Source organism: Urocampus carinirostris, chromosome 5 (genome assembly GCF_059441175.1).
Source record: "Urocampus carinirostris isolate Australia breed hairy pipefish chromosome 5, RoL_Ucar_1.0, whole genome shotgun sequence".
Taxonomy (NCBI): Eukaryota; Metazoa; Chordata; class Actinopteri; order Syngnathiformes; family Syngnathidae; genus Urocampus; species Urocampus carinirostris.
In genome coordinates this window covers 38,967,559-39,177,632 of record NC_142353.1, presented here as the reverse complement: position 1 = coordinate 39,177,632, position 210,074 = coordinate 38,967,559, and the positions used below count along the sequence as shown (strand labels likewise).

General features: G+C 40.6%; 5 protein-coding genes and 19 non-coding genes across 25 annotated transcripts; all 24 read right to left on the bottom strand.

Annotated features, from left to right (window-relative positions):
* Nucleotides 1-36,139: 36,139 nt before the first annotated feature.
* Nucleotides 36,140-58,326, bottom strand: ndufs4 (NADH:ubiquinone oxidoreductase subunit S4). The gene is made up of 5 exons (XM_088335207.1): nt 58,161-58,326; nt 55,832-55,910; nt 37,508-37,680; nt 37,361-37,434; nt 36,140-36,339 (listed from the first exon to the last, which is right to left on the bottom strand). The coding sequence occupies exons 1-5, from the start codon at nt 58,253-58,255 to the stop codon at nt 36,236-36,238; spliced, it is 525 nt and encodes a 174-aa protein (XP_088191333.1). The 5' UTR covers nt 58,256-58,326; the 3' UTR covers nt 36,140-36,235.
* A 2,252-nt stretch (nt 58,327-60,578) lies between these two features.
* Nucleotides 60,579-81,959, bottom strand: fsta (follistatin a). 2 transcript variants are annotated; one of them, XM_088336791.1, is made up of 6 exons: nt 81,725-81,959; nt 80,966-81,163; nt 80,638-80,856; nt 74,696-74,920; nt 65,601-65,831; nt 60,579-61,751 (listed from the first exon to the last, which is right to left on the bottom strand). In XM_088336791.1, the coding sequence occupies exons 1-6, from the start codon at nt 81,813-81,815 to the stop codon at nt 61,669-61,671; spliced, it is 1,047 nt and encodes a 348-aa protein (XP_088192917.1). In that variant the 5' UTR covers nt 81,816-81,959; the 3' UTR covers nt 60,579-61,668. The 2 variants fall into 2 exon arrangements, with proteins under 2 accessions (XP_088192917.1, XP_088192918.1); XM_088336792.1 differs by having other exon boundaries at nt 80,972-81,163.
* A 1,517-nt stretch (nt 81,960-83,476) lies between these two features.
* trnag-ucc (transfer RNA glycine (anticodon UCC)) lies at nt 83,477-83,548 on the bottom strand. Its single transcript has one exon. It is a non-coding gene; the product is annotated as a tRNA-Gly (tRNA).
* A 129-nt stretch (nt 83,549-83,677) lies between these two features.
* Nucleotides 83,678-83,749, bottom strand: trnag-ucc (transfer RNA glycine (anticodon UCC)). Its single transcript has one exon. It is a non-coding gene; the product is annotated as a tRNA-Gly (tRNA).
* A 128-nt stretch (nt 83,750-83,877) lies between these two features.
* trnag-ucc (transfer RNA glycine (anticodon UCC)) lies at nt 83,878-83,949 on the bottom strand. The gene has a single exon. It is a non-coding gene; the product is annotated as a tRNA-Gly (tRNA).
* A 724-nt stretch (nt 83,950-84,673) lies between these two features.
* Nucleotides 84,674-84,745, bottom strand: trnag-ucc (transfer RNA glycine (anticodon UCC)). The gene has a single exon. It is a non-coding gene; the product is annotated as a tRNA-Gly (tRNA).
* A 323-nt stretch (nt 84,746-85,068) lies between these two features.
* trnag-ucc (transfer RNA glycine (anticodon UCC)) lies at nt 85,069-85,140 on the bottom strand. Its single transcript has one exon. It is a non-coding gene; the product is annotated as a tRNA-Gly (tRNA).
* Nucleotides 85,141-85,860: 720 nt separating this feature from the next.
* On the bottom strand, nt 85,861-85,932 carry trnag-ucc (transfer RNA glycine (anticodon UCC)). The gene has a single exon. It is a non-coding gene; the product is annotated as a tRNA-Gly (tRNA).
* Nucleotides 85,933-86,458: 526 nt separating this feature from the next.
* On the bottom strand, nt 86,459-86,530 carry trnag-ucc (transfer RNA glycine (anticodon UCC)). The gene has a single exon. It is a non-coding gene; the product is annotated as a tRNA-Gly (tRNA).
* A 126-nt stretch (nt 86,531-86,656) lies between these two features.
* Nucleotides 86,657-86,728, bottom strand: trnag-ucc (transfer RNA glycine (anticodon UCC)). Its single transcript has one exon. It is a non-coding gene; the product is annotated as a tRNA-Gly (tRNA).
* Nucleotides 86,729-87,653: 925 nt separating this feature from the next.
* On the bottom strand, nt 87,654-87,725 carry trnag-ucc (transfer RNA glycine (anticodon UCC)). Its single transcript has one exon. It is a non-coding gene; the product is annotated as a tRNA-Gly (tRNA).
* Nucleotides 87,726-87,850: 125 nt separating this feature from the next.
* On the bottom strand, nt 87,851-87,922 carry trnag-ucc (transfer RNA glycine (anticodon UCC)). The gene has a single exon. It is a non-coding gene; the product is annotated as a tRNA-Gly (tRNA).
* Nucleotides 87,923-89,445: 1,523 nt separating this feature from the next.
* Nucleotides 89,446-89,517, bottom strand: trnag-ucc (transfer RNA glycine (anticodon UCC)). The gene has a single exon. It is a non-coding gene; the product is annotated as a tRNA-Gly (tRNA).
* Nucleotides 89,518-89,643: 126 nt separating this feature from the next.
* trnag-ucc (transfer RNA glycine (anticodon UCC)) lies at nt 89,644-89,715 on the bottom strand. Its single transcript has one exon. It is a non-coding gene; the product is annotated as a tRNA-Gly (tRNA).
* A 923-nt stretch (nt 89,716-90,638) lies between these two features.
* Nucleotides 90,639-90,710, bottom strand: trnag-ucc (transfer RNA glycine (anticodon UCC)). The gene has a single exon. It is a non-coding gene; the product is annotated as a tRNA-Gly (tRNA).
* A 1,722-nt stretch (nt 90,711-92,432) lies between these two features.
* trnag-ucc (transfer RNA glycine (anticodon UCC)) lies at nt 92,433-92,504 on the bottom strand. The gene has a single exon. It is a non-coding gene; the product is annotated as a tRNA-Gly (tRNA).
* A 126-nt stretch (nt 92,505-92,630) lies between these two features.
* Nucleotides 92,631-92,702, bottom strand: trnag-ucc (transfer RNA glycine (anticodon UCC)). Its single transcript has one exon. It is a non-coding gene; the product is annotated as a tRNA-Gly (tRNA).
* A 324-nt stretch (nt 92,703-93,026) lies between these two features.
* Nucleotides 93,027-93,098, bottom strand: trnag-ucc (transfer RNA glycine (anticodon UCC)). Its single transcript has one exon. It is a non-coding gene; the product is annotated as a tRNA-Gly (tRNA).
* Nucleotides 93,099-93,996: 898 nt separating this feature from the next.
* On the bottom strand, nt 93,997-94,068 carry trnag-ucc (transfer RNA glycine (anticodon UCC)). Its single transcript has one exon. It is a non-coding gene; the product is annotated as a tRNA-Gly (tRNA).
* A 325-nt stretch (nt 94,069-94,393) lies between these two features.
* On the bottom strand, nt 94,394-94,465 carry trnag-ucc (transfer RNA glycine (anticodon UCC)). The gene has a single exon. It is a non-coding gene; the product is annotated as a tRNA-Gly (tRNA).
* Nucleotides 94,466-94,985: 520 nt separating this feature from the next.
* On the bottom strand, nt 94,986-95,057 carry trnae-uuc (transfer RNA glutamic acid (anticodon UUC)). The gene has a single exon. It is a non-coding gene; the product is annotated as a tRNA-Glu (tRNA).
* Nucleotides 95,058-97,359: 2,302 nt separating this feature from the next.
* Nucleotides 97,360-143,339, bottom strand: itga2.2 (integrin, alpha 2 (CD49B, alpha 2 subunit of VLA-2 receptor), tandem duplicate 2). The gene is made up of 30 exons (XM_088335208.1): nt 143,159-143,339; nt 137,571-137,694; nt 134,060-134,169; nt 133,850-133,941; nt 128,633-128,747; nt 128,439-128,566; nt 128,207-128,355; nt 125,278-125,428; nt 122,086-122,251; nt 120,735-120,811; nt 117,655-117,793; nt 115,740-115,885; nt 115,522-115,665; nt 115,255-115,458; nt 114,144-114,274; nt 113,123-113,286; nt 112,910-113,061; nt 112,038-112,148; nt 109,176-109,261; nt 106,846-106,987; nt 105,085-105,168; nt 104,928-105,004; nt 104,773-104,856; nt 103,401-103,503; nt 103,204-103,314; nt 103,024-103,134; nt 100,044-100,157; nt 99,884-99,973; nt 99,698-99,814; nt 97,360-97,798 (listed from the first exon to the last, which is right to left on the bottom strand). Exons 1-30 carry the CDS (start codon nt 143,199-143,201, stop codon nt 97,733-97,735), a joined length of 3,531 nt encoding a protein of 1,176 aa, XP_088191334.1. The 5' UTR covers nt 143,202-143,339; the 3' UTR covers nt 97,360-97,732.
* Nucleotides 143,340-159,331: 15,992 nt separating this feature from the next.
* Nucleotides 159,332-177,767, bottom strand: paip1 (poly(A) binding protein interacting protein 1). Its single transcript, XM_088336790.1, has 11 exons — nt 177,387-177,767; nt 173,479-173,624; nt 173,201-173,398; nt 171,454-171,566; nt 171,256-171,367; nt 169,148-169,273; nt 168,946-169,052; nt 168,749-168,863; nt 163,225-163,279; nt 163,030-163,114; nt 159,332-160,932 (listed from the first exon to the last, which is right to left on the bottom strand). Exons 1-11 carry the CDS (start codon nt 177,580-177,582, stop codon nt 160,845-160,847), a joined length of 1,341 nt encoding a protein of 446 aa, XP_088192916.1. The 5' UTR covers nt 177,583-177,767; the 3' UTR covers nt 159,332-160,844.
* Nucleotides 177,768-187,872: 10,105 nt separating this feature from the next.
* Nucleotides 187,873-204,899, bottom strand: LOC148366339 (fibroblast growth factor 10-like). The gene is made up of 3 exons (XM_088335206.1): nt 203,854-204,899; nt 190,655-190,758; nt 187,873-188,599 (listed from the first exon to the last, which is right to left on the bottom strand). The coding sequence occupies exons 1-3, from the start codon at nt 204,293-204,295 to the stop codon at nt 188,408-188,410; spliced, it is 738 nt and encodes a 245-aa protein (XP_088191332.1). The 5' UTR covers nt 204,296-204,899; the 3' UTR covers nt 187,873-188,407.
* Between the last annotated feature and the right edge of the window lie 5,175 nt (nt 204,900-210,074).

Genomic DNA, 210,074 nt, shown 5'->3' with positions numbered 1-210,074 from the left:
TCTTGCTACTTTTCTCTATCTTTCTACCTTTCTCTCACTCTGTACCTTTCTCTGTATCTCTCTACCCTTTCTCTGTGTCTACATTTTTCTTTGTTTTTCTGTACCTTTCTCTCTCTCTATCTTTCACCCCCCCTCTCGCTCTCTCTCTCTCTATGTATACATTTCTCCATCTACCTTTCTCTCTTTCTCTCCCATTCTCACTGTCTGTCTGCCTCTCTCTCTGACTATTGGACCATTGGTCTCTCTACCTTTCTCTCTACCTTTCTCTCTCTGTCTGTCTGTCTCTATCTGACTCCGCCTCTCTCTTTCTCTCTCTCTCTATTTGTCTTTTTCTGTCTTTCTCAGTTTGTCTGTTTCTGTCTGTCTCCTCACTCTCTCTCACACTCTCTGACTCTCTATCTATCTATCTATCTTTCTACCCTTTTCTCTCACTCTACCTATTTTCTCTCTGGCCCTGTGTTTTTCTATCATGTGGCCCCTGAGCTAAAAATGAGTTTGACACCCCCTGGGTTAGACTTTAGATTTCATTCTGCGTTTGACATGTTACAATGACAATAATGAAAACACAATAAAATGAACATTTGTCTGGTACCTTGACTAAAATAATGTGATAATGAGATCAAATGTACTGCCTTTTCGTATATAATCCATAACACCGGTGTTCCAGTGGTTAAAATTCGGTGCTCTCACCTCCGCGACCCGGGTTCGATGCTCGTCGCGTCTAGCTGCAAATTCTATACCGATGCCCTTCGCGTCTAGCTACAAATTCTATACCGATTTCCGATAAAGAATTTGGGTCGCACGTTATACACGGGTTTGCGTGATCACGTCGTCTGTACGTCCGGGCAATTTCCCAGGATATGTTTGCCGCTTTTGTCCGGGCCTCCCAGGCGGCTTGTTGTTTTTTTTGCGGCGTGTTGCGAATGGCGCTCGGGCCGCACGCATTCTACTGGCAGGGCGGCGCAATACAAACTCAATCAATCAGTTGCAGCAACAGCTGCATGTGACAAGTCCCTGTCTGACACCCTAATGCTTTCCAACTGTGAAGACCCCCCTCCGGACCAGACCGGCCTAGGCCCCCACCCACACACCCGACCCAAGTATGTTTGCGTACCTTAGTGCTCCCCCCTCTGCCTAAGGATCGACCGATATGGGTTTTTCAGCCCCGATACCGATTATTAGTATCAAGAGGATGTCGGTAACAGATATTTGGAGCTGAGATTCAATTGCTGTCCAAGCTTAGTCAAGTCATGTTTGTTTGTATAGCCCTTAATCACAGAGTCTCAAAAGGCTGCACAGACCACCGATTATTGCAAACTACTATTATTCCACCATCCCCTGATCTAAAACCTACATGAGGGCAAGGAAAAACTCAAAAACCTCAACATGAGGAAAACGAAGAAACCTTGAGAACTGCCATAGCTTAAAAATTGGCGTAATAAATTTTTAATAATGCAAAATCAAACAAAGAATATTGTTTATAATTTCAAATAAAACTCTTAATAGCGCTCTGAGACCTTTTACAGTAAACACAATTAGAATTTCAATGAAACTAATATGACTAAATTCTGGACTTAAACCATAAATCAACAGTGCAGGAAATAAAATTAGGCCTAGCAGCAAATTGTATAAACGTAGATAAAAACTTAAATAGCTCCCAGTTTTTTTTTAGTTTTTTTATTTTACTACTAATAAATAGAAATGGCAATAGAACCAACGTGCTCTAAATCGAAATTTCAACTGAGATGGCGAATTAATAGATCCGACAGCGGCGATTTCAGCCAATCAGAACATGAGGCAGGCGACAACCCTGCCCCTTTTTGTATCACATACAATGCATGGCATGCTTAGCGGCTTCACCAATTTAACATGCATACGATCAATGGGAACCAAAACAAAGTTATTTTTTTCTACTGCAGGAGTTTTATTTTTATGACTCTGATGTTGGGTCAGTTAGTTGTCAGTTAGAGAAGCTTGTAAGTGACTGCGGCCGCTTTACTTGCGCTTTTTGGAGTATATCACCGCGCCATCGTTAGCATACCTCGTTAGCATATGACAAAAACAAATACAAGCAAAGGTGGCGTTTCGTAGATAATGTACAACTTGGAGTATATAGGATAGATAGGTGTGATCCAGTGTATTAGGTTTGTAGTTTCCATATGTTCCCTGCCAGGGATTCGGAATGGGTGGAGATGGCACCTCTTGGTAAATTTGATGTGCCGGGTCACTCATTTGTATATCCTCTATCTACTGTACCATTATCTCTCAAACTATCTGATTTATTTCTATGTGTAGTTGGTACGAAGCTTCTGACTTCCCCATAGATAACAGTTTGCATCCACCCTACAATGTTATGAGCGTCTTTGGACACCTTGATGCCTTGAATATAAGTCTGTACATAATAATTGAGACCCATTGCCGCTCTTTTCAGATAAGTTTGCATATTAAGGAATAAAAAATACGGCTATGCTATCGTTTCAGCCGCCCCATTTGCTCGGCGTGTGATACATGGATATCCTAACTAGTGTGTGTCGCATTGAGCTCTCCGTCGGATCTATTAATTGAAAAGTGTGGGCACTCCTGTTTTAGAGCCAGATTGATGAACTAATGTTATGGTAACAGCTAATCGCTCAGCCTTCCAATTTATTGTGCTTTTTAACTAATGTCAACTAATGTCATGATAAGCGCTAAAATATCAATCTCCACCTGATCGTGCTTTCCTAAAACAAGTTAACTAGATTTTTAACGCCATCGGACTTCTTAAAATCTCAACATTATAGTGATCTGGACTCTGGCATGTAAGGAATCGGGAGATGGCAAAGTTGCCGTTGTTTACTTTGCTCTGACGTTATTCCTGCTTTATAGGCTCCGCCCCCGGTCGCTTATCCAATCAGAAGGTGCGGGGTGGGTAGCGTCCAAGACAGAGGAAGGGGAGAGAGAAGCTCGGCTGCTTTTCAGCCTGAATAACCCAGTTTTAAATATATTTACTTGGACTGTCGAATGAATAAAAATTCCGATACCGATATCAGTTAAATTCTCAGATATCTGTGCTGATAATCACACTGCCTGATAATCGGTCGACCTCTACCCAAAAACTCCAACCACCCACACACCCGCCCAAGTGTATTTCCGCACTTTAATGCTCAGTTCTTGACGTCATGTGTACCTGCCATCCAATCGCAGATAGTAACAAACTGGATCACTTTTGTCCTATCTTTGTTAGTTTTGACTATATTTGTGTTTGTCTATGTCCATTAAATTTGTTAAAAAAAATGTCTTCTGTGTCTTAATATTTGCCTTTTATAGAACATGGCAACTGCCGTGGGTAAAACTTGTTGCTTTGGGTTAAGGGTGGGCAAACTACGGCCTTTGAGCCACAAGCGGCCCACCACACAAAAATGTTGGAAACCTAATAATAATGTGAACAATATGGTATGAAAAAGCACCAGTAAAGAAAATCAAATTGAAATGTATTCGTGCAGCACTTTACAAGCAATGAATTCTAAAACTGTATGAAAATTGTACAGTGTCATGATCTTGCTTCTCCTGTTTCTCTCTCTCTCTCTCACTCAACTGTAACTTATTTGGTCAGTCTCGGGTTCTATTCCCTCCTTATAAGCTGTTGTCACTTGTCTTTATTTCCCCTTTGTTTTTCCTCCTACCACGACTTGTCCTCTTTCCCTTAGTACTCTGTCCCCTTGGTTCCTTGTTAGTATGTGGCCTATTTCGTCATGCTCAAAGCACCCCCGTCACACGTGTTGATTTGGTCCAACTCTTGTCCCCATTGTCCCAAACATTTAGATAGCTTGGTCCATTTTTCTTTAATCACTATTTTCACAAAGTATTTATTTCATTTACAGAATCAGTATATATATCAAATGTAATGGGGGAAAAAAACCTTTTCAGCTAGCTACGTTGATTTGCAGTTTTTAAATGCTTATGATCAAATTTAGCGCTTCCAAAAAAATATATTTATTACCTTGCTTTCATCCTGAACATTTCAAAAACAATTCAAATAAATAGACGAAAATATAATGTCCAGTACTTTCTGCACGTTTTTTCATAAATGCATATTGTCGCTGCTGTTTAAAAACACTTCCCTCCATTTCTTTTAGGTCAAGTCAAGTCATGTTTATTTTTATGGCAGTTTTTATTTTTATCTCGACGGAATGTGCAGAATTGCAAAAACAAATGAATAAATGTAAGTCTTTTTGAAATGCCAATTACAATATCATCACTACAAGTATTACCGAGGTATCAGTATTGGGCCTTTAACCAATGGTAACCCAATGTGGCCCGCAACTCAAAAAGTAAGAGAATTCTGCTCATTTCAAAAAGGAATAATGATTTGAGTTACGAGCATGTTTAGATGACAATTTTAGCTTGTTCCTAAAGGCAGTTGTAGCTTAAAAAAGCAAACTTCACATCCTGTAGCAACAGGTATCAATTAGCAAATCACAGCCTATAATCATGCTTACACTTAGATGCTAATTGCTGGCCTATGTGCCAATGGGGTTGTGTGCCAGTGTTAAGCAATCTATGTTAAAGGGACAGTGTGTTTAGTGCCTCCCTGTGGTTAAAAAAAATAATCATTACACATTCATTGAAAAAAAATCATTTAAATCAGGGGTCTTCAACATGGTGCCTGCTAATGGGAAGAATAAAGGGGTTGTCTCATGCATAAAATGGTGGTGTTGGTGAGCATTGGGTTGTTCACAAAAATATCGTTGTAAAAAAAAGTACACTAGTGTGTATTTTGCCCTGGTTTGGACAAATGGACCACCTGTACCGTTGTTTTTAATACTATTCAGTTCACTGCAAGTGCAGGTACGTTGGTTTCAACGCCGACTGGTCATGAACAAAATGATTTAAAAATAAAAGTGACGTATATTAGTTTATCGGAGAAATTTGGCCAAGTTAAGGTGCAAAAATGTAATCATGTAAGGCAGGGTTGTAAACTTCATTTTTACAGAGAGCGTGATGTGGCTTATAAATGTAACACAATGTAATTAAATGGTAGTAAAACGATTGTAACTACTCTTTGATGTTAAATAACTCTGAATTCATTAATAATTCAAGTCATAATATTACATTTGTGTTGCCCTTGCAGGAACTGGTTTTCTTAAATAAGTTACTGTGTTTAAAATGTAAAACAAGGATTAAAACTGACGTAAAATCATAGATATGTTGTGTTCTTTCGAACTTTAAGTTGAAAAATACTGTGAAGTAATAATACTTCCGGGTTTTCCGTGTCACTTTATGTTCTTTGATCTGCTTGTCATGAGTATTCTCACACAATGACTGACAGGATGGTCATGTCTAATCTATCTCCATCCATGTTGAAAGATTAACGAGGCAATGCCTTTTCGCCATTTGGAAAAGGAATTTAAGCTTCAGTTACTGTTGCCATGTTCCTTCTTTGGTGGTTTAGCTCAGTGTCATAATGATGACTACGACATGCATTGAAAAAAGGTCACTATGCATATCTAATGTTATAAACTAAATATACAAAACATCAAAATCTTCTTGGACATTTTTGGGATAATTTATTTCTCAATTCTACTCATTAGCATTGATATGGAAGCACTGACGTGTTTTCACTTCTCAGGTATTGTACAAAGGGTTCCCTCGAATCCTTATAAGTCTTAATAAGCATTGAATTCATTATCCTAAAAATAAGAACTTAATTGGCGTTAAAATGTCTTAAATCCAATTTTGAGAGTGATCAAAAAGGGACATAACTAAATCAGGAAAGGCCAAATATATTTAATTTTCATCTCTAGTTGACATGCATTGTGGGAAGTGTAGTTTTTGGTCAAAGCACTATTTTATCCTCTCATCTCATCTCATCAGCCGTACCGCTTATCCTCATTAGGGTCGCGGGGGGGCTGGAGCCCATCCCAGCCATCTCCGGGCAGTGGGCAGGGGACACCCTGAACTGGTTGCCAGCCAATCGCAGGGCACACAGGGACAGACAACTCATTCGCTCATTCACACCTAGGGACAATTTGGACCGGCCATTTCACCTGAAATGCATGTTTTTGGAACGTGGGAGGAAACCGGGGTGCCCGGAGGAAACCCACGCAAGCACGGGGAGAACATCCAAACTCCGCACAGGATGTCTGGAGCTGGATTTGAACCCACGACAGGTTCCCATGACATGAACTGTGCCGCACAAGCGCTAACCACTGCGCCGCCGTGCTGCCTCTATTTTATCCTATTTAATATAATAAAATGTGACCAGCCACATAAAACGATGTGGCCATATTTGGCCCACAGGCCATGAGTTTGACACCTGTGATGTTAAGAGTGATAAATCTAGCATGGCAGCTCCCGGTGGTGAGCACAATGTGTGTCCTGCAGGTTGCCGCGGTGACCCTTTGATCCCATTTTCCAGTTTGGCTTCTTGGCCAGACGAGCTTCTCTGCAGTCTGCTGCGCAGCTCGCGAAGACCTGGCCCCGCCCAGATAAACTCCTCCATTTTTTTTTCAGTCGAGAGACTCTGACTTACTAGAATGCACTATGCATGTCAGTATTTCTCTTAGTGTGACAAGAAGATAATCTCTAATGCCTTTTCATGCGTCATTTGTACCACAGTAGCTCTTACTGTAGTCTCAATTTCATATGCCTTAAATTCCGGTGTGCCTTATCTATGAAAGATAAATAAAAAAGGTAATTAAACATCAGACTATTTCGTGGGAGTGCACCTTTTAATCCAGTGGGCCTAAAAGTGCGGAAAATATGGTACTTTTAAAATGAAATAACTAACCATTTACTGTTTTTCAGTAACACGCCCAACACTGCTGATAACAGGGTTTGTACATCTTTTTAATGGGAAAATTCAGGCACTTTTAAAGCACTTTCAAAGCCGATTTTTTGATCTTTTTCCAGTACATTTTAAAGAAGAAATCCTGAGCCAATCAAAAGAAAGGGAGCCTAAATCTTTGTTACAAACCCTATCTCTAGCCCTAGCCTTATTTCAGAACACTAAAATCAGTTTAAAACCCTAGCTCCAACTAGATGTTGGATTGGTCCAAAAAATTTCAGCCCGACCCGACCCGCGGGTATAAAAGCCCAAACCAGCCCGAACCCGACCAATTAAATTTCTTTGAGAGACCAGGCCCAAAGTAAACCCGAAGCGAACTCTTCAGTCTCAATCGTGCGCTTCGGCGCTGTACCTCAGTGTTACTCAAGTTAAAGTACAGCTACTTTTAGAATAATATTACTAGCAGAAGTAAGGTAAGTAAGATAGTCATTCAAATAATTACTTGAAAAAATATGAGTGCATGCTCTGCAGATCTTCCACAAGAAAAAAAACAACTGCGAGAAAGAAGCCAGGCCCAACTTACTGACATTTTATTTTATTTTTACCTTTCCTCCTTACCTTAACCCTACACCTAACCCTAGCTGCCACCCTAGCCCCAACCCTATTTAAGACCCGAAATTCAGTTTAATGCCCTAATAAAAAGCCTCAACTCTAGTTTTTGACTCTGGCAACAATCCTTTGTCGGAACCATAATATAGGTTTAAAACCCTTGTTTAAAACCCTTGTAACCTAAGAAACATGATAACAATGTCAAGCATTTACAAGAACATTATCTAATATTCTAGCTGACACAACATTAAAATTCAAGAATTTCCAGCACCCGTATGAACCCTGTGCTAAGGCTGATGTTTTCTCCTCGACTAGGATTGATTAGAAGTTTGCGATTTCTTGAACCCCCAATCTCCCCTTTTCAAGCATGGCACATGCAAATGTGTGTTTACAAGAAAAACAGGCGTGTTTTCTTAAACCCAGCGAAGAATGCTACCCGCCATCTTCTCCCATCAAGTGTGTTTGCGTCTTTTTGCTGATAACAGATGTTTCTCTGAAATCCATCTGGGCCTCGTACCTCTGCTCTCCCTCTCACAGCCCATTAAGGCTTTAATTAACAACTATTTTAACCCCTTGAGGTTTCTGTAAAATTTGCCTCATATCCTAATCCAAGATGTACCCAAAGTAAAATGAAAGCTGTTTTTGAAACTTTTAGATAGATAAATAGATAGATACTTTATTCATCCTCGTAGGGAAATTCACACTTCCAGGAGTATCCTTGTGTTGAAAAATAAAATAATAAAATAAAAGATATAGAATACAAAAATACCCAATATAACGTGTTGATATAGAGTATTTAAATAGTGCTACAGAAAATACACACTGTAATAAAAAATAGGGTGATACGCAATGTGTGGTTTAATGTGGGCTTTTACTCCCCGGGTGGAGTTAAAGAGCCTCCTGGCATGAGGAAGAAATGATCTCCTCAGTCTGTCCGTGAGACAAGACTGTGACAGCAGTCTGTCACTGAAGCTGCTCTACCGTTTGGAGATGACCACTGAAGGTGCTCTTCCGAGAATATGGGCGGTTTTTCGTCTATTTTGAAACGTGGTACTCTTACGTTTTGTCCCACACTGAAATAATCATTAAGTAATCTTAGTTAAAACACACAGAAATGGAAGGTTTTTCTTCTTACCTGATTTTTTGGGGGTAATATTAGCACAGGCATCTTAGCTGGAAAACAGGTGAGACAATAACTTGAAGACTTACCTAGTACCATGTCCAATTTGATCACAATCTGAAAAACTAAACATGGTATTTTCAGGGTTGGGTAAGGTTACTTTAACTGGATTACTTTCAATTACTTTTGGATTACTCCAATACCAAATATGCTAATAAAAGACAAAAGAAACGAATTATGAATAAAATGATGACTCACAACACGTGGTAAGCTTTCTCTCCTGGCTTTGATCCCTTTGATCTCCGGCAAAACTGACATAATATGCGACAGAAACAAAATGAAAATAAATCCAAACAGCATGCCAACATCATTTTTGCCGTTCCATGTGTTCTGTTACTCCCCAAGCCTGCACAAAATTTAGTAATTTTATTCATATTTAGTTTAGTGTCTTTTATTAGCATATTTGGTATTGGAGTAATCCAAAAGTAATTGAAAGTAATCCAGTTAAAGTAATCCTACCCAACTCTGCGTATTTTACACATTTACCCAAGGTGGGTTTAGGTGTTTCCATTTGGTGACGACCAGTTTACAACACTCAAACCATTGCAAATGTGTACTTTAACCAATTTTTTAGACATCGTGAAAGAGTTGTAAATATTTTTCTCTTTCCGAAAGTCAAATCAATGATTGTGCCCACTTGTGCGTAATAGTGCGTCAAAATGAATCACAGATTGCCTTGCACATGTTATTTTCGGCTCTGATTTGAATAAACCCCTGAAAATTCAAATTATGTTTGGATTTTTAGTGGTGAACCAATGTGTACTTCTATCATCCGATTTTGGTTTCTCCTTGCTGAAGATATTCCGAACTACAGGAGGCGATCTTCCTTTTATCAAACAAGCCCGAATAGGCTAATACGGGCTGTGGACCTTGTAAAAAAGACTGCTATTGGCCGGGAGTGGTGTCAATTGAAAGGTCTAAAGCTCACGGATGTACCAGAAGTCATCTGATGAGTCTGTTTATTTTTAAATGGGTGTTTTGGAACGAAAGAATTATAGGAAGGAACATCAAACGAAGCAGACATACTTTAAGGCATTTTTTTTTTTTAAATCTGTTGGCATCATCATGTGTTTTGTAATAAATCTTTTACATGGTTGGATTCAATAGACTCTTGCAGATATATGGAGGCCATGCTTGCGTACATTCCATTAATTTGATGACCGCCAGGGGACGCAATAGTGAGTTACTTAAGCTGTATTTTTTGCGGTTATCTTGTTTTGGACTGATGTTTCTCTGATGAGTATCTAAGCCATCTTGATGTATTTTAGCGACTGGTGACATCGTACAGACTGTTTACTAAACATCCGTTAAGGGGTTAATCGTCAACCAGTCACTGACTATTGAAATAAATTGTGGAAAAATTGGATGATTATTATTTTTATTTTTTTTTAATTTAGCATGAAGTTGATTTAATTGCATCAAATGATAATCAATACAAACACAAATGCAAAGAATGGAAGTACAAAATTAAAATTCAAAAGTTGGATTTCAAGTCCCTGCACTAACCCTGTACATTCAGTGATCAACTATACAGTCCGAAACCAAATGAGAATTCTTGGCAGTTTGAAATCGAATGCATTTAACAACTGAAGTTTGTCGTTTTCAATGTTTTTGTCAAGAACCAGAACATGATCAGGACCCAAAAGCGTGACATTTCTCACACAAGCCTTTTATTTTACGGGAAATGGGGAGTCATGCACGTTAGGCTGCAGTCTAGCGTGGAATGATAGGAAGCCAGAGGCTGACGAGATCGATACCAATTGCCCGAGTAGATATCGGACCGATCGGGTCGATACCGGACGGGACAGACAGGATTGATAATGAAACAGAATATCGAAAATAAACAGGACAAACTAGACAAGAACGAAAACTGGAGAGAATAATAAACAGGACAAAAATAGACTGTAACGAAACTGGAAAACTGATATTAAACGGGACAAAAATAAACGGGAACAATACCGGATAGGGAAAACCAACATGAAACAGGACCGAGTCAAAACCCACGTCTTGCGGGGCAGAGGTTCGTTGACAGACTGACAAAAGAAGAATAAGAGCACTGACCTTAAATCGACAGAAAGCCAATCTGTCAATGAGCCGCAGCTGGCGCCACACGGGCGGGGCCAATTGGGCGCCATGGCAACCGTGACAGTTTTAACAAGTGTTGTTCGGACTGCTTCCATTTCTTTTTAATATATTTGTCTGGCATAACACTCAAGCTCTCTTTTTAAGCGAAATATACAGTGCCATTCAAAATAATAGCAGTGCATTGTGACTAACCAGAAAATCCCTGGTTTTTAGTATATGTTTTCTTATTACATGCTACCAGTAGGTGCAGTAGATTCTCAGAAAAACAACAAGACCCGGCATTCATAATAGGCACGCTCCCGAGGCTGTGCAATTGGGCAAATAGATCAAAGGCGTGTGTTCCAAAAGATAGCGTGCGGCAACCTATCTCCGCGTTGATCAATTTGCGGAAGAAAGAAACCAATACAGATGTGGATCGGGTGACGCCTTTAAGGATGAGGCAGCCGGCGCAGGTTGAACATGCGTTCGAGGAAAACGTGTCATTCAAACTACTGCCCCAAAGAACGTGGTTCTTTGATTAAAAAGTCTATTGAAGAGGGTAGAACCTATAATGAAAACAATTGTCGGCTTTTCAGCTAAAATGATCTCCAATGCCTTGAAATGGGCAGGAAAACCAGAGACAGGAAAACGGAAGACAACTGTTAAAAAACTGACCAGCACCAGGACGATCAAGCACTGTCTGCAGTTACCTGTAACTGTTCATCCATCCATCCATTATCTGCACCACTTATCATCAGTCGGGCCGCGGGGGTGCTGGAGCCCATCCCAGCTATCTTCGTGCAGGGGACACTCTGAACTGGTTGCCAGCCAATCGCAGGGCACACAAGGACAATTTGCTCGCTCATTCAGATCTAGGGACGATTTGGACCAGCCAATTAACCTGACATGCATGTTTCTGGAATGTGGGTGGAAACCGGAGTGTCCGGAGGAAACCCACGCAAGCATGGGGAGAACATGCAAACTCCACACAGGAAGTTTGATCGCATCACCTCAGAACCGTGCTGCACACGCGCTAACCACTACGCCGCCGTGCTGCCCAAAATTCATTCAAATAAGTAAAACAAAAAGCTAAAAAATATTGCGATCTTAGATTGAAAAATTAAACGCACTCTGCTTCCGAGCAATCGATATCAAAAATGAGTCCAAATTTGGCTCATTTTGCAGTTTTTATATAAACAGTACTTTCTTTTGTCTCCCATATTCAACTCGACTATTATCCAACACCTATTAAGCCCTTTCCGCGTGACGTATTAAAGCTGCGTGTGCATTGTTGAAGCAGAATGGCAGAATTCATGTCAGTTTACAGGGTTGGGTAGGGTTACTTTAACTTGATTACTTTCAATTACTTTTGGATTACTCCAATAACAAATATGCTAATAAAAGACAAAATAAACTAAATATGAATAAAATTATGACTCCCAACACGTGGTAAGCTTTCTCAACTGGCTTTGATCCCTTTGATCTCCGGCAAAACTTACATAAAATGCGACAGAAACAAAATGAAAATAAATCCAAACAGCTTGCCAACATCATTTTTGCCGTTCCGTGTATTCCCTTACTCCCCAAGCCTGCACAAAATTTAGTAATTTTATTTATATTTAGTTTCTTTTGTTTTTTATTAGCATATTTGGTATTGGAGTAATCCAATAGTAATTGAAAGTTATCAAGTTAATGTAACCCTACCCAACCCTGTCAGTTTATAGCAGCCCATTGACAATTATTGATCGTGGATAGGAACTCCTTAAAATAGCATGTGCTAACAGCAAGATAGCTACTTTAGTCTTCTAAGTGAACAACAACAACAACAATGGATAAAAACTTTAGAAGGTACTGGGAAAATGGGAAAAACTGGCCTTGAAAGTGCTTGATTCCGGCCATAAAATCAAATCAATTCAAAATCCACGAAAGAGCGAACCAGCGATAACCGAAGCGCAAAGTAGCAAAGGGGTCTCTGTCGTCCTTGCATTCCCCGACACTTATAGGTGTTCCCGCCGGTCTGTTTGAGGACTCCCTGTCCTCTGAGTCCTCTTTGGTGCGACGGCGATGCTCCGAGCTGTAAAAGTCATCAAGGCCCGATCGACTCTTAACGAGTCGAACTTTGACCCGCAGGAGTCATACCCGTCACAGGGGGGCGCTTTTGTTTACTGTAGTAGGGTCGCCGACGGAGATTAAGGATTCATCAGGATTCATTGGGGCGGGAGTAGCTCAGGAGCACTCGTCTTGGGATCAAGTTGGAATCCCTGCTCGTCCGTGTTACATGTTGAAGTGTCCTTGGGTAAGACACTGAACCCCTAATACCCCCAATAAGCAGGTTAGCGCCTTACATGGCTGCAAGGCCGCTATTGGGAAATGTGGAGCACATTGTAAAGCGCTTTGGGAAGTCATTGACTTGAAAAGCGCTATATAAATGCAGATCATTTCATTTGATCAGCACCCGTCGACATTCCCGTCGCCTTTAAAAACTCATCTAGAACGAAACGCACGTCTGTGTCTGGAAGTCATATTTAGGACGGGGGAGGTCATTCCTGGAACACCAGGAGATAATCGTGCCGGATAATCTTTTAGCAAACACGCCGTGACTTTATTAGGGTTAGGGTTAGTGCGCATGCTACTTAATCGTCACCCCCCTGTTACACTGATGTGAGTTCAAGAGAGAACATCCTTTTAGTTATATGACAATAATTTTGGAGAGAAACATTTAAGAAGAGTAGGTACCACTCCACAAGGATGTTATATTTTGGTTTACTGATGAGGAAAAGCATAAGGCCCACCCTGTTATAGAGGGAACCATTGTTTTTTGGGAAATAATAGTGTGGTTAGTAAAAGTTTTCTACTGGAAATGGACCCCGGCGCTTCATCACTCTTGCCGGTGCTGGACCTTAGTGCTGCTTTTGGCACTGTGGACCATAATATCTTACTGGAACGTAAGGAAAAGTGGATTGGTCTCTCAGGAACCGTCCTCTTATGTTTCAGATCCTACCTCTCAGATAGGACGCACTGTGTTAAATATGGTGAAATGACATCTGAGCCCTTTAGTGTTACCTGTGGTGTTCTGCAGGGTTCAGTACTTGGCCCACTTCTTTTCAGCATTTACATGCTTCCATTAGGTAATATTATTCGCAAGGACAGTGGAACCTCGGTTTTACAACGCCTCTCAGTTCGAACAAATCGGAGTCCGACCAAAAATTTAGAGAATTTCTTGCTTCGCTGTTGGGTCAAAAAAATCGGAGTTCGAACGCCGGTAATGCGTGCGTGCGTACGCTAGGGTGCGATGCTGAGCGGCGTACAGGTGTTTTAGCCCCTTGTTATGCCACCGACGAAAGTCGGTGCAAGCAGCAAAGTTGCTACAGGTGCAAAAAGAAAAGTAGTGCGTACGACTATTGCATTTAAGAAAGAAATAATAGCCAAATATGAAGGAGGTGTGCGAGCGCCTTCTGCTGACCACCACAAAGGTAAGACATCCTATTCATAAGATTACGATAACCCGAACGTACGATTAGCCTGGGTTAGCTTTAAGTTTATGATAAACATTCAGGGTGTTGGAACGGAGCCCAACATTGAGGGTGTTGGAACGGATCCCCCTTTCCAATGAACCGCTAACATGAACATGTTAGCGGTTCATTGGAAACCGGAGGATACGGAAGATTACGATAACGCGAACGTACGATTAGCCTGGGTTAGCTTTATGTTTACGTTAAACATTCAAGGTAAACATTCAGGGTGTTTGAACGGATTAAAACTATTAACATTATTTTTAATGGGAAAAATGATTTCGGTGATTGAACAAATCGGTTTTCGAACAGAGGTTCCATTGTATAATATCAGTTGCCATTGCTACGCAGACGACACTCAACTAAATCTTCCGATGGAGAATCTGCCACACTGAATTGTGGAAATTTGGAGGCCTGCCTCACTGAGATAAAAAAACAGATGTCACTCAACTTCTTGCGCCTTAGTTTTGAAAAGACCGAAATGCTAGTTATTGGTCCATCTAAATGCTGTGACTTGTTCTCGAAAAAACGTCTCTGAACATTGACGAATGTAATATCACCCAGAGTGACTCGGTCAAAAATGTAGGTGTCACATTTGACCCCGATTTGTCCAAACACACGTTAAGAATATTACTAAAACAGCTTTCTTCCATCTTTGCAACATTGCTAAAATTCGTCCTATACTTTCTCAGTCGGATGCAGAGATTATAATTCACGCGTCTGTTTATTACTGTAATGCACTACTCTCCGGTCTCCCGAAGTCCAGAATCAAGAGTCTTCAGCTGGTACAAAATGCTGCAGTGAGGCTTTTAACTAAGACAAGAAAGTTTGATCACATGACCCCGATTTTAGCTAACCTGCATTGGCTCCCTGTTAGCTTAAGATGTGATTTGAAGGTTCTGTTGGTAGTATACAAAATCATGCATGGACTTGCTCCCTCATATTTTTCGGATATAATTTCGCCCCATGTTCCGGTCCGGGGTCTTCGCTCTGAAAATGCTGGTCGACTAGTGATCCTAAGAGCCAAGAAACTATAGAGCCCTTTCCGTGTTTATAAACAAGTGTGACGTAGCCAAGCTGCGCATGCATTGTTTAAGCAGAATGGCAGACTTTATGTCAGTTTATAGCAGCCAATTGACACCTAAAGATCGTAGATCATAGATAGGAACATTTCAAAATAGCACAAAGTATGCGCTAGCTGCAAGATAGCAACTTTATTTTAGCCATAAAAAGAACTTCTGGTGCTGGATTTCTTCCTTTGAAGGTACTGGAAAAAATGGCCTTGAAAATGCTTGAATTCGGCCATGGAAAAGGTGTACGAACACAGTTTACAGTACCGTAAATTCCGGACTATAGAGCGCACCTGATTATAAGCCGCACCCACCACATTTTAAGAGGAAAACCAATTTTGTACATACACAAGGCGCACCTGTATATAAGCCGCATGCGCCCACATTTAAACATGTAACACAAACAAAAAAATAACCCAAACCCGACTTCAAGTCCCGCGATTGAGGGGTTTTGGGGTTTTTAAGGGTTATTTTTCTATCTTCGTTATTCATTATCCATTAAGGTGGGGGGGGGGTTAAGGGTTAATGTTCTATCTTCGTTATTCATTATCCATTATCCGTTATCGGTCAGTTCATAATACGCTACAAAGCCTAGGAGCCGGGACACTTACTCTCAGCCAAAAGGCCAAGCTAAGGTCCTAGCCCTAAAGCCTTGCTGAGATCATTGCCAACAGCACCGATACATTTGGGTTCTCATGATCGGCTACTAAATGTCCTTCATTAAAGTCCACAGTCGGCAAAATGAACGGAAAATGATACCGGTACTTAAGGTTTGATGCAGACCTGCAGAGTCTAGGTCCCGTTGAAAGTAATCCAAGGAAAAAAGTGTATATTTCCAAAGGTAAGGGTGGGAAAAATATATCAGATGAACACATTTACTCACGCAACTCCTTTTTCTTCAACCAACTTTTTACCCCCTCTTCTTTCCTTGTCTGTCCCCCACCTTTAGCGGTCCCCTCTTAAACTCGGCACCCCGCGTTTGTTCCGCCCCTAATATTTTGTTCACCCGTGCAAACATATAAGAATAAGTGTCTAAAATAAAAACAAATAAATACATTACAAAAATATACAGTTGCAAATCCATATAATACATGGGTTACACATATTTACAAAGAAAGACGGTACACCGAGAGAGTTTTCAAAGCCTTAATAATAACAATATAGCTTTGACAGGGCAGTTAATGATAGCAACACTCGAGCGCCGCTGGCGGCCGTTAGAAAACTTACATAAATTGGCCGCATCACTGAATAAGCCGCAGGGTTGAAAGTTAGGGAAAAAAGTAGCGGCTTATAGTCCGGAATTTACGATACTTAGACTGAGAAAATGTTCAATTACCGAGACCGTCACTTCATGTGTCTCAATCTATTCGTCCTGCTGTCTAAATGTGTGCGCCCTTGTTTTTCTACCACAAGGTCCGGATTAAGACCTTCATCCCAGGTGAGCAAACCCCTACCCACGTCTTTCCTGTCCACAATTGCGGGAGAACAACCCCTTTTGCTTTTCAGACAAACATCACTCACTTTCTTTGTTGTCTGAGGCAGATAGCGAAGAGGGGGGGTCGGATGCACGGCCGTTTATCTCCCTCGAACGCCATCTCCCCTTTCCCGGCTATCGCCTTGCTCCCGTCTGTCGCTAAAAGCAAACGTCCGTCAAAGGCGGGACAGCGCATTCCTCGCAAAGGTCAATTGACGGCGATCGCTGCTGTGAAGTGGAACTTACCATCACGGATAGGGACTCGCACCATCCTGGAGGGAGTGAACGGGGGATTTGGGACACCTCGCCTCCCCCCTCGATCCTCCAAGCTAAGTACTAGCGCACAGGTGTGTAAAGCACCAACAAATAGTAACAAATGCAGTACTTTGTGCTTCTTAATTGATCCCGTAGTTATAAATTACTTCAATCCAGATAGATTAAACCAGGGGTGTCGAACTCATTTTAACTCAGGGGCCACACGATAGAACAAACATTCTCTCGGGGGCCGGACTAGTTGATTGAGGAGAGAGAGAGAGAGAGAGAGAGAGAGAGAGAGAGAGAGAGACTTGAAGTCCTACAAAAATAAACAGTAAATAATATAATAAAATAACATTCAACATGTGTATGTAGAAACACGCAAAATGTACGTAAAACCACACGAAACGTACCTAAATACACCCAAAAACATCGGTAAATGCACGCATGAAAATGTACAAAAACACACACAAAAACGTCATAAACACACAGAACGTACGTCGAAACACACAAAACGTACGTAAACACCAGGGTTGGGTCACTTTAACTGGATTACTTTCAATTACTTTTGGATTACTCCAATACCAAATATGCTAATAAATGGCAAAAGAAACTAAATATAAAATGATGACTCACAACACGTGATAAGCTTTCTCTCCTGGCTTTGATCCCCAGCAAAACTAACATCAAATGCGACAGAAACAAAATGAAAATCAATCCAAATAGCTTGCCAACATCATTTTTGCCGTTCCGTGTATTCCGTTACTCCCCAAACCTGCACAAAATTTAGTGATTTTATTCATATTTAGTTTCTTTTGTCTTTTATTAGCATATTTGGTATTGGAGTAATCCAAAAGCAATTGAAAGTAATCCAGTTAAAGTAACCCTTCCGAACCCTGGTAAACACGCACGAAAACGTACGACAAAAACAGACATAAATGAAGAAAACGTACGTAACCGCACACGAAACGTACGTGAACACAGACAAAACGTACATGAAAACACAAAAAACGTCAGTAAACACGCACAAAAATGTGCATAAACACGAACAAAAACGCACCAAACGTACGTCAAAACACACAAGACGTGTGTAAAAACACCAAATATACCATTTCCTGTGTGTCTTGGGCAAGTACAGCCCGGTGGCACCCATCCCTCTCCAGACCAACAAATGACCTTAGGCGAAGGTGTTGACCACTGCACTAAGGGAATACTCATTTTATTGTTTGTGACTGAAGTGTGCAACGAATCAAAATACTTGGTCTCACTATCGCCCTCTGCCATGAGGCAAGAAATTGCGTGCCTCACTCTACATCTGCAGACGCTTTTCCGACATAGCAAAGCATTGCTTACTTATTGTATTAATGATATTCGCAATGTGAAACTTTACCAAGTTCAATTTTTTTTTTATTTTAAATAAGAAAGAACGATAACACTTAATTAATATACCCATTTAATATATTATATTATTTTTTTGTACGTCACTGTTAAAACACCCTTTCAAAATAAGAGTAATAGACTGATAAAGACGATAAAGAATCCATGCACGTGAGAACTTCTATTTTGCTACTGTATTGTCCAATTTACCTTTTTAGTGTTAAAACAGATACTGATTTTGTTAAAGCAGTGTTTTTTAACCATTGTGCCGTGAGATCTTGCCTAGTGTGCCGCCAGAAATTGCCTAGTTTCATCTTTGCAAAAAAATCATGCCAATTTTTAGTATCGTTAGCACGTTAGCGTAACACGCGAAAGGTCCCTGATTCAAAACTGGGTGGAAACATTTGTTGGCTTAGAGAGGGAGGGGTGCCACCAGGCTGTACTTGCCCAAGACACACAGTGGGTAAGGGATCCAGCCAACCCCAGCCACCATCAGCTGAGTACCTGTAACATACATCCTTTTATATACTCATCACATGCTCCAGAGGCAGTACAGAGAAATATTTCATATCTTGTTTGATTTAAGTTTAAACTTTAGTCGACACTCAAATTAAGGAGAGAAGACATCAATGGATTTTGAGCTTGCAAGGAGAACAGGGCGAGAAGCCTTGAAAATAAGGAAGTCCAACCTGCTCGAAAGACCTTCTACTAAGCCCTTTCTTTTGATTAGATGTTTAAGATTACGCAGAAAAATAACAATAATGTAAAAAATAGTAAGTGATTTTGCTGATATATTTTATTATTCTATATTTAAAAAGGATAGGCTAGTGGTAAAAAATTCTGGCTAATACTTTTTGTTCATTTTCCGTATTATTTTTGTTATTATACGTTTTTGTTATGTATCTAAAAAACGAAAATTCCAAAACTTAAAAATTTTACACCACAATGAAAATGCCTCTTGGACCACGGTAAGAACAAATAAATAAATTTAAAAACTACACCGTCAATGTAAGCAAAAAAACAAGGTGTTAAGAGCAAATAAAAGGGGCTTTTCAATTTTACGGCACAATTGTCTTTTCCGTTTACTTTACCAGTACGCACGCACCGGGAGTGAGGCAAAACAGTATCAAGTCTGTTTTGTTTGTTTGTATGCTTTAGCACTCAGGCAATGAAGTTAAGCGCAACCAAACGGGGTCTTCTATGAAATTCGCGTCAATATAAAGTCAAATCCCTGAACAGTTCCCTTCAAGTCCAGCCCAGCAGGTCCTGACCCGTGCGGGCAGGTGATTTTTGCGTCCGAGCGGGGAGGGTATGCAAGGGTAGGCAAGGGGGCTTTTTTATGAGCGTGACCCTAACGCGGCCGTCTCGAGCAGTCTAGACTCGGGAGTCCCCGTCCTGCTGCTGCCTACCAGACTGTGACTTTTTACAAGTGGCAAAACAAAGGAAGGAGGAGTCAACTCTGCAAATGATCCATTTACTTAACTGCAGAGAAGACGGGCACATATCGGGGGGTAAACGCGTGTTACCGATGCTGGGTTTGCCTAAAATTGTGTGAGCGGGAGACCACAGGGAGGTACGTACAGTATGTCGCAAAAATGAGTACCCCCACTCACATTTCTGCAGAGATTTCATCCTCATGTTTATTTAAACAACACTGAAGAAACATCACTTTGACACAATGAAAAGAAGCCTGTGTAAAGCTTATATAGCAGTAACTAAACCCCAAACCAAAGTGAGTACACTCTAAAGTGAAAGTGCCCTAAATGTATGGTCCGAGTATACTTCCAGGCTGACCCCCCACCTCTTCTATCTCTGAGCAATGCTGACAGCACTCCCGCCTCCTAGCTTTCTTAATTACTTAAAACTTCTTAATTTACTATAAAATTCTGAAAAAAAGTTAAAATGTAGTAAAAAAAATGTTTTTAAAAAAGTGTGTTCCCCTTTGCAACAAAAGTGAGTACACCTCAAAGTGAAAGTTCCCTAAGTGTATGGTCTGAGTATACTTCCAAGCTGACCCCCTCTTCCATCTCTGCAGCAATGCTGACAGCACTCCCGCCCCCTAGCTTTATTGATTACTTAAAACTTCTTAATTTACCATAAAATTCTGAAAAAAAGTTAAAATATAGTAAAAAAAAAAAGTGTGTTCCCCTTTGCAACAAAAGTGAGTACACCTCAAAGTGAAAGTTCCCTAAGTGTATGGTCTGAGTATACTTCCAAGCTGACCCCCTCTTCCATCTCTGCAGCAATGCCGACAGCACTCTTGCCCCCTAGCTTTCTTAATTACTTAAAACTTCTTAATTTACCATAAAATTCCGGAAAAAAAAGTTAAAATATAGTAAAAAAATGTGTGTTCCCCTTTGCAACAAAAGTGAGTACACCCTAAAGTGAAAGTTCCCTAAGTGTATGGTCTGAGTGGCCTCTAAAGCAGCAATGTTTTGGGGCTGTCGTTGGGCAACATGTACTTTCAACTCCCTCCAAAGATTTTCTATGGGGTTGAGATCTGGTGACTGGCTAGACTTCTCTGGGACCTTGAAAGGTTTCTTAAGAAGCCACTCCTTTGTTTTTCCGGCAGTGTGTTTGGGATCATTGTCATGCTGAAAGACCTAGTTATGTCTCGTCTTAAATACCTTTGCTGATGGAAGATTTTTACTCAAAATCTCTCAATACATGGCCCCATTCAATATTTCTTTTGCACAGATCAGTCCTCTTGGTCCCTTTGTCGAACAAACAGCCCCAAAGCATGATGTTTCCACCCCCATGCTTAACAGTGGGTAGTGTTCTTCAAATGCAATGCAATTCAATTCTTCTGGCAGTGCAGGATTCAAATACCTGATGGTGTTATGGATAGTAGCCTTTGTTACTGTGGTCCCAGCTCTCTTAAGGTCTGGTTTTGTTGTCATTTTGACGCCACGGGGTCTTGCATGGAGCCATAGATTAAGGGAGATTATCACCGGTCTTGCATGTCCTTCATTTTCTAATAATTACTCACACAGTTGATTTCTTTACATCTTTTTTCATCGACAAAGAATCCACTGGGGCGCCAGTGGCTCAGGAGGTCTTGGGATTAAGAGATCGCAGTTTGAATCCCTGCTCCACCGTGTTACATGTCGAAGTGTCCTTGGGTAAGACACTGAACCCCTAATGCCCCCAATAAGCAGGTTAGCGCCTTACATGGCGGCACGGCCGCTATTGGGAAATGTGAAGCACACTGTAAAGCACTTTGGGAAGTCTTGACTTGAAATGCGCTACAAACGAAGAAAAAAAACAAATATTTTTTGTGCACAATTCATCATGCCTCATTCATTTTACCTGGCATAGGTGGTCAGAACTTAAGACATGAGTCTGCTCTGAAAGGCCCGACTGAAAGCACATAACCCTTTTGTTTGTTCAATTATTGTGGTTACGCAATGTTTCCACCAAAGTAAATCGGTGGATTATCAAAAGAAAAAGCCAATTGATAAATGTTACTAAAGTTTTTTAGATCAAACAAATATAAATCATGTGTTGACATACTTCAGACTTTCAAAACCTGGATTTAAGACTTTTAATGCCAATTAAGGCCTTATTTTTAACCCATGAATTCAACAGCTTTTTAAGACTTTTCAATGCTCCGTGGCGATTTTCTGCAAGAGGGGGCACTAAATATTACACACTGTCCCTTTAACAACACAAAAAGATGAGCTTGAGATTTGAACCCAGAGCAATGAAAGTGCCAACCACGAGTGTACTGAACCCTGCCCCATGAAATCCCGACTTCTGCTCTTAATTATGACAAAAGTAATGCATCAAAGATTTAATGAGCCTCAACCTGCTGAGATTCTTCAAAACAACCCAGCGGTGAATAATCGGCTAATTCGAAGCCGCTTTGCCGTGCAATATATGAATTTGCCGTGTGGGCCAAGCGCCGTAGGTGAATTAGATCATTGCGGTGCTTCTAGATTCCTCTCTGTCACGGCCTCCCTCAGAAGAAGAACTCCTCTCATCCTCCCCCAGTTTGATCTTTTTTTGGGAGTGATCACGTAATATTAGTGGGGGTTTGCTCGATATTGATGGTAGCACATCATCTCTGTCCATACCAGATCTATGCCTTCCGGGATACATTTTTTGCTAAATAAAGTGTCTTATCAGTGAGATTGCCAAAAATTGTAACATAGCGGTCTTTCTTTGTCTCCCATAAAGTCACAGAGAAATGTTGTAGCAAAGAGACTTTTGTTAGTCTCTTTACCCAGTCTCTCTTCTATGTGTCTCTGCATCCGTGTTAGAAATTTTTTTGATGGGGTCACTTGAGGGCCTGCTACACTTCATATTCAATGTTCATACTCTGTGTTTAAAGCATTGCGTGGAGGCTAAATCAAGGTTTTTACATTCAAATTTAAGACTTTCTAAGTCCTTTTCATGACCATCCAATGAAATTTAAGACCAATCACGCACCTTATCTAGCATACGGTGGGCAGGTGCCGAGTCGTGATGACCCCTAAAGCCTGCGCGTGGTCCCGGTCTTCTAAGGCTCCAGGCGATGGTGGTACGCAGTCGCGTGACTGTTTGGGGTGGCGGAGCAGTATGACACTGCGACGGGTTCAGGACCTCAGCTTAGTGAGCCCGAAACGGAGGTCTGCTCTTAACTGCCGCCATTATCTCCGCTTCAACAGGTTCCGGATGTCAGCTAGGCAATCCTGTATACAGAGGTCCCTGTGACTGAGGTCTGCACCCTACTGCTGCAGTTACCCCGCCGTGCCTGACAATCGTGGCACCGCCGCCTTAAAGGGTTCAGGCGTCAGCTACCCCTCCCAGAACCAAGTTATAGTCCCATCCTAAAGTTAGTCCTACGACGTGAAGCTCCAGAGTAATGCTGCATTTTCCGTAAATGCCAAAATATGGGTTATCCAACTGACACATCGCATTTAGCAGTCAGAGATTGATAAAGTTTGAGAATAGAAAAATAGTTTTATGACACAACGTTCTCCACTGGTTTTAGTTTACTTATGATACAGTTAGCTCTATCACACAGATGAGGCAGGGAAAATTAAGACATTTGAGAGTTAAATTTAAGACTTGAAGACAAAATCTAAGACTTTAATAATGCCCTAATTAGTGCCTGTCAAATGTAAAACCTTTAAGTTTATAAGACCTTGATGCAACCCTGTAAATATAAACAAAACACTCAGTCACTGAAGACGCCATTGCCCCCTAGTGTGGTGGAGGTGCAGTTGCACTTTTTCTGAGAAAGTTGAAAAAAAATAAAAATGAAAAGCACCCTTGGCCCCCTTCACGGAGCCTCGCAGCCCACTATTCTAGAACCACTGTCTCATCGAATCCAAACAGTTTACAGTCATGGCCAGCTTGCTCATCTCTACGATACAAACGTGCGGAAAAAGTAAAAGCGCGTGTTTAGTGGTGGACAATCGGGTAAACACGACCGGCCGGCTGGAGAAAGAACACCTGCGTTTTCGAGCAAAGGACGTTAACTCACGTCGCGAAAGTTCAAAGTCAGACGAAGCGAAGGTGGTCGTGAGTTAGCTTGGCCGCCAATAAGTCGAGTCCGGAAATAACATTAAAGGGACTTGGAGATTAGGGTTAGGGTTTGCCGGGTTTGTTCATCTTTTCATGGCCAATTTCAAGCGCTTTTGAAGGACTTTCAAAGCCCATTTTTCAATTAATCCAGTACCCCAAAAAAACCCCAGTGTGAATCATGTATTTTGCGGAGCCACAAATATATTGGTGATTTACATACACGATTTTTTGTCTCGCATGTCCGTTTATTAACATATATGATTTTTAAATCTTGAGGTAATTGCAAATGTGCTTGTTCTCTTTTTTCATATAAGTTTTGGGTAGAATTGACAGTAACATGTAGTTTACTATTTCATTCATTTTACTATTAGATAGATAGATACTTTATTCATCCCTGTGGGGAAATTCAACTGATACCAGCAGTATCCTTGTGTCAAAAAATAAAATAAAAGCTATAGAATACAAAAATACCCAATATAACGTTTTGATATAGAGTATTTAAATAGTGCTATGGAAAATACACACTGTAATAAGAATATGGTAATATGCAAATGTGGGGGTGGGGTTTAATGTGGGCTTTTACTCCGCTGGGTGAAGTTAAAAAGCCTCATGGCATGAGGAAGAAATGATCTCCTCAGTCTGTCCGTGGAACAAGACTGTGACAGCAGTCTGTTGCTGAAGCTGCTCCTCCGTTTGGGGATGATGCTGTGTAGTGAATATGATGAATTGTCCATGATTGACCGCAGCTTTTCCAGTGCCCGTCTCTCAGCTACAGTTGTTAGGCTGTCCAGCTCTGTGCCCACAACAGAGCCCGCCTTCCTCACTAGTTCATTAAGACGAGAGGCATCCTTCTTCTTGGCGCTGCCTCCCCAACACGCTGCCGCATAGAAGAGGGCGCTTGCCACAACAGTCTCATAGAACCACTAGGAAACTATATTATTTTTTGCATGGTTCATAATAAATGTCCATAATTGACGGTCAATCCTTGCACTAATACACATTTTCGTAGTGCCCTGTTTAGGTGTAGCATGCACTTCCCCCCCAGCCCTCACCTCCCCATCACCCTCGTATGGGAAGAGGACGCCTGATAGGACAATGCCATTACGAATACTAATACCAGCTGCCGTTAGTCACGAGGAACGAAGAAATGCAATAGCAAAGCGAAGCCTTTTTCAATTACCATGCGGTGGTGTAATCTGAAAAAGGGCAGTTCATGCTAGAAAACTCTGAATATGGCAGATTTGAAAGAACTTCGCAAAATAGAGTGGGCTGAATTTCCTCAACAGCATTGTGGAAGACTCGTTACTGATCATCGTAAACATTTGAGTTTTTATATCGCCAAAAGTGGCCACTAAACTAAACTAAAACTCACCCGGTTCCTGTAACTATCAAAGGAGAAGGTGTAGAATTTGTCCAGACCTACAAATACCTGGGTGTGCAGCTGGACAACAAACTGGACTGGACTGCCAACACAGAAGCTCTATGTAGGAAAGGTCAAAGCCGACTTTTCTTCCTCAGAAGGCTGGCCTCCTTAAACATCTGCAAATATTCTATGAGACCGTTGTGGCAAGCGCCCTCTTCTATGCGGCAGCGTGTTAGGGAGGCAGCGTCATGAAGAAGGATGCCTCTCGTCTCAATAAACTGGCGAGGAAGGCGAGCTCTGTTGTGGGCACAGAGCTCGACAGGCTGACAACAGTAGCTGAGAGACGGGCACTGAAAAAGCTGCGGTCAATCATGGACAATTCATCACATCCAGTACACAGCATTATATCCAGACAGAAGAGCAGCTTCAGCGACAGACTGCTGTCACTGTCTTGTACCACGGACAGACTGAAGAGATCTTTTCTTCCGCAAGCCATGAGGCTCTTTAACTCCACCCGGCGGAGTAAAGGCCCACATTAAACCACGCCCCCTACATTGCATATTACCGTACTTTTATTGCAGTGTGTATTTTATGTAGCACTATTTAAATACTCTATACAACACGCTACAGTGGGTATTAGCACGTCACATTGGGTATTTGTATATTGTATTCCTTCTGCTTTATTATTGTATTGTTCTCAGCGAAGGGATGCTGCTGGAAATGTGAATTTGCCTGCGGGGATGAATAAAGTATCTATCTATCTTTCTAGATTCAGGGGACTATTATTTATTTACATACATTAAAAAACTGCATTTTGTATTTGCTCGGGTTGTCTTTATGCAATATTGAAATTGGTTTGATGATCCAAAATCTTTGAGTGATAAATATGCAGAAAAAAACAGACGTCAGGAAGGGGACAAACAGGTTTTAGTGGTCATATAATAGACACTAATGAGACTAATAGTACAAAGAACCCAAAAGACAAGAAACAAAACTCAACTAAGGCCCTCGCGAAATTAATCGAAACCATTTTGTGAATGAAGATCAATGAAAATGAAGACGTTTGAAGAAGCGAGCCTCCCCGCCCGACCTCCGCCGCGGCTCGTGGAGTTCTGGGCCCCTCCCGCACACTCGGCATCGGCAAGATTAAGTAGCAAAAGTGACACCCAAGACCAATGGGGGCCACCCAAGAGCAGCGCGAGCGGCGGAAAGACTCTTCCACCGCATTCTTTCGCCCGTCTCTACCGCCCTGCCAAGTCGCATCACCTTCAAACGGCCGGCGGGTCAACTTTTCCCCCTCCCGAGTTGCGCCGTCAACCAACTCTTCGGGGGGCGATCCATCAAAACGCCCGCTCGGTGGATGACTTTTCCAGACTCGGACGTTCAGGAAGCTCGACGACTCATTTAGTGACGAGCGACGTGCTTACCCGTCGTTGACGTTCTGGCATTTTGATGAATTTGTCTATGTGAATTTTGTACAGAGACCCCTCGATTTTCGCGGTTAATGAGGACTAGAAGCACCAGCGAAAAGTAGCTTCGCACCCTACCAACTGAGTATACGTTTGTAACGGAATAACAATTACAGATCTATAAATAATGACATATAATAGCAGTTGAATGTTCTCATCTCATCTCTCATTAGCTGCACTGCTTATCCTCAGTAGAGTCCCGGGGGTGCTGGAGCCCATCCCAGCAATCATCGGGCAGTGGGCAGGGGACACCCTGAACTGGTTGCCAGCCAATCGCAGGGCACACAGGGACAGACAACTCGCTCGCTCATTCACACCTAAGGAACATTTGGACCGGTCAATCCACCTGAAATGGATGTCTTTGGAATGTGGGAGGAAACCGGAGTGCCCGGAGGAAACCCACGCAACCACGGGGAGAACATGCAAACTCCACACAGTAAGTCCGGTAGCTGGATTTGAACCCACACAGGAGGTTCCCAAGACCTTAGAACTGTGCCGCACACGCGCTAACCACTGCGCCGCCGTGCTGCCCTCAGTTGAATGTTATTTTGCAAAATTAAAACAAAGTTGGAGGGCTTCTGAGTGTTCTCGTTTGCCCGCGTCCATCATTTTTGCTGGGGACGCATAGTCTCAAATCAACGTGCATCCCCGGGGCGCAACTTTTTGGACACAAAATTGTCATTATTACCAATAAAGTAATAATGACAGTAGACCAATAAAAATAATGATTAGTTCACAGCGGTCCAATCAAAATGTATGATTCAACACAACATTCGTTATTGTAAATCAGTGTGCGGGGGGGAAAACGACCTGGTGCAGGGTATCTAACGTGTTTGATTGTTTGGGCGCTCTGTCGCATGCGCTCTAAATACAAAACACCGTGGAGACATCTGAAGACATTTATGATGCCCTACTAGAGGAAATATAAGTCAATGTTTTCTGCAACGATGATTCGTATAGTACACAACAGGAGCAAAACTGGGGGGTTGAAATGTGTTCAATATTGACTACGTTTCACGATAATGTAATTTTTATTGTGCTTGTCGTCATTTTTTAAAATACTCCTGTATTCTTATTCGAAATGTGGTCTTCTACATCACAAATATTTTCTTCCACGGTGCTCACCTACTGCTCCATGGTGGGGAGAGTTTGTTTTTTACCGTAATATTCCCAATATTTTACGATTTATTCTACAGATCCATTTGAGCCAGAACAAAAGGACTTAGAGACAGCTTCGCCCTAAAGTTGTCACAATACTGAACTCAAATCTGCACTGAACTGACATACTTGCCACTGGGTGTCTTCTGTGCCTTTTTGTCATATCAGGTAATCTGTATTTGCACTGTAAATAACCAAAAATCAATATTTATCATGGATCGCGGCCTTCGTTACTTTAAATTCTATGTGTAGAAGAGCATTAAATCTAGGAGCTTTGAGTTTCATTGACACTCTGTAATTACAATAAAGGCGATCTATTGCATTTCAACTTTTTCACTTACAACTCAAGTCCTCAATTTTAACATCCGAATTAAACAGCGGCGGAAGTTGTCTAATCAAAAAACCGCTATGCTGCTTCTTCTGTATCATCGGCGTCAATGCTAGGTTTAAAAAGTTTCCTGAAATCATCGCAAAGAATAACATGAGCTTGCAGTTTGGTCCATTACCTCAGAAACCACCAATGACAACACCACAAAAACCAAGTCTGTGTTGCAATCTGGCACTATTCTCAGCAGTAGGATTGGCCAGGCGGCATATAGAAAGAGTTCAAACTTTGCCCTTATTCGCGTTTGTTTTCGGCGTAGTAGCAAATATGTGCTCGTCTTTGTAATAGTCTTTCATCTCTCGTTATAGTTAAAGTATGTCTTCTAGGGGTCAAGGGGGGTCTCTTCCAACCTGATATTGGTGTGAACGGGAACGCTTCAAGAGAAGGATAAGGGGCGGAACACAAGTGTGTAATGCAGCGGATGCCTTCGGTCCCAAGAGAGGACCTTCCCTTAACCCCGGGATCAGTGTGGCGCAAAAACAAGGGGGGACGCCCCCCTTTTTTGAAGTCACTTGGAAAATCAAGCAGCATGCCTCAGATACTTTCTACTGGTTCCAATTTACTCCCCTGCACACACGTAAATATGCTTTTCAATTGTGTTTTGAACTGCTCCTTTAGCTTCTCAAAAAAAAGTCCGACAACCTGTAACTAGCCAGTTATTATACCCAGATCAAGTATGATCGCAGCAAACGTCATTGGTCGAAAATGTGTATTTGTTGTCAAGATACAAAGTGCAAGTTCGCAGCCAGCAGCGTGCAGGGATAAAAACTGCGCTCGATAAGACCATAAAATTGTTTGCCAGCCAGCCTGCGCGCTAGCAAAATTTGTGCTAATGAGCAGGTGCTGCACGCAGACATCATGTGTAAAAAATCCTATCAAGGCTCCAATAATAACGCTGAACATGAAAGGTAACAAAATTGGAAACATGTGTCGACAGCATTATGTACAAGAACAAAACAAAAATATACAGTATGTCACAAAAGGGAGTACACCCCTCACATTTATAGTGTTTCGTAGAACAACATTGAAGAAACATGGCTTTGACACAATGAAAGGTAGTCAGTGTAAAGCTATTATAGGGATGTAAATTTAGCTTAACCCTAAAAAAGACCTCAAAATATAGCAGTCAATAATTAACCCCTAGCAACAACAGTGAGTGCACCCGAAAGTGAAAATTCCTGAAGTGTATGCTCTAAATACTTCGAGGCTGATCCCCAATCTCTGGAGCAATGCTTACACCCCTATATTTCCTTTATAGCATTTGGATGTAATGTTGTACACATTTACCCTTTGGACATCCAACATGAGGCCTGTTGTGGGTGCATTCTGTTTTTTTTTTAAACGCGGGGAGGATCTTGGCCAGTGTACTGCAACTCAACTTCAGGGTTTTGGCAAACATCTTGTAGCATTGGGCAGCCTGTGTAGTGCCACGCTTCATTTTTATGTCCCCGGAGAGTTCCTTGCCATGGTGTGCCATATTGGGAGTTTCAGTGTACAGTATAAAAGGTTTTACTTCAAATTGAACATACCTGTTCCCTATTCATAACAGACCTAGTAAGAGTAACAAGTCACATAGCATTTTAGAGGGACAATGGCAAGCAGTGCTCTTTCTGGACATACAGTGGGACCTTGCTACTTCGCGGTTCGACGTTCGCGGATTCAGAGCTTCGCGGTCTGTAATGGTAAAAAAAAAATATATATATATATATATATATATATATATATATATATTTTATTGTTTTTTTTTTTTTTTTGAAGAGGCGTCGCTACTTTGCAGATTTTCACTTTTTGCGGGAATCCCCCTCGGCCGACGACCCTAGTCTTTAAAATGGAGGCACTTCACACACTGGTCCAGACCCGTTCTCGTTTCCCGGTGTTGTGCCCAAATCCGACTCCCGTACAGAATTCTCCCCCCCTCGCGTGAACGCGCATTCTGCTGCGCTTTTGACAAAAGCGATCGTATTCTATATAATACGCTTCTTGAAACCATAAAGCGAGCTAATTAAAATAATTGGGCGATCATAGTCTATATAACGCGTTTATTTAAACAATAAAGTGCGATCGTATTCTACAAAATGCGTTTGTTAACGCGGATGAAAAAGTCACCAACGTCACGTCTCCGGCTCGGGCCGCGATGACTCTACATGGCGCTACACGGCCCTCGATGGCTCCGACCGACGGCGGGGGAAAGGGTTAGGGGGGACCTGTGGGGTTAGGGGGCGGTGAAGCGGAAGCCGCACCAAAACCGCGCGCCGGTGTTGTGCCCAAATCCGACTCCCGTACAAAATCCTCCCCCCCTCGCGTGAACGCGCATTCTGCTGCGCTTCCGACAGGCCGGCCCGCTCGGCTTGTCGCGGTGTCGTGCGTATCGCACCCGAAAGTACCCGCGCCGCGGGAGCTCGCTCGCAAATAATAAGGATAAGCGGTGCAGATAATGAGATGAGATTTTTTTTTTTCTTTTTGAAGGGGCGTCGCTACTTCGCAGATTTTCAGTTTTTGCGGGTGGTTTTGGTCCCCATTAACTGGGTCTAAAAAATCATTTAAAACAAATAAATAACAAATTTTTTTTTTTTTTTTTTTGAAGGTGCGCCGCTACTTCGCGGATTTTCACTTATCGCGGGTGGTTTTGGTCCCCATTAACCGCGATAACCGAGGTCTTACTGTATAGGGGTGTAGTGCCTTTGGGGTGTACTCACTTTTGTTGCCAGGGGTTTAGTTATTGATGGCTATATTTTTAGTTTTTTTTTAAGGGGAAAAATATTTACTCTGCTATATAAGCTTCACACAGACTTCTTTTCATTGTGTCAAAGCAATGTTTCGTGAGTGTTGTTCTAATAAAAATTATAATGAAATATCTGCCAGAATGCGAGGGGTGTACTCCGCTTTGTGACATACTGTATATACAGTCGTATACAAAAGTTTGGGCCCCCCTGGTCATTTTCAAGATTTTCCTTTATAAATCATTGGTTGTTCGGATCAGCAATTTCCGTTAAATATATCAAATAGCAGACAAACAGAGTGATATCTGAGACGTGAAATTAAGTTCATAGGATTTACAGAAAGTGTGCAATAATTACTTAAAAGAAGTAGGCAGGTGCATAAATTTGGGCAACCTTGTTGTTTTATGGATTTGAACACCGTTAGCACTAATTATTGGAACACCAAAATTGTTTGATAACCTCATTGACCCTTGACCTACAAACACAGGTAAAGCCAATCATGAGAAAGGGTATTTAAGGCGGCCAGTTGCAAGTTGCTCTCCTCTTTGCATCTTCTCCAAAGAGTGGCAACATGGCAGCTTCAGAACAACTGTCAAATGACCTGAAAAAAAATTGTTCAACGTCATGGTTTAGGAGAAGGATACAAAAAGCTAGCTCAGAGATTTCAGCTGTCAGTTTCCACTGTGAGGAACATAGTAAGGAAATGGAAGGCCACTGGCATAGTTCTAGTTAAGGCCCGGAGTGGCAAGCCAAGAAAAATCTCAGATAAGCAGAGGCAAAGGATGGTGAGAACAGTCAAACTCATCCCACTGACCAGCTCCAAAGACCTACAACATAATCTTGCTGCAGATGGTGACACTGCACATTGTTCAAAAATTCAGAGCACTTTGCACAATGAGATGCTATATGGGAGAGAGTAATGCGACAGAAGCTTTTTCTGCGCACATGCCACAGAGTCGCTTGAGGTATGCTAAAGCACATTTGGACAAGCCATCATTTTGGAATAAGGTGCTGTGGTGAAAATCTGTGGTGTGATTTAAAGCGGGCTGTCCATGCTTGGAAACCATCGAACCTGACTAAAGTGGAAATGTTGTGTAAAGAATGGTCAAAAATACCTTCAACCAGAATCGAGACCCTCATTGGAAGCTATAGGAAGCATTTAGAGGCTGTTATTTTTGCAAAAGGAGGATCTACTCAATATGGATGTCATTTTTCTGTTGGGGTGCCCAAATTTAAGCACCTGCCTACTTATGTTTAAACAATTATTGCACATTTTCTGTAAATATCAACTTAATTTCCCAACTCAGATATCACTGTGTTTGTCTGCTATTTGATATATTTAACTGAAATTGCTGATCTGAACAACCAATGATTTATGAAGGAAAATATTAAAAATGATCAGGGGTTCCCAAACTTTTGCATACGACTGTATACTGTATTTATTTGTGTATAACGAGCACCTATAAATTTTGAATCGGTATGAAATTTTGTTTTACATTTTCCCAGCTCAAACTAAGCTTTGTAGACAAACGTGGTTATAGTTTTCGGGTATCTCGTTTCAGACTGACTTTGATGTTTCTCTGAGGAATTTAGGCTTTCCAATAATGGGTGGCATGACCTGTTTTAGTGACTGGTGACATGGTACAGACCCATTTTTGTTTATCAAAAGGAAGCGTGCCTATTAAGAATGCCGGGTTTTGTTTGTTTTCTGAGAATCTACTACACCTACTGGTAACTTGTCTGACATGCAACGATAACAAAATAAAATACAAGGATATTTTAGTCGGTCACATTGCACTGCTATTTTGAATAGCACTGTCCAAAATGTGCTTTCCTTTAAAAATGTACTTGGTGCGGTTTATAATCAGGTGCCTTATTGTCCGAATTTTACGGTATATTATATTATATATTATATACACTAGTAGATGGATAGATTGCTGATCCGAACAACCAATGATTTATAAAGGAAAATCTTGAAAATGACCAAGGGGGCCCAAACTTTTGCATACAACTGTATATATAGTATGTCACAAAGCGGAGTACACCCCCTCACATTCTGGCAGATATTTCATTATAATTTTTATTAGAACAACACTCAAGAAATATTGCTTTGACACAATGAAAAGAAGTCTGTGTAAAGCTTATATAGCAGAGTAAATATTTTCCCCCTTAAAAAAACGAAAAATATAGCCATAGATACTTTATTCATATTTATTCATCCCCGCAGGGAAATTCACAATATTGTTATAGTATGAAAATGGCATAGTAGATTACCATCCATTATCTGCGCCGCTTATCCTCAGTAGGAAGGGGAGAACAGGCAAACTCCGCACAGGAAGGTTGGTAGCTGGATTTGAACCCATGACCTCAGAACTGTGCCGCACACGCGCTAACCACTGCGCCGCCGTGCTGCCCCACAGTAGATCACGTGTTTTCAAAATAATAATTTGGAAAGCAATATCCACCTATTTTTCCATCCCAGGGGAGAAGACATTTTGAAAATGACAGCAGCTGTGAGCAACAGCGATGTCATCTTCACGCAACATCGTCGCAAAATGGCTGCCCCCAGAGATGGGTATATCAGGTAGACTTTGCTGCTTAATTCTTTGGCAAAATATTTATTTTATTTGACTTTCTCTGTAAAATACAAATAAGTTTCAGCACGGGGGCGGCAGTAGCTCAGGAGGTAAAGTGCTCGTCTTGGGATCAAGAGATCGCAGTTCGAATCCTGGCTCCTCCGTGTTACATCTCGAAGTGTCTTTGGGTAAGACACTGAACCCTTAATGCCCCCAATAAGCAGGTTAGCGCCTTACATGGCTGCACGGCCGCTATTGGGAAATGTGAAGCACATTGTAAAGCGCTTTGGGAAGTCTTCATTGACTTGAAAAGCGCTATATAAATGCAGATCATTTCATTTCACAAGGACTTTTACACTTAAAATGGCCTTTTAGAATGTTTTGGGGGAAATGATATCGTCTATCTATCTACCCTGGTCATATCCCTCGAGAGGGGTGACCAAACATTTAAATGAGGTATACTATTTTTCAGTAAGTGCCCAACACAAAACTGGCCATGCTACAAGTTGCGTTCTAATGAGGCCAGTACTCCCAAATGCATCTCTGCCTCCATTGCACGTTGAACAGCAGACGCTGGTAATGAGGACGTCGCACAATCACTGCTCTCATTGCGCATACATTCGTGCACTTATAACGCTTTCAACTTTTACCAAGAGCGCCCCCCCCCTTCCATCTTCTCACCGAGTGAATTTCAAAAGGCGGGCCGCAACGCATTGCCGGCGTTCACGGCCCGCCGACCCCATCGGGCCATTACAGTCCTATCGGATTGGCGCCTTTGATGCGGCCGGCGACGGAACAACATAAATAGCGAGCACAAGGCTGTGAGAGATTCGGACGCGTCAATTAACAAAGGCTTATAGCAATTAGGCCCCCACGGCCGGTATGCGAGCGTCGGTGCAGTCACGCAGGGGCCGGACCGGGCGGCAGAGCAACACCAGTGTTTACTCAACACAAAGGCCGCAAACAAGCTCCGGGAGCGAGGACGCCGCCAAGTGTGAAGCCTCTCTTCCCAAACGCAGGCGGCCCGTTCTCACCGCCGAAGCTCGAATGTTTACTCCTTTACATTAAAATAGTCTTAAGTGTAATGGAATTTTTTGAAGGGGATTCATTTATGATAAACTTATGTTCCTTCCCCCCTCATGTACAGCACCTGTAGCTTTTGCCCTACTCTCAGTTTAGCATGGGTGTTGAGCTTAAATGTCAATCATTACTTCAGGCCAGGCTGGGATTTTCTTTTTTCTTTTTTTTAATCATCCTGTCATTGTTCTTAGTTTATTTTTCTTTGTGGAGGAGGGAGGCAGAATCCATCGCACGTGCGGCTCCACCACAGAGAAGTATAAACTAAGATATTTTTTTCTGGACTGGCCGAGTCAAAGTATGGATTTAAATCCAATTGAGATTCCGTGGTGTGCCCTTAACCCAGTGTTTTTCAACCAGTGTGCCGTGAGACCTTGTCTAGTGTGCCGCTGGAATTTGCCCAATTTTATCTTTCCAAAAAAATCATGCCATTATTCAGTATTTTTGCTATCTTCAGACGAGGAGCTGTAATAGTCATCCATATCAGTAGGTGGCAGTAGATTTCCTATACTTTTTATATACTAATTATATGCTTATGAGCAGTGTTGGGTAGGGTTACTTTAACTTGATTACTTCCAATTACTTTTGGATTACTCAAATACCAAATATGCTAATAAAAGACAAAATAAAGTAAATATGAATAAAATTATGACTCACAACACGTGGTAAGCTTTTTCTCCTGGCTTTGATTTCTCTGATCTCCGGCAAAACTAACATAAAATGCGACAGAAACAAAATGAAAATAAATCTAAACAGCTTGCCAACATCATTTTTGCTGTTCCATGTGTTCCGTTACTCCCCAAGCCTGCACAAAATTTAGTACTTTGTGAGTCAAAATTTCATTCATATTTAGTTTTTCATCCCCTTTCTACTGAAAGAAAAAAAACAATCATAGTTGATCAGGCCTTAGATAGACCATAATAGTTTATTTGTTTCCTCGAATTAGGTCATTTGACGCTCACGTTGGGGCTGCATAAAAAATTGATTATCTTTTTAGTAATAAGTCAATTATTTCCACAAATACTGGTTCATTTGAATTTTTTCATACCTAGGGACAATTCAGACCGGCCAATTAACCTGACATGCATGTTTTTGGGATGTGGGAGGACACCGGAGTGCCTGGAGGAAACCCACGCAAGCACGGGGAGAACATGCAAACTCCACACAGGAGGGTTCGATATCAAGACCTGAGAACTGTGCCGCAAACGCGCTAACCACTGCGCTGCCGTGCTGCCCTTGGCTATAATCAAGTAGGCCTTATCGGGCAACATGACAGCATATTCTTACACATTTGCGATTCGAAGGTGACCCCGTCCTCTTGAATGTTTCTTGACCTTCAGTTAAGGACAAGAGAACGCAGACGGAAACAAAATGTGGCCCAGAAAAACAAATCGTGTTTAGCCAACACAGATATTTATCCCGCCGTTTAAACAGGTTGCGATTGTACTAATCTGTTCCCTTTTGTAACACAAGCTCCCTCACACTGCGGACACTTCATGAATCAAGTGTGAAACGTTAGGAAGTCGGTGATGAGGTGCATGTTTGAAAAATGAAAACGATAATGACTGCAAGGTTTTGGTTTAAACGTGTGACGAAGATTTTATTGACAGGAATTGTACAAGTTGGACAACGGGGAGGTCACGGCCACTAGCAGATGCCTCTCGAGAGTTTACTTAGCGGACCTTCTGGTCCTCTTATCCCAAGAGAAGTTGGCTCCGTAGGATTTGACGCGAGGCTTTGAGCTCCGTTTGTCGGTGATGTGGTAGCTCCAACCTGGAGGGCAAACATCAACGTGAACGATGGCCGGCGAGGAAGTCCCGTATGTTCGCCTTGGACCGCTTCCAATGGACCGGTTGTTGTCACCGAATCGTAAACACAGGACGAACTTTCTTTCAACAAACTCTTACCAGATGCTCAGAGGTGACTTCGGACGTTTGAACCCACGCTCTCGATCCATTCACTTGTATGCAATTATTTTAAGTTCCGTGGCACAATCTTTATCTCTGAGTGTGTAAATGATGACAACCATGTGGTCATCTTGAATACAAAATATTTTCCTAGACTTGGCAGGTTAAATACGGCTTGAAGATGCTCGTTCCAGACATGATTGAGGTTCTCTTGAGTTGTTTGAGCCTTTAACTAAACTTTAAGTGCTTTAGGAATAAACACATAAGACATTAAACTATATCGCCTGATTCAAACAGACAATTAAACGAATGTCGTGTGGGTACCGCAAGGAATAGATTCAGTGTGTAACTTTTCCGGTCCTCTGCATGATTTCCAATGTTTCCGACCACTGAAATTATGAAGTCGAAAAAATGACAAAGGTCTGAAGGAAAGTTATGCGTCTTAAATCCGAAATAATTCAGTTGCTTTTCGAAATAAATCTACTTCATAAGCTAGCTAATTACATGGCTTGGTATGTATCTCATATTTAAAAGACAAATACATTATTGAAATACATTGAACAACTTACGAGACAATTTCCGATGATTTTTATGTGAAGATTATTGGTTGAATAATAAACAACAATAATTAAAAACAACATGTTCTTATCTATGGTTGAAGAACCAAAAGAGTACCAGTGAAAGAATGGAAAGCTATTGTGTACCACTATCGATATTTCTCTACACGCCGTGGTTGTTAAAACTTGCTTCCCATGTTTTGGTCTCGCGTGATGTTACACAAAGTATATTTCAGTGCACGCGAGAAATTGGTATCAAACATGTTCGAGTCCATTAGATTTGGAATGCACAAACGCATAACAAACTGAGAAATACTAAAACATGATTACCGTTCTTCTCGGCAAAAGCAATGGCATCTTCCTTGCTAGAGAATGACAGAACCATGTTGGATAATGGATCAGAGCTGAGAACAAAAAAAGAAAAAGTAAAGACCCTCAAACATGTTTTAAAAAAAGTGGCTAAAAATGAGTTCTTACGTTGAGGCCCAGCCCATTAGGGGGTTCTCCCAACGTTCTCTGGTGTCAAAATCCATCTTCCACTTTTTGGTGCTGTTCACACCCGACTGCATGGCGCTTTTGGTCGGCACGAAGATGTGAACTTTGCGCGTTTTCACATGCTCCTCTGGCACACCCGTCAGAGGACTGATGTCCTGGGAACACAGAAGTGAAAAACACTTTTGAAAAAAGCCGAGGAATGATCACGTAGCGAAGTACAGTCGGTAGGGTGAATTGAGGTGAACAACATCTGCTTCGGAGGATGCGATGTCGTTTAGCAATTGGCTTAACCGCTTTCACCCAGAAACTGTTATTCGACTTGTCTCTCTGCCTCTAAAATTTGACGTGAAATATATGCATGGAAGGCTAGGTCATAAGGTAAGGTCTACTTGCAGGTGCTCGAGAGGTTACAAGAATACACCAATGTACTATACGTGCCAGAATTTGAATCGAGCTTTTAAATCAGTCTTTGCATGTGTCAGACACTATTTACAGTCGCTTTTATAAAACTACTAAAATGTTTTATTGATTCCAATACGAGCATATATATATATTATATTTATACATAAATATAACGTCTTAGTTTCATACCGATAATGCATCTCCCTGATGGAAATTCAAGTTGCTGCCAGCTATTTCAGGGTTGGATTCAGTTCTTTCGAATACTACAGTCCCCAGGGATAGACCTCTTACACAGAAACTATCCAACCAGCACCGGACATCTTTTGAACGTTTCATTTGAGCCTGAATCTGGTCCGTTCCATCTTAAATGTGCTCTCGTGAAAGACAGATGCATGAAAATGGGTTCAATGTAACCATTCAAAAAATGACTCAATGTAGTCCTAAAATAGTCATTGCTGCGTTTACCTCACTTTTCACGCTGGCATCTTTTCACCCAGTTTTGCTTGGTGGGAATACATAGCTTATTTTGGAATTTGAGCGATACCTGGAGACTCTTATCAACTACATAGTTGTTCCATACATTCTAGTCATTTTTGCTCCAGTATTCAAACAAAAACAAACGGGAACCAAACACGCTGCGTGGCCGAGTAAAATGAGTAGCCATCTTGGCTACTCTTGTTTGGTTGGGATCATTGAGAGATCATCAGTCTGACAACACGTGTTGAAAATTTGTTGTGATTTACTGCATTTTATTGGGTCCCAAGAGAGTTTGTGATGAGGGGAAGGGAAAGAAGAAGCAGGGAGAACAAAGATCTGGTTTGAGAACGAAATTATTGTGAAATACAAAAACGGTGTAGCAGCATATTCTATCAAACCGCTGCTCAAAGGGTAGGAGTTAACGATTTGAAATAGTTTTTGCCTTTTTAAAAAAAATCTTTTTGTGTTTAATGTTTATTATCTATACATTTAAATAACCATTGTTTAGGTAGACATTAATATTTGGAGGAATTTTGGAATGCCTATGAATGTATATAAAAGAAAAAACATTGTATGGGGGAAAATATTTTGGTACTCGAACAATTCGGTGTGAAGGGGTGTAATCAAAAAATTGCTGTGAATTTAGAACAAATCCTTTGAGGAAAAAATGTGAGGTTTGCAGTGGGCCATAGGAACCTATCTTTTGTTTCTCCTTGTTTTTTTGGTTCTCAATTCTTTAAATTCTCCTACAGCACGTTTTAAGGATTATAGAAAGAAGGCCACTGTATTAAGATAAGAGCACTGAGTGGTTATATTCCGGACTAACCTAGTGCCCCTTCGAGATCTATTGAAAAACAATTTTTGAAAGAAAGATTAAAACCAAGCAATGGGAAGCAAACGCCGGACATCTCATCGGCAGCAGCCACCCAAGAATGAGGCCTTGACTTTCAATTGAAGAATTGTACACGTTATAATGGCCAATACAACTTCAAAGAATCAAATTTTCATCATTGTCAGTCATCCGCCGCTAGATTTGTAGAGAGGAGGAAGGGGAGAGGAGGAGGCTGGGGTGTCTATGCTCTGGCAAAAAGAGCTAACGCTACTTAAGCCTCGTAAATTACAGGTCCAACTGCTAAGCTACTAAACATCTTTGCCCAGCGTCATCACTCACTGTAATCATAAACAAATTGTGCACATTGAAAGGATTGTAAAGAGGGGACAAAAAAGGGAGAAGAATTCACAAGTGCCGGGTAATTATTTCCGTCTGCCCCATCTACTTAACCTTAACAATCCCTGCGTGTCGCGGAAAAGAGAAAACATGTTCTCTTCACCCGAAGAGAGAGTGGCGGATGGCTGATGGCTGGGGAACACCCAAGAAAGTGTCAAGGTGTGACCGAATGAAGACGCCGATGTTTTCCCCTTTTGAATAGCTTCTGAATAAAAACTGGAAGAAACGTTGCCGAAGGCTGGATTTAAGCAGCAACTGTATAAGAGACCAACAATGTTTTGAGAGTTCTGACATGCTATGGCCTTAGTCTGTTGAGGGACATAAAATTGTTTTAAATTTACTATTTTTGAATATGTATATATATGTATATGTATGCTTAAATGATAATCTATTCTATCCACTCAGTTTTCAAAAACAAATCAAGTGCCAATGTCAATTCCAGCATTGACGCAGGAACAAAAAACGTTTTAAACGTTGCCAAATGAGAGAAAAAAAATTCCGTAACTGCATTTTCTAACAAAGACATTAAGTGAATTCATGTCACACACAATAAGATATAACATTAAGTTGCAAAGTCTTTACTGCACAGCATCTTTCATCATATAAGATTTTCAGGCATCCCAAATTGTTAATTATATAAAAGAAACTTCATTAAGTGATGCTACTTTATTGGATGTTCACTCATTTTCTGGCCATGCTTTTGTAACCAAATGTAAAGAAAACGTTCTATATTTAAAAAAATTAAAATGGTATGAAAGGGATTTTTAATTACAATGACATTTTGATCCTCTGCGCACGATACTACATACAAACGAGAACATGTTGAGCCCTTCAGAACCGTTTAGGTATATGCAGCAAAACATGATTTAGGATTGTTTTTGTCTGACTTTTAAAATCAATATTTTTCATCATCTGGCTTTGCAGAAACTTACTATAGGGTGTAACTTGTTCAACACTAAATTTGGAGCACTGGCCAAAATCCAAAATGCTTTGATTATAGCTAACTTTTTGCTAAAAAGTGACAGATGCACAAAAAATATTAGCCAACTCCCAAAAAAGTAAAAAAGGAATAAAAGTAATGGTTTGAGTTTTCCAATGGTCCGAGTGAAGCAGCACTTGCTTGGAGAGATTATTTTAAAATATGGAGTGACTTAGAAAACGGGAAATAGGGAGGGTGAGTCCCAGACTAATGTTTTTTGGGGGTGGGGGAGCGCAATTATTTATTTATGGGTTTGTTGTTTTTTATGCATATTTTTTTTTGTTCAACTCGGGATATGACTGAATTATAGTCTGAAATTTTTTTAACGTAATCGTTTCCAACCACAGTTCCACTGTAAGAATGTTCAATTCTTACCGAAAGTTATCTGTCAATGCAATTTTTCTTGACCTTCACACGACAAACATCGCATGCAATGAAAACCACGGAATTCTGAACACTTGGCACTTTGTGTTCACCATCTAAACATTACATAGACATAGTAAGGCAGACGATTCATCCGGATGAAGTAGTGCTTGAATCACATTTAGCTCAAAGGTACTTGATGAAGGCGGTCGGATGTGTCAAAACAAAAGCACTGGAAACATACTTAGCTCATTATGAGCCTCTGTAAGCACAACGAGCAGTCTAGACTTGGACCGAGCGCTGCGCACATAGCACTCACGAGGTTATCAGCTCAACAGACCTCGGGCCACAATACTGGATTCACAAAGGGAACGATTGTGGCTGGAATGCACTGTGTTCCCAGGAGGACTAGGCAGCAGCCGTTACAAAAGGAGAAGAAAAAAACAACCAGCACGGTGGGCACTTTTTCTTCTGCCACGTACAGGAAGCAAAATGAGAACTATCAAGTTTGACACTATTCACAGGGCCTTCACGAAGCCCGACAATACCTGGCTGCGCAGACAGAATACAGAGCTTAAAAGCAGGGGGGCGCCGGAGCTAAAGTCTTCGTCACGTGAAAGCGTGTCAGTATTTGTGACAACTCCGAGCCGCGGGCCAAAGGAAAAAAGGAGCACAGGAGGCTTGTGGCGGCTCCACTGCCACAATGCTGAAAGCTGTACCCCTAACGGGATGATTGGGACCTACGGGGGTCGGTTGCACACGATAACAAGCACTACTTGGAAATGCTGTGAGAATATATTTGATTTGTTTTCAATGCTTAAGCAGCCATGTAATCAAAAATATTTGGCCTTGTTTTGTAGTTCAAGGTCTGACTACCTTTCCACCAAGTTTTTTTTTATTTTGCACAAGAATGATCACCGTGATTGGTTGTGTTCAATCCGCCATTACTGAGCATGAATGTCAGAACTTTAAAGTGGTTTCTAGAACTATTAAGGCACAGCTAAGGAAGATCAAGACTCAAAACGGCACGACTGCATATTTGTGATGGACACCAACTTTCTCCCGACCAACATTGTATCTATGGCTAGGTTCACACCGGAGGAAAATCTGTTTTTTTTTTTGCACAAACGCGACCTGATTTCGATCTGTTAAAGTCCATCCGAACGGTATATAGCCGATATTTTCACACCAGATCCAGGCCACTTTCATTTGTGGTCCTAAATCCGATACATATCTGGTCTTTTGGAATGCAAATGCTGTATGAACAGTCGAGACACATTCATGCAACCTGTTCAAAGAGGCAGGAAGTAGACGAGAAATTAACAACCATGGTGGACAAAAACTCGGGAGGAATTTCATTGGAGGGAAAGCGAGGTTTTGAATTCAATTCATATTTGGGGGGACAGCTCTGTTCACCCTCCGGAACCATCACTTTAAACTTGCTAAGCTCCACAGTTAGCATCCAGGAAGTACTTCCCCAAAACACTAAGGGCATTGCGTTTGAAGTCATGTGTCCTCTTCTGCGCATGCGAGACAATTGTGACGTTCACACAGGAGATCACATATAAGCAAGCCTGTAAATGGGGGCACTAATGAAATGAAAACACAAGTTCCAGAACATCCTTCAGGAGACGAAGAAGGTGACGAAGACCAGCCAATCGTTTCGCAGGAATAGAGGAATGGCAGCTCACAGAATAAAAGCAAAAATGACCTACAAGGCGGTGAAACTAAGAGATAAAGAGACAAAGGATAACACACGGCATACCCACACAAATCATGCTGTAAGAGTCGTAGATAGGCGAGGCCCCCATATTCAATTGTTTGGGGGTATTCTGGCCACTTACAAGTTTGATAATAAAAAAGTAAAATAAAAACCTGCAGCGACGCGCACTGCAAACGTTTCCAACAAAGAGTTTATTTATGGATTTATCCCTCTACTAACTGGAAACAGCGTCCAATTGGTTTTAAATTTCTATTTATTCTGTTCGAATCTGCAGTATGTTCTATTAAAGATGTATTATTCATTGTACTCATTTTTCTTGTGTTTATTATAATTTTTCGCATTATAAATCAACTTCATGCTAAATTCAAGAAAATAAATCGATTACAATCCTAGAATTCAAATAATCGTTTCAATCGTCAGTGACTAGTCTACTATTAAAATAATCGTTAGTTGCATCCACAGGCTGTATTGTTTGAATGATTTACACGAAATGGTGCACATTTCCTGCAGTAAATTTCCCACAGTTTTGACGGTGGAAATCCAAACCTAAGTTTGCCCCCTTGCCGATATCTGCTCCTAACATTCTTGCTGATTTCATTCGCAGATCTACTAAAAAAAGAAGTAGGGGACATTTCAGGGATTTTTGTACAAAAGTAAATGGAAAAAAAAGTCCCCAAAAATATTTTTGACTTAACGACATCCAAGAAAACGCAGCAGACAATTCTACCGAGATCATGAGTGGCCAAGTTGGCTGAAGGTAGTGAATGTGTGGGGGACGAAGACTATCGGCTTATACCGGAGGACCTCACGGAGTTTTTGTCGGAACATCGCCAAGCGCTTGGAGCGGTGCGTCCTCGGCAAAGATGCTGTTTGTTCGCTTAACTTCGCTTTTCTTGCTCCAACGTGTAATACTCCCCCGGCGGCTATTGAGACGAAGAGGATTATTTTAGCTCTAAAACAAAACATAAAAAGAAAATTCACATCTGTTTGCGTGTCTCCTTGACGGCTCAATTTTTAGAAATTCATCTGTGTACCACGGAGCGGAGAGGCGGTCTTTCACAGAATTAGCATAGCTGACCTCAGCTACAGTAAACAGTATTACACTTGAAGATTAGAAATTCAGAAAATTGAGGTCAGTTACATGTACGGCTCGCTACAGTTTAACTGTACGGGTCAGGTGTATCGACATTTCGTTCTGTGTGCATGGTTACAAAGAATGACAATAAAAGTAAATTCTATTCTATTCTATGTATTACTTGGTGGCAAGGATCGACTGCACCTGGGGCTAAGGCTCAAAAATTATACCGATTTTAACAGTTCGAGTGCTATTGACAGCATATAGCCGTTAGGGGGCCTCCCAGCGTTGCGTGCCATTAACCGCAATTAGGTGGAGCACTTTCTTTTGTTTTTTAGCTGTTTTTCTCCCCCCCCAAAAGTATTTGTGCACAGTGTTACATAATAACTTATAATATATGGGTAAAGGCAACAAAAACTAACTGAAAAAGCTTTTGGCATCCGAAAGGCTCTTTTTAGTGAGCAGAGTCGAAAGAGACGCTTCCCGAAAAATTGACGTGTAATAATAATAATTATAATAACCCCATAGACATCAATTAAATCCTAACTTGCAAATAATGTTTCTTAATGACATGGGTTTTGCCCAGTCAACCCATTTCGCGGTACCAATACACATCCATGTTTAGGACAGAAACAACTACAGTGTGTCTGTATCCTTCTACAAAGCCACACTGGAGAGCATTCTGGCATTCAGAATCACCGTTTGGTATGCTGGGAGCACGGCAGCGGACAGAAAAAGCATACAGAGAAGTGATCGACACAGCAGCCCAGAAGATCATCAGCTGCTCTGCCCAGTCTGGGGGACACTGCCAGCTTGTGATACCGCAGCAGAACCGTCAACATTATAGAGGACTATTCTCACCCTGGCCATCACCTCTCTGACCTGTTGACCTGTGGTAAGCGTTAGAAGTCCGTTATAACAAGGACAAACGGGCTCAGAGACCTTTTCTTCCCGCCATCACTACCCTAAACAAGAGCGCAAAACTGAAAATACATATCTTGCGAATTATTTGGGGATTTTGGTTGCTGCTAAATGTTGTTGCACTACTTTTTATTGCGCTATAGTAACAATGCACTATTTGTGACATAGGCCAGTCTCTAAGCACTACACTCAACATATTTTGCCCATTTTTCAAGAGTCTTTTTATTTTCTCTTTGAAGTCTTTTTTACGTGTTTAACTTGATGCCAAGATTAGTCTTGTTTCATACAATGTTTCACTAGGTTGTGACCAATTACAGTAAAAACAATTTGCGTGTTTGTAGGCGAAGGTCGATAAACCTGTTCAAAAAGATGAAGCATATTGTTACATTCATAACCTAGAGCTCAATCAGCTCGGCAGCCTAGCTGGTAGGGCGCCCGCTCCGAGACTGGGAGGTCACTGGTTCAAGCCTCGGCCGAGTCATACCTAAGACTTACAACATTGGTACTCATTGCCTCCCTGCTTGGCGCTCGGCAATAAAGGAATTGGCCATTTTAGCAGTTGGGTCTAAAATGGCGGCGCCCTGTTTGGCTGCGGCTGCATCGGCTCTCTACAGTTTAACTGTGTGGGTCAGGTGTATCATCATTTCGTTCTGTGTGAATGGTTACAAAGAATGACAATAAAAGTAAATTCTATTCTATTCTATAATCATTGTATTTAATAGTTTTTAGGATATACCGTCTGAATTATTTTGATTCAGAAGACTAAAGATAACCACAACCAGGGAAAAAATGTGAACAGTTTATAGTCTTCTACAGCCCAAAATATTAAGATTATTCTATTTATGATCTATATTTCTGGTTTAATCGACATAAATGATGCGCCTTTCTGTATTCTTGGGTCAATTTATTTTCGTTCATTCCAATGTGACTCTTCCCTTTTATTTTAACAGTGACTATATTAGCCAATCGATTGAGAGAGAAGGATGGACTGGAGTTGTTTGACTAAACATATCACTCGACAGCAGACGCCACAACAGCCATGACACCTCGGTCATACGGTCAAGCTATCTTAGCACAAACATCCGAACGACAAAGCTGCAGCTCGGCAGCCCGGAGAGGTCAGGGGGTTACTGGAACTGAATCATGTTGAGTCAGCGTGTGTTGAAAGCCCAAACACATCACCCTTAACCCCACCCCAACTCCGGTGTTCGGGCAGCGCCCAGACTCAGACCTTCACTCAACAACCTCAGTAGGTTCCCACCTTGGTAGCATCTTTGAAGTGTAAAAAGTGTGCCAATTACTGATTGGCTATAGAAACAAATCTCATGTTGCTTGCTCGCGCACAGTAGTGGTCACGGCCAAGCCAACGAGAAGCAGCTGCCGTGGGGTTCATCGCGAATCTCACGTTACGCATACCATCAGGATGGAAAACGCCGGATGGACCGTGTCCTTTGTGGGTATCATGTCTGCTGTGTAGTCTGATATAGCCCATACGCACTTGCTTCAAGACAAATCCTTAAAAGCCTACATTTTCACTGATATAGTGCTAATCTAGAACAACAGGTGATTTTCAAACAACAAAAACTCCATTATTGTTAGCGCTCTTGAAGCACCAAACAAATGCATTGAAAGTGACTTGCACGAGTCCAAAATGGAACCAGTTACTAGAATTTGTCACTCGTAAATCCTTTACTGGGAAAACATTATTACCATTTGGCAGAATTGTCTGGTCCTGAGGTTGAGAACGTATGGCTCACAAGTCAGATATAGCCCTTTCACAAGTACATCAGGCACAGAGATAGACTATGGGCCATTGTGATTTTCTATGTGACTTTCCAATTTTAGTGTGCGCAAAGCCCAAGCGGCATAGTAAGCCATTCGTTCAATCCGGAAATAGGGCAAAGTTTCAACAGCAATTTACACTCACCGAGGGATATCTGTATTTACCGTTATGGAAAATAGTCTCGTGTAGCCTGTACACACATGCTTCAGGACAAATTCTTAGGAGCCTAAATCCTCACGGAAAAACAAAACAAGTAATTTTCAAACACTGGACTGAAACCAATAAAAAACGCATTATTGTTAGCTCCCTTGAAACTCCAAACAAATCCATCAGAAAGGACCTGCAACAAAATCCGAAATGGAACCAGTTACTAGAATTTGTCACTCGTTAATCCTACTTTCCCATAGTCTTCCAAAAAAATTTACCAGTAACACATCATTTCGCTTTGGTGGAATCATCTAGTCAATTTGTTTAATGGTACATCTACTACAAGTAGCCAGGAGGGGGATAAGAAATGAGGTTTTACATGACATCAGACATACTATGTCTATAAAAGTGTCTTTGTAGCTCTTATTAAGTAAACACTAGTAGAGAGCAGGCTATTCCCACCTAACAACACTTGAAAACTGCCTATAAAAACGGCCAACACTGACAGTGCTGAGGAATCTTCTTAAGAGGCTTCGTCTCTTTAGAAGAAAGCGTTAATGAATGAAGTACTATTTGGTGGAGGATGCATAATAAAGCCACTTGTCTGATGCCCTTCAAAGACATCAGCAGACACAGCTGACATTTTTTATTTCACGTGGCTTCGGAGAGCGAGCAGACAAAACACACTTGAGTTTGTGTCTGAGGGGGGCGAAGGGACGGGAGCTGGGGCCGGGTCTGGTGTCGCAAGCATGCTCCATGTCTGAGGCTAGACAGGCTTAGCGACTACACAGCCCCCTGTACAGCAGAACTAAATATAGCACAACTGTGAGCACTTTGAGTTTTATAGTATTCTGTGTCTTTACTGAGCAAGAAAATGTATTTTACATTATATTTGTCTTATTGTTAGTGTGACATTAAGTTCCTGTTTGAATTAAGATAGCACCTATTGCCACAATAATGGTGCAAGCGCTTCATATATGGAGAACTGATCCTTGCCATGTGTCGAAATAAATGTATGAATAAACCTGCATATGTTATATATGAATCACCACAAATAAATCACGTATGACACAAATAAGACAGAAATTCAATTGATCCAATCATGTCTGCATTTTGTCATTTAGTTACGTACTTATTTTGTCCTTTACTTTGCCGTGTACATCGTTTTTGCTTTGTATTTTGTAGTGTATTTTTCTGCGTATATAAATGACTATAAACAGCAAAAAAAGACAAAATGTTATATATTAGGTATTATGTGATCATTTGTGTTCATTGTTTGTATGGCATGTATTTGTAGGTATTTATTTATTAATACATTTATTTCTACATATGGCAAGCCATATACATACTGTCAACAATATGCTAGATAAAATTTTGGATAATGAGTGTATTGATGTTCTTACAATTTTGTTATTTTTTTAATCTTGGTACAACGCTCCTACATCGGAGAAAGGCAAGCATATGTTCATGAGTCGTAAACCCCACAAAGTGCCTTTTTTGTAGTTTTCGCTAGGTTCTGTATTGCATTGGTTCTCAACCTTTACTCCATGTAAAACTTTGTCAGCCAAGTGCACCCCTCCAGCACAAATTTTTAAGTGTGTAAAAAACACATTTTAAAACCTTTTATTAAGGAATATAATGATCTAATTATGATTGTATCTTAGTTTTTCCTTAACTATTTAGAAATGTAAAAAAATAAGTCAAGTCATGTTTATTTCTATATCACTTAGTCTCAAATGGCTGTACATAATACATTTACACCATCCCCTGAATTAAAATCTAAACAAGAGCAATGAAAAACTCAAAATCATCAGTATGAGGAAATGAAGGAACCTTTAGAATGAGGGAGTTCCCCTTCTAGAAGGACCAGGCTGCAACGGATGATGGAAGGGCATCAACAGACAACAAAGTTTCAACAGCATAAAGCAAGTTAGATTCAGCATAAGGCAAGTTAGATTTAAGACTTAATCCCTTTTGAAATCAAATTTAGTAGAAACAAACAAACAAACAAAAAATGTCTTGCATACAATGCATCGTGTCTCGTATGCATGACCTTGCACAGCTTTTAGCCATTGCGAAAAACGTTTGTTGGACAGCCACTATCCATCCATCCATCCATTCTTTATCTGCACCGCTTATCCTCATTAGGGTCGCGGGTGTGCTGGAGCCCATCGCAGCTATCCTCAGGGAGTGGGCAGGGGACACCCTGAACTGTTTGCCAGCCAGTCGCGGGGCACACAGGGACAGACAATTCACTCGCTAATTCACACATAGGGACAATTTGGACCAGCCAATTTACCTGAAATGCATGTTTTTGGAATGTGGGAGGAAACTGGAGTGCCTGGAGGAAACCCACGCAAGCACGGGGAGAACATGCAAACTCCACACAGGAAGTTCGATCTCATGACCTCAGAACTGTGCTGCACACGCGCCAACCACTGCGTCGCTGTGCTGCCGGACAGCCACTACTTCTCATTAAATGTATATTTTCCAGGCATGGTCCAAAGTAATTGTCCAAAGTTGCTTTGAGTATTGTGGGTAGACCTAAGACATGCGTCTGACTGAAATCACATTACCGTTTTGATAGTACAGTCATTGTGGTCACGCCACATTGCCACCAAAGTAAATGGGTGAATCATTAAAAAAGACAATTGATCAATGTTACCGAATCTTTTCAGTTCAAACAAATATAAATCTTATTTATGCGTTCAATTTTTTTAAGACTTTGGAAAATCGGATTTAAGTCATTTTAATGCCAATTAAGGCCTTACTTTTTAGAATAAGGAATTTAATGATTTTAAGACATTCAATGATCTGTGGAAACCCTGGACAACACACAGACATCATTAACATAAAATATAGGTAATAACAGAAGGTCCGGTTGACGGCTTCCTGAAACAACATTTTTCATAAGCTAGCGGATAAACACTTCCATTGAGGTTGCAGATCAAAATTCTGAAACCTGCAGATTTCTTCTCGTGTCTTGGGATCAGTATTGGACCCGTATTTACAGAGGAAAGGATTCGAGCAGGAACATAGAGAAAATTTTAATCTGAAAACTATGAAGGGGCCAGTCCATGCATAATTTTGTAGAATACCGACAGAACATTGAAATCACACATTAACTGACAGGGAAGCAGTGCAGGTCAGCCAATATCAGGATAATGAGATCAAACTTTCTTGTCATAGTTAAAAGCCTCACTGCAGCATTTTGTATCAACTACAGGCGCTTGGTTCTGGACTTCGGGGGACCGGAGAGTAGTACATTACAGTAATCGAGATGGGAGGTACCAAACACATGAATTATAATCTCAGCATCAGACTGGAAGAGCATAGGGCGAATATTTGCAGTAGTGCAAAGATGGAAAACCTGTTCTAGTAATATTCTTAAAATGTAACTGAAAGGACACATTTGAATCAAAAGTGACACTTAAAGTTTTGACCAAGTCACTTTGCGTGATATTACATTTCTCAAGGTTCAGAGACGTGTTTGAAAACAAGTCAATGAAAAAGGACCAATAATTAACATTTCAGTTTTTTTCAGGATTGGGGCGCAATAAGTTAAGAGTCATCCATCTTTTTATCTCAGTGAGGCAGGCCTAAAAATGTCCACAACTTAGAAGATAGTTGAGTGTCATCTGCATAGCAATGGAAACTCATATTGTACTCCCAAATTAATGTCACCTAATATGGATGCTGAAATAAAGGGGACCAAGTACTGAGCCATGCGGAAAGCCACAGGTAACACGAAAAGGCTCAGAGGTCAAATTCAAGTCAGTCACCGTATCAAACACAATGCGTGCAATCTGAGAGGTAGGATCTGAACCATGAAATGACAGTTCCTGGGAGACCAATCCATTTTTCCAGCCCATATAGTAAGATATTATGGTCACAGTGTCAAGGGCAACACTCAGATCCAGCAGCGACAACAGTGATGCGCCGGAGTCCATTGCTAGGAGAAGTTCGTTTGTTACTATAACCAGGGCTGTCTCAGTAGAGTGATTGGCCCTGGAAACTTACTGCATTTTGCTACTACACTGTGCTCTCTGGCACTGGTTTTCATTCACATTAGACGATAAAGTGCCAATCAAGGTGTGCCTAATTCGTAAAAAAAATAAAATAATGGACCCCCTCCTCACTCACTGGCTCTTTTGAATAACATGGGTAGATTTTGAAACAGTACAGACGAGAAAGTAGCCGATTGGCAGAGGTATTAAAAGCTTCGTCCAAAATTTCTCTATGCCATACAAACCAAGCAAATGCGTGATTGGTTGTGACACAATTAGGACGATGATAATTGGACGCATCTTGGACCTGTCATGTATTTCATAACAAGACTTGGCCCCAAGTAAGAAGCGGTTCGGTTTCTCACAATCGTATTTGTTCGGTTTAACCTTGCAGTTCTACTGCAGACTGCATTGGTAGTATTGGCGCCCTGATAGAAAGGAAAAGGGGCACATCGACATTCACCCCGTAGGATCCGGGAGTCGAACCTGTGGCCTCTCTGCCCCAAGACTACCTCTGAGCTACTGATGACAATGACATGTTTGAGGCCTTTTTTTGAGCAGAAAGAGGCAGGTAAAAGTGATTTATTCTTAAAACATATTATTGCAGACGGATCGAAATTTTCTAAAATTGGCTTCTTTGAAGGGCGAAAGAGACACCTCTTTTCCTGAGGTTAAACAGCAACACCGTCTCAGTGTCGAGAGTAAATACACCTACATTCTAATGGCTGCAGTGTGAAGCCGCATTCTTACTTAAGATCCCTTGTTTGGAAATCAGTATTTACAGTCGAACACTGTCACGGCAAAAACAGGAGATTCTACGTGATTGCAGACAGTATACAAACTGTAACTGGGCTATTCTTTTAACACCTTGATAACTTTAGTAGACACTCATAATATAGAGAGAAGACATCAATGGATTTTAAACCAGCAAGGAGGAGGGAAGCCTTCAAATATGGAATTTCAACCCATTCTTAAGGCCCTCCCCTAAACCCTTCATTTCTTTCTATTACATACCCTAGCTTACAAAAGCAGATCTGCCCTAAAGGGTGTTGAAATCGAAGATCAACAAAATGGTTGGCCGATTGAAATCTCCTTTGCAGGTGTCCAATATTGAAAAACAGAATAAACATAGCAGAACAGCAGGCTTACACATTGTTATTTGTATATTTTTAAGAAAAAGCAAGAAAAATGATTTGTTTTCTTTGATTTCCATTTGTACGGTTTTATCTTTTAATTTGTATATATTCATGTACAAATATTTTGAAATTATATTTCCATTTGGCTCGAGCCTGAGATAACAACGGTTGATTAAGCGTTGACGATATAGTTTAATTTCCAGGATAGGCCTTTTTTTTTTTCAAGGCGGTTCTAATGCAACTCTTAAGTTTTCAAAATATTACAAACAACAAAAGATTTGCTGGGGTGGGTGGTTAAATGACCAGAAAAAAAGTATTTAAATAGACAAAAAATTTTGAAGATTCACCATGCTTAGCATCGAAAAGGCCCACAACTTTCATATGCGTCAGCATAATTATTATTTTTGCTTCCAGTCTCAATCCCCCACTCTCCAATAACATGCCTCCACTACCTTGTAAAACCCAAGTGCCTTAAGAGAACTCTATAACAAGGATTCACAAGCACTTTAAGAATACAGTGTTGTCTTTATGTGGAGAGAAGGAGCACACTTGCTTGGCTAAATTCAACAAAGGTACTCAGACGTATTGACATGAGATTATCGCTTATTTTACGCACTTTCCAGGAATTGCGGCGTAAAACGATCCCTGCCGAAGGCCGGGAAAGAAAGGCGCGAGGTTGGGCCACGAGTGAGGTGGCAGACGTTTCGTGTAAAGCTGTGTATCAGTGGCCTGCCAGCCGGACACTGGGAGCTGCCCAGCATGCTTAATCAAACAGTAATTACAAACAAAAGCAGGTCGGCATGGGCAGTCTAGGGAACAGCTCTGGGCACTGGGGCTCCATCACGCAGGTCTTTCTTCTTCTTCTTTTTTTTGTCAGGGCCTCAATTGAGGGGCTTTGTCAACAATGTGCTCACAGACATGGCAAACGTTGAAAGGTTGACGACAGAATGGTGAGCATTGTAGGCAGTTACTTTCATTTTGTAGTAATTTTGGTTAATACAGGGTTTGTAAACATTTTCCATGGCCAAACTTTTTGCTGAATAAAAATGTTGCTACACATAAAAATTGAATTGATTGCACTTTCTTCGTTTTTGTTTTGTGTGAAAGATCTTAATGGAATATGATCTGTAGATAAAGTATCTTACACATTTAAAGGTGATTAGCATACATTAATATTTTGTTTATCGTTAAGTTATTTGTCCACAATTGTTTTTTTATTGTTTTATATTTTAGAGCATCCTGTTGTTTCGTGCACTATTTTTTTCTATCCGTCCAAATTTTCAATATTTGACATAAAAAAAATGTTTTTTTTTTAAAAACGATTCATCGATTGATTCATCGATTATTCAAGGGTTTATTAATTGCAGCCCAAGTCAAATATGATTTTTTTCCTCAGGGTTTCTATGCTGTCGACTACATTTTTTAGTAAAAAATAGGTTAAAATTGTTTTGGATTTTTCAATATGGAGTTATAAATATTTTAATATATGTTTCCTGTGTTTTTCAGATTTACCATTTAAGTGTTAATTTCGCTTTAGTTTCCTCCTTATAAGTCATTTATAATAATAATAAATGGTAATATATGAATTGAATATATGAAAAGCCAAACAGCCGCTTAGGAGCCAAAAGAGTCCGCTCTTTTTAGTTAGCCGAGCCCAAAAAGCTTGTTCTCTAAAAAGAGGCTCCTGCCGCTAGTGGTAGAAACTCAATATTGCAAGAAACTAGGGCAGCACGGAAGCGCAGTGGTTAGCGCAGCACAGTTCTGCGGTCATGAGGTTGAACCTTCCTATGTCTGTCTGTCTCTGTGTGCCCTGCAACTGGCTGGCAACCAGTTCAGAGTGTCCCCTGCCCACTGCCTGAAGATAGCTGGGATGGGCTCCAGCACCCCCACGACCCTACTGAGGATAAGCAGTGCAGATAATGAATAAATGATTGAAATGTTTAGTTCATCCAAATAATCTTTACTCTAGGAAAGTCTAGCAAAGGTTTTTTTCTGTGTTTGATGGTAAATTTGAGACAACAGATGTATTCTCATTGCTGCTCAAAACATAAAAAAGGACAAAACCACAGAATCACCATCTCTCCCACCCCCACCCCAAACCATATGTAATGGAGATGAGCAATGCACAGAGTGCAGATGCAAGTTACCGTAAGCGTTGTTTGGTCTGGGGCAGACGGGATCGATGGGCAAGGGACCGAATGTCACCCATAAGATTCAGACAAGACTTTTTGGCGCTGGATCAAAAGATCGTTTTGCCAAGGCCAATATGCAAGCTCATCTAAATGAGGTTATTCAGCAATGTTGGCACCACGATGCAGCAATTCATTTTCGGGCTGCTCGGTCGGTTGCATGCAAACCCCAGATAACCCCTCTGCGGTTTCAGATCAGAGTTTGATTGGTCTAACCAGAGCGCAGATTTGCACTTATTGACGTCCGTATAAAAGACTAGCGTGCTGACAAAGTATGAATGAGGAAAAGGGAGAGCGCTCCCATTAGATTCTCCCATGTTAGGTAGGGACCACTGTACAGTAAACAGCTGAGGACTTCTGCGCCAGAGCAAGTGTTGGGAGTTTTTACTGCCCTCGCCAGGAACAGCGGGCCACAAAGAGAGCTCTGTGGCCGAAAACACTGAAGTGGCCACTGTCTTTCTTTTTGAGTCTTGGGGAGTCTCACAAACCTTTTCCAAGCTTCTTTTCTTTCATGCCCCCCTCCTCATATTTGAGGCCCTTTTTTTTCTATCTTCGCTGCTGTTGCGCTCAGTAGCCCCCACTGAGAAGACAGAGACAGACACTCCATCCAGCCAAAGGTTTGTCTGCCAGTATGGTCAGCTTTGGTGAGGGAACAAAAGCACACCGACGCTGCCCACACACAGAAACAAGCCCAAACCAGACCCCCAACCCAGAATCCCCCTAAAAAAGCACTCAACAGACCCCCTCATTCTTTCCAAACTCTCCATTTGGTATCTCTTATCTGACTTGTCCATAATGGCTTTTACAGTAGAACCTAGGTCTATGTTTACCACCGCAGATTTGTTAAAAACAAATTTGACTTTTTTAAGGGGAAAGAAATCATAGGTGCAACTTTACATAATTTTAAATAATTTAATGTTTTAGGTTAATATCAATACAAGAATATTAATTCCTGAATTTTTGGTAGAAAATCGTCATCTTTTTGAATTTTGCAAGTCCACATAACTGTATGTGTAATCCTTTATTCTTCCTATCTGCGTCACTAGGGGTAATGTGTTGCAAAAAAAAAAGGAAAATTGAAAGAAGAACACAGATGTTCTCAAAATTAAGATAGAAGAACTCCTTATGTGATGCTTTAATGTAGGAATCTGTGTTATGTATCAGTTCCTTGTGGCTTTAGAGGAAAAAGCTTCTTTTGTTTTCTTCATGTTAAAAGGTATAAACAAACCCCCCACAAAGATTTGTTCTGTGGTGTGTTTTTACAAGATTAAATTAAGCTGAAAAATATGAGCAAGTTTATGAGTAAAAGAAAAAATACAGAAGAGTGGGAGGGAACATGAAAACATAGAAGGCCCAAAATGGGGCACAGGGTGAAAAATACTGAGGAACATATCAATTTACAGTAAGGTTTTGGTGCATGCCATGTGAAATATCAAGCTTAAACTACACTATCATGTAAAAGAAATGTTCATGTCAGTCTTGATTGATTCTTTCTTACTTCTTATGTGGGGTTTCCTTCTTCCAAATCCCCCAAAAATATGTATGTATGGATGGATGGATGGATGGATGGATAAATTAATGGATGATGAAGGCCATTTCTTCTTTAGCTGCGTACAGTCATTTGATTTATGTAATTTTGAAGAAATCAGTTTGTTATTTCACCTTACCTTAAGCATGTCTCCTTTTAGTGAAAACTATTATAATTACACAGTTTCCAATTCAACTGATTCCAGGGCCAATTTGGCAGCCGGCTAAATAGATCCCTAACATTACCTTTCACACAAGCATAATTGTTCCGAGTTATTATAAAAGCTTGCGGAACATGAAACTGTCTTAAACTTGTGTGTCTATGTCGGAACAAGGAGAGAATCCTTACCAGTTTCTCATCAACTGTAATAAGCTGAGTGTCACGTCCAGCACCCTCCGCCAGCCTCTGAGCAGACGTACTCGTGAACCTAAAGCCGTTAAAAATAAAAATAAAATGCATAAGGAACAGCAATAGTGACAAATTATTTGGTGAACACAATAGTTTTTCTTTTTAAAGGGTATGTGTACATGAATTAACATTTCTATAATGTCTTGTGCATGATAGACTAGTGCAGAAAGTGAAAAGAGAGTGGGAGTTAATCTCTCTGCCAACTATTAGTTCTGTCTAGTGAACTTCTGGCCAAGTATGGCTCTCATCCTAATGACAGGACGTGCTTCGTGTCAACTGTGGTCAACTGTCCGATTAGGAGTGAATGTGTAGCTCTTTGTCAGTGTGCAATGCGCATCTAGAGCGCCATTCTTCTGGACAACCACAACGATGAGCCTGACTGAAATTTGTTGCGATGTTCTTGTCCAAGAACAAAATGGTATATGGCAGTTCCCCAACGATAACTGGAGGTCTTCATATTTTTGAAATAAGGAATTTGATTCATCAATTAGTTTGTATTTATCTCCCCAGAAGGGAGATTACCTCGTATGTGGCCACTTCCCAAGGTTTCTTCATTTTCCTCAAACTGATGTTTTTGAATTTTTACTTGCCCTCATGTAGGTTTCAGATCAGGGGATGTTGTAATGGTGATCTGTTCAACACTTTAGTTTTTTGTTTTTGTGATTAAGGGCTATATAAATAAACACGACTTGACAAAATTGATTTGTATAACGCAATAGTTAGTTTGAGTCTTTTTAAAGAGTATGTGTACATTATTTAACCTTTCAGTAATGGAATATGTAGATGAGAGTTTCCTTGAATGAATTAATGAAAACTTTATTTCAAACGTTATAAAAATAAAAAGAGGACAAAAACAATGACTTAACAACAAAAATAATGTTAACGTAACATGTTTGAAAAAGGGTAGTAAGAAGCAGACGCTTATTTTCCCTACCCCTTCATTTTCCCCATTGAATACATTTTACAGATGGCTCCTCTTGTGTCTAATTTAACAAAGTCTCACGGATATACATATTATATCGGTCGGATATCAATAATTGTAATAATAACAATAGTCAGATATCTTATACACTAATCATCATAGTACCCATCTATTTACATTATAATCCTACTAGTCACTAAGTATCATTGTGACACCAATTATAATAACAACAATAGCAATAATAACAGTTATGATATAATTGTAACAATAACAACAACATTAATTATAGTTGTAAACGCAGTATTTCCAATCTCTAGTATCACTCATACGCCATTTTCTTTCCTCTGTATTCTGCCAGTAATGTTTTTTTTTTTGCATCTATATTTGAACACAAGAATTGTTGGACATTGTTTGATCTCGTCTCGTAAATTGTTCCAAAGTTTGACTCCAGACACAGACACACACATCCTTTTCCTGGTGGTTCTCACCATTGGGATTTTGAATTTACGACAGCCCCTTAGGTTATAACTTCCCTCTTTCCGAGTGAATAATTTTTGGATGTTTTCTGGCACTGTGTTTTTGTTGACCTTAAATCGCGGTTGTGAAGTGAAATAATTTACTAAATCATCCAACTTTAATCATTTGGACTGCAGGAATAAAATATTAGTATGATCCCGATATCCTCCACTTTGTATGGTTCTAATTGCACGATTTTGGAGGATAAAAATAGTGCAAAATAGTAATTCTAGGTTGAAATGAATAAAAGAAGTGTATTAAATGCACGAGGGAGAGAATGAGATAGATCTGTCCACAATTTGGGCATCACTAGTAGAATCCAAACGAATAACATTTGAAAATATTAGTGTGGCACTACACGGCTTGTTTACATTTTCAGAGGTCAAAGTACTGCTCATTGGCTTTTAATTAAAAAGCAATGAAGTTTATATCATTTTGTGGTATTTATTTCCCCGAGCTTGACACAATGGATGAATTAATTGCCCTTGCCGAATACAGATTTTCTTAAATCTTTGACATCTGTTAGCATTGGCTAGTTAGCTAGCTGGCTAGTTTGAAAGGACTTATTGAAGGACTCGTTTATTTTATTGTGTTTGTTCGTAAGGTTTGAACAGTGTTATAGATGTTTGAATGGTTAAAACACAAATTTAACTCTGTCTTATAAACAACCCTTAGATATGTAGCGCTTGGGAAAATATGAAGTGTATCTTTAGCCGGCGACAAGCTAGCTACAGGATCACGTTCCACGTTATTTTTTTGTCAATTGACGTGAGCCCACCACAGACACATACATGCATGCTAAAAATACAAAATAGTAGACATGAAACTTACCTGAGGGGGTTCAGGAACACTTTAGAAGCTGCATTTATCAAAGAAAGACGTCCTAGTCCCACAAGTGACATTGAGGTCGCCATGTTTGTTGTCATGGAATACGTACGGTAACAGCAGAGGGATAAAATAGTTGTGTACTGAGAGGACAGTGATCATTATAATTATGACAATAATACTGTAATAATTACAGTAATAGTCAAATCAAGTGAAGTCATTTTTAATCACAAAGAGTCTCAAAGGGCTGCACTGATTAAAGACTATTGCAAACTATTATTACAGACTACACCATCCCCTCTTCTAAAACCTACATGAGGGCAAATAAGACACATATTATCAATATATTGTGATCATGCTATTAAATGAATTGCCTTCTTTATACGTCTACAACTATTACCCCTATTACTATTACAATTACTAGTCATCCATCCATTTTCTGCACAGCTTATCCTCAGTAGGGTCGCGGGGGTGTAGGAGCCCGTCTCAGCTGTCCTCAGGCAGTGGGCAGCGGACACCCTGCACTGGTTGCCAGACAGTCGCAGGGCACACAAAGACAGACAACTCACTCATTCATACCTAGGAAAAATTTGGACCAGACATGCATGTTTTTGGAATGTGGGAGCAAACCAGAGTGCCCGAGGAAACCCACTCAAGCACAGGGAGAACATGCAAACTCTGCACAAGAAGATTCGATCTTATGACCTCAGAACTGTATTGCAGACGCGCTAACCACTCATCCGCCGTGCCGCCCTACTACTATATTATATTTAGAGAAACAATACGTGGAAGAGTTGTCATAATTCGTTCCGGTCACTTTTAGTTAGAATTGTTGGTATCTATAAATATTTTTAGCTGCATGGCTTCTTCTCCTATCACTTACTTAGAAATTCACAGGCCATATTTTCTGATTCTGAAGCCCGTCCTTGATTTAATTTGACAAAGACACATTCTATTTGGGATGGACAAGTACAAATACTAGGTGTCTGTGCTGATACCTGGCTTTTTTGAGATGTCAGTACTCTTAATGGTTACTTGTACACGTACCTGCTCCCCTGTATTAGCCATTTAACAATCACAAACTTAAAATGATTAACCTGGAATATTATCACACAATTTCTATTGCATTTACAACTTGGGGAGGTCAACAAGCACTATTTTGTGGATATTAGTCAATTTATCCTAAAATTCTATATCATCTATGGTTTCTCTTTTCGATTATTATTATTACATGTTTACCCCAGAGTGACGTGTGTAATCTTGTATCAAACAATGTTCTTTATGTTTTCATCAATGAAAATAATAAAATTTCTATTTATAAAGGGAATAATAAATTGACACTGATAGAATTCAATTTCGAGGAAAAATATCAGGTTAGGTTTTAAAGATTTTCGTAGAGAGAAAGGAAATATCATGTTTTAGCGGTTAAGTCAGTATTCATGACTACTGATGTCCCGGTTGCCATGGCGCCCAATTGGCCTCGCCTGTGTGGCGCCAGCTGCAGCTGGTTGACGGATTGGCTTTCCGTCTTTTTAAGCTCAGTGCTCTCACTCTTCCTTTGTCAGTCCGTCAACGAACCTCTACCTCGCAAGACGTGGGTTTTGACTCTCTCCTGTTTCCTGTTGGTATTTCCTGTCCGGTACTCATCTCATCTCATCAGCCGTACCGCTTATCCTCATTAGGGTCGCGGGGGGGCTGGAGCCCATCCCAGCCATCTCCGGGCAGTGGGCAGGGGACACCCTGAACTGTTTGCCAGCCAGTCGCAGGGCACACATGGACAGACAACTCATTCGCTCATTCACACCTAAGGACAATTTGGACCGGCCAATTCACCTGAAATGCATGTTTTTTTTGGAACGTGGGAGGAAACCGGAGTGCCCGGAGGAAACCCACGCAACCACGGGGAGAACATACAAACTCCGCACAGGAAGTCTGGAGCTGGATTTGAACCCACGACAGGTTCCCATGACATGAACTGTGCCGCACAAGCGCTAACCACTGCGCCGCCGTGCTGCCCTGTCCGGTACTGTTCCCGTTTATTTCGTCCTGTTTAATATCGGTTTCCAGTTTCATTCCCGTCTAGTTTGTCCTGTTAATTTTCGATATCCTGTTTTGATATCAATCCTGTCTGTCCTGTCCTGTCCTGTCCAGGACGACCCCATCTGTCCGATATCTGCTCGGGCAATTGGTATGGATCTCGTTGGCCTCTGGCTTCCTATCATTCCACGCCAGACTGCTGCCTAACGTCCATGACTCCCCGTAAAATAAAAGGTTTGTGTGAGAAACGTCACGCATTTGGGTCCTGATCCTGTTCCGGTTAATGACAACTGAAGAGTTTAATGAGTTATCAAGCATCCGAATTTCTTATATGTATCCCCCATCTAATGTTGCCAATTCAATCAAAAAACACCAACAGAGTCAGGAAAATGTATAAGGAAAAAAACTTTTATTGTTTTACTCTTCATATCTGTACAAATACCCTCAAACTTTTTGTATGTACATATGACATTTACATAAAAAATACAAAACTATATATTCATAACAGAATTTTGTATTTCTCTCGCTGATGCTTGAAAATAAAAATTCATTTTAATAAAGGGAAAAAAAGAAGAAAAATCCGAGTGACAAAGTGTGATATTGTTTCGAATACTGCAGTGAAATACACGTGAATCCTTTCGGGGCTCAGCGAAAACAACATTGGCATCAGAGAAACACGACAGCACAAAAACGTTAATGGCACATTGTTTCTAAAGTCATCAAGTATCATCCCAAACGTACCGTTTTTCCTTGTTGTGACAATATAAATGCTATCATAGAACGCTGACTAAGCTAAAGGCCTAAAAGTGAGCTATATTTATCTTATCCTCCATTTTTTCTCATTTAGTGCTGTGTTGCATCTGAAAAACCATTGAGAGACTCTCTTTGGTCTGGTCAGTTGTCAGTTATTGTTATGATCTGTAAACAAACCAGAAAAAAACTGTACAGTACCAAAGAATTTTTGATATACTCCCAACAAATAAACACACAACCCAAGCATGCATTTACGTAGGTGCGACATAATCATCTGTGATAGATTCGACAGTAACAGGCAGATTTTCTTTTTCTTTCTTTTGTTCGTTCATTTTTTTCTTCTTTTTACAGCTGGATGAAAGCGGAATGCAATTTACAGCATTTGTCGAGGACTCCTACTTACACGGTAACGTGACAAATAAATAACACTGTTTCTCTTTGGACAAATATATTTCTTCATGATTACAAAAAAAAAAGAAGAAGAAAAGTCAAAAGCTCAACAACAACGGGAGAAAATGTAGGGTGGATTGTAAGCTTGACATTGTAAATGTATAAATAAGAAAACACACCCAAAAAAAGTATAAATAAACATCTAGCAGACTGGACTACATGTTTACTTCCTTTTTGTTTCAAAATAAATAAGCATACACGTCATGTACAGTATGGACATGGTGCCTTAGGGTGGGGTCTTGGAGGCGGGGCTTGATTTGGAATGGGGCGGGGACTATCCATCCAGTATGGAAGACAAGTGCAGATGGAACTTGTAGTCTTCTTCGTCCTCATCTTCTTCTCGCTCTTCACCGATGGCTGAATAAAAAAAAAATCCGGCGTATGAAAGGGACCAGAGCCATTCGCTCGAAAAGGGGGCGGGAGGTGGGAGGAGTCGGTGAGGGCGGGGCTGGTTGAGAGGGCGGGATTACTTGTTGTTGGTGAGCTGAGGCAGCAACACAACTCTGAGGTATTTTGACAATATTTTTTTAGAGTTTGGACGCACAGTACACACATACTAAAATGATCAAAGCTAGATTGACAGGAAAAAAAATTAACATAGTCCCTTGTCAATCCAAACATTCACACATGAGATATCACATTCGGTAGAAAACAGCAAAGACAATAAAGATACCATATTTTCCACACTATAAGGCGCCCCGGATTTTAAGGCGCATCCCACGAAAAAATAGTCTTTCGCATCTATTTTCTTATCTATAAGGCGCATGAAATTGAGACTACAATAATTAATGCAATGCACTAATACGTACCGCTGACCTAAAATTGCAAAACTTTGTATGCAATGGGAATTGAACCCAAGTAATGGCACTAGACTAACAGTGGTAAAATGACTTAAGAAATGGCATTAGAAATTGTCCCATTAACACACCATATAATGCCAGCAACACTGATTTGCATAGTGCATTCTGTGCATTTACCCTTGCGTCAGTTACCTTTCGGTTTAATAAGTACACGTACATAAGCGAGTTCATAATTTGTTGAAAGACTTCCTGCGTTCTCCAGTAGAGGAGTGGAGAGACTGTTATTCCATTAGAACGCACTATGCAAATCAGTATTCCTGGCACCATATGAAAAAAAGTGTGATAATGCCTTTTCATATGTCAGTTGTACCACTGGTACTATTAGTGTCCGATTCAAGTTACATACAATGTTTTGCAATTTAAGCTAGAAATGTTTATCGATTTGATCAATAATTGGTCAAATACGTTAATGTACTGCAAAACCTTGTATAGAAACACATACTTATAATTGTATCCACTGTGTTCTGCGGTATAAAAAAGGGGGTTATAAGGCTCTCTTTCAAACTTCCGGCAAAATTGGGGTTTTTTAGTTGCGCCTTATAGTCCGGAAAATACGGTAATTTTTTTGTGTGTTTTGTTTTTGAAATAATGATAGGAGGACGTGGGTGAGCTTCCTATGTCCGATATCACATTGAGAAATATTCAGCACATGAGGTGATCGTAAAGTTGGTCCCTCGAGTGTCGTAGCACGAGAAGCTAACAATGAGACATTCTTTCGAGTGGAGCAACATGGAATGTAAATGTGATACTTCCTTCAGGGCTCTTGCTCGATTTCAACACAGCTTAACCTCCGACAACCCCCCCTCCACCCTCCACCCATAACCCCCTTCCCGCCCTGCTCCACCCTCACTCCGACAAATGCTGTCTACTCGCCAGTCCTCGAGCGATTATCGAGGTTTTTTTCACGACACTAAAGTCATAATCACCCAAGACAATAGAAACGATTGATTTACAGCCAAGCAATAGTGAAAATATATTTATAAAGACACTCAACCCAAAACACACAAATACATTAGTAAGGTGGTTGAGGTGGGTTTATAACTACCAATGGCCTTTCGAATTACCCATCATTAGTTTCATTGGCTGTTGTTTTGAGGCAGTTCATGATAATTCATGATCATTGAAGGCTCAAAATCGTCTATGAGGTGAGTTGGAGGCGACCAAGCGAGGGATAGTGGAGAGACAGCGAAATAGCGGCTAAAAATTGGAAAAATATAGATTGGTGTGGCTCATAAATGCATTACAATTGAAAATGTTTAACTCTGTCTAGAGCTATCAATAGACTGATTTCAAGGGGAAGTCAGGCCAAACGATATTATTGACTATCACATTTTCCTTGCTACGTAACTGTTATTTTACGGTCTAAACACGATATTCTGATAAAGATTACATTTTTAGAATATGAAAGAGAAACCAAATTAAGATTTTTCTATCATTTACGGGGCAGCCATTTTGCCACTTTGGTCAGACTCCAAAATGAGATTGCTATTGCTCAGGGGTCAGGCAAAGACCAATTATGACCATTAGAACTAAAATAGTCAATAATTATCCATCCGTCCATTATCTGCACCACTTATCCTCACTAGGGTTGCAGGGGTACTGGAGCCCATCCCAGCTATCTTCGGGCAGTTGGCAGGGGACACCCTGAACTGCCAATGTAGGGCAAACAGAGACAGACAATTCACTCGCTCATTTACACCTAGGGACAATTTGGACCAGCCAATTAACCTGACATGAGTGTTTTGGGAATGTGGGAGTAAACCGGACTGCCCGCAGGAGATCCACGCAAGCACAGGGAGAACATGCAAACTCCACACGGGTAGACTGCGGTAGCTGGACTTCAACCCTGAACCTCTGCACCGTGTGGCTGTGCGCTAACTACCCAGCCGCGTTCCACCTAACTAATCATTAAATGTTTTCAGAGTTATTGAAATGTTTGGATACCTTTTTGATACCTTTTGATTGGAAAACTATTCAAGTCCTCTTAGAATCAATTTTAACGCTGAATTCCGTTACAAACCAACAAATAACAAAACCTAAAAAGTCACAATCTTGTACATTTCACAATTAAAAAAAGAAAAAATATAATATTAGGTACCTCTAATATTTTTTTATGTAGTAGTGTTACTATCCAATCTATAGTGTTGGATGTTCTATGGAAAAGTTACTATTTTGAACGCATAAAGATTTGGCATGTTTGGTTTTCTCGTTGGGAATAAATTATCAACGCTTGAGGATTTTAATTTTCATCTAATACTGTGTACATATATTATTTGTTTTCTCAGTACTAACAATCACTTAAAAAAAAATAAAAAAAATCAGTATTTGTGGAAATAATTGACCTATTACTAGAAAGATCATCCATTTTTTATGCAGCCCCAAAGTGAGTGTCAAATGACGTAATTCGAGGAAACAAATAAACTATTATGGTCTTTATCTAAGGCCTGAGCAAGTATGAAGTTTTTTTTTCTTTCAGTTGAAAGGGAGTGAAAAAATGGCCGCTCGTATTGATTCATAAAATAGGGTAGATTTTTACACCCTAATTAAAATTCCTTATATTCATCAGAATATATATATGTTTTTGTCATGTTTCTCCTCTTGCAGAAACCATATAATTTTCCATTATCAAACCTTTTTAAATAAGCACCAGGGAGCCACTAGGGAGCTCCAAAAAGCTCCAGAGCCACTTGTTGCTGACCCCCCAGACACCGTATTTAGATTACACAAGGGCACATAAACCTCTAATATGCATTTTTCATTCTTTAAATGAACTAAAACTACTTAAAAATGTTTCCGGCTGCATTGTGCACTTGGCCTAATTTTAAAGTGATTAACTTTGACCTAATCCTGATGAAAGACTAGAACATTTTTGGATGGATTGTGTGCCATTGCCTCCCAGTACAAAAACTGCCACTGAAACGAATTCAGAACCTCCAGAGGCCGGCTAAATGGTCTGAATTGGAACCGCTCGGGTGAATGAAATTTAAGGCAAAATGTAGTCCGGCACGTGAATATTTACACGTATAACGACTGTTCCACTGCAAACTCCCACGTCACTCGTACTAGATTAGTCTCTCTCTTACGATGCTTTGCAGGGGAATTACATTGGAGGATGGAAATAAAAAAACAAGACGACAACATGCTAGTCCGTTCCGTTCCAAGTCCGATCTCCTTGCGAAAGCTGTGCTTGTTGGTGGGTCTGCGTGGGAATTCAGGGAAAGGGCGACTGGGTGGGGCTTAGAAGCAATGCGGAATATTGATATTGTCTGTTCGCCTTGGACTGTGGAGGGAGGAGGAGGGAAGTGGGGCTCTTTTTCTGGCAGGGGGGTCGGTCTTGTTTACTTACAGTTGCAAGATCCTGAATGCTTGACCTCCAAGAGGACCCCCTGTGAACAGGCGGCCTGTTTCATGGCGCACTCGCTGGGGTAGGTTGTGTTGTCGCTTGCGCAAACGGCTTCGTCCGTCCGGCTCTCCGGACAGGCGGCGTCGCATAGCGAGCAGCGGCCCCGGCTCATTCGGGCGTCCCAAAGGCACTTTTTACCCCCGCCGCACTGGATGTCCTCGCACGACTTGGCCTCTGTACATGGTGGGAGAGGGAAGGGTAAGTAAAAAGGGGGTTGCATCGCATTATTAGTCTTTTGGTGTTTTGTCAAGTCAGGTAGAGTAATTTATTTGTGATGCCCTTAAACACAAAATGTCTCAAAGGACTTCAGAGGTTACAATGACACCATCCCCTGATCTTAAACCAACATGCAGGCAAGGAAAAACTCAAAACCTCAGCACGAGGAAAATAAGAAACCTTGAGAAGGGGCCTCACAAGTGGTAATCCCCCTGACCAGGATGCAATAGATTTAGCACTGGGTAACAAAAGATAGTGAACATCAGTAAATGAAAAAAATAGGTAGTAGGTTGAAATTTGTCCAGAAAGTGCATGACATTGTCATTATTTGTTTTAATGCATAGGTTTCTAAGAATGCAAAACAACCGCTGACCAGAGGTGGCAGAAGCGTTCGGACTAGGTACTTGAAGAACCCGAAAAAAAGTTTGGTAAATACAAAACTGATGATTAGACTTTTTTGACATCAGTAAAAGTTATCAGTATTCGTTTGGCAACCAACGAGCAGAGAACTGGTTCTGGGCTTTGGGTCGGTTGGCACAGGGCGGCACAAGAAGAAAAAAAAAATCCCAAACAATCTCAAAGTTCGCTTATTTGTTATATTGAGGCTTTATGGTAGTATGTCTCCTATAATAGAACAATGATTGATCAGTCGACAAAAACTAATTTGCTCTACTTTCTGTCATGATTACCGATTGAAAGCACCTGCGACGGCTTAATTGGCGCCAACAGCCCGGACAGCTGATTGGCTGATGCACTCTTTTTAAACCCCCGGCTTCCAAGAGGAAGCCGTCAGATCGTTATGCGAACTGTTGCCACCAGCTCAGTAAGCCTTTTTGTCCGACTCTGTTTCTGCCCTGCTTTACTCTGCCTGATCTTTGTTGCCAACCTATTTCCGGACCTGACTTTGCCCCGTTCTGCCTGCCTGCCTCCTGCTACCGACCCCGTTTACGAACTCGACACTGCCTTTGATCTCCAGTCCCGGCCAACGACTTGCTATTCCCGCCTGTCTCCAATCCTCCTCGCCAGACACGGAAGTGCCTCTTCCGCACCGCCCGCTTCTCTTCTCCGTCAGCCATCGGATCGAGGAAGCAAGCCCTACTCTCCCTCTTTATCAATAAAAACTGAGAAAACGAGCGCTGTTGGGTCCCGTCTCCGTTCCTAGTTTGTGATACTTTCGATGCAACAGGAATCGACCGCAGATTGCGATGATAAGAGATCTGAATCCTAACCACTAATCCAATAGAATTGTAGATCACAAAGGAAAAGGCATGACATTATATCTCATTATCACACTATTTCTACTCAAGGAGCCACGCCATGAGTCGTTTGGTACCGGGTGGCACAGCGATAAAAAAATGTGCCCGAAAAAGTTTGTGCGTGGGTTATCCCAAGTTTTACGGTAGTATAACATCTGCAATTGAACATTGTTTGATCAGTCGAAGAATATCAATTGCTCAACTTTGGATGCAACGAGAATCAAAACTTGATCAGGACAGTAAGAGCACTGTCCTAACCACCAAGTCATTAGGAATGTAGATGAGAATGGATAAGGTTCTAGATTTTGTCTTATCATAAGTCTCACGTGGTGTAATGGAGCATTATTGGAAAGAGTTCCGCCAAAACAACTCTGTTCAACTTGGTGCCTTGAGTAAAAATAGTGTGATGATAAGATAAAATCGAAAGCCTTTTCTATGTGATCGAGATCCGTAGTGGTCTAGTCATTAGATTTAGGCTTATTGTTATTCCTGTTCTTCTTATTAATAATATGATTATTGTTATTATTACTATTAGGATGAACCTCGAGATTATAGTCAGACATTAAACGGGTCGGGGTACAATAAAGGTTGCAGACCACTGAACTGGCTTTTGTTATATCGGTTTCTTATGTCAACACCCAAAAAATTATCTGTTTTTTTTAACCTAGCCGGCATAAAGCGAGCAGATGAAGTAATTTAAAGAGACAGTGTGTATTATTTGACTACTTGATGTCAATGTATTACAAATTTCTTGGCATTCGGATCTGGGTGAGCTTAGGCCAAAACGGGATTCCCACTAAAAAAGCTCTGACAAAAACATTCCTCTGGTCTTTAATAAAAAACTTCAAAATTCTCTCTACAAAATGAGATCTAAAGATTAAAAAAAATGAATAAATTAATTAATATGGAAAAAATCAATCAGTAATAAATTAATCCATTATCTGCTCGGGATGAATTTAAATGTGTGCTTTGGTCAGGGCCTCCTAGTGGTGAAAAAAATGCCATTCTGAGGAAAAAAAAATATTATTTTAAATAATTAGCAATACTACATGAACTATCATAAAAATGTGCCTTTTTCAAATACACATAGATCGAGAAATGTATCTTTGTTTTAGCCTCACTTAGCGGGAGGTGACATAATTTTCTGTAATGTTGCTGCTAAAGGTGCCGGAAAAATTTAAAATGTAGCAAAGATTTACAATAATGTTTTATTGAGTCACTCCAAATCAGAGGTCTCCAACCTTTTTCAATCTGAGATCTACTTTTAATATTAATCAGCGCAAAGGGCGCCCAGTTTGATATTCCTTTTTTAATATATCAACTTATCATGTTATTACTATGTTGTTATTATGTTATTACCATGTTAAAACGTACAGAAAGTAATCAACACAGCCCAGATAATCATCGGCTGCTCTCTGCCCAGTCTAGATGACCTTCCTGGCTTGCGATACAGTTGCAGAGCTATCAACATATAAAAGACACTTCCCACCCCGCACACCACCTCTTTGGCCTGTTGCATTCTTTAAAACAAGGACAAACAGGCCCAGAGACAAGTTCTTCCCCAAGGCCATCACCACCCTAAACGAGCGCACAAAACTGTGAAAACATATATTGCAACTTTTTTGTTTTTTATTACCTTTTTTGTTTCTACTAATTGTTATTACACTTCTTTTTATTGAACTTTTGTTACGGTGCACTATTTTTTTCAATTTACAAATATTGTTCTATTATTATAACTTGGGTTGGATTCCACCACTACATTGTAAATATTTTTTCTGGCTTTTATCCTGATAATCGTTGACCTATTTTTCTCTTTAAAGCCCCAATGTGTAATATTTGACCACTAGATGGCACTGTGTAGTCTGGTTTGAGCGAGAGATAGTGTCCCGTAATTCAGGACAAACATGGCGGCGACCTAAGTGGGGATTCCACTATATATGAGAAGACAAATTTCTCGACCTATAATTTCTTACGAAAATTATCATTGGTGTAATAGTTCAGTCAAATCAACGTGTTATTTTTATACCGGATGAAAATGTTTCGCACCACTAGGAGGCACCAAATAATACTCGTTGTTACTCTGGACTCTAGTCTTGTTTCATACAATGCTTCACAACGTTGATATCAATGACAATAAAGACACTTCAATTCAATTCAATTATTTGAAAGTTAGGGTTGAATAAGCTCATTCAACAACTAAAAACAGCATCTTCATAGAAAATCACAATGACCAACACTGGTGAGCTGTTCTGAGCTGTCACTAGTGGGCACCCTGGTGCCTGTGTGCCCCACGTTGGAGACCCCTGCATATATTTGTTGTACTATAATAAGGGCTTGGCAGTTAAAGTCAAAAACTTGCCCCCCAAAAGTGAATCCCCAAATAAAACACAGATACCTAAAAGAAAAACAAAAAGTCCCTTAGCACAGTAAGGAAGTGTTTTTTGTTGACTTAACTCCCCCCCTGCACTGGGCCTTACTCTCCTCCCCCCATCTCCCCTGTCAGGAGAAGTGCTGCCAACATCAGGAAATAATCAAGTGTCCATCATTTCTTGAGCAAACACTCTCCATCCACCGTGGAATGTTGGCAGCAATAAACACTCTCGTTCGAGGAGGTGAGCCGTGTTCAGGGTCGGGTGGGGAGGAACGGAATACATGTAACGGCGTTACGTCATTAGGATAAAAAAGAATGTCATTGTATCCTGTTACAGTTACAGTAATCAAATTACAGGTAAATATAGGCAAAATAAGGATTACAATGTAATTTAAAAGTATATTTACAGATAAGGGCAGCACGGCGGCGCAGTGGTTAGCACATGTGCGGCACAGTTCATGTCTTGGGAACCTCCTGCGTGGGTTCAAATCCAGCTCCAGACCTGTGTGGAGTTTGTATGTTCTCCCCGTGCTTACATGGGTTTCCTCCGGGCACTCCGGTTTCCTCCCACATTCCAAAAACATGCATTTCAGGTGAATTGGCCGGTCCAAATTGTCCCTAGGTTTGAATGAGTGAGCGAGTTGTCTGTCCCTGTGTGCCCTGCGATTGGCTGGCAACCAGTTCAGGGTGTCCCCTGCCCACTGCCCGATGATTGCTGGGATGGGCTCCAGCACCCCTGCGACCCTACTGAGGATAAGCGGTGTAGCTAATGAGATTAGAGAGATTAGATTTACAGATACATGATCAGAGGTGGGTAGTAACAGGTTACATTTACTCTGTTACGTTTACTTTTGTAAGTTTTGGGACATTTTATACTTCGGAGAGTGTTTTAAAATGCATACTTTTATTCTACTTGAGTAGTTTTGTGAAAAAGAAACTGTACTCTTACTTCACGACATTAGGCAACCTTGAACACGTTACTTAAATCCCTTCCACATCCGTATGTCTGTCTCTGCATTTATTTTTTCAGAGATCTCATTTATTTTATTTAGATTTTAGCAGGGACCCAAACAACCGCTAGGTGGGACTTGTGAGCAGAATTAGGAATGGTTTTTTTTACTGTACTGTATACGCAGTGTATACAGTGGTTGTCATGGTTGCCATGGCGCCCAACTGGCCGCGCCCGTATGTGTCACGGTTGCTATGGTACCCAATTGGCCCCGCCCGTGTGGCGCCAGCTGCGGCTCGTTGAGAGATTGGCGTTCCGTCTACATTAAGCTCAGCGCTCTCTTGCTTACTTTGTAAGCCCGTCAAACGAAATTCCGCCCTACAAAACGTGTGTTCTGACTCGGTCCCGTTTTCCTGTTGGGATTTCCAGTCCGGTATTGTTCCCATTTATTTTTGTCCTGTTTAATTTTGGGTTCCAGTTTTTACCCTGTTTGTTATTTTCTCACGTTTTTGTTCCCGTCTAGTTTCTCCTGTTTATTTTCGATATCCTGATTCGTTATCTATCTTGTCTGTCCCGTCCTGTCCCATATCGACCCCCATCTGTCCGGTATCAACTCGGGCAATTGGATTCGATCTGATCGGTCTCTAGCTTCCTGTCTTTCCATGAACGTGCATGACTCCCCATTTCCCGTAAATTAAAGGCTTGTGTGAGAACGTCCTGATCCTGTTCTGGTTCTTGACAGTGGTAGCCTCACATATGTTTTTTTCTAAATCTACAGTGTCTCCACCCAAACAAACTAGTACGCGAGTACACAGACTTACAATGACACTGACTTCTTATTATTGATTGGATGGACTTTCATGATTTGATGATCTGATTGAATGATTTACAAAAAAAAAGAAATGCATAAGGTGTTGCTACAGTTACTCAGTACTTGAGTGGTACTTTTTATATTTACTGATTTATTTGGATGAATACTTTTTACTTCTACTAGTTATATTATTCTGAAGTAACAGTACTTTTACTTGTGTCATGATTATCGATTGGAATCCGGTGAGCCTGCTCATTTGGTGCCAGCCGCTGTGGGCTATCTGATTTGCTCCCTGTCCCTATTTAAACCCAGACCTGTCACTCTCCTGTCGTCAGTCCATCTGCAAACCTCAGTGTATACTAAGCAAGCCTTTTTCGACCCTGACTCCTGCCTGTCCCGTTTTTGCTCCCGTTTGTCTCCGGCTACGACCTGTTTTGATCCCGACCACGTCTGCTCTCCCGTCCCGGCTTACGACCCATTTTAGATCCCGACTACGTCTACTCTCCCAGCCTGGCTTACGACTCGTTTTCGACCCCGACCACGCTTTGCTCTCCCAACCAGTTTTTCCGTCCCTGACACCGCCATCGCTCGTTACGGAAGATCCACTTCCATGTTCAGATCACAGTCTGAGTCCGAGAGCGACTTGCTTCCCGAGTCCAGCAAACACCGGATCGTGGGCGTAGCCCTTCCTGTTTCTTTCAATAAAAGTTGTGGTAAACGTTACGCAATTGGGTCCTGTTTCCATTCTGGTCCTGACAACTTGAGTAAAATTTCGGGCTACTCTACCCACATCGGTACATAATGGACTAATTGTGTCTATCATAATTTCAATCACTGACACTCGAGAGACAGAAAGATGAGGCTAGCGCGTGGTAGTAACGTCCATATCCCTTGCGCAGATTGTACGGACGGACAACTCATACACAGTGTTGCAGGTAAAAGCGCTTTTAGTCTGTATTTCATTTCTCCCTCAGTGTAGCACTCATTTTGTTGAATTGGCACCAGTCTGCAGTTTTGTGACGGCAACGCAGATGCAGGCTAGTGATGTATTCAGGGGCATTTAGTAAATATGATAAATATAAATCACTGTACGAATATTTTACTTAGCCTAGTAAACATCAAATTTGTCAAGAAGTTTGGTATCCCTGCTTCAAACAGGAAAAACTTGAACTTGGACATCTCAGAGTTTGTTGGAAATTAAGAAACTAGAAAGTGTCACGGTTGCCATGGCGCCCAATTGGTCCCGCCCGTATGGCACCAGCTGCGGCTCATTAAGAGATTGGATTCCTGTCTATTTTAAGCTCAGTGCTCTCACTCTTAGTTTGTCTGCCCGTCAATGAACCTCTGCCCCGCAAGACGGGGGTTCTGACTCGGTCCTGTTTTCCTGATGGATTTTCCTGTCCGGTATTGTTCCCGTTTATTTTGTCCTGTTTAATTTCAGTTTCCAGTTTTGTTTCCGTCTAGTTTGTCCTGTTAATTTTCGATATACTAATTCGTTATCTATCCTGTGTGTCCCTTCCTGTCCGGTATCGACCCCCTCTGTCCGATATCAACTCGGGCATCCGTCTCGTCGGTTTCTGGCTTCCTGTCCTTCCACACCAGGCCGGCTGCCTAACGTGCAAGACTCCCCATTTCCCGTAAAATAAAAGGCTAGTGTGAGAACGTCACGCATTTGGGTCCTAATCCCGTTCTGGTACATGACACAGTGAATGCTGGTGTGTTTAAGGCAATACTGGGTTATCTTAATGTAAACTCAAACAGAGAATATCTTGTGAAAGAGAAAGTCTTATTTTTGATAAATAAACTATACAATGTGGGGTGAAAATTAAAGGTGGGGTGCGTAGTTTGTGCGCTGGGGTAAAGTAGACGCGGGAGGTGGTGTTAGGACAGCGATTTCACGCGGGCTTGTGGTTTTCATTTATTCTAGGATGAAATTGGTGAAAGTAAGAAAAGGACCGTTTCAAATACAGTCCGAAACACCCAAAAAGATGAAAAAGGAAGAGTTCATTTAAGCGTGTCTAAGAATTTCAAAAACTTGAATGCGCCACAAAAGGAGAGAACAGTGACTGCGATGATGATTTCAACCAGACGATGGCGTTAACAAGTATAATGTACACTAAAAAGGAGCATATCTGTCTGACATGTGAAATAGAAGGGTTTTTTTTTTACGTGGTTGAAATTTGAGCACTTTTTTGTCGGACCACATGAGACTACCTGACCTTGGTTTCCTCCAATTCTTTTTCAAGGTTACATTGTCTACTAGCCTTCACTCTGAAAAAAACTGGTCTACTAGTGATCCCAAGAGCCAAAAAGAGATCCGCAGGTTCGAGAGCATTTCCATTCGTGCAGTCCCTTCTCAAGGTTTCTTCATTTTCCTCATGTTGGGGTTTTTGAGTTTTTCCTTGCCCTTATGTAGGTTTTAGATCCTTTTTGAGACTCCCTGTGATTAAGGGCTATACAAATAACCATGACTTGAGTCGTTTATTTTGTCTTTTTTAGCGTATTTGGTATTAGCATACCTGTCAACCTGTACGTTTTTGTCGTACAAAGTACGTTTATTATGCATTTTAAAACGTGTACGACATACAACAAAATCTGTACGGAAAAATTTGTCAATTTTGGGTACCATCCGGTAAACACCGACTATCACAAAACAGCAAATCAATCAAGTCAAACCAGTTCGCCGCGGAAGCCTCTATCTCTGTATCATTTTTTTCGTTGCAAACGAAGCAAGCGGTTTGATGTAGTGAAAGGAAGTCCGTCTCTTTTTAGAGAACCGGCTTTTTCGGCTCAACTCATTAAAGAGAGCCGGCTCTCAAACGGCTCACTTGCTTTGATGCATACAATTACGAATTATTATGTTGTATAAAGAAGTTAAGAAAAAAAGGAAGTATAAAATGAGAAAATTAAAAAAGACAGGTTTGTGTTTATCCCCTTAAACAGTATATTACCAACAATAATTCAATGCAGAAAATGAATTCATAATTTGAATAAGAAATTTGTTATTCTACTTACTTATATTTGCATGTATTTTTTCCTTCTACAGTGAACATCCAAACTACTTCATTTTTGAACTATTTTTGTAAAAAACCTCATTCATGTCGAGCAACAAAATGTTAATTAACAATATATATGATACAACGAAACACATGTACAATATGACATGTTAAACTACATAAATAAACACGTTTGAAAAAAAATATGGTGTAAGATTATTTTGTATTTTGTAAGGGAAAATACAACATTTTGTAAGGGCATGGAGCCCTGGAGGTTGACAGGTATGTATTAGTCATGCAAAAGTATTCAAGTTGCATTACTACAATATAAAGGTATCTGGATTACGTTATTGATAACTAGTAACTATACGATTACATCTTCCGAGTAACGCTCCCAACCCTGGTTGTGTTCCTGTGTGCGAGAGAGGAAGGGACTTACTGATGCATTTGCCTTCGTAGGCCACCCCGATGGAACGGCCCAGGAGGCAAGTGGCGCGTCTCAAGTGACAAGCACTGGCGTAGACGATGCCGTCGTTCCCGCACAAGTACTGCTCTGGAGACGTCACCTCGGGACAAATTCGGTTGCAGGTCACGCAGTAAGCGTTGTTGGTCTGGTCCACCACGCAAGTGGAACTGCCCGGGCACAGAACGTCACGGCACGTTTCTGCAAGGCACGGGCGAGAATGTCAGAATGGTAAATGGTAAAGGATCTGCATTTATACAGCGCTTTTCAAGTCAAAATGAAGAGTTCCCAAAGCGCTTTACAATGTGCTTCACACTTACCCATTCACACACACACTCACACACCAATAGTGGCCAATCAAGGCGCCAACCTGCTTATTGGGGGGCATTAGGGATTCAGTGTCTTCCCCAAGGACACTTTGACATGTAACACGGAGGAGCCGGGAATCGAACTTGCGATCTCTTGATCCCAAGACGAGCTAATGAATGCGATGCTTTTTTGGGTGATTTCACTCTATATGTTTCTCGCTACGTCGTAGGTTCTAAAGACCCAGTGTGTCATATTTGACAGCTAGATGGCACTGTTATCTGATGCGAATGAAAACCAGTGCCACAGGCTATGGCGTAGCAGCAAAATGCCAGACAAACCTCTAAGTACGGATTCCACCGTGTAAAAGATATACAAATTGCTCGACCTGTGATTTTTGATAAAATGTTGGTATGATAATTCAGGTATTTTTGCCTAGTATTCAAATCAATGTTTTTTTACTGAATTTGTACCATTAGGGGGCACTAAATATTACACACTGTCACTTTAAAGACTTCCCATTTTTTCACAATATGAAAGTGACCTATACAGTAATCCCTTTCTGTATCACATTTCATTTATCTCGGTCGAACTGCTTCGCCGATTTTCATATTCCATTTCGTTCCGCATTCTGATGGGCTAAAACGTCACCCCGCCCCCTTTTCTGCCTGTGTCTGCCTGTGAGTCAATGACGTTGCAGGTCTGAGTGATACACATACGTAAAACAGCTTGACCAACCGACATTACATAAGCGCAAATATTTTTCAATTTCAATTTTCTCTAATAGGACCAAAAGGCAGAGGGAGACGTTTTCTATCGCCAACAAAGTTGGACTTCTAGACCTTCTAAACTGGCTATGGAGAATGTGGCTCTTTGGCGCTCCTCAAAGGCTCGCTGGCATTTTTTTTAAAAAAGGTTTGATAATGGAAAAATATATGGTTTCTGCACTATAAACAGGACACGTTCTTAACATTTTCCAATAAATATAAATGGATACAATATGTGTTTCATTACTAATAAGGCCATTATTGGGCTTTTTTTGCAGCTCTGAACATACATAGATATGTATTTTTGTTTTTAGTCCAATATGGCTCCTTCAACCTTTTAGGGTGCCAACCTATGCTAAAGGAAGGTAAATGAAGTTTTCCGTAACGTCCACGGGATGGCAATAAAATGTCATCTGGACTAAAAATGTCCTGTCCTGAAATATTTTTTGCCCCCTTTAGTGCAACATTATTTTCCAAATTCTAATTTCACAGTTAAGAAGTTCATTGTATTAAAAAAAAAACATTAAATGTACAGTGCTTTTGTTTGTTAAACAAATACTAGAGCCTGTAAATCGGGGTTGTTCTATGGTTTAAACGTATAACAGAGTATTTAATAAATGAATAAATAAAGGTTTCTACTTCGCAGGGTTTCTACTGTCGTAGGACCTTTTTAGAATGCAACTCCTGAGAAAAAAACGAAGGATTACTGCACAATTTGAAAAAAAACGGGAAACTTGAGATCAGAATCCGATAGAAGGTGACGTATGAATAACATTCAAAATTATAATAGAACGTGTCCTGAAGACCTCTGAAGTATAAGATTTAAGATTGGCTTTGATTGTAATTTACATAAGAATGCCAATTAAATTTTCTTCCAAACCCCAGTGTAAAAAATTGATAAAATAAGTCTAAAAATGGGATACAATTAAACTTAAATCAAAAGAGTATATACAGAATGGCTAGGACTGTGTACATATATTCTGTTGTTGTATATGTACATCAAGGTGAGAGTAAGAAAAGTGTGTTGTGCTGTGGCTCTCAGGGTGTCAAGCAGGTAGCCCGCGGGCCGGATCAGGCCTGCTAAGGGATTGAATCTGGACAACACTCAGAGAAGCACAAGAGAAAAATGAGCTGCAGGTTGAAATAGATCCTATTTTTGTTGGTAAAGACTCTCACAAATGCTGTACTTGTATTTCTCTCTCCCTCTCTCTCTCTCTCTCTCTCTCTCTCTCTCTCTCTCTCTCTCTCTCTCTCTCTCTCTCTCTCTTGGTTTTTACTCCAATATGGCTCCTTCAACATCTTCCCCCCTTTTGTCTCACTCTTTATCCCTCTCTCCTTCACTCTCCCTGCCTCTCTTTTTCTCTTTCTTTGTTCCTCTCTTTCTATTTCTCTTTGGATTTTGTTCTTTCCCTCTCTTTCTTTCCCCCCCTCCCTCACTATTCCACTTTTATCTCTTTTGTTTCTCACACTCTCTTTCTTTTCTCGCTCGCTCTCTCTCTCTCTCTTTTCCATTTTTCTCTCACTCTCTATCTCTCTATTTTTCACTCTCTCTCGCTCTCTTTCTTTCCTTGTTCCTCTTTGTCTCTTTCTTAATGAAAATGAAAAAAGAAAGAGGGAGCTCTTTTTTTAATTTTCTCTCTTTCTCGTTTTCCCCTTCTCTTTTCTCTCCTTCTCTCTATTTCTCTTTGGATTTTGTTCTTTCTATCTCTTTCTTTCCCCCTCCCTCACTATTTCTCATTTTTAATCTCTTTTGTTTCCGACAATCTCTCTGTTTCTTTTCTCTCTCTCTCTCTTTCTTTGTCCCGCCCTCTCGACTTTTTTCTCCCTCTCTTTCTCTTATTTCTTTCTCTCTTTTTTTCATTCCCTCTCATCTACTAGTCCGGCCCCTGAGTTCAAATGAGTTTGACACTCCCTCAGTCTGTTGGTGGTGGCGCTGATGTTCCTAATCCTGCTTTCCTTAAAAAAGCCATGGTTGTTATATCACAAATTTAGTTGAACTTATTTTTAATGGAGAAATACAGCCTGGCCAGACCAATTGGGTGCCCTGACAAAAATATATTTTAAACTCGTTATACTGCTGAAAAAACACAAAATCTTGTAGTGTAAATGAATTCACTTCCATTATAATACAAATATGCAAATACTTATTCAATAATACCTGGCCCAGGCATACGACAGCATGCATAAACAAGCAATAACATTCTCTCTGAATCAGACGACTAGAAGCTGTGTTGCATTCAAGGTATCAAACACTGTAGGGATTTTTAAAATCTTATGACGACGTGAGATTCCTTTCAAATCTTTTTAACATACTTCAAATTGGATAAACTCAAGTGCGTAGGTTTGGTCTTGCCATTGGTGGGGACATGGTATATTTTAGTGTAATCACATAATATTGGTGGGGGCACGTCCCCTCCGTCCATGCCAAAACTACACCCTTGGATGAATTGGACTACAAGGTGGGTTACTCCGGTTTTGGATCAAATAAATTAGAGTTGAACTACGAAACAAAGAGAAACAATCCTTACAAACTGAACCAAAAAAGGAACCATCATCAAGGTAGATAGATAGATCTAGGGATGTGCAAACTACAGCCCGCGGGCCGCACACGTCCCAGCAGGCTTTTTAATCGGACCCGCCGAATTAAAATGGTCAAAGTATAATCACAATATGTATAATAAAAAATTAAGTACTATTGATTTTTTTTAAAAAGGTATTTAGGATCCAGCTTTTGTCACCGCAGTTCTTTTGTAGTCTCCTACAAAAAAATACTACAGAAAAGCTACAAAAATACTAGTACATTGCGAGAACAATGAATATCTAATTTAGAGCTTCAAAGCAAGGTCCTTATTTATTGTTTTGCTATCATTATAAAAATAAAAATAAATACTACAAAACGCTCCTAGAGTAATACTATAACACTGTACCACTAGATACATATATACTACTGCAAAAATACTACAAAAATACAACTATAGCAATACTACAAAACCAAAGATCAAATTGAGTGTTTTTAATAGGTAACAAATATATTATTTCCCTTTAATTGCTTTTTATGCCAGGTTTTGCCCCATTAGTCTACAACGAAAATACTACTACAGAAATACTACAAAAACAGCACATAACCAGAAAATCTAATATCAAATGTAGTGCCTTAAAGTAGAGACCAAAATTATTTTTGCGTTTGAATTGAAAATGTAAAAAAATACTACAGATATACTACAAAAAAAATTACAGATTACAGTTATACTATAACTCAAAATACTAAAACTAAAATACTGCAAAAATACTACTCAATAATATTACAAAAAGACAAAAAAATACTACTATGGAAATACTACAAAAACAAAGAAACACTTGAAATACTTAAAATTTTTTCCACATAAATACTACAAAAATACTACTACAGTAATTCTATAATAAAAAAGACTTCTACTGAAATTCTACGACAAAAATACTACAAAAATACTACAGAATCACTAGAAAAATACTTGGTTTGGCAATACTACAAAAATGAAATGCTTCCACATAAATACCACAAAAAAAACTACTACAGTAATTCTATAATACAAAAATACTTCTACTAAAATACTATGACAGAAATACTACAGATTCACCAGAAAAATACTTTTTTGGCAATACTACAAAAATCCTAAAAAAAAGTACTACAAAAACACAACTACAGTAATATTACAAAAAACTAAAACAATACTGCTATCGAAATACATAAAGAAACACTAAACAAATACTACTATTGAAATACTTCAAAAATGCTTCCACATAAATATTACAAAAAATACTACTACTGTAATTCTATAATACAAAAATACTTCTACTGAAATACAATGACAGAAATACTACAAAAATACTCCAGAATCTCCAGAAAAATACTTCTTTTGCAATACCATAAAAATCGTAAAACAAAATTACTACAAAAATACAACTACAGTAATATTGCAAGAAACTAAACAAATACTACCATGAAATACTTCAAAAATGCCTCCACATGAATACTACAAAAATACTACTACAGTAATTCTATAATACAAAAATACTTCTACTGAAATACAACGACAGAAATACTACAAAAATACTCCAGAATCACTAGAAAAATACTTCTTTTGCAATACTATAAAAATCCTAAAACAAAATTACTACAAAAATACAACTACAGTAATATTACAAGAAATTAAACAAATACTACTATTGAAATACTTCAAAAATGCTTCCACATAAATACTACTACAGTAATTCTATAATACAAAAATACTTCTACTGAAATACTAAGACAGAAATATTACAAAAATACTCCAGAATCACTAGAAAAATACTTTGTTGGCAATACTACAAAAATCCTAAAACAACAGTACGCCAAAGATACAACTACAGCATTACCACACAAAAAAACAATATCAAATTGTGTGCCTATAAAACAGGGAACATATATATTATTTTGCTTTAATCATGTGAGTTTCCAAACCAAATTTATAGGACTAATCTCGGAATAATAAAAGATATGTAGATGTCTGCATGTACATTTATTCATAAAGAGTGATAAATCGATAGGTCTCCAGGACATTTTTTAACCCAATGACCCAAAAAGTTTGCCCCTGGGCGGGTGGAAATGGATAGATAGATAGATAGATAGATAGATAGATAGATAGATAGATAGATAGATAGATAGATAGATAGATAGATAGATAGATAGATAGATAGATAGATAGATAGATAGATAGATAGATAGATAGATAGATAGATAGATAGATAGATAGATAGATAGATAGATAGATAGATAGATAGATAGATAGATAGATAGATAGATAGATAAAAAAAAAGGGAACTGACTTTTGCATTTTCCTTGATACTGCACGTCCAGGTCGGGATGCGCTTTGCATTTCGCCTTAAGCAGCGCGCACTCGTCCTTGTAGGTTTTCCCGTCCGAGCCACAAACGGGTCCCTTCCACGTCACGTTGGAGCAGTCCGGTGCGCAAACGCACCGCGGCTTACTCCTCCGGTTCATTTTGCACCTCTTGCCGGGGCCGCAGTCCACATTGTCGCAAGACTCTACGGGGAGAAAAAGAAGAGAAGTCGGTTACCCCGTCAATTACGCGCGGCGACGCGGGAGAAAATACGCATGCGTAATTGTGTGCAAACCAAGGAGAAATGAGTGCACCTCCACCTTTGCAAGGTATGCAATTGGGGGCTCCGCCGTTGAAGATCATCCACCTGAAGAGCGTGCTGTTGGGGACATCCTCCTCGGTCCAGGAGGTGCCCAATCTCCCGCTCCTGCAGCACTCCTCCCTGCTCATCCCGGGCATGTAGAGGACCTGGCATCGGCCGTTCTTTCCCTGCTGTAGCCAGCAGTTACCGGCTGGAAGGGACACCGGTTAGAACATGGAAGGAGAAAATAAGCGTGCGTAATTTGTGCGCAAGGGGAAAGGAGAGCACCGGGCAAAAAGTCTCGGTTTCAAGGTTCCCGTGCGCATTTACGCTCTCTTCCTTCGCGAAACCAGCGCTCGCTCCAGTGCGTGTGAGTGACAGCGCGTACAATGCGAGGACCAAAAAAGCACAAGGCGGGGGGAGAGAGGAAAAAAGGGTGCTCCTAATTCCCACCGCCGCGGAGCGTCTAGACACGAAGCGCTAAATAAGCGGCGGTGGCGCGCAATGACGCGCGCCGAACATCCTACAGCAAACTTGACGCATGCGTGGTGTTTTCATCAAAATCAAATTATTAAAACACGAACTAAAATGTAATCATAAAACAATCCTCACGTTTTGCACAACTTATTCAAAAAACACCCCGGTGAAGGAAAACCGCACCTGTTTTACGCACCAAACCAAAAAATCAAAGAAAAGTTCCCTGTGGGTTCTAAACTCCGTGCGCCCTTTAAGAGGGTGTGCAAAAAGTTTCTAAAATATTAGAATGTCTTACCTTGAACTTTTTGGTGCTCCATGAGGTGGCAGAACCACACACAAAAGAAGAAAAAGCCCGGCTGGAGGTGATCTTTCAGCATCCCAAACATGATGGAGGAAGAAGGCAAAGTGGAAAGAGGAGGAGAAGAAGGAGGAGGAGAAGAAGAGAAGAAGAAGAAGAAGCAGCAGCAGCACGAAGGCGCCTGTTTTGACCCTGCGAGGCAGCGCAAAAAAAGAAAAGTAATCTGCTTAAGGTAGTTGAATAAGTGTCAGTCTGAGAATGCAGCGTCTCTTTTTAAATCTATAAGGGGTCTCGGGTTGACTGTCTCTGGTGGGCGGTCTCCTTTTTTTTTTGCCGTGGGGGTGGGGAGATGTTTTTTCTTTTTCTCTTTCTTCTTCTCTTGCAAAAGTTCTTTCGTGTGGGCAGGTGACATGAGACTTTCTCCTGCACCGTATGGGATTCGTTATTTCATGATATATATTTGTAGCGTATTTATCAATGACAATTACTGTAATTTTTTGACTTATTTATATATAAAAATTGCTGTTAAAAATTATGATAGTAATAATATTAATAACAACAGGTCATCTAATATTTCATGGTGTACTTAAGCAGTATTATTGGACATCCGCCCTCCCAATTAAAAGGGTTTCTATCACGGTAACTGATACCACCCCCTGCCCACCAACTGCAGACAAATGTGTAAATCTTACCATGGAATAATACCCCCCATCAGCACCTCCGTGCACCAATAATACGAGCAGCCCCCCCTGCCTCCTCCCCCCAGGCGTGCATGCGGCTAATATTAGCACAGACAGTTGTTTGGGTTTCTCTCTCTCAGGTCAGGCTTTTAAATATAATCAAACCTGTTTCCGAAGGGGCTTGAGACAGTGGAGCGGGGTGTTACGTTTCACTGAATGAAGCTCTCTCGCACACATGCACTCACGCACCCCCACGAACACTCTCACACGCGTGCATGGCCCACTCCAAGGTGCAACGTTTGTGCGTTTCAGTAGTCCTGGTGCGACCTCTTCTGCAGGAGTTTGGTCAATGGTGGAAAATGGAAATAAGGTTTTGTTTTCTAGGCAGACGCTGCAGATTTGTGACGATTTGGCGAGCGCCCACTCCCACAATCGATATCCTCTCTCGGTGGATTCTTAACCATACATTGGCGCCACAAATGAAGCAATACATATTTAATTCAGGTTGTATAGCTCAATAAATTACATTTTTTATTATTTTCTTTAAAAAAGTGTTTTCATGTGAGCATCAAGCATAAAACTTATCCATAATTTTACTGCAAATTATATATTCTTTTTCTTCAGTCAAGTCAAGTCACATTTATTTATATAGCCCTTAATCACAAAAATGTCTCAAAGGACTGCACAGGATTACAATTACAAAATCACACAAGGACCTGATCTTAAACCAGCATGCGGGCAAGGAACAACTCAAAAACCTCAGTGTGAGGAGAAAAGAGAAACCTGGAGAAAGGACCTCATATGTGGTAATCCCCCTTCCAGGATTGACCAGTGTGATTTACAATTAGCATTACTGTACAGATAATTATTTTTATGTATTTAGGCATTTTATCTATTCTTTTTCTTTATAAATTATCCAACATTTTTGTCGATTATGCTTCAACTTCACTTTCAAAATGGCCGCCTCCATATATCAGTTGAAACAGGTGAAGTTTACAGAAGGTGATTAAGAAAGTCCTCGTATATCAAACCTTAATGGGGTCAAACTTGGAAAAAGTGGCCATAACACTGCATTAGCTGGGAATCGAACCCAGGTCAACTGCTTGGAAGGCAGCTATGCTAACCACTATACCACTAATGCTTCACACTTTGAAAATGGCCGCCTCCAAATATAAGTGGAAACAGGTGAAGTTTACAGAAGGTGATTAAGAAGGTCCTCGTATATCAAACCTTCATGGGGTCAAAATTTAGGAAAAAGTGGCCATAACACTGCATTAGCTGGGAATCGAACCCAGGTCAACTGCTTGGAAGGCAGCTATGCTAACCACTATACCACTAATGCTACACAATTTCGAAATGGCCGCATCCAAACACCAGTTAAAACAGGTGAAGTTTACAGAAGTCATTAAGAAGGCCTTCTAATATCAAACCTTCATGGGGTCAAAATTTAGGAAAAAGTGGCCATAACACTGCATTAGCTGGGAATCGAACCCAGGTCAACTGCTTGGAAGGCAGCTATGCTAACCACTATACCAATAATGCTACACACTATCAAAATGGCCGCCTCCAAATATCAGTTGAAACTGGGGAAGTTTACAGAAGTCATTGAGAAGGCCTTCTAATATCAAACTTTCTTGGGGTCCAAATTTGGAAAAAGTGGCCATAACACTGCTTTAGCTGGGAATCAAACCCAGGTCAACTGCTTGGAAGGCAGCTCTGCAAAATACTATACCACTAATGCTACACACTTGCAAAATGGCCGCATCCAAACATTAGTTAAAACAGGTGAAGTTTACAGAAGTCATTAAGAAGGCCTTCTAATATCAAACCTTCATGGGTCAGATTTTGTAAAAAGTGGCCATAACACTGCTTTAGCTAGGAATCGAACCGAGGTCAACTGCTTGGAACGCAGCTCTGCAAAGTACTATACCACTAATGCTACACACTTTCAAAATGACCGCCTCCAAATATCAGTGGAAACAGGTGAAGTTTACAGAAGGTGATTAAGAAGGTCCTCGTATATCAAACCTTCATGGGGTCAAAATTTAGGAGAATGTGGCCATAACACTGAATTAGCTGGGAATCAAACCCAGGGCAACTGCCAGGAAGGCAGCTATGCTAACCACTATACCACTAATGCTACACAATTTCAAAATGGCCGCATCCAAACACCAGTTAAAACAGGTGAAGTTTACAGAAGTCATTAAGAAGGCCTTCTAATATCAAACCTTCATGGGTTAGAATTTGGAAAAAGTGGCCACAAAACTGCATTAGCTGGGAATCGAACCCAGGTCAACTGCTTGGAAGGCAGCTATGCTAACCACTATACCACTAATGCCTAATACTTTGAAATGGCCGCCTCCAAATATCAGTTAAAACAGGTGAAGTTTACGGAAGTAATTAAGAAGCCCTTCTAATATCAAACATTCATGGGTCGGAATTTGGAAGAAGTGGCCATAACACTGCATTAACTGGGAATCGAACCCAGGTCAAATGCCAGGAAGGCAGCTATGCTAACCACTATACCACTAATGCTACGCACTTTCAAGATGGCCGCATCCAAACATCAGTTAAAACAGGTGAAGTTTACAGAAGTCATTAAGAAGGCCTTCTAATATCAAACCTTCATGGGTCAGAATTTGGAAAAAGTGGCCACAAAACTGCATTAGCTGGGAATCGAACCCAGGTCAACTGCTTGGAAGGCAGCTATGCTAACCACTATACCACTAATGCCTAATACATTGAAATGGCCGCCTCTAAATATCAGTCAAAACAGGTGAAGTTTACAGAAGTCATTAAGAAGGCCTTCTAATATCAAACCTTCATGGGTCAGAATTTGGAAAAAGTGGCCACAAAACTGCATTAGCTGGGAATCGAACCCAGGTCAACTGCTTGGAAGGCAGCTATGCTAACCACTAGAACACTAATGCCTAATACATTGAAATGGCCGCCTCCAAATATCAGTTAAAACAGGTGAAGTTTACAGAAGTCATTAAGAAGGCCTTCTAATATCAAACCTTCATGGGTCAGAATTTGGAAAAAGTGGCCACAAGACTGCATTAGCTGGGAATCGAACCCAGGTCAAGTGCTTGGAAGGCAGCTATGCTAAACACTATACCACTAATGCTACACACTTTCGAAATGGCCGCCTCCAGATATCAGTGGAAACAGGTGAAGTTTACAGAAGGTGATTAAGAAGGTCCTCGTATATCAAACTTTCTTGGGGTCAAAATTTGGAAAAAGTGGCCATAAAACTGCATTAGCTGGGAATCGAACCGAGGTCAACTGCTTGGAAGGCAGCTATGCTAACCACTATACCACTAATGCTACACACTATCAAAATGGCCGCCTCCAAATATCAGTTGAAACTGGGGAAGTTTACGGAAGTCATTAAGAAGGCCTTCTAATATCAAACCTTCATGGGTCAGAATTTGGAAAAAGTGGCCATAACACTGCATTAGCTGGGAATCGAACCCAGGTCAACTGCTTGGAAGGCAGCTATGCTAACCACTATACCACTAATGCTGCACACTTTCAGAACGGCCGCTCCGAAATATCACTTGAAACAGGTGAAGTTTACAGAACGTGATTAAGAAGATCTTCTTATATCAAACTTTCTTGGGGTCAAAATTTGGAAAAAGTGGCCATAACACTGCATTAGCTGGGAATCGAACTCAGGTCAACTGCTTGGAAGGCAGCTATGCTAACCACTATACAATTAATGCTACACTCCATCAAAATGGCCGCCTCCAAACATCAGTGGAAACAGGTGAAGTTTACAGAAGGTGATTAAGAAGGTCCTCGTATATCAAACCTTCATGGGGTCAAAATTTGGAATAAGTGGCCATAACACTGCATTAGCTGGAAGTCGAACCCAGGTCAACTGCTTGGAAGGCAGCTATGCTAACCACTATACCACCAATGCTGAAGAAATTCAGAATGGCCGCCTCCAAACATCAGTTAAAACAGGCGAGGTTTACAGAAGTCATTAAGAAGGGCTTCTAATATCAAACCTTCATGGGTCAGAATTTGGAAAAAGTGGCCATAACACTGCATTAGCTGGGAATCGAACCCAGGTCAACTGCTTGGAAGGCAGCTATGCTAACCACTATACCACTAATGCTACACACTATCAAAATGGCCGCCTCCAAATATCAGTTGAAACTGGGGAAGTTTACGGAAGTCATTAAGAAGGCCTTCTAATATCAAACCTTCATGGGTCAGAATTTGGAAAAAGTGGCCATAACACTGCATTAGCTGGGAATCGAACCCAGGTCAACTGCTTGGAAGGCAGCTATGCTAACCACTATACCACTAATGCTGCACACTTTCAGAACGGCCGCTCCGAAATATCACTTGAAACAGGTGAAGTTTACAGAACGTGATTAAGAAGATCTTCTTATATCAAACTTTCTTGGGGTCAAAATTTGGAAAAAGTGGCCATAACACTGCATTAGCTGGGAATCGAACTCAGGTCAACTGCTTGGAAGGCAGCTATGCTAACCACTATACAATTAATGCTACACTCCATCAAAATGGCCGCCTCCAAACATCAGTGGAAACAGGTGAAGTTTACAGAAGGTGATTAAGAAGGTCCTCGTATATCAAACCTTCATGGGGTCAAAATTTGGAATAAGTGGCCATAACACTGCATTAGCTGGAAGTCGAACCCAGGTCAACTGCTTGGAAGGCAGCTATGCTAACCACTATACCACCAATGCTGAAGAAATTCAGAATGGCCGCCTCCAAACATCAGTTAAAACAGGCGAGGTTTACAGAAGTCATTAAGAAGGGCTTCTAATATCAAACCTTCATGGGTCAGAATTTGGAAAAAGTGGCCATAACACTGCATTAGCTGGGAATCGAACCCAGGTCAACTGCTTGGAAGGCAGCTCTGCAAAGTACTATACCACTAATGCTACACACTTTCAAAATCACCGCCTCCAAATATCAGTGGAAACAGGTGAAGTTTACAGAAGGTGATTAAGAAGGTCCTCGTATATCAAACCTTCATGGGGTCAAAATTTAGGAGAATGTGGCCATAACACTGAATTAGCTGGGAATCAAACCCAGGTCAACTGCCAGGAAGGCAGCTATACTAACCACTATACCACTAATGCTACACAATTTCAAAATGGCCGCATCCAAACATCAGTTAAAACAGGTGAAGTTTACAGAAGTCATTAAGAAGGCCTTCTAATATCAAACATTCATGGGGCAGAATTTGGAAAAAGTGGCCATGAAACTGCATTAGCTGGGAATCGAACCCATATCAACTGCTTGGAAGGCAGCTATGCTGACCACTATACCACTAATGCCTAATACATCTAAATGGCCGCCTCCAAATATCAGTTAAAACAGGTGAAGTTTACAGAAGTCATTAAGAAGGCCTTCTAATATCAAACCTTCATGGGTCAGAATTTGGAAAAAGTGGCCATAACACTGCATTAGCTGGGAATCGAACCCAGGTCAACTGCTTGGAAGGCAGCTATGCTAACCACTATAACACTAATGCTGCACACTTTCAAAATGGCCGCTCCCAAATATCACTTGAAACAGGTGAAGTTTACAGAACGTGATTAAGAAGATCTTCTTATATCAAACTTTCTTGGGGTCAAAATTTGGAAAAAGTGGCCATAACACTGCATTAGCTGGGAATCGAACTCAGGTCAAATGCTTGGAAGGCAGCTATGCTAACCACTATACAATTAATGCTACACTCCATCAAAATGGCCGCCTCCAAACATCAGTGGAAACAGGTGAAGTTTACAGAAGGTGATTAAGAAGGTCCTCGTATATCAAACCTTCATGGGGTCAAAATTTGGAAAAAGTGGCCATAACACTGCATTAGCTGGAAGTCAAACCCAGGTCAACTGCTTGGAAGGCAGCAATGCTAACCACTATACCACTAATGCTGCACACTTTCAAAATGGCCGCTTCCAAATATCAGTGGAAACAGGTGAAGTTTACAGAAGGTCATTAAGAAGGTCCTCGTATATCAAACATTCATGGGGCAGAATTTGGAAAACAGTGGCCATAAAACTGCATTAGCTGATATTCGAACTCAGGTCAACTGCTGGGAAGGCAGGTAGTCTAACCACTATACCACCAATGCTGAAGAAATTCAGAATGGCCGCCTCCAAACATCAGTTAAAACAGGCGAGGTTTACAGAAGTCATTAGGAAGGCCTTCTAATATCAAACCTTCATGGGGCAGAATTTGACAAAAGTGGCCATAACACTGCTTTAGCTGGGAATCAAACCCAGGTCAACTGCTTGGAAGGCAGCTATGCTAACCACTATACCACTAATGCCTCACATTTTCAAAATGGCCGCCTCCAAATATCAGTTGAAACTGGGGAAGTTTACGGAAGTCATTAAGAAGGGCTTCTAATATCAAACCTTCATGGGTCAGAATTTGGAAAAAGTGGCCATAACACTGCATTAGCTGGGAATCGAACCCAGGTCATCTGCTTGGAACGCAGCTCTGCAAAGTACTATACCACTAATGCTACACACTTTCAAAATCACGGCCTCCAAATATCAGTGGAAACAGGTGAAGTTTACAGAAGGTGATTAAGAAGGTCCTCGGAAATCAAACCTTCATGGGGTCAAAATTTAGGAAAACGTGGCCATAAGACTGCATTAGCCGGGAATCGAAAACAGGTCAAATGCCAGGAAGGCAGCTATGCTAACCACTATACCACTAATGCTACGCACTTTCAAGATGGCCGCATCCAAACATCAGTTAAAACAGGTGAAGTTTACAGAAGTCATTAAGAAGGCCTTCTAATATCAAACCTTCATGGGTCAGAATTTGGAAAAAGTGGCCACAAAACTGCATTAGCTGGGAATCGAATCCAGGTCAACTGCTTGGAAGGCAGCTATGCTAAACACTATACCACTAATGCTACACACTTTCGAAATGGCCGCCTCCAGATATCAGTGGAAACAGGTGAAGTTTACAGAAGGTGATTAAGAAGGTCCTCGTATATCAAACTTTCTTGGGGTCAAAATTTGGAAAAAGTGGCCATAAAACTGCATTAGCTGGGAATCGAACCCAGGTCAACTGCTTGGAAGGCAGCTATGCTAACCACTATACCACTAATGCTACACACTATCAAAATGGCCGCCTCCAAATATCAGTTGAAACTGGGGAAGTTTACGGAAGTCATTAAGAAGGGCTTCTAATATCAAACCTTCATGGGTCAGAATTTGGAAAAAGTGGCCATAACATTGCATTAGCTGGGAATCGAACCCAGGTCAACTGCTTGGAAGGCAGCTATGCTAACCACTATACCACTAATGCTGCGCACTTTCAAAATGGCCGCTCCCAAATATCACTTGAAACAGGTGAAGTTTACAGAACGTGATTAAGAAGATCTTCATATATCAAACTTTCTTGGGGTCAAAATTTGGAAAAAGTGGCCATAACACTGCATCAGCTGGAAGTCGAACCCAGGTCAACTGCTTGGAAGGCAGCTATGCTAACCACTATACCACTAATGCTGCACACTTTCAAAATGGCCGCTTCCAAATATCAGTGGAAACAGGTGAAGTTTACAGAAGGTCATTAAGAAGGGCTTCTAATATCAAACCTTCATGGGTCAGAATTTGGAAAAAGTGGCCATAACACTGCATTAGCTGGGAATCGAACCCAGGTCAACTGCTTGGAAGGCAGCTCTGCAAAGTACTATACCACTAATGCTACACACTTTCAAAATCACCGCCTCCAAATATCAGTGGAAACAGGTGAAGTTTACAGAAGGTGATTAAGAAGGTCCTCGTATATCAAACCTTCATGGGGTCAAAATTTAGGAGAATGTGGCCATAACACTGAATTAGCTGGGAATCAAACCCAGGTCAACTGCCAGGAAGGCAGCTATGCTAACCACTATACCACTAATGCTACACAATTTCAAAATGGCCGCATCCAAACATCAGTTAAAACAGGTGAAGTTTACAGAAGTCATTAAGAAGGCCTTCTAATATCAAACCTTCATGGGGCAGAATTTGGAAAAAGTGGCCATGAAACTGCATTAGCTGGGAATCGAACCCATATCAACTGTTTGGAAGGCAGCTATGCTGACCACTATACCACTAATGCCTAATACATCTAAATGGCCGCCTCCAAATATCAGTTAAAACAGGTGAAGTTTACAGAAGTCATTAAGAAGGCCTTCTAATATCAAACCTTCATGGGTCAGAATTTGGAAAAAGTGGCCATAACACTGCATTAGCTGGGAATCGAACCCAGGTCAACTGCTTGGAAGGCAGCTATGCTAACCACTATAACACTAATGCTGCACACTTTCAAAATGGCCGCTCCCAAATATCACTTGAAACAGGTGAAGTTTACAGAACGTGATTAAGAAGATCTTCTTATATCAAACTTTCTTGGGGTCAAAATTTGGAAAAAGTGGCCATAACACTGCATTAGCTGGGAATCGAACTCAGGTCAAATGCTTGGAAGGCAGCTATGCTAACCACTATACAATTAGTGCTACACTCCATCAAAATGACCGCCTCCAAACATCAGTGGAAACAGGTGAAGTTTACAGAAGGTGATTAAGAAGGTCCTCGTATATCAAACCTTCATGGGGTCAAAATTTGGAAAAAGTGGCCATAACACTGCATTAGCTGGAAGTCGAACCCAGGTCAACTGCTTGGAAGGCAGCAATGCTAACCACTATACCACTAATGCTGCACACTTTCAAAATGGCCGCTTCCAAATATCAGTGGAAACAGGTGAAGTTTACAGAAGGTCATTAAGAAGGTCCTCGTATATCAAACATTCATGGGGCAGAATTTGGAAAACAGTGGCCATAAAACTGCATTAGCTGATATTCGAACTCAGGTCAACTGCTGGGAAGGCAGGTAGTCTAACCACTATACCACCAATGCTGAAGAAATTCAGAATGGCCGCCTCCAAACATCAGTTAAAACAGGCGAGGTTTACAGAAGTCATTAGGAAGGCCTTCTAATATCAAACCTTCATGGGGCAGAATTTGACAAAAGTGGCCATAACACTGCTTTAGCTGGGAATCAAACCCAGGTCAACTGCTTGGAAGGCAGCTATGCTAACCACTATACCACTAATGCCTCACATTTTCAAAATGGCCGCCTCCAAATATCAGTTGAAACTGGGGAAGTTTACGGAAGTCATTAAGAAGGGCTTCTAATATCAAACCTTCATGGGTCAGAATTTGGAAAAAGTGGCCATAACACTGCATTAGCTGGGAATCGAACCCAGGTCATCTGCTTGGAACGCAGCTCTGCAAAGTACTATACCACTAATGCTACACACTTTCAAAATCACGGCCTCCAAATATCAGTGGAAACAGGTGAAGTTTACAGAAGGTGATTAAGAAGGTCCTCGGAAATCAAACCTTCATGGGGTCAAAATTTAGGAAAACGTGGCCATAAGACTGCATTAGCCGGGAATCGAAAACAGGTCAAATGCCAGGAAGGCAGCTATGCTAACCACTATACCACTAATGCTACGCACTTTCAAGATGGCCGCATCCAAACATCAGTTAAAACAGGTGAAGTTTACAGAAGTCATTAAGAAGGCCTTCTAATATCAAACCTTCATGGGTCAGAATTTGGAAAAAGTGGCCACAAAACTGCATTAGCTGGGAATCGAACCCAGGTCAACTGCTTGGAAGGCAGCTATGCTAAACACTATACCACTTATGCTACACACTTTCGAAATGGCCGCCTCCAGATATCAGTGGAAACAGGTGAAGTTTACAGAAGGTGATTAAGAAGGTCCTCGTATATCAAACCTTTATGGGGTCAAAATTTAGGAGAATGTGGCCATAACACTGAATTAGCTGGGAATCAAACCCAGGTCAACTGCCAGGAAGGCAGCTATGCTAACCACTATACCACTAATGATACACACTATCGAAATGGCCGCCTCCAAATATCAGTTAAAACAGGTGAAGTTTACAGAAGTCATTAAGAAGGCCTTCTAATATCAAACCTTCATGGGGCAGAATTTGGAAAAAGTGGCCATAACACTGCATTAGCTGGGAATCGAACCCAGGTCAACTGCTTGGAAGGCAGCTATGCTAACCACTATACCACTAATGATACACAATTTTAAAATGGCCGCATCCAAACATCAGTTAAAACAGGTGAAGTTTACAGAAGTCATTAAGAAGGCCTTCTAATATCAAACCTTCATGGGGCAGAATTTGGAAAAAGTGGCCATAACACTGCATTAGCTGGGAATCGAACCCAGGTCAACTGCTTGGAAGGCAGCTATGCTAACCACTATACCACTAATGCTACACACTATCGAAATGGCCGCCTCCAAATATCAGTTGAAACTGGGGAAGTTTACGGAAGTAATTAAGAAGGGCTTCTAATATCAAACCTTCATGGGTCAGAATTTGGAAAAAGTGGCCATAACACTGCATTAGCTGGGAATCGAACCCAGGTCAACTGCTTGGAACGCAGCTCTGCAAAGTACTATACCACTAATGCTACACACTTTCAAAATCACGGCCTCCAAATATCAGTGGAAACAGGTGAAGTTTACAGAAGTCATTAAGAAGGCCTTCTAATATCAAACCTTCATGGGGCAGAATTTGGAAAGAGTGGCCATAACACTGCATTAGCTGGGAATCGAACCCAGGTCAACTGCTTGGAAGGCAGCTATGCTAACCACTATACCACTAATGCTGCGCACTTTCAAAATGGCCGCTCCCAAATATCACTTGAAACAGGTGAAGTTTACAGAACGTGATTAAGAAGATCTTCATATATCAAACTTTCTTGGGGTCAAAATTTGGAAAAAGTGGCCATAACACTGCATCAGCTGGAAGTCGAACCCAGGTCAACTGCTTGGAAGGCAGCTATGCTAACCACTATACCACTAATGCTGCACACTTTCAAAATGGCCGCCTCCAAATATCAGTGGAAACAGGTGAAGTTTACAGAAGGTCATTAAGAAGGTCCTCGTATATCAAACATTCATGGGGCAGAATTTGGAAAACAGTGGCCATAAAACTGCATTAGCTGATATTCGAACTCAGGTCAACTGCTTGGAAGGCAGGTAGTCTAACCACTATACCACCAATGCTGAAGAAATTCAGAATGGCCGCCTCCAAACATCAGTTAAAACAGGCGAGGTTTACAGAAGTCATTAGGAAGGCCTTCTAATATCAAACCTTCATGGGGCAGAATTTGACAAAAGTGGCCATAACACTCCATTAGCTGGGAATCAAACCCAGGTCAACTGCTTGGAAGGCAGCTATGCTAACCACTATACCACTAATGCCTCACATTTTCAAAATGGCCGCCTCCAAATATCAGTTGAAACGGGTGAAGTTTACGGAAGTCATTGAGAAGGCCTTCTAATATCAAACTTTCTTGGGGTCCAAATTTGGAAAAAGTGGCAATAACACTGCATTAGCTGGGAATCAAACCCAAGTCAACTGCTTGGAAGGCACCTCTGTTAACCACTATACCACTAATGTCTCACATTTTCAAAATGGCCGCCTCCAAATATCAGTTGAAACGGGTGAAGTTTACGGAAGTCATTTAGAAGGCCTTCTAATATCAAACTTTCTTGTGGAAGTGCATTAGCTGGGAATCGAACCCAGGTCAACTGCTTGGAAGGCAGCTAAGCTAACCACTATACCACTAATGCTGCGCACTTCCAAACTGGCCGCCTCCAAACATCAGGTTAAACAGGTGAAATTTACAGAAGGTCATTTAGAAGGTCCTCTAATATCAAACCTTCATTGGGCAGAATTTGGAAAAAGTGGCCATAAAACTGCATTAGCTGGAAATCGAACAGAGGTCAACTGCTTGGAAGGCAGCTATGCTAACCACTATACCACTAATGCCGCACACTTTTAAAATGGCCGCCTCCAAACATCAGTTAAAACAGGTGAAGTTTCCAGAAGTCATTAAGGAGGCCTTCTTATATCAAACCTTCATGGGGCAGAATTTGGAAAAAGTGGCCATAAAAGTGCATTAGCTGGGAATCAAACCCAGGTCAACTGCTTGGAAGGCAGCTATGCTAACCACTATACCACTAATGCCGTACACTTTTAAAATGGCCACCTCCAAACTTCAGTTAAAAAAGGTAAGGCTTACAGAACGTCATTAAGAAGGTTCTCTAACATCCAACCTTCATGGGGTCAAAATTTGGAAAAGGTGGCCAAAAAACTGCATTAGCTGGGAATTGAACCCAGGTCAAATTCTTGAAAGGCAGTTATGCTAACCACTATACCACTAATGCCTCGCACCTTCAAAATGGCCGCCTCCATACATCAGTTGAAACGGGTGAAGTTTATGGAAGTCATTGAGAAGGCCTTCTAATATCAAACTTTCTTGGGGTCAAAATTTGGAAAAAGTGGCCATAACACTGCATTAGCTGGGAGTCGAAACGCAGGTCAACTGCTTGGAAGGCAGCTATGCTAACCACTATTACACTGAACACTTTCAAAATGGCCGCCTCCAAACATCAGTTAAAACAGGTGAAGTTTACAGAAGTCATTAAGAAGGCCTTCTTATATCAAACCTTCATGGGGCAGAATTTGGAAAAAGTGGCCATGAAACTGCATTAGCTGGGAATCAAACCCAGGTCTACTGCTTGAAAGGCAGCTATGCTAACCACTATACCACTAATGCTTAACAGTTTCACAATGGCCGCCTCCAAGCATCGGTTAAAACAGGTGAAGTTTACAGAACCCAGGACAACTGCTCTGAAAGCAACTATGCTAACCCCTGAAGCACTAATGTTCCTAAAATTAAAATTGACGGGGCATGGTACTCCCAAGTTTCCTGTGAAATCCCAATAAGATCTTCATTCGGGCAACATTTGGCCTCCATATGAGAAAACTTGCAAAAGGGTTCCTGGGACAGAAAGTACAAGATAATTATTGCTCAGTTTTGATGTCCACCCACAGGAAGTACATCTCACCACATTATCAACCGCAGCTTTGTAATATTGAAATGGTAAAACATAATTTTTAGCAGACTTTAGGGCGATGCAGTAATTGTAGACCTGTAAATAAAGGAAAACACCTTAACTCTGGAGAATCACAAGCTTGGTTGGTGCCCAGCGGGAAAAATTCTATTTACTTAAGCAATATAAAATATGTAAAAAAATAATCATGGTTAGACAGGGCCCATTAAAAGGATTCATGCCACATAGACAAATTCGGTCATATTTTAAAACATTTAGTCATTTATATTAAAAAAGGGCAAAGGGAATCAAATTTTTTAATTGAAATTATTTCGTTAGATTTATTATGTTCATCACACTATTACCAATCAACATATACAAGCAGATTCTGCCCAAGCGCTACAAGAGACAAGAGGAAATAAAAACAGTTCGAAGATATCAATTGGACAACATAATCAACACATTAAAAACGATTGTCATTCTTTTGATACCAGTGTTGTTTATTTTTCGTAAATAAGAAAACTCCGTATATGCTTGTGATCACAACTGTTTCAAGGAGTGAGAACTGTCATTCAGTAATTTAGTTGTTGCTGCCCTCTTGCGGTACAATTGTGCAAATACACGCTGGCGTTGAGGTTTTGTTACAGTTGGACAGAAAAAATAAATATAAAAAAAAAGCCAAATTGTTTCAAAGATTGTTATTACTATTGTTATTATTATGCTTTCCTTTGGTTGGTTTTGAGTTTCATAATTTGAACAGTTATTTGGTCGATTGCCTGGATAAAAACATATACATACAAGAACGATTACAAAAAAGAACAAACTCTTACACTATTTCAACACAAAACCATAACCGAGATTTAATTTTACAGTATACACAGCACGATGGAAAATGTGTAATAAGGAGCACACATTTGATGTATTGTTCCACTTTGCACAACACAATCCATCCATTCATCCAGCCATTCATCCATCCATACATGCGTCCATCTAGCTATTCATTCATCCATCTATGCATCAATCCATCACTCTTCCCTGCGTTCCTTTGTTTGTTTGTTCGTTCCTTCTTTCATTCCTTTCTTCCATCCATCTGTCCATCCATCCATCATTCTTCCTTGTGTTCCTTGGTTTGTTCGTTCCTTCTTTCCTTCCTTTCTTCCTTCCATTCACACATCCATCCATCCATCCATCATTCTTCCCTCCATTTGTGTGTCGTCCGTTCGTTCGGTCGTTCCTTCTATTCACAGATTTATCCATCCATCCATCAATCAATCCATCATTTCTTCCGTATCCCTTATCTATCCATCCAGCCATCCATCCATCTATCCATCAATCCACCATTCTTCCCTGAGTTCCTTTGTTCGTTCCTTCTTTCCTTCCTTCCTTACTTCCATCCATCCATCTAGCAATTCATCCATCCCTCCATCCATCATTCTTCCATCCATTTGTGTGTCGTCCGTTCAGTCGGTCGCTCCTTCAGTCCTTCTATTCACACATCTATCAGTCCATTGTTTCCTCCTTATCTTTCATCCATCCATCCGTCCAACCATCCATAATTTCTTCCTTATCCCTTATCTATCCATCTATCCATCTATCCATCAATCCATCATTCTTTCCTGTGTTTCTTCGTTCGTTCGTCCCTTCTTTCCTTCCTTTCTTCTTTCCATCCATCCATCCATCCATCCATCCATCCATCCAGCAATTCATCCATCCATCCATCCATCCATTCATCTAGCAATTCATCCATCCATCCATCCATAGTTCTTCCCTCCATTTGCGTGTCATCCTTTCTTTCGGTCACTCCTTCAGTCTTTCTATTTACACATCCATCCATCCATCCATCCATCATTTCTTCCTTATCCTTCATCCATCGATCCATCCATCCATCCATCGTTTCTTGCTTATCCTTCATCCATCCATCCATCCATCCATCCATCCATCCATCCATCCATCCATCCATCCATCCATCCATCCATCCATCCATCCTTCCATTCATCCATCCTTCCATCCATCCATCCATCCATCCATCCATCCATCCATCCATCCATCCATCCACCAATCCATTGATTCTTACTTCATCCCTCTTTCATCCGTCCATCCAGTATTTACAAATTGTCATGCGTATTTAATTGTACAAGCAACTGTAAGCAGTTGCAGAGCTCTTAATCCCAAACTCTTCCACCATCTATCCCACCAAAACTTTATTACTAAGAACAATGAAAAGCCCTGAGTGTCACCTATGCCAGGATGAAATCCAGCCTAGATTGAGTACAGTAGATCCCTGATGCTTGTTTGCAATTCTTCTTTGTAACAAAACAGCAGAATTAAGTCTTCAGAAGTACATGGCATGAGCATCCAGTGGCGAACGGAAGCACGGCCCGGTCGAGGTGATGGTAGCTCACAACACCCCGTCCTCTTCGGCTTCTTTTTGCAGCTGTTGGTATTTCCTTTTGAAAAATCCAAACTGAGGAAAAGAGACAACCGTTAAGTATTCTTTCTTGGACATTCCGGAGGAACATCTGTATCCATGAACATTGGCATTGGTCAAAAGGTTTTATGACCCTAATAATCAATCAATAACATTTAAAGACTGCTAGCATAAATTAGTGGAGGCAAATAATTGTGAAGAAAATAACATTTCAGTGCATTTGATTGATAGTTGACAGAGAATCGGGCCAACCGACAAAAAGAAACAAGAACGGCGTGACAGATAAATGATTCCGAAAGAATTTCTGGCTGAGTTAGAAACCGACCAACAAAGCTGAGTAGTTGGCTAATGCTAAATGCATTGCACCCTGGTCATTCTGGTAGGGGGATTACCACTTGTCAGCCCCTTCTCAAGGTTTCTTATTTTCCTCGTGCTGAGGTTTTGAGTTTTTCCTTGCCCACATGTTGGTTTAAGATCAGGGGATGTTGTAATTGTAATCCTGTGCAGTCCTTAGAGGCATTTTGTGACTAGGGGTATACAAATAAATGTGACTTGACCTGACTAGTCAGTAAATCAAATGACAAGCTAAGAAAACAAAACAAAATAATCAAATCCTGTAAACAATTGAGAGTCAAACTAATTTTACTGGATGAAAGTGTAACTAACCAACCAACCAACCAACCAACCAACCAACCAACCAACCAACCAAACCAAACCAAACAACCGATCAACCAACCAATCAAACCAATCAAACCAACCAAACCAACCCAACCAAACCAAACCAAACCAACCAACCCAACCCAACCAACTCAACCCAACCCAACCATCCCAACCCAACCCAACCAACCCAACCAAACAGACCCAACCAAACCTGACCAACCATGCCAAACCGACCAAACTGACCCAACCAACCCAACCAACCCAACCAACCCAAACAAAACCAATCAAACCAACCAGACCGACCGAATCAACTGACCGACCGACCGACCCAAAGAACCAAACGCCTATTTGGGGCGGAACAAACCCCCAAAAAGATGAAAAAAGAAGAGTTTATTTGAGCGTGTCTAAAAATGCTATCTACTTGCACGCAAAACATGTGTTCCTCTGGTACCATCTCCAGGCTTAAAGTCATGATTGCAGCTTTAAGTTTTCAAATTGCGCACCACATCTTTTAAACCGACCAACCAACCAAACAAACGGTTTAAAATACAAACTAAACAATGGTAGTAGTATAATAGTACTGTAGCACAGCTGTAGTGTAGTATATTGGCCTGGAGAGGGATGGGCACCACCAGGCTGTACGTGCCCAAGACACACCATAGGACACCGTGCCCCTACGACCCTGGGGGTTAAGGGATTGAACCGACTAACCAGGGATAGAGTACACTGACCAATTGACTAGCAAACAACAGACTATTATTACACCATCCCCTGATCTAAGTTAAACTTCATTACCGGTTACAGAAGTAAAACAAAAGTGTAAGGCTTTTCCTTTCAGTGTAAGAAAGCAATTTAGAAAACGGCCGGCTAGCTGCGCGCTAGTATCGGGTGTCCTCGAATGGTGACAGATCTACGCGTTGATTAAAATAGGACTGTCCCAAAAGTAGTGGTTTCCCACGAGTTGTGGCTTCATTTATCCATTTCATGGCTAATAGACCTGGTGTTGGCTAGATACAGGGTCCGCAGCGGTGGAGTAGTTAGCCTACTGGTAAGCTTCTGTACCGATTTTAGCGGCTTGTTATATGGAAAATAAACGAATCAATTCAATTGGACTCTAATCGAAGTCAGATCACCAGCCAGTGCTTCGTGGAATTATGATCAGGGTCCAGAAGCAACTCAGGCGGCATCTGGGGGAAGGCAATAGCGGTGCTGCGGGTCCGGCCGACTGCTAACGTAACTAACGGATAATAGTATGAAATCCAGACATGAGCTGACCTTCCAAAGGAGAGCAACAACCAATCCCAGTAGAACCAAACCACCGATCACGCTGCCAACAATCACTCCCACCGGAACGTCGCCCGTCGCTCCCGGTTTACTGACTGTGACCACCACCTGGAAGACATCCCATTCATGACATTACGCTTTTTCAAATTCAAGGAACATGATCACAAGTGACTTCACCGGTAGCTCTTTGAGGCTGATGACAAATAGATCCGGGTTGGAGCTCTCCACTTCAACAGTGGAGACCAGCTCTGTGGTCTGATAGACCGCCTAGACATGTGAAAATGGAAATGAAAATGAAAGCCATGATGTCAAAATCCTGTGATCTCATCGCTAATACCGTGTTAAAAGTCCCGCTCCAGATCCGTGTTTTCACTTTCACGTAGTAGTCACTGTTGACAGCCGCATCTTTGAGAAGACATTTGATCTCCTCGCACTTGGCACTCTTGCAATCCTGGAATTGAAACAGACAAAATGTGAAGTCACATTTAAAGGTACAGATGTGCGTAGTATGTAGTGCCAAGTAGCAGTGTTTCCCATTGAATTTTGTGAGACTTCGGTGGGTGGATAGTCTAAGGGAGTCCGGGATGTGTCTGTGACGTGGGGCGTGTCCAGAGGGTGTGTCTGGGGCGTAGGGGCGTGTTGAGAGGGCGTGTCTGGGAGTGTGTCCGTGTATGTGTCTGGGGGCGTGTGCAGGGTTGTCCCGGAGCGTGTCTGGGGCGTGGTGTGCGTGTCCGGAGGGTGTGTCTGGGGCATGGGGGCGTGTCCATAGGGCGTGTCTGGGAGCGTTTCCGTGTGTGTGTCTGGGGGGCGTGTGTGTGGTTGTCGGGGGGCGTGTTTAGGGCGTGGTGGGCGTGTCTGGAGGGTGTGTCTGGGGCGTGGGGGCGTGTCTGGGGCGTGGTGGGCGTGTTTGGAGGGTGTGTCTGGGGCGTGGGGGCGTGTCCCGAAGGCATGTTTGGGAGCGTGTTCGTGTGTGTGTCTGGGGGGCGTGTGCAGGGTTGTCCGGGGGAGTGTCTGGGGCATGTCCGGAGGTTGTGTCTGGGGGCGTGTCCGTGTTTGTGTGTCTGGGGGGCGTGTGTGGGGGTTGTCCGGGGGCGTGTCTGGGGGCGCGTCCAGAGGTATGCCTCCTCATTTAAAATGTTTTTTTTTTTCACATACAATTTTTTTATACACCGTAAACAATTTTAAATGATCAAAAAAAACTATATGATATGAGGAAAACATCTAGGCTGACAGGTATTCTATCGTAAAGTGGAACCTATGAGTTTGGGAAGTTTTTTTTAGAGAACCATCTCTTTTAGCTCAGCTCCTAAACGACTCTTAAGAATTTCTTGTTGCTTCAGTCGATATACTACCGATAATAATATAACATAATAGATGAAATCAATGAACAAAAACATATCATACGACTAGATTATACCAGCGTTTATTTTTTTCCTCATACAGTGAACCTTTAACTCATTGAAACTGATTTTCATGAAACTGTATATAGTTGTACTTTAGGCCTGTGCAAATGTTTTTAGCTAGGTTTCACGTCTAGGCACCTCAAATAAAAACAAAATCAATAATCATCTACTTTCCTGATGTGGCTCTGAAGCTACATGCAGCTCTTTGGCGCTCCCTAGTGGCTCCCTTTCAACAAACCACGGCCTTAAAAACCTCTAATACATGGCTCTCCAACCTTTTTCAAGTGGCATGCTACTTTTTGTTACTTATTAGGGCAAAGGGCACCGAGTTTGATATGAATTTCTAAAATAGCAACTTAGCTAGATGGCTTGCTAAATAGCTAAACAAGTAGCTTGCTAGCTAGCCAGAAAGGTAAAAAGGTACAAAACTAAAAGTAAGCTAAACAGCCAGTTAAAAGAGTAAAAGCCAACTGAAAAGCTAGGTAGTTTACTAGAAAATAGGCCAAAGTTCAGCTTGATAACTATCATGAAAAATAAAATGTTAGCTAGACAGCATGCAAAAACTGCAAAAAGCTAGCTAGCTAGCTAGCTGGCTAAATAGCTGAAGGTAGCCAGATAGCTAACTAAAAACTGCATATTTTTTGCTCATTCACTTTATAAAACCAATCAATTGGAATTTAGTTTTTTGTATTTCCTGTAAAATAAATTTAAAAAAAGATTAATAAATAAATGGGTTTAATAGACGAATAGATTGTCATTTTATTGTCTTAATTACTTGCTTAAAAACAATTATCGATACCCAAATATACATTTTTGGGCTGTGAAGCCCATGACCTGGACTTGATTTATGTGAATTTTTAAAATAACAATATACTGTATCATGTTATTACTATGGTATTATCAGGTTAATTATAAAACATAAGGTTAAAAAGACTCAGTCAAGCCATACCAAATAATTTCACCAGAAAATCACATTGACCCAGCACTGATGAGCTAGGTCCGTGAGCACCTCAGCTATGCTTGGGGGGGCACCATGTTGGAGACCCCTGCTCTAATACAGTACTCGGTAACACACATTATGCTTGTGCAAAATTAAACAAGAACAATATAATACTTTTTACTTTATTCCATTTGAGAGTACGCAGTAAGCAATCTCAGTTTATGTTTACGGTTTCTAAGCTTATAAACGAGGATGTTTTAAAAGGTATAACAAGTTTAAATCGATTTAATGTTTTACTTTTAAATATGTCTGAAACTAAACAGGTATGTATTGTGATTTTACTTTTTAGAATTTTCTCATTAATACTTTCATTTTTCAAATGAAATTCTTTGTGCATAAGGCGGACTTATAAAGGGACAGTTTGTATGATTTGACCACACTAATCGCTGTATTGTGGGATGCAACTGAAAAAGAGTGCTAAAAGTAAGCTTAAAAGGAAGGATAAAAACTACGGATACGAAAATGCACCATTCTTTTCTAATTTTTTGCCTTTCCTAACTGCAAGGTTTTTGGATCTTTTTTTCTATCATTAATTCTCTGTGTTAATAAATTGTGTGTGTGCTATTTCAATCAGCCTGGTTCATTGATTAAATTTTCTTGGGATTGGTAATTCATATCAGAACTCAAAGAACCCCAATAATTACATGATTTAATTTAATCAATGTAAGAAATTCTAGCATCCTTCAGAGATAAAAAAGATATGTGGTGGAGCACCAGCAACACCTAGAGGCAAATTCATGAACTGATTTCAGTAAAGAAACATTTTTTCCCATCCTAACAATTTTCAAAATTAAAGCTAGGAAAATCCCTACTGCAATAATCTGTGGTATGTGCAGTCGCCTGAGACTCTTTGTGATTAAGGGCGCCACGATTACACTTGACTTGAGTCTCAATAAAACCATGAAGCCACCAACCAGCTTCTCGATTCCTCGCAGGCTCTCCTCAGTGAAAGTGGCTTGGTGGTCCTTGACCCCGATTCTCAGCGGGTCCACCAGGCTGCTGGAATCGCAGCTGACAGCACCGCCCTGACCAATAAAAACAATCGGCGTTGCAGAACCGATATCTCCTTCCGATTCATTTCCGTGTCTACTCACAACTTGTGACTCCACGCCGGTGAGATAGAGGAGGGGGTTTCCTCCCTTGGTGCTCATTGGTAAGGAGATGGTTAAGTAGAGGAGACTGACTGGGAAGTTTCCAGTTGAAACCTTTCAATGGAGCCCAAATGGAATTATGCATTGAAAAATTCAATCCGTTGTAATGTACACTATACATTATTCAGTGTATATTTGACCTTGACAGTGAAGTTAAACTCTGGTCCAATGTCATCCAATGTTTTTATGGTCGTTTTTGGTGGGGTGGTTGAATTTGCTACATAGAAGTTGATGTTTGACTTCCTGCAAAGAACAAAATTGAAATTATATATATATATATATATATATATATATATATATATATATGTATGTTCTCCCCCGTGCTTGCGTGGGTTTCCTCCGGGTACTCCGGTTTCCTCCCACGATCCAAAGACATGCATTTCAGGTGGATTGGCTGGTCCAAATTCTCCCTAGGTGTGAATGACCGAGCGTGTTGTCTGTCCCTGTGTGCCCTGCGATTGGCTGGCAACCAGTTCAGGGTGTCCCCTGCCCACTGCCCAAAGATTGCTGGGATGGGCTCCAGCACCCCCGCGACCCTACTGAGGATAAGCGGTGCAGCTAATGAGATGAGATATATATATATATATATATATATATATATATATATATACCGTATATATATAAAATCACTAAACTTTAAACTTATCATGTATATATGACCTGGCAGTAGAACTGTCATGGTTGCCATGGCGCCTAATTGGCCGTGCCCGTGTGGCGCCAGCTGCTGCTTGTTGACAGATTGGCTCCCTGTCAGTATTTAAACTCTGTCCTGTCAGTCCCCTTTTGTCGGTCCGTCTGCGAATCTCTGTTTTTACACGGCAGGCCCATTTTCGCCTGTCCTGTGTTTTTGCTCCTGTTTTTCTCCCTCTACGATCTACGACCACGTCTGCTCTCCCATCCCGAATTACGATCCGTTTTTGATCTCAACCACGTCTACTCTCCTCTCCTGGTTTTCGACTTTTTTCTGTTGAAACCTTTCTGAACAACCTACTCTCCGCGACCAGCGATCTCCGGATCATGTGTGCACTCCTTTCTCTTCTTCCCAATAAAACTGTGAGAAACGTTACGCGAGTGGGTCCTGTCTCTGTTCTGGTCCTGACAGGAAGAAAAAATGTTTTACTACATTCTAACATCTTCCTTTTTTTATTTAATTTTTTTCTATTTTTTTTAAGTATAATGAGAAAATAACAGTTAAAGTCATCAAAACTTTTTGAAAATTGAATTCGTTTTTTTGCAGTGCTATCTTTGAGTATATTCACATCTTCTACCTCATGAGCAGATGATTATTATATAAAAAGAAGACGAAAAAATAGTAATCTACTGCCACCTGCTGACACGGAGGAATATTACAGTTACTCGGCTGATAACTGTGAGAGAGTAAAAATATCAGACGACAGCATATTGGGGAATTTCCTGGTTGAAAAACACTCCTCTCAGAATACGACTCTAATTTGTTTAGGTAAACTGGCGATTTGTTTTGTGATTGAGATATTTTTAGCAGTCATACATCACCTGGATAAAACAACGCCCGCGTCGTACTGAAGGGGAATCGACACGTCCACTCGGTTGTCTGCAGGAGCTTGTTCTTTGCTGTCACTGAAAAAAATATTTTTTTTGTCAAAGCGAGAAACAATTTCGATTCTCGAGTCTCGATTGCCGTCGCTCACCTTTTAGCCTCGAATTTGACCTTGGCCAGATTCAGCGGATGATTGAGGTCGTACTCGAAATTGAGTTGAAATTTCATCTGGAGAGGGAAAGAGAAATAGGAAAATTGGCACCATTGTGTAAAAGAGGAGAGAAAAGCTTGAGTGGAGTTGCACTCGCCATTTGGTCCTTTTTCAAGGCCGGGTATCCCACCAGGCAAACCACAGTTTGCTCTTGTGTTGAGGTGCATTTCACTCCCTCCGTCTGTCAAAAATAAGGACGATAAAATCCACACCGTATAATAGTTCCAACTGTTCCCTTCATTCAATATATGTTGGATTTTTTTTTTCTATACATTGTTAAAAAGTACTAGCTTGGGGGCCACATGGTAGAAAAAATAACTTGTAGAAAAAAGTAAGAAAAAAAGAGAGTAAAATGAAAAAAAAAACAAAGAAAGTAAGAGAGAAAGAGAAAAAAAGATCTAAAAAACAAGAAAGGAAGGAAGAACAAGAGAAAGTGAGATAAAGGGAGGGAGAGAACAGAGAAAGTGAAAGAAAGAGAACAAAGAGAGACAAAAAAGAGTGCAAAAGAGAGAAAAAAACAGAAAGAAATAGACAGAAAGAAAACAAAAGACAGAAAGAAAGACAGAAAGAAAGAAAGAGAAGGAGGGAGAGAAAAGTGAGAGAAAAAAATGATATTGAGAAAGTAAAAGAAAGAGAAAACAGAGACCGAGAGAACAACAGAGAGAAAGAAGGAGAAGAGAGTGGCAAACAAAGAGGAAAAATGCTGAATGAAAAAAAGGTCATCGCCATGTTTATCTGGGATCTTGCTGCTACGCTGTGGTCTGTGGCACTGGTTTTGCATTAGATTACTATGCCATCTCGTGGTCAAATATTACATACTGGGGCTGTAAAGTTTTACCTTCTCTTTGAGGGAAAAATCCCATAATACCCTCTAATTCCAACTATCTTTTTTTTTTAACCAATTGAAACAATTACCACATAAAACAGTCCTTTTGAATTCTCCCACGTTTCCCTGAACTCATTTCCCCCATAATTTATTTCTACATCTCAGTTTCCTAACACTAAAATGCTAAACACACTCATGTGGCTTCCATTGTGGCACATGTTAGCTTAGCAACTGTTAGCCTCTATTGAATTTCCCTTCAAACTACTCTGATACGCCTTATAGCTTTGACTATTTACGGTAAGTTGCTATTTTGCTAAAGTTAGCATAGCAACTGTTAGCATGTTACGAAAACAATGAAAATAATACTAAAAAAACAAACATCTTAAACCAATTATACTACTTAAGGATTTTATACATTTTACTACGGGGGATTTTATACGATTGAATACAGGTTACATTTATCGAGTGCAATGAAGATTTTCACCGGGTAGGCTGAAGTTCAATGACAGGTCACGCTGATCCAAATTCGGAATGTTTTGGCTAGGGAATTTTGATAACAGAACTCTGACGCAGAACGGCAGGCATTGTTTGGAGAAGTTGTTTTGATAGGCGCTCTGCTGTTATGAGTTTTTGCAAACATCGGGACGCTCTTCTCCGAGATGATGGAGCCCACATGGGCGGGTTTCTGGGCACACCCATGGGAGGAGCCGGCACACCAGCTTGTGGAAAAAAAAACGTGGGCCGGGAGAAGAACTTCAGAAGATCGAGAAGGAAAATCGAGATGGGAGTCTTGACGGAGACTCGAGCGACACTAATTCGGCTAATTCGATGGAGTTCACTTAGTTAAATTATTTAAGAAATTAAATCTGCCCCCGTGTGGAAATGCCGGTCTCTTGTCCATTTTTTCACATCAAGAAACGAGCACGCAATGTTGGCAAAATGCAGGTTGTGTTTGGTTAATGGACTCAGATAACTAATTCGAACAATTTGGTAAACGGTACATTGTAATATTTAATTCCTAACACTACTTACTTGAGGGAAGACAGAGGAGTAGAAGAGATTGCCTGAATATGTCGCCACCACTTGAGTATTATAAGCATTTTCTTTCTTGTTCTTCACGGAGACTTTGAACGATAATTCACGTTTATTGCTGCTGACCAGAAAAGGAGTTGAGCTGTAACACAAAGGGTAAACTCCAGTTACTACTAAGATTGATTAGATAGATAGATAGATAGATAGATAGATAGATAGATAGATAGATAGATAGATAGATGTCCATCTAGACATCTATCTGATAGATAGATTGAAAGATAGATAGATAGATAGATAGATAGATAGATAGATAGATAGATAGATAGATAGATAGATAGATAGATAGATAGATAGATAGATAGATAGATAGATGTCTATCTAGACATCTATCTTATAGATAGATAGATAGATAGATAGATAGATAGATAGATAGATAGATAGATAGATAGATGTCTATCTAGACATCTATCTAGACATCTATCTGATAGATAGATAGATAGATAGATAGATAGATAGATAGATAGATAGATAGATAGATAGATAGACAGATAGATAGATAGATAGATAGATAGACAGATAGATGTCTAGACAGATAGATAGATAGATAGATAGACAGATAGATGTCTAGACAGATAGATAGATGTCTAGATAGACAGATAGATAGATGTCTAGATAGACAGAGATAGATAGATAGATAGATAGATGTCTATCTAGACATCTATCTGATAGATAGATAGATAGATAGATGTCTATCTAGACATCTATCTGATAGATAGATAGATAGATAGATAGATGTCTATTTAGACATCTATCTGATAGATAGATAGATAGATAGATAGATGTCTATTTAGACATCTATCTGATAGATAGATAGATGTCTATCTAGACATCTATCTGATAGATAGATAGATAGATGTCTATCTAGACATCTATCTGATAGATAGATAGATAGATGTCTACCTAGACATCTATCTGATAGATAGATAGATAGATGTCTATCTAGACATCTATCTGATAGATAGATAGATAGATGTCTATCTAGACATCTATCTGATAGATAGATAGATAGATGTCTATTTAGACATCTATCTGATAGATAGATAGATAGATAGATAGATAGATAGATAGATAGATAGATAGATAGATAGATAGATAGATAGATAGATAGATAGATAGATACTTTATTCATCCCCGTAGGGAAATTCACAGGAGTATTTCTAATTCTCCTGATACCATAGGTATCAATAATAAAGTGAGAAGCAAAAAGCCAAATCATGAAAGGATCCAAATGATTGATAAACTGACAATATTGAAAAAAAAAGACAACTAAATTTTACTGTGATTTTGCAAACATCTACTTACATACCTTATTTTATTCAAAACGTCTCATCTATAAAATGCTTATCAGTTGATGTAATTCAATAAAACAATTTTGTATGATTGACAATGAATCAATGTTCCTCCACACAGCTGTGGTCAATTGTCTACCATCACGAATCTCCCTCGTAACTATTTGAACACTATGTTTCCTTGGCTCTGTGCTAGTTGTCGTCCCAGGCACTCTTGTTATTCCAGTTTGCCGAATGAACGCTTGCACTGCCTTCCAGATCATAAGTTCCGCCCGATCAACTCTTGGATTTACTGGAATACTAGCCCCTCACTTGCATCTTGGACCCCGATTGTTACCTTGCTAACTGACTACCAGCGAAACGAACCCCGTTGGATGTACTAATGCATGTTACTGCACTTTTATTTCGCACCAACCTGTGTGGGTTTGTTACAATTTATTATTTTACAAAAAAATAAAATTAAAATAATAAAAAAGTTGGAACCTATTCAAACACTTTAAGGTCATGTTTATACGCATAGCCCTTAATCACAAGAAGTCGACTATAATAGCACAATCCCCTGATCTGAAACCTACACGAGGACTAGGAAAAACTCAAGAACCTCAGCATGACAAAAATAAAAAAAAACCTTGAGCAGGGCTTTAACCAATCAGATTTCGAGTTGGTGGAGCCAGAGCCTTCCAGCTGGCCTAGGGAAATGTCAGCTGCCTAACTATGATTGACTGCAGAATGGGATTGGACACAGGAGTATCAAAGAAGTATGAAGGTTTTTGTTCAGTGCTAGTTTATGATAGAGTAAGTATTAAATGTATTATTATAGGAAAAACAAGATGAGAATATAGTAAAAACTTGAAAAATAGAAGACAAATATAGTAAAATCCTTAAAAGACAGCAAAATTAGAAACCGAAATGTCCTGTAGTACCTTGTGACCACTAGACTTTTTAAACAATTGCGATAAGCAGATTCTGAATCCATTTTACCTGGAACCCTTCGTGTCGGTCTTGACACTCAGTACCAGATCACTGACGCAGACCTCGTCAGAGCCGCAATCTTTCGTAAAAGGGATCTGAAACACGTCAAAATACAGAGAAATTTCATCTTCCATGTCGCTCAAATAGATTAGTTCTCTTATACAGAGGTTGCAGACCTTAAGCAAAGGCGCATGAAAATTAAATTTTTACATTATATGTAGAGGCCCCTCGCTACTTCGCACTTCAGTGTTTGCTGGTTCACTCCCTCGCGGGAAAAAGATTGATGCCGATTGGCCAGCACCTTTTGACTTGAGATTTCTGAGGCTGATTGGCCAATTCATATCATAGCGTTTTTAATACTGCACCGTAACCGGATACCTGTTCTGCATTCTTTTGCATCTCGCTAAGAAGAGTCAGCTAAAACATAGATAGATAGATAGATAGATACTTTATTCATCCCCGTAGGGAAATTCACACTTCCAGCAGTCTACCCCGTTGTTTAATAACAGATGAACATGATGCCCTAGGGGTGCTTGTAGCGAAGTGGATGACGTCACGCCAGTCCAAAAATTCGACATCCCTGCGGCAGATGGAAAACTTTTCTTTGTGAAAATCCAGGGATACACCACCTCGTGTTAGCAAGTCCGCCTCCTCTCCGATTCCCCCCGGCTTTCGTGTCTCTGTTTAGCGGCGTTGAAGCCGGAATAGCTCCGGGTGGCTACACGTTAGCGTCCGGAATGCTAAACGTGAGCCACGTTTCCGCAAAACACAGCAACTGCGCTCCCTGTGCGCTTCGATGTTTTCCACCAGCACTCGATGATCTTATTTGGTCGTGAGTTCGCATTTACCATGATTACGGATGGTACCGAAGACTTATAACGCCGCTAGCCGCTTCGCTAGCTCCGGCTTTTCCTCCACGATAGGCACCTTCATCACGCCGGCACGAGAATTTTTCAGGGCAAGGAGTTGAAATTCCTTGAATACACGCATTTCTTGTGCGTTAAAACCCATGTCCATAGGATAGAAGTAATCCATAGTGTAGTTGTCAAAACGGGAAGAAAAAACACCGAAGATAGGAGCAGACATTAAAACAATAGGGCAGCTGCTGGAAAAGGCAGCCGCTCGTGGCAGCGCAGCTTTGATTACATGCATATCTCTCTCCATCTCTGTCTCTCGCTCTCATCTGGCAAAGCTTTTAATCAAGGTGCGCCCCCCCAAATAAAAAAAACATTGACTTATTTGAAATATTTACTCGGTTTTAATTCCCCCTCCTCGCTCCCTTCCCTCTCTCTTTACGCACCCCCCCCCAAAAAAAAACATAGACTAATTTAAAATACTTTCTACCTTTAAAATCAAACTCTTTCCCATTTTTCCCTCTCCCTGTTTCCCTGGCTCCATCTCTCCCTCTCTCTGCCTCTCCCTCTCTCTGCCTCTCCCTCTCTGTCTCTCTCTGTCAGTAAGTCGACAAGTCCCTTAATTAAAGGCGCCCCGCCCCCCAAAACAGACTAATTTAAAGTACTGTGTACCTATGAAGCCGAACTGTTTTCTATTTGTTCTATCTCTGTTCTATTTCTCTCTCTCTCTCTCTCTCTCTCTCTTTCTCTCTCTCTCTCTCTCTCTCTATCCCTCACTCTCTCAGTTAGTAAGTCGACAAGTCCCTTGAATAAAGGCGCCCCACCCTCCCCAAATAGACTCATTTAAAATACTGTGTACCTCTTAAACCGAAATGTTTTCTATTTGTTCTACTTCTTCTCTCTCTCTCTCTCTCTCTCTCTCTCTCTCTCTCTCTCTCTCTCTCTCTCTCTCCCTCTCTCTCTCTCTCTCTCTCTCTTTCTCTTTAAGTCCGTGCTAATGAAAGCCATAAAAGAACAAAAAGTTGCGACACTACTTTGTGTATTTTTACTTTGCTGAGACATTTTAAGGACACATAAAATTAGGTGGCGGGCCACATTTAGGCCCTGGGCCAAGAGTTTGATACAAGTGGCTTAAGACAATTAACCCTGTCGTGGCATCATCAATTTGACTAAAAATGATGAGAAAAAATGATCCTGGTATTGTTTTTGTTTTCATGAATAAAACAAAATGATATGAGTGATTCATTATGAGTTTATTGTAAGCACTACAAACTCATGCAAAAAAATAAGTTGAAAAAGACAAAGAAAACAAATGTTAAAAAAGACGCTGAGGTTCTGTGGAAAGTATGTAATTATTTGGTTGAGCTGTTAAAAAACAAAATGTGTTTTATGGGGGCTGAATGTGGATCACATTAGTTGCAGTAAAAACAACGAATATGTAAAGATCCAGCACGTTACTATCCGAAATGGACTGAAGCATCGTGAAACCTGGTTCTCATCCTCTCACCTGACACTCCTCAAGAACCCTGCATGTAATGACTGTGCCAACATCAGAAGCTGTTTGCAGAAGCAGATTTTGTTGTCCTGCCCGTTACCTGACATTTTGATGCCTGTCTGTACTGAACTCGGGACTTTCTGTTCCCTACCAGCCATTAGTTTGTTCCGGACTGTGTTATTTTTATCATTTGTTTCTACCATGTGCGCAGCACCTTTGTTTAATCCCCTTTGCCCCTGCAGAAACAGCCTGTGTAAAAATAACGCTGACTATTTTTGGAATAAAATACATTTTTTCTCTACTTTCGGTTTAGTTCAGGTTTAATACGGACCAGACCAGGTTTTAGCTCAAAAGTCAATGTCCAGAAGACGCCTGGTGCCGGATGATGGTGATTTAGAAAGGTGAGAACTTGTGTGACTCATTCAGGTACTCGAAAACAGTAATCATCGGGCTGTGTCACATACCGCAAAATAACTGTTATCTCTGAAACCTCAAAGAATGGAAAATAATACGAGGACTTACAAAGAACTCCCATGCGGTCACCGAGAAGACATCAAGGACGGGGTTGGCGTCCGGATTTTGCTGCTCAATTTCCACCTTCAAACTGACCGAGTTGACAAAGTCTGGAGTCTCCTGGAAAATAAACCCCCACACAGTTGGTTTTTTGTTGTTTTTAGATGGCTGTCATTCTAGGTGCTCTGTGATTTGACACAATCCATCCATCGATCTATTATCTGCACCGCTTATCCTCAGTAGGGGTGCTGGAGCCCATCCCAGGTATTTTTGGGCAATGGGCAGGGGACACCCTGAACTGGTTGCCAGCCAGCCGCAGGGCACACAGGGGCAGTGCCCAGGCGCTCATTCACACCTAGGCGTGTGCGGCACAGTTCGAACCTCCTGTGTGGAGTATGCATGTTCTCCCCGTGCTTGCGTGATTTTGCTCCGGGCACTCCAGTTTCCTCCCACATTCCCAAAACATGTATGTCAAGTTAATTGGCCGGTCCAAATTGTCCCTAGGTGTGAATGAGCGAGCGAGTTGTATGTCTCTGTGTGCCCTGCGACTGGCTGGTAACCAGTTCAGGGTGTCCCCTGCCCACTGCCCGAAGATACCTGGGATGGGCTCCAGCAACCCCGCGTCCCTACTGAGGATAAGCGGTGCAGATAATGGATGGATGGATTCACACCTAGGGACAATTTGGACCGGCCAATTAACCCGAAACACATGTTTTCGGAATGAGGGAGGAAACTGGAGTGCCAGGCGGAAACCCAAGCAGGCACGGGGAGAACATGCAAACTCCACACAGGAAGGTTTGATCCAATGACCTCAGGACTCTGCCGCACATGCGCTAACCACTGCGCTGCCGTGTGGATTACGAATCAGTGGGTAAGAGTACCTGAACGTAAACTTGGAGGTCTCGGCACTGGGCCGTGGTGGATATCTTGGCGTTTCCTGTCAGCAAACGCTCGTTATTTTGCATAAAAAGCCCCCTAGAGGTCACCCGGGAAGCCTGCAAGTCGGCATCCAGCGTCAAGGTGTAGGTGATATCTGCAAAGCCATTTGAGGTCAGTGACAACATTGAAAGGAAAATGGAGTGAACTGGATTTACCGAGGGGTCCGACTGGATCTCTGGGCCTGAAGTTTGGGCTGAAACAGAGTTTGGTGTCGAAACAGGACATCTTGCGACCATTGACGTCACAAGCTTTGTTGAAAATGTTGATCTTCTCCGGCGTGAAGGTAGCACTCGTCGAGAGCGTGGCCACACCTCGAGACCTGGAGGACAGTTCGAAATATAAAACTATCAAATTTTGTGCGAGACAAGAGAACACAGCTTTGAGAAATTGTTGATTGGACAAGGACAGCATCTGTTATTTGACCACTAGGTGACGCTGTATCGCGAAGTGCGAACGAAAACGAGTGCTAAAAAGGACGATGAAGAATAACTGAGACTCAAAGTGCCATTTTATTAAAGGGTCTCATTTCATTAGTTTTTTTACCCGAAGCAGAAAGATGCCAGACAATAACACCATTTTTTTCAACTACTCAATCATTTTGAATATTTTTTGTCATGGTTGCCATGGTGCCCAATTGGCCCCGCCCGTGTAGCGCCAGCTGCGGCTCGTTGACAGACCGTCAACAAGCTTCCGCCCCGCAAGACGTGGGTTTTTCGACTCGGTCCTGTCCCTGTTGGTATTTCCAGTATTGTTCCCGTTTATTTTGTCGTGTTTAATATCTGTTTTCAGTTTAGTTTCCGTCTATTTTTGTCCGTTTATTATTTTGTCCAATTTTCGTTCCCATCTAGTTTGTCCTGTTTATTTTCGATATCCTGATTCATTGTCTATCCTGTCTGTCCCGTCTTGTCCAGTATCGACCCCATCTGTGCGAAATCTACTCGGGCAATTGGTATTGATCTCGTCGGCCTCTGGCTTTCTATCATTTCATGCCAGACTGCTGCCTAACGTGCATGACTCCCCAATTGCCGTAAAATAAAAGGCTTTTGTGCGAAACGTCACGCGTTTGGGTCCTGATCCCGTTCTGGTCCATGACAAAGTACAGTTGACATTCTTTACTATTGTACCTGAAATGCATGAATGTAATATTTTTATTTACATTTTCAACTTTTATCTCACCAAAGCTGGACCACTTTTCCATATGCGCCCACTGAGACGTCAGCGATAGTGTCATCGTTCAAGTCTTTGTAACCATCAAGGGACCTCCCAAAAAATTTCATTTGGGGATCCATTTTTGAGCCATAAATTTTCTGAAAAAAAAGTAGTATATATTATTGGGTGGATTCTACATCTGTTACGATTTGCAGTTGGTGAACCCAAGCGCAGGGAAGCCAGAACGGAGGCTGCGGACTACGGGACTACTGATAGTGCATGTCTGTCCACAACAAAAGAGGGCCAGAAGAAGAAGAGTGACCTTCTTGCTGCCAGGACAGGGACCAGAAGCGGTCTGCTGACCTTTCTCTTGCCGCTTGGACAGGACACATAGGCGGCCGAGGGACTCTCCCCTCGCCACTCGGACAGGAATGTGGAAGCTGGCTCCTTTGGGGGTCCGGGCACTGCCATTTCCATACTACCTTCATCCTTTCTTTTGTCACCATGCAAGATTTGGTATTTGTTTCTGGTTTGAACACTAGTTTTTTATTTTTTAAAGAACTGATTTTTGGTTGTTCCTGATCTTTTATGACTAAATACTATGCTTTGTGTCATGATTACTGATGTGAAGCACCTGTGGCGGCTCATTTAGCGCCAACTGCGTCAGACTCTGATTGGCTCCCTGTCCCTATTTAAACCCACTCCTGTCTATCGCCTTTTGTCAGTCCGTCTGCGAACCTCAGTTTACTCCAGACAAGCTTTTTTCGACCCTGACTCCCACCTGTTTTTGTTTCCGTCTGTTCCCTGGCTTTGACCCCATTTTTTTATCCTAACCACGTTTTTTGCTCTCCTGTCCCGGCTACTGACCCGTTTTTTTCCGTTCCTGACACCGCAATCGCTCACCAGGGAAATCCCACTTCTGCGTTCAGAGCGACCTGCTTCCCGCGTCCAGCGATCTCCGTATGGTGGGTGCAACCCTTTCCTTTCTCCTAATAAAACTGAGAGAAACGAAACGCAAGTGGGTCCTGTCTCCGTTCTGGTACTGACACTTATTTGAGAACACCTGCTTCCATTCTGGCTTCCCTTTTTTGTCCACCTACGTAAAGGTGACCACATCCACCATTACGTTTGTCTCTACCTGAGAATACTTTCTATCTATTGTCTTCCTTCTTCCATTATAGATGTAGATGGCACCTCCTTCTTTGTCCTCTAGGGGAGCTCCCACAACAAGATCATTGTAACCGTCAAGGTCCAGGTCGGGAACCGCAGACACGGCCATCCCGAAACGCGCGTTCTCAGTCGGAGGAGAGCCTTTGAGGAATCCTTGCTCGTTTAAAATCCCCTTGGGATGAAAACGTAGACTTTAAAAACCAAACGTTGCCGTGTAAGTGCTGATGCTTGTTACCTTGGTGACAGTGAAGAGGTAAACCCGGCCCTGTTCCCTTTTCTGCTCGCTCATGAACATGGGCGCGCTGACCAGAAGCAAATCCGTCACACCGTCTTTGTCCACGTCCAGGGAACAAAGGACGCTTCCGAAATAAGACCCGATCTAGGACGCGAGAAACCCTACTCAGATTTAAGCCCATCATCGTAATTTATCAGGATGTGGTCGGTCCTTGGTACCTGTTTTCCTCGTTCTGAATCGACGATGGAGAATTGCTTCCGAGCATTGAAGCTGTAGACGATAACTTGCCCGGAGTGATTGGAGCGAGGTGCACCGGCGGCAAAATATTCTGTAGCGCCATCGTTCAGCATGCAGACGGAGTAACCTGGGGAAAGGAACCATCAAGTACCATAAATTCCAGACAACAAATTTTTTTTTACTACATTTAATACATTTTAAACACAATTTCTTTAAATACAGTGCGACTTTTTCTTTTTCCCTTTCGTGGGGGCACAGAGAAGAAAGGCGAGCTGCTCTTTTTGGCATGATTACTGATGCGAGGCACCTGTGCCCGCTCCTTTGGCGCCAACAGCCCCGGAAGTTGATTGGCTCCTTGCCACCTTTTAAACCCCCAGCTTTCTGTTACCGGTTGTCAGACCATCTGTGAACCTCAACTCACGCTAGGCAAGTCCTCCGACTCTGACTTCCTCCTGTCTGTTTCCCGACTTCGACCCGTTTCTGTTTTTGACCACGTTTCTGCACTCCCGTCCCGGCTACCGACCTGTTTTTCCGCTCTCGACACCGCCATCGCTCGCCACGGAAGTGCCACTTCCGCGTTCCGAGCGACCTGCTTCCCGTGACTGATGATCAGCGGATCAAGGGTGCAAGCCTTTTCCTCCTTCTCAATAAAACTGAGGGAAACGAACGCAGGTGGGTCTTGTCTCCGTTTCTGGTTTCTGACACTTTTCCACAATGCATGCCTTCTAAATACAAAACACCGCGGTGTTGTCCTAAAACATTAATGACGCTTCCTGAGATAAATGAGTACACATTTTTGCCAACATTTTATGCATAGTACATAGTAGGTTTGACAGTTTTTTATTACATATGTCAAGACTAGAATGGAGACAGGACCCACTTGCGTGCGTTTCTCTTAGTTTTGTTGGGAAGAAGGGAAAGGAGAGTACACACGATCTGTAGGTCGCTGGTCGCGGGGAGCAGGTTGCTCAGACGCGGAAGTGGTATTTCCGCGGCGAGCGATGGCGGTGTCGAGAGCGAAAAAAACAGATCAATATCAGGGACGGGGAAGCAAAAATCATGGTCGAGATCAGAAAAGGGCTCAGAGCCGGGAAACAGACGGGAATCAGAACAGGAGAGAGTCAGGGTCGAAAAGCTTGGCTAGCATAAGCTGAGGTTCGCAGATGGACTGACAACCGGTGACAGATATAACATGCGAATGCAATCTGGTCCATTTCTGTAGCAACTGCCAATGTCATGATTTGTCAATTCCCCTCACCTGCGCTCACCATTTCAGCCCCAGCTGCCACTCTTTCCCTAATTAGTCATCCTACCATTTAAGCACGTAATTCTCGTTCGCTCCTGGTTAGTCTGTCAGCAAACCTCTGCACTTGCAAAGCAAGCAATTTTGACTCTGGCTCCTGTTCTGATCCAGACCTGTCCTGTGTCCTGTATCCATCACCTGTCCCTGGCTTCCCAATCGTCTCCAATTACTTGACTTGTTTCGATCTCTGACCATGCTTCATCTTCCATCCCGGCTACCTGACTTGTTCCGATCTCCGACCATGCTTCGTTCATGAGGCCTTCCCGCTCCGCCTTCCCAGCGTTTTTTTTTCCTCTTGCCCCGACCTCCCCGATCCCTCAATGAAGCATTGTGTTAAACTTTACGCATTTGGGTTCCCCGCTTGTACCGTTCGTGACAACCAATGACAACTACGCAAAAAGACACGTCTGTGTTGCAATTTGGCACTATTCCCCACTGTAGGGTTGCTGACATCTAAAAATACAGGGCTTACATTTCTCCGGTACAACTTGTAAAAAAACAAAATTGAGTTTTGCGCTATGTAGTCTGGAATTCCCGGTACTTGGATTATATTTTAATACAATACATTTTAATCAGAGTGTAATGTTAAATACCCAGTAAGGAACTATGGTTCCTATCTTGAAGTGTTCCCTCAAAGGCCGAGACGGGAAGAATGTCCACTTTCGATCCTGTTTGGTGGACGACAGTCCCGGCCCAACTGTACGCACCTACTGCTCCCAGCATCATCATGTCCTTTAACAGAAAATTGGTCAGAATGATTTTCAATAAGAGATCTTAGTTGGTAACTATAAAACCCATTTTTCTAAATGAATGTTATTGTTTTATTGTGAAAAAAGGGGGTAATTTATATTTTTTTCATCTAAATCAACGTTCTGTTGTTTGTACCTATAACACAATGACCACACTATGCAGGTTTGTGTCATCACAAGTAAAAATGATGTCTGGATCGATTTTGTTTTAGGAAAATGCAAAAAAATTAAAAAAAACTTTTTGACTTGCATTTTATACACGTTTTTTTGTGGTAAAATGAATGAATGAATGAATGAAAACTTTATTCGAACATTAAAATAAAAAACGGAACAAAACAATAACTCAACAACAAAACAAAAACAATAACTCAACAACAAAATAATGTTATATAATATGTTCGAAAAGGGGTATTAAGAAGCAAAATATGTGGTAAAAATGTAATAAAATTGCAAAACAAATAAAAAGTATACTTGAGACACTAAGAAAGTGTCATGATTACCGATATGCATCACCTGTGCCCGCCCCTTTAGCGCCAACTGCCTCGGACTCCGATTGGCTCCCTGTCCCTATCTAAACCCACTCCTATCTGTCCCCTTTTGTCAGTCTGTCTGTGAACCTCAGTTTACACTAAGCAAGCTCTTCGACCCTGACTCATTCCTGTTTTTGCTCCCGTCTGTTTCCCGGTTTCGACCCGTTTTTTTATGTTGACCACGTCTACTCTCCTCTCCTGGCTTTCGACTCGTTGCTGATCCTGACCACGTTTTTGCTCTCCTGTCCCGGCTACTGACCAGTTTTTCTGTTCCCGACACCGCCATCGCTCGCCACGGAAGTCCCATTTCCACGTTCAGAGCGACCTGCTTCCCGCGACCAGCGATTACTGGATCGTGGTGGCAACCCTTTCTTTTCTTCCAATAAAACCGAGAGAAACGTAACGCAAGTGGGTCCTGTCTTAGTTCTGGTCCTGACAGAAAGTTAAAAACAATGATTCTTTATTATTTTTTTGTGTCTACCCAACTCAACTTTTGTCAAATAATGGAATTTTCGAAGGAACCCATAGCCTTCGAACGGTAGCTTTTATACATATACAATTTTTGCTTATTTTTAATCTTGTTTTTACTATTAAACTGAAACTTTAACTTGTTTTTCTAGTAAAATAAGAAAAGAATGAATCATTTACTCAGTATTGTCAAACAAACATTTAAAAACGTTTTAAGGTTTTAATTTCAATCATTTACATTAGGATTTTTAAGTAATCTAAGGAATATAATAATTAAAATGTTAGCATTTCTTTGCAGATTTTGATGTATAATTTAAAAAAATAACTAAAAAAAGATTTGTTTAACACATAGTTTTACTATGTTTTATAAAGCCCTAAAAATGTGGTTGGGTGGGTGTGTCCTTTAACCACTAGGGCCGTAGGGGCACCACTTCCCGTGAAGTGTCTTGGGCAAGTACAGCCTGGTGGAGCCCATCCCTCTCCAGGCCTATATAAATTGTATAACATAATTATTGTTTTTTTTCTTCGACAAAAATAAGTCATTGGGTGAAAAAAATCATACATTAAAAAATCAAAAAAGTATATAATATGCTAACATGGTAATAATTTTGCTAATTAGGGGTACTTTTTACTATTTTTGATCTATTTAAATGAATCCGAAAATATGAATATGAGCCCAATTATCTGAAAAAGCACATTTTACTTATTTCCCCCTATTTTTTAAGGCAATTATAAATGCACTTTCTTTTACAACAGTCCTTTCTGTGTGTCAAAGTGCTTAACAGTAGAGAAGCAAAAGGTAAAAAAAACAAAATAAAAATTAAGAAAAACAATAAAAGACAATGTAAGGGAAATTATGGTCTAAATGTGCCTTTTATACTACATTTCATTTACTTTTACGTTTATATTTCAATAGTGTGTGGTTTTACAATTTCACAAATAATTCCAGGGTCAGGAGAGTAGCTTTCCCAAGCCAAAGGAACTTTGTCTCTACAGCCAGGGGGCCGCTGGTGGGATCCCTATCTGTTATCAAACAGGGGCACAGAACTCTTTTCGGCTAACCCATACAACCAAAGGACAAGAGCATAAGCTTCCCAAGCCAAAGGAACTTTGTCTATACAATTTGGAGGCCACTGGTAATTTTCACAAGTCTTACCTATTTTCAAACAATGAACTTCTGTGATGTATCACTTATTATACTCGCACGCTATCTAGAGACCAACATTATACACTGCATTCAAATATGTGATTCCCGTCTAACCCAATAAGAATGCGCTTACGTGCACGTGTTTTATTCTATCCTCCAATCAGAAATCTATGAAATGGTACAAGAGAGAGGCTTACGCTTCAGTCCACGGGATTATTTCACAGCAATCCAAGAACACAATTTTGCCTTGTTTCAATCATCTTTCTTTTCTTTAACAAATGAGTTTGATTGTAACTTAAAAGTCTCTTATTTCACTTGGATATCATTTTGAACCTGACAAAGAATTAAAAAAAACATTTAAACATCACTTAAACTGAATGTGTAATAGAATAGAATAGAATGTACCTTTATTGTCATTGTTACAACATGGGATATGTTGTGACAACGAAATTGGTCTCGACACTCCAGGTCCACATTTTACAGTGAAGATAAGGAAAACAGAGTGATAAAGGAACAAAGAAGCTGTTTGTACTGTCCTTGTTGTATAGGCTTTTTTTTCCTCCGGAGAGGGGGGGGTGGGTGTATGAGGGGGTGAGGGACAGACAGAGATGGGCGGATCCAACTAGATGTTTGATCTTACTGTAAACACGGTCCAGTGTTTTTTTCCCTAATTGCTCAGTCCACGTATTGAATACCGGATACTGTTTCACATAATTTTGAAATTCCAGGGATCGTAACAGCTAAATATATTAAATCATCGGATCAAAGTATCTGTTTACCTTTTTGCTGGAGTAGTCTGCACTAAAGCCCACCTGGGACATCTCCATATTAAAATTGTCGCCTCCCTTGCCTGTACCTATAGTAAGCATCGACAAGAAAGAAAACATGTCAACTGTGCAGATGAGTAACTGATTAACAGTGTTGGGACCTTTCTAACACATTCATGGAACACAAATACTTTTCTCGATTCAAAGGTACTGCAACACGTAATGCATAAAATATTATAGCTCTACTGACATTACTTGGTATGTTACTTCGTCTTATTGACATTAAATGCAGATGAGCATATTGCAGTGTCCTCTGAGTAGTGCTGACCACCCCTATATTTTTCACATTGTCACATGCAACCCCAACAGCAATTTTCTTAGAATGGACATTTTCATATTTACCTACAAAAGACACCTAAATACAGTTATAGAGGTGCTCAGAGTACAAAGACTCTGAATTTCTCCAAATGTAAATATCCTCCCTACTGTATATACTTACATCTAAGCAGAATTGATCACTATAAAATAGAAAACGGAAATAAGCTTATTTGCGCATATTTGGTGGTGTGTCACCAGTAGCGAATGGTAGACACTGCGGAAGTGGGGGGCGTGGCCTATACAGGAACAAGAAACCAAGGGGAAATCAATGGGGCAAATGTGAGAACATAATTTACAGTAAAAGTGTGCTGAATTTTGGTCTTATTATTTGTAGAATTATTTTTTACAATACACCATGCCTGGAGAAAGTCAAGTCGAGTCATGTTAATTTGTATAGCGCTTATTCACAAAAAGTCTCAGACTACAGACTTTTTTACACCGTCAAATTTGATGTTCCAAGGATGAGCCAAAATTCATATCTTGGCCAGGGTTACAGAATGGGGACTGATGAGGTCCATGGGACGATCCGATCAGGACCGAGTGCCGGTGAACAGCACCTTTACATGGGCTGAGTGGTCAACCGCGTTGTCCCGCAGGCAGGTTAAAAAAAAGGCCGAATCCTGGACACTAAAAACAAAACGTCCTGGACAGTACCGAGAAATGGAGATGGAGATTATTGAGTGGTTTGAAGCCAAGAGACAAAATGGATATGGAGTGTCTCAGCTAACAATGTACAAGCCAAAAATTAGGAAAGCTTTGCTGATTTTCAACGGTGGTTTTCACGTTTTGTTTTATTTATTTGATGATGTGGTTTAGATTTTTGTGTTTATTTATTTCTTAACTAGAGCAACTTGCTACTTATTAGTGTCAGTAATCTGAGGGGTACGAGAATTACTTTTTTAACGATTTAACAAGTACTTCGAAATAGTAACTATTTGCCAGTAACACGCCCAACACTGCAGAAAACGCACAAAATAATAGAAACCTTCGATGTTAAAGATGCGGCTGCCCAGCGTCCCCGCAATGTTGGACAGGGCTGCCTCCTCAGACACGTTGAAAAAGTAATTTTCAGTGGGCGCGCTGGCAATGGACTTGATTTCTTTGATGAGATTTTCCGTGTCGATATTGTTTCTAGTGTAGTAACCCAACACCTGGAAAGAACGGGAGACAAAGGATTTATCAGATTCAGGTAAACATTTACATAAAAAGGAAGAAAAAGCAGAGAGATATTCTAAACATTGAATCATCAATCCATCCATTATCTGCACCGCTTATCCTCAGTAGGGTCGCGGGGGTGCTGGAGCCCATCCCAGCTATCTTCGGGCCGAGGGCAGGGGACACCCTGGTTGCCAGCCAGTCACAGGGGACACATAGACAGACAATTTGCTCGCTCATTCACACCTAGGGACAATTTGGACCGGCCAATTAACCTGACATGTATGTTTTTGGAATGTGGGAGGAAACCGGAGTGTCCGGAGGAAACCCACGCAAGCACGGGGAGAACATGCAAACTCCACACAGGAAGGTTTGATCCCATGACCTCAGAACTGTGCTGCACATGCCGTGCTGCTCATTGAATTATTTAATAAAATAATTGTTTTTATAAACTCAATTGTTTTGCTTTTTTGATTTTAAAATTTTAGCAGGGAAAAACAAACAAATATTTTTTGTAATAAAAACAAGGAAACGCTTTTTACATTGCATTATCTCAACCCCTGAGCTCCTTTTACTTCCTTTGCCTATATATTTTTTATACCTTTGCTGCAGCTGCATCATCTTTTTGCTTTTAACCATAAAGAAAATATAAGAGGAGACAATGTCAATGTCGCATGTTCAATTCCCGGCTCCTCCGTGTTATATGTCAAAGTCTCCTTGGGTAAGACACTGAATCCTTAATGCCCCCAATAAGCAGGTAGGCGCCTTTCATGGCTGACTCCCTATTAGTGTGTTTGTGAATGGGTAGGTGTGAAGCGCATTGTAAAGCACTTTGGGAGGTCTTCATTGACTTGAAAAGCGCTATATAAATGCAGACCATTTACCATTTAAACAAAATGGATAAATCGGATGAGATACAACCACCAGGGAAATTACCTAAAGTATATAAATTCAATAAAATCTATATATTATACTACATATGACAATGTTGGTTTGGATTTTATTTTAATTCTTTTATAAAATAATTATTCCTGACAATTGATGATGAGATGTGAATTTGGTTTCATATAACGCCTTGTTATAAAATCAGATTACATGACATGAATGATCGTGAAAATTATTTCCTGTCAGCCCTGTTCTTCTTCTCTTGTTTTATAATAATATTGATAATAATACATTGCACAACAAAGCGCCTTTCAGGACACCCAAGGTCGCTGTACATAAAACAAGCAAGTAATAAATAGTAAATCAAACACAGTAGAGTTAAAAGGGGGTGCTATATGAGGCAGATGGTCAAGAATAGGGAAGTCTGAAGAGGTGAGTTATGAGTCCGGATTTTACAGTGGACAGTGTCACAGAATTTCAGAGGTCAGTCTACAATGAGTTCCAGAGCTGGGGGGCAGAGCAGCTGAAAGCTCTGCTCCCCATGGAGCAGAGGCTGGCAGTAGGTATAGTGAGATGGTGGGAGGAAGATGATCCGAGGGTGCGGGATGGCGTGGCAGTGTGAAGGAGGTTGGAAAAGTAGGGAGGGGTAAGGTTATGAATGGCCATGTAGGTGTAGAGCAGGATTTTGTAATTGATTGGTAGATTGGGAGCCAGTGGAGTTGATAAAGGAAAAGGGTGATGTGATGGCGAGAAGGGTTTTTGGTAATGATACGTGCAGCAGAGTTATGGACCGGGTGAAGTTTATGGAGGGACTTTTGAGGTGAACCTTAGAGGATTGAGGTTTTGTCAATAGTTTATCCAAGCTGTTGATTTTAAGTACCGTATTTTCCGCACTATAAGGCGCACCGGGTTATAGGGCACACCCCCAAAAAATAGTTTTTGGTCCTATATTTTCCATACATAAGGCGCGCCAGATTATAAGGCGCTACAATGGGAACGTCGACAAAACAGTCAGATAGTTCAGTCAAACTTATTACCCCCTTAACATTCCGAAAGCTTGCAAAGAAGCAAATACGTGTCTCAGACATGTACGTAAACAGTGTCTGTACGATGTCACCAATCACTCAAATGCATCGTTCCAAATATCATTCGGAAGGTTAAAGTCTTGGGATTCAAGAAATGCCAAACATTTCTTAGTTTCCATTTTATTTTTTGCTGGCAACTGTGTGGACAGCAAAGTAAGAATTTTATTGTGCAAGGAAAGGGGGTTCTCTACTGTGCATATGACAATAAACACTTTGAATTAAATTTAGTTTGAAATTAGACTCATCACAGAAACATCAAGATCGTTCTAAAACAAGATACCGGGAAAATATAACGCCGCATAGCTCACCTAAGTTCTCTTGCAGCCATCACGTTCAATAATGATACGTAACCATGGTCTTCTTACAACCGTGAGTGTAGTAAATCCAGGAGAGCAAAATATTTACAAATACAGAATAGTAAAAAATGTTTTCTCTATGCCGTAGTGCAACCCAACGTATGATTCACATTCATCTTTTTTGGCCAATTTCAGGCTTTGTTTCGCCCCTTTGGCCTATGCGAGCCTGTAAATCATAAAAAGGATCCGCCCCCTTTTCTTTCGAATAACTTTAGCCAATAGTGACTGATTCAAATGATGATTGACACATTGGTTAGGAAATGAAACGCCGGTATATAAATCCCAGCATACACCGCGGACTACTTCGCCTTCAGGGGAAAATCTAGTCGGCGGCTGCTTGCCTTAGTTGCAAGACTTTGCGACTTAATATTGATCCATATATAAGGCGCACTGTATTATAAGGCGGATGGTCAGCTTTTGAAAAAAATAAAGACTTTTAGGTGCGCCTTATGGTGCGTAAAATACGGTATATTATAATTTTGTATATGACGATCAGTTGGTCGAAAATAAAAATGCCAATCAATCAAAATACTACCTCCCTGATTCATAATTGAATTGTGAGGCTCCAAAAAGACCCCCAGTCCCTCCAGCTAAGGCACACTTTTTACGCCATTAATTTACAAGTCCGGCCCCCGGGAGAATGTTTTTTCTACCGTGTGGCCTGGAGCTAAAATGAGTTTGACACCCTTGACTCACAGCAATACCGAAGCGCGTGATTCCTTGTTTCTCGCATTCAGGGATAACGGAATCTCTGAAGGCTTGGTCATGGGACTCGCCGTCGGTAACTACCACCATCACCTTGGAAGCACTTGGTCGGGCACCCAAGACCGGATTGAAACCCCATTGACTTCAAAAACAAAGACAAACAAGATTATGCAATTAGATAACACAACCTCCATACAGGTTCTTCTAAAAAAATATGCGTGTTGTAATAAAGTTCATTATTTTCCAAAGTGTAATGATAAGAATGAAACTCTCATATACTGTAATTTAGATTCATTGCACACCGACTGAAATATTTCAGGTATTTTATAGTTTTAATAAACATACCTGTCAAGCTGTACGTTTTTGCCGTACGAAGTACGTTTATTATGAATTTTAAGACATGTACGACGTACAAGAAAATCTGTACGGAAAAACGCAAATTTGTCAATCATGGGTACCATCCGGTATACACCGACTATCACAAAACGGCAAATCAATCGAGTCAGACGAGTTCGCCGCAGTAGCCTCTATCTCTGTATCGTATTTTTTCGTTGCAAACGAAGCGAGCGGTTTGATGCTACTGTGCGCATGCGTCTGCAGCCTCGGATTTCATGTGGTAGTTATGTAGTGAAAGGAAGTCCGTCTCTTTTTAGAGAACCGGCTTTTTCGGCTCAACTCGTTAAAGAGAGCCGGCTCTCAAACGGCTCACTTGCTTCGATGCATTATATTACGAATTATTATGTTGTATAAAGAAGTTAAGAAAAAAAGGATGTATAAAAGGAGAAAATGAAAAAAGACAGGTTTGTGGTTATCCCTTTATCAGTATATTACCAACAATAATTTAATGCAGAAAATGAATTAATAATTTGAATAAGAAAATGTATTATTCTACTTAATTATATTTGCATGTATTTTTTCCTTCTACGGTGAAGGTCCAAGCTACTTAATTTTTTTACCTTTTTTATAATAAACCTCATTCATGTCGAACAACTCAGTATCTCACGACAAAATGTTAATTAACAATATACGGTATATGAAAAGAGGAAACACATGTACAATATAACATGTTAAACTACATAAATAAACACGTTTGAAAAAAAAAAATGGTGTAAGATTATTTCGTATTTTGTAAGGGAGAATACAACATTTTTGTAAGGGCATGGAGCCCTGGAGGTTTTAATATTAAGGATTTTGGCATACAGCTCATGAAAAACCCAAATTTCTATTTAAAAATATTAGCATATCATGAAAAGACCTGACCTAATCATCTGAGACGAGTTAACTCTACACATCTCCAAATGATTCTTGAGCCTGGTTCATTACTCAAAATAGCAATTATGGGTAAGACTGCTGACCTGACTGCTGTCCAGACGGCCACCATTGACACCCTCAAGCAAGTGGGTAAGACACAAAAAGACCAGAAGAGGTGACGTCATCCACTCTGCTGTTGCTAAACTACAAACACAGCACCCCGAGGCCATCCTGCTAATAATCAACACAAGGATACTGCTGGAAGTTTGCATTTCCCTATGGGGATGAATAAAGTATCTATCTAATTATCTATCTATCTATCTATCTATCTATCTATCTATCTATCTATCTATCTATCTATCTATCTATCTATCTATCTATCTATCTATCTATCTATCTATCTATCTATCTATCTATCTATCTATCTATCTATCTATCTATCTATCTATCTATCTATCTATCTATCTATCCATCTATCCATCTATCCATCTATCTATCTATCTATCTATCTATACATCTATACATCTATACATCTATCTGTCTATCTAGACATATGTCTATTTAGACATCTGTCTATCTAGACATCTGTCTGTCTATCTGTCTATCTAAACATCTGTCTATCTATCTGTCTATCTAGACATATGTCTATTTAGACATCCGTCTATCTAGACATATATCTATCTGTCTATCTAGACATCTGTCTATCAAACTGTCTATCTAGACATCTGTCTATCAAACTGTCTATCTAGACATCTATCTATCTATCAGTCTATCTAGACATCTATCTATCTATCTGTCTATCTAGACAGATGTCTATTTAGACATCTGTCTATCTAGACATCTGTCTGTCTATCTGTCTATCTAGACATCTGTCTATCTATCTGTCTATCTAGACATATGTCTATTTAGACATCTGTCTATCTAGACATCTGTCTGTCTATCCGTCTATTTAGACATCTGTCTATCTAGACATATATCTATCAAACTGTCTATCTAGACATCTGTCTATCAAACTGTCTATCTAGACATCTATCTATCTATCTGTCTATCTAGACATCTATCTATCTATCTGTCTATCTAGACATCTATCTGTCTATCTAGACATCTATCTATCTATCTAGACATATATCTATCTATCTGTCTATCTAGACATCTTTCTATCTATCTATCTATCTAGACATCTATCTATCTATCTATCTAGACATCTATCTATCTATCTAGACATCTATCTATCTATCTAGACATCTATCTATCTATCTATCTATCTATCTATCTATCTATCTATCTATCTATCTATCTATCTATCTATCTATCTATCTATCTATCTATCTATCTATCTATCTATCTATCTATCTATCTATCTATCTATCTATCTATCTATCTATCTATCTATCTATCTATCTATCTATCTATCTATCTATCTATCTATCTATCTATCTATCTATCTATCTATCTATCTATGTATCTATCCATCTATCCATCTATCCATCAATCTATCAAGATTAAAACAATAAGAGACTTGAAGTACTTTGATTGTGTGTAATGATTCTAAGATATATAAGTGTCTAGTGTTTATCAGTACATTGCAGAAAATAATGAACTTTATCACAATATGCAAATTTTTTGAGAAGGACCTGTACATGGGACAAATTTGTATGGTGAAACCGACCTGGCGTATTGAATGGCATGGAACGTGTTTGTAGAAGAACCTTGCATTTGCGTGAGTTTGGAGGCCGCATTCATCAACTCTTCTCGGGTCTTGTATTGGTTCAGTGGAAATTCGATCTTGGCCTCCACCGCGTACTGAATGACACTGACCTTGCCATGCACAAACACAAAGCGTGATAAAAACAAAAATATTCCGCAATGTTTTGTGAAAAGAGGAGAAAACGTGGTGTGACCTGGGTGTTCTGAGGTCCGATTTCAAGACTTGGTAGCAGTTTTTCAATGAACTCTCTCATGGGGGCCCAGGGATAGATGCTGTTGGAGCCGTCCAGAACGATCACGATGTCCATCGGCCCTCCGCAAGCTGGAAGGAAGTAAACCACAATGAGAGCTAAGCTAGCTCACAAAACTTGACAGTTGCGGTTCTCACTCTGGACGGCAGGAGCGAAGGCAGGTTGAGGCTGGAAAAGAGGACTTAGTCTTGAGCAGATTCCAGGGTAGTAGTTTTGATCGCCACACTTTTGTGCCCAAAGTGGACCGCATGTCTGTGGGGCAAATCAGGATGGGAGACAATAAAATAGTTGTTAAATGGAATACCAGAATAAACGACCTTTTATCCTATCATGTGAACTTCTAAGGTCTGAATTGGGAATTTGGGGTTTCTACTTTGATCCAATTCCTTTAAGGCAGGTGGCAGCAACCTTTTTGGTGTGGAGTGCCACTTTCAAATTTCCTTGTAAATCAGTGTGCCACACCAAGATCAATGACTCCCACCAAATTTTTTTTTTTACATCCGAAAGAGCTGTCATTTTACATCAGTGCGAATATACAACATGGATATACATTGAAATCGTATAACTGACCAATTTATCTTCCACCATTCTTGTTCATCAATAAACTAAAAAATGAATGTGAGCAACATGTGGAGAGGCCTGTAGACATCCATGACTTCAAGTTTTTACCACCAGAATCAACCATTCTTCATCAACAATGAACTACAATCAAAAACAAGTGATATGGACCATACCATTCATCAATGATATCTTATTGCAGAAAGTATCAATACTTGAAATAACAGCAACAAGGCAAAAGGCTACTTGAAAATAAGTGCAACAGACATAACAGCTGATTTGGTCGCAGATATAAATGGTTTTCCGTGCTTTGCTATGTATGCAGTGAGCAATGTGATAACTTGCTTCAGTGGTGGTGTTTTTAGCAGTGACAAATGTTTTAGGGTCTGTGTTTTTGTGCCGTACCTGGACACAGCGCGTTTTAATATCTACTCCTTGAATTCATGTTTCGTCTCGTAATGTCGTTTAACACTTACAACGCTCTCGAGGCATAATGCACAAACAGCACAGTAATTTTAGGCACAAGCCCCCAGTCGTCAGTCAAAGAACGAGATTTTTTCGCTGAAGGAGTTGTCATTATTGTTTCTGTGGCTTGGTCAAAACACGGATTTCTCCCCTTCTGCCAGTCGCTGTGCAGACACACACTCACACACGGAGCAGAAGAGGAGAGGCGCTACCGTAAAGCCTCTAAATAACACGACAGCAAGACTGAAAATGTCAAAATTTCAGGTAAAAATGCGCATTTAAAAAAAAAAAATCATTATTATTTTGCCGTGCGCTCGCGTGCCACTGGTTAACCCTTCGCATGCCACTGCTGGCACGCGTGTCATAGGTTGCCGACCCCTGCTTTAAGGTGTGTACTCCTTGAACCGTTACCAATTAAATTAGCTGCTTTTATGATTCGGTTCTGCATTATTTATATACGGTATCTTAAACATTAAGAAAACCAAGGCTGGGGCTTGTTTGCCACTTTGTGCCTGGAACACTTAAATTCATTGGTATGAAACATTAGCATTTTATTATGTGCTAGAAAATGGATGAATAATGTAGCTGCATTGTTATTGAACCTATAATTTTTTTTTACTTAACAACTAGCCTCTTTTGGTATGCCAAAAGCTAACTTCTTTTTCAACTTAAGTTTTCTTTTGTGACACTTTTTAGCTGCGTCTTTATATAAATTGTAAGAAAATAATCCAAACAAGCATTGTCTTCTTCTATGCGTTACTGACAAATGTCTTCTTCATTGAAAACCAGCATTGCCTTCTTTAATTTAATGAAAAATCCAAATTTCTTCTTCTATGCGAAAATTAGCGTTATCTTTATATGTCAGTATATAAAAATGCGAATAAACATGCGGGATCTTGCACCAAAAAGTTTTGTTTTCTTTTACGCTAAAAACTAGCTTCTTCTTGTAACTGCCTTGTTCTATAAACAGCAAATAAATGTAACCTATGTATGTTTTTGACCTAATTTTGCACACGGTCCAGAAAAGGCGTAATAGTCTCCGCGACTATCTCATGGAGAAGTTAAGATATTTTATTTCCGTTTTCTCTCTGTCAACCAGAAGCCAATCGACACATCCTTTTAGTTTTAATCAGTTTGTTCAGAGTCCTTCCTGCCCCGCTTCTTGTGACCACAGCCCCAACGCAAAAGCTGTTGCTGGTTGATAGACATTTAGACGGAAAGATGGTCGGAAGCGTACCATGAGACCATTGACTGCAGGCGTGAGGGTCAGAGTATGGTATTTAAGAGCCATTTTTTTATTTTTGGTGTATTTATGTTGTAGTTTGTCATGTGTTTTGTTGGGTATTTGGTTAATTGACATTCCGACAGAAAGACAGTCGGAACTGTACCATAATACCATCAAACGCCGTCATGTGGGTCAGAGTAATAGTATGCAAAGTCTGTATTTATATTATTTTGTATTTTTCGTGTAGTTTGTCATTTATTTTGTCATGTATTTTGTCGGTTATTTGGTTGATAGACATTCAGACGAAAAGATAGTCGGAAGCGTACCATAAGACCATTGATTGCAGGCATGCAGGTCAGAGTCATGGTATTCAGAGACGGTATTTTGATGAGTATTTTATCGTTTGTATTGTCATTTATTTTGTTCTGTTTTGTTTCATCTTGTAGTTTGTCGTGTTTTTCGTCATATATTTTGTGATGTATTTGGTTGATAGATATTCATACCATCAGCATACCATCACACATTTGACTGCTGGTATGCGAGTCAGGGACATGGTATTCATAGTCGGTATTTATTTTGTGGTGTATTTTGTGGTGTATTTGTCTTGTAGTTTGTTGTGTATTTTGTCATTGATTTTGTCGTGTAATTCGTTGCATGGTTTGTTGTGTATTTTGTCATATATTTGGTTGTGTAATTGGTTGATAGACATTTAGACAGAAAGATGGTCAGAAGCGTACCATCAGACCATTGACTGCCGGCATGTGGGTCAGAGTCATAGTATGCAGAGTCGGTATTTACTTTGTCAAGTATTTTGTTCTGTATTTTGCTTTGTATTTTGTCATTTATTTTGAAGTGTATTTTGCCCTCTGGTTTGTTGTGTATTTTGTCATATATTTGGTTGTGTAATTTGTTGATAGACATTTAGACAGAAAGCCGGTCGGAAGCGTACCATCAGACCATTGACTGCCGGCATGTGGGTCAGAGTAGGGTAGTCAGAGTCGGTATTTATTTTGCATGTATTTTGTCGTTCATATTGTCGTCTTTTGTTTTTTGTCTTCGTTTTGTCGTGTCATTTGTCGTGTTTTTCGTCATATATTTTGTGATGTATTTGGTTGATAAACATTCATACGGAAAGACGGACAGAAGCATACCCTCAGACATTTGACTGCTGGTATGCGAGTCAGGGACATGGTATTCGTAGTCAGTATTTATTTTGTGGAGTATTTTGTCGTTTATTTGTCATGTAGTTTGTTGTATATTTTGTCACGTGATTTATTTGTGTATTTTGTCACATATTTTCCTGTGTAATTGGTTTATAGACGATTTAGACAGAAAGATAGTCGGAAGCGTATCATTAGACCATTGACTGCTGGCATGTGGGTCAGAGTCATAGTATTCAGAGTCAACATTTACTTTTTCAAGTATTTTGTCTTGTATTTTGCTGCGTATTTTGTCATTTATTTTGTTGTGTTTTTTGTCCTCTGGTTTGTTGTATATTTTGTCATACATTTGGTTGTGTAATTGGATGATAGACAATTAGACAGTAAGCTGATCGGAAGCGTAGCATCAGACCGTTGATTGCTGGCATGTGGGTCAGAGTCATGGTATTCAGAGTCGGTATTTATTTTGCATGTATTTTGTCGTTCATATTGTCATCTTTTGTTTTTTTGTTTTTGTTTTGTCGTGTCGTTTGTTGTGTTTTTCGTCATATATTTTGTGATGTATTTGGTTGATAAACATTCATAGGGAAAGACGGTAGGAAGCATACCATCTGACATTTGACTGCTGATATGCGAGACAGGGACATGTTATCTTGTCGTGTATTTTGCCGTGTATTTGTCATGTAGTTTGTTGTGTACTTTGTCATTTATTTTGTTGTGTAATTTGTCACGTGGTTTGTTGTGTATTTTTTCATATATTTTGCTGTGTAATTGGTTGATAGACAATTTAGACTGAAAGAAAGCGTACCAACAGACGATAGACTACAGTCATGGTATTCAGAGTCGGTATTTATTTTGTCATGTATTTTGTGATGTAATTTGTTTTGTATTTTTTCATTTATTTTGTGGTGTAGTTTGTCTTTACTTTGTCATGTATTTTGTCCTCTGGTTTGTTGTGTATTCTGTTATATATTTTGTTGTGTAATTGGTTGATAGTAATACGAAAAGATGGTCGGAAGTGTACCATCAGACTGCAGGCACGAAAGTCAGAGTCATGGTACTTGGAGTCGGCATTTTTTTTGTGTAGTTTGTCGTGTATTTTGTCCTGTATTTTGTCCTCTGGTTTGTTGTGTATTTTATTATATATTTGGTTGTGTAGTTGGTTGATAGACATTCAGATGGAATGACGGTCGGCGCGTACCATCAGACCATTGACTGCAGGCATGCAGGTCAGAGTCATGGTATTCAAAATTGTTTTTTATTTCGTCGTGTACTTTGTCTTGTTGTTTGTCATATATTTTGTCATATATTTTGTGATGTATTTGCTTGATAGACATTCATATAGAAAGACAGTCGGTAGCGTACCATCAGATCATTGACTGCCGGCATGCGGGTTAGGGTTAGTCATGGTATTCCGAGTCGGTATTTATTTTCTCGTGTTTTTGTCATGTTGTCATGATTGCCAACTCTGGTCACCTGGAGCAATCATGTGGACGCCTTCTGATTGGCTAACGCTTCCTTCTTTAGCGCGCTGCGCCCAGACCTCTTCGTCGGAGGATACGTTTGTAACTCCGTGTGACTCTCCTGATTACCCGTCCCGTCCAGAACTCTGTTTACCTGTTTCTGCCTGCCTCCGACCCGACCTGCTTCCGTCCCACGTTACGATCTTCTCTCCAGCCCCGGTAAACTCGACCTGCTTGACTTCCGCCCCCCCGATTGGCCACCCGATCCGAAGCCTTCTTTCCGGCTCCGCTGCTGACGGCTGACAGCCATCACGTCTCCCGCAAGCCCTGATCGCTTCCCTAAATAAATAACTGTAACGAATGCTCTGGGGTTTCCTGGTCTGTTCTGGTCTCCTGATAGATGTAGCTTGTCGTGTATTTTGTCATATATATTGTCGTGTATATGGTCGACAGACATTTACGGAAAAACGTTCGGATGCATACCATTAGACCATTGACTGCCGGCATGCGTGTCAGAGTCATGCCGAGGGACATGTTGACGTTGACGTTGGTCACATCTGGAATGCTGAGAGAGTCTTTGGCGATATTGAAAGAGAAAGAAGAAATGTTGACAAGGAATGTTTGGTTGAGTAACATTTGTTCTGAGCGGCAACGGGTGAGGCTCAAAGGTCGAAGCCAGAAGCCACTCCTTACCTGCAAGGTTGAGCTTGTTGCAGCTCGTCGTGGACCCTGATACGGGACATTTGTACAAATCTCCCTTCCTGTTTTGAGTATAACCACTCCAAGGAGCACCAACCAGAAGCCTACATACACAATAATATATGTTTCATTTTTCATTGTTATTCTGCCACCCCACATAGGAATGCTCCTGCTATATGTAGAAATAATGAATAAATAAATGGTTAAACACAGTCCCGACAAATATATGCCATATAAATAGCTGAACACATGAATAAATCATAAATATAAGACAAAAAGGCAATCCATTCATTGATTTATGCATTTTGGTATTTACAATGTCATTTTAGTATTTTCTTTTCATGTATTTTGTCAAATTTGTTGTCGTATATTTTGGTGTGTATTTTGTTATATCTATCATTGGGTGGCTTGTCATTTTTGTCTTGAATTATCTTTTGTATTTAATCGTGTATTGTGTTTTGTATTTTGCAATTATATATGTCGGTATTTATTTTTAGTGTATTTCATCATGTATTTTGTTGTGTATTTTGCCGCGTACTTTCCATGTATTTTGTTGTGTATTGTGTCATGTATTTTGTTCCGATGTTTGTTAAGTGTTTTCTCACGTATTTTGTTGTGTAATTTGTATTTTATTTTGTTGTGTATTTTGTCATTTTTTGTTGTGCATGTTGTTGTGTATTTTTTGTATTTTGTCACTTATCATATCATTTATTTATTTCGGTTTTTTATTTTGTCGTGTATTTTGTTTTGTATTTTACGTGTATTTTTGTGTGTTTTTTGTCACTTATTTTGTCGTTGATTTCGTCTTTTATTTGGTCTTTTATTTTCACATGCATTTTTTTCGTGTATTTTTTCATTTATTTTGGCATGTATTTTGTGATGTATTTGTGTAATTTGTCATATATTTGGTTGTGTATTCTGTCATGTATTTTGTTGAGTAATTTGTATTGTATTTTGTCTTTTGTTGTGTACTTTGTTGTGTATGTTTTTTGGTATTTTCTCATTTATGATATCATTTATTTATTTCAGTTTTTTATCTTGTCGAGTATTTTGCTTTGTATTTTACGTGTATTTTTTGTGTGTTTTTTATTGCGTATTTTGTCGTTTATTTCCTTTTATTTTGACATGCACTTTTTCGTTTATTTTTTCATTTATTTTGTCATGTATTCTGTCATGTATTTGTGTAATTTATCATGTATTTGGTTGTATATTTTGTCATGTATTTTGTTGTGTAATTTGTATTGTATTTTGTCTTTTTTGGTTAATTTGTTGTGTATGTTGTTTTGGTATTTTGTCATTTATAATATAATTTATTTATTTCAGTCTAATTTGTTGTATATTTTGTTTTGTATTTTGGCATGTTTTTAGTTTTTTTGCCGCTTATTAAACATTTTGTCTTTTATTTTGTCGTGTATAGTGAGCTTTTCATCTATTGGTTGATCAGTGATGAAGAAAGGCATTGCAGTTGACCGGTGCATTCATCAATCAACCAATAGGGGAAAAGCTCAGCCAGTTTGACCCGCCCCCTCATTTTAATAACATTTAGTTGTGACAAAATACATGAGAAAGTACATGACGGAATACATGACTAAGTACAGGACAAAATACTCAACAATATACACAACAAAATACATGTTGAAATAAATAAATAAACAAATACGTAATAAAATGAATAAATTGTATTTATGTCATATTGTCACGGTTGCCATGGGGCCCAATTTGCCCCGCCCGTGTGGCACCAGCTGCAGCTTGTTGACGGATTGGCTCCCTGTCAGTATTTAAACTCTGTCCTGTCAGTCCCCTTTGGTCGGCCCGTCTGCGGATATCCGTTTTTACACGGCAAGCCCTTTTTCGCCTGTCCTGTGTTTTTGCTCCTGCTTTTTTTCCCACTACGATCTGTTTGATCTCGACCACGTCCGCTCTCCTGTCCCAAATTACAACCTGTTTTGATCTCGACCACGTCTGTTCTTTTGTCCCGAATAACAACCCATTTTCTGATATTGATCCCGGCTACTGACCCGTTTTTCCCGTTCCCGACACTGCCATCGCTCGCCACGGAAGTCCCACTTCCGCGTCTGAGCAACCTACTCCAAGCAACCAGCGATCTCCGTATCGTGTGTGCACTCCCCTCCCTTCTTCCCAATAAAACTGTGAGAAACGTTACGCGAGTGGGTCCCATCTCCGTTCTGGTCCTGACACATATATTTAGGTATTATGGGAGATATTTGTAAGTTTATAATTATTTATACATTTATCGGTCACCCATACAAATAATCATACATGCATTTGTGTCTCAGACGTCAAACACTTGAGTAAAAGCAAGCAGACGATGAATCAGAATGTGCTGAGTGTTGGGAGAACACCTTGCTACAAATACATTTCCCCTTAACCTTTTCCAGCAACAGAATCTGCCGAAACAAGGAAGAACCTCGAAAAATAATTATTTTTAACGTCCGATTTATCCATTATTGCTGTTGAAATCCTTCGCTCTCACACACAAGTTACCATTGGTTCATTAGAAGCGGGCAAGTTTATCTTGTCAACAATGTTTTCTTTGTTTTATTGATTTTCTTTCCATGTTAATTAATCTAAGTTGTTTACAATCAAAATATGTTGCATTCTCTTGTGTCTAAATGTTTTTTTTCGGATTGATCAGTCATTATCAATATCAATGAACTGAAGAATTAATAACTTAAAAGCTGAAATACCAGATAAAAACTTCTTCTTTAGAGACAAAAGAGACTATTTTAGACAAATTCTGGGATGGATCTCAGTAACCACTAAATGTCACGGTTGCCATGGCGCCCAATTGGCCCCGCCCATGTGTCGCCAGCTGTAGCTCGTTGACAGATTGGCTTTCCGTCTATTTAGGCTCAGTGCTCTCACACTTCCTTTGTCAGTCCGTCAACGAACCTCTGCCCCGCAAGACGTGGGTTCTGACTCGGTCCTGTTTCCTGTTGGTATTTCCTGTCCGGTATTGTGCATGTTTATTTATGTCCTGTTTAATATCGGTTTCCAGTTTTGTTCCCGTCTATTTTTGTCCTGTTTATTATTCTCTCCAGTTTTCGTTCCCGTCTAGTCTGTCCTGTTTAATTTCGATATCCTGTTTCAATATCAATCCTGTCTGTCCCGTTCTGTGCTGTATCGACCCCATCTGTCCGATATCTGCTCGGGCAATTGGTGTCGATCTCGTCGATCTCTGGCTTCCTGTCTTTCCACACCAGACCGCTGCCTAACGTGCATGACTCCCCATTTCTTGTAAAATATAACCTTGTGTGAGAAACGTCACGCATTTGGGTCCTGATCCTGTTCCGGTTCATGACAGCAAATTCGATTCTAAACCCGAAATTTAAAGCAATTTCCTCTGCATAAGGATTCATCTTACGTCCACCCGACAAAACCTTCAGCGTTCCCGACGCTAAACGGTGTAACACATTTAGAACGGTCTGAAAGCGTGAGGAAGTAAAGGGGAGGCTATTGAAGAAAATGTGTGAATGATTGTTACCATTTGCCCTCGTGGTTGGTGGCCTGCTGGACCGTGTAGCCGAATTCTTCGACTGGAGAACCGCTGAAAATCTTTGCCCCCGCCGTGCCCACATTGAAGCAGCGAGAGAGGCCGATATGATCGACTGGGAAAGAAACATGAATAATACAAATGGTGAAATACTCTGAATTTGTACTTTTCGTGGAGTACAACCAAGCTTCTGTACCGGAATATTAACCGGATAACGAGTGGGTACCTATCAACCCTGAGTGACTAGAAATCGGATTTTATATAATGCCAAAACAAAAGTCTAATCTTTAAAGGACACCGTGTAATTTTTGACCACTTGATGTCGCTGTATTGTGTTGTGCAACTAAAAATAACTGCTATGAAGCACAAAGAAGAAGAATAACTATGGAAACTCCAGGTGACCAAACCGCAAATGTTACTGTTCTTTCAGCATATCATTTTTGGAACTGTATTATAATTGGAAATAAAGAATTATTTTAAGTGAATACATAAATAAAACAAAAAAAGCAGATGACTTTGCTTATTGTATCTACTCTTAAGGATGATTTTAGACCAGGGGTGTCAAACAGGCGGGATCAGGCCCGCTAAGGGATTGAATCCGGCCCGCGAGACAACGCTCAGAGAAGCGCAAGAGAAAGATGAGCTGCAGGTTGGAATATGTCCATTTGATGTTGCCAAAGCCAGGTGCCTCTCACAAACGCTGTACTTGTATTTCTCTCTCTCTTTCTCTCTCTCCCTCTCTCTCTCCCTTCCTCCTTGTTTCTCTCACTCTCCATCTCTCCTTCTTTCACTCTCTCTCTCTTTTTCTTTTTCTTTGTTCCTCTTTGTCTCTTTCTCTCTGTGTCTTTTTACCTTCTTTTGCACACTTTTTTCTTTTTCTCTCTCTTTTCTCTATTTTTTGCTCTCTCTCTTGCTTTCTCTTTCTCTCTTTCTTTCCTTCTCTTTTCTCTCCTCTCTTTCCATTTCTCTTTGAATTTTGTTCTTTCTCTTTCTTTCCCCATCTCTCACTATTTCTCTGTCTCTTTCTTTGTCCCACTTCTCTAATTTTCTCCCCCTCTCTTTCTCTTATTTCTTTTTTTTTTTTTCTTTCAGTCTAATCTACTAGTCCGGCCCCCGGGAGAATGTTTGTTCTATCGTGTGGCCCCCAAGTTGAAATGAGTTTGACACCCCTGTTTTAGACTGATCTATTACTTTCCTATACAATTAAAACAAAACGTTAAAAATAAAGTGTTACTTGCGAATGGATTAGTTAGTATGTGTTAAAAGCCCTAGTTAACATGTAAACACAAAGCTTAAAGGGACAGTGTGAATTATTTGACCACTAGATGTCGCTGTAAGGTGTATTGCAGCGGAAAACGAGCGCAGCAAAGCCACAGGGCAGATTACAAACTACAGAGACTCAAGGTGACCAAAATGCACCAATTTACTTCTCATTTTTCACCCAGTCTTTTTGGGGGGAGGGAGGGTGGTGTTGACTGTCCGTAGCAGCAAGATGACGGACAATTATGCCAGCTCCGTTTATGTTATAAAAATAAATGCTGATTTTCCAACCTACCATTTTTTTTAAATTAATGTTTTTTAATGATAGTTTATGTAATTTTGATTATTATTTAAATCAGTATTGTATTTTTACATGAATTATCTTTTTTTTACCACCAGGAGGCGCTAAATAATATACGAAGTCCCTTTGGGTGTGCAGTCATAAATTTTCCCCCAAATTATGGACACTTGAAAGGTCATTCTCCCTCAGGCGCAGCGTAAAGGAAAGAAATTAGTCTTAATTACAGACCTGTCAACTTTTACGTTTTTTTTCCAGATTTTAAACGTTTTTTGATGACTTCAAATTGCGTAGACATTTTTCCTTCTTTCCAGGAAAATAAAAATTAAGATACACAATTTTTAAAAAGTATTTTTTTTAATTGTTAAACTGATCTCCTTTTTCCCATTTCAGGTCCTGCATAGTGTTTACTGCAAGTAGGGAAAGAACTAAGCAAGATGCTGAAATAATGGTGTTGTTTTTTTCCAAATAAGATAAACAAATTGTTTTTGTCTGGGGTCGGGAACCTTTTATTGACCCAGAGAGCCATAAAATCAAAAATATTTGGATTTTTTTGAGAGACACACCATAGATTTGAGACAAAATTCAATCAAACCGCCAAACCGGCTTTTCAGACAAAAGCTAAATTTTTTGGCGCCTTTTATTTCACTGTGTTATGTTTAAACATTTGATAAAATCTATAAAATAAGAATAATGCGAGAACCTGTGTCCTATATCGATATAAATATACCATTTAAAATTATTTTTGACATTTTGTGTCCTAAGTAATTGTTTCAAAACAAGGTGCAAGCAAAGTTCTTGTGTAAAAATGTCACAAAATACTGCAAACGAGGATACCAACGTCATTACCTTCGGTGCAGACCGCGCTGGGCGAGAAGGAGTGTGCTCGCCTTTTTATAGCTTCGCCCATTTCTACCGCTCACCCAATCAAATTGCTCAAGGTACCATATTTTCCGCACTATAAGGCGTACCTAAAAGTCGTAATTTTTTTCAAAAGCTGTCCATGCGCCTTATAATACAGTGCGCCTTATTTATGGATCAATATTAAATCGCAAAGTCTTCCAACTAACTTGCAGCCGCCGACTAGATTTTCCCCCGAACGCCAAGTAGTCCGCGGTGTATGCTGGGATTTATTTACTGGCGTTTCATTGGCTAACCAATGTGTCAATCATCATTTGAATCGATCACTATTGGCTAAAGTTATTCGGAGGTAAAGGGGGCGGATCCTTTTTATCATTTACAGGCTGGCATTGGCTGAAGCGGCAAAACAAAGCCTGCAATTGGCCGAAAAAGATGAATGCGTATAGCACGTGGTTGATTGCATACAGAAAGCATTTTGTTACTATTCTGTATTTGTAAATATTTTATTCTCCTGGATTTACTAAACTCACGGATATAAGAGGACCATGGCTGCACATTATTATTGAACACAACGACTTCGGTGAGCTACTCTGGCTATATATTTTCCCTGTATCTTGTTTCAGACTGAACTCGATGTTTCTGTGATAAGCGGTGCAGATAATGGATGGAATGGAGTGTCTATTTTTAAATTAAACTCAATTCCAAGTGTTTATTGTCATATGCACAGTAAAGTTGCAAGCGAAAAAGAAAATAGAAACTAAGGAATGGTTGGCATTTCTTGAATCCCAAGACCTTAACCTTACGAATGATATTTGGAACGATGCATTTGAGTGACATCGTACGTACACCGCATTCGCACGTGTCTACGACACGTATTTGCTTCTTTGCAAGCTTTGGGAATGTTAAAAGGGTAATAAGTTGGACTGAACTATCTGACTGTTTTGTCCACGTTCCCATTGTAGCGCCTTATAATCCGGTGCGTCTTATGTATGTCAAATATAGGACCAAAAACTATTTTTTCGGGGTGCGCCCTATAACCCGGTGCGCCTTATAGTGCGGAAAATACGGTACTTTGGGCATAAAGATTGTTTCGGGTTAAGGTTTGTTCCGTGGCTTTTTATCCTAAAGTGTCTCAACAATAAACATAAGCTTGTTAAACATATTTTACCTGTGGGCCACATGCTAGAAAAGAAGGTAAGAGATAAAGTAAAAGGAAGAAAGAGTGAAAGAAACAGAGAAAGCACATTAGAAAGAGAGAGAAAGAGAGAGCACAATAAAGAGAGAAAAGAGGAGGAAGACGGAAAGAAATTGAAAAAGAAAAATACATAAACAAAGAAAAATTAAAAGAATGAGAGCGAAATAAATAAAAACCAAGAGTGAAGGGAAAAGAGAAGGAAAAGGAAAGAACGAGGGAGGGAAATCCAGAGGAAAAGAGAAGAGAGAGAGAGAAAGAGATCGAAGGTAAGAGATACAGTAAAAGGAAGAAGGAGTGAAATAAATAGAGAGAGCACAATAGAAAGAAAGCAAAAGAAAGCACAATAGAGAGAGAGAAAATGAGAATAAAGAAAAAGACAGAAAGAAATGGAAAAAGAAAAATAAATAAAGAGAGAAAGAGCAAAATAGATAAAAAGCTAGAGAGAGTGAAGGAAGAAAGAGAGGAAAAAAGAAAGAGAGTGACGGAAAGAAAATATAGAGGAAAAGAGAAGAGAAAGAGGGAGAGAGCGAGGGAGAGAAAGAGAGAAAGAGAAAGAAAGAAAAACAACATTTGCTTTGAGTGGTGCCTGGTTAGCGTGTGTGCGGCACAGTTCTAAGGTCTTGGGAACCTCCTGTGTGGGTTCAAATCCAGCTACCCGACTTACGGTGCGGAGTTTGTATGTTCTCCCCGTGCTTGCGTGGGTTTCCTCCGGGCACTCCGGTTTCCTCCCACATTCCAAAGACATGCATTTCAGGTGGATTGGCCGGTCCAAATCGTCCCTAGGTGTAAATGAGCGAGCGAGTTGTCTGTCCCTGTGTGCCCTGCGATTGGCTGGCAACCACTTCAGGGTGTCCCCTGCCCACTGCCCGATTATTGCTGGGATGGGCTCCAACACCCCCGCGACCCTACTGAGGATAAGCGCTGCAGCTAATGAGATGAGATGAGGTACCTGGCTTGGTTGACACCAAGTGGACACATTTAAAACTGCAGCTCAAATTGAAAACTGCTTTAGCCTCAACAGGGTCTGTTAGTGACACCTTGACTGGACTGAACCATTTCATCCCTGATCAGAACTATGTATTCCACAATTGCACCCCTGTCTTGCTGTGAGAAAATAGGTGCCACGTTTCCAGGGTTGGGTAGAGTTACTTTAACTGGATTACTTTCAATTACTTTTAGATTACTCCAATACCAAATATGCTAATAAAAGACAAAATAAACTAAATATAAATACAATTACTACATTTTGTGCAGGCTTGGGGAGTAACGGAATACACGGAACGGCAAAAATGATGTCGGCAAGCTTTTTGGATTTATTTTCGTTTTGTTTCTGTCGCATTTTATGTTAGTTTTGCCGGAGATCAAAGAGATCAAAGCCAGGAGAGAAAGCTTACCACGTGTTGTGAGTCATCATTTTATTCATATTTAGTTTCTTTTGTCTTTTATTAGCATATTTGGTATTGGAGTAATCCAAAAGTCATTGAAAGTAATCAAATTAAAGTAACCCTAGCCAACCCTGCGCGTTTCATTTGGTAGATTTGTTATGGCTTCATTAGGGGAATCGCATTAAGGGGAGCAAAAAGTGGACAGGTAAGCCCTAAAACTATTTCGTTTTCGGCGTTTTGGAAATAATGACACAAATTTCTTTCCATAATCCACGCAAAGTAGGAAGTGCATGCGTGTGAACTTGCCCCCGAGGACGAGGAATCTATCACAGTCACACAAGTCCACACAAGCTTGAGAGGTGAGGAATGTGAACGCACCACGCCCGTTACCCCCAACACTAACATCACTTAACAGAAAAATCCGGATTTTAACTGTTCCATTTACTGGCACTGACACGTGATCAAAATTCAACTTATTTAATTGCTAATTCGATTCTTTTCCGCTCTTTTATAAGAAAAACAATCAATAAAACAAGTTAAATCGTCGGAGCATGTGTATCCCCACCCTCACCGCACTCACCGATGACAATCAGCGCAACGCAGACGACGAGGTGCTGCTCCATGCTCAGTTTAAATCCATTGAACGGAAGCACTTGAACGCAACGGGAGTTTTAGCAGGAGCGACTGACGCACGGTGTCAAGAAGCGTCTTCTTCCTCCTGCGCGTGCGCGTGCGCGCGACTGCGGTAACGTTTGACTCAGCTGTGTGCGAGGCGGCCCCTCTCGCCTCCACCGTGCAGGAAATGCAAATTGGGAAACAACTCCCACGAGTGTTTATATATCGAGATGATGACGGTGATTCTCGTTTTTACGTGCGCAATTGAACTCATCCAAAATGAGGTTCATTGTGACTGAATTTTGAGATTCGAATCACGAACTTGAAGCACGGTTCGTACACAATTTCATGGGCAACTTCACTATTTTTTCTTATTATCTAATGTAGTGACACTAGATTATTTACACTGTACCTTTAAAACTAAAACTAAAGTTAGTTAATGTTTCAGGAAGCTCGTACATTGAATAAAAGTTATAGTTAGAAAGCTACAACCAGAAAATAGTTTGTTAAAAAACTGTTGGGTTAAGAGTGAAGTGAGACACTTCTTTGCAACAATTGTGTAGTTTCAAAAAATATAGATAGATAGATAGATAGATACTTTAGGAAAGATCATCATACTGAGTTTTTTTTGAAAGCAGGTTGTTTCAAACATGCGGGCTGTGGGAGAGATAGGGCCTGCCAAGGATTTTGATCCGGCGGAGACACAATGTCAAGAGAAGCGCAGGAGAAAAACAAGCTGCAGTTCTTTATGTATCCACTTGATGTCGTATAAGCCTGGCTCCACTCGAAAAGCAAATCTCTCTCACCCCCCTCTCTTAATTACGCTCTCTCTCTCTTTCTTTCTGTCTGTTTCTTTCTCCTTTTCTCTTTTGATCTCTCTCTCTTTCTCTTGCTCTCTCTCTCACTCTCTTTCTCTCTCACTCTGTCTCTCACTATTTCCGCTCTGCTTTTCTCCCTTTTCCTTTCTCTCTCTCTTCCTCTCTCTTTCTTCTTCTTCTCACTCTTTCTCTCTCTAATGTTGCTTTCCCTTGTTGTCTTTTCTTCTTCTTCTTTCTTTTTTGTATCTCTCTTTTTCTCTTCACTGATTATTTTACCCTTTCTTTTTCTCTTCTTTTACGCTCTCCTTTTGCTCTCTTTTCTCTCTTTCCCTCTTGTTCCGCTTACCTTTTCTCCCTTTTCTTTCTCTCTTCCTTTCTCTTTCTCTCTTCAGTCTTTTTCTTCTTTCTGTCTTGTATCTCTCTTTTTCTCTTCACTATTTGTTCTTCCCTGTCTTTATCTCTTATTTTTCCCACTTCTTTCTCTTCTCTCTCTCTCTATGTTTTTCTCTCTTTTTTCCTCTCTCTTATTTTTTCTTTCTTTTCTCTCTCATTTTTCTTTTTGTCTCCCTCCCTTTCTCTTCCCCCCTTTCTGACTTTCGTTCTTTCTGTCGTTCTTTTGTTCTCTCTGTCGGTTTCTCTTTCACATCCTTGTTCTCTTTCTCTCTCTCGCTTCTTTTACTTCGTCTCTCCTATCTTTTTTTCTTTCTTTCTTTCTTTCTTTCTTTCTTTCTTTCTTTCTTTCTTTCTTTCTTTCTTTCTTAACAATGTGGCCCCCAAGTTATGAGTTTGACACCCTTGGTTTAAAGCCACCACAACAATACGGGCCATATTATATCATTATAACCAAAATGTGCCTAATCTATTCATAACAACTTGAATATTTTCTATTAAACAACCTAAAAAATGAGATTAAATTAATTTTAGCAGTAAATATTTATTTGATCCTATTGTTTTCCGAGACGAGTTGATGATTTCTTTGTTTGTTTTTTTCATCCCTGAGAAAAAAATGCTTTGTGTTGGTTACGGAGACTTGCCAGGAAAAAATATTACACATGGGGTATCACTTAAAGACCAGTTTTCAGAGTTGCTGGGTTTTCTCCCGCAGTGTTCTGGATGAAATAACTCCGATGACATCATCAAAATGCAGACATGATGGCGTTCGAACAAAAAAGGCTTTGTACTGGACCGGCCGTGAGGAATTCGGAAGAAGACGCCGGCTCCGATCTGGCCTTTGGAGTTAAAGGGGTTGTTTGATAACGCATTAAATGGCATTTGGGAAGTAATCAAATTAACTATTTATTACTTCTAGGTCATTTCCATTGTGTTTTTAGCTGAATGGCTAACTCAAAAAGACCTGTGTGAGAGGGAGGAGCCATACTCATTCATCTTTAGACTTTGCCCCAATGTAATGTTCAAGAGCGCTATACTAAAACTTGGATTAGGGTCGAAGAGGCAGGCATGAAAAAGGGTACAGGTGAGAAAGGTGTGGAGAAGATGTGTCCTGGTACACTGTACAACCCCAAAAATATTGATATTTGTATCATCTGGGCTGAAATTAGCCTCAAGTCCGTTGCACGAAAGCAGGTTAAATTTAGCTCGGCTCAGTTACCACGGTGATTTATTCGTTACAGCTAGCCTGTTTCTGAATGGCTAACAAGGAGGCTAATATTATCCCTGGAAATACATCTGGCACTTTTACTGACTATCGATTATTAAAGGGGCCCTGCGATTGGCTGGCACCCAGTTCAGGGTGTCCCCTGCCCACTGCCCGGAGATGGCTGGGATGGGCTCCAGCCCCCCCGCGACCCTAATAAGGATAAGCGGTACAGCTAATGAGATGAGATGAGATTATTAAAGGGGTGTTAGGAATTAAATATTAAAATGTACCGTTTACCAAATTGTTTGAATTAGTTATCTGACTCCATTAACCGAACACAACCTACATTCACCTAACATTTCCACACTGGGGCACATTTAATTTCGTAAACAATTTAACTAAGTGAAGTCCATCGAATATGGCCGAATTAGCCGAATTAGTGTCGCTGTCAAGCCTTCTCTCTCGTTCTTCTCGCTTATCTTCTCTCAGACCACGTTTTTTCCGCAAGCTGGTGTGCCGGCTCCTCCCATGGGCGTGCCAGGGAAGCCCCCACGTGGGCCCCACCATGTCGAAGAAGAGCGTCCCGCTGTCTGGACCAAACAAAACAACTTCTCCAAACAATACCTGCCGACCTGCGTCAGAGTCCTGTTATCAACGGAACTAGACAAAACATTCCGCGTTCGGATCAGCGTGACCTGTCATTGAACTTCAGCCTACTCGGTGAAAATCTTCATTGCACTCAATAAATGTAACTTGTATTCAATCGTATAAAATCTTTTATAGTCAAATGTATAAAATCCTTCAGGGGAAAAAAAACTAAAATTAGAATTGGCAAAGTGCAACCAATTAGGCAAGGCTTTATCAAGGGTGGCGCGTTTGACTATGAGGAGTGCTTTCTCTCAACTTCCCCAGAATAGGGTGCAATTGCACCTCCACTACACTAGGTGTTCTCATTGGCCGAGAGTTTTATTTACATTTAGCCTCCCTGCAGTACATTAAGCAGAGAGTACAAGTATTGAGTATGACATGTAGACACGAAGTGTAGCAGGCCCTCAACTGACCCTGTGAATTTTTTTGAATACAGATGCGAAGAGAGACAAGCTAAAGAGACAAACAAAAGTCTCTTCCCGAAAGCTAAGACGAGGAAGCGTTTAAACTCACTGCAACCACGTAGGGAAACACGTGCTTGCTGTGTTAAAAAAAAGTTGGCAGCGTACAGCATGAAGCCAAATACATTAAGCTGTTACTTGGAGACAGTACAACCTTACAACACTGATAAGACGGGTTGTTTTCAGTGAAAATGTGCCAAAAGGTGTAGATTTGGTGATGTGTTAGCACCTGGGGTGTCAAACTCATTTGAACTTGGGGGCCACACGATAGAACAAACATTCTGTCGGGGGCCGAGGGCAGGACAAGGAGAGAATGTGAGAAACAAAAGATAACAAGTCGCGAGAGGGGGGTAAAAGAAAGGGAGAGGAAGAAAGAAATCCAAAGAGAAATAGAAAGACAGAAGGAGAGAAAAGAGAAAAGAAAGTGCAAAGGGTAGGAAGAGAGAAAGAGAAAAGGAAAAAAGGAAGTTAGAGCAAAAGAGGTTAAAAAGACAGAGAGAGAGAAAGAGACAAAGAGCAACAAAGGAAGAGAAAAAGAGAGACAGAGAGTGTGAAAGAGACAGAGTGGGAGAAAAGGGGTGGAAAAGAAAGAGAGAGAAATAAATACAAGTACAGTGTCTTTGTGAGAGGCACCTGGCTTTGGCAACATCAAGTTGACATATTTCAACCTGCAGTTTTTCTCTGGCGCTTCTCTGAGTATTGTCTCGCGGGCTGGATTCAATCCCTTAGCGGGCCTGATTTGGCCCGCGGGCCGCCTGTTTGACACCTGTGGTTAGCACCAATATCAAACAATCATTGTTTTGTCCCAGCGTTATTAGGTGAGGTTTTTAAAAAGATGGGGGGAGGGCTGTGAGAGGATTTCTTCTTCCAAAGGGGGGCTGTGACAGAAAATCATTGAGACGCGCTGGATTAAGCCAAGTTGAACCGACCAGACTAGCTCATTTGGCTTCTTTATTGCATTTATGTGTATTGCCACTCCGTGAGTAACTCAACATCACTTCACTGCAACACGTGGTCACATAGTTCCACGTGCCAAGAATTTAATAAAACAAATTCACTGAATAAATAAAAATAAATCATTAAAGTGTGTTGGCGTTTTAGATCTGAATGTAGGGATTCCATGAAACGCAATAATCGATGTTAGCAATTAGCGTGACAGTCGCACGCCCAAAGGGGAACAACTCCTGATTCACTCTCATTGAAATCTCACATTCTCCCCTCAAAATATTTTCCCCTTGGATCTACACAATTCATGTAGGTCACCCTTTCTGATTTGAATTTCTCAGTAAAATGAGAGATTTTTATTCCTGAAGAAGTGATAAATTAGGTTCGCCTAATAAACATATTAGTTCAAATAATTGACAATCTGATTTAAGTGTTTAATTTAGTGCTGGGTGTCGATTAAAATGTTTAAATAATTAATCTCAGTAGATTAATCTCACTCCAATTATGGCGTCAATCAATGCTAATCTGCATTAAAATGTTCCCTTTAAATGTTTTTTTTTACACATTTATAAAAGCATTTTTAAAAAAAGCTTAATTATAATTTTGACAAATGCAATATAAGGTCTTGAATTAATTCAATTATAGACAGAACATACAAGATAATTTGATTCAGGTCAAGCTTGTGCCGATAATTAGAATCTATAGAAAAATTACAAATTAAATTGTTTTCAAGCTTGATCACCAATATATGCTTGTCAGGGACCAGGACAGAATAAGGACCCAAACGCGTAACCTTTTCACACAAGCCTTTTATTCTATGGGAAATGGGGAGTCATACACGTTAGACAGCAGTCTGGCGTGGAAAGACAGGAAGCCAGAGACCAACGAGATTGACCCCTATTGCCCAAGTTGATATCGGACAGATAGGATCTATACCGGACAGGACGGGACAGACAGGATAGATAATGAATCAGCATATTGAAAATAAACAGGACAAACTAGACGGGAACGAAAACTAGAGAGAATAATAAACAGGGCAAAAATAGACGGGATTGAAACTGGAAACCAATATTAAACAGGACAACTGGAAATACCAACAGGAAAAGAAGACCAAGTCAGAACCCACATCTTAGGTTTGTTGATGGACTTACAAAGTAAGAGAGAGCGCACTGAGCTTAAAAAGACGGAAAGCCAATCTGTTAATGAGCCGCAGCTGGCGCCACACGGGCGGGGCCAATTGGGCTCCATGGCAACCGTGACAATGTTAACTACGATACTTCAATGTGGTTGGGTAAATGCTAAAAATAATTATTGTTTTGGATGTTTTAAGTTTATGGTAACAATAAATGATTGTTTCTGGACTTATTTCAAAGTATGCTTTTTGTAATCAAATTTTCTTCAAATAATTGTTGCTGGGTTAAGTTTATTCTTGTTTTTATATGGAATAGAATTGTCTTTATTGTCATTGATAACAACATTGTGAACCTTGTTCATAACAAGATTAGATGTGGCAATCCAGAATAAACTTGTAATAAAAGACTTAAAAGAAAAATATAAGATGAAATACAAATGTTTGGATAAATTAGCAAATATTTACAAGGTACTGCTTGAAGAGGACTGTATGAGAGTGTGATTGTGCCGACTGTGTTGAATGGGGCAGAGACTTGGATCCTGAATGCAGATTTGAGAAGGAAATTAAATGTTTTTGAGATGAAGTGTTTGAGGAGTATGTTAGGAGTGACAAGATTGGATAGATTGAGAAATGAAATTGTGAGGGACAGAACTGGAGTAGTAGTGGAACTGAGCAAGCGTGTGGATAAGATAGTACTCGGTTGGTTTGGACACATGGAGAGGATGGATGAGGAGCGAATGTTGAAGAGGATCTACAGAGCAGTTTCATCTGAATGTCATGATGACTGATTAGTTTCACCTGTGCCCGCTTGTTTGGCGCCAGCCGCTGCGGGCTTTCTGATTGGTCCCCCCTCCTACTTAAGCTCTGTCCTTTCTCTCGCCTGTTGTCAGTCCGTCAGCGAAACTCCATTTCTACAAGACAAGCGCTTTGACTCTGACTCCCATCAGTCCCGCTTTTTGCACCCGTTTTTTCCTCCCGTCCAGCCCTGAATTCCCTGTTTGTCTCCGGCTACGACCTGTTTTTTGACCCCGACCACATTTGCTCTCCCATCCCGGCTTACGACCCTTCTTTGATCCCGACCACGTTTTTGCTCTCTTGTCCCGGCTATTGACGCTACGTATCTGGGTCCTGATTCTGTTCTGGTCGTGAACCTGGAGGAATAAAAGCATGACAAACTTGGGTGTTTGGGCATTTGGGTAGGCCATGGTCCAAACATTTTTGTGTGTGTTTTTTGCTACTTTTTAAAAATTTTCTTTGTTTTTGTATGTGTTTGTCTTGCTGTCGGTCACCTCTCTTGAGGGATATGACCAGATAGATAGATACTTGTTGGACACTGGCCTAAGTTGTAGGTTCAAACAACAATGGTGCAATGCCAAATAAGGATTTAAACATGGTATTCCCCACACTGGCTAACGAAATAAAGATTAGGATTTCAGCCACCATGATGAATGAGTCAGCAGCCTGTCTGGGACTTGCGTCCAAGTTTGGAAAAAGTCTCGGTAAGCGAAGAAGGTGCAAAACAAACAAAAGCTCTGTAAATGATTCAACCCAAGAAGCGTCATTGAGAAGCCAAATACACACTTCTGTTTGTCCACCAGGAAAACAAATCGGCCAACTGCTCAGAAATGCTAGTTTAGCTAATAGTTAGTCATTTGATGAATGTAGTCTATTCTGACTCTTTTGGTCCAGTGCATTACATTTTCTGGTTCCCAGTTTCACAATACACTGATCCCAAGCGACATTGAGAAACTAACACATGTTTTGTCCATCTGTAAGGACATTACAATTAAAACGGTCTGTTATTGTTATTGATAACAATGTAATTAAAACTGTTATCAATGAGATTGTCAGGATGATTGATGTGACTCACCTGTGTCCGCTCATTTGGCGCCAACTGCCGCGGGTTCTGATTGGCTCCCTGTCCCTATTTGAACCCAGTGCTGTCAATATCCTGTTGTCAGTCCGTCTGCAAACCTCAGTGTATACTAGGCAAGCCTTTTTCGACCCTGACTCCCATCCGTCCCGTTTTTTGCTCCTGTCTGTCTCCTGCTACAACCCGTTTTGATCTTCATTATATTCTAAGCTCACTCAAATTGATGGTACAACGTTTTTCTGACATTTTTTGTGACTGTAGCTCAGGAAGTAATACAGTTGGTAATAATATTGCTGTAATATTAGAAAAATGTATAATTTTTACCTTTTTCAAGTTTTACAATTTTTTTCTCTTGTTTTTCTGGAAAGATAAAAACGAATGTAGAACTGAAAATGGTCATTTTTTTGCCGTTTTTATACTTCTGAAATAAGAAAATTAATAATAAAAACCAGGAAAAAACAGGTGAATGAGTTATTTTATATTGTTATGATTACTGATGTGACTCACCTGTGCCCGCTCTTTTGGCGCCAACTGCCGCAGGTTCTGATTGGCTCCCTGTCAGTATTTGAACTCAGTCCTGTCAATATCCTGTTGTCAGTCCGTCTGCGAACCTCAGTGTATACTAGGCAAGCCTTTTTCGACCCTGACTCCCATCTGTCCCGTTTTTTGCTCCTGTCTGTCTCCGGCTACGACCCTTTTTGATCCTTATTTAAACATTAAATTCTAAGCTCACTCAAATTGATGGTACAACGTTTTCCTGACATTTTTTTGTGACTGTAGCTCAGGAAGTAATACAGTTGGTAATAATATTGCTGTAATATTAGAAAAATGTATAATTTTTACCTTTTTCAAGTTTTACAATTTTTTTCTCTTGTTTTTCTGGAAAGATAAAAACAAATGTAGTTCTGAAAATGATCATTTTTTGCTGTTTTTATACTTCTGAAATAAGAAAATTAATAATAAAAAACAGAAAAAAAGGTGACCCAGTCCTGTCATTCCCCTGTTGTCAGTCCATCTGCGAACCTCAGTGTATACTAGGCATGCCGTTTTCGACCCTGACTCCCACCTGTCCCGTTTTTGCTCCCGTCTGTCTCTGGCTACGACCTGTTGCGATCCTGACCACGTCCGCTCTCCCGTCCCGGCTTACGACCTATTTTTGTCCCCGACTACGTCTACTCTCCCGTTCTGGCTTATGACTCGTTTCAGACCACGCTCTACCAGTCCCGGCTACCGACCCGTTTTTCCGTCCCTGACATTGCCATCGCTCGCTACGCAAGATCCACTTCCGTGTTCGGATCACAGTCCGAATCTGAGTGTGACTTGCTTCCTGCGTCCAGCGAACACTAGATTGTGGGCGCAGCCCTTCCTCTTTCTTTCAATAAAACGTAATTGGGTCCTGTTTCCGTTCTGCTCCTGACAGAGATGAGAGAATAATAAGAGACAAAAAAAGAAGAAGTCAAAAAATGTTGGTATCACTTTGCAAAATATTAACAAGGTTATATTTCTACACGTACACCAACATGAGAGTACAGTCAGCGTCGGTGAGTAGACGCTAATACTAATTATAATATTTCGCACAATTTTTCTTATTTCGATAACTCTGTGTATAAGGCAAGATATGTAATTATCACCGTTTGGTTCACTTGTTTAGGGAGGTGATGGCCCTTGGGGAAGAGACTGCCTCAGAACTTGTTGGTCCTTGTTTTAAGCAACTTAGCGGGCATCAGGCCAAGGAGGTGGTGTAAAAGGGGGTCCTTTCTTCTGTTGAAAAGAAATTATCTGCATTTATGTAGCGCTTTTCAAGTCAATGACTTCCCAAAGCGCTTTACAGTGTGCTTCACATTTCCCATGATCTGTGCAGCCATGTAAGGCGCTAACCTGCTTATTGGGGGTATTGGGGGTTCAGTGTCTTACCCAAGGACACTTCAACATGTAACACGGACAAGCCGGGATTCGAACTGGTATCCCTTAATCCTAAAACGATTGCTCTACCTCCTGAGCTACTGCCGCCCCCAATGCGACTGGGCAGAGGGCAGCCAATGATTTTCTTGGCTGCGTTAATGTCTTTCAGCATATTTTTTTCAGTCTGCTGTTTTGCTCCCAGCATAGCACACGGTGGTAAAATTTTCCCCACTGGGGCTCCGTAGAAAGACACCAGTATCTCCTGTTTCAGGTTGTATCCTGAAAATTCCCAAGAGGTGGAATCGCTGCTGGGCCTTTCCTACCGTAGCTGGCACCGGCAGTTGGCATCTTGATAGATGACAGATTGCACGAGTCAGTCCTTTTCCAAATAAGGAGTGACGTCAACCATTTTAGTAATGGCGGCCCGAAGTACAGTAGAAAAGGCATTGTGAACTTCCGTAATCACCACCGGCCGTGTTTCGACTTCCTCAGGAAGACGAGCATTTGTTTGTCCTATTGAAGGAGGGGGGTTTTCTTAGCGGATACGGCGTTGCGTAAATGTACATTTGTTGTCATGAGCAAAGCTGGAGTAATTGATGCTAAAGTGCTTGACTCATGTTTAGTGTTGTAAATTTATTGCCTGGGTCCCAAAGTAACGCAATGGTGAAGGCAAGTCATTGAAAAATGTCCTCAGTGAGTCATCTGTGTGAGCCGGCTTTGAAACAAGCAGACTTTGCCTTTCTATTGGTTGTTGATTAAATCGTTGATCATAAATTATAAGTCGTCATAACCGCAGGTGGGTATGGTAGCCAAAACTCTACTCAAGTGTAATATTTCTGTCGTGCAGTGGTTAGCACATTCGCCTAACACGCAAGCTCAGTAGCCTAGATGGTAAGGCGCCCGCTTTGAGACTGGGAGGTCGGTGGTTCGCGCCCCGGCCGAGTCATTCCTAAGACTTAAAAAGTGGTCGGCGGCGCCCTCTGTTGGCTGCGGCTGCATCGGCTCGCTACAACGGGTCAGGTGCAATCGACATTTCGTTCTGTGTACATTGTTACACAGAATGACAATACAAGGAAATTATTATTAATTATTATTAAGAGGTTCTCGGTTCGAGACCGGGTGTGAATATATGTCGGCCTTGAAAGGGATGGGCGCCAACATGCTGTATTTGCTTAAGACACACCACAGGAAATGAAAACATTTGTGGGTCTTGAGAGGGATAGGGGCCATCAGGGTGTACTTGCCCAAGACACACAACAGGAAATGGAACATATGTCGGCCTGGAGAGGGATGGGGGCCATTAGGCCTTACTTGTCCAAGACACACCACAGGAAATGAAAACATGTTGGCCTGGAGAGGGATGGGGGCCATCAGGCTGTACTTGCTCAAGACACAACACAGGAAATGGAAACATATGTCGGCCTGGAAAGGGATGGGCGCCATCAGGCTGTACTTGCCCAAGACACACCACAGGAAATGGAATGGCATGTTGGCCTGGAGATGGATGGACGCCATAAGGCTGTACTTGCTCAAGACACATCACAGGAAATGAAAACATTTGTTGGCCTGGAGAGTGATGGGTGCCATCAGGCTGTAGTTGTCCAAGACACACCAGAGGAAATGAAAACATGTCGGCCTGGAGAGGGATGGGCACCATCAGGCTGTACTTGCCCAAGACACACCAGAGGAAATGAAAACATTTGTGGGTCTTGAGAGGGATGGGGGCCATCAGGGTGTACTTGCCCAAGACACACAACAGGAAATGGAACATATGTCGGCCTGGAGAGGGACGGGGGCCATTAGGCCTTGCTTGTCCAAGACACACCACAAGAAATGAAAACAAGTTGGCCTGGAGAGGGATGGGCACCATCAGCCTGTACTTCCTCAAGACACACCACAGGAAATGAAAACATGTTGGCCTGGAGAGGGATGGGGGCCATCAGGCCGTACTTGTCCAAGACACACCACAGGAAATGAAAACATGTTGGCCTGGAGAGGGATGGGTGCCATCAGGCTGTACTTGCTCAAGACACAACACAGGAAATGGAAACATATGTCGGCCTGGAAAGGGATGGGCGCCATCAGGCTGTACATGCCCAAGACAAACCACAGGAATTGGAAACCTATTTTGCCCGGGAGAGTGATCGGCACCATCAGGCTATACTTGCCCAAGACACACCACAGGAAATGGAGACGCATGTTGGCCTGGAGAGGGATGAGTGACATCTGGCTCTACTTGCCCAAGACACACAACAGGAAATGGAAAAGTATGTTGGCCTGGAGAGGGATGTGCGCCACCTGGCTGTACTTTCCCAAGACAAACCACAGGAAATGGAAACATATTTTGGCCTGGAGAGGGATGGGCGCCATCAGGGTGTACTTGCCCAAGACAAACCACAGGAAATGGAAACATATGGTGGCCTGGAGAGGGGTGGGCGCCATCAGCCTGTACTTGCTCAAGACACACCACAGGAAATGGAAACATATGTTGGCCTGGAGAGGGATGTGTGCCATTGGGCTGTAACTGTCCAAGACACACCAGAGGAAATGGAAACATGTTGGCCTGGAGAGGGATGGGCGCCATCAGGCTGTACTTGCTCAGGACACACCTCAGGAAATGGAAACGTATGTTAGCCTGGAGAGGGAAGGACGCCATCAGGCTGTACTTGCCCGAGACACACCACAGGAAACGATGTCCCTGCTACTGTTACTTCAGAATAAACTTCCTCTTAAGTTATGACGAGAGGTGGGTAGTAACGAGTTACATTTACTCTGTTACTTTTACTTGAGTAGATTTTGGGACATTGTGTACTTCAAAGAATACTTTCTAATCACTATACTTTTTACTTTTACATGACCAGATTTTTGAAGAAGAAACTCTTTCTTCACTACATTAGGACACATTGAACCCGTTACTTATATCCCTTCCATGTAAGTACTTGTCTGTCTGTCTCTGCCAAGGCAAAATTATTTTCTCAGAGACCTCGTTTCTTTTATTTAGATTCGACTAGTGACCCAAATAACCACCAGGTGGCACTTGTGAGCAGAATTAGGAACGCTTCTTTGTTTTTACTTTATGTATGTGCTGTGTATTTCGCTGTGGCGTCACATACATACATACATACATACATACATAGTGTACATTCATACTGTACATAAAAACATATTTTAATGCACAGTGGGTTCACAATCTGAGTACACAGACTTAAAATTACACAAACTTGTAATTTACTGTTGATTAGATATGTTTTAATGATTTGATGATCTGAGTAAGAATTCAATAAATAAGACGTTGCTACAGTTACTCAGTACTTGAGTCCTTTTTAAACCAAGTACTGTTTTTACATTTACTCAGGTAATCATTTGGATGATTACTTTTTACTTCAGGAAAAAGTAAAAATAACACTATAAAGAAAAAAAACAATGTTTGAAATATATTCCATACTGTATCTCCAGCGCGCTAAACACTTTGACATTTTTATTGTTTAATATCTCGTACACCCATTGAGTACGGTTGGTGTAAAGTGTAAACAAGAGGCGAGTTGTTTCTATTGAAATAAAAGTGGAGTAAGAAAGCTTGATGCGGTTGAGAAAATGGCAGGAACGCTTTTTTTCGGCCACTTTTTACCACAGAGGAGGAAGTCGCCTAACTGTTGAAGCTCATCTTCCAAAAGTAAGTTAAACTTCACTTTATTTATCTTTATTGAGCACATTATTTTATGAAATGTTTATTTTTTTGGTACAAAACAATCCAGGTTAATTATGTAAACCTTAAACATACAAAATATAGCACTGAAGCAACTTACAAACAAATTCAACTTACGAACGGAACCTATCTCTTTCGTAAGTAGGGCATCGTCTATACACGTTTTATAGTGTCCTGTTTAGGTGTAGCATGCAGCTTTCCTCTTGGGCCCGACCTGTAGGAGGCGATAACGCTTTATAGGACAATGTTATACAAACTAATGCCAGCTGTCACGTAGGGCAGCATCTGTATTTGTTTTACAGCAGTCCTATTCACAAATATCCCATGAGCCAAATGCACCCAAAGAATAATAAACCCCCAAGTTGCCCAGCCTGCCTGCATTCAAATGATGCAGGAGGGCCTCTCGATTTCAGAAATTCCTACAGTGCATGAACACAACAAATTTAAAAATAGTGTCATTTTCAACCACATTGATGTGCACTAGGATATAGCACGCATGAACAATTTAAATACTGAATATTCTTTTACGATTAAATGCATTTTTCCCATTCAAGTGAAAAAGGGGATTTTATTCGATTTGTCATGCTTCCGAATTTAAATGTAACATTTTAGTTTGAAATTAGTCATACTAAGCTGTTCTCTAAACACCTAAAGTGACTTTATTTCCAGATTTGAAGATTAGGTCCGTCTTAATTTGTATTTGGACAGTCCTGATGTCATTTTGCTCACTCTCTTGTTGGACTAGCTGGACTATTTTGGACGTTTGGGTGTTTGTTCGATAGTTTTACAGTCAGACACCCGTCTCACACAAGTATACAATAGGAATTCTGAGTGAATGGATCACTGCATTGAGCTAATCCTTCTTTCCTACTTATTCGCTGACACATGTGACTCTTTTCTCTCTTTGTGTAGCCGCAAAAGAACATCCTCCGAAGGCCTTATGACGCAGAGACTGTCTGGGGCATTATACATAGTACGTTTTACTTGCATGCAACGGGTTGCTCAGGGTTATGGACTACTACTTTATGAAAGCCTTTGATATGTGTTAAAGAAAGCATGTGACAAGTGTTTATGAAAGCATTTCTGTTGTGGACCCAAAACGCAGGGGAGCATGGCAAGGTATTCAAAAATGTAATAAGCAAAATACTCAACAAAGTGCCAAACAAATGGTCAAAAATAATAAAATTGTCTGAACCGGAAAACAAAAAAAACAAACCTCACAAACCAAGTTAGTACTGGAATGGTGATGCCGGTATGGATGGTGATATTGATGGTAAAAAATGAGGACCCGACAGTGTTCATTTTACCTCTGAAAAGTTATGGGTCCCGGGGACTCGCATGCTCAAAAATCTATGGGTCCTCAAAATTTAGTGTTATCGAGGTTGAAATCGTAAATCGGCGACAAATATATAACATAAATCTATATATTCATTCAGTTTTAATCATCAAATTATTAATTCATTTTCTGCATCAAAATATTGTTGGTAATGTACAGATTAAAGCACAGGCGTCAAACAGGCGGCCCGCGGGCCAGATCAGGCCCGCTAAGGGATTGAATCCGGCCCGCGAGACAACACTCAGAGAAGCTCAAGAGAAAAGCAAGCTGCAGGTTGAAATATGTCAACTTGATGTTGCCAAAGAAAGGTGCCTTGAGCAAAGACACTGTACTTGTATTTCCTTTTCTCTCTCTCTCTCTCTCTCCCTCTTTTCCACCATTTTTCTCCCTCTCTGTGTCTCTGTCTCTTTCACTCTCTGTGTCTTTTTAACTTCCTTTTTTCCTTTTCTCTTTCTCTCTTCCTACCCTTTGCGCTTTCTTTTCTCATTTCTCTCCTTCTGTCTTTCTATTTCTCTTTGGATTTCTTTCTTCCACTCCCTTTCTTTCCCCCTCTCTCACGACTTCTGCTTTTTTCTCTTTTGTTTCTCACTCTCACTCCTTCTCTCTCTCTTTCTTTTTCCCACCCTCTCTCCTTTTCCCTCCCTCTTTCTCTTATTTCTTTATCTCTCTTTTTCTTTCTCTTTAATCTACTAGTCCGGCCCCCGACAGACTGTTTGTTCTATTGTGTGGCCCCCAAGTTAAAATGAGTTTGACACCCCTGGATTAAAGGGATAACAACAGACCTGTCTTTTTTATTTTCTCCTTTTGTACTACCTTTTTTTCTTAACTTCTTTATACAACATAATTCGTAACATCAATCATCAAAGCAAGTGAGCCGTTTGAGAGCCGGCTCTTTTTAATGAGTTGAGCCAAAAAAGCCGGTTCTTTAAAAAAAGACGGACTTCCTTTCACTCCACAATGAGATCTCGTTGGCCGAGATCGGGGTGCAGACGAAAACTTGAACTGCGAGACCAAAACAACAATGGCGGATCTGCCTGAAGAAAAGTTTGGAGTGCAGTAAATCTTTCTTAAAAAAAAAAGGAATCGGGTAATAATGACAATTTTGTGGCAAAAAGGTTGCGTCCCGGGGACGCACGTTGATTTGAGACTATGAGTCACATTGACCCGACCATGCGCATTGTCCACAGTGTCCTTATAAAGGTTCAGGATTATTAGGGACAGGTGTCTGGATACTGGATACACCTGTACCAATTCCAAATCCATTAGTCGCATCAGACCCCAACAATTTCAGCACTGTTTGAACGTTATTCAACCTATCTTAATGAACCAAAACATTCGACCAGCGATGACATGCAATCATGGGAGGTAGGTGAAGCTGTGTCTTACTGGTCATCATCATCATCACGAAAATATAACATTTAAGTGAAAAGCTGAGAAAAAATAAACAAAAGGAAGAGAAAAAAAAGAAGGAAAAATTTAGAAAAAAAAGCCAGAAAAAAAGAAAAGAAAGGAATGTAGGAAAAAAGTAACTAGAGAACAAAAAGAAAAAAGTAACAGCTCGGAAAAAATAAACACAATGAGATTTTTTTTAAAAGAATTAAAAAAAAAAGTAGAAAAAAAACACTGGTGCCATGTCTAATCTCATCGCATACCATGTTTCCCAGCCTTGGTATCGATGAATATAAAATTCAAATTCTCTTCAAGAAAACCACTAACAAAATGCCAGACTGTAAAGATTTTATTGCAGGCAGACAAGCAATACTATAAATTCACACATTATTTAAAAGAACATTCTTTGAGGCAGCCATTTTTTCTTATTCAATGTTTTGAGTGTGAGATGATCACAAAGGTCAACCGAGTGGACATTTTCGTCGTAATCCAGACCCTCCTCAAGGACCCCAGACCGACATACAGTGGAACCTCGGTTCTCGACCATAATCCGTTCCAGAACCCTGTTCGAAAACCGATTTGTTCGATCACCGAAAATCGTTTTTTCCATTATAAGTAATGTAAAATAGTTTTAATCCGTTCCAACACCCTGAATGTTTACCATGAACGTAAACATGAAGCTAACCCAGGCTAATCGTACGTTCGCGTTAGCGTAATCTTCCGTACGAAAGATTACGCTAACATGAAGGTGTAAAAATAAAAAAATCAGGTCGTTTACACGTCATTTAGCACCCGGGTCTCCACAACAAGTGGCTAGCGCTTCATTGGAAAGGGAGCTCCGTTCCAACACCCTGAATGTTTTACGTAAACAAAGCTAACCCAGGCTAATCGTACGTTCGCGTTAGCGTAATCTTCCGTACGAAAGATTACGCTAACATGAACGTGTAAAAATAAACAAAGGGCAAAGAAAAGAATTATGAATAGGATTTCTTACCTTTGCGGTGCTCAGCAGAAGCCATGCTGTATGTATAGCAAGATCGGAAACTCGCACACCTTCTTCTAATTTGCTATTATTTCTTTCTTAAATGCAATAGTTGTACGCACTACTCTTCTTTTTTCACCTGTAGCAACTTTGCTGCTTGCACCGACCTTCTTCGGAGGCATAATTAGGGGCTAAAACACTCCGTTCACCGATATCTAAAGCGAAAGCAAAAAGAAGTGAGCGCGCACGTCATAACAGTTCTTCACGAGGGGTGGGGGCAATCTACACTCGTACGCCGATCAGCAACGCACCCTAGCGTACCGGCGTTCGAACTCCGATTAATTGACCGAACAGCGAAGCAAGAATTTCTCGAAATTTTTGGTCGAGAAGCGATTTGTTCAAACTGAGAGGGGTTCGAAAACCGAGGTTCCACTGTATTTGATGGGGGATTCCGAAAAAGCCTTCAAAGTATGCAGGCCTTCTAGATGCACGGTTTCCCAAATTTCTATTCTAACTGTGTTTCGGGGTTTACCTAGTTGACTTTCAACAAAGGGGGAACTCTACTCTAAGAAAAACAAACGCCACAGCACTCTTCGTCTCTTTTGGTATTTATTTAGTGCTTCTACTCGTTTCCAGAATGCTAAACAATACTTTTGAAGAAAAACAAACACATAAAAGTGTCCAGGAACAGCATAACACACTTTACCCCCCCTGTTTTGACAAATGTACTCTGAATGGACAAAAAGTGTCAGAAGTGCATTGGTTAAAACGCTATTTGATCAAAAGATATTCGAAGGCGATGGGACAGTAGCTCGTTTTGTTTCACAATTTTGCGGAAAAATCATCGGGGAAGCCGCTGGAGTCACTGCTGCCGTTTCCTCTCGGATTCCAGACAGAAATTCTCGAAGGCTTCTTCGATTTCGGGATCCATCTCGTCGTCGAAATCGTACCTGTGAACGTAACAGATTCTTGTTTTGTTGCTATTAAACGACAATGAAGGCCTCTTTTTTGAGGATTTGGACGGCGGTACGATTGGGGTAACGAGCATCAACTTGCTAAGTGCACAAAGCCCATGCTGTTCTTAAAGGGACAGTGTGTTTTTAGTGCATAAGAGTGGTAAAAAAAACAACAACTTACAATGATTTAAACATAGGTAAAATCCACAAATTATCATATAAACATGCAATTTTAAAATACCGATAGGTCGCGAAACTAACATTTATTTTACACAAGCATCTTGCTGCTACGGGTACCCAAAAACCTTAAAAAGACTGGGCAAATGGTTAATTTTACATATACATATATACATACACATATATATATATAATTTTTATATATCAAATGTATATTGTAAGTAAACCCATTGTAAACCCATATGATTGTTTTTGAACTGAGAGAAAAATACTCCATGTTATAATGCAGGGGTGTCAAACAGGCGGCCCACGGGCCCGCTAAGTGATTGAACCCGGCCCGCGAGACAAGGCTGAGGGAAGCGCAAGAGAAAAGCGAGCTGCAGGTTGAAATACGTCCACTTGATGTTGCCAAAGCCAGGTGCCTCTCACAAAGACACTGTAGTTGGATTTCTTTCTATCTCTTTCTTCCTCCTTTTTTCGCTCACTGTCTATCTCTCTCTTTCACTCTATCAGTTTCTCTTTTTCTCTTAGTTACTTTCTTTCTCTCTGTCTGTCTTTTTACTTTATTTTCCTTTTTTCCTTTTATTTCTTTCTCCCTCTCTCTTGTTTTCCCCTTCTCTCTTTCTCTCATTTTTTCTCTCCTTCTTTCTTTCAATTTCTCTTTGGATTTCTCCCTTTCTCTTTCTTCCCCCTCTCACTATTTCTCTTTTTATCTCTTTTGTTTTTCACGTTATTTCTCTCTCTTTTCTTCTCACTCTCTCTTTCTCCCTTTCCCTTTTTCCTTGTCCCACACTCTCTCCATTTCTCTCCCTGTCTTTCTTATATTTCTTTCTTTCTCTTTTTTTTCTTTCTCCTCAATCTTCTAGTCCGGCCCCTGAGAGAATGTTTGTTCTATCGTGTGGCCCCCCGAGTTGAAATGAGTTTGACACCCCTGTTATAATGATTTACAACGCACCAACGACATAAAGGCGAGTAAGTCAATTTAAAAATCCTATGAGCCTTTGCATTGTTGGCTTGTTTGTTCATTTTGTCGTGTGGTGTTTGTTGCAACATGCCCAAAAAGAAAAGATAAACGTATCTAATGAAAAAAAATATATGTATTGATCGCCATTAAGACAATGGTGGAAAAAGATGGGAAAATACGTCCGAGTCAAGTCATATTTAATTGAATAGCCCTTAATCATTAGAAGTCTCAAAGGGCAGTACAGACTACTATTACACCATCCCCTGATCTAAAACCTACATGACGGCAAGGAAAGCTCAAAATCACCACGACTGGTCTATTCAAGTCCTCTAAAGCAGGTGTCGTCGATCTTTGCTAGGATGAGATCTAAGGACACCCATTTTCGTCTGCATTCCTAAGATATAAACTTATTCTGTCATTACTATGTTATTACTGTATTACTGATGGGCTGTATTAGCTCAGGAGGAAGAGCGCTCGTCTTGGGGCCAAGAGGTTGCAAGTTTGATTCTTTGCTCCCCCGAGTTAAATGTCAAAGTATCCTGGGGCAAGACACTGAACCTCTAATGCCCCCGATAGGCAGGTAGACAGATAGATAGATACCTTATTCAGGTAGGTGCCCTGTGAGTGTGTGTGTAAATGGTGTGAAGCCCATTGTAAAGCGCTTCAGGAGGTCTTCAGTGACTTGAAAAGCGCTATATAAATGCATATAACCAGGTTGTAATTATTAGACTTTGGGTCGAAATAGGCAAAGTCAACCGCCAAAACATCAAATCAGTTAGAAATCAAAATGACTAGATAATCACATTGACGCATGAATGGAGAGTTATTTTAGGTTACTAAACTGTTCTTAGGCGGCACCGAGTTAGTGACAAATTCTCCATTGGCTATAAATGGAACTGCTGAGGCGACCAAACAAATAAGGGGAAAAAGAAGTCGGATTGTGGACTTACTCGTCGTCTTCCGTTTCGTTTTCTCCGCCGGCGTCGTCGAAATAGTCTTGTCTTTCCATGATCTCCTGGTATTTCTCAGCATACTCTATGAAAGCAAGATGTAATCGTTTTTGTAGGACTTTTCACCTTACATCGCAGAAGAATCACTAACAAGTAAGCATTGGGTTGTTTTTCTCTCGTCACGTTCTTTCTTACCTGGGTCTGCCGCTGTAAAAGGTGTCCCGTCCTCTGTGTAGAAAGTGGGTTCGTTCTGTAGGAAAAACACAGGGATGATATTTGCTTGTGATGTTACGAATGGATCTATAGTCGCAAGTCATGCCCCGCATAAAGGGTGCGTGGTTAAATTGAGCCTGTATCCAGTGTCTGAAATAACATCCAAAAACATCTAATATCTAAAAACTAGCACCGAAGCAAATAAATGAAATGTTTTCCCTTCTACCTTAATGATAGGTTCATTCTGTTTTTAAATTGGACACCTGGAAAATAGATAACATAGGAGGGAATTGTGTTTTTTTAAACCATTATACCAGTGTCTGAAATAATATCTGCCCGGACGCCCGGGGCGTGCATCTTTTACGTCGGGCGTACAACGTATACAACGACTCTGCCCGGGTGGCTGACAACTTTTCCAAGAAAAACAAAACAAAAACAAAACAAAAAAACGAAAGATTTTTTTTTTTCAAATCAAACGTTTAAGTTTATTCTGATTTCAAAATCTTCGTTCGGTTTGGAAATTTCGGAATTTCGCTTCATTAGGCAATTTGCATACTCGCCAGCCAATCAGAAGCCTGCATCGAATAACTACGTGCTTCCGGACTTATCCGAGCGTTATAAGGTCGTACATTTGCATATCATTTTCTAAAGTAGACGCACAGAGAACATAAGAAAAATGAAGAAGTTGTTAGGAATCAAGCCAAAACCTCAGTCCCAGAAGAAAGATTCAAAAGAAGCTAACAAAATCTATGACGCTATAAAACGTAAACTTACATTAAAAGCATTGTGGAAAGAGGAGTTCACGTGGCTTGTAGCAGACAACGCAACGCAAACATTACATGAATGAAGATGAGGAAATACAGGTACATACTGATGGCAGATGGAAAACAGCAATGCAATGAACGTTATAAGTAGATTTATAAGACTTAATTCTAAAGTGTTGCTCTGTTATATATCCTGATGATCAATCCTTAATACTTTGCAACAATGTTTTTTTTTGTTGCAATTAGTGGTCTTATTGTGTTTCAAGTTAGGAAAAATAGGGCAGGCAACTTTGTGGCTGGGCAGGCGACTTTTCAGAGTTGTCTGCCCTGGTGTCCGCTAACTTTTTCCGCATGAGTTTCAGACACTGCTGTATCTCGTTGTTTTCCTCATGTCACATGAGTGAAGGCAAACGAGGCCCCGGTTTTAGCGCTCACGTGACTGACTCGCGCTGTGATTCGCGCTCAATAATTAGGTGGCGAAGAACCCAAGAGATGTCCCCCGCATGACCGTCTGACTGAGTCTTCATGGATCATTGCTGCCTTTATTACATGACATCTACAATCTGTTTATTAACATGCTTATTGGCTCTCTTCTCTCGCGTTCTCAGATGACTCCCATTTTGTGCGTTCGTGACCGTCTGCGGTGCAGTTCCGTAACCACCACACTATCTTCCCAGGAGCTGTGATTTTTCGCTCAAACTTGGGCCCCTACCTCGTCAGTTTTGTCCGTCTAGCGGCTAAAGACTCAAAAACAACTTTAAAACAGTCAAGTCAAGTTTATTTGTATAGCTCTTAATCACAAGGAGTCTCAAAGGGCTGCACAGACTTCAGAGTATTGCAAATTTCTATCTATCTATCTACCCTAGTCATAGCCCTCAAGAGGGGTGACCGACAGCAAGAAGAACACACACACAAAAACAAAGAAAATAAGGGTAGCTTGAGGCGTTTCCAAAAGAGGCCAATTGGACAGGACAAGTTTACAGCTATAAACCTAGGCAATTGTGTATTTTCTTTGGCCAATTTTTTAGAAATTTGGAAAGAGTTGTAAATGTTTGACTTCTCTTTCTAGAAGATAATCAATGATTTTGCACACTACTCAACGTATTTGCAATACAGCTCAATTATTAAAAAAAAACAGCATAGCACTACATGTATGCACAAAATAATAAAATCCTTCACTATACACTTTTTGTGTGTGTGTTTCACAGCATAAACTGTAATTCCTTATACATGTAGATACAAATGTCACAAATTTTATTCCTCAATAAAAATCAATAAAATGCACATCAAGTTACTGAGAATACAACTGACAAATAAATGGACAATATCTAATGGACAAAACATTTTTTTCTGCACATATTTACTGGTTTGTTCCCTGCTAACCACATAATATCTGCGTTACATCAATTGACCAGCAGATGTCAGCACCGCTAAATGAGCTATTAAATGAGGCCTCGATTGATCAGGCTTTGGGCAAAGGAATTGGCCCAAAAGACTCAAATCATTCACGGGGCTTCATCCCACCATCACTAATGATTGCCACAAATTTCGGATTCATAATTTTCTAAGGATTTGTACACCTTTTCCATGGCCAAATTCAAGCACCTTCCATTTTTCCCAGTACCATTAAAAGAATAAATTCTGGTGTGAATCATGTATTTTGCAAATATACCCGGGATTTCAGACATGATTTTTAGATCCTGAGTAGATCGCAGATATATTTGTGGATCTTAACAATACATGTGTAAATATTTTTGAGAAAAATCACTCCCCGTATGGGAGTTGGGTAAAAATGACGGTAATATGTAATAAGCTTCTCTTTTCCACGACGCATGCACTCTAAATACAAAACACTGCAGTGACAACTGAAAACATTTAAGACGCCCTTCTAGAGGAGAAAGTAAGTGATGTTTTTGCCATCATCATTCATATAATATATAAAAGAAGCAAATCGGGAGGTTAAACAGTACTTTATGGAATATTTACCACGTACTCAGGATATTTCAACGTTTTCACCAACAAATGAAGTCCTAAATTTATCAGGGTTCGTACAATTCTTGAACCAATACACATTTTAAAGTGCCCTGTTTATGTGTAGCATATGGCAAACTGTTAGCTAGTTGTCTCTGTGAGTTACCTGACTGGAAAGCGCTGACTCTCCATTGTGAAGAGTTGGATCCCTTTCGTGCACACTTTGTAGCATGCTGCGTGTGGATTTATTCTATGTTTTAACTGCGGTTTGGACTTTTCTTTTTCGAGTCATTCTTCATTCAAACTGCAGCTTCTTGGCATTTGGGTGTGATTTACCTGTACTCATGCACCTTTCAAAATGCACCTGCAGGGGGCGATGACGCTTCACCAAACAACCCCATACAAAGCACTGATATCTCAGCCTCCTAGTTTTCTCTGTTTAATGCGTGGACTATCAAGTCAGACTGCCAAGAAACATCCAAGAATTTAAACTCTTTACCCATAATCCAAGCTTTTTCCCTGAGCGTGAAAACAAAACATTGAATTCAAGCATTTTCAGGGATTTTAGGCGCCTCTACAAACCCTGTTTTTTTACTATGATTCAGACACTGCAGCTTTAGCTACAGTATGTTATATTCTTTATTTTTCAACAACAGTAAACCAACAAAATTAAAGAGTATAGGGCTGCAACAACGAATCGATTAAATTGATTGTTAAAAGCGTCGGCAGCGGGCTTCATTATCGATTTGTTCTGACGTTGCACTGTCTCAATAGTTGTAGTACCAGTTTGGTCGGGCAGAGGGCGCCTCAAGACCATTGAGAAACAATTTAAACACATGCAATTTCCCTACCTAAACAACGCATTCTGCCACACACTATTCAATCAAAAACTATATGGAAACATGTGAAAAAATGAAGACGAATAAGAAAGTTTCATTTTTCAGTAATAATAAAAGAAAACATAAAAGTGGGGCGCAACTCAGAGCTCATGATCATCTACATAAAACTGCATTGTCTGTGTAATAAAAAGGGTTGCCAGGTCTCGTGAAAAGCCTGTAGGGAACTTTTTAAGGAAAATCTGATAATTTATTTTCAAGCTTTATAGTTTGCAATATGTCCTAAATCTATCTGTTGTGTGTCAGAGGGGATGTATGTGTCCACTTAAGGAGAATGAGTTTCCATGCAAGTAGAGTGGAAAAGGAAATGACCATTTGTGCTGATATAGATTGGAGTGTTGTTGGCAGGACTACAAAAGGACAAAGAGTCGGCAATGTTTATCCGGATACCAGGGACTTTTGCTTAAATGGCGGCGCCCTCTGTTGGCTGTGGCTGCATCGGCTCGCTACAACGGGTCAGGTGTATCGACATTTCGTTCTGTGTACATTGTTACAAAGATTGACAATACAAAGGAAATTATTATTATTATTATTGTATTATTATTATTACTATTATTATTGCAATAAACCACAAGAGAGCGCTCTAGGCTTGTGTGGATCATTTTAATCTTGCCCTGTTGTGCGTATAAATGGCATTTCACCGAAGTAAATATTTTACACTTGTTCAAAGGGGATTTCTAATTCATACAAGAACTGAACAAAAATGGCACTGAAAAGAAAATCATATTTAGCAGATTACCATTCAAGAACATTGTAAAGCAGAAAGCAGGGCGTGACGATGAGTCTGAGGTAAGCAAAGTAGAACCGGAAGTTGGTAGCGGATTGTTTACGGTGACAGTGACACAGAGGATGCAAATTTCGTTGGATTTCGTCATTTACGGTTAAAATTATAGTTTGGGAAGCATGTTTTTGATGCTAGAATGATCTGAATAACGCTCAATATGTTACGTCGTTACTGAAATTAACAGGCATGTCAATAGAGTGACATTTGTATACCCTACAAACGTATTCAGCACGTTGCTCTTTTATTTTAAATTGCCATTTAAGACAGTACTCTATGTATGATTTTGGTGTTGGGTTTTATTAAATAAATTTCCCCCGAAAAATGTGACTTATACTCCGGTGTGACGTATATGTTGTTCCTTCTTAATTATTCATTTTTCAGCTGAGGCGACTTATACTCCGGAGTGATTAATAGTCCGTCAAATATGGCATAAAGACGCTGCTCGACTTACGAACTTACGAGTTGAATTTGTTTGTAAGTTGCTTTAGTGCTATATTTTGTATTTTTAAGGTTTATATAAGTATGTTTAAGGCTTGTATAAATAACCTGTGTTGTTTTGTACTAAAAAAAATAAACATTTCATAAAATAATATAAAGATAAAGTTAAGTTTGGGAGATGCGCTTCAAGAGGTCCTCCTCTGTAGTAACAAGTGGCCGAAAAAAAGCGATCCAATCATTTTCTCAACCGCACCAGGCTTTCTTATTCGCCTTTTATTTCAAAAGAAACAGCTCGCCTCTTCTTTACACTTTACACCAACAATATTGAATGCATGCACGAGATATTAAACAATAAAAATATGAAAGTTCTTAGCGCGCTGGAGAAACTATAGACATAGAGGGTATAAAATGTTTACACACGAACTAGGAAGCAGAAGCCGGGATGCTGGGTAACCTCTCAAAGCTCCACCACACTCCGGTAACGGCAGAAACAAGCACTAAAGTACTGTCCTCTACTCGAAAAAAGGTGCACACAATACAAAATCTAACTAACAGCAACGTCCGTATATTTTTCGAAATACCGAAACAATGTTCGTATCTACCCTTTTACATAAGTCTAATGGTCGTAAGAAGGGGAGCCTCTGTATACTCACCATGAAGTAGTTGGGGTCGTTGTCTGGCGTAGCATTGCTGGACACGGCGGCACACACTCTTCCCCATTCACTGGACCTCAGCTCTACTAGCTTCAGAAGCATTTGTCGAACATCCCTGAGCAAAAGAAGAAGACTTGCTCATGCTATTTGGTGCTACGTTTGCTTCCTTGTTCATCCAAAACTGCTGACAAACACACCTGCTGCATGTTCCATCCAGCACAATAGTTTCTATCCTTTGAATTAACTGGTCCATGAACGACTCTCCTCTTTCTTTCCAAGCATCGTCCAGTGCGGAACCCGTCAGCTTCAAAGATTGTGTGAGAAAATCAGCAGTTGGTAAATACAATCACGACAAAGATCAATTTCAGCCATTCAGGAATGAAGAACAAGATCAAGAACCTTGAGCAGTTTGACAGCGCAGATGATGTTGGCATCCATAGGACTGGAGAGAAGGGTGTTCAATAGGTCTTTCAATGCCACCAGAAGGATATCAGCTCGTTTTAAAGTTCCTCTGCTACTCTTAAGCTAAACAAAAACAAATCGAAACACCGTTACAATCAATCAGAGGTGAGATCGGCCCTAGAAAAATACCAACCCAACCCGACCTGTGGGTATTGAAGCCCGGCACATCCTGAACCCGACAAAATAACTCAATTTGAGGCACCAAGCCCCAAGCAAACCCAAATTATTTGCTAGGAATCGGGAGGAGTGTGATTTTGGCCACCACCACCACCCAACACCACCCTCTGTGGCCACTGCCAACTTTGTTTGACTACGCTACCTCCCATCCCTGAAATAAGATGAAGGAGCAAGGATTAAAATTAAAAGTAATGTATTTGCAAAGGTAAAAAAGTTTCTTTAACCCCTCAACGTTCCTGTAGAAAAGCTTGATTTCCAGTCTGATATCATGTTAAAGATAATATAGTACCGTATTTTCACAGCATCAGTGGGCCCCGCCAAGCAGTTTGATCAGATGTTATTAACCGTTCACTGCTAAAACTCTTAATTTGCATTTGTGTCTGTTTTTTTATCAAATTGGGATGACAATTGAGGCAAGCATACTGTATTTTTATTCAAAGCTCCTACTTGAGTTTGTTTGTGTCAACGAAATGTACAACAGAAAACTAAAACAAAAAAACTAGGGTTCGTAAACATTTCTCATCGTCAAATTCAAGCACTTTTAAAGGGATTTCAGAGCCCATTAAAAGAAACCCAGTTTGAATCATGTATTTCGCAAAGCGACAAATATATCTGCGATTAGCATATGTGATTTTTAATCTGGCCTGTGCATTCATCAAGACATATAATTTTTACATATGTGGACCTAAACAATATGTGGGGAAATTTGAGACACAACTCTCCCCATTCAGGTGTTTGGTAAAATGACAGTAATATACATCTCTCATATATTTTCAGTTGCAGGAAGTTCTTTCCATTACAATTTCCCACTAGGAAACTACCTTCTTTTTTGGCATTGTTCATAATAAGTGTCCATAACTGATGCATAATCTATGCACTAATACAGACGCTCCCCTACTTACGACCATTCGACTTAGGAAAAATGGTATATACGGACATCACCCGAAGAAGAAATCAGACTTCTACTTCCTGGTTTGTTTGTGTACACACTGCACTGTATCTCTAGCACGCTAAGAACTTTCACGTTTTTATTTTTTAATATCTCGTGCATCCATTTGATACGGTTGGTGTGAAGCTTAAAGAAGAGGTGAGCCGTTTCTTTTAAAATGAAAGTGGAATAAGAAAGCTTGATGCGGTTGAGAAAATGGTTGGATCGCTTTTTTTCGGCCACTTTTTACCACGGAGGACGAAGTCATCTAACTCTTGAAGCTCATCTTCCACAAGTGAGTTAAACTTAGTTTTATTTATCTGTTTTGTTAAATGTTTATTTTTACCTACAAAACATTATAAGTTACTTTTGCATGCCTTAAACATACGTATATGAACCTTAAACAAAATATATCACTTAAGACACTTACGATCAAATTCAACTGACAAACGATCGCCCGGAACATATCTCATTAAGTAGGGCAGCGTCTCTACACGTTTCATAGTGCCCTGTTTAGGTGTAGCATGCCTCTTTCCTCTTGGGCGCGACCTGTAGGGGGCGATGACGCTTTATAGGACAATGCTTTACAAACTAATGACAGCTGCTGTTAATCATGAGAAGAAATGCAGTTGCAAATCCAAGTCACCACAGGACAATGTCAGCCTCATTTTTTTAAGAGACTTATTGAGAAACAATTTCACTTTAACCCAAAATTCAAGAACTTTTTAAGCCTTGAAAACACAACATTTAAATTAAAGCATTTTTAAGTACCAGTACAAACCCTAAAAGCCAAAAAACACTATTACACTTACCAGTAAGTTTTTAATGACACCTAGGGATGTATTTTCAAATGTGACAGGAAGTCAAAGTGTCCACATAAAATATCTTGGCTAACATTTAAACTTTTCGACCGTTAAAAATAGGAATAAAGACTTCTCACCTCCAGATGAAGATAGAGCTCCCCAAGAAAGAGTGCAAATGCATGGAACCGTTTCTGCGTGTCACGATCTCCTTGCACGGCTGCATCCCTCTGCTCAAATTCTTTTTGGCACCTATAAAAAACGATACCCTGTTGTTGTGTCAATCGGGAAAAAAGGGGGGGCCTTCCGTGATCTACGGCAGTGAAAGGGAATTTTACTTTTGCAGGAGCCGATGACGAAAGTTACCCTGCGGTGGGCTTAGGGTGAGATGATGGGACAGGTAGTTACAGAGTCTTGCGCCCGTGTAGGCGAAGTTGGGAATGGCGGTGGACTGCAATATAAAGGACGTAAAATAACATTTTAAACTGTCCAAAACCTTGACACAATTCCAGCAAACGTGTTGTAAAAACACATGTAAGATTCCAAAACACAATGCAATCTAAATTCTACAGCACTAGATCAGTCCTTCTCAATTATTTCCTGTCGCGTCCCCCCTTGGAAGAAGAAATCCTCTTGCGCAATCCCAAGACTAAAACCCAAAACAAATTGCCCAACAAAATTCTCCCATTTTTCCCTCCTTGCCAAAGCCCAGCCCGTCTGACAAATGATTTAACTTTGCCCAGCCGATTTATGCCTGGCAAATCTAACACACGTTTTGTACACCTTTGTTATGGTCAAATTCAAGCACTTTCAAGTCCAAGTTTTCTCCAGTACCCTCAGAGGAAGAAATCGAGCGCCGATCAAAATACGTTTTTCCTTTGTTGGCTTTAATGACTAAAATACAGTTGTATCTTGCTGCCAGCACATACTTTGTGCTATTTTGTGCTGTTTCTATATATGATGTACATGTTTTTGTGTCGATGGGCTACTATAAACTGACATGAATTCTGCCACTCTACTTTAATACATTACACTTGTTCACAAACACGGAAAAGGTTCTATGGGTGTTGGGTAATAATGTGGTCAATATATAATCAATATGGAAAAAAAAAAGAAAAAGTACTGAATATATAAAAAGGAGAAAATTGAGTCGAATTTGGACTCATTTCAATGATATTGATTGCATTCAATCTTACAGATTACTGATCTTTTGCTTGTGTTTAACTTATTCTATTAAATAATTGTTAATTAAAACATTATTTGCATGTTTTTCAGAAGATCTGTGTCTAATTGGTTAAAATACAATAGTAAATAGTTCATTTTTGGCATTTCATCATTTACTACTGCAGCGTTAATATTTTCAGTTTATATTTCATTGTTTCAAATTGTCAGGGATTTTGTGTCTTGTTCAACTTTAAATCTGTTCAGTGAGTAAAAATCTAAAATTGATTTGTATTTTACCTTTTTGGGGAAATCTGGGACTATTTTGTTTATATTTTATGTGTAATTCAGTGATCCCCAGCAAAACATTAATTTACTAACCACTAAATCAGTTGGTCCATAATGTTTTATTATTATTGATAATATGTCACAATTTTATTTTAAATTTTAAATCTGAGGAGCCGTTTGGGAGCCAAAAAATCCGTCTCTTCTCAGTGAGCTGAGCTGAAAGAGCCGCTTCCCAAACAGGAGCCGTAATTTCCGGGACGAGTCGAGTCTGATAGACTTGTCCTCTTAGATGCAACAGGAGGGGGCAGCAAAACTTGACATGACAACTCGATAATGAGGACTCCAGCCACCATCGGCGTCATTTTTACGCACTTAAATAAACAAATCATCCTTTAAAATCGTGGTCTATCAAGTCTGACTGCCAGGAAACACAGCAATGAAAATAATTTCAAGCATTTTCAAGCATTTCCCTCAAAAGGCAAGCATTTTCCTGACTTTGAAAACACAACTTTAAAATTAAAGCATTTTTAAGGATTTCAAAACCAATTCGAACCCTGCTATGAGCCATGAGTGTGAAAAAAAACCCCGACTACTAAAAATAAGAAAAAGAAAAAAAAACGTATTTAAGAGCAGTACCTCAGAGTAGATCAGATCCACCAGCTCGGCCAACAATTCCACTGTAGTTACATAGGAATTGAGCACGCATGTTATGTGTTCGACGTCTGACTCGAACATTCCAGGTGAAGAACTCAGGTGGCAAAGGAAGTCCCGCACCATCTCAGCCAAGGACGGAGCGGTGAACGCGTCGTCTGTCTCTTCATAATAGCTCTGATTCTTAATGAGTAGAGGGCAACAATAAAAACTTGGAAGACCGTTTTAAAAGAAAGGAGAACAAACTTGATTATGCCACGTACATGATTTTGGTACACAGCAGACGGGACAAACTCTGGAGCGCTAGCAGAGAGACTGGATGACTGTACCAAGGAATTCAAACGATGATCTGACACTGAAGGACTGTTGGCGATTACACTGTTCTGACCCACGTTCTGTCTTGTACTATCTGAAAGGAAGAAAACAAAAAACTGGTGAGTATACCGCACAAGTGCATAGGAACATTCAAGTCAACTTCACATGCATTTGACACAATCAAGCAATACTTTTTAATAGGTAAGTTAAAAAAATATGGAATTCGAGGAAAAGTTGGAAATTGGATGAAAAGGGACCAAACCGTCAGGGAACAATAGTTTAGCATGGGACATCACAGCTAAAACAATCTTGGTATTTTATGTGGGGTTCCACAGGGATACGTGTTTGGACTCTTCAATGTGTACAAGAACAATTTTTTTTGTAACTTCTAACTGTCAATTGGGAATTGAAATTAATTTTGAAAATGGATGGATAAAAACACATGATCATTAATTGTAAATAAGGCCAAAGTAACGTTTTTGGGCAATTTTACACAAAACAGAATGACTTATTCTGATTGATGATGCAACAATTGAAAATGTGAGTGAAAATAAATTTGAGTCATAATCAATTAAAAAAAAATCTTGGAATACCTACGTCAGGCACATAAAAGGCAAAATCTCCAAAAACATTGCTTGCAGTTTTTAACAAGGTAAAAGCATTCCTTGATGAGGACGCACTCCATACTTTGTACTGTACCTATGTTCTTCCAGACCCAACATATTGTAGTGAAATGTGGAGAAACACTTATAGATGTGTATATATATATATATATATATATATATGCATTACTATGTACTATTATCGCTTCGTTAAATGTAGTAACTCAGTCATCAATCTTTCTTTCTGTTACAAAACTATTAATTGACTGTAAGTGTCCTAGTACAACTTGTATCGCACCTGGTGGGAATATCAATACAACAAAAGTGGCAGGAAATTTACTTTATGTTATATATATATATATATATATATATATATATATATATATATATATATATATGAGACATACATGTGTATATATCATCTCAATAGCTGCACCGCTTATCCTCAGTAGGGTTGCGGGGGTGCTGGAGCCCATCCCAGCAATCATCGGGCAGTGGGCAGGGGACACCTTGAACTGGTTGCCAGCCAATCGCAGGGCACACAGGAGCAGACAACTCGCTCGCTCATTCACACCTAAGGACAACTTGGACCGGCCAATCCACCTGAAATGCATGTCTTTGAAATGTGGGTGGGAACCGGAGTGCCCGGAGGAATCCCACACAAGCACGGGGAGAACATACAAACTCCGCACAGGAGGTCCGGTAGCTGGATTTGAACACACACAGGAGGTTCCCAAGACCTTAGAACTGTGCCGCACACGCGCTAACCACTGCCGTGCTACACATATATATATATATATATATATATATATATATATATATATATATATATATATATAATTATATATGCATGCTGAAGTTGAGCAGTTTCATTGAGTTTTTTTAATAGAAAAGATAAAACCGAAACAGAATACTATGGTTTTGTGATTAAAGAACAATGCTGTGATGATTTCACAAGAGCACTTTCAAAATAGTTGACATTCATTTATATACCGGAGGGGCGAAACACAGCGCGCTATTACAAAAACGAAACATAAATCAGTGGAAAAACACTGGTCCTTTGTCCAGACCGAATCCTGCAGGTGGTTTGATAAGACTCAAGTCCTCCCTCCCAACAGTAGACCAGAACACCTCTTACAACAATATAGGCTGTATAATGGCCAAATGAATGGAAACGTCAGAACAAAGTACCGGTAAATAAGTAAAACATGTATAATAATCATTGTATTTTGTACATTTACTTAATAAAATAAAAATTGAGTTAATTCAACATCTTCATACCTTTTTTTGCAACAATACTTCAGGCCGATCTTATTAGAAACTGAATACAATTATCAATGAACATACATTTTTTTACTGACCATTAAAAGAGCTGTACGGAATTTGAATCTTTTTAACTTGCTGCCATAATCTCATGACCTGTGTCATCATTACAGCCTCAGTCAGTTCGTTCATGATGCGCGTATACTGTAGGTACGTGCCTTTATTAGATGCGAATGAATAAACACTTCTTTTTTCATCTTACTGGGGTTTGGGTTGGTGTTTGGGCTCTACTTGAACATACCTAGTTTCATCAATTTAATCTACACTAACAAATAGAAACCAAATGAGAACCTGCTGGGAAAAGAATGACGTCACTCTCCAGCAACCTTATCATCCAGCCTGCCAAACAAAAATTGTCAAAATACAATGACAATACATATAATAATAAATAAAGTACTACTAATAAAAATGTTATTTGGTGCAAACATTGTGCGTCTATAACAAGAATACTACTACAGAAAAACTACAATAATAATACAAATTTATTGCAAAACAAATATCAAATTTGGAGCTTTAAACCAGGGACATAATATACTATTTTGCTTTCAATCTGAAAAGAAAAAAAAATGACAGAAGTACTACAAAAATATTACTAGAGTAATAGTATAATACGAAATGGACTCTGGCGCTTCATCACTTTTGCTGCTGCTGGACCTTAGTGCTGCTTTTGACACAGTGGACCATAATATCTTACTAGAACGGTTGGAAAAATTGATTGGTCTCTCAGGAAACGTCCTCTCATGGTTCAGATCCTACCTCTCAGATAGGACGCAATGTGTTAAATATGGCGAAATGACATCTGAGCCCTTTGGTGTTACCTGTGGTGTTCCGCAGGGTTCAGTACTTGGCCCCCTTCTTTTCAGCATTTACATGCTTCCATTAGGTGATAATATTCGAAAGTATAATACCAGTTTCGATTTAAGATAATACTTTGCTTTAATTGTGAGTGTTTCAAAACCATTTTGATGAAACTAATCTATTTTAAAAAATATATAAAGAAATATAACACGTAGATGTCCGCATGTACATTTATCCATATCATCTCATCTCATTAGCTGCACCGCTTATCCTCAGTAGGGTCACGGGGGTGCTGGAGCCCATCCCAGCAATCATCGGGCAGTGGGCAGGGGACACCCTGAACTGGTTGCCAGCTAATCGCAGGGCACACAGGGACGGACAACGCGCTCGCTCATTCACACCTAGGGACAATTTGGACCGGCCAATCCACCTGAAATGCATGTCTTTGGAATGTGGGAGGAAACCGGAGTGCTCGGAGGAAACCCACGCAAGCACGGGGAGAACATACAAACTCAGCACAGGAAGTCCAGTAGCTGGATTTGAATCCACACAGGAGGTTCCCAAGACCGTAGAACTGTGCCGCACACGCGCTAATCACTGCGCCATTAATTTAAATCATTGGATAGGTCTCCGGGATCAGACCGTTGGCCAAAATGTTGTAATACAATGCTCTAATAATTGCCCATTCCTGTTTTAGGGGAGTAACATTGTGTAAGAACAGAATTGCCCAACAATTATGTCAGTTTTCCTTTCCCTTTTCTTTTAAATGGGTATTGATCTGACACATTTTTGCGACACTTATCACGTGACCAAAACAGTTATCATTAAGAACAGGATTTCCTTGGTTACATGTTAGTAACCGAGTAGCGTTTGATGAAATGACGTCATCACCGAGGAAACAACATTAAAAAACGCTATATAAGCACTATTCGGAGGACATTTTTAGCATTCGACACGAAGAAATGTAATGGTCGTTTTTTTCAATTCCGAGATATTTAAGAGCAATGGTGTACATTCTAAAACGCTTTTAGGTTTGAAATATACAACGACAAAGGGAAGTGTTACAAAAATATGAGCTGATGGCTAGCTAGCGTTAGCATTTCATCTGTGTGTGCGTGTGTTGTGTTCCATACCGCCGCTGCCACCATTTTCGGTCGCCGCGTTTACGTTGCTGTCAGCGGGTACTGGGAAGGTTCGAGGCTGTCGTAAAGGTTCGCTTTGGTTGAAAAGAGAACAATTGTTGTCGCCACCCCATTCCGGGAATTCGGCTTCTGCTGGAAAATTTCGGTTTCTCCCTGCTCCGGGAGCTCTGTTGAAATGATCGTTCATGACCCGCTCGTCTCTTTGTTTTTTTTTTTAACTTTGGTCCCGGGACAAATACATGGGCAACGAGGAAAATCCCAATTCCCGATGAAATCTTAGTTTTTTTTAGCAATATTACTTTCTTCGGTTAGATCATGTTGCTGTTGAGTCCATTATTAACTTTTCGGACCACTTCCTGACAACAAACCCCTTGTTCGTTTAGTATTGATGGTAAGCCGTTGCCATCTAGTGGTGTGGAGTAGAAATTGTTGTTTACATTTTTTTCGTCTCAGAATAAGTCATGTCATATTTATTTGTACAGTACTGTATATCCAGGGTTGGGTACGGTTACTTTAACTTGATTACTTTCAATTACTTTTGGATTACTCCAATACCAAATATGCTAATAAAAGACAAAAGAAACTAAATATGAATACAATGATGACTCACAACACGTGGTAAGCTTTCTCTCCTGGCTTTGATCTCTTTGATCTTCGGCAAAACTAACATAAAATGCGACAGAAACAAAATGAAAATAAATCCAAACAGCTAGCCAACATTATTTTTGCCGTTTCATGTGTTCCGTTACTCCCCAAGCCTGTACAAATTTAGTCATTTTATTCATATTTAGTTTATTTTGTCTTTAATTAGCGTATTTGGTATTGGAGTAATCCAAAAGTAATTGAAAATAATCAAGTTAAAGTAACCCTACCCAACCCTGTGTATAGCTCAGTGGTGGGTAGAGTAGCCCAAATTTTTACTCAAGTAAAAGTACCGTTACCTCAGAATAATATGACTCAAGTAGAAGCTAAAGTAGTCATCCAAATACTTAATTGAGTAAAAGTACAAAAGTACTTGCTGAAAAAAAAGTCTGTAACTGTAGGAATGTTGTACTTATTGTTTTTTTTTGAAACAACAAATCAGATCATTTAATTATCAAATTTATTTCAAAAGTAGATTAAAATAATCAACGTATTTTTAAGTGTTTCATGTCAGGACCAGAACGGAGACAGGACCCACTTGCGTTACGTTTCTCTCAATTTTATTGGAAGAAAGTAAAGGGTTGCCCCCATGATCCGGTGATCGCTGGGCGCGGAAACAGGTCGCTACGAACGCGGAAGTGGGACTTCCGTGGCGAGCGATGGCGGTGTCAGGAACGGAAAGCAGCCGGGACAGGAGAGCAAAAATGTGGTCTGGGTCGGAAGCGAGTCGTAAGCCAGGAAAGGAGAGTAGACGTGGTCGGGGACAAAAAGGTTGAAAGCCGAGACGGGAGAGTAGACGAAGTCAGGATCAAAAACGTGTCGAAGCCGGGGGACAGACAGGAGCAAAAAACAGGTTGGAGTCTGGGTTGAAAAAAAGGCTTGCAGGGGACAGATAGGAGTGGGTTTAACCAGGGACAGGGAGCCAATCAGAGTCCGAGGCAGTTGGCGCTAAAGGAGCAGGCACAAGTGAAGCATATCGGTAACCATGACAGTTTAATAGAAAATAAAATATGAATAGTATAAATAAAGTGAATAAATGAAGCACATTCAATTCAAAGTGTTTATTGTTATATTCACAGTAAAGTACCATGATTCCCTGCACAATAAAATTCTTACCTCGCTTTCCACACAGTTGCCAGCAAAATAGAACTATGATGAAATGATCTGCATTTATATAGCGTTTTTCAAGTCAATGACTTCCCAAAGCCCAGTGTGCTTCACATTTCCCAATAGCGACCTTGTTTTGCAGCCATTTAAGACGCTAACCTGCTTATTGGGGGTATTAGGGGTTCAGTGTCTTACCCAAGGACACTTGGACATGTAACACGGACAAGCTGGGATTTAAACTGGGATCCCTTGATCCCAAGACGAGCGCTCTACCTCCTGAGCTACTGCCGCCCCAGAACTAAGAAACTATATACATGTATACATAAAATAATGTTACGAATATTCAAAAGATAAGAATACAAGAATAACTCAAGATGAGTTAAATCAATATGGTAAAAAAAAAGATAAAACACAGTTGAAAGTGACTAGTGCAAGAATAGTACAAGTATGGTCCAGTTTAAAGTATCTGTAATGTAGCACCAAGTAGATCAAAGCCCCAATACTTATCTTAAATTGCCTCTAATTAATGTGGTGGTTTTATCCGTTTTTTTGTTGTTGACTTGGTCTTAAATATGTTTTCAAAAGACATTAAAAAAGTCTTGAATTGAACTTACCCAAAGCTGTAGGAACCCTGGATTAGAATCAGATTAAAAATCCACAAATTCACAATACAAGATATAGAAAAGATGACTGACCTCCCTAGTTCCGTCCCCTCAACTGTCTTGACACCTTTGTTAGAATATGATATAATGAAATTGTGAATGTGTTTAATTGCTGTTAAAAGTGTTAAAAAATTGTTCAAACTAAAAACAAAAACCATTCACATTAGTATATTTAAGAAACAGGATGATAACAGAGTTGCTAAATAGTATTTCAGAATGGATTGAAATCATTTTCAGATTTCATTTTTTCCCCCTTGTAGCATTTAATGAGTTCCATTTTTATGTTGAAAGTCGTTCTTAGACTATGTTATCACTTAAAAAATTGCAAACAACAAAGTAGTGGTCATTAACATTGTGCACATTTGTTCGGAATATCTCATCTCGTCTCATTAGCCGTACCGCTTATCCTCATTAGGGTCGCGGGGGGGCTGGAGCCCATCCCAGCCATCTCCGGGCAGTGGGCAGGGGACACGCTGAACTGGTTGCCAGCCAATCGCAGGGCACACAGGGACAGACAACTCATTCGCTCATTCACATCTAGGGACAATTTGGACCGGCCAATTCACCTGAAATGCATGTTTTTGGAACGTGGGAGGAAACCGGAGTGCCCAGGGGAAACCCACGCAAGCACGGGGAGAACATACAAACTCCGCACAGGAAGGCTGGATTTGAACCCACGACAGGTTCCCATGACATGAACTGTGCCGCACAAGCGCTAACCACTGCGCCGCCGTGCTGCCTTGTTCGGAATATGACTGTTGAAATATATTCGTAACAAAATATCTACAACAACCAGCATTTTCAATACAAATCATTGCTATTTTTTTGAAGTTTTAGTAGTTTTCACATTTTTAAAAAAAAATCGCTATAAACTAGTGTAGTAAACTAGAGAAGATTTGAAGTATTAGCTCTGTGATAATAACAATTTTGCTATTTTCTTTAATATCAACAAGGTGAAACATTAAATGCAACAAGATTAGACAATACATTGGTATCCATCCCTTATCTGCACTTCTTATCCTCAGTAGGGTCACGGGGGTGTTGGAGCCCTTCTCAGGTAAGCTCGGGCAGTGGGCAGGGGACACCCTGAACTGGTTGCCAGCCAAACGCAGAGCACACAGAGACATACAACTCGCTCCCTCATTCACACCTAGGGACAACTTGGACCGGCCAATCCACCTGAAATGCAATTTAGACCGGCCGATTAACCCGACATGCATATTTTTGGGATGTGGGAGGAAACTGGAGTGCCCGGAGGAAACCCACGCAAGCACGGGGAGAACATGCAAACTCCACACAGGAAGGTTTGAACCTGTGACCTCATAACTCAAATATTCGTCTGCATCTACTCATAACTACAATGTTCTTTGCTCATTTGGATTTTATGCTATTTATACAGTGGAACCTCGGTTCTCGACCATAATCCGTTCCAGAACCCTGTTCGAAAACCCATTTGGTCGATCACTGAAAATCGTTTTTGCCATTAAAAGTAATGTAAAATCATTTTAATCCGTTCCAAATCCTTGAAGGCTTACCATGAACGTAAACATGAAGCTAACCCAGGCTAATCGTACGTTCGCGTTAGCGTAATCTTCTGTACAAAAGATTACGCTAACATGAACATGTAAAAATAAAAAAATTGGTCGTTTACACGTCATTTAGCACCGGGGTCTCCACAACAAGTTGTGAGCGGTTAAAGGATAAAGAAAATATTTATGAATAGGATTTCTTACCTTTGTGGTGGTCTGCAGAAGCCATGCTCTATTCCCTCGAAAGAAGGGAAACTCGCACATCTTCTTCATATATTGCTATTATTTCTTTCTTAAATGCAATAGTTGTACGCACTACTCTTCATTTTTCACCTGTAGCAACTTTGCTGCTTGCACCGACCTTCTTCCGAGGCATAATTAGGGGTTAAAACACCCTGTTCACCGATATTAAAAACTAAAGCAAAAAGAAGTGCGCGGTCACGTGACAACGGTTCTTCACGAGGGGTGGGGGCAATCTACACCCGTACGCCGCTCAGCATCGCCCCTAGCGTACCGGCGTTCGAACTACGATTTTTTTGAACGAAAAGCGAAGCAAGAATTTCTCTAATTTTTTTGTCGAGAACCGATTTGTTCGAACTGAGAGGCGTTCGAAAACCGAGGTTCCACTGTGTGGGGTTTCCAGCTAATATCATAGCTAATAACCACCCAGAGAAACTTCAACTCTTCTCACCCCACGCTCTTAACTTGGGAGAGTTCAGGTCACGGTATGCAATTCCTTATCTGTGTAGCTGACAAGGCAACCATTAATGTCTAAAAGCTGGCTAATCCATGTGGCAACCATTGTGCTAATGATCATCTCCTGACCCGAATGAAAACAGCAAGACAGGAATTTGTATGCTTGGTACATAGAGAACCTACTCGTTTTGATATTACTCTTGCCAAAAATGGGAATTTCTGTTAAGAACAACAACTTTGCACACTTTTAGAGGCTGCCATTTGTACAATAATAAGGAACGCTAACTATACCATGACCACCCACTTTCTTCAGTCATTATTTGCAAGCGCTAATCAGTGACAGATGCCAGACCAAGGAGTGAGGGGAGATCATTAACGCCGCAAGCTTCCGGGCTTCGTGCCCTTTTATCCTGTCTCGATGTATATTTAGTTGGCGAAGATGGGAAAGTCTGGGTAGGGGTAGCCAAGCCAGTCCTGCATGTTCTGGAGGTTTCTCTTCTCCAACTCAGGTGATGCAGTTTTCCCAGCTTGTTAGCAAGCCGTGTGGGAGCTTAATAATGATCCAGGTGATTGGAATCGCTTGTATTGGAGTGGAGACACTTGCAGGACATGTGGCTCTCGAGGATCGGGTTAGCGGCCCCTGGTCTAGGGCGATCGTTTTGTCATACTTGACCCTTAATATCATGTTGTCACCATAAGATAAATACTGTCTTATGAAGAAGTTTGGACACGACTGATCATTATCAATAATATACCTGTATATATATACATATAGCTTATATATATATATATATATATCTCATCTCATCTCATTAGCTACACCGCTTATCCTCAGTAGGGTCGCGGGGGTGCTGGAGCCCATCCCAGCAATCATCAGGCAGTGGGCAGGGGACACCCTGAAGTGGTTGCCAGCCAATCGCAGGGCACATAGGGACAGACAACTCACTCGCTCATTCACACCTAGGGACAATTTGGACCGGCAAATTCACCTGAAATGCATGTTTTTGGAATGTGGGAGGAAACCGGAGTGCCCGGAGGAAACCCACGCAAGCACGGGGAGAACATACAAACTCTGCACAGGAAGTCTGGAGCTGGATTTGAACCCACACAGGAGGTTTAGAGCAGTAATTTCAGTTTGATCAATCCTATAGCAGAGAAAAACTGATGTTTGAGAAGTGAATTGATGTTCACAGAATTTAAAAAATGTGTAATAATTACTTTAAAAAAAGTAGACGGGTGCATAAATTTGGGCACGCCAACAGAAAAATTAAAACAATATTTACCAAAAATAACAGCCGCTAAACGAACCCTATAGCAGTTATGTCCAAAGTCCGGCCAGGGGGCCAAATATGACCTGTGATCAATCTTTTACTGGCCCGCTGCCTCTTTCAAATAAATAAATAATATGTGCCCCGCCAGTAATGTTGACCGCAGTATAAAATACATTTGTACAAAGACAAATTATTCATTTTACCATATGATGGCAGTCGCCGGTTGGCCACCTTGCCATTTCTGTGTGAGTTTTAGCCCACCTTATTTCCGAAAATGTAAATAAAAAAGGAAAATGACTGTGAGGACCACCATTTCCAGGACAAGTGGAAATGGAAGTATTTTTTCAGCGAAATTCCAAAACAACTGCGTCTGCCTAATTTGCCAAGGGATTCTGGCTGTTTTTAAAGAATATAATATGAAGAGGCACTGACAGACGAAACATACTGACTATAAAAAACTAATTGGAAACAAATATTGTGAAAAGGTGAAGCAACTGGAAGCAGTTTTAACAGCACAGCGACACATTTTCACGACACCCTGTGAGTCAAATAAAAATGGTACAAAGGCGAGCTATGAGGTCGCCAAGGTGATCACCAAGGACTGCGGACCTTTCACAGAAAGGGAATTTATTATAGGTTGATCAAAGAATGCCAGGCTGAATAGTCGGCAACCCTCACACATTTTAAGCTTACCAAATCTGGCCTGCTTTATGAAAAGTTTGGACACCCCAGTCCTGTGGAGAGAACCTTGGACAGGTGATCTTGGGATGACAAAGGTCTTGAAAAGAAGATTTTACATTTAAGAAGATGACTGGTAAGGAAGGTCTTGGGATGAGAAGGGAACTGAAGAAGAAAATTTTGGGAAGAGTGGCTTGTCATCTTAGTGAATTAGTGTCTTGAGCAGTATTCAAAACAAATCAGCAATGACGTATGGGAGGCTGGAGTATTAATAGTTGGGGTAAGCTAACTGACTGATTGGCAGCACCTAGGGAGGTGAGTGACAGGGAGACTGGAAAATGGGGTAATGCCGCCATAACTTGTGGGAGGAGAGAGACTGCAAGCGCTGAAACATTAAATGTACATATAAGTTATTAAAGAATTTACTAAGTACAATAACTACAGTGAGTGTTCGGGTCTGGTACGCCTACTTCCACCAGAGTGTGCCTAATTAGTTTGTAATTGGGACTTGTGTGTCCAATTACCCCATACTTGTCCCTAATTAGCATTACCCTTCATAAGGACATTTTGGGACAGCATTTAGGGTCGGGTAATTTTCATTCCCACCTTCGTTTTCCATCATTATTTTTTCAGTTCATCATATTTTTCAGTTCATCCTGCTTTCCGAGGTTTGCTTTATTGTTTTATTGTTGTTTTTGACCGTTTGCTTGTTACTTTGTTGAGCATTTTTGTAATTGAATACAATCATTTTTTGAGTACTGTGAGTTTCCTGCTTCCTGTGTTTGATCTAACCTGTGCCAATTATAAACTAATTAGGCGCCCTCTGGTGGACGGAGGTGCGCCAGACCCTAACAGAGAGGATTTTTTTTGGGAAAAGTTGCACCCATTTTACAGAAAACAGAGTAAATAGTAATCTCATCTCATCTCATTAGCTGCACCGCTTATACTCAGTAAGGTCACGGGGGTGCTGGAGCCCATCCCAAGAATCATCGGGCAGTGGGCAGGGGACACCCTGAACTGGTTGCCAGCCAATCGCAGGGCACACAGGGACAGACAACTCGCTCGCTCATTCACACCTAGGGACAATTTGGACCGGCCAATCCACCTGATGTCTTTGGAATGTGGGAGAAAACCGGAGTGCCTGGAGGAAACCCCACGCAAGCACGGGGAGAACATACAAACTCCGCACAGGAAGTCCGGTATCTGGATTTGAACCCACACAGGAGGTTCCCAAGACTTTAGAACTGTGCCGCACACGCGCTAACCACTGCGCTGCCGTGCTGCCCTTGTAAATAGTAATAACCAGTTAAATCTAAAATAATGATATTTGAGTTTTATTTTGAGTACTTAACATTTCAATGTTCACTTATGCTGACTTAACGGGTAGGAGGCGGATTTTTACATTTTTATAGTGTCTTGTTATTTACTGTAATAGTAGTCACCATATAAATTCCGAGATCTTGTTCAAAATGGGAGTCTTTGGCCTGCTGGATGAGATTACCCGACAGAACCACCTTGAATTTTCTCCAATGTATTCCCAATTATCATGTAATGACTGGGCAGGGAAAACAAGCTAAATGGAGCTAATGAATGCTGACCTTATGGGACACAGCAGTCACTTGTATCCGACCCCTCCTCCACTATCAGCGCCGGTGCCGTTTGTCATCGTGGGCACTCTCCCGACACTTGAAAGTGTTCAAGCTTCCTGTGGGCATATGTGTGGGACAGCAATAAGAGAAAATAACTGTGGCAATCTGTTATCGGAGTAGCAGGAATCCACAGTAGCATAATGTAATCCAGGTTTGGGAAACGAGTGGAAAATGCCTGGAGGCAGTGAAAACATCTCATGAAGACTTGCGCTGAGAAGTCTGGTGCAACATGCTCTGTGTACTCTGCTACCAAATTATTTCGGGGAGAGTAGAGATAGGTGCTACAAGTCCCTTAAAACAAGGGCAGACAGGCTCAGAGATGGCTTCTACACCAGGGCCATCACCAGACTAAATAGGTTATAGTTCCATTGCACTATTATTATAACTTGGGACATATTTTTTACCTATATAACAGTGTCTGAAACTCATGAAATGATCTGCGTTTATATAGTGCTTTTCAAGTAAATGACTTCCCAAAGCGCTTTACAATGTGCTTCACATTTCCCAATAGAGGCCTTGTATTGCAGCCATGTAAGACGCTAACCTGCTTATTGGGGGTATTGGGGTTTCAGTGTCTTACCCAAGGACACTTCGACATGTAACACGGACAAGCCGGGATTCGAACTGGGATCCCTTGATCACAAGACGAGCGCTCTACCTCCTGAGCTACTCACTACTAGCTCAACAAAAAGTTACCGGAAAAAGTTGCCTGCCCAGCCATAAAGTTGCCTGCCCCAACTTGAAATGGAATAAGACGACTAATCGCAAAAACCCCGTTGTTGCAAAGTGTTAAGGATTGATAATCATAATATATAACAGAACAACACTTTGAATTTAAGTTTATTATAAATCTACTTATAAAATTCACTGTATGTATATGACATTGCTTTTTTCCATCTGCCATCAGTAAATACCTGTATTTACTCATCTTCATTCATGCAATGTTTGAGTTGCGTCGTCTGCTATAATCCACGTGAACTCCTCTTTCTACGATGCTTTTAATGTACGTTTACGTTTTGTACCGTCATACATTTTGTTAGCTTCTTATGAATCTTTCTTATGGGGCTGAGGTTTTGGCTTGTTTCCTAAAAACCTCTCCATTTTTTTGTGTTCTCTGTGCGTCTACTTTGGAAAATGATATGCAAATGAACGACCGTAAAATGTTCGTGAAAGTCCGGAAGCACGAATTGTCTTGTATAGCTTTTTCATGCAAATAGTTTATGTTGTACTTTTGTTGATTCACGGTTCACAAATCCTTTAACTGCCTGGGTCGTCGGGGCACCAGTAAGGACGCAACCCTGGACAGCCTTCTCCATTGTATCTGGTCTTTTCTTGGGTCGTGGCAAAGTTGGCACCAGTCCCTTCCTTAATGTTGTCGGCCCAGTTCGTTTTCGGTCTTCCTCTCCTCCTGCTCCCTTGGACTGTGCCCTGGAGAATTATCTTGGTCAGTCTTAATGATCCAGTGTCGTGAGCATACCACTGAAGTTTCCATCTGCGCAGATTTGCCAACAGTTCTTCATAGAGTCCAATGTGGCTTCTGTTGGTGATGCACACCGTTTTGTTCATCACATAGGCTAAGTAGCAGATGCCTAGAAGTTTCCTTTAGGGTCTCATCTCCAAGGCTTGGATTTTCTTTACCAGTTTTGCTGTGAGAGTTCATGTCTAGCAAGTGTAGAGGAAGATGGAAGTAACTAGTGCTTGCATGAGTCTGATCTTTGCTAGTTCTTGTCCATCCAGATGTGTTTAAGTCTGTCAAGTGCGACTGTAGTTTGAGCTATACTGGCCATGATTTCAGGTTTTGACCCCTCTTCTGATATGACAGAGGCAAGATATGAAAATTTTGTGACAGGTTCTAGCTCTTGGTGGTCGATGGTGATGTTTGTGGTGATACCTTGGGGATTTTTGGTCATTACATTTGTTTTTTCTGTGCTGATGTCCATCTCATACTGGATTGATCATTTGTCCAGGCGATTGACCAGATCTCTGAGTTCCTGTTCGTCTCCTGCCAATCCGGCAATGTCATCAGCAACAAAGGTTTAGAGATGTTGTGTCCACAAATACTGACTGTACCTTCATGTTGCTTCATAGATTCGGACATATTCCTCTCCGGGAAAATGTTGAATAAGTTGGAGAGAGAATGGAGCCTTCTCTCACACCAACTGGGGTTCAAAACCACGCTCCAGTGGTGCCATTGATAAGTACCACACTGTTAGCATTGGCATACAGTTGTTCAATGGTCTGAAATAGTTTCTAGCCTAGGTTGTACTTCCGCATGGTGGCCCATAAAGCAGCTTGCCATACTCTTGATAACTGATGTTTATTGTGCTGTGCCTAAATAAAAAGCTGCAAACAATCACAACAGATGCGACACAGAGGATGAAAACTGCATTTTATTTCTACGTGATTGAGCGCCCAAAAACAGGAAAGAATACCAAGGAATGCTTACATTTTAAGCGTTCCCTCAAGTTAAATAATCACAAAATAAATAAATCAGTTCATTATAGGCCATTCTTTTGTTTCCAACAAAAATTTGCCTGGTAACCGCAAGAGTCGTGTTTATTTTCTTTAGTTCGCTCCAGTTTGGCACAGAAAAATGATTAAAATTGTGTCTTGTGCCTCCTACAGTCCGCAAATTCTTCTCAAACAAAATACACGATCTCAATTGCTTTTCAGTGATAGTGCCTTGGCACAAAGATTGTATAGTCTTCATTTCCAGGACAAAATGCCTTTTGCCAGTGCTGATTTGGATCCCTCTTTCCATCATATCCGATGAAGGGCTCAGGCCATGATGGGAAGGAAGTGGGTGGCAGTGTTTTTCCTCCGAGTTCTCTTCCCTCGCACAGGCCTCCCGTGGATGTTCAGGCCCACGAACATCTGACGCCTTTTGTTCTTCCACTCGGCGGATGCGTACGTGTTGTAGCCGTTTTCCTCAATGCGCTCTTTTAATGTGCAGTCAATGCCGAATTCCCTCTAGAATAAAACATCAGAAGGCACCATGTGTCAGTTTTAGACATTTTATATGAAAATACATAGGAAAAAAAACAGTTTGTTTGGTTGCCGTCAAGACGCAGACTTCGCTGCTCCGGCAGCAGGACTCAAAGGAGGAAGACTGGCTTCATCCCCAGGGCTGTTCAGCACGTGAACTCTCAGCACCCCGCCCCCTAGTGTTCAGTAGTGTTCTGCCCTTGCATCATTCATGACAGTGCACTAACTCATTTATATTGGTACTTTTTATACATTTTATTCACTTGTAAATATTTTAGTCAGTCTTGTTTATTGTATGGACTTCAGCATTTCAGCACTTTACGGTTGAACGTTGGATTATTGTATGTATGTGGGTGGGTGTTGTACGCTACTCTGTGTGCCTTGATTGATTGATTGATTGATTGATTGATTGAAAACAAGAAACTTTGTTGTTATTGAATATTTTAAGCAACATAGGGAAGGCCTGGAGCAGTAGCAACACGGAGACAATTGTAACAGTCAAATTTGACCAATTGGAAAATAGTTTTATTGATGCCACTGATACAGGATACTCCCCTTTCCCTTTTTATTTCAAACAAGACGTTTGAAGACTCTGAGTGACACTGTCTCAATTTTTTGTTTAAAGAACACATCTTCTGTTAAAATTCCAAACTTTTATTTTATCGCTATTTTTGTTTCTTCTCAAATGTGCTAAAGATTGACAGATTTCTGGCACATGGCTGTGATATTGGGTGGCATGGCAGCGCGGTGGTTAGCACGTCATGGGTTAAAATCCAACTAGCAGCCTTCCTGTGTGGAGTTTGCATATTCTCCCCGTGCTTGCGTGGGTTTCCTCCGGGTACTGCGGTTTCCTTCCACATTCCAAAAAACAAACTAAGAAAAATGCTGAAAAGATTGTGTTATTTTTTTTCTGTGAATAAAATAAACGCGATTACACGAATGATTACTTTATTCTGTATACACATTTTTCGCAATGAGAAAATAGGCAAAATGTTGTGTTTGTAAGGTTTAAAGTCCCTTAATAAGTGTAATTGCAATTGAAAAAAAGGGGAACAATTGGCTGATGTTGACAATTAAAAATGACATGAAAACTAGTTAGAATTGCTTAACAGCAACAGAACGTGCACATGAGATGCTGTATTATTTTTGTCCACTTAGAGTCGCTGTTCTCATGTTCTAAAAAGAATATTATACCACATGAAGGGTCGTGATTTTTGAAAGGCGGGGTCTGTCTTGGTAAGTGACATCTGCGTTAGCAAAGTAAATTATTTTTTAGTGTATTTTTTTCTCTGAGAAGCCAACAATATTTTTGAATACTTTTATAAATAAATATATTTCTAAATAAATATATTGTTTATTTTATTTTTAGTTTTAGTTTTAAATTAAAAACTCAGAAATTTAGCCCCTCTACAATAATCGTCTGCCAATAAGGTACCCTGTATTATTTTGATTTATTAAAAACAATAATCAATGATAATGGTAAAATTTGAATATAATAGAATGGAATGGAATGACTTATATGGCCATGATACAGAAGAACAAGACTGTGCCAATGTGTAAGGTAAAAAAGAATACAGGGTGTATTATTTTGATTTATTAAAAACAATAATCAACGATAATGTTAAAATTAGAATTGTATAGAATGGAATAGAATGATTTATATGGTCACGATACAGAAGAACAAGACTGTGCCAATGTGTAAGGTAAAAAATAAATAAAAATGTGTGAAGGATAAAAATTGTGTAAAAAGATAAAAGTGTAAAAAAAACAAAAACAATCCATTAATGATATATATCAAATATGTTTGTGAGTAGCAACATTTACACTAACAACTAATGCACAAACATATTGAGAAATTTTAGTTATGTCACATAGTGTTGTTGTTTGTTATGTAAGAAGAGCAGTTTGGCCATTCCGTGTATTTTTTGGTATGTTTTTTGCAAACAAAATGTAACTACCGGGGATTCTCAGTTAGGATTTTTTTGAATAAACTCAGGATGAAGAATCTAAAACAATTTAGATAGCACCTAGAATACTCACCGCTCCATACAGCTCTCCTTTCCTGCTGATCGCCAGGTAGTAGTTGCTGATCAATCCTTTAATAGCCACTACTCCCACATCCACCGATGTAATTTCCAGAATACCTGCAATAAGGCGACAGTAGCATTGAGTTCATTTGTGTCCACATCTAAAATATTTCCCTGGGAAAATAAGACTTTTTGTACACAGAACGTTCAGATGGTGGAGGATGTGAAGAAAAGATATGAGAACAAGGACAAAGTTGTTAAGGTAAGTTTCTCCCCTTTCTTCTTAACTAAAGTATGATGGCTTTTTAGAAACTCGTACATAGGTGACATGGGGTAAGAGATTTATGTTTTTTATCAAAATGACCAAATTGGGAGTTTTATATGTCAGGACCAGAACGGAGACAGGACCCACTTGCGTTGCGTTTCTCACAAGTTTTATTGGAAGAAAGAGAAAGGGTTGCGCGATCCGGTGATTTCTGGATGCGGGAAGCAGCTCTCTCTGAACGCGGAAGTGGATCTTCCGTGGTGAGCGATGGCGGTGTCGGGAACGGAAAACGGGTAAGTAGCCGGGACAGGAGAGCAAAAACGTGGTCGGGGTGGGAAACGGAGAGTAGACGTGGTTGGGGACAAAAAGAGGTTGAAAGCCGGGACGTGAGAGTAGACATGGTCAGGATCAAAAACAGGTTGAAGCCGGGGAACAGACGGGAGCAAAAAACAGGTGGGAGTCAGGGTCAAAACAGGCTTGCCTTAGTGTTTAACTGAGGTTGGCAGACGGACTGACCAAAGGGGGCAGGAAGGGGTGGGTTTAAATAGGGACAAAGAACCAATCAGAGTCCGAGACAGTTGGCACCAAAGGAGCAGGCACAGGTGATGCATATCGGTAATCATGACATCATAGCCATACCACCCTGACAAGACCCTATCTGGGGAAGTTAAGCAGGGTCGGGTCTGGTTTGTACTTGGGCTGGAGATCGCTTGGGAATACCAGTTGCTGTAAATAGGTCATTTGGTGCACGCTCTGCTGCAACAGCACTGACTGTACCCAACCCCCCCCGCACCCGGTACAGTCTGTGAAAATAAGTTTCCCTAAGTGGGCGAAATAAACTGAATTGAATTATAAGTTCATACAAGCTTTACACCAGTGGCACTTATTTTCACCCAAGCACTTTGAAAAAGAAATAGCGCGATACACTACTAAAAATCTATGCTTTGTGTTGGCTCTCACCAAATAATTTAAGGTTCTCACCGATAGTTAGTTGAGGGAATTTATCTACTTGTATGTTGCCTTGCTACAAGAGGTCAAAGAGCTATAACTTCCCAATGTGTCCTTTGACCACAAAAACAACTTGTCTCTTTCTCTGCTGGCGGTGTGTGAGGATGAAGCCAGGAATGAACGAGCGGGGAAGACATATTGACACACTTGTCTGCCTTTAGGGGGTAAAACGCAAGCGTGCAGAGCACAAAGGTTCTGGGGTCGGTAATTCAGCACTAAGCCTGTATCAGCAGCTTTCCAAGTTAGCCGGCTAGCTATTCCTATACCTTCAGAATCATATTCATTTCTGTTTCAGAAGCATTTTTAACACTCATCCAAACAATTTTCGGCAAAAAGTTTCGTTATATTGGCCAACATGAGTCTAAACAGGCAGCACGGCAGCGCAGTGGTTAGCGCATGTGCGGCACAGTTCATGTTTTGGGAACCTCCTGCGTGGGTTCAAATCCAGCTCCAGAATTCCTGTGCGGAGTTTGTATGTTCTCCCCGTGCTTGCGTGGGTTTCCTCCAGGCACTCCGGTTTCTTCCCACATTCCAAAAACATGCATTTCAGGTAAATTGGCCGGTCTAAATTGTCCCTAGGTGTGAATGAGCGAGTGTGTTGTCTGTCCCCGTGAGCCCTGCGATTGGCTGGCAACCAGTTCAGGGTGTCCCCTGCCCACTGCCCAATGATTGCTGGGATGGGCTCCAGCACCCCCGCGACCCTACTGAGGATAAGGGGTGCAGCTAATGAGATGAGATGAGATGAGTCTAAACATGACAAGAAAATCCACCGTTTTTTATCCATCACGGGAGAGAGTTGATTTCGTTCATCAACGCCAATTTCCAAATCGCCGCCCTTGACGATCTTTCAAAACAGATGCACATTGCTTCCTTACTCATATTCTATCAACACAAAATGTAATATACGTGTGCAGACTAATAAAGGTCTGCACAATATACTATAAATATTTGTACATGTATATGTGAGTCATTTATAAGAATGGGTCAGTAGCCGGGACAGGAGAGCAAAAACGTGGTCGGGGTCGTAAGCGAGTCGTAATCCTGATTTTCTGTTTATCTCATCTTAGCTTACAAAACAAGACTGCAATCTGCATTCGTAGGTAGACACGCAACACATCTTCATATCAGCAATAACAGAAGTGGGACCAGCAAGGGAACACTTGATAGCTTTTTTCCAGTTTGTATTTGGTGATGTGTCATTATAAGTAATGTCACTCAGCGCCAAAGACGTGTTTTTAAGTCATTTATATTTTTTAAGCCTCAGCTCGGGAAATGCGGGTCCACTAGTGATTCCAAGAGCCAAGAAGAAATATGCAGGCTCAAGAGTGTTCCCCGTCCGAGCCTCTGTGCTATGGAATACTCTGCTGTCTCAGATATGGTCTGCAACCTTAGCGGAAATGTTTAAAACTAGACTTAATACACACTTATATATTAGAGCCTATGAGTGATGTTGACCTCATACTTTTGTTATTTTGTGTTTGAGGGAGAAGGACGAGCCTGGAGGTTACCTGGGGTATGCACTCTTTACCATCATACGGGCACCTGGACCTGATGCAGGCCAGCATCTGGAACCTGCTTTATCGGTCAAGATTTGGAAGCAGGAATTGCTATTAACTAGACATTTAGCATTCTTAAATATAATGTTGATATTTACTGTGTATCTTTTGTTAAATCCCTTGTAGCGTACGTTGCAGACTGGTCAGCCTGATGTGTGATGCCTTTTCAAGGTTTCATAATTTTCCTCATGCTGAGTTTTTTTGTTGAGGTTTTGCTTGCCCTCTTGTAGGTTTAAGATCAGGGGATATTGTTGTGGTGGTCAGTGCAACTCTTTGAGACAGTTTTCTTATCAAAGGCTATAAAAATAAAGGGTGAAAAGCTAGATTGTTTGGTTTAATCCTGTCCTGATCTCCTAAGGACCTTCGTCTTTAAGAAGGTGTATCTTTTTCACATTGTGTTATTATTATTACTAATTTTTTAAATTCCTTTTTAAAAGATACAGATTTATCTAATGCGTACAAAATGATAGAAGACATTTTCAGAGTATTGGAAGATTAGTGGAATTGTCTCCTAAGAATAGCTGAGAATGAATGAGTTAATGACTATGGTTCCGGTTGGGCTGCAGGAAACAAACACCAATCAAAGTAATCTGTTCGGGAAGTGGCTGTCTGGGGTCCCCATGATTTGTTTGATGTCATGACTGCCTCCCTCATTTGACTAATTCCATGAACCGCTGCACCCTCACATGCAAAGACACCCATCATGGAGAAAGGGACGACATCCTTTGATCAATGCAGCTTTTCCGTCTGATCACTGTTCTGTATAGCAACTGGTTCCACCAAAATCCCTTTCATGCCTTGTTCCAGATTTGTGTACCGGAGTGGACAGTGGAGCATGCAGGTGTGTCCCAAAAGAACAATCCCTCCATTAAAAGGACGGCGTCTTCTCTCCTTGTCCGCGAGGTCGCGACTGTATCAGTTTCGAGTTCAAACAGTTGCACCTCCGGGCGATGGGGTCTGAAGCGGCAAAAGGCAACAGTGGGGACGGTGACACAACGGCCATTGAAGATCTGAGAGTAGCTGGTTTCTGTGTGGAGATCGGGTGTCTGGGATGAAGTGAGGTTGTAAGACAATCTATGGCCCGGTCTGGCTGCTCTGTAAACATGGGAGGGATGAAAAGCAGGAGAACAGAGGAGGACAGTGGAGCCATGACAGTGAGACTGTGGAGCGAGGATTAAAAAAGGCTGTAATGATCACTGATCAAAGTCACCCACCGGAGGCAGGGGCGAGACAGCTTGTATATACACTAGCTTGCTCATGGTCACTGTGGAACACGGTTAGCATGTGGATTGACGGTTTACGGTTCAATAAGCTCTAATGCAAGAGCTGTATCAATTTGAAAAACTATATGCCATGCTTAATTTCGATACTTATACTTTTTTTCTATATGCCAAGGAAAATCGATACCTTAAGAGTTTCTTCAAGTGTTGAATTTCGATAAGTATATTCTGTTATTAATATTGGACACCTGCAAAGCAGATCGCATACGATGCTAATTTGTGATTTGGACTATCATGCCTAACTGTTATTCGTTATTTTGACTATGATGCGCTGATTATACCATTCTCACCATTGGCCAATCATGTTGCTGTTCTTTGATTTTTTTACACCATTTAGGGTGGATTAGCTCTTTATAACCTAGGAGATTTAATTGAAAAAGGGCCGGGGCGGCTCTCTGGGACAGATTTGTAATTCAGTGATGTCTCCTCTCCCTATTTTGAGGCATCATCTACAAAGCCAATGTGACAAATGACACAGTGCGCAACACCATCAGAGGACACATTGGACTCTACGAAGAACTGTTGTCAGCTATGGGCAGACAAAAAAATACAGTGGTATGGTCACGTCACAAAATCACCAGAACGGGCCAAGTTCAATCTCCAGGGCACAAATAGGGCAGGAGAAGAGGATGACCGAAAAATAACTGTGCCGACAACATCAAGGAATGGAAATCAGGCCAGGAATAGTGTTGGAAAGTGTGGAACAGCGGTGGAAAGAGCTGTCCAGAGTTGCATACTGGGTGATGCCCCGACAAACCAAGCAGTTAGGGGGTTCCATGGACCGTGAACTAAACTATGAACCTATCAATGTAATAGGAGATAGGAGTCTCGCAGTATAATTGCAGTCCTGATGTTACCCCCCCTCCTTTTGTGGGTAAGGTCTTGTTTTAGTTTCATGTTTTGATTTTAAATCGGGCAGCACGGGGACTGAGTGATTATCGCGTCCGTGGCACAGTTATGAGGTCATGGGTTCAAAACCAGCTACCAGCCTTCCTGTGCGGAGTTTGCATGTTCTCCCCATGCTTGCATGGGTTTCTTCCAGGCACTCCAGTTTCCTCCCAAATTCAGAAAAACATGCATGTCGGGTTAATTGACCAATCCGAATTGTCCCTATGTGTGAATGAGCAATGAGTTGTCTGTCTCTGTGTGCCCTGCAACTGGGTGACAACCAGTTCAGGGTGTCCCCTGCCCACTGCCCAAAGATAGCTCGGATGGGCTCCAGCAACCCCGTGACCCTACTGAGGGTAAGCGGTGCAGATAACGGATGGATGGATTTTCAATCGTGTTCCCATGCAAGAAAAATGGAATAGGGTTTGCACTTTAAAGCTTCTTTTTTCACCCTTCTCCTTATGGGCACATCAGCTGTTTGTGTGCAAATATTTAGTTTTGTTAACGTTTGATGAATTTTTGATCTTGTGCCCAAATAAAAAGCCAAAAAGTATTTGCAATGAGTAGATTTCTTCACCCATGCAAAATGTAACCACAGCACAGTACCCAAATCCTAAAACATTTGCTTCAATTGCTTATGATATTGAACAGTAATGATGCATGATACTCCATTTTTCCAGGCTAATACCGACACCTTAAATTCTAGGTAGACCCCGATACTGACTACGCATTCTGATACTAACAACAAAACATCAAAAAATGTGTACAGCATTCCCGAACGAATCGCTCCATCCTCTTAAATTGTCCATTCGTGCCAAATGAAACAAATGGAAGGCGTATTTGAAATGTAGCGACATAGCCTTAGGTAACGTGAGGCTTGGTGGATACGCTCAACAACTGCAAATGGAGCGTTGGTGCCGGAATGCAAGTGTTTTTCCACTTTGCTACTTGTTTTTCCGATCCTTCCTCACACTCATACCATTTTGTAAACTTTTCACCTTAAAAGCGAGCACAAAATAATGTTTTGTTGGAATTCCGAGGTGAAAGTCTGGATATATTCTAGAGCATTGGTTGTCATTGGGGTTACGTGCACCTAAGGGACACTTGATGGAACACAAAGGGGTACTCAAGACTTTGAAGTATTGTATATGATAAAAGTTTTTTTTTGTATTATTTTAATATATTTCTAAAAGAAAAGGGGTCCTAGAAATGAGTTAAAATTTGATCAATTTTTCTTTGATCACAAATTTAACACATTTTACGGATATATTTTTAATACATTTTTTACATGTTATCTATTTTTCCATTATAAGTAAACACTTGTTTTGTTATATTTGAATCATTTTGTTATGAAAGCAAGTTTTAAAATACATGATAAATGTTAATTATTGACCTCCTTCATTCTTTTGGAGTATTTAGTCTTTAACTTTTCTAGCATTTTTTTGCATTCTACTCTTCTACTTGGTTTTTGGGAGTATGGGGGAGTTCATCTGGCAAACTAAAGAGCTTTTTGAAGGCTTCATATTATATCTTTTTGTTTTACATTTCTTATTTTCAATATTATATTACGGCAAAAAAATTAATTAAATATTTTATTTCTTCACTTAGCTTTTGTGTTTTTGGATTCTTGCTCTTCAAATAAAATTACAGTTCTTTTTTTGTGTTACTTTTTGAATTTTACTCTAAATATGAGTTCGAAAATAGAGTTCAACCGGGAAAAGTATCAAAATACCGGCAAATAAAATTCATATTTACTAATAAGGAAAAAGAAAATTCCAAATTAAATGTAATTCTTTCATTATTATCATTATTATATTATATATATTATATGTAAAAATTATTATTATTTTTGCTATGTGATAATCGAAGGATTTTGTTGGGAAGTTTTTCGGAACAAATGCCTGGTGGAATGGAGAAGACCGGTAAGTGAACCAACACCTTTTGGTAAATGAGCCAAATTCAATGTTTTTTTTTTTAATGGGGAAATAATAATATAAATACAGCAGTGAATATACAGTGTCGTTAAAAAGGATTTGCCCCCTTCCTGATTTCTGTGTTTTTTGCATATTCACCACTCACAAAGGTTTCAGATCATCAAGCCAATTTTAATTTCACACAGAGACAACCCGAGGAAATGCAAAATGCCGTTTTGAAATGTTGTTTGAATCTAGGCTTAAAACACACTTATATTCTATACCTTATGAATGAACTATTTATCGTGTTGAAAATATCTATGTATTGTTTGTTAATGCTGCATCCATTGCAACCTGGTCCTTTTTATTTTATTCTTTATTTTATATTATATTTTAATTGTTTTATGGTTTATTTGTAATTTTATGGTGTGATAATGCAACGTCCATTTTGGCTTGGTCATCCTGGAAGGGGGATGACCTCATGTGCGGTTTCTTCATTTTCATCATGCTGAGGTTTTTGAGTTTTTCCTTGCCCTCATGTAGGTTTTAGATCAGGGGATGGTGTAGTCTGCAATAGTCTTTGGTAAGTGCAGCCCTTTGAGAGCCCTTTTAATTAAGGACTATACCAAAAAACATGACTTGACTTGACTATTAACTTCATAATTAACCAGTAAGTTAGATTGCTTGCGTGTCTTTGTATTCATTCATTCATTCGTTCATTCATTCATTCATCCTGGGGGCATACATGGCAAGGATCCTCAATGAAGGACTTGTTTAACAGGTACTTGGCTGAACAATTACTTCACTGCCGGCAAATTGATTAAAAAAGGTTAAGAAACACTGCCTTAAAACTACCATCCTGGGTGTCCTTTCACAGAGGGCATACCATATCAATCCTCTTCCTCATTTAAGTGAAAAGATATATATCTCTTCCTCTCTCTTTCTTTCCCCAACCTCCATCTGTTTTTCCCAAGCAAAAGGCCACAGCGCTGATTAAAGAAGTCTAATGTATACGGAGAAAAACACACAACTTGCACAAACTCACCATGTCCGCAGGCGAGTACAGATGGCACCTACAAACTCATACACACATGTGCACGCTTGTTGTACCATTAGGGAGCATGTAACCTATCGGGTGTTCTAACCACTCTCATATGCAGATAGGTATCGTATTTTTGGGACTATAGTGCAGACCTAAAAACCCCAGATTTGTCCAAAAATGTGAAAGTGCGCCTAAAAACCTCTAGTTTGCCCCATATAAGGTTGAAAATGCATACAGTTTCTATACATGTGCGTAAACCAGAGTCATGGGGTGAGGGCACTGGAACTATACCAGTATATCACCTGTGTGTCATGATTACTGATGTGACTCAGCTGTGCCCGCTCATTTGGCGCCACCCGCCGCGGGTTCTGATTGGCTCCCTGTCACTATTTGAACTCAGTCCTGTCAATCCTCTGTTGTCAGTCCGTCTGCGAACCTCAGTGTATACTAGGCAAGCCTTTTGCGATCCTGACACCCACCTGTACCGTTTTTGCTCCCGTCTGTCTCCGGCTACGACCCGTTTTGACCCTGACCACGTCTGCTTTTCGTCCCGACTTACGACCGGTTTTTGATCCCGAACACGTCTGCTCTCCTGTCCCAGCTATCGACCTGTTTTGCCGTCCTTGACGCCGCCATTGCTCGCTACGGAAGATGCACTCCCGTGTTCAGATCACAAACCGAGTATGGGAGCGGCTTGCTTCCCGCGCCTAGCGAACGCCGGTAACGCAATTGGGTCCTGTTTCCATTATTGTCCTGACACTGTGGTACATATAACATAAGAAAACTTATCTCATTATCACATTATCTTTACTCATAGTACTAGAAACACTGATTTGCATTCTGATCACCAAATACAATAACGTTGCAAAACACAGAAACTGTAAACAGAAAGTCTTTCAACAAAATACTATTAAAGCTCTTTTAAGTACGTATACATATTAAACCGTGAGGTTTTTGATGCACAGGTGAAGAAGTGGAGAGACTGTTTTACTCTAGAACGCACTGGACAAATCAGTGTTTTTCTCACAGAGTAAAATAGTGTGATGAGGAAATAATCTCAAATGCTTTTTGTAAAATATCAGTGCTCTCACTACTGTGATTCGGGTTATAATTGCGTTGAATGAATGAATGAATGAATGAATACTATTTCGAACATTAAAATAATAACAGGACAAAAACAGTGACGCAACAACAAAATAATGTCACGTAACATGTTCGAAATAATTGTAAATTATGTTTTGCGATTTGAATCAGTGATACTTATTGACTTATTCATTATTTAACTTCATTATTCGTCGTAAGTAAACATGGTAGCACATGCTGTAGTCTCAATGTCAGGTGCCTTATAGTCCGGTGCGCCTACTGTTTTTTAGGGGGTGCGCCTTATAATCCAATGTGCCTTATAGTGCGGAGAAATATACATATATATATATATATATATTATTATTTATTTATTTTTAAGCATTTTTGAAGGGGCGTCGCTACTTCGTGGTCCCACGTTTGCGGGTTCAGAGCTTCGCAGGTCTAAAAAATAATAATAAAATAAAATGCTTAGAAAAACATTTTTTTTTGTTTTGTTTTGTTTATTTATTTTTTTTTTTTTAAGCATTTTTGAAGGGGCATCGCTACTTCGCGGTTCCACGGTCGCGGGTTCAGAGGTTTGCAGGTCTAAAGAATAATAATAATAAAATAAATGCTTAAAAAATATATATTAATAATAATTTTGGGGGGGTTTGTTTTATTTATTTTTTTAAGCATTTTTGAAGGGGTGTCACTACTTTTTTTACTGGATTTTCACTTTTCGCGGGTGGTCTTGGTCCCCATTAACCGCGATAACCAAGGGATTACTGTATATCTTGTTTGCCTCGTGGTGGGCCGGAAAACCATGTGGGACAGTTTTGTGCCGGTATCCTCATAAATCTGAGCGAGGCAAGTTACCGTGTCTGGAAGAGACTGAGCTGCGCACCCAAAATCAGCATCTTAATGAATCCGGGGCATTATTTGATGGGCAGGATGGGCAAGGCTGTTTCACCCACTCGTGGAACAAAAACTGGATATTTTGTCACTTCAAGGGACTTGAGCGCATTCTACAAAAGACATCAGACCTGGGATCATGTCTGGCCCCAGGGAGCAAAAACCGAAGCCGCTCTTGTGTGGTGTCCTTTACCGTGTGAACCCGATACAAGAGCACAGATAGCGCACAGTGTCCCCGGGAACCCCTCGGGGTAGAGCTTTTTGATGGCAAACCCCATTGATGTGGAGGACGCGCTTCTTTGATGTGAGCGCAGTGATCAGCCGTTCCATTCATGAACTTGTACCTCCGACTCGTCCCCTCCCAGACTCCCGCTGACTTCCGCAATAAGGTGACACAAACACTTTTGAAAGTGAGTAGCTCTCGGCCGACAGAAGCGTAAATCAGCCGCCGAATGTGCATAAAGTTTAAGGTGCGTTTGCACACGGCCGGTATAAAAGCGTCACTGGCCTGGGCACCGTCCTCGTCAGTTTTACAACTTAAAAGAAACCTCTAACAAGCGTGGCAGTAAAGGCATCAGTGTTTAATACGGCCGGTAAATAAAGCGGCTTTCTGTCATGACCTTGTCAAAACAAAAAAATCTCCCCTGACGTTGTTGCTCGCTTTGATTGAAAGTGTGGTTTAGCATTCCCCGGGGGAACATTAAAAGGTTCCTCACGCACACTCAGAAAACCGGAGGGAAAGGGGCGAGGGGCGGGGGTTAAAAAAAACGTGTTAGGAGAAGATCTGAGCGGGAACTCTGCACATGCGAATCCAACGCGTGTTATTCAGCTTATCGGAAAGAAGGATACGTGTAATTACATCAGGGGTCACCAGCATGCTAGCCTCCAAAGAACACTTGGGTTAGCCAGTCGACTGGTTCTAAAATATAATTTTTGAGGTAATTTACAAAGTAAACAATGTAATATTTTTAGTATAAGTTTTCTAGCTCACCAGTGATAGGTCATTGCGTATTTTTTATTTAAAAAAAAATAAACAATGGAATATTGGTATTGTCCTGTCTTTTTCCGACTGCCTGCCTGGTGGTGATACGAAGGAGAAGGACGATTTGGAGATGAATCAGCGGACCAGCGTTTGACCTGAAGCATGTGAACGCCTGCATGGACCAGCTGGCAGAGATGGAAAACTGCATCGTGACCGTCATAGACTTTCTAGACTAGTTTACAGGCTGGGAGCGTCACTGCTGCACTTTCCGGACAAATTTTCAACATGTTACCTAGTGTTTACTATGCTTGTGTATAGTAATGCTAATTGTGATTCACCCTGGTCATCCTGGAAGGGGGATTACCACTTGTGAGGTCCTTTCTCAAGGTTTCTCTTTTTCCTCACGCTGAGGTTTTGAGTTGTTCCTTGCCCGCATGTTGATTTAACATCAGGTAATTGTGCAATTGTAATCCTGTGCAGTCCTTTGAGACATTTTTGTGATTAAGGGCTATATAAATAAATGTGACTTGAAATGTGACTTGACTGGTAGTATCTGTTTTTTAGCTCACCAGTGATGGGTCATTGTGATTCTCTTGGAGATTTAAAAGGAATCCAATGGAATATTGGTAGCATCTGTTTTCTATCTGGCATAATAAATCATCAGTTTCATTACATATCCAAGACTGATCGAATATTGAAATTGAAATGAAAACGTAACAAATATATTGCAAAACAACCAGCTAAATAAAGCCATATTTTCTTGTGACTTGACTTTTAACAAGAACAAAAAGACACATTACCTTTATATAACAAAACCTCATAACATGTACATTAACTGCCAGGAACTAGAACTGGATCAGGACCCAAACGCGTGACATTCTCACACAAGCCTTTTACTTTATGGGAAATGGGGAATCATGCACATTAGACAGCGGTCTGGCGTGGAAAGACAGGAAACCAGAGACCGGCGAGATCGATTCGAATTGCCCGAGTTGATTCGGACAGATGGGGTCAATACCGGACAGGACGGGACAGACAGACAGGATAGATAATGAAACAGGATATCGAAAATAAACAGGACAAACAAGACGGGAACGAAAACTGGAGAGAATAATAAACAGGACAAACGAGAACAATACTGTACTGGAAATACCAACAGGAAAACAGGACCGAGTCAGAACCCACGTCTTGCGGGGCAGAGGTTCGTTGACGGACTGACAAAGTAAAAGAGAGCGCACTGAGCTTAAAAAGACAGAAAGCTAATCTGTTAATGAGCCGCAGCTGGTGCCACAACCATGACATTAACTAAAGAAAGCTGGAATTATTCCGGTACCATCGGTAGCATATACTTTCTATTTTAGCAAAAGTGGGCAAATATATTAAAACAAATAATAGCCATTTTATATTGTTCACTTAAGTGAAATATTTTCTGAAATCTAATTGTATCTAAATACAATAGAATAAAGTGAAAAAGTGTCCTAACTATTAACCACACTTTCTTCGAGGAGAATTACCAGATAGTGATAAAAATACACAAGTATTCCAAGTAATGTATGAAGTATCGATGTGTGTATGAATAAAGGTATCTAAATGTATCAAGATGATACCAAGGGCCATAAAAACCTTCTCGCAGGTCAAATGTGGCCCATGGGCCTTGCGTTGGATATTGGTGACATATTCGAATCTTTAAATATATCTAAATAAAATTACCTTATCGATTGAATGTGTTTTAGATTGAATGAGCCCCTTTCAGCCCCACTGCTGCTAAGAACTTAGAGATGACATACTAATAAAATAATAGCTCACTGAATACGTAATAACAGCTGATCTTTCACAAATACTGGTAGCCCTTTGTAGAAATTAGTAACAGAGAATCTCTAAATATTTTGATGACACCTGCTTTACATTTTCTCCTGAAATGACCATAACTAAGGGAAGGGATTTTCTCAACTGGAAGACACTGAGATAAGAAAGATTTTCGAAGCATCATCGGGACTGACGTCTAAATCCGCCTGTTGTTATCAGCGTTTACTCTGGGCTGTGAAGACAGCCTGATAACGGCAGGGTTATCTATCGATGCTCCTTTTAAAACCATCTGTGAGCTACCAACTCTACGCTGAGTGTTTGGACAGGGTAGATACTGGTGGACGTCTGGTTTAAGGCGAACCCAGTGGGAATGGAGACTGTCAAAAGAACTGAAGTTTCAGAATGTTTTAATTTTGAATTACAGGTACACGTCTTGAGTATGTCTAACACCAGAACTTGGGTTAATTGTTTTTTTGGATTCCTCTGTGCATTACTTACTGAATGGGTCATCCTTGCTCTTTGTTCCGTTGACCCTTCCGTTCTTATCGATCCTCAGGAAAAACTTCTGGAAGGAGAACAGCTTTCTCTTGCGTATGTCTCCTTGGAGATGATTGTAACTACGCACATGTCGACCCTGCGGTCCTCCAGTCCGACCAGGTGGACCCCCGGTGGACCTGGTCTTGTAGACACCTTCATTCTCTGAAATGTTCAGGGGAGCCCTGTAGCTGAGCTTTAGTCTGTCTCTCTTGAGCTGATGGCAGGATGCTCCAGGAAATGAGATGGCAAATGCTAGCAAAGTCATCAAAAGAGGCAGGGACCATGCCGAAAACAGCGTGGCAGGCCTCAACCGGTGGCCAGTCCCAGGGCAAGAACCAGCCCTAAAATTAGTCCTGGAGCAAGAAGCGGCAGGCTTACTCCCTCCAGCAGCACACCTGATCATGGTAGTGTGCTCTGTGGAGGACTGGAGGCAGCCTCAGAGCCTGGGACATGCTGCTGGGGGTGCAGATAGGCTTGGAGGGCAGGGAGGCGAGCCCTCTACAATCCAGGTCGGGTCCGGTCTCCCCCCCACCATGCAGGGACGAAATTATGGGAGCACCTGTATGAAATCTTCCAAATTTCAATTTTTTTTCAAATAAAATCTGCGGTCCAGGTTTCAAATAATAAAATCAGTTGCAAAAAACATCTATTAGAAGAAAAATGCGATTTTCCGTGTTGAGGTCAGTTTTATAAAACACTGTAAAACAGGTCTCTTGGTTGAAGTTCCGACGGTCCTACTTCCAATAAGCAGCTATAATTGACCAAAAAGTCCATACATATCCAGGTGGAATGGATCCACGCAGGGTGCTTGCTACCAGAGTCCACATGTGCAGAGTTGCCTCTGAGAACCTCCCCATAAAGATTCAAGCGGTTGTCTGATAATCCATTCGTCTTGTATCGCTCTCTGCCTTCCGTCTCTCTCGAGCCCCCAAAACTCAATGGTAGTCGAGTGGTGGACACGTGAGACTTCCTCCTCCTCTTTGTCAAGGCTTTGATGTGTGGGATCCTGGTGCCATGTCTTCACCTGGAGGCTGATCGCAAAAAAATGAGGGTGTTGAACGCACCCGGGATACTGCTAGGTACTTGAACACACCCTCCCTCTCATGTTGGGAGCAAGTGTTCTCGGTGTGTGTGTGTTGGCCACATGCATCCTAGTCTGATTTTGTGAGGTCTTCTGGGAGAAGTTGCTGTTGAAACTGTTGGTCTAAACTTAAAAGCATGGAGAAAAGATATGCAAGGATCAGATCGGTGTTTGTGTGAGGTGTGTTGGGTTGATTAGTAAAGCACAAAGTGATTAAAACTAGAGAGAACATCAAAACAATTTATTCCAACTCCTCTGCAATGTACAAGGTGATGTTGCAGTCATCATACCTTGCAGACATTCTTTGCCTATTTATCCCGACATTCTTTAATCTTATTTTTCTCTTTTAAGTCTTTATTATGTATTTATCTGGTTTATCCTGGAGTGCCATGTCTAATCTTGTTGCAAACAATGTCCACTACATTGTTATCATTTTGTTGACAATATCTCTGTACTATTTGTACTTGCAACATCCATTGCAGCCTGGTCATCCTGAAAGGGGGATTACCACATGTGCGTTCCCTTCTCAAGGTTTCTTCATTTTCCTCATGTTGAGGTTTTTGAGTTTTTCCTTGCCCTCATGTTGGTTTCAGATCAGGGGATGGTGTAATAGTAGTCCAAAATAATAGTCTGTGCAATACCCCGTGCAGCCCTTTGAGACTCTTTGTGATTAAGGGCCATACAAATAAAATTGACAGTAGAGACAGTTTTATTCTATTTTATTCTAATCTATTTTATCATAATATTTGGTCAATATTGCTTCATTTTTAAAGGCGAAAAAAAAAAATCTGAAAGATTGATTATTCAACTTTGTTTATAAAGGTCCTCGTTGATGTTATGGATTTTTTGGACAAATTTCTATATATTACCTATGTTTTTTTTATTGATGTTCACTAGGTCTTTTGTATTGTCACCAGATGCTAAATTAATTGCACCCTGGTCATCCTGGAAGGGGTATTTCCACTTGTGAGGCCCCTTCTCAAGGTTTCTTATTTTCTTCATGCTGAGGTTTTGAGTTTTTCCTTGCCCGCATGTTGGTTTAGGATCAGGGGAAGATGGGCTATTCAAATAAATGTGACTTGACTTGACTTTTGGAAGCTGCCTTTATTGAACTGTAAACAAAGACTGAAAATGTATTGCATTTACCTAAAATGAAAAGAAAATCTGACCAATGTTTTAATGTTTATTTTTGTCGAACAATATTTTTTATTGTAACTTTTTTTGTGAAAAAATAAAAAAATAAAAACTGGGCAGTAAAAGCGGCAGAGAGTTTTCTTGTTATTGGAATATTAAGTCAAGTAAAGTCATGTTTATTTGTGAAGCCCTTATCACAAGAAGTCTGAAAGAGCTGTACAGACCACAGAATTTAGCAAACTACAGACTTTTATTACACCATCCCCTGATCAAAAACCTACATGAGGGAAAGGAAAAACTTAAAAACCTCACCATAAGGAAAATTAATCTGAAGTAATCCTGCTTCTAAGATGACCAGGCTGCAATGGACTTAACAATAAAAATAAAATACAAAATAATGAAAATATTATTTGAAATACAAAATAAAAATATAATACAAATGATGACCAGGTTGCAATTGATTTAGCATTAGGATCCAGACATACCCATTTGCTCCTTATCTGGCCTTCAAGGAGGTAGAAATTTGAAATTTTAACTCATGTAAAGATAATATTAGATCAGTGACGCAACTCAAATACCACCGTAGTGTATAAAGGATTTTTTTCTTTCACGTATAAAAAAATACGTTCCTGCTCTATTGGCAAAACAATGCTACTATCAAGTATAATTGTTCTAATTTTAAAATATTTTACCTTGTCTTTATGCTAAAAAGGGAAAACATAGAGCTAAAATAAGCATATTTGTCGAGATTTCTTCATTTTTTCTCTAAATTAGGTGAAAGATGTCTTTTAAAATGGGCAACATTTTCTGCCAAGGGGGTAAGATATAATTTTTGAAGCTTCCTCCATTTTCTGTAGCTTGTCATCAAAGGCAGGTGAGCTTAAACTGAATTTAGCTAATTGGAGACAAAATCCTTCGATGGCTATTTGCTAATAGTCGGTCCATAAAAAATCATTTTCGTAAGAATGAAGAAAAACAAAACGAATTTTGGAGATTTTCTTATATATGGAAGCAAAGCTACATTTAACATTGACAGAAACACAATCACTATTTGATTTTTTAAGGGACAGTGTCATATTTAGTGCCTCCTAGTGGTTCAAAAACATTTCATTCAGTGAAAACAAAAAACTTGATTTAAAATATTAGGCAAAAATACTTGAACTACATTACACAATGTTCATTTTTAACAAAACAAATCTTAGGTCGAGAAATTAATATATTGTTTCCACCGTGGAATCCTCACTTCAGTCGGCGCCGTGTTTTTCCGGCATCCTGTTGCCAAGCTTTGCCGTGTATTACCGGCCCTCGCTCATACCAGGCAACACAGTGCCATCTAGAGGCCAAATATAACACATCGGGGCATTAATAAACCATTGAGAGATTACTTAGGTAATGAACAATGAAAAACAAATTTCACAGAAAGAAAAATTGTGTTAATCCAATTTTCATTTTTCAAACAGTAATTCCTAATAAAGTACTTCCAATCTGAGGTTTCTAAAATGCAACACAGTGACTGTTTAAATTGAATGTTCATTGAACGTTTGTTTACGTTTTCAGGCCGTCGACCTTTCCGACATAAATCAGACGCAAAGTGACGTTTTGAACCCGAGTTTAACCTAGTGTATAAACTCAACCCGTGCTGGCACTCTTATCTAATTTGCACTGATCCTCGCTTCTTTAATGTCGGTGTCTGGTTTGTCGCTCGCCTTCCTGCCATTAAGTCTCACTTCTTTTTTTTTAATGGCTGCAGTAGAGACCATAAACAATCTAGAATTAGAATTAAAATGATAATCGTCATTGATATAAACGTTGTGATGTCATGACCAGAACAGAATTAGGACCCAAATGCATAACTTTGCTCACAAGTTTATTGAAATATAGAGGAAAGGCGACCCGGTGCTCGCTGGACGCGGGAAGCAAGCCGCTCACGGGATCGGACCGTGTTCCGAATGCGGAAGTGGATCTTCCGGAGCCGGAGATCGTAGCGTAGTTGGACGGAAAAACGGGTCGTTAGCCGGGACGGGAGATCAAAACGTGGTCGGGGTAAAAAATTGGGTCCTAGCAGAAGACAAACGGGGAAATCAGGAACGGACGAGTGGAAAACAGGGGACAAAACGGGACCGACGGAAGTCACAGTCAAAAATGCTTGTCTTGTGAAAACGGAGGTTCGCTGACGGACTGACAACAGGTGAGTGAAAGGACTGAGCTTGAATAGGACGGGGAACCAATCAGGTAACCAGCAGCATCTATCGCCAAACGAGCGGGCACAGGTGAGTGTCATGAGTAATCATGACATGTGAAACATTCTATGTAACGAAATTAGACATTGCATTCCAGGGTAAACATGTAATATAAAGTCTTTAAAGAGAGTAAAGATTAAAAAAAATATCACGATGAATAAGCAAAAAAAAACAAAAAAACAATTCCAACATAGTGTTTAGAAAACCTGGCTATGTTATAATAAGAATAACACGAAGAATGGTGCATTGTAACAGTAGTGCAATGAAAAAGGTAAATAGTAAATGGTCTGCATTTATAGAGCACTTTTCAAGTCACAGAGGACCTCCAAGAGAGCTTTACAATGTGCTTCACACTTACTCATTCGCACACACACCCACACACGATAGTGGCGACAGCCATGGAAGGCGCTTATCTGCTTATCGGGATAATAGGGTGCAATAAGTGCAATAAGATATAGCAGCAGCATGTTTTAAAAACCCAATATAATTCGCAAGGTATGTACACAACCCGAAGCACACAGCCAGAAAAACTAAGGAGCGGCTCCGTAAAAAGCATATGAAGGTTCTAGCATGGCCCAGCCATTTTCCAGACCTGAACCCAATCGAAAATCTTTGGAGGGAGCTCAAACTCCGTGTTTCTCAGCGACAGCCCAGAAACTTGACTGATCTAGAGAAGATCTGTGTGGAGGAGTGGGCCAAGATCCGTCCTACAGGAAATATTTGACCTCTGTAATAGCAAACAAAGGCTACTGTACCAAATATTAATATTTATTTTCTCAGGTGTTAAAATACCTATTTGCAGCTGTATCATAGAAATAAATTGTTACAAAAGATCATGCATTGTGATTTCTGGATTTTTCTTTTTAGTTTATCTCTCTCACAATAGAGATGCACCTACGATGAAAATTTCATATACATGTATATAATTTTTTTTCACAGATTTATTTTGCAAAAAGATAAATAAACTCAAACTTGTCTCAAGATGTGTTCTACGGTAAAAGCGGCAGTCGGGCTTCAACTGTGCATTTTACGGTTTTATCCAGTGATGTAAACAAAGCAATCTTATCAGTGCTTCCTTTCCAGCGTGGTGATAAGCACCAGTGGGAAACAGGAGAAGGAGAAATATCGATTTTGCTCTCAACAAATCCAAAGCGTCTGATTTAGCTTCCTAGCTGGGGTCTCAAACTTAATTTACATGGGCGATGCCGGAGCCAGGGTCTGGCTGAGGTTGAGCCACATCGGATTTTCCACAAAAATTCTGATGAAATTTCCCCACTGATCTCAAAAATCGTCTTTTTTAATTCTCTATACAAAATAAGATGTAAAAAAACAACAATATTAAGTACATAAAAAAATCATTCAGTAGAAAATGTCTCCATAATCCACAAGGGCTGTATTTAATAATACATAATACACTCTGTCCTTTTAAATGATTATCAAAACTCACATACATTCTATTTATTCGTCGGATTTTCTGAGAAGAAGAGGGGAGTACAGTGGAACCTCGGTTTTTAAATGCCTCTCAGTTCGAACAAATCGGAGTCTGACCAAAAACTTAGAGAAATTCTTGCTTCGCTGTTCGGTCAAAAAATCGGAGTTCGAACGCCGGTAATGCGTGATCACTAGGGTGCGATGCTGAGCTGCGTTCGGGTGTTTTAGCCCTTTATTATGCCTCCGAAGAAAGTCAGTGCAAGCAGCAAAGTTGCTACGGGTGAAAAAAGAAAAGT

Excerpts from the sequence above, each read along its gene's own strand:
- itga2.2 (XM_088335208.1), bottom strand. The coding sequence starts at position 143,201 with ATGGAGCAGCACCTCGTCGTCTGCGTTGCGCTGATTGTCATCG. Across the intron at positions 106,988-109,175 it reads ACCGACACGAAGGGTTCCAG|CTCAACTCCTTTTCTGGTCA; the intron begins GTAAAATGGATT and ends TTTGTGTTACAG. Across the intron at positions 103,504-104,772 it reads GCGGGCGTTGTTTTATCCAG|GAAGTCAAACATCAACTTCT; the intron begins GTGATGTATGAC and ends TGTTCTTTGCAG.
- ndufs4 (XM_088335207.1), bottom strand. The coding sequence starts at position 58,255 with ATGACAACAAACATGGCGACCTCAATGTCACTTGTGGGACTAGGACGT. Across the intron at positions 55,911-58,160 it reads GTGTTCCTGAACCCCCTCAG|GTTCACGAGTACGTCTGCTC; the intron begins GTAAGTTTCATG and ends TAACGGCTTTAG. Across the intron at positions 36,340-37,360 it reads TGCTTTTGCCGAGAAGAACG|GTTGGAGCTACCACATCACC; the intron begins GTAATCATGTTT and ends TTTGCCCTCCAG.
- fsta (XM_088336791.1), bottom strand. The coding sequence starts at position 81,815 with ATGTTTGGGATGCTGAAAGATCACCTCCAGCCGGGCTTTTTCTTCTTT. Across the intron at positions 80,857-80,965 it reads CATACCTTGCAAAGGTGGAG|AGTCTTGCGACAATGTGGAC; the intron begins GTGCACTCATTT and ends TTCTCCCCGTAG. Across the intron at positions 61,752-65,600 it reads GCATTCAGGATCTTGCAACT|CCATCGGTGAAGAGCGAGAA; the intron begins GTAAGTAAACAA and ends TTTTTTATTCAG.
- paip1 (XM_088336790.1), bottom strand. The coding sequence starts at position 177,582 with ATGAACGATCATTTCAACAGAGCTCCCGGAGCAGGGAGAAACCGAAAT. Across the intron at positions 173,399-173,478 it reads CTGCTGTGTACCAAAATCAT|AATCAGAGCTATTATGAAGA; the intron begins GTACGTGGCATA and ends CTACTCATTAAG. Across the intron at positions 169,274-171,255 it reads AGCTCTATCTTCATCTGGAG|CTTAAGAGTAGCAGAGGAAC; the intron begins GTGAGAAGTCTT and ends GTTTTTGTTTAG.
- LOC148366339 (XM_088335206.1), bottom strand. The coding sequence starts at position 204,295 with ATGATCAGGTGTGCTGCTGGAGGGAGTAAGCCTGCCGCTTCTTGCTCC. Across the intron at positions 190,759-203,853 it reads GAGCAAGGATGACCCATTCA|GTATTCTGGAAATTACATCG; the intron begins GTAAGTAATGCA and ends GCCTTATTGCAG. Across the intron at positions 188,600-190,654 it reads AAGGAGAGCTGTATGGAGCG|AGGGAATTCGGCATTGACTG; the intron begins GTGAGTATTCTA and ends GTTTTATTCTAG.